Source organism: Chiloscyllium punctatum, chromosome 50 (genome assembly GCF_047496795.1).
Source record: "Chiloscyllium punctatum isolate Juve2018m chromosome 50, sChiPun1.3, whole genome shotgun sequence".
NCBI lineage: Eukaryota > Metazoa > Chordata > Chondrichthyes > Orectolobiformes > Hemiscylliidae > Chiloscyllium > Chiloscyllium punctatum.
Window position 1 is genome coordinate 42,460,777 of NC_092788.1, and position 288,358 is coordinate 42,749,134.

Sequence of the window (288,358 nt, forward strand, 5' to 3'; positions counted from 1 at the left end):
CCTCTCTCTCCCTGCAACCTCTCTCTCTCCCTCCCCTCACTGGCCCTCCCATCTCTCTCCGTCCCCCTCACTCTCCTTCCCCTCTCTTGCCCTCCCCTCCCTCTCACTCTCCCTCCCCTCTCAATCTCCCTCCCCTCTTACTCTCCCTCCCCCTCCACCCACCCAGCCTCCACTCTCTCTCCCACCCGCTCTCTCCCACGCTCTCTCCCCTCTTCTCTCTACCCCCTCCCCCTCTCACCTGTCTCACGCCCTCCACTCCCCCTCCTCTCTCTCCTCCCTCCTCTCTCTTCCTTCCTCTCTGACCCTCCTCTCTCCCCTCCTCTCTTTCCTCCTCTCTCCCCCTCCTCTCTCCCCTACTCTTTCTCCTCATTGCTCTCCTTCTCTATCTCTCCCTTATCCTCTCTCCCCTCCTCTCTCTTCGCACCTCTCTCTTCCCTCCTCTCGCCTCCTCTCTCTCCCACTCTCTCTCTCTCTTGCTCTCTCTCTCTCACTCTCTCTCCCCTCTCTCTCTGCACTCTCTCCCCTCTCTCTCCTTCCCCTCTTTCTCTCCCCGAACTTTCTCTCCCCCCACTCTCTCTCTCTGCCCACTCTCTGTGCCTCATCTCTCTGTCCTCTCCCTACCGTCCCCCCGTCCCCCTCTGTCCCCCACTCTCTGCATCCCCCATTCTCTGTCCCCCTCTCTCTGACCCCTTCTCTCTTCCCCACTCTGTACCCCTCTCTCTGCCCCCGACTCTCTGTCCCCCTCTATCTCCCCCACTCTCTGTGCCCCTGCTCTGTAGACCTCTCTCTGTCCCCCCCTCTCGCTCTGTCCCCCTCTCGCTCTGTCCCCCTCTCGCTCTGTCCCCCTCTCTCTGTCCCCCTCTCTCTGTCCCCCTCTCTCTGTCCCCCTCTCTCTGTCCCCCTCTCTCTGTCCCCCTCTCTCTGTGCCCCTCTCTCTCCCACCCGCCTCACTATCCCCCCTCTTTGTCCTCCTCTCTCTCTGTTCCCCTCTCTCTCAGTCCGGCTCTCTCTGTTCCCCCTATCTCTGTCGCCCTCTCTCTCCCACCGCCTCTCTCAGACCCCCTCTCCCTCCCACCACATCTCTCTCTGTCCCCCTCTCTCTGTCTCCCCCTCTCTCTGTCCACCCTGTCTCTGTCCCACCTCTCTCTGTCCACTCTCTCTGTCCCCCTCTCTCTGTCCCCTCCACCTCTACCCCGCACTCTGCCCCCCTCTCAGTCGCCCTCTCTCTGCACCGTCTCTCTCTGCCCCCAGTCTGACCCCCCTCTCTCTCTCTGTCCCTCACTCTCTCCATCTCCCTACTCTTTGTCCCCCACTCTCTGTCCCCCTCTCTCTGACCCCCTCTATCTCCCCCACTCTCTGTGCCCCTCTCTCTATCGCCCTCTCTCTGCCCCCTCCCCTTCCACCCGCCTCTCTCTCTCCCCCCTTTCTCTCTCCCCCCTCTGTGTCCCCCCTCTGTCCCCCCCTCTGTCCCCCCTCTCTGCCCCCTCAATCTCCCCCTCCCTCTAACCCCCTCTACCTCCCCCTCTTTTTGTCCTCCTCTATCTTCCCCACTCTCAGTACCCCCCTCTCTCTACCCCTCCCTCTGATCCCCTCTACCTCGCCCTCTTTTTGTCCCCCTCTATCTCCCCCACTCTCAGTACCCCACTATCTGTCCCCCTCCCTCTGACCATCTCTACCTCCCCCTCTTTTTCCCCCTCTTTTTGTCCCCCTCTATCTCCCCGACTCTCAGTACCCCCCTCTCTGTCCCACTCTCTGTCCCCCTCTCCGTGCCCCCCTCTCTGTGCCCCCCTCTCTGTGCCCCCCTCTCCGTGCACCCCTCTCCGTGCACCCCTCTCCGTGCCCCCCTCTCTGTCCCCCTCTCTCTGTCCCCCTCTCTCTCTGTCCCCCTCTCTCTTCCACCCGCCTCGCTATCCCCCCTCTTTGTCCCCCCCCACCCCGTCCCCCTCTCTCTCAGTTCGGCTCTCTCATACCCCTTCTCTCACCCACCGCAACTCTCTCTGTCCCCCTCTCTCTGTCCCCCTCTCTCTGTCCCCCCTCTCTCTGTCCACCCTCTCTCTGTCTCCTCTCTCTGTCCCCCTCTCTCTGTCCCTCTCTCTCTGTCCCCCCTCTCCCTGTCCCCCCTGTCTCTGTCCCCCCTCTCTGTCCTCCTCTCTCTGTCCCCTCTTTCTCTCCCCTGCTCTCTGCGCCCCTCTCTTTCGCCCTCTCTCTGCTCCGTCTCTCCCTGTCCCCCTCTCTGACCCCCTCTCTCTCTCTCTCTCTCTCTGTCCCACACTCTCTCCATCTCCCCACTGTCTGTCTCCCCCTCTCTCTGACCCCATCTATCTCCCCCACTCTCGGTGCCTCTCTCTGTCGCCCTCTCTCTGCCCCTCTCTCCCTTCTACCTGCCTCTCTCTGTTCTCCTCTCTCTCTGTCCTCCTCTCTCTCTGTCCTCCTCTCTCTCTGACCTCCTCTCTCTGTCCTTCTCTCTCTGTCCACATCTCGCTCTGTCCCTCTCTCTCTCTGTTCCCCTCTCTCTCTGTCCCCACCTCTCTCCGTCCCCCCAACTCTCCGTCCCCCCCACTCTCTGTCCCCCTCTCTCTGTCGCCCTCTCTCTGCCCCCATCTCTCTGATTCCCTCTCTCTCCCCCACTCTGTACTCCTCTCTCTGTCCCTCACTCTCTGTCCCCTCTTTTTGTCCCCCTCTATATCTCCGTCTCTCTGTCCCCCTCTCTGACCCTCTCTTTCTGCCCCCTCACTCTGTCCCCTTCTGTCTGCCCCATCTCTCTCTGCCCCTCTCTCTCTGTCCCCCTCTCTTTCTGCCCCCTTTTCTCTCTGTCCCCCTCTCTCTGTTGCCCTCTCTCTGCCCCTCTCTCTCTGTCCCCCACTCTCTCTGTCACCGTCTCTCTGTCGCCATTTCTCTGCCCCCCCTCTCACAGTCCCCCTCTGTCTCTGACTCCTTCTCTCGTAGTCCCCCTCTATATCACCCTCCCTCTGTCCCCCTCTCTCTGACCCCCTCTATCTCCCCCACTCTCTGTGGCACTCTCTCTGTCGCCCTCTCTCTGTCCCCCCTCTCTCTGTCACCCCCTCTCTGCCCCTCTCTCTACCCCCATGCCCCCCCACTCTCAGTCTCCCCAACTCTCTGTCCACCCCATCTCTCTGTCCCCTCTATCTCCCCGACTCTCTGTGCCCCTCTCTCTGTCCCCCTCCCTTTGACCATCTCTGTCTTCCCCTCTCTCTGTCCCCGCCTCGCTCTCAGTCCGGCTCTCTCTCTGCCCCCTCTCTCTGTCCCCCTCTCTCTGTCCCGCGCTCTCTCTGCCCCCTCTCTCTGTCCCCCTCTCTCTGAACCCCCCTCTCTCTGTCCCCCTCTCTCTGTCGCCCTCTCTCTCTTTCCCTCTATCTCTCCCCCGCTCTCTGCCCCCTCTCTCTGCTCCGTCTCTCTCTGCCCCTCTCTCTTTGACACCCTCTCTCTGTCCCCCACTCTCTCCATCCCCCCACTCTCTGTCCCCCTCTCTCTGACCCCCTCTCTCTCCCACTCTTTACCCCTCTCTCTGTCCCCTCTCTCTGTCCCCCACTCTCTGTCCCCCACTCTCTGTCCCCCTCTCTGTCACCCTCTCTCTGTCCCCCTCTATGTCCTCCTCTCTCTGAGCCCCGCTATCTCCCCCACACACTGTGCTCCTCTCTCTGTCCCCCCTCTCTGCCCCCTCTCCCTTCCACCCGCCTCTCTCTCTGTACCCCCCTCTATGACCGCCTCTCTCTCTGTCCCCCTCTCTCTCTGTCCCCCTCTCTTTCTGCCCCCTTTTCTCTCTGTCCCTCTCTCTCTGTCGCCCTCTCTCTGCCCCACTCTCTCTGTCCCCCACTCTCTTTTCACTCTCTCTCTGCCCCCTCTCTCTCTGCCCCCCTCACTCTGTCTCCCTCTGTCTGCCCCATCTCTCTTTTCCCCTCTATCTCTGCCCCGCTCTCTCTCTGTTCCCCCCCTCTCTTTCCCCCCCTCTGTCCCACCCCCTCTCTGTCCCCCCTCACTGTCCCCCCTCTCTCCGGCCCCCCCTCTCTCTGACCCCCTCTATCTCCCCCTCTCTCTTTTTCCCCTCTCTCTCTGCCCCCCTCTCTCTGTCCCCTCTTTCTCTGTCCCCCACTATCTCCCCCACTCTCTGTGCCCCTCTCTCTGTACCCCTCTCTCTGACCCCCTCTACCTCCCGCACTCTCTGTGCCCCTCCCTCTGTCCCCTCTCTCTGACCCCCTCTATCTCCCCCTCTCTCTGTCCCCCTCTCTCTGAACCCCTCTACCTCCCCCTCTTTCTGTCCCCCTCTCTCTGTTCCCCCTCTCTCTCTGTCGCCCTCTCTGTGTCGCCCTCTCTCTGTCCCCCTCTCTTTTCCCCCTCTCTCTCTGTCCCCCTCTCTCTCTATCCCCCTCACTCTGTCCCTTACTCTCTGTCCCCCTCTCTTTGTCCCCCTCTCTCTGACCACCTCTACCTCCCCCACTCTCTGTCCTCTCACTCTGTCCCCCCCCGTCCCTGTGCCATCTCTCTCTGTCCCCCTCTCTCTGACCCCCTCTCTCTCTGACCTCCCGCTCTCTCTGACCCTCTCCCTCTGTCCGTCTCCCTCTGTCCCCCCCCCTCTGTCCCCTCTCTCTGCCCCGCTCTCTCTCCCACCCGCCTCCCTCTCTCCCCCTCTCTCTCCCCCACTCTCTGACCCCCTCTCTCTCTGACCTCCCGCTCTCTCTCTGACCCCCTCCCTCTGTCCGTCTCCCTCTGTCCCCCCTCCCTCTGTCCCCCCTCTCTCTGTCCCCCCTCTCTCTGGTCCCCCTCTCTCTCTGTACCCCTCTCTCTGTACGCCTCTCACTCTGTCCCCCTCTCTCTCTGACCCCCTCTTTCCCACCCGCTTCTCTCTCACCCCCGCTCTCTGCCCCCCTCTGTCCCCTCTCTCTGCCCCGCTCTCTCCCACCCGCCTCCCTCTCTCCCCCTCTCTCTCCCCCACTCTCTGTCCCCCTCTCTGTCACCCTCTCTCTGACCCCCACAGTCTGACCCACTCTTTCACCCCCCTCTCTCCCACCCATCTCCCTCTATCCCCCCTCTTTGACCCCCTCTCTCTCTGTCCCCGCTCTCTCTGTCCCGCGCTCTCTCCCACCCGCCTCTCTCTGATGCCCTCTCTCTGTCCCCCGCTCTCTGACCCCTCTCTCTGTCCCCCCCTCTCTCTGTCCCACACTCCCTGTCCCCTCTCTCTGCCCCCCTCTCTCTGACCCCTCTCTATGTCGCCCTCTCTCCGCCCCCTCTCTGTCACTGTCTCTCTGCCCCCCCGTCCCCCCTCTCTGTGTCCCTCCTCTCTCTGTCCCCCTCTCTCTCCCCCATCTCTGTCATCGTCTTTCTGTCCCCCCCTCCCTCTCTCCACTCCCTCTCTCCCCCCTTTCTCTGTCCCCCCTCTCTCTCTCTGTCCCTCCCTCTAGCTGTTCCCCCTCTCTCTGTCCCCCCTCTCTATCCCGCCTCTATCTGTCCATCCTCTTTGTCCCAACCCTCTCTGAACCCCCTCCTCCTCTCACTGTCCTCCTCTCTTTCTGTTCCCCTGTCTCTGAACCCCTGTACCTCCCCCACTTTCTGTCCCCCCACTCTCTGTCCCCCCCTCTCTCTGTCCCCCCCTCTCTCTGTCGCCCTTTATCTGACCCCCTCTCTCTCTGTCCCTCTCTCTGTCCTCTCTCTCTGTCTCCCACACTCTGTCTCTGACCCCCTCTCTCTGTCCCTCTCTGCCCCCTCTCACTGTTCCCTTCTCTCTGTCCCCCTGTCTCTGTCCCCCTCTCTCTCTGTCCTCCCCACTCTGTCCCCCATTTCTCTGTCCCCCATTTCTCTTTTCCCTCTCTCTCTGTCCCCCCTCTCTGTCCCCCTCTCTCTCTGTCCCCCCTCTCTCTCTGTCCCCCTCTCTCTGACCCACTCTCTCTGTCGCCCTCTCTCTGTCCCGCTCTCCCTCCCACCCACCTCTCTCTGACCCCCTCTCTCTATCCCCCTCTCTCTGAACGCATCTATCTCACCCACTCTCTGTCCCCCCCTCTCTCCCACCCATCTCCCTCTATCCCCCCTCTTTGTCCCCCTCTCTCTCTGTCCCCCTTCCCTCTTTACCCCCGCTCTCTGTCCCCCTCTCTGTCGCCCTCTATCTTCCCCCCTCTCTGTCCCCCTCTCTCTCTGTCCCTCTCTCTCTGACCCACTCTCTCTGTCGCCCTCTATCTGTCCCCCTCTCTCTGTCCCGTTCTCCCACCCACCCACCTCTCTCTGATCCCCTCTCTCTCCCACCCGCCTCTCTCTCTGTCCCATGCCCTCTGACCCCCTCTCTCTGTCCCACTCTCTCTCTGTCCACATTCTCTCTGTCCCCCTCTCTCTGTCCCCCTCTCTCTGTCCCCTTCTATCTGACCCACTCTCTCTGTCACCCTCTCTATGACCCCCTCTCTCTACCACCCGCCTCTCTCTCTCCCCGGTCTCTGACCCCCTGTCTGTCGCCCTCTCTCTGTCCCCCTCTCTCTCCCACCTCCATCTATCCCCCCCTTGTTCTCCTCTCTCTGTTCCCCTCCCTCTCTGTCCACTCTCTCTCCCACCCGCCTCTCTCTGACCCCCTCTCTCACCCCCACTCTATACCCCTCTCTCTGTCCTCCAGTCTCTGTCCCCCACACTCTGTCCCCCTTTCTGTCCTCCTCTCTCTGTCGCCCTCTATCTCCCCCTCTCTCTGACCCCCTCTACCTCCGACTTTTTCTGTTCCCCTCTCTTTATCCCCCTCTCTCTATCCCCCTCTCTCTGTCGCCCCTCTCTCTGTCGCCCCTCTCTCTGTCCCCCACTCTCTGTCCCCTTCTCTCTCCCACCTGTCTCCCTCTATCCCCCCTCTTTGTCCCCCTCTCTCTCTGTTCCCCTCTTGCTCTGTCCCACGCACTCTCCCACCCGCCTCTCTCTGACTCCCTCTCTCTCCCACCAGACTCTTTCTCTGTCCCCTCTCTCTGTCCCCCTCCCGCTCTCTATCCCGCGCTCTCTCCCACCCGCCTCTCTCTGACCCACTCATTCTGTCCCCCTCTCTCTCTGCCCCCTCACTCTGTCCCCCTCTCTCTGACCCCCTCTCTCTGTCCCCCTCTATCTCGCCCTCTCTCTGTCCCCTCTCTCTGTCCCCTATCTCCGCCCCCCTCTCTGCCCCTCTCTCTCTCTGTCCCCCCTCTCTGTCCCCCCCTCTCTGTCCCCCACCACCCTCTGACCCACTCTCTCACCCCCACTCTGTACCCCTCTCTCTGTCCCCCACCCTCTGGCCCCAATCTCTGTACCCCCTCTCTGTCCCCCTCTATCTCCCCCTCTCTCTGGCCCCCTCTACCTCCCCCTCTGACACTGCCTCTCTCTGACCCCTCTCTCTCTGTCGCCCTTTCTCTGTCGCCCTCTCTGTGCCCCCTCTATCTTTATCCCCTCTCTCTCTGTCCCCCTCTATCTGACCCACTCTCTCCGTTGCCTTCTCTCTGTCGCCCTCTCTCTGTCCCCCTCTCTATGACTCCCTCTCAACCACCCACCTCCCTCTATCCCCCCTCTCTGTCCCCCCTCTCTCTCTCCCCCTCTCTCTCTGTCCCGCTCTCCCTCCCACCAGCCTCTCTCTGACTCCTCCGCCTCACACTCACCTCTCTCTCTACCCTCCTCTCCCTGTCTCCTCTCTCTGACTCCTCTCTCTGTCTCCTCTCTCTATCCCCCTCTCTCTGTCCCCCCCTCTCTCTGTCCCCCCCTCTCTCTGTCCCCCCTCTCTCTGTCCCCCTCTCTCTCTGTCCCCCTCTCTCTCTGTCCCCCTCTCTCTCTGTCCCCCCTCTCTCTCTGTCGCCCCTCTCTCTCTGTCCCCCCGTCTCTGTCCCCATCTCTCTGTCCCCCATCTCTCTGTCCCCCGTCCCTCTGTCCCCCTCTCTCTGACCCCCTCTCTCTCTGTCTCCCCCCTCTCTCTCTGTCGCCCCTCTCTCTCTGTCCCCCCGTCTCTGTCCCCATCTCTCTGTCCCCCATCTCTCTGTCCCCCGTCCCTCTATCCCCCCTCTCTGTCCCCCCTCTCTCTCTCCCCCTCTCTCTCTGTCCCGCTCTCCCTCCCCCTCCCCCACCCCGCCTCTCTCTCTGACTCCTCCGCCTCACACTCACCTCTCTCTCTACCCTCCTCTCCCTGTCTCCTCTCTCTGTCTCCTCTCTCTGTCTCCTCTCTCTATCCCCCTCTCTCTGTCCCCCTCTCTCTGTCCCCCTCTCTCTGTCCCACTCTCTCTGTCCCCCCCCTCTCTCTGTCCCCCTCTCTCTGTCCCCCGTCTCTCTGTCCCCCTCTCTCTTTCGCCCTCTCTCTGTTGGCCCTCTCTCTGTCCCACTCACTCAGACCCCCTCTGTCTGGCCCACTCTCTGACCCCTCTCTCTCCCACCCGTCTCCCTCTATCCCCCCCTCTTTGTCCCCCTCTCTCTCTGTCCCCCTCTCTCTCCACCCGTCTCCCTCTATCCCCCCTCTTTGTCCCCCTCTCTCTCTGTCCCCCTCTCTCTCTGACGCCATCTCCCTGTCCCCTCAATCCCCCCGTCTCTCTGTTCCCCTCTCTCTGTTCCCCTCTCTCTGTCCCCCTCTCTCTCTGTCCCCCCTCTCTCTGTCCCCCCTCTCTCTGTCCCCCTCTCTCTGTCCCCCTCTCTCTGTCCCCCTCTCTCTCTCCCCCTCTCTCTCTCCCCCTCTCTCTCTCCCCCTCTCTCTGTCCCCCTCTCTCTCTGTCCCTCTCTCTCTGTCCCCGTCTCTCTGTCCCCTCCTCTCTGTCCCCCCTCTCTCTCTGTCCCCCTCTCTCTGTCCCCCTCTCTCTGTCCCCGTCTCTCTGTCCCCCTCAATCCCCCCGTCTCTCTGTCCCCCTCTCTCTGTCCCCCCTCAGTCTTCCCCGCTCTCTGTCCCCCCTCTCTTCGCCCTCTCTCTGCCCCCTCCTCTCTGCCCCACCCTCTCTGTCCCCTCTATCTCTGTGACCCACTCTCTCCTTCCCCCCACTCTCTGACCCCCTCTCTCACCCCCATTCTGTAACCATCTCTCTGTACCACTCTCTCTGTCCCCCTCTCTCTTTCCCCCTCTCTCTGTGCCTTCTCTCTCTGTCCCCCTCTCTCTGTCCCCCTCTATCTCTGTCACCCTCTCTCTGTCCCTCTCTCTCTGTCCACCTCTCTCTGTCCCGCTCTCTCTGACCCCCTCTCTCTGCTCCTCTCTCTCTCTCACCCGCCTCCCTCTATCACCCCTCTTTGTCCCCCACTCTCTCTCCCCCTCTATCACTGTCCTGCACTCCCTCCCACCCGCCTCTCTCTGACCCCCTCTCTCTCGCACACGCCTCTCTCTCTGTCCCCCTCTCTCTGTCCCCCCCCCTCTGTCCCGCGCTCTATCCCACCCGCCTCTCTCTGTCCCCCTCTCTCTGTCCCCCTCTCTCTGTCCCCCTCTCTCTGTCGCCCTCCCTCTGCACCCTCTCTCTGACCCCCTCTCTCTGACCCCCTCAGTCTGACCCACTCTCTGTCCCCCACCCGCCTCTCTCTGTCCCCCTCTCTCTGTCCCCTCTCCCTGTCCCCCTCTCCCTGTCCCCCTCTCCCTGTCCCCCTCTCCCTGTCCCCCTCTCCCTGTCCCCCTCTCTCTGCACCCTCTCTCTGACCCCCTCTCTCTGACCCCCTCTGTCTGACCCTCTCTCTGTCCCCTCTCTCTGTCCCCCTCTCTCTGTCCTTCTCTCTCTGTCGCCCTCCCTCTGCCCCCTCTCTCTGTCCCCCTCTCTCTCTGTCCCCCTCCCTCTATCCCCCCTGTCTGTCCCCCTCTCTCTCTGTCCCCTCTCTCTCTGTCCCCCTCTCTCTCTGTCCCCCTCTCTCTCTGTCCCCCTCTCTCTCTGTCCCCCCTCACTCTGTCCCCCTCTCTCTCTCTGTCTCCCTCTCTCTCTGTCACCTCACTCTCTGTCCCCAACTCTCTCCATCCCCCCAATCTCTGATCCCCTCTCTCACCTCCACTTTATACCCCTCACTCTGTCCCCCCTCTCTCTCTCTGTCCCCCTCTCTCTCTGTCACCTCTCTCTCTGTCCCCAACACTCTCCATCCCCGCAATCTCTGACCCCCTCTCTCACCTCCACTTTATACCCCTCACTCTGTCCCCCCTCTGTCCTCCTCTCTCTGACCCCCTCAACCTCCGACATTTTCTGTCCCCCTCTCGCTCTGTCCCCCTCGCTCTGTCCCCCTCTCTCTGTCCCCCCTCCCTCTCTCTGTCCCGCGCTCTCTCCCACCCGCCTCTCTCTGTCCCCCTCTCTCTGTCCCCCACTCTCTCCATCCCGCCACTGTCTGAACTCCTCTCTCACCCCCACTCTGTCCCCCACTCTCTGTCCTCCACTCTCTGTCCCCCACTCTCTGCCCCCTCTCTCTGTCCCCCTCTCTCTGTCCCCCCCTCTCTCTGTCCCCCGTCTCTCTGTCCCCCCCTCTCTCTCTCTGTCCCCCTCTATCTCGCCCTCTCTCTGTCCCCCTGTCTCTGCCTCCCTCCCTCTGCCCCCTCTCTCTATCCCCCCACTCTTTGTCCCCCCACTCTTTGTCCCCCCTCTCTCTGTCCCCCCTCTCTCTGTCCCCCTCTCTCTCTGTTCTCCCTCTCTCTCTGTTCCCTCTCTCTCTGTCCCCCACTCTCTCCATCCCCCCACTCTCTGACCTCCTCTCTCACCCCCACTCTGTACCCCTCTCTCTGTCCCCCACTCTCTGCCCCCCCTCTCTGTCCCCCACTCTATCACCCCTCTCTCTCACCCCCTCTACCTGCGAATTTTTCTGTACCCCTCTCTGTGATCCCCTCTACCTCCCCCTCTCTCTGTCCCCCCTCTCTGTCACCCTGTCTCTGTCCCCTCTCTCTCTCTATTCTCCTCTCACTCTCTATCACCCCTCTCTCTCACCCCCTCTACCTGCGAATTTTTCTGTACCCCTCTCTGTGATCCCCTCTACCTCCCCCTCTCTCTGTCCCCCCTCTCTCTGTCACCCTGTCTCTGTCCCCCCTCTCTCTCTCTATTCCCCTCTCACTCTCTGTCGCCCTCTCTCTATCCCCCCACTCTCTGTCCCCCCTCTCTCTGTCCCCCCTCTCTCTGTCCCCTTCTCTCTCTTTCCCCCTCTCTCTCTGTTCCCTCTCTCTCTGTCCCCTCACTCTCTCCAACTCTCTCTACCCCTCTCTCTCTCTGTCCCCCGTATCTCCCCACTCCCTGTCCCACTCTCTCTGTTGCCCTCTCTCTGACCCGCTCTCTCTGTCCCCCTCTCCCTACCCCCTCTCTCTCTGTCCCCTCCTCTATGCCCCCTCTCTCTCTGCCCCCCTCTCTCTGTCCCCCTCTCTCTCTGTCCCTCTCTCACTGTCCCCCTCTCTCTCGCCACCTCTATCTCCCCCATTCTCTGCCCTCCTCTCTCTGTCCCCCCTCTGTCCTGCCTCTATCTATCCACCCTCTCTGCCCCCTCTCTCTGACACCCCTTCCTCTCTCTGTCCTCCTCTCTCTATCACCCCTCTCTCTCTCCCCCACTCTCTGTCCCCCTCTCTCTGCCCCCTTTCCCTGTCCCCTCTCTCTCTCTCCCCCTCTCTTTATCCCCCTCTCTCTGTCCCCCCTCTCTCTCTGTCACCCCCTTTCTATGTCTCCCCCCTCTCTCTGCCCCCCCTCTGTCCTCCCACTCTCTGTCGCCCTCTCTCTGCCCCCCTTTCTCTGTGCCCCTTTCTCTGTGCCCCTCTCTCTGTCCCCCTCTCTCTGTCCCCCCTCTCTATGTCCCTCCCTCTCTTTCCCCCCTCTCTCTGTCCCCCCTCTCTCTGTCCCCCCACTCTCTGTCCCCCTCTATCCCCCCTCTCTCTGACCCCCTCTACCTCCGCCTTTTCTGTCCCCCTCTCTCTGACCCCCTCTATCTCCCCTTCTCTCTGTCCCCCTCTCTCTGTCCCCCTCTCTCTGTCCCCCTCTCTCTGTCCCCCCTCTCTCTGTCCCCCCTCTCTCTGTCCCCCACTCTCTCTGTCCCCCCCTCTCTCTGTCCCCCCCTCTCTCTGTCCCCCTCTCTCTCTCTGACCCCCTCACTCTGTCCCACTCTCTCTGCCCCGATCTCTCTCTGCCTATGTCTCTCTGTCCCCCTCTATCTCCCCCCACTCTCTGTGCCCCTCTCTCTGTGCCCATCTCTCTGACACCCTCTACCTCCCACTTTTTCTGTCCCCATCTCTGACCCCCTCTATCTCCCCCATTCCCTGTGCCACTCTCTCTCTTCCCCCTCTCTCACCCCCTCTACTTCCCCCTCTCTCTATCCCCCCTCTCTCTGTCCCCCCTCTCTCTGTCCCCCCTCTCTCTGTCCCCCTCTCTCTCTGTCCCCCTCTCTCTCTTCCCCCTCTCTCTATGTCCCCCCCACTCTGTCCCCCCTCTCTCTGTCCCCCCTCTCTCTGTCCCCCCCTCTCTGTCCCCCCTCTCTCTGTCCCCCTCTCTCTGTCCCCCCTCTCTCTGTCCCCCTCTCTCTCTGTCCACCTCTCTCTCTTCCCCCTCTCTCTCTGTCCCCCCCTCTCTGTCCCCCCTCTCTCTGTCCCCCCCTCTCTGTCCCCCTCTCTCTCTGTCCCCACTCTCTCTGTCCCCCTCTCTCTGTCCCCCTCTCTCTCTGTCCCCCCTCTCTCTGTCCCCCTCTCTCTCTGTCCCCCTCTCTCTCTGTCCCCCTCTCTCTCTGTCCCCCTCTCTCTCTGTCCCCCCTCTCTCTGTCCCCCTCTCTCTCGGTCCCCCCTCTCTCTGTCCCCCTCTCTCTCTGTCCCCCTCTCTCTCTGTCCCCCTCTCTCTCTGTCCCCCTCTCACTCTGTCCCCCTCTCTCTGTCCCCCCTCTCTCTGTCCCCCTCTCTCTCTGTCCCCCCTCTCTCTGTCCCCCTCTCTCTGTGTCCCCCTCTCTCTCTCTGTCCCCCCTCTCTCTCTGTCCCCCCTCTCTGTCCCCCTCTCTCTCTGTCCCCCTCTCTCTCTGTCCCCCTCTCTCTCTGTCTCCCCCTCTCTCTGTCTCCCCCTCTCTCTGTCCCCCCTCTCTCTGTCCCCCTCTCTCTCTGTCCCCCCTCTATCTGTCCCCCTCTCTCTCTGTCCCCCCTCTCTCTGTCCCCCCTCTCTCTGTCCCCCTCTCTCTCTGTCCCCCCTCTCTCTGTCCCCCTCTCTCTATGTTCCCCTCTCTCTGTCCCCTTCTCTCTGTCCCCCCTCTCTCTCTGTTCCCCTCTCTCTGTCCCCCCCTCCCTCTGTTCCCCTCTCTCTCTGCCCCCCTCTCTCTCTGTCCCCCCTCTCTCTGTCCCCCTCTCTCTCTGTCCCCCTCTCTGTCTGTCCCCCCTCTCTCTGTCCCCCCTCTCTCTATCCCCCCTCTCCCTGTCCCCCCTCTCTCTCTGTTCCCCTCTCTCTGTCCCCCCTCTCTCTGTCCCCCCTCTCTCTGTCCCCCCCTCTCTCTGTCCCCTCTCTCTGTGCCCCTCTCTCTGTCCCCCTTCTCTCTGTCCACCCCTCTCTCTGTCCACCCCTCTCTCTGTCCCCCCTCTCTCTCTGTCCCCCCTCTCTCTGTCCCCCCTCTCTCTGTCCCCCCACTCTCTCTGTTCCCCTCTCTCTGTCCCCCCTCTCTCTGTCCCCCCTCTCTCTCTGTTCCCCTCTCTCTGTCCCCCCTCTCTCTGTCCCCCCTCTCTCTGTTCCCCCCCTCTCTCTGTCCCCCCTCTCTCTCTGTCCCCCCCTCTCTGTCCCCCCGCTCTCTGTCCCCCCTCTCTCTTTCCCCCCTCTCTGTCCCCCCTCTCTCTGTCCCACTCTCTCTCTGTCCCCCTCTCTCTCTTCCCCCAATCTCTCTGTCCCCCCTCTCTATGTCCCTCTCTCTCTGTCCAACTCTCTCTCTGTCCCCCTCTCTCTGTCCCTCTCTCTCTGTCCCCCCTCTCTCTGTCCCCCTCTCTCTCTGTCCCCCTCTCTCTGTCCCCCTCTCTCTGTCCCCCTCTCTATCTGTCCCCCTCTCTCTGTCCCCCTCTCTCTGTCCCCCCTCTCTCTCTGTCCCCCCTCTCTCTCTGTCCCCCTCTCTCTCTGTCCCCCCACTCTCTGTCCCGCCCTCTCTCTCTGTCCCCCTCTCTCTCTGTCCCTCTCTCTCTGTCCCCCTCTCTCTCTGTCCCTCTCTCTCTGTCCCCCTCTCTCTCTGTCCCCCCTCTCTCTGTCCCCCCCCTCTCTCTGTCCCCCCTCTCTCTGTCCCCCCTCTCTCTCTGTCCCCCTCTCTCTGTCCCCCTCTCTATCTGTCTCCCTCTCTCTGTCCACCTCTCTTTGTCCCCCTCTCTCTCTGTCCCCCTCTCTCTGTCCCCCTCTCTCTCTGTCCCCTCTCTCTCTGTCCCCTCTCTCTCTGTCCCCTCTCTCTCTATCCCCTCTATCTCTGTCCCCCTCTCTCTCTCTCCCCCTCTCTCTGTCCCCCTCTCTCTCTGTCCCCCCCTCTCTCTGTCCCCCTCTCTCTCTGTCCCCCCTCTCTCTCTGTCCCCCTCTCTCTCTGTCCCCCCCTCTCTCTGTCCCCCTCTCTCTCTGTCCCCCTCTCTCTCTGTCCCCCCTCTCTCTCTGTCCCCCCCTCTCTCTCTCTCCCCCTCTCTCTGTCCCCCTCTCTCTCTGTCCCCCCTCTCTCTCTGTCCCCCCTCTCTCTCTGTCCCCGCTCTCTCTCTGTCCCCCTCTCTCTTTCCCCCTCTCTCTCTGTCCCCCTCTCTCTCTGTCCCCCTCTCTCTCTGTCCCCCCCTCTCTCTGTTGCCCCTCTCTCTGTCCCTTCTCTCTCTGTCCCCCTCTCTCTGTCCCCCTCTCTCTGTCCCCCTCTCTCTGTCCCCCCTCTCTCTGTCCCCCCTCTCTCTGTCCCGCTCTCTCTGTCCCCCTCTCTCTGTCACCCTCTCTCTCTGTCCCCCCCTCTCTCTGTCCCCCCCCCTCTCTCCCCCCTCTCTCTGTCCCCACTCTCTCTGTCCCCCTCTCTCTCTGTCCCCCTCTCTCTCTGTCCCCCTCTCTCTCTGTCCCCCCTCTGTCTGTCCTCCTCTCTCTGTCCCCTCCTCTCTCTGTCCCCCTCTCTCTCTGTCCCCCTCTCTCTCTGTCCCCCCTCTGTCTGTCCTCCTCTCTCTGTCCCCCTCTCTCTCTGTCCCCCTCTCTCTCTGTCCCCCCCTCTCTCTGTCCCCCCTCTCTCTCTGTCCCCCCTCTCTCTGTCCCCCCTCTCTCTCTGTCCCCCCTCTGTCTGTCCTCCTCTCTCTGTCCCCCTCTCTCTCTGTCACCCCTCTCTCTCTGTCCCCCCTCTCTCTGTTCCACTCTCTCTGTCCCCCCTCTGTCTGTCCTCCTCTCTCTGTCCCCCTCTCTCTCTGTCCCCCTCTCTCTCTGTTCCCCCTCTCTCTCTGTCCCCCCTCTCTCTCTGTCCCCCTCTCTCTCTGTCCCCCTCTCTCTCTGTCCCCCTCTCTCTCTGTCCCCCTCTCTCTGTCCCCCTCTCTCTCTGTCCCCCCTCTGTCTGTCCTCCTCTCTCTGTCCCCCTCTCTCTCTGTCCCCCTCTCTCTCTGTCCCCCCTCTCTCTCTGTCCCCCCTCTGTCTGTCCTCCTCTCTCTGTCCCCCTCTCTCTCTGTCACCCCTCTCTCTCTGTCCCCCCTCTCTCTGTCCCTCTCTCTCTGTCCCCCCTCTGTCTGTCCTCCTCTCTCTGTCCCCCTCTCTCTCTGTCCCCCTCTCTCTGTCCCCCCCCTCTCTCTGTCCCCCTCTCTCTCTGTCCCCCTCTCTCTCTGTCCCCCTCTCTCTGTCCCCCCTCTGTCTGTCCTCCTCTCTCTGTCCCCCTCTCTCTCTGTCCCACTCTCTCTGTCCCCCTCTCTCTCTGTCCCCCTCTCTCTCTGTCCCCCTCTCTCTGTCCCCCTCTCTCTCTGTCCCCCTCTCTCTCTGTCCCCCTCTCTCTCTGTCCCCCTCTCTCTCTGTCCCCCCTCTCTCTCTGTCCCCCCTCTCTCTCTGTCCCCCTCTCTCTCTGTCCCCCTCTCTCTCTGTCCCCCCTCTCTCTCTGTTCCCCTCTCTCTCTCCCCCCCCTCTCTGTCCCCCTCTCTGTACCCCCCTCTCTGTCCCCCCTCTCTCTGCCCCCCTCTCTCTGTCCCCCTCTCTCTGCCCACCCTCTCTCTCTGTCCCCCCTCTCTCTCTGCCCCCCCCTCTCTGTCCCCCCTCTCTCTGTCCCCCTCTCTCTCTGTCCCCCTCTCTCTGTCCCCCTCTCTCTCTGTCCCCCTCTCTCTCTGTCCCCCTCTCTCTCTGTCCCCCCTCTCTCTGTCCCCCCTCTCTCTGTCCCCCTCTCTCTGTCCCCCTCTCTCTCTGTCCCCCTCTCTCTCTGTTCCCCTCTCTCTCTGTCCCCCTCTGTCTGTCCTCCTCTCTCTGCCCCTCTCTCTCTGCTCCCCTCCCTCCCACCTGCCTCTCTCTTTCTCCCTCTCTCTGTCCCCTCTCCCTCTCTCTGTCCCCCCCTCTCTCTGTCCCCCCTCTCTCTGTCCCCCCTCTCTCTGTCCCCCCTCTCTCTGTCCCCCTCTCTCTCTGTCCCCCCTCTCTCTGTCCCCCTCTCTCTGTCCCCCTCTCTCCCTGTCCCCCTCTCTCTCTGTCCCCCTCTCTCTCTGTCCCCCTCTCTCTGTCCCCCTCTCTCTCTGTCCCCCTCTCTCTCTGTCCCCCTCTCTCTCTGTCCCCCTCTCTCTCTGTCCCCCTCTCTCTCTGTCCCCCTCTCTCTCTGTCCCCCCTCTCTCTCTGTCCCCCCTCTCTCTCTGTCCCCCTCTCTCTCTGTCCCCCTCTCTCTCTGTCCCCCTCTCTCTCTGTCCCCCTCTCTCTCTGTTCCCCTCTCTCTCTCCCCCCCCTCTGTCTGTCCTCCTCTCTCTGCCCCTCTCTCTCTGCTCCCCTCCCTCCCACCTGCCTCTCTCTTTCTCCCTCTCTCTGTCCCCCCCTCTCTCTGTCCCCCCTCTCTCTGTCCCCCCTCTCTCTGTCCCCCCTCTCCCTGTCCCCCCTCTCTCTGTCCCCCTCTCTCTCTGTCCCCCCTCTCTCTGTCCCCCTCTCTCTGTCCCCCTCTCTCTCTGTCCCCCTCTCTCTCTGTCCCCCTCTCTCTCTGTCCCCCTCTCTCTCTGTCCCCCTCTCTCTCTGTCCCCCCTCTCTCTCTGTCCCCCCTCTCTCTCTGTCCCCCTCTCTCTCTGTCCCCCTCTCTCTCTGTCCCCCTCTCTCTCTGTCCCCCTCTCTCTCTGTCCCCCTCTCTCTCTGTTCCCTTCTCTCTGTTCCCCTCTCTCTGTCCCCCTCTCTCTCTGCCCCCCCTCTCTCTCTGCCCCCCCTCTCTCTCTGCCCCCCCTCTCTCTGTCCCCCTCTCTCTCTGTCCCCCTCTCTCTCTGTCCCCCTCTCTCTCTGTCCCCCTCTCTCTCTGTCCCCCCTCTGTCTGTCCTCCTCTCTCTGCCCCTCTCTCTCTGCTCCCCTCCCTCCCACCTGCCTCTCTCTTTCTCCCTCTCTCTGTCCCCCTCTCTCTGTCCCCCCTCTGTCTGTCCTCCTCTCTCTGCCCCTCTCTCTCTGCTCCCCTCCCTCCCACCTGCCTCTCTCTTTCTCCCTCTCTCTGTCCCTCTCTCTCTGTCCCCCTCTCTCTCTGTCCCCCTCTCTCTCTGTCCCCCTCTCTCTGTCCCCCCTCTGTCTGTCCTCCTCTCTCTGCCCCTCTCTCTCTGCTCCCCTCCCTCCCACCTGCCTCTCTCTTTCTCCCTCTCTCTGTCCCTCTCTCTCTGTCCCCCTCTCTCTCTGTCCCCCTCTCTCTGTCCCCCCTCTGTCTGTCCTCCTCTCTCTGCCCCTCTCTCTCTGCTCCCCTCCCTCCCACCTGCCTCTCTCTTTCTCCCTCTCTCTGTTCCCCCCCCCCTCTCTGTCCCCCTCTCTCTCTGCCCCCCCCTCTCTGTCCCCCCTCTCTCTGTCCCCCTCTCTCTGTCCCCCTCTCTCTCTGTCCCCCTCTCTCTCTGTCCCCCTCTCTCTCTGTCCCCCTCTCTCTCTGCCCCCCTTTCTCTCTGTCCCCTCTCTCTCTGCCCTCCTCTCTCTGTCCCCCCTCTCTGTCCCGCCTCTATATGTCCCCTCTCTCTCTGTCCCCCTCTCTCTGACCCCCTCCATCTCCCCCACACGCTGTCCCCTCTCTCTGTCTGCCTCTCTCCTCACCCCCTCTCTCTGCCTTCCTCTCTCTGTCTCCCTCTCTCTGTCACCCTCTCTCCGCCCCTTCTCTGTCCCCCCTCCCTCTGTCCCCCTCTCTCTCCCCCCCCCTCTCTCCCCCTCTCTATCTCCCCCTCTCTCTCTCCCCCTCTCTCTGACCCCCCTTTCTCTGTCCCTCTAACTCTGTCGCCCTCTCTGTACGCCCTCTCTGTCACCGTCTCTCTGTCCCCCCTCCCTCTGTCCCCCTCTCTCTCTTTCCCCCTCTCTCTCTGTCACGCTCTCTCTGTCCTCCTCTCTCTGTCCCCCTGTCTCTGATCCCCCTCTCTCTGTCCCCCTCTCTTTCCCACCCGCCTCTCTCTGTTCCCCGCTCTCTGTCCCCCTCTGTCTGTCTCCATCTGTCTGTCCCCCTCTCTCTCCCACCTGCCTCTCTCACCCCCGCTCTCTGCCCCCCTCTGTCTGTCGCCCTCTCTCTGCCCCCCCCATCTCCCATCCGCTTCCCTCTATCCCCCTCTTTGGCCCCCTCTCTCTCTGCCCCCCTCTCTCTGTCCCACGCTCTCTCCCACCAGCCTCTCTCTGACCCCTCTCTCTCTCCCACCTGCCTCTCTCTCTGTCCCCCTCTTTCTGTCCCCCTCTCTCTCTGCCCCCTCACTCTCTCCCCCCTCTCTCTCTCCCCCCTCTCTGCCCCCCCTCTGTCGCCCTCACTTTCTGTCCTCCTCTCTCTCTGTCCCCCACTCTCTCTGTTCCCCACTCTCTCTGTCCCCTACTATCTCCATCCCCCCTCTCTCTCTGAACCCCTCTGCCACCCCACTCTGTACCCCTCTCTCTCCCCCACTCTCTGACCCCCTCTCTCACCCCACTCTGTACCCCTCTCTTCCTGTCCCCCACTCACTGACCCCCGCTACCTGCCCCTCTTTCTGTCCCCCTCTCCCTCACACCCGCCTCTCTCTTTCTCCCTCTCTCTGTTCCTCCATCTCTCTGCCCCCTCTCTCTGCCCCCCTCTCTCTCTGCTCCCCTCTTTCTGTCCCCTTCTCTCTCTGACCCCCTTTCTCTCTGACCCCCTCTCTCTGTCCCCCTCTCTCTGTCCCCCTCTCTCTCTGTACCCCTCTCTCTCTGTCCCCCTCTCTCTCTGTCCCCCCTCTGTCTGTCCTCCTCTCTCTGCCCCTCTATCTCTGCTCCCCTCCCTCCCACCTGCCTCTCTCTTTCTCCCTCTCTCTGTCCCTCTCTCTCTGTCCCCCTCTCTCTCTGTCCCCCTCTCTCTGTCCCCCCTCTGTCTGTCCTCCTCTCTCTGCCCCTCTCTCTCTGCTCCCCTCCCTCCCACCTGCCTCTCTCTTTCTCCCTCTCTCTGTCCCTCTCTCTCTGTCCCCCTCTCTCTCTGTCCCCCTCTCTCTGTCCCCCCTCTGTCTGTCCTCCTCTCTCTGCCCCTCTCTCTCTGCTCCCCTCCCTCCCACCTGCCTCTCTCTTTCTCCCTCTCTCTGTCCCCCTCTCTCTGTCCCCCTCTCTCTGTCCCCCTCTCTCTGTCCCCCTCTCTCTGTCCCCCCTCTCTCTGTCCCCCCTCTCTCTGTCCCCCTCTCTCTGTTCCCCTCTCTCTCTGTCCCCCCTCTGTCTGTCCTCCTCTCTCTGCCCCTCTCTCTCTGCTCCCCTCCCTCCCACCTGCCTCTCTCTTTCTCCCTCTCTCTGTTCCCCCCCCCTCTCTGTCCCCCCTCTCTCTCTGCCCCCCCCTCTCTGTCCCCCCCTCTCTCTGTCCCCCTCTCTCTGTCCCCCTCTCTCTCTGTCCCCCTCTCTCTCTGCCCCCCTTTCTCTCTGTCCCCTCTCTCTCTGCCCTCCTCTCTCTGTCCCCCCTCTCTGTCCCGCCTCTATATGTCCCCTCTCTCTCTGTCCCCCCTCTCTCTGACCCCCTCCATCTCCCCCGCACGCTGTCCCCTCTCTCTGTCTGCCTCTCTCCTCACCCCCTATCTCTGCCTTCCTCTCTCTGTCTCCCTCTCTCTGTCACCCTCTCTCCGCCCCTTCTCTGTCCCCCCTCCCTCTGTCCCCCTCTCTCTCCCCCCCCTCTCTCCCCCTCTCTCTCTCCCCCTCTCTCTCTCCCCCTCTCTCTGACCCCCCTTTCTCTGTCCCTCTAACTCTGTCGCCCTCTCTGTACGCCCTCTCTGTCACCGTCTCTCTGTCCCCCCTCCCTCTGTCCCCCTCTCTCTCTTTCCCCCTCTCTCTCTGTCACGCTCTCTCTGTCCTCCTCTCTCTGTCCCCCTGTCTCTGATCCCCCTCTCTCTGTCCCCCTCTCTTTCCCACCCGCCTCTCTCTGTTCCCCGCTCTCTGTCCCCCCTCTGTCTGTCTCCATCTGTCTGTCCCCCTCTCTCACCCCCGCTCTCTGCCCCCCTCTGTCTGTCGCCCTCTCTCTGCCCCCCCCATCTCCCATCCGCTTCCCTCTATCCCCCCTCTTTGGCCCCCTCTCTCTCTGCCCCCCTCTCTCTGTCCCACGCTCTCTCCCACCAGCCTCTCTCTGACCCCTCTCTCTCTCCCACCTGCCTCTCTCTCTGTCCCCCTCTTTCTGTCCCCCCTCTCTCTCTGCCCCCTCACTCTCTCCCCCTCTCTCTCTCCCCCCTCTCTGCCCCCCCTCTGTCGCCCTCACTTTCTGTCCTCCTCTCTCTCTGTCCCCCACTCTCTCTGTTCCCCACTCTCTCTGTCCCCTACTATCTCCATCCCCCTCTCTCTCTGAACCCCTCTGCCACCCCACTCTGTACCCCTCTCTCTCCCCCACTCTCTGACCCCCTCTCTCACCCCACTCTGTACCCCTCTCTTCCTGTCCCCCCACTCACTGACCCCCGCTACCTGCCCCTCTTTCTGTCCCCCTCTCCCTCACACCCGCCTCTCTCTTTCTCCCTCTCTCTGTTCCTCCATCTCTCTGCCCCCTCTCTCTGCCCCCCTCTCTCTCTGCTCCCCTCTTTCTGTCCCCTTCTCTCTCTGACCCCCTTTCTCTCTGACCCCCTCTATCTGTCCCACTCTCTCTGTTCCCTCTCTCTCTGTCCCCTCTCTGTCCCCTTCTATCTCCCCCACTCTCTGTGCCCCTGTCTCTTTCACCTCTCCCTGTCCCCCCCTCCCTCCCAACCGCCTCTATCTTTACCCCTCTCTCTGTTCCCCTCTCTCTCTGCCCCCTCTCTGTCCTCCTCTTTCTCTGACCCCCTCACTCTGTCCCACTCTCTCTGCCCCCTTCTCTCTCTGCCCCACTCTCTCTGTCCCCTCTCTCTCTGTCCCCCTCTATCTCCCCCACTCTCTGTGCCCGTCTTTCTGTCCCCACTCTCTGACACCCTCTATTTCCCCCACTCTCTGTCCCCCTCTCTCTGCCCCCCTCTGTCTGCCCCATCTCTCTGCCCCACTCTGTCTCTGCCCCCCCTCTCTCTGCCCCCTTCTCTCTCTGTCCCCCCTCTCTCTGTCATCTCTCTTGTCGCCATCTCTCTGCCCTCCTCTCTCTGCCTCCTTCTCTCTCTATCCCCCTTCTCTCTCTCTCCACCCCTTCTCTCTGTCCCCCCTCTCTCTGACAACCCCTCTCTCTGTCCCCTATTGTCTGCCCCCTCTCTCTGCTCCACTCTCTCTCTGACCCTCTCTCTCAGTTCCCGTCTCTCTGTCTCCCTCTCTCTCGCCCCCCTCTCTCTCTGCCCCCTCTCTCTCTGCCCCCCCTCTCTCTCTGTCGCCTCTCTCTCTGTCCCCTGTCTCTGTGTTCCCCTCTCTCTGTCCCCCCCTCTCTCTGTCCCCCCTCTCTCTGTCCCCTCTCTCTGTCCCCTGTCTCTGTGTTCCCCTCTCTCTGTCCCCCTCTCTCTCTGTCCCCCCTCTCTCTCTGTCCCCCCTCTCTCTGTCCACCCTCTCTGTCACTGTCCCTCCCCTCTGTCGCCTTCTCTCTGACCCCTCTCTCTGTCCCCTCTCTCTCTGTCCTGCCATCTCTCTGTCCACTTCTCTCTCTCTCCTTCCCTCTCTGTCCCCCCTCTCTGTCCCCCCGTCTCTCTGCCTCCCCCTCTCTGTCCCCCTCTCTCTCTGTCTCCCCCTCTCTCTGTTTCTCTCTCTCTCTGCCCCCCCTCTCTCTCTGTCCCCGTCTCTCTGTCTCCCGCCTCTCTTTGTCCCCCCGTCCCTCTCTCTCTCTGTCCCCTTTCTCTCTCTGTCCCTCTCTCTCACTGTCCCCCCCGTCGCCTTCTCTCTGACCCCACTCTCTCTGTCCCCTCTCTCTCTGTCCACTTCTCTCTCTGTCCCCCTCTCTCTGTCCCCCCCTCTCTGTCCCCCCTCTCTGTACCCCGCTCTCTTTCCCCCTCTCTCTGCCCCCTCTCTCTGCCCCTCTCTCTCTCTGTCCCCCCACTCCCTCTGTTCCTCTCTCTCTGCCCCCCTCTCTCTGCTCCACACTCTCTCTGCCCCTCTCTCTCTGTCCCCCTCTCTCTGACACCCTCTCTCTCTGTCCTCCCGTCCCCCTCTCTCTCTGTCTCCCTCTCTCTCTGTCTCCCTCTCTCTCTGTCCCCCCCCTCTCTCTGGCCCCTCTCTCTGCCCCCCTCTCTCTCTGTTCACCTCTCTCTCTGTCTCCCTCTCTCTCTCTGTCCCCCCCTCTCTCTCTGTCCCCCTCTCTCTCTGCCCCCTCTTTTTCTCTCGCTCTCTCTGCCCCGTCTCTCTCTCTGCCCCCTCTCTCTCTGCCCTAATCTCTCTCTGTCCCCCCACTCCCCTCTGTCCCCCTCTCTCTCTGTCCCCCCGTCCCCCTCTCTCTCTGTCCCCCTCTCTCTCTGTCCTCCCTCTTTCTGTCCCCCGCCTCTCTCTGTCCCCCCCGTCCCCCTCTCTCTCTGCCCCCTCTATCTGTCCCCCTCTCTCTCTATCCTTCCCTCTCTCTGTCGCCCCCTCTCTCTGACCCCCCTCTATGTGTCCCTCTCTCTCTCTGTCCCCCCATTCTCTGTCCCCCCCTCTCTCCTTTCCCCCTCTCTCTGTCTCCCCCTCTCTCTGTCCCCCTCTCTCTGTCTCCCCACTCTCTGCCCCCTCTCTCTGTTCCCCCTCTCTCTGCCCCCCGCTGTCTGTGTTCCCCTCTCTCTGTGTTCCCCTCTCTCTCTATCTCCCTCTCTCTATCTCCCTCTCTCTCTCCCCCCTCTCTCTCGCGCTCTCTCTGCCCCCCTTGCTCTCTGACCCCCTCTCTCCCTGCCCCCCACTCTCTCTGCCACCCCCTCTCTCTGCCCCCCTCTCTCTCTGCCCCCTCTCTCTCTGTCCGCCTCTCTCTGTCCCCTTCTCTCTCTGTCCCTCTCTCTCTGCCCCCTCTCTCTCTGTCCGCCTCTCTCTGTCCCCTTCTCTCTCTGTCCCTCTCTCTCTGCCCCCCCTCTCTCTCTGTCCCCCCTCTCTCTCTGTCCCCCTCTCTCTCTGTCCCTCTCTCTCTGCCCCCTCTCTCTCTGCCCCCCCTCTCTCTCTGTCCCTCTCTCTCTCTGTCCCCCCTCTCTCTCTGTCCCCCTCTTCTCTCTGCCCCCCCTCTCTCTCTGGCCCCTCTCTCTCTGTCCCCCTCTCTCTCTGTCCCCTCTCTCTGTCCCCTTCTCTCTCTCTCTCTCTCTGCCCCCCTCTCTCTCTGCCCCCCTCTCTCTCTCCCCCCCTCTCTCTGTCCCCCTCTCTGTCCCCTCTCTCTGTTCCCTTCTCTCTCTCTCTCTCTCTCTGCCCCCCTCTCTCTCCCCCCCTCTCTCTGCCACCTCTCTTTCTGTCCCCCTCTCTCTCTGTCCCCCTCTCTCTGTCCCCCCTCTCTCTGTCCCCATCTCTCTCTGTCCCCTCTCTCTCTGTTCCCCTCTCTCTCTGTCCCCCTCTCTCTCTGTCCCCCTCTCTCTGTCCCCCCTCTCTCTGTCCCCATCTCTCTCTGTCCCCTCTCTCTCTGTTCCCCTCTCTCTCTGTCTCCCTCTCTCTCTGTACCTTCTCTCTCTGCCCCCTCTCTCTCGCTCTCTCTCTGTCCCCCTCTCTCTCTGCCCCCCCTCTCTGCCCCCCTCTCTCTCTGCCCCCTCTCTCTCTGCCCCCCTCTCTCTCTGTCCCCCACTCTCTCTGTTCCCCTCTCTTTCTGTTCCCCTCTCCCTTTGTCTCCCTCTCTCTCTGTCTCCCTCTCTCTGTGTGTCTCTCTCTCTCTGTCCCCCACATTGTCTGTCACCCTCTCTCTCCCCCCCCTCTCTCTCTGCCTCCCTCTCTCTCTCGCCTTCTCTCTGCCCCCCCGCCCCCTCTCTCTCTGCTCCCCTCTCTCTCTGCCCGCGCTCTCTCTGCCCCATCTCTCTGTCCCCCTCTCTCTGTCCCCCTCTCTCTGTCCCCTCTCTCTGTCCCCCTCTCTCTCTGTCCCCTCTCTCTCTGTCCCCTCTCTCTGTTCCCCTCTCTCTTTGTCCCCTTCTCTCTCTGCCCCCCTCTCTCTCTGTCCCCCTCTCTCTCTGTCCCTCCTCTCTCTGTCTCCCACTCTCTCTGCCCCCTCTCTCTGCCCCCTCTCTCTCTGCCCCCCCTCTCTCTCTGTCCCCTCTCTCTGTCCCCTTCTCTCTCTCTCTCTCTGCCCCCCTCTCTCTCTGTCCCCTCTCTCTGTCCCCTTCTCTCTCTCTCTCTCTGCCCCCTCTCTCTCTGCCCCCCTCTCTCTCTGTCCACTCTCTCTCTGTCCCCCTCTCTCTGTCCCCCTCTCTCTCTGTTCCCCTCTCTCTCTGTCCCCTTCTCTCTCTGCCCCCCTCTCTCTCTGTGCCCCTCTCTCTGCCCCCTCTCTCTCTGCCCCCCCTCTCTCTGCCCCCTCTCTCTGTCCCCCTCTCTCTGTCCCCTCTCTCTGTCCCCTTCTCTCTCTGTCCCCCTCTCTCTCTGTCCCCCTCTCTCTGTCCTCTCTCTCTGTCCCCCTCTCTCTCTGCCCCCCATCTCTCTGCCCCCTCTCTCTGTCCCCCTCTCTCTGTCCTCTCTCTCTGTCCCCTTCTCTCTCTGTCCCCTTCTCTCTCTGTCCCCCCTCTCTCTCTGTCCCCCTCTCTGTCCCCCTCTCTCTCTGTGCCCTCTCTCTCTGTTCCACTCTCTCTCTGCCCCCCTCTCTCTCTGTCTCCCTCTCTCTCTGTCCCCTTCTCTCTCTGTCCCCCTCTCTCTCTGTCCCCCTCTCTGTCCCCCACTCTCTCTGTTCCCCTCTCTCTCTGCCCCCCTCTCTCTCTGTCTCCCTCTCTCTCTGCCCCCCTCTCTCTCTGTCTCCCTCTCTCTCTGTCACCCTCTCTCTCTGCCCCCCCTCTCTCTGACCCCTCTCTCATTATGTCCTCCCCTATTTCTCTCTCTCTCCCTCCCTCCCTCACCTTATTTCTCCCTTCCCTCTCTCTCTGTCTTTCCCTGCTCCTTCGCTCTCTCTCCATCTTCTCTCACTCTCGATCTCCCTATCTTGGTCTCTCTTTTCCCACCACCCTCCGTTTCTCTCTAACTGAATCTCTCTCCCTTCTGTCCCGCCCTTATTCTCTCTCTCTGACACACTCTGTCTCCCTGGTCCTTCCCTCTCCCTCTGACCCAGAGACTGCAGGTTGGTGGTGAGTCTGCTTGTGGGGGTTGGGGGGGTGGGGGGGCTTGTGGGTGTGAGATGATCGAGAGATGTGGGAAGTGGGAGGTGGGGAAAATGGGGTAGAGCCAGAATTGTGAGAAGGAGATAGAGACGGCAGGAGAGAGAGAGAGAGAGAGAGAGAGGGTGAGGGGGAGAGAGAGGAATGGAGGCAGGTGGATAAACTCATGTTGGGGGTGTGAGAGAGAGAGAGGGGGAGAGTGAGGCAGAAAGAATAGCGGAGGCAGGTGGAGAAACTGGGGTTGGGGGCTCTGAGAGGGGACCAGAGAGAGTGAAAGGGAGAGGTGGTGAGAAAGAGAGATTGTGCAGGAAGGGAGAGATGGAGAGAATTGAGGAGGAAAAGTGGGGGTGAGGAATTGGGGAGTCCAGGTTGGAATGGGGGGGGGCGGTTAGAGGGAGTTAAACCCAGCTCCTGAGCTCAGGGCGCGGTGCCCTCCCCTTCCCTGAGGACCAGGACTTGGGGCTGAGTCTGTCTCTCTCCAGCTCAGCTTCTCCAACACAAAGACACACAACAACATCGGTCACTCTGCTGCTCGGCACGATTTAATCAACATTGTTATTGGTTACAAATGGAAGTGATGGATACAGTCAGTGGGATGGTGCCTTTTCTCACTGGCCCCTGAGTTGTGAGAAACATTGAAATGTTTCCCTGTAACCCCCCTGGGGGATAAGGATGGACAAACCAGCGCTACCCTCAGTCTGTTACCATAGCGACAGGCGACTCCATCGCTGAAACACTGAACTGAAATGAGAAAATCCCAGATGGATTGATTAATGAGGGAATTTGATGGATGGATGGATTTGGGTGAAGGGATATTTCAGCACATTCTTCAGCTGCTGCCTGAACTTAGTCTGGGTCACGGCATAAATCGCGGTGTTTGTGCAGCAACTGAGGAGCTGCAGCATGAAGCCCAATTCCTGCACAAACTCATGGAGATACAGAGGGGTATCCACAATCCACCACATCCGGTACCATATAGAATACAGCATTAACATTGACCATAACAGGATGAAATTGGCCGAGATCACAAACAGTAAAATGATGGATTTTTTTCGGTTTCTCATTTCAGTGTCAGACTGAGCGTCCCCATTGGTGTGAGCGCGGAGTCTCCTGCGGGCTCTGCTGGTCACTAAAATGTATCTGACGGTGAGAACATTGAGCAGCAGAATCAGGAGAAATGGGACACACGGGGTTAGAATGTGGTGGAGGAACTCGATTGTGACCCAGACACTGGAGGATCGAACAGCGTCTGTTACATCACAAAACCAGGGGGTGTTCTCCAGCCAATACCGAGCCTCGAGCATAAAATACCAGGAAATGTTCTTTAAACAGCTCAGCACAGTCACTGCTCCCAGAACCACAGCCGCCGTTTTCTCACTGCAATATTTACTTTTCAGCTTCTGGCAACAAATGGCCACAAACCGATCAAAGGTGAAAGTGACGGTGAACCAGACAGAGCAGTCAGTGGCTGCATAAAGCAGGACGGCGTGGATATTACACACGGGGACGGAGGACACCAGGAAATAAAACTGTTCCCAATAAACAATGGGAATGTGTCTCAGGATCAGGTCGAGGATAATGACCAGGAGATCCGCCGCTGCCATGGCCCCCAGGTAACGTCTGACACATGGAGACAATCCACAATCTTTATAAAGCAGGACGTAGATGGTCACTACGTTAACTGTGAGGAAGGAAAACAAACCCATTATCCATCAGCCTGGAGGCAAAGGAACCCGTTTGATCGGGGACCCAGTGAGATTTTCAAATGTGTCCCTGTATTCAGGGATTTATTAAAATAATTGGAGCTGGAATAACAAATGGGAAGGTCGGAATTACTGACAAAAATGTGACATAAACCACAAGAATCCCTCCCTCCCCAAACACACAGAGACACATCCATAAGGACAGATGGTTTCTAGAACATTCCCACACACTCGATCACTCGAGAGCAGACACAGGTCACTCCTTCCCAGTTCCTAATACGGAAAGTGGGAACGTTGCTGTCCTGAAGGATTCTCTCCCAGTTTCCTGAAGACAAATGGAGTTTGGGAATTCCTGTATTTTGGTCTAAATTGTGGTCGATCCTGTGTCGTGGAGAAATGTAAACGCAGGGAAAACGTATTCACCCCTTTAACTGCCTGAGGGTCCTTCGGAACAGTGTCTCCTTCTCCCTGGAACGGGATCTCTTCCCTTGGGATCTTATCGTTTGTTCAATTCACTGATGTCTGGCCGTTCACAAACAATGTCAGGGACAGAACGTTCCGGGGAATGTCAGTTATAGAATGTCGGGGACAGAACGTTCCAGGGAATGGCAGTTATAGAATGTCAGGGACAGAACGTTCCGGGGAATGTCAGTTATAGAGTGTCGGGGACAGAACGTTCCGGGGAATGGCAGTTATAGAATGTTGGGGACAGAACGTTCCGGGGAATGTCAGTTATAGAATGTCAGGGACAGAACGTTCCGGGGAATGGCAGTTATAGAATGTTGGGGACAGAACGTTCCGGGGAATGGCAGTTATAGAATGTTGGGGACAGAACGTTCCGGGGAACGTCAGTTATAGAATGTCAGGGACAGAACGTTCCGGGGAATGTCACTTACAGAATGTTGGGGACAGAATGTTCCGGGGAATGTCAGTTATAGAATTTCGGGGACAGAACGTTCCGGGGAATGTCAGTTATAGAATGTCAGGAACAGAACGTTCCGGGGAATGTCAGTTATAGAATGTCGGGGACAGAACGTTCCGGGGAATGGCAGTTATAGAATGTCGGGGACAGAACGTTCCGGGGAATGTCAGTTATAGAATGTCAGGGGCAGAACGTTCCGGGGAATGTCAGTTATAGAATGTTGGGGACAGAACGTTCCGGGGAATGTCAGTTATAGAATGTCGGGGACAGAACGTTCCGGGGAATGTCAGTTATAGAATGTCAGGGACAGAACGTTCCGGGGAATTCCTTGACCTGTCCATGACCTCCCCCCCCTATCCACCCCACCAACATGATGTACTGAGCAAAGGCCACAGATCCATCCAGCACGGGGAGCTGCACTGACCACATCATTGCATTCTCTATAAACCGCAGATAGTCTGACCAACACAGCAGGATGTGCAATGATCGCACGGGAATTAATCTGTAAACCAGGAGCAGTTACCCCCCCAGCATGTAGGACTGTGTACCCCAACCCCAGTACATTGATCTGTAACCCAGGTGCAGTTACCCTCCCAGTCATGTAGGGCTGTGTACCCCAACCCCAGTGCATTGATCTGTAAACCAGGAGCAGTTACCCCCCCAGCATGTAGGACTGTGTACCCCAACCCCAGTACATTGATCTGTAACCCAGGTGCAGTTACCCCCCCAGCATGTCGGACTGTGTACCCCACCCCAGTACATTGATCTGTAACCCAGGAGCAGTTACCCTCCCAGTATGTAGGACTGTGTACACCACCCCAGTACATTGATCTGTAAACCAGGAGCAGTTACACTCCCAGCATGTAGAGCTCTGTACCCCATCCCACTGCATTCCTCAGTAACACTGTGTTAGATCCCTGCCCAGTGTGGGGAAACTAGCAGCCCGGGCTGGAAGTGACAGGATGTACAGCTCCCACCCATTTACAGCTCCATATCTCCATTGTTGCCCTGACAAGGGGGTGCTGTGGGTGTTAACATCACTTCCAGAGAGAGGTGGCGGGGGAATCAGTTTAAATATCATGACATGGGAGGGGTTTAGGAAATAGACAGAGAGGGGGAAACTGAGAGACAGTGTCATGGAAGGATGTGTTCCCAGGTTGCAGAATGCTGAAATGTGGACACTTTGATAGCATTCTGTAACAAGAGCCAGTCTTCCCAGGAAAGATGGGAAAAAAGGATCTTGGTGTGAGGTCAGATGAAACAACAGCTGCTGTGTGGTTTTAAAATTACGTTTATGTAATTTTAATAAGTGTCTTTTTGAAACAGTACATTACTGTAGAGTTGGAGTAGGGTAATAAGCAGTTAAGGAAAGGGGGTCTCAGAGTTGTGAATAGTTGATGTAAAATGTTCAGTTTCAGAGTTAAAAAATAAATTGATGTTTTTATTTAAACAGTGGAATTTGGGAGTCCTCTGTCACTCATATTTTAACAGTTTACAAGGCCAATTGAGCATTTCTTTATGTTTAGTTTATATTACCAGATGAGCTCAATGTTGTGTCCTACCAATTGCTGTGTGTATCTGTGTATCTGTGTGGGGCAGGTCTGGCAGTCTCTGTGGTGCTTAAAGTGATACAATGCCACCCTCTTCTGGCCTCCACACGCCACTGCACAGACATTGGCAGAGGGCGAAAACCAACAGGGATTCATTCAGAGATGGGGAGGGAGAGGGCAGCTGCTCACAGCACCATCCAAACTGATGTCTTATCCATGGACTGATCTAAATGTCCTTAAAATGTTGTAACTGTCCCTGCTTTCACCACTTCCTCTGGAAGTTCATTCCACACACAAGCCATATTTGGTCTAAAATAATTACCTCTCGTGACATTTGTGAATCATTTTTCCTCACAACTTAAAATATCCCTCAGTTTTGAATCCCCAACTCTAGGGAAAAGACATCAGCCCTCCCTTCAGCTTCTCTGTACCCCCCATTATTTTATAAACCTCTGTAAAGTTACTGCTTAATCTCATATTCTTCAGTGAAAAAAATCCCAGCCTAGCTCAATCCCTCCTTTCCCAGAAACATCTAGGTTAATCTCTTCTGAATCCTCTCCAGCTTAATAATATCAAGGTCAGTAACATCAAAGTGAATAGTCAAGGTATTTTCTTAGGGTACGGGGAGATCAAAACTAGCGGACACCAGCTTAAGGTGAGAGGGGAAACATTTAAAAGTGACCTAAGGGGCAGCTTTTTCACCCAGAGGGTGGTGTGCCTATGGAATGAGCGAGCAGGATGACCAGACTGGACACAGTATTCCAGAAGAGGTCTCACCAATAACCTGTACAACCACAACATGACGTCCCAATTCTGATACTCAAAGGTCTGATCAATGAAGACAAGTGTGTTAAACACCTTCTTAACCGTACTATCTATATGAGATTCAAATTTTAAAGAATTAAATCTGACGGCCTATGTTTCTGTTCTACAACATTGCCAAAGGCCCTGCTTTTAATTGTATAGGTCCTGCTGTTGTTTGATTTACCAAATCCAATGCCTCGCATTAATCCAAACTAAACTCCATCCGCCACCCCTCAGCCCAGTGAGTGACATTACTGTCACCTCACCCTCCCCCTTCAATTTTAAAATGCCCATCCCTCTCCAGGAGGCCTACACACTCCGGCCTTGAGTTTCACAAAGACCCTGAGCTTGGGTTGCCTTGTGTGGTTAGGGGGAGGAGGAACAGATTGCAGACACAGTCAGTGGGGAGGAGAGGCTGTACAGTAATCAGTGGCCTGGTGTCACTTCATGGTTTTAGGAAGAGGGCAGTCGCAAGTTAGAGGTGGGTAAGAGTGATCGGTGTTTTGGGACCAGAAATTAAGCTCTTCCTTCGTCTCTGGTGTTCAGTAATAAATATCTATTTGAGACCCTTCATTGGGCAGAGTGTGGCTGCAGGATTTCTTTCCTTAATATTGCAGACTTCAGATAATAGCAATTAAAGATGGTCATAGTTAATTTCGATAGCATAGCATATAGAATCAATATCCTACAGTTGAGACAAATATCTTGCATTTGTTTAATAATACAAAGTATTTTTTGTAATTCAGTAATGGCAACCTGATTATAATCATCCACACCGAACTGAAAATGGGCACTAAAATATGACCCAAAATCTGAGTATGGTAGTTGTATTGGGTAGTGTCCCTGTCTCTGAGCCAGAGCTCTGGATATGATTCCAATTCCTGAGCTTGTGTGGTAGTGTTTTGTATATTAACCACACTGAACCCCTCGGATACATTCCAGGCTTTAACTCACTCCGGGATATCGGTTATTCTGTACATAAACCACTCTGAACCCCTCAATTAGATTCCAGGATGTAACTCAGTCTGGGCTATCTGTTATTCGGTATATAAACCACTCTAACCCCCTCAATTAGATTCCAGGCTGTAACTCACTCCGGGATATCTGTTATTCTGTATATAAACCACTCTGGAACCCTCAATTAGATCCAGGCTGTAACTCACTCTGGACTATCTGTTATTCTGTATATTAACCACTCTGAATGCCTCAATTAGATCCAGACTGTAACTCACTCCAGGATATCTATTATTCTGTATATAAACCACTCTGAACCCCTCAACTAGATTCCAGGCTGTAAAGCACTCCAGGATATCTGTTAATCTGTATATAAACCACTCTGAACCTCTCAATTAGATTCCAGGCTGTAACTCACTCCGGGATATCTGTTATTCTGTATATCAACCACTCTGAACCCCGCAATTAGATTCCAGGCTGTAACTCACTCCGGGATATCTGTTATTCTGTGTATAAACCACCCTGAACCACTCAATTAGATTCCAGACTGTAACTCACACCGGGATATCTGTTATTCTGTATATAAACCACTCTGAACCCCGCAATTAGATTCCAGACTGTAACTCACACCGGGATATCTGTTATTCTGTATATAAACCACTCTGAACCCCGCAATTAGATTACAGGCTGAAACTCACTCCGGGATATCTGTTATTCTGTATATAAACCACTCTGAACACCGCAATTAGATTACAGGCTGTAACTCACTCCGGGATATCTGTTATTCTGTATATAAACCACTCTGAACCCCTCAATTAGATTCCAGGCTGTAACTCAGTCTGGGCTTTCTGGTATTTTGTATATTAACCACTCTGAACGCTTCAATTAGATTCCAGGCTGTATCCCACCCTGGGCTATCTGTTATTCTGTATATAAACCACTCTAAACCCCTCTATTAGATTCCAGGCCGTCACTCAGTCTGGGCTATGTGTTGTTCTGTATATAAACCACTCTGAAACCCTCAATTTGATTCCAGGCTGTAACTCGCTTTGGACTAACTGTTATTCTGCATATTAACCACTCTGAAGGCCTCAATTAGATCCAGACTGTAACTCACTCCAAGATATCTGTTATTCTGTATATAAAGCACTCTGAACCCCTCAATTAGATTCCAGGCTGTAACTCACTCCGGGATATCTATTATTCTGTATATAAACCACTCTGAACCCCTCAATTAGATTCCAGACTGTAACTCACTCCAGGATATCTGTTATTCTGTATATAAACCACTCTGAACCCTGCAATTAGATTACAGGCTGTAACTCATTCCGGGATATTTGTTATTCTGTGTATAAACCACCCTGAACCACTCAATTAGATTCCAGGCTGTAACCCACCCTGGGCTATCTGTTATTCTGTATATAAACCACTCTGAACCCCTCAATTAGATTCCAGGCTGTAACTCGCTCTGGACTATCTGTTATTCTGCATATTAACCACTCTGAAGGCCTCAATTAGATCCAGACTGTAACTCACTCCAGGATATCTGTTATTCTGTATATAAACCACTCTGAACCCCTCAATTAGTTTACAGGCTGTAACTCACTCCGGGATATCTGTTGTTCTATATATAAACCACTCTGAACCTCTCAATTAGATTCCAGGCTGTAAGTCACTCCAGGCTATCTGTTATTCTGTATATAAACCACTCTAAACCCCTCTATTAGATTCCAGGCCGTAACTCAGACTGGGCTATGTGTTATTCTGTATATAAACCACTCTGAACCCCTCAGTTTGATTCCAGACTGTAACTCGATCTGGATTATCTGTTATTCTGTATATTAACCTCTCTGAAGGCCTCAATTAGATCCAGACTGTAACTCATTCCAGGATATCTGTTATTCTGTATATGAACCACTCTGAACCCCTCAATTAGATTCCTGGCAGTAACTCACTCCGGGATATCTGTTATTCTGTAGACAAACCACTCTGAATCCCTCAATTAGATTCCAGGCTGTAACGCACTCTGGGATATCTGTTAATATGTATATAAACCACTCTGAATGCCTCAATTAGATTCCAGGCTGTAACTCACTCCGGGATATCTGTTATTCTGTATATAAACCACCCTGAACCCCGCAATTAGATTCCAGGCTGGAACTCGCTTTCGACTATCTGTTATTCTGTATATGAACCACTCTGAAGGCCTCAATTAGATCCAGACTGAAATTCACTCCAGGATATCTGTTATTCTGTATGTAAACCTCTCTGAACCCCTCAATTAGATTCCAGGCTGTAACTCACTCCAGGATATCTGTTATTCTGTATATAAACCACTCTGAACCCCTCAATTAGATTCCAGGCTGTAACCCACTTCGGGATATTTGTTATTCTGTGTATAAACCACCCTGGACCCCTCAATTAGATTCCAGGCTGTAACTCACTCCGGAATATCTGTTATTCTGTGTATAAACCACTCGGAACCTCTCAATTAGATTCCAGGCTGTAACTCACTCCAGGCTATCTGTTATTCTGAATATAAACCACTCTAAACCCCTCTATTAGATTCCAGGCCATAACTCAGACTGGGCTATGTGTTATTCTGTATAAAAACCACTCTGAACCCCTCAATTTGATTCCAGACGGTAACTCGATCTGGATTATCTGTTATTCTCTATATTAACCTCTCTGAAGACCTCACATAGATCCAGACTGTAACTCATTCCAGGATATCTGTTATTCTGTATATAAACCACTCTGAACCCCTCAATTAGTTTCCTGGCTGTAACTCACTCCGGGATATCTGTTATTCTGTAGACAAACCACTCTGAACCCCTCAATTAGATTCCAGGCTGTAACGCACTCCGGGATATCTGTTAATCTGTATATAAACCACTCTGAAGGCCTCAATTAGATTCCAGGCTGTAACTCACTCCGGGATATCTGTTATTCTGTATATAAACCACTCTGAACCCCGCAATTAGATTCCAGGCTGGAACTTGCTCTCGACTATCTGTTATTCTGTATATGAACCACTCTGAAGGCCTCAATTAGATCCAGACTGAAATTCACTCCAGGATATCTGTTATTCTGTATATAAACCACTCTGAACCTCTCAATTAGATTCCAGGCTGTAACTCACTCCAGGCTATCTGTTATTCTGTATGTAAACCTCTCTGAACCCCTCAATTAGATTCCAGGCTGTAACCCACTTCGGGATATTTGTTATTCTGTGTATAAACCACCCTGGACCCCTCAATTAGATTCCATTCTGTAACTCACTCCGGAATATGTGTTATTCTGTGTCTCAACCACTCGGAACCTCTCAATTAGATTCCAGGCTGTAACTCACTCCAGGGTATCTGTTATTCTGTATATAAACCACTCTAAACCCCTCTTTTAGATTCCAGGCCGTAACTCAGTCTGGGCTATGTGTTGTTCTGTATATAAACCACTCTGAACCCCTCAATTAGATTCCAGGCTGTAACTCGCTCTGGACTATCTGTTATTCTGCATATTAACCACTCTGAAGGCCTCAATTAGATCCAGACTGTAACTCACTCCAGGATATCTGTTATTCTGTATATAAACCACTCTGAACCCCTCAATTAGTTTACAGGCTGTAACTCACTCCGGGATATCTGTTGTTCTATATATAAACCACTCTGAACCTCTCAATTAGATTCCAGGCTGTAAGTCACTCCAGGCTATCTGTTATTCTGTATATAAACCACTCTAAACCCCTCTATTAGATTCCAGGCCGTAACTCAGACTGGGCTATGTGTTATTCTGTATATAAACCACTCTGAACCCCTCAGTTTGATTCCAGACTGTAACTCGATCTGGATTATCTGTTATTCTGTATATTAACCTCTCTGAAGGCCTCAATTAGATCCAGACTGTAACTCATTCCAGGATATCTGTTATTCTGTATATGAACCACTCTGAACCCCTCAATTAGATTCCTGGCAGTAACTCACTCCGGGATATCTGTTATTCTGTAGACAAACCACTCTGAATCCCTCAATTAGATTCCAGGCTGTAACGCACTCTGGGATATCTGTTAATATGTATATAAACCACTCTGAATGCCTCAATTAGATTCCAGGCTGTAACTCACTCCGGGATATCTGTTATTCTGTATATAAACCACCCTGAACCCCGCAATTAGATTCCAGGCTGTAACTCGCTCTGGACTATCTGTTATTCTGCATATTAACCACTCTGAAGGCCTCAATTAGATCCAGACTGTAACTCACTCCAGGATATCTGTTATTCTGTATATCAACCACTCTGAACCCCTCAATTAGATTCCAGGTTGTAACGCACTCCGCTTTACCTGTTATTTTGTACATAATCCACCCCGAAATCAGCAATTAGATTCCAGGCTGTAACTCTTTCTGGCCTTTCTGTTATTCTGTATAAAACCACCCCGAACCCCTCGATTAGATTCCAGTCTGTCCCTCACTCCTGGGTACCTCATATGCTGTTTGTAAACCCGAAACCCCTCAATTAGATTCCAGTCTGGAAATCACTCCTGGGGATCTGTTATTGGATCTGTGTAGTGATCCTTGTTGGATGTTAGACCGAAGACAAGATAAAGTAAATGGTCAAATGTTACTTTGGGAGCAGGAACACAGAAAGCTGCTGGTTCATTTCTGTCCTGTTACATATCTCCAAGTTTCAGATTGGACTGAATTTCTGTCACAATGGGGAAAGTCTCAAAAGCTGTTTACTGTCCTGCATGAATGCATCATCATAACATGAATTCTCTTGCAAGATAGGAAATGGAGACAGCTTCTGAAAGGTGTCTGTATCTCTGTGTGTGTGATTCTGTGTGTCTGTGATTCTGTGTGCATGTTCAATGTTTTATATATTTTCAAACTGTATTGATTTTACCAGTCTCTCTTGCTTTTCCTTATTTATAAACTCAATGTCATCATTTTGCTGATATAAAATGGTGGCTGTGGACAAATCTAAAATGTCTGCCTGACTGATTTGTGTCAGGAATACTTTCAGCAAGGGAGAGGGGGCAATGTGTCAAAAGCCATTTCCATTCATTGATGCCAGCAGAGATAGGAAATGGAGACAGCTCTTTGAAGGTGGTTAAAATGTAAATCCCAGAACCTGTTTACAGTGAATGCGGAGAGACAATGTGACATTCCAGTCAGGTCTGCCTTACTTTCCAAGCTCCTGATATATGAGAGAAACATAATATACAAAACCTGAAAGAGCTCAGCCACTGAATTGTAGATTTGGAGCGTTGGATCAGAATAATGCCTGGAGAGGCGTTATCCCAAAATGAAGGGTTTCTCAAATCCCACACTGACCTTCTGTGGGTTCAAATTGGGAACCCATTGACTAGATTCAAGGCTGTAAACCACTCCGGGCTATCTTTTTATTCTGTCCATAAACCGCACTGAACCCCTTGATTAGATTCCAGGCTGTAACTCACTCTGGACTATCTGGTATTCTGTATATAAACCACTCTGAACCCCTCAATTAGATTCCAGGCTGTAACTCACTTCCGGATATCTGTTAATCTGTATATGAACCACTCTGAACCCCTCAATTAGATTCCAGGCTGTTACTCACTCCGGGATATCTGTTATTCTGTATATAAACCACTCTGAACCCCACAATTAGATTCCAGGCTGTAACTCACTCTCGACTATCTGGTATTCTGTATATTAACCACTCTGAATGCCTCAATTCGATCCAGACTGAAATTCACTCCAGGATATCTGTTATTCTGTATATAAACCACTCTGAACCTCTCAATTAGATTCCAGGCTGTAACTCACTCCAGGCTATCTGTTATTCTGTATATAAACCACTCTGAACCCCTCAATTAGATTCCAGACTGTAACTCACTCCGGGATATCTGTTATTCTGTGTATAAACCACACGGAACCCCTCAATTAGATTCCAGGCTGCAACTCACTCCGGGCTATCTGTTATTCTGTATATAAACCACTCTGAACCCCTCAATTAGATTCCAGGCTGTAACTCGCTCTGGACTATCTGTTATTCTGTATATTAACCACTCTGAACCCCTAAATTAGATTCCAGGCTGTAACTCACTCCGGGATATCTGTTAATCTGTATATAAACCACTCTGAACCCCTCAATTAGATTCCTAGCTGTAACTCACTCCAGTGTATCTGTTATTCTGTATATAAACCACTCTAAACCCCTCTATTAGATTCCAGGCCGTAACTCAGACTGGGCTATCTGTTATTCTGTATATAAACCACTCTGAACCTCTCAATTCGATTCCAGGCTGTAACTCACTCCGGGATATCTGTTATTTAATATATAAACCACTCTGAACCCCTCAATTAGATTCCAGGCTGTAACTCACTCCGGAATATCTGTTATTCTGTATATAAACCACTCTGAACCCCTTAATTAGATTCCAGGCTGTAACTCACTCCGGGACAACTATTATTCTGTATATTAACCTCTCTGAAGGCCTCAATTTGATCCAGACTGTAACTCACTCCAGGATATCTGTTATTCTGTATATAAACCACACTGAACCCCTCAATTAGATTCCAGGCTGTCACCCACTTCGGGATATTTGTTATTCTGTATATAAACCACTCTGAACCCCTCAATTAGATTCCAGGCTGGAACTCACTCCGGGATATCTGTTAATCTGTATATAAACCACTCTGAACCCTGCAATTAGATTCCAGGCTGTAACTCGCTCTGGACTATCTGTTATTCTTTATATTAACCATTCTAAAGGCCTCAATTAGATCCAGACTGTAATTCACTCCAGGATATCTGTCATTCTGTATATAAACCACTCTCAACCTCTCAATTAGATTCCAGGCTGTAACTCACGCCGGGATATCTATTATTCAGTATATAAAAAACTCTGAACCCCTCAATTCGATTCCAGGCTGTAACTCACTCCGGGATATCTGTTATTTAATATATAAACCACTCTGAACCCCTCAATTAGATTCCAGGCTGTAACTCACTCCGGAATATCTGTTATTCTGTATATAAACCACTCTGAACCCCTTAATTAGATTCCAGGCTGTAACTCACTCCGGGACAACTATTATTCTGTATATTAACCTCTCTGAAGGCCTCAATTTGATCCAGACTGTAACTCACTCCAGGATATCTGTTATTCTGTATATAAACCACACTGAACCCCTCAATTAGATTCCAGGCTGTCACCCACTTCGGGATATTTGTTATTCTGTATATAAACCACTCTGAACCCCTCAATTAGATTCCAGGCTGGAACTCACTCCGGGATATCTGTTAATCTGTATATAAACCACTCTGAACCCTGCAATTAGATTCCAGGCTGTAACTCGCTCTGGACTATCTGTTATTCTTTATATTAACCATTCTAAAGGCCTCAATTAGATCCAGACTGTAATTCACTCCAGGATATCTGTCATTCTGTATATAAACCACTCTCAACCTCTCAATTAGATTCCAGGCTGTAACTCACGCCGGGATATCTATTATTCAGTATATAAAAAACTCTGAACCCCTCAATTAGATTCCAGACTGTAACTCACTCCAGGATATCTGTTATTCTGTATATAAACCACCCTGAACCCCTTAATTAGATTCCAGGCTGTAACTCACTCCGGGACAACTATTATTCTGTATATAAACCACTCTGAAACCCTCAATTAGATTCCAGACTGTAACTCACTCCGGGATATCTGTTATTCTGTGTATAAACCACTCGGAACCCCGCAATCACATTCCAGGCTGTAACTCACTCCGGGATATCTGTTGATCTGTATATAAACCCCTCTGAACCCCTCAATTAGATTCCAGGCAGCAACTCACTCCGGGCTATCTGTTATTCTGTATATAAAACATTCTGAACCCCTCAATTAGATTCCAGGCTGTCACCCACTTCGGGATATTTGTTATTCTGTATATAAACCACTCTGAACCCCTCAATTAGATTCCAGGCTGCAACTAACTCCGGGCTATCTGTTAATCTGTATATAAACCACTCTGAACCCCTCAATTAGATTCCAGGCCGTAACTCAGTCTGGGCGATGTGTTATTCTGTAAACAAACCACTCTGAACCCCTCAATTAGATTCCAGGCTGCAACTCGCTCTGGATTATCTGTTATTGTGTAAATTAACCTCTCTGAAGGCCTCAATTAGATCCAGACTGTAACTCACTCCAGGATATGTGTTATTATGTATATAAACCACTCTGAACCCCTCAATTAGATTCCAGGCAGTAACTCACTCCGGGATATCTGTTATTCTGTATATAAAACACTCTGAACCCCTCAATTAGATTCCAGGCTGTAACCCACTCCGGGATATCTGTTAATCTGTATATAAACCACTCTGAACCCCTCAATTCGGTTCCAGGCTGTAACTCACTCCGGGATATCTGTTATTCTGTATATAAACCACTCTGAACCCCGCAATTAGATTCCAGGCTGTAACTCACTCTCGACTATCTGTTATTCTGTATATTAACCACTCTGAAGGCCTCAATTAGATCCCGACTGAAATTCATTCCAGGATATCTGTTATTCTGTGTATAAACCACTCTGAAGGCCTCAATTAGATCCAGACTGAAATATATTCCAGGCTGTCTGTTATTCTGTATATAAACCACTCTGAACCCCTCAATTAGATTCCAGGCTGTAACCCACTTCGGGATATTTGTTATTCTGTGTATAAACCACCCTGGACCCCTCAATTAGATTCCAGGCTCTAACTCACTCCAGGATATCTGTTATTCGGTAAATACACCACCCTGAACCCCTCAATTAGATTCCAGGCTGTAACTCACTCCGGGACATCTATTATTCTGTATATAAACCACCCTGAACCCCTAAATTAGATTCCAGGCTGTAACTCACTCCGGGATATCTATTATTCTGTGTATAAACCACTCGGAACCCCACAATTACATTCCAGGCTGTAACTCACTCCGGGATATCTGTTATTCTGTGTATAAACCACTCTGAACCCCTCAATTAGATTCCAGTTTGTAACTCACGACGGGCTATCTGTTATTCTGTATATAAACCACTCTGAACCCCTCAATTAGATTCCAGGCTGGAACTCACTCCGGGCTATCTGTTATTCAATACATAAACCACTCTGAACCCCTCAATTACATTCCAGGCTGTAACTCACTGCGGGATATCTGTTAATCTGTATATAAACCACTCTGAACCCCTCAATTAGATTCCAGGCTGTAACTCACTCCGGGATATCTGTTATTCTGTATATAAACCACTCTGAACCCCGCAATTAGATTCCAGACTGTAACTCGCTCTGGACTATCTGTTATTCATTATATTATCCATTATGAAGGCCTCAATTAGATCCAGACTGTAATTCACTCCAGGATATCTGTCATTCTGTATATTAAACACTCTCAACCCCTCAATTAGATTCCAGACTGTAACTCACTCCGGGATATCTGTTATTCTGTATATTAACCACTCTGAACCCCTCTATTAGATTCCAGGCTGTAACCCACCCTGGGCTATCTGTTATTCTGTATATAAACCACTCTAAACACCTCTATTAGATTCCAGACCGTAACTCAGTCTGGGCTATGTGTTATTCTGTATATAAACCACTCTGAACCCCTCAATTAGATTCCAGGCCGTAACTCAGACTGGGCTATCTGTTATTCTGTATATATACCACTCTGAACCCCTCAATTAGATTCCAGGCTGGAACTCGATCTGGATTATCTGTTATTCTGTAAATTAACCTCTCTGAATGCCTCAATTAGATCCAGAGTGTAACTCACTCCAGGATATCTATTATTCTGTATATAAACCACTCTGAACCCCTCAATTAGATTCCAGGCAGTAACTCACTCCGGGATATCTGTTATTCTGTATATAAACCACTCTGAACCCCTCAATTAGATTCCAGGCTGTAACTCACTCCGGGATATCTGTTAATCTGTATATAAACCACTCTGAACCCCTCAATTAGATTCCAGGCTGTAACTCACTCTCGACTATCTGTTATTCTGTATATTAACCACTCTGAAGGCCTCAATTAGATCCCGACTGAAATTCATTCCAGGATATCTGTTATTCTGTATATAAACCACTCTGAAGGCCTCAATTAGATCCAGACTGAAATTCATTCCAGGCTATCTGTTATTCTGTATATAAACCACTCTGAACCCCTCAATTAGATTCCAGGCTGTAACCCACTTCGGGATATTTGTTATTCTGTGTATAAACCACCCTGGACCCCTCAATTAGATTCCAGGCTGTAACTCACTCCAGGATATCTGTTATTCGGTAAATAAACCACCCTGAACCCCTCAATTAGATTCCAGGCTGTAACTCACTCCGGGACATCTATTATTCTGTATATAAACCACCCTGAACCCCTAAATTAGATTCCAGGCTGTAACTCACTCCGGGATATCTATTATTCTGTGTATAAACCACTCGGAACCCCACAATTACATTCCAGGCTGTAACTCACTCCGGGATATCTGTTATTCTGTGTATAAACCACTCTGAACCCCTCAATTAGATTCCAGTTTGTAACTCACGACGGGCTATCTGTTATTCTGTATATAAACCACTCTGAACCCCTCAATTAGATTCCAGGCTGGAACTCACTCCGGGCTATCTGTTATTCAATACATAAACCACTCTGAACCCCTCAATTACATTCCAGGCTGTAACTCACTGCGGGATATCTGTTAATCTGTATATAAACCACTCTGAACCCCTCAATTAGATTCCAGGCTGTAACTCACTCCGGGATATCTGTTATTCTGTATATAAACCACTCTGAACCCCGCAATTAGATTCCAGACTGTAACTCGCTCTGGACTATCTGTTATTCATTATATTATCCATTATGAAGGCCTCAATTAGATCCAGACTGTAATTCACTCCAGGATATCTGTCATTCTGTATATTAAACACTCTCAACCCCTCAATTAGATTCCAGACTGTAACTCACTCCGGGATATCTGTTATTCTGTATATTAACCACTCTGAACCCCTCTATTAGATTCCAGGCTGTAACCCACCCTGGGCTATCTGTTATTCTGTATATAACCACTCTAAACACCTCTATTAGATTCCAGACCGTAACTCAGTCTGGGCTATGTGTTATTCTGTATATAAACCACTCTGAACCCCTCAATTAGATTTCAGGCCGTAACTCAGACTGGGCTATCTGTTATTCTGTATATATACCACTCTGAACCCCTCAATTAGATTCCAGGCTGGAACTCGATCTGGATTATCTGTTATTCTTTATATTAACCATTCTAAAGGCCTCAATTAGATCCAGACTGTAATTCACTCCAGGATATCTGTCATTCTGTATATAAACCACTCTCAACCTCTCAATTAGATTCCAGGCTGTAACTCACGCCGGGATATCTATTATTCAGTATATAAAAAACTCTGAACCCCTCAATTAGATTCCAGACTGTAACTCACTCCAGGATATCTGTTATTCTGTATATAAACCACCCTGAACCCCTTAATTAGATTCCAGGCTGTAACTCACTCCGGGACAACTATTATTCTGTATATAAACCACTCTGAAACCCTCAATTAGATTCCAGACTGTAACTCACTCCGGGATATCTGTTATTCTGTGTATAAACCACTCGGAACCCCGCAATCACATTCCAGGCTGTAACTCACTCCGGGATATCTGTTGATCTGTATATAAACCCCTCTGAACCCCTCAATTAGATTCCAGGCGGCAACTCACTCCGGGCTTTCTGTTATTCTGTATATAAACCACTCTGAACCCCTCAATTAGATTCCAGGCTGTCACCCACTTCGGGATATTTGTTATTCTGTATATAAACCACTCTGAACCCCTCAATTAGATTCCAGGCTGCAACTCACTCCGGGCTATCTGTTAATCTGTATATAAACCACTCTGAACCCCTCAATTAGATTCCAGGCCGTAACTCAGTCTGGGCTATGTGTTATTCTGTATATAAACCACTCTGAACCCCTCAATTAGATTCCAGGCTGCAACTCGCTCTGGGTTATCTGTTATTCTGTAAATTAACCTCTCTGAAGGCCTCAATTAGATCCAGACTGTAACTCACTCCAGGATATGTGTTATTATGTATATAAACCACTCTGAACCCCTCAATTAGATTCCAGGCAGTAACTCACTCCGGGATATCTGTTATTCTGCATATAAAACACTCTGAACCCCTCAATTAGATTCCAGGCTGTAACCCACTCCGGGATATCTGTTAATCTGTATATAAACCACTCTGAACCCCTCAATTCGGTTCCAGGCTGTAACTCACTCCGGGATATCTGTTATTCTGTATATAAACCACTCTGAACCCCGCAATTAGATTCCAGGCTGTAACTCACTCTCGACTATCTGTTATTCTGTATATTAACCACTCTGAAGGCCTCAATTAGATCCCGACTGAAATTCAAGCCAGGATATCTGTTATTCTGTATATAAACCACTCTGAAGGCCTCAATTAGATCCAGACTGAAATATATTCCAGGCTGTCTGTTATTCTGTATATAAACCACTCTGAACCCCTCAATTAGATTCCAGGCTGTAACCCACTTCGGGATATTTGTTATTCTGTGTATAAACCACCCTGGACCCCTCAATTAGATTCCAGGCTGTAACTCACTCCAGGATATCTGTTATTCGGTAAATAAACCACCCTGAACCCCTCAATTAGATTCCAGGCTGTAACTCACTCCGGACATCTATTATTCTGTATATAAACCACCCTGAACCCCTAAATTAGATTCCAGGCTGTAATTCACTCCGGGATATCTATTATTCTGTATATAAACCACTCGGAACCCCACAATTACATTCCAGGCTGTAACTCACTCCGGGATATCTGTCATTCTGTGTATAAACCACTCTGAACCCCTCAATTAGATTCCAGTTTGTAACTCACGACGGGCTATCTGTTATTCTGTATATAAACCACTCTGAACCCCTCAATTAGATTCCAGGCTGGAACTCACTCCGGGCTATCTGTTATTCAATACATAAACCACTCTGAACCCCTCAATTACATTCCAGGCTGTAACTCACTGCGGGATATCTGTTAATCTGTATATAAACCACTCTGAACCCCTCAATTAGATTCCAGGCTGAAACTCACTCCGGGATATCTGTTATTCTGTATATAAACCACTCTGAACCCCGCAATTAGATTCCAGACTGTAACTCGCTCTGGACTATCTGTTATTCATTATATTATCCATTATGAAGGCCTCAATTAGATCCAGACTGTAATTCACTCCAGGATATCTGTCATTCTGTATATTAAACACTCTCAACCCCTCAAGTAGATTCCAGACTGTAACTCATTCCGGGATATCTGTTATTCTGTATATTAACCACTCTGAACCCCTCTATTAGATTCCAGGCTGTAACCCACCCTGGGCTATCTGTTATTCTGTATATAAACCACTCTAAACACCTCTATTAGATTCCAGACCGTAACTCAGTCTGGGCTATGTGTTATTCTGTATATAAACCACTCTGAACCCCTCAATTAGATTCCAGGCCGTAACTCAGACTGGGCTATCTGTTATTCTGTATATATACCACTCTGAACCCCTCAATTAGATTCCAGGCTGGAACTCGACCTGGATTATCTGTTATTCTGTAAATTAACCTCTCTGAATGCCTCAATTAGATCCAGAGTGTAACTCACTCCAGGATATCTATTATTCTGTATATAAACCACTCTGAACCCCTCAATTAGATTCCAGGCAGTAACTCACTCCGGGATATCTGTTATTCTGTATATAAACCACTCTGAACCCCTCAATTAGATTCCAGGCTGTAACTCACTCCGGAATATCTGTTATTCTGTATATAAACCACTCTGAACCCCGCAATTAGATTCCAGGCTGTAACTCACTCTCGACTATCTGTTATTCTGTATATTAACCACTCTGAAGGCCTCAATTAGTTTCCAGGCTGTAACTCACTCTCGACTATCTGTTATTCTGTATATTAACCACTCTGAACCCCGCAATTAGATTCCAGGCTGTAACTCACTCTCGACTATCTGTTATTCTGTATATTAACCACTCTGAACCCCTCAATTAGATTCCAGGCTGTCACCCACTTCGGGATATTTGTTATTCTGTATATAAACCACTCTGAACCCCTCAATTAGATTCCAGGCTGCAACTCACTCCGGGCTATCTGTTAATCTGTATATAAACCACTCTGAACCCCTCAATTAGATTCCAGGCCGTAACTCAGTCTGGGCTATGTGTTATTCTGTATATAAACCACTCTGAACCCCTCAATTAGATTCCAGGCTGCAACTCGCTCTGGGTTATCTGTTATTCTGTAAATTAACCTCTCTGAAGGCCTCAATTAGATCCAGACTGTAACTCACTCCAGGATATGTGTTATTATGTATATAAACCACTCTGAACCCCTCAATTAGATTCCAGGCAGTAACTCACTCCGGGATATCTGTTATTCTGTATATAAAACACTCTGAACCCCTCAATTAGATTCCAGGCTGTAACCCACTCCGGGATATCTGTTAATCTGTATATAAACCACTCTGAACCCCTCAATTCGGTTCCAGGCTGTAACTCACTCCGGGATATCTGTTATTCTGTATATAAACCACTCTGAACCCCGCAATTAGATTCCAGGCTGTAACTCACTCTCGACTATCTGTTATTCTGTATATTAACCACTCTGAAGGCCTCAATTAGATCCCGACTGAAATTCATTCCAGGATATCTGTTATTCTGTATATAAACCACTCTGAAGGCCTCAATTAGATCCAGACTGAAATATATTCCAGGCTGTCTGTTATTCTGTATATAAACCACTCTGAACCCCTCAATTAGATTCCAGGCTGTAACCCACTTCGGGATATTTGTTATTCTGTGTATAAACCACCCTGGACCCCTCAATTAGATTCCAGGCTGTAACTCACTCCAGGATATCTGTTATTCGGTAAATAAACCACCCTGAACCCCTCAATTAGATTCCAGGCTGTAACTCACTCCGGGACATCTATTATTCTGTATATAAACCACCCTGAACCCCTAAATTAGATTCCAGGCTGTAACTCACTCCGGGATATCTATTATTCTGTATATAAACCACTCGGAACCCCACAATTACATTCCAGGCTGTAACTCACTCCGGGATATCTGTCATTCTGTGTATAAACCACTCTGAACCCCTCAATTAGATTCCAGTTTGTAACTCACGACGGGCTATCTGTTATTCTGTATATAAACCACTCTGAACCCCTCAATTAGATTCCAGGCTGGAACTCACTCCGGGCTATCTGTTATTCAATACATAAACCACTCTGAACCCCTCAATTACATTCCAGGCTGTAACTCACTGCGGGATATCTGTTAATCTGTATATAAACCACTCTGAACCCCTCAATTAGATTCCAGGCTGTAACTCACTCCGGGATATCTGTTATTCTGTATATAAACCACTCTGAACCCCGCAATTAGATTCCAGACTGTAACTCGCTCTGGACTATCTGTTATTCATTATATTATCCATTATGAAGGCCTCAATTAGATCCAGACTGTAATTCACTCCAGGATATCTGTCATTCTGTATATTAAACACTCTCAACCCCTCAATTAGATTCCAGACTGTAACTCACTCCGGGATATCTGTTATTCTGTATATTAACCACTCTGAACCCCTCTATTAGATTCCAGGCTGTAACCCACCCTGGGCTATCTGTTATTCTGTATATAAACCACTCTAAACACCTCTATTAGATTCCAGACCGTAACTCAGTCTGGGCTATGTGTTATTCTGTATATAAACCACTCTGAACCCCTCAATTAGATTCCAGGCCGTAACTCAGACTGGGCTATCTGTTATTCTGTATATATACCACTCTGAACCCCTCAATTAGATTCCAGGCTGGAACTCGACCTGGATTATCTGTTATTCTGTAAATTAACCTCTCTGAATGCCTCAATTAGATCCAGAGTGTAACTCACTCCAGGATATCTATTATTCTGTATATAAACCACTCTGAACCCCTCAATTAGATTCCAGGCAGTAACTCACTCCGGGATATCTGTTATTCTGTATATAAACTACTCTGAACCCCTCAATTAGATTCCAGGCTGTCACCCACTTCGGGATATTTGTTATTCTGTATATAAACCACTCTGAACCCCTCAATTAGATTCCAGGCTGGAACTCACTCTGGGCTATCTGTTATTCTATATATAAACCACTCTGAACCCCTCAATTAGATTCCAGACTGTAACTCACTCTGGACTATCTGTTAAGCTGTATATTAACCACTCTGAAGGCCTCAATTTGATCCAGGCTGTAACTCACTCCAGGATATCTGTTATTCTGTATATAAACCACTCTGAACCCCTCAATTAGATTCCAGGCAGTAACTCGCTCTGGACTATCTGTTATTCTGGATATGAACCACTCTGAACCCCTTAATTAGATTCCAGGCTGTAACTCACTCCGGGATATGTGTTAATCTGTATATAAACCACTCTGAACCCCTTAATTAGATTACAGGCTGTATCTCACTCCAGTGTATCTGTTATTCTGTATATAAACCACTCTGAACCCCTCTATTAGATTCCAGGCTGTAACTCACTCCGGGATATCTGTTATTCTGTATATAAACCACTCTGAACCCCTCAATTCGATTCGAGGCTGTAACTCGCTCTGGATTATCTGTTGTTCTCTATATTAACCTCTCTGAAGGCCTCAATTAGATCCAGACTGTAACTCACTCCAGGATATCTGTTATTCTGTATATAAACCACTCTGACCCCCTCAATTGGATTCCAGGCAGTAACTCACTCCGGGATATCTGTTATTCTGTATATAAACCACTCTGAACCCCTCAATTAGATTCCAGGCTGTAACTCACTCCGGGATATCTGTTATTCTGTGTATAAACCACTCTGAACCCCGCAATTAGATTCCAGGCTGTAACTCACTCTCGACTATCTGGTATTCTGTATATTAACCACTCTGAAGACCTCAATTAGATCCAGACTGTAACTCACTCCGGGCAATCTGTTATTCTGTATATAAACCACTCTGAACCTCTCAATTAGATTCCAGGCTGTAACTCACTCCAGGCTATCTGTTATTCTGTATATAAACCACTCTGAACCCCTCAATTAGATTCCAGGCTGTAACCCACTTCGGGATATTTGTTATTCTGTGTATAAACCACCCTGGACCCCTCAATTAGATTCAAGGCTGAACTCACTCCAGGATATCTGTTATTCTGTATATGAATCACCCTGAACCCCTCAATTAGATTCCAGGCTGTAACTCACTCCAGGCTATCTGTTATTCTGTATATAAACCACTCTAAACCCCTCTTTTAGATTCCAGGCCGTAACTCAGTCTGGGCTATGTCTTGTTCTGTATATAAACCACTCTGAACCCCTCAATTAGATTCCAAGCTCTAACTCACTCCAGGATATCTGTTATTCTGTGTATAAACCACCCTGAACCACTCAATTCGATTCCAGGCAATAACTCACCCTGGGCTATCTGTTATTCTGTATATAAACCACTTTGAACCCCTCAATTAGATTCCAGGCTGTAACTCGCTCTGGACTATCTGTTATTCTGCATATTAACCACTCTGAAGGCCTCAATTAGATCCAGACTGTAACTCACTCCAGGATATCTGTTATTCTGTATATCAACCACTCTGAACCCCTCAATTAGATTCCAGGTTGTAACGCACTCCGCTTTACCTGTTATTTTGTACATAATCCACCCCGAAATCAGCAATTAGATTCCAGGCTGTAACTCTTTCTGGCCTTTCTGTTATTCTGTATAAAACCACCCCGAACCCCTCGATTAGATTCCAGTCTGTCCCTCACTCCTGGGTACCTCATATGCTGTATGTCAACCCGAAACCCCTCAATTAGATTCCAGTCTGGAAATCACTCCTGGGGATCTGTTATTGGATCTGTGTAGTGATCCTTGTTGGATGTTAGACCGAAGACAAGATAAAGTAAATGGTCAAATGTTACTTTGGGAGCAGGAACACAGAAAGCTGCTGGTTCATTTCTGTCCTGTTACATATCTCCAAGTTTCAGATTGGACTGAATTTCTGTCACAATGGGGAAAGTCTCAAAAGCTGTTTACTGTCCTGCATGAATGCATCATCATAACATGAATTCTCTTGCAAGATAGGAAATGGAGACAGCTTCTGAAAGGTGTCTGTATCTCTGTGTGTGTGATTCTGTGTGTCTGTGATTCTGTGTGCATGTTCAATGTTTTATATATTTTCAAACTGTATTGATTTTACCAGTCTCTCTTGCTTTTCCTTATTTATAAACTCAATGTCATCATTTTGCTGATATAAAATGGTGGCTGTGGACAAATCTAAAATGTCTGCCTGACTGATTTGTGTCAGGAATACTTTCAGCAAGGGAGAGGGGGCAATGTGTCAAAAGCCATTTCCATTCATTGATGCCAGCAGAGGTAGGAAATGGAGACAGCTCTTTGAAGGTGGTTAAAATGTAAATCCCAGAACCTGTTTACAGTGAATGCGGAGAGACAATGTGACATTCCAGTCAGGTCTGCCTTACTTTCCAAGCTCCTGATATATGAGAGAGACATAATATACAAAACCTGAAAGAGCTCAGCCACTGAATTGTAGATTTGGAGCGTTGGATCAGAATAATGCCTGGAGAGGCGTTATCCCAAAGTGAAGGGTTTCTCAAATCCCACACTGACCTTCTGTGGGTTCAAATTGGGAACCCATTGACTAGATTCAAGGCTGTAAACCACTCCGGGCTATCTTTTTATTCTGTCCATAAACCGCACTGAACCCCTTGATTAGATTCCAGGCTGTAACTCACTCTGGACTATCTGGTATTCTGTATATAAACAACTCTGAACCCCTCAATTAGATTCCAGGCAGTTACTCACTGTGGGCTATCAGTTATTCTATATATTAACGATTCAGAACCCCTCAATTAGATTCCAGGCTGTAACTCACTCTGGGCTATCTGTTATTCTGTATATAAACCACTCTGAACCCCTCAATACGTTTCCAGACTGTAACTCACTCTGGGCTATCTGTTATTCTGTATATAAACGACTCTGAAACCCTCAATTATATTCCAGTCTGTAACTCACCCTGGGTTATCTGTTATTCTGTATATAAACCACTCTGAACCCCTCAATTAGATTCCAAACTGTAACTCATTCCGGGCTATTTGTTATTCTGTATATAATCCACACTGAACCCCTCAATTAGATTCCAGGCTGGATCTCACTCCGGGGAATCTGTTATTCTGTATATAAACCACACTGAACCCCTCAATTAGATTCCAGGCAGTTACACACTCTGGGCGATCTATTATTCTGTATATTAACGATTCAGAACCCCTCAATTAGATTCCAGGCTGTAACTCACCCTGGGCTATTTGTTATTCTGTATATAAACCAATCTGAAACCCTCAATTAGATTTTAGGCTGTAACTCACTCCAGGCTATCTGTTATTCTGTGTATAAACCACTCTGAAAGCCTCAATTAGTTTCCAGACTGTAACTCACTCCGGGATATCTGTAATGCTGTACATAAACCACTCTGATCCCCTCAATTAGATTCCAGTCTGTAACTCACTCCGCGCTATCTGTTATTCTGTATATAAACCACTCTTAACCCCTCAATTTGATTCCAGGCTGTAATTCACGCTGGGCTATCTGTTATTCTGGATAGAAACCAGTCTGAAGCTCTCAATTAGATTCCAGGCTGTAACTCACTCTGGGGTATCTGTTATTCTGTATATAAACCTCTCTGAACCCCTCAATACGTTTCCAGACTGTAACTCACTCTGGGCTATCTGTTATTCTGTACATAAACCACTCTGAACACCTCAATTAGATTCCAGGCTGTAACTCACTCCGGGATATCTTTTATTCTTTATATAAACCACCCTGAACCCCTCAATTAGATTCCAGGCTGTAAGTCACACTGGACTATCTGTTAATCTGCACATAAACCACTCTGAACCCCTCAATTAGATTCCTGGCTGTAAGTCACTCTGGACTATCTGTTATTCTGCGTATAAACCACTCTGAACCCCTCAATTAGATTCCAGGCTGTAAGCCACTTCAGGATATTTGTTATTCTGTATATAAACCACCCTGAACCCCTCAATAGATTCCAGACTGTAACTCACTCCGGGATATCTGTTATTGTGTATATAAACCACTCTGAACCCCTCAATTAGATTCCAGGCTGTAACTCACTCCGGGATATCTGTTATTCTGTAACATAAACCAGAGGATTTGAGCCACGGGGAGAGGCTGAATAAGCTGAGGCTGTTTTCCCTGGAGCATCAGAGGCTGAGGGGTGACTTTATCGAGGTTTATAAAATCAAGACGGGCATGGATAGGAAAAATAGACAAAGTCTTTTCCTCGCTGTAGGGGAGTCTAGAACTAGAGGGCAGAGGTTTAGTGTGAGAGGGGAAAGATAAGGAAGAGACCTAAGGGGCAACTTGTTCACTCAGAGGGTGGTCCATGAATGGAATGAACTGTCAGAGGAAGTGGTGGAGGGTAGTACAATTGCAACATTTAAAATTCAGCTCGGTGGGTATGTGAATGGGAAAGGTTTGGAGGGAGATGGGCCAAGTGCTTGAAAAAGAGACTAGAGTAGGTTAGGATATCTGGTCGGCATAGACGGGTTGGACCAAAGGGTGTGTTTCCATGCTGTACATCCCTAGGAGTGTATGACTCCGCGATTTTGTGACTCATTACATTCTGTCCATAAACCACACTGAACCCCTTGATTAGATTCCAGGCTGTAACTCACTCAGGGCTATCTGTTATTCTGTATATAAACAAGCCTGAACCCCTCAATTAGATTCCATGCCTTAACTCACTCCAGGGTATCTATTTCTGTATATAAACCACCCCGATCCCCTCGATTAAATTCCAGGCTTTAACTCAATCCGGGATATCTGTTTTTCTGTATATAAACCTCTCTGAACCCCTCAATTAGATTCCAGGCTGTAACTCACTCCGGACTATCTGTTATTCTGTATATAAACCACTCTGAACTCCTCGATTAGGTTCCAGGCATTTGCTCACTCAGGACTATCTGTTAATCTATATATAAACAAGCCTGAACCCCTCAATTCGATTCCATGCTGTAACTCACTCTGGGCTATCTGTTATTCTGTATATTAACCACCCTGAACCCATTGATTTGATTCCACTTCCTGTCATGTTAAGCTCATGTTCCCAACACAATCTAATCTTAATAATGATCAATGTATCACTGGTCCTCCAATCTGCTGGCACTACCATCATGTTAACTTACTGATGTTTACGTACATGATCAGCTGTAGCATCTGAACAATACTGCTTCAGAATTTCTCATCATTTTACACAGAAACATTCAGCTTTTTCTATTCTTACTGCAAATCACCTTCCAGAATATTCTGTTGCACCTGCCAATGTTTTCAATATAATTCACAAAACACTGACAGCAGGGTAGATGACATGATAGGATGTAGCAAACTGTTACACTCAGTACCTTCATGTTGCAATGTAATAGTATCCAGTCAGAAACATGCCCTGGGTCAGGGATAAAACCTCCCGGGGTCTGGAAGTGGGGACTGGGCAGAGAACGGGGTTTTCGTCTGTCACTGAGTTAGTTTGGAAATCTGTGCTGCACATGGACATTTCTCCACATTATATTCAGTTTCTATGTGTGGGTGTGTGTGTGTGATGGAGAGAGTTTAAACTGAGTTTAACTCTGCGTCTCTGCTTAGGGATTCCCTTTCTTTCAGATATTTGACTGCAACATCATAGAAACTGTGGGTATCTGCCTGTTTCTCTCCCATCTTTCAGAACACATAGAAACCTCCACATAAAGCAGTTGAATCCTGTCTGGCTCAGCTCATTGTTGAGTTGGTCCATGGTGGGTAATTTCTCCTCTGCTTTCTCTCCTCTCGTATCCCGTTGCTCTGTCGATAAATCGCAAAATACCCTCAATTTGAATGCAATCTGCAACTCACTCCAGGCTATCTGTTATTCTGTATATAACCCACCCTGAACACCTCGATTCGATTCCAAGCTGTAACTCACTCCAGGCTATCTGTTATTCTGAACATAACCCACCCTGAACACCTCAATTCAATTCCAAGCTGTAACTCACTCCGGGCTGCCTGTTATGGTGTCTATAAACCACCCTGAAACCCGCGATTAGATTCCAGGCTGTAACTCACACTGGGCTAACTGTTATTTTGTATATAAGGAACCTTGACCACCTCGATTCAAATCCAGGCTGTAACTCACTCCAGGCTATCTGTTATTCTGTATGGAACCCACCCTGAACACATCGATTCGATTACAAGCTGTAACTTACTCCAGGCTATCTGTTATTCTATATATAAACTACTCTGAACCCCGTGATTAGATTCCAGGCTGTAACTCACCCTGGGCTATCTGTTATTCTGTATATAAATCACCCTGAACCCCGCGATTCGATTCCAGGCTGTAACTCACTCCGAGCCATCTGTTATTCTGAATATAAACCACCCTGAACCCCTCGATTAGATTCCAGGCTATATCTCATTCCGTGGCATCTGTTATTCTGTATATAAATCACTGTGAACTCCTCAATTAGGTTCAAGGCATTAGCTCACTCAGGGCTATCTGTTATTCTGTATATAAACAAGCCTGAACGCCTCAATTAGTTTCCGTGCCTTAACTCACTCCAGGCTATCTGTTTTCTGTGTATAAACCACCCCAAACCCCTCGATTACATTCCAGGCTTTAACTGACTCCGGGATATCTGTTATTCTGTAACATAAACCAGTCTGAACCCCTTGATTAGATTCCAGGCTGTAACTCACTCCGGGCTATCTGTTCTTCTGTATATAAACCACTCTGAGACCTCAATTAGATTTCAGGCTGTAACTCACTCTGGGCTATCTGTTATTCTGTATAAGAACCACCCTGAACTCCTCAATTAGATTCCAGGCTGTATCTGACTCTGGAATATCTGTTATTCAGTATATAGACCACACTGAACCGCTCAATTTGATTCCAGGCTGTAACTCACTCCGGGATATCTGTTATTCAGTATATAGACCACTCTGAACCTCTCAATTAGATTCCAGGCTGTAACTCACTCCGGGATATCTGTTATTCTGTGTATAAACCACTCTGAACCCCTCAATTAGATTCCAGGCTGTAACTCACTCCGGGATATCTGTTACTCTGTGTATAAACCACCCTGAACCCCTCAATTAGATTCCAGGCTGGAACTCACTCCGGGATATCTGTTAATCTGTATATAAACCACTCTGAACCCCTCAATTAGATTCCAGGCTGTAACTCACTCCGGGATATCTGTTATTCTGTGTATAAACCACCCTGAACCCCTCAATTAGATTCCAGGCTGTAACGCACCCTGGGCTTTCTGGTATTTTGTATATTAACCACTCTGGACCCCTCAATTAGATTCGAGGCTGTAACCCACCCTGGGCTATCTGTTATTCTGTGTATAAACCACCCTGAACCACTCAATTAGATTCCACGCGGTAACCCACCCTGGGCTATCTGTTATGCTGTATATAAACCACTCGAAACCCCTCTATTAGATTCCAGGCCGTAACTCAGTCTGGGCTATGTGTTGTTCTGTATATAAACCACTCTGAACCCCTCAATTAGATTCCAGGCTGTAACTCGCTCTGGACTATCTGTTATTCTGCATATTAACCACTCTGAAGGCCTCAATTAGATCCAGACTGTAACTCACTCCAGGATATCTGTTATTCTGTATATAAACCACTCTGAACCCCTCAATTAGATTCCAGGCTGTAACTCACTCCGGGCTATCTGTTATTCTGTATATAAACCACTCTGAAGGCCTCAATTAGATCCAGACTGTAACTCACTCCAGGATATCTGTTATTCCGTATATAAACCACTCTGAAACCCTCAATTAGATTCCAGGCTGTAACTCGCTCCGGGCTATCTGTTATTCTGTATATAAACCACTCTGAAGGCCTCAATTAGATCCAGACTGTAATTCACACCAGGATATCTGTTATTTTGTATATAAACCACTCTGAAACTCTGAATTAGATTCCAGGCTGTAACTCACTCCAGGCTATCTGTTATTCTGTATATAAACCACTCTAAAACCCTCTATTAGATTCCAGGCCGTAACTCAGTCTGGGTATGTGTTAGTCTGTATATAAACCACTCTGAACCCCTCAATTAGATTCCAGGCTGTAACTCGGTCTGGATTATCTGTTATTTTGTATAGAAACCACTCTGAACCCCTCAATTAGATTCCAAGCTGTAACTCACTCCAGGATATCTGTTATTCTGTGTATAAACCACCCTGAACCACTCAATTCGATTCCAGGCAATAACTCACCCTGGGCTATCTGTTATTCTGTATATAAACCACTCTAAACCCCTATTAGATTCCAGGCCGTGACTCAGTCTGGGCTATGTGTTGTTCTGTATATAAACCACTCTGAACCCCTCAATTAGATTCCAGGCTGTAACTCGCTCTGGACTATCTGTTATTTTGCATATTGACCACTCTGAAGGCCTCAATTAGATTCCAGGCTGTAACCCACCCTTGGCTATCTGTTATTCTGTATATAAACCACTCTGAACTCCTCTATTAGATTCCAGGCCGTAACTCAGTCTGGGCTATGTGTTGTTCTGTATATAAACCACTCTGAACCCCTCAATTAGATTCCAGGCCGTAACTCAGTCTGGGCTATGTGTTATGCTGTATATAAAACACTCTGAACCCCTCAATTAGATTCCAGGCTGCAACTCGCTCTGGATTATCTGTTATTCTGTAAATTAACCTCTCTGAAGGCCTCAATTAGATCCAGACTGTAACTCACTCCAGGATATCTGTTATTCTGTATATAAACCACTCTGAACCCCTCAATTAGATTCCAGGCAGTAACTCACTCCGGGATATCTGTTATTCTGTATATAAAACACTCTGAACCCCTCAATTAGATTCCAGGCTGTAACCCACTCCGGGATATCTGTTAATCTGTATATAAACCACTCTGAACCCCTCAATTAGATTCCAGGCAGTAACTCACTCCGGGATATCTGTTATTCTGTATATAAAACACTCTGAACCCCTCAATTAGATTCCAGGCTGTAACCCACTCCAGGATATCTGTTAATCTGTATATAAACCACACTGAACCCCGCAATTATATTCCAGGCTGTAACTCACTCTCGACTATCTGTTATTCTGTATATTAACCACTCTGAAGGCCTAAATTCGATCCCGACTGAAATTCATTCCAGGATATCTGTTATTCTGTATATAAACCACTCTGAAGGCCTCAATTAGATCCAGACTGAAATTCATTCCAGGCTATCTGTTATTCTGTATATAAACCACTCTGAACCTCTCAATTAGATTCCAGGCTGTAACTCACTCCAGGCTATCTGTTATTCTGTATATAAACCACTCTGAACCCCTCAATTAGATTCCAGGCTGTAACCCACTTCGGGATATTTGTTATTCTGTGTATAAACCACCCTGGACCCCTCAATTAGATTCCAGGCTGTAACTCACTCCAGGATATCTGTTATTCGGTATATAAACCACCCTGAACCCCTCAATTAGATTCCAGGCAGTAACTCACTCCGGGATATCTGTTAATCTGTATATGAACCACTCTGAACCCCTCAATTAGATTCCAGGCTGTAACTCACTCCGGGATATCTTTTATTCTGTATATAAACCACCCTGAACCCCTCAATTAGATTCCAGGCAGTAACTCACTCCGGGATATCTGTTAATCTGTATATGAACCACTCTGAACCCCTCAATTAGATTCCAGGCTGTTACTCACTCCGGGATATCTGTTATTCTGTATATAAACCACTCTGAACCCCACAATTAGATTCCAGGCTGTAACTCACACCGGGACAACTATTATTCTGTATAAAAACCTCTCTGAACCCCTAAATTAGATTCCAGACTGTCACTCACTCCGGGATATCTATTATTCTGTGTATAAACCACTCGGAATCCCACAATTACATTTCAGGCTGTAACTCACTCCGGGATATCTGTTATTCTGTGTATAAACCACTCTGAACCCCTCAATTAGATTGCAGTCTGTAACTCACGACGGGCTATCTGTTATTCTGTATATAAACCACTCTGAACCCCTCAATTAGATTCCAGGCTGGAACTCACTCCGGGCTATCTGTTATTCTATACATAAACCACTCTGAACCCCTCAATTACATTCCAGGCTGTAACTCACTGCGGGATATCTGTTAATCTATATATAAACCACTCTGAACCCCTCAATTAGATTCCAGGCTGTAACTCACTCCGGGATATCTGTTATTCTGTATATAAACCACTCTGAACCCCGCAATTAGATTCCAGACTGTAACTCGCTCTGGACTATTTGTTATTCTTTATATTATACATTCTGAAGGCCTCAATTAGATCCAGACTGTAATTCACTCCAGGATATCTGTCATTCTGTATATTAAAAACTCTCAACCCCTCAATTAGATTCCAGACTGTAACTCACTCCGGGATATCTGTTATTCTGTATATTAACCACTCTGAACCCCTCTATTAGATTCCAGGCTGTAACCCACCCTGGGCTATCTGTTATTCTGTATATAAACCACTCTAAACACCTCTATTAGATTCCAGGCCATAACTCAGTCTGGGCTATGTGTTATTCTGTATATAAACCACTCTGAACCCCTCAATTAGATTCCAGGCCGTAACTCAGACTGGGCTATCTGTTATTCTGTATATAAACCACTCTGAACCCCTCAATTAGATTCCAGGCTGGAACTCGCTCTGGATTATATGTTATTCTGTAAATTAACCTCTCTGAATGCCTCAATTAGATCCAGACTGTAACTCACTCCAGGATATCTGTTATTCTGTATATAAACCACTCTGAACCCCTCAATTAGATTCCAGGCAGTAACTCACTCCGGGATATCTGTTATTCCGTATATAAACCACTCTGAACCCCTCAATTAGATTCCAGGCTGTAACTCACTCCGGGATATCTGTTAATCTGTATATAAACCACTCTGAACCCCTCAATTAGATTCCAGGCTGTTACTCACTCCGGGATATCTGTTATTCTGTATATAAACCACTCTGAACCCCACAATTAGATTCCAGGCTGTAACTCACTCTCGACTATCTGGTATTCTGTATATTAACCACTCTGAATGCCTCAATTCGATCCAGACTGAAATTCACTCCAGGATATCTGTTATTCTGTATATAAACCACTCTGAACCTCTCAATTAGATTCCAGGCTGTAACTCACTCCAGGCTATCTGTTATTCTGTATATAAACCACTCTGAACCCCTCAATTAGATTCCAGGCTGTAACCCACTTCGGGATATTTGTTATTCTGTGTATAAACCACCCTGGACCCCTCAATTAGATTCCAGGCTGTAACTCACTCCAGGATATCTGTTGTTCTGTATATAAACCACCCTGAACCCCTTAATTAGATTCCAGGCTGTAACTCACTCCGGGACAACTATTATTCTGTATATAAACCACTCTGAACCCCTCAATTAGATTCCAGACTGTAACTCACTCCGGGATATCTGTTATTCTGTGTATAAACCACTCGGAACTCCTCAATTAGATTCCAGGCTGCAACTCACTCCGGGCTATCTGTTATTCTGTATATAAACCACTCTGAACCCCTCAATTACATTCCAGGCTGTAATTCACTGCGGGATATCTGTTAATCTGTATATAAACCACTCTGAACCCCTCAATTAGATTCCAGGCTGTAACTCACTCCGGGAAATCTGTTATTCTGTATATAAACCACTCTGAACCCCTCAATTAGATTCCAGTCTGTAACTCACGACGGGCTATCTGTTATTCTGTACATAAACCACTCTGAACACCTCAATTAGATTCCAGGCTGTAACTCACTCTGGACTATCTGTTAATCTGCACATAAACCACTCTGAACCCCTCAATTAGATTCCAGGCTGTAAGTCACTCTGGACTATCTGTTATTCTGCGTATAAACCACTCTGAACCCCTCAATTAGATTCCAGGCTGTAAGCCACTTCAGGATATTTGTTATTCTGTATATAAACCACCCTGAACCCCTCAATAGATTCCAGACTGTAACTCACTCCGGGATATCTGTTATTGTGTATATAAACCACTCTGAACCCCTCAATTAGATTCCAGGCTGTAACTCACTCCGGGATATCTGTTATTCTGTCACATAAACCAGAGGATTTGAGCCACGGGGAGAGGCTGAATAAGCTGAGGCTGTTTTCCCTGGAGCATCAGAGGCTGAGGGGTGACTTTATCGAGGTTTATAAAATCAAGACGGGCATGGATAGGAAAAATAGACAAAGTCTTTTCCTCGCTGTAGGGGAGTCTAGAACTAGAGGGCAGAGGTTTAGTGTGAGAGGGGAAAGATAAGGAAGAGACCTAAGGGGCAACTTGTTCACTCAGAGGGTGGTCCATGAATGGAATGAACTGTCAGAGGAAGTGGTGGAGGGTAGTACAATTGCAACATTTAAAATTCAGCTCGGTGGGTATGTGAATGGGAAAGGTTTGGAGGGAGATGGGCCAAGTGCTTGAAAAAGAGACTAGAGTAGGTTAGGATATCTGGTCGGCATAGACGGGTTGGACCAAAGGGTGTGTTTCCATGCTGTACATCCCTAGGAGTGTATGACTCCGCGATTTTGTGACTCATTACATTCTGTCCATAAACCACACTGAACCCCTTGATTAGATTCCAGGCTGTAACTCACTCAGGGCTATCTGTTATTCTGTATATAAACAAGCCTGAACCCCTCAATTAGATTCCATGCCTTAACTCACTCCAGGGTATCTATTTCTGTATATAAACCACCCCGATCCCCTCGATTAAATTCCAGGCTTTAACTCAATCCGGGATATCTGTTTTTCTGTATATAAACCTCTCTGAACCCCTCAATTAGATTCCAGGCTGTAACTCACTCCGGACTATCTGTTATTCTGTATATAAACCACTCTGAACTCCTCGATTAGGTTCCAGGCATTTGCTCACTCAGGACTATCTGTTAATCTATATATAAACAAGCCTGAACCCCTCAATTCGATTCCATGCTGTAACTCACTCTGGGCTATCTGTTATTCTGTATATTAACCACCCTGAACCCATTGATTTGATTCCACTTCCTGTCATGTTAAGCTCATGTTCCCAACACAATCTAATCTTAATAATGATCAATGTATCACTGGTCCTCCAATCTGCTGGCACTACCATCATGTTAACTTACTGATGTTTACGTACATGATCAGCTGTAGCATCTGAACAATACTGCTTCAGAATTTCTCATCATTTTACACAGAAACATTCAGCTTTTTCTATTCTTACTGCAAATCACCTTCCAGAATATTCTGTTGCACCTGCCAATGTTTTCAATATAATTCACAAAACACTGACAGCAGGGTAGATGACATGATAGGATGTAGCAAACTGTTACACTCAGTACCTTCATGTTGCAATGTAATAGTATCCAGTCAGAAACATGCCCTGGGTCAGGGATAAAACCTCCCGGGGTCTGGAAGTGGGGACTGGGCAGAGAACGGGGTTTTCGTCTGTCACTGAGTTAGTTTGGAAATCTGTGCTGCACATGGACATTTCTCCACATTATATTCAGTTTCTATGTGTGGGTGTGTGTGTGTGATGGAGAGAGTTTAAACTGAGTTTAACTCTGCGTCTCTGCTTAGGGATTCCCTGCCTTTCAGATATTTGACTGCAACATCATAGAAACTGTGGGTATCTGCCTGTTTCTCTCCCATCTTTCAGAACACATAGAAACCTCCACATAAAGCAGTTGAATCCTGTCTGGCTCAGCTCATTGTTGAGTTGGTCCATGGTGGGTAATTTCTCCTCTGCTTTCTCTCCTCTCGTATCCCGTTGCTCTGTCGATAAATCGCAAAATACCCTCAATTTGAATGCAATCTGCAACTCACTCCAGGCTATCTGTTATTCTGTATATAACCCACCCTGAACACCTCGATTCGATTCCAAGCTGTAACTCACTCCAGGCTATCTGTTATTCTGAACATAACCCACCCTGAACACCTCAATTCAATTCCAAGCTGTAACTCACTCCGGGCTGCCTGTTATGGTGTCTATAAACCACCCTGAACCCCGCGATTAGATTCCAGGCTGTAACTCACACTGGGCTAACTGTTATTTTGTATATAAGGAACCTTGAACACCTCGATTCAAATCCAGGCTGTAACTCACTCCAGGCTATCTGTTATTCTGTATGGAACCCACCCTGAACACATCGATTCGATTACAAGCTGTAACTTACTCCAGGCTATCTGTTATTCTATATATAAACTACTCTGAACCCCGTGATTAGATTCCAGGCTGTAACTCACCCTGGGCTATCTGTTATTCTGTATATAAATCACCCTGAACCCCGCGATTCGATTCCAGGCTGTAACTCACTCCGAGCCATCTGTTATTCTGAATATAAACCACCCTGAACCCCTCGATTAGATTCCAGGCTATATCTCATTCCGTGGCATCTGTTATTCTGTATATAAATCACTGTGAACTCCTCAATTAGGTTCAAGGCATTAGCTCACTCAGGGCTATCTGTTATTCTGTATATAAACAAGCCTGAACCCCTCAATTAGTTTCCGTGCCTTAACTCACTCCAGGCTATCTGTTTTCTGTGTATAAACCACCCCAAACCCCTCGATTACATTCCAGGCTTTAACTGACTCCGGGATATCTGTTATTCTGTAACATAAACCAGCCTGAACCCCTTGATTAGATTCCAGGCTGTAACTCACTCCGGGCTATCTGTTCTTCTGTATATAAACCACTCTGAGACCTCAATTAGATTTCAGGCTGTAACTCACTCTGGGCTATCTGTTATTCTGTATAAGAACCACCCTGAACTCCTCAATTAGATTCCAGGCTGTATCTCACTCTGGAATATCTGTTATTCAGTATATAGACCACACTGAACCGCTCAATTTGATTCCAGGCTGTAACTCACTCCGGGATATCTGTTATTCAGTATATAGACCACTCTGAACCGCTCAATTAGATTCCAGGCTGTAACTCACTCCGGGATATCTGTTATTCTGTGTATAAACCACTCTGAACCCCTCAATTAGATTCCAGGCTGTAACTCACTCCGGGATATCTGTTACTCTGTGTATAAACCACCCTGAACCCCTCAATTAGATTCCAGGCTGTAACTCACTCCGGGATATCTGTTATTCTGTGTATAAACCACCCTGAACCCCTCAATTAGATTCCAGGCTGTAACGCACCCTGGGATATCTGTTATTCTGTGTATAAACCACCCTGAACCCCTCAATTAGATTCCAGGCTGTAACGCACCCTGGGCTTTCTGGTATTTTGTATATTAACCACTCTGAACCCCTCAATTAGATTCCAGGCTGTAACCCACCCTGGGCTATCTGTTATTCTGTGTATAAACCACCCTGAACCACTCAATTAGATTCCAGGCGGTAACCCACCCTGGGCTATCTGTTATGCTGTATATAAACCACTCGAAACCCCTCTATTAGATTCCAGGCCGTAACTCAGTCTGGGCTATGTGTTGATCTGTATATAAACCACTCTGAACCCCTCAATTAGATTCCAGGCTGTAACTCGCTCTGGACTATCTGTTATTCTGCATATTAACCACTCTGAAGGCCTCAATTAGATCCAGACTGTAACTCACTCCAGGATATCTGTTATTCTGTATATAAACCACTCTGAACCCCTCAATTAGATTCCAGGCTGTAACTCACTCCGGGCTATCTGTTATTCTGTATATAAACCACTCTGAAGGCCTCAATTAGATCCAGACTGTAACTCACTCCAGGATATCTGTTATTCCGTATATAAACCACTCTGAAACCCTCAATTAGATTCCAGGCTGTAACTCGCTCCGGGCTATCTGTTATTCTGTATATAAACCACTCTGAAGGCCTCAATTAGATCCAGACTGTAATTCACACCAGGATATCTGTTATTTTGTATATAAACCACTCTGAAACTCTGAATTAGATTCCAGGCTGTAACTCACTCCAGGCTATCTGTTATTCTGTATATAAACCACTCTAAAACCCTCTATTAGATTCCAGGCCGTAACTCAGTCTGGGTATGTGTTAGTCTGTATATAAACCACTCTGAACCCCTCAATTAGATTCCAGGCTGTAACTCGGTCTGGATTATCTGTTATTTTGTATAGAAACCACTCTGAACCCCTCAATTAGATTCCAAGCTGTAACTCACTCCAGGATATCTGTTATTCTGTGTATAAACCACCCTGAACCACTCAATTCGATTCCAGGCAATAACTCACACTGGGCTATCTGTTATTCTGTATATAAACCACTCTAAACCCCTATTAGATTCCAGGCCGTGACTCAGTCTGGGCTATGTGTTGTTCTGTATATAAACCACTCTGAACCCCTCAATTAGATTCCAGGCTGTAACTCGCTCTGGACTATCTGTTATTTTGCATATTGACCACTCTGAAGGCCTCAATTAGATCCAGACTGTCACTCACACCAGGATATCTGTTATTCTGTATATAAACCACTCTGAACCCCTCAATTTGATCCAGGCTGTAACTCATTCCGGGCTATCTGTCATTCTGTATATAAACCACTCTCAACCTCTCAATTAGATTCCAGGCTGTAACTCACTCCGGGATATCTATTATTCAGTATATAAAAAACTCTGAACCCCTCAATTAGATTCCAGACTGTAACTCACTCCGGGATATCTGTTATTCTGTATATAAACCACTCTGAATCCCGCAATTAGATTACAGGCTGTAACTCACTGCGGGATATCTGTTATTCTGTGTATAAACCACCCTGAACCACTCAATTAGATTCCAGGCTGTAACTCAGTCTGGGCTTTCTGGTATTTTGTATATTAACCACTCTGAACCCCTCAAGTAGATTCCAGGCCGTAACTCAGTCTGGGCTATGTGTTGTTCTGTATATAAACCACTTTGAACCCCTCAATTAGATTCCAGGCCGTAACTCAGTCTGGGCTATGTGTTATGCTGTATATAAAACACTCTGAACCCCTCAATTAGATTCCAGGCTGCAACTCGCTCTGGATTATCTGTTATTCTGTAAATGAACCTCTCTGAAGGCCTCAATTAGATCCAGACTGTAACTCACTCCAGGATATCTGTTATTCTGTATATAAACCACTCTGAACCCCTCAATTAGATTCCAGGCAGTAACTCAATCCGGGATATCTGTTATTCTGTATATAAAACACTCTGAACCCCTCAATTAGATTCCAGGCTGTAACCCACTCCGGGATATCTGTTAATCTGTATATAAACCACTCTGAACCCCTCAATTAGATTCCAGGCAGTAACTCACTCCGGGATATCTGTTATTCTGTATATAAAACACTCTGAACCCCTCAATTAGATTCCAGGCTGTAACCCACTCCAGGATATCTGTTAATCTGTATATAAACCACTCTGAACCCCGCAATTATATTCCAGGCTGTAACTCACTCTCGACTATCTGTTATTCTGTATATTAACCACTCTGAAGGCCTAAATTCGATCCCGACTGAAATTCATTCCAGGCTATCTGTTATTCTGTATATAAACCACTCTGAAGGCCTCAATTAGATCCAGACTGAAATTCATTCCAGGCTATCTGTTATTCTGTATATAAACCACTCTGAACCTCTCAATTAGATTCCAGGCTGTAACTCACTCCAGGCTATCTGTTATTCTGTATATAAACCACTCTGAACCCCTCAATTAGATTCCAGGCTGTAACCCACTTCGGGATATTTGTTATTCTGTGTATAAACCACCCTGGACCCCTCAATTAGATTCCAGGCTGTAACTCACTCCAGGATATCTGTTATTCGGTATATAAACCACCCTGAACCCCTCAATTAGATTCCAGGCAGTAACTCACTCCGGGACATCTATTATTCTGTATAAAAACCTCTCTGAACCCCTAAATTAGATTCCAGACTGTCACTCACTCCGGGATATCTATTATTCTGTGTATAAACCACTCGGAACCCCACAATTACATTTCAGGCTGTAACTCACTCCGGGATATCTGTTATTCTGTGTATAAACCACTCTGAACCCCTCAATTAGAATCCAGTCTGTAACTCACGACGGGCTATCTGTTATTCTGTATATAAACCACTCTGAACCCCTCAATTAGATTCCAGGCTGGAACTCACTCCGGGCTATCTGTTATTCTATACATAAACCACTCTGAACCCCTCAATTACATTCCAGGCTGTAACTCACTGCGGGATATCTGTTAATCTGTATATAAACCACTCTGAACCCCTCAATTAGATTCCAGGCTGTAACTCACTCCGGGATATCTGTTATTCTGTATATAAACCACTCTGAACCCCGCAATTAGATTCCAGACTGTAACTCGCTCTGGACTATCTGTTATTCTTTATATTATCCATTCTGAAGGCCTCAATTAGATCCAGACTGTAATTCACTCCAGGATATCTGTCATTCTGTATATTAAACACTCTCAACCCCTCAATTAGATTCCAGACTGTAACTCACTCCGGGATATCTGTTATTCTGTATATTAACCACTCTGAACCCCTCTATTAGATTCCAGGCTGTAACCCACCCTGGGCTATCTGTTATTCTGTATATAAACCACTCTAAACACCTCTATTAGATTCCAGGCCATAACTCAGTCTGGGCTATGTGTTATTCTGTATATAAACCACTCTGAACCCCTCAATTAGATTCCAGGCCGTAACTCAGACTGGGCTATCTGTTATTCTGTATATAAACCACTCTGAACCCCTCAATTAGATTCCAGGCTGGAACTCGCTCTGGATTATCTATTATTCTGTAAATTAACCTCTCTGAATGCCTCAATTAGATCCAGACTGTAACTCACTCCAGGATATCTGTTATTCTGTATATAAACCACTCTGAACCCCTCAATTAGATTCCAGGCAGTAACTCACTCCGGGATATCTGTTATTCCGTATATAAACCACTCTGAACCCCTCAATTAGATTCCAGGCTGTAACTCACTCCGGGATATCTGTTAATCTGTATATAAACCACTCTGAACCCCTCAATTAGATTCCAGGCTGTTACTCACTCCGGGATATCTGTTATTCTGTATATAAACCACTCTGAACCCCACAATTAGATTCCAGGCTGTAACTCACTCTCGACTATCTGGTATTCTGTATATTAACCACTCTGAATGCCTCAATTCGATCCAGACTGAAATTCACTCCAGGATATCTGTTATTCTGTATATAAACCACTCTGAACCTCTCAATTAGATTCCAGGCTGTAACTCACTCCAGGCTATCTGTTATTCTGTATATAAACCACTCTGAACCCCTCAATTAGATTCCAGGCTGTAACCCACTTCGGGATATTTGTTATTCTGTGTATAAACCACCCTGGACCCCTCAATTAGATTCCAGGCTGTAACTCACTCCAGGATATCTGTTGTTCTGTATATAAACCACCCTGAACCCCTTAATTAGATTCCAGGCTGTAACTCACTCCGGGACAACTATTATTCTGTATATAAACCACTCTGAACCCCTCAATTACATTCCAGGCTGTAACTCACTGCGGGATATCTGTTAATCTGTATATAAACCACTCTGAACCCCTCAATTAGATTCCAGGCTGTAACTCACTCCGGGATATCTGTTATTCTGTATATAAACCACTCTGAACCCCTCAATTAGATTCCAGTCTGTAACTCACGACGGGCTATCTGTTATTCTGTACATAAACCACTCTGAACACCTCAATTAGATTCCAGGCTGTAACTCACTCCGGGATATCTGTTATTCTTTATATAAACCACCCTGAACCCCTCAATTAGATTCCAGGCTGTAAGTCACTCTGGACTATCTGTTAATCTGCACATAAACCACTCTGAACCCCTCAATTAGATTCCAGGCTGTAAGTCACTCTGGACTATCTGTTATTCTGCGTATAAACCACTCTGAACCCCTCAATTAGATTCCAGGCTGTAAGCCACTTCAGGATATTTGTTATTCTGTATATAAACCACCCTGAACCCCTCAATAGATTCCAGACTGTAACTCACTCCGGGATATCTGTTATTGTGTATATAAACCACTCTGAACCCCTCAATTAGATTCCAGGCTGTAACTCACTCCGGGATATCTGTTATTCTGTCACATAAACCAGAGGATTTGAGCCACGGGGAGAGGCTGAATAAGCTGAGGCTGTTTTCCCTGGAGCATCAGAGGCTGAGGGGTGACTTTATCGAGGTTTATAAAATCAAGACGGGCATGGATAGGAAAAATAGACAAAGTCTTTTCCTCGCTGTAGGGGAGTCTAGAACTAGAGGGCAGAGGTTTAGTGTGAGAGGGGAAAGATAAGGAAGAGACCTAAGGGGCAACTTGTTCACTCAGAGGGTGGTCCATGAATGGAATGAACTGTCAGAGGAAGTGGTGGAGGGTAGTACAATTGCAACATTTAAAATTCAGCTCGGTGGGTATGTGAATGGGAAAGGTTTGGAGGGAGATGGGCCAAGTGCTTGAAAAAGAGACTAGAGTAGGTTAGGATATCTGGTCGGCATAGACGGGTTGGACCAAAGGGTGTGTTTCCATGCTGTACATCCCTAGGAGTGTATGACTCCGCGATTTTGTGACTCATTACATTCTGTCCATAAACCACACTGAACCCCTTGATTAGATTCCAGGCTGTAACTCACTCAGGGCTATCTGTTATTCTGTATATAAACAAGCCTGAACCCCTCAATTAGATTCCATGCCTTAACTCACTCCAGGGTATCTATTTCTGTATATAAACCACCCCGATCCCCTCGATTAAATTCCAGGCTTTAACTCAATCCGGGATATCTGTTTTTCTGTATATAAACCTCTCTGAACCCCTCAATTAGATTCCAGGCTGTAACTCACTCCGGACTATCTGTTATTCTGTATATAAACCACTCTGAACTCCTCGATTAGGTTCCAGGCATTTGCTCACTCAGGACTATCTGTTAATCTATATATAAACAAGCCTGAACCCCTCAATTCGATTCCATGCTGTAACTCACTCTGGGCTATCTGTTATTCTGTATATTAACCACCCTGAACCCATTGATTTGATTCCACTTCCTGTCATGTTAAGCTCATGTTCCCAACACAATCTAATCTTAATAATGATCAATGTATCACTGGTCCTCCAATCTGCTGGCACTACCATCATGTTAACTTACTGATGTTTACGTACATGATCAGCTGTAGCATCTGAACAATACTGCTTCAGAATTTCTCATCATTTTACACAGAAACATTCAGCTTTTTCTATTCTTACTGCAAATCACCTTCCAGAATATTCTGTTGCACCTGCCAATGTTTTCAATATAATTCACAAAACACTGACAGCAGGGTAGATGACATGATAGGATGTAGCAAACTGTTACACTCAGCACCTTCATGTTGCAATGTAATAGTATCCAGTCAGAAACATGCCCTGGGTCAGGGATAAAACCTCCCGGGGTCTGGAAGTGGGGACTGGGCAGAGAACGGGGTTTTCGTCTGTCACCGAGTTAGTTTGGAAATCTGTGCTGCACATGGACATTTCTCCACATTATATTCAGTTTCTATGTGTGGGTGTGTGTGTGTGATGGAGAGAGTTTAAACTGAGTTTAACTCTGCGTCTCTGCTTAGGGATTCCCTTTCTTTCAGATATTTGACTGCAACATCATAGAAACTGTGGGTATCTGCCTGTTTCTCTCCCATCTTTCAGAACACATGGAAACCTCCACATAAAGCAGTTGAATCCTGTCTGGCTCAGCTCATTGTTGAGTTGGTCCATGGTGGGTAATTTCTCCTCTGCTTTCTCTCCTCTCGTATCCCGTTGCTCTGTCGATAAATCGCAAAATACCCTCAATTTGAATGCAATCTGCAACTCACTCCAGGCTATCTGTTATTCTGTATATAACCCACCCTGAACACCTCGATTCGATTCCAAGCTGTAACTCACTCCAGGCTATCTGTTATTCTGAACATAACCCACCCTGAACACCTCAATTCAATTCCAAGCTGTAACTCACTCCGGGCTGCCTGTTATGGTGTCTATAAACCACCCTGAACCCCGCGATTAGATTCCAGGCTGTAACTCACACTGGGCTAACTGTTATTTTGTATATAAGGAACCTTGAACACCTCGATTCAAATCCAGGCTGTAACTCACTCCAGGCTATCTGTTATTCTGTATGGAACCCACCCTGAACACATCGATTCGATTACAAGCTGTAACTTACTCCAGGCTATCTGTTATTCTGTATATAAACTACTCTGAACCCCGTGATTAGATTCCAGGCTGTAACTCACCCTGGGCTATCTGTTATTCTGTATATAAATCACCCTGAACCCCGCGATTCGATTCCAGGCTGTAACTCACTCCGAGCCATCTGTTATTCTGAATATAAACCACCCTGAACCCCTCGATTAGATTCCAGGCTATATCTCATTCCGTGGCATCTGTTATTCTGTATATAAATCACTGTGAACTCCTCAATTAGGTTCAAGGCATTAGCTCACTCAGGGCTATCTGTTATTCTGTATATAAACAAGCCTGAACCCCTCAATTAGTTTCCGTGCCTTAACTCACTCCAGGCTATCTGTTTTCAGTGTATAAACCACCCCAAACCCCTCGATTACATTCCAGGCTTTAACTGACTCCGGGATATCTGTTATTCTGTAACATAAACCAGCCTGAACCCCTTGATTAGATTCCAGGCTGTAACTCACTCCGGGCTATCTGTTCTTCTGTATATAAACCACTCTGAGACCTCAATTAGATTTCAGGCTGTAACTCACTCTGGGCTATCTGTTATTCTGTATAAGAACCACCCTGAACTCCTCAATTAGATTCCAGGCTGTATCTCACTCTGGAATATCTGTTATTCAGTATATAGACCACACTGAACCGCTCAATTTGATTCCAGGCTGTAACTCACTCCGGGATATCTGTTATTCAGTATATAGACCACTCTGAACCGCTCAATTAGATTCCAGGCTGTAACTCACTCCGGGATATCTGTTATTCTGTGTATAAACCACTCTGAACCCCTCAATTAGATTCCAGGCTGTAACTCACTCCGGGATATCTGTTACTCTGTGTATAAACCACCCTGAACCCCTCAATTAGATTCCAGGCTGTAACTCACTCCGGGATATCTGTTATTCTGTGTATAAACCACCCTGAACCCCTCAATTAGATTCCAGGCTGTAACTCACTCCGGGATATCTGTTATTCTGTGTATAAACCACCCTGAACCCCTCAATTAGATTCCAGGCTGTAACGCACCCTTGGCTTTCTGGTATTTTGTATATTAACCACTCTGAACCCCTCAATTAGATTCCAGGCTGTAACCCACCCTGGGCTATCTGTTATTCCGTGTATAAACCACCCTGAACCACTCAATTAGATTCCAGGCGGTAACCCACCCTGGGCTATCTGTTATGCTGTATATAAACCACTCGAAACCCCTCTATTAGATTCCAGGCCGTAACTCAGTCTGGGCTATGTGTTGTTCTGTATATAAACCACTCTGAACCCCTCAATTAGATTCCAGGCTGTAACTCGCTCTGGACTATCTGTTATTCTGCATATTAACCACTCTGAAGGCCTCAATTAGATCCAGACTGTAACTCACTCCAGGATATCTGTTATTCTGTATATAAACCACTCTGAACCCCTCAATTAGATTCCAGGCTGTAACTCACTCCGGGCTATCTGTTATTCTGTATATAAACCACTCTGAAGGCCTCAATTAGATCCAGACTGTAACTCACTCCAGGATATCTGTTATTCCGTATATAAACCACTCTGAAACCCTCAATTAGATTCCAGGCTGTAACTCGCTCCGGGCTATCTGTTATTCTGTATATAAACCACTCTGAAGGCCTCAATTAGATCCAGAGTGTAATTCACACCAGGATATCTGTTATTTTGTATATAAACCACTCTGAAACTCTGAATTAGATTCCAGGCTGTAACTCACTCCAGGCTATCTGTTATTCTGTATATAAACCACTCTAAAACCCTCTATTAGATTCCAGGCCGTAACTCAGTCTGGGTATGTGTTAGTCTGTATATAAACCACTCTGAACCCCTCAATTAGATTCCAGGCTGTAACTCGGTCTGGATTATCTGTTATTTTGTATAGAAACCACTCTGAACCCCTCAATTAGATTCCAGGCTGTAACTCGCTCTGGACTATCTGTTATTTTGCATATTGACCACTCTGAAGGCCTCAATTAGATCCAGACTGTCACTCACACCAGGATATCTGTTATTCTGTATATAAACCACTCTGAACCCCTCAATTTGATCCAGGCTGTAACTCATTCCGGGCTATCTGTCATTCTGTATATAAACCACTCTCAACCTCTCAATTAGATTCCAGGCTGTAACTCACTCCGGGATATCTATTATTCAGTATATAAAAAACTCTGAACCCCTCAATTAGATTCCAGACTGTAACTCACTCCGGGATATCTGTTATTCTGTATATAAACCACTCTGAATCCCGCAATTAGATTACAGGCTGTAACTCACTGCGGGATATCTGTTATTCTGTGTATAAACCACCCAGAAGCACTCAATTAGATTCCAGGCTGTAACTCAGTTTGGGCTTTCTGGTATTTTGTATATTAACCACTCTGAACCCCTCAAGTAGATTCCAGGCCGTAACTCAGTCTGGGCTATGTGTTGTTCTGTATATAAACCACTTAGAAACCCCTCAATTAGATTCCAGGCCGTAACTCAGTCTGGGCTATGTGTTATGCTGTATATAAAACACTCTGAACCCCTCAATTAGATTCCAGGCTGCAACTCGCTCTGGATTATCTGTTATTCTGTAAATTAACCTCTCTGAAGGCCTCAATTAGATCCAGACTGTAACTCACTCCAGGATATCTGTTATTCTGTATATAAACCACTCTGAACCCCTCAATTAGATTCCAGGCAGTAACTCACTCCGGGATATCTGTTATTCTGTATATAAAACACTCTGAACCCCTCAATTAGATTCCAGGCTGTAACCCACTCCGGGATATCTGTTAATCTGTATATAAACCACTCTGAACCCCTCAATTAGATTCCAGGCAGTAACTCACTCCTGGATATCTGTTATTCTGTATATAAAACACTCTGAACCCCTCAATTAGATTCCAGGCTGTAACCCACTCCAGGATATCTGTTAATCTGTATATAAACCACTCTGAACCCCGCAATTATATTCCACGCTGTAACTCACTCTCGACTATCTGTTATTCTGTATATTAACCACTCTGAAGGCCTAAATTCGATCCCGACTGAAATTCATTCCAGGATATCTGTTATTCTGTATATAAACCACTCTGAAGGCCTCAGTTAGATCCAGACTGAAATTCATTCCAGGCTATCTGTTATTCTGTATATAAACCACTCTGAACCTCTCAATTAGATTCCAGGCTGTAACTCACTCCAGGCTATCTGTTATTCTGTATATAAACCACTCTGAACCCCTCAATTAGATTCCAGGCTGTAACCCACTTCGGGATATTTGTTATTCTGTGTATAAACCACCCTGGACCCCTCAATTAGATTCCAGGCTGTAACTCACTCCAGGATATCTGTTATTCGGTATATAAACCACCCTGAACCCCTCAATTAGATTCCAGGCAGTAACTCACTCCGGGACATCTATTATTCTGTATAAAAACCTCTCTGAACCCCTAAATTAGATTCCAGACTGTCACTCACTCCGGGATATCTATTATTCTGTGTATAAACCACTCGGAACCCCACAATTACATTTCAGGCTGTAACTCACTCCGGGATATCTGTTATTCTGTGTATAAACCACTCTGAACCCCTCAATTAGATTCCAGTCTGTAACTCACGACGGGCTATCTGTTATTCTGTATATAAACTACTCTGAACCCCTCAATTAGATTCCAGGCTGGAACTCACTCCGGGCTATCTGTTATTCTATACATAAACCATTCTGAACCCCTCAATTACATTCCAGGCTGTAACTCACTGCGGGATATCTGTTAATCTGTATATAAACCACTCTGAACCCCTCAATTAGATTCCAGGCTGTAACTCACTCCGGGATATCTGTTATTCTGTATATAAACCACTCTGAACCCCGCAATTAGATTCCAGACTGTAACTCGCTCTGGACTATCTGTTATTCTTTATATTATCCATTCTGAAGGCCTCAATTAGATCCAGACTGTAATTCACTACAGGATATCTGTCATTCTGTATATTAAACACTCTCAACCCCTCAATTAGATTCCAGACTGTAACTCACTCCGGGATATCTGTTATTCTGTATATTAACCACTCTGAACCCCTCTATTAGATTCCAGGCTGTAACCCACCCTGGGCTATCTGTTATTCTGTATATAAACCACTCTAAACACCTCTATTAGATTCCAGGCCATAACTCAGTCTGGGCTATGTGTTATTCTGTATATAAACCACTCTGAACCCCTCAATTAGATTCCAGGCCGTAACTCAGACTGGGCTATCTGTTATTCTGTATATAAACCACTCTGAACCCCTCAATTAGATTCCAGGCTGGAACTCGCTCTGGATTATCTGTTATTCTGTAAATTAACCTCTCTGAATGCCTCAATTAGATCCAGACTGTAACTCACTCCAGGATATCTGTTATTCTGTATATAAACCACTCTGAACCCCTCAATTAGATTCCAGGCAGTAACTCACTCCGGGATATCTTTTATTCCGTATATAAACCACACTGAACCCCTCAATTAGATTCCAGGCTGTAACTCACTCCGGGATATCTGTTAATCTGTATATAAACCACTCTGAACCCCTCAATTAGATTCCAGGCTGTTACTCACTCCGGGATATCTGTTATTCTGTATATAAACCACTCTGAACCCCACAATTAGATTCCAGGCTGTAACTCACTCTCGACTATCTGGTATTCTGTATATTAACCACTCTGAATGCCTCAATTCGATCCAGACTGAAATTCACTCCAGGATATCTGTTATTCTGTATATAAACCACTCTGAACCTCTCAATTAGATTCCAGGCTGTAACTCACTCCAGGCTATCTGTTATTCTGTATATCAACCACTCTGAACCCCTCAATTAGATTCCAGGCTGTAACCCACTTCGGGATATTTGTTATTCTGTGTATAAACCACCCTGGACCCCTCAATTAGATTCCAGGCTGTAACTCACTCCAGGATATCTGTTGTTCTGTATATAAACCACCCTGAACCCCTTAATTAGATTCCAGGCTGTAACTCACTCCGGGACAACTATTATTCTGTATATAAACCACTCTGAACCCCTCAATTAGATTCCAGACTGTAACTCACTCCGGGATATCTGTTATTCTGTATATAAACCACTCGGAACCCCTCAATTAGATTCCAGGCTGCAACTCACTCCGGGCTATCTGTTATTCTGTATATAAACCACTCTGAACCCCTCAATTAGATTCCAGGCTGTAACTCGCTCTGGACTATCTGTTATTCTGTATATTAACCACTCTGAACCCCTAAATTAGATTCCAGGCTGTAACTCACTCCGGGATATCTGTTAATCTGTATATAAACCACTCTGAACCCCTCAATTAGATTCCTGGCTGTAACTCACTCCAGTGTATCTGTTATTCTGTATATAAACCACTCTAAACCCCTCTATTAGATTCCAGGCCGTAACTCAGACTGGGCTATCTGTTATTCTGTATATAAACCACTCTGAACCCCTCAATTCGATTCCAGGCTGTAACTCACTCCGGGATATCTGTTATTTAATATATAAATCACTCTGAACCCCTCAATTAGATTCCAGGCTGTAACTCACTCCGGAATATCTGTTATTCTGTATATAAACCACTCTGAACCCCTTAATTAGATTCCAGGCTGTAACTCACACGGGGACAACTATTATTCTGTATATTAACCTCTCTGAAGGCCTCAATTTGATCCAGACTGTAACTCACTCCAGGATATCTGTTATTCTGTATATAAACCACTCTGAACCCCTCAATTAGATTCCAGGCTGTCACCCACTTCGGGATATTTGTTATTCTGTATATAAACCACTCTGAACCCCTCAATTAGATTCCAGGCTGGGACTCACTCCGGGATATCTGTTAATCTGTATATAAACCACTCTGAACCCTGCAATTAGATTCCAAGCTGTAACTCGCTCTGGACTATCTGTTATTCTTTATATTAACCATTCTGAAGGCCTCAATTAGATCCAGACTGTAATTCACTCCAGGATATCTGTCATTCTGTATATAAACCACTCTCAACCTCTCAATTAGATTCCAGGCTGTAACTCACGCCGGGATATCTATTATTCAGTATATAAAAAACTCTGAACCCCTCAATTAGATTCCAGACTGTAACTCACTCCAGGATATCTGTTATTCTGTATATAAACCACCCTGAACCCCTTAATTAGATTCCAGGCTGTAACTCACACCGGGACAACTATTATTCTGTATATAAACCACTCTGAAACCCTCAATTAGATTCCAGACTGTAACTCACTCCGGGATATCTGTTATTCTGTGTATAAACCACTCGGAACCCCGCAATCACATTCCAGGCTGTAACTCACTCCGGGATATCTGTTGATCTGTATATAAACCACTCTGAACCCCTCAATTAGATTCCAGGCGGCAACTCACTCCGGGCTATCTGTTATTCTGTATATAAACCACTCTGAACCCCTCAATTAGATTCCAGGCTGTCACCCACTTCGGGATATTTGTTATTCTGTATATAAACCACTCTGAACCCCTCAATTAGATTCCAGGCCGTAACTCAGTCTGGGCTACGTGTTATTCTGTATATAAACCACTCTGAACCCCTCAATTAGATTCCAGGCTGCAACTCGCTCTGGATTATCTGTTATTCTGTAAATTAACCTCTCTGAAGGCCTCAATTAGATCCAGACTGTAACTCACTCCAGGATATCTGTTATTCTGTATATAAACCACTCTGAACCCCTCAATTAGATTCCAGGCAGTAACTCACTCCGGGATATCTGGTATTCTGTATATAAAACACTCTGAACCCCTCAATTAGATTCCAGGCTGTAACCCACTCCGGGATATCTGTTAATCTGTATATAAACCACTCTGAACCCCTCAATTCGGTTCCAGGCTGTAACTCACTCCGGGATATCTGTTATTCTGTATATAAACCACTCTGAACCCCGCAATTAGATTCCAGGCTGTAACTCACTCTCGACTATCTGTTATTCTGTATATTAACCACTCTGAAGGCCTCAATTAGATCCCGACTGAAATTCATTCCAGGATATCTGTTATTCTGTATATAAACCACTCTGAAGGCCTCAATTAGATTCCAATCTGTAACTCACTCCAGGCTATCTGTTATTCTGTATATAAACTACTCTGAACCCCTCAATTAGATTCCAGGCTGTAACCCACTTCGGGATATTTGTTATTCTGTGTATAAATCACCCTGGACCCCTCAATTAGATTCCAGGCTGTAACTCACTCCAGGATATCTGTTATTCGGTAAATAAACCACCCTGAACCCCTCAATTAGATTCCAGGCTGTAACTCACTCCGGGACATCTATTATTCTGTATATAAACCTCTCTGAACCCCTAAATTAGATTCCAGACTGTAACTCACTCCGGGATATCTATTATTCTGTGTATAAACCACTCGGAACCCCACAGTTACATTCCAGGCTGTAACTCACTCCGGGATATCTGTTATTCTGTGTATAAACCACTCTGAACCCCTCAATTAGATTCCAGTTTGTAACTCACGACGGGCTATCTGTTATTCTGTATATAAACAACTCTGAACCCCTCAATTAGATTCCAGGCTGGAACTCACTCCGGGCTATCTGTTATTCAATACATAAACCACTCTGAACCCCTCAATTACATTCCAGGCTGTAACTCACTGCGGGATATCTGTTACTCTGTATATAAACCACTCTGAACCCCTCAATTAGATTCCAGGCTGTAACTCACTCCGGAATATCTGTTATTCTGTATATAAACCACTCTGGACCCCGCAATTAGATTCCAGACTGTAACTCGCTCTGGACTATCTGTTATTCATTATATTATCCATTATGAAGGCCTCAATTAGATCCAGATTGTAATTCACTCCAGGATATCTGTCATTCTGTATATTAAACACTCTGAACCCCTCAATTAGATTCCAGACTGTAACTCACTCCGGGATATCTGTTATTCTGTATATTAACCACTCTGAACCCCTCTATTATATTCCAGGCTGTAACCCACCCTGGGCTATCTGTTATTCTGTATATAAACCACTCTAAACACCTCTATTAGATTCCAGACCGTAACTCAGTCTGGGCTATGTGTTATTCTGTATATAAACCACTCTGAACCCCTCAATTAGATTCCAGGCCGTAACTCAGACTGGGCTATCTGTTATTCTGTATATATACCACTCTGAACCCCTCAATTAGATTCCAGGCTGGAACTCGATCTGGATTATCTGTTATTCTGTAAATTAACCTCTCTGAATGCCTCAATTAGATCCAGAGTGTAACTCACTCCAGGATATCTATTATTCTGTATATAAACCACTCTGAACCCCTCAATTAGATTCCAGGCAGTAACTCACTCCGGGATATCTGTTATTCTGTATATAAACCACTCTGAACCCCTCAATTAGATTCCAGGCTGTAACTCACTCCGGGATATCTGTTAATCTGTATATGAACCACTCTGAACCCCTCAATTAGATTCCAGGCTGTTACTCACTCCGGGATATCTGTTAATCTGTATATAAACCACTCTGAACCCCTCAATTAGATTCCTGGCTGTAACTCACTCCAGTGTATCTGTTATTCTGTATATAAACCACTCTAAACCCCTCTATTAGATTCCAGGCCGTAACTCACTCTGGAATATCTGTTATTCTGTATATTAACCACTCTGAATGCCTCAATTTGATCCAGGCTGTAACTCACTCCAGGATATCTGTTATTCTGTATATAAACCACTCTGAACCTCTCAATTAGATTCCAGGCTGTAACTCATTCCGGGATATCTGTTATTCTGTATATAAACCACTCTGAACCCCTCAATTAGATTCCAGGCTGTAACCCACTTCGGGATATTTGTTATTCTGTGTATAAACCACCCTGCACCCCTCAATTAGATTCCAGGCTGTAACTCACTCCAGGATATCTGTTGTTCTGTATATAAACCACCCTGAACCCCTTAATTAGATTCCAGGCTGTAACTCACTCCGGGACAACTATTATTCTGTATATAAACCACTCTGAACCCCTCAATTAGATTCCAGACTGTAACTCACTCCGGGATATCTGTTATTCTGTGTATAAACCACTCGGAACCCCTCAATTAGATTCCAGGCTGCAACTCACTCCGGGCTATCTGTTATTCTGTATATAAACCATTCTGAACCCCTCAATTAGATTCCAGGCTGTAACTCGCTCTGGACTATCTGTTATTCTGTATATTAACCACTCTGAACCCCTAAATTAGATTCCAGGCTGTAACTCACTCCGGGATATCTGTTAATCTGTATATAAACCACTCTGAACCCCTCAATTAGATTCCTGGCTGTAACTCACTCCAGTGTATCTGTTATTCTGTATATAAACCACTCGGAACCCCTCAATTAGATTCCAGGCTGCAACTCACTCCGGGCTATCTGTTATTCTGTATATAAACCACTCTGAACCCCTCAATTAGATTCCAGGCTGTAACTCGCTCTGGACTATCTGTTATTCTGTATATTAACCACTCTGAACCCCTAAATTAGATTCCAGGCTGTAACTCACTCCGGGATATCTGTTAATCTGTATATAAACCACTCTGAACCCCTCAATTAGATTCCTGGCTGTAACTCACTCCAGGATATCTGTTGTTCTGTATATAAACCACCCTGAACCCCTTAATTAGATTCCAGGCTGTAACTCACTCCGGGACAACTATTATTCTGTATATAAACCACTCTGAACCCCTCAATTAGATTCCAGACTGTAACTCACTCCGGGATATCCGTTATTCTGTGTATAAACCACTCGGAACCCCTCAATTAGATTCCAGGCTGCAACTCACTCCGGGCTATCTGTTATTCTGTATATAAACCACTCTGAACCCCTCAATTAGATTCCAGGCTGTAACTCGCTCTGGACTATCTGTTATTCTGTATATTAACCACTCTGAACCCCTAAATTAGATTCCAGGCTGTAACTCACTCCGGGATATCTGTTAATCTGTATATAAACCACTCTGAACCCCTCAATTAGATTCCTGGCTGTAACTCACTCCAGTGTATCTGTTATTCTGTATATAAACCACTCTAAACCCCTCTATTAGATTCCAGGCCGTAACTCACTCTGGAATATCTGTTATTCTGTATATTAACCACTCTGAATGCCTCAATTTGATCCAGGCTGTAACTCACTCCAGGATATCTGTTATTCTGTATATAAACCACTCTGAACCTCTCAATTAGATTCCAGGCTGTAACTCATTCCGGGATATCTGTTATTCTGTATATAAACCACTCTGAACCCCTCAATTAGATTCCAGGCTGTAACCCACTTCGGGATATTTGTTATTCTGTGTATAAACCACCCTGCACCCCTCAATTAGATTCCAGGCTGTAACTCACTCCAGGATATCTGTTGTTCTGTATATAAACCACCCTGAACCCCTTAATTAGATTCCAGGCTGTAACTCACTCCGGGACAACTATTATTCTGTATATAAACCACTCTGAACCCCTCAATTAGATTCCAGACTGTAACTCACTCCGGGATATCTGTTATTCTGTGTATAAACCACTCGGAACCCCTCAATTAGATTCCAGGCTGCAACTCACTCCGGGCTATCTGTTATTCTGTATATAAACCATTCTGAACCCCTCAATTAGATTCCAGGCTGTAACTCGCTCTGGACTATCTGTTATTCTGTATATTAACCACTCTGAACCCCTAAATTAGATTCCAGGCTGTAACTCACTCCGGGATATCTGTTAATCTGTATATAAACCACTCTGAACCCCTCAATTAGATTCCTGGCTGTAACTCACTCCAGTGTATCTGTTATTCTGTATATAAACCACTCTAAACCCCTCTATTAGATTCCAGGCCGTAACTCAGACTGGGCTATCTGTTATTCTGTATATAAACCACTCTGAACCCCTCAATTCGATTCCAGGCTGTAACTCACTCCGGGATATCTGTTATTTAATATATAAATCACTCTGAACCCCTCAATTAGATTCCAGGCTGTAACTCACTCCGGAATATCTGTTATTCTGTATATAAACCACTCTGAACCCCTTAATTAGATTCCAGGCTGTAACTCACACCGGGACAACTATTATTCTGTATATTAACCTCTCTGAAGGCCTCAATTTGATCCAGACTGTAACTCACTCCAGGATATCTGTTATTCTGTATATAAACCACTCTGAACCCCTCAATTAGATTCCAGGCTGTCACCCACTTCGGGATATTTGTTATTCTGTATATAAACCACTCTGAACCCCTCAATTAGATTCCAGGCTGGAACTCACTCCGGGATATCTGTTAATCTGTATATAAACCACTCTGAACCCTGCAATTAGATTCCAAGCTGTAACTCGCTCTGGACTATCTGTTATTCTTTATATTAACCATTCTGAAGGCCTCAATTAGATCCAGACTGTAATTCACTCCAGGATATCTGTCATTCTGTATATAAACCACTCTCAACCTCTCAATTAGATTCCAGGCTGTAACTCACGCCGGGATATCTATTATTCAGTATATAAAAAACTCTGAACCCCTCAATTAGATTCCAGACTGTAACTCACTCCAGGATATCTGTTATTCTGTATATAAACCACCCTGAACCCCTTAATTAGATTCCAGGCTGTAACTCACACCGGGACAACTATTATTCTGTATATAAACCACTCTGAAACCCTCAATTAGATTCCAGACTGTAACTCACTCCGGGATATCTGTTATTCTGTGTATAAACCACTCGGAACCCCGCAATCACATTCCAGGCTGTAACTCACTCCGGGATATCTGTTGATCTGTATATAAACCACTCTGAACCCCTCAATTAGATTCCAGGCGGCAACTCACTCCGGGCTATCTGTTATTCTGTATATAAACCACTCTGAACCCCTCAATTAGATTCCAGGCTGTCACCCACTTCGGGATATTTGTTATTCTGTATATAAACCACTCTGAGCCCCTCAATTAGATTCCAGGCCGTAACTCAGTCTGGGCTACGTGTTATTCTGTATATAAACCACTCTGAACCCCTCAATTAGATTCCAGGCTGCAACTCGCTCTGGATTATCTGTTATTCTGTAAATTAACCTCTCTGAAGGCCTCAATTAGATCCAGACTGTAACTCACTCCAGGATATCTGTTATTCTGTATATAAACCACTCTGAACCCCTCAATTAGATTCCAGGCAGTAACTCACTCCGGGATATCTGGTATTCTGTATATAAAACACTCTGAACCCCTCAATTAGATTCCAGGCTGTAACCCACTCCGGGATATCTGTTAATCTGTATATAAACCACTCTGAACCCCTCAATTCGGTTCCAGGCTGTAACTCACTCCGGGATATCTGTTATTCTGTATATAAACCACTCTGAACCCCGCAATTAGATTCCAGGCTGTAACTCACTCTCGACTATCTGTTATTCAGTATATTAACCACTCTGAAGGCCTCAATTAGATCCCGACTGAAATTCATTCCAGGATATCTGTTATTCTGTATATAAACCACTCTGAAGGCCTCAATTAGATCCAGACTGAAATTCATTCCAGGCTATCTGTTATTCTGTATATAAACTACTCTGAACCCCTCAATTAGATTCCAGGCTGTAACCCACTTCGGGATATTTGTTATTCTGTGTATAAATCACCCTGGACCCCTCAATTAGATTCCAGGCTGTAACTCGCTCTGGACTATCTGTTATTCTGCATATTAACCACTCTGAAGGCCTCAATTAGATCCAGACTGTAACTCACTCCGGGACATCTATTATTCTGTATATAAACCTCTCTGAACCCCTAAATTAGATTCCAGACTGTAACTCACTCCGGGATATCTATTATTCTGTGTATAAACCACTCGGAACCCCACAATTACATTCCAGGCTGTAACTCACTCCGGGATATCTGTTATTCTGCGTATAAACCACTCTGAACCCCTCAATTAGATTCCAGTTTGTAACTCACGACGGGCTATCTGTTATTCTGTATATAAACCACTCTGAACCCCTCAATTAGATTCCAGGCTGGAACTCACTCCGGGCTATCTGTTATTCAATACATAAACCACTCTGAACCCCTCAATTACATTCCATGCTGTAACTCACTGCGGGATATCTGTTAATCTGTATATAAACCACTCTGAACCCCTCAATTAGATTCCAGGCTGTAACTCACTCCGGGATATCTGTTATTCTGTATATAAACCACTCTGGACCCCGCAATTAGATTCCAGACTGTAACTCGCTCTGGACTATCTGTTATTCATTATATTATCCATTATGAAGGCCTCAATTAGATCCAGACTGTAATTCACTCCAGGATATCTGTCATTCTGTATATTAAACACTCTGAACCCCTCAATTAGATTCCAGACTGTAACTCACTCCGGGATATCTGTTATTCTGTATATTAACCACTCTGAACCCCTCTATTAGATTCCAGGCTGTAACCCACCCTGGGCTATCTGTTATTCTGTATATATACCACTCTAAACACCTCTATTAGATTCCAGACCGTAACTCAGTCTGGGCTATGTGTTATTCTGTATATAAACCACTCTGAACCCCTCAATTAGATTCCAGGCCGTAACTCAGACTGGGCTATCTGTTATTCTGTATATATACCACTCTGAACCCCTCAATTAGATTCCAGGCTGGAACTCGATCTGGATTATCTGTTATACTGTAAATTAACCTCTCTGAATGCCTCAATTAGATCCAGAGTGTAACTCACTCCAGGATATCTATTATTCTGTATATAAACCACTCTGAACCCCTCAATTAGATTCCAGGCAGTAACTCACTCCGGGATATCTGTTATTCTGTATATAAACCACTCTGAACCCCTCAATTAGATTCCAGGCTGTAACTCACTCCGGGATATCTGTTAATCTGTATATGAACCACTCTGAACCCCTCAATTAGATTCCAGGCTGTTACTCACTCCGGGATATCTGTTATTCTGTATATAAACCACTCTGAACCCCACAATTAGATTCCAGGCTGTAACTCACTCTCGACTATCTGGTATTATGTATATTAACCACTCTGAATGCCTCAATTCGATCCAGACTGAAATTCACTCCAGGATATCTGTTATTCTGTATATAAACCACTCTGAACCTCTCAATTAGATTACAGGCTGTAACTCACTCCAGGCTATCTGTTATTCTGTATATAAACCACTCTGAACCCCTCAATTAGATTCCAGGCTGTAACCCACTTCGGGATATTTGTTATTCTGTGTATAAACCACCCTGGACCCCTCAATTAGATTCCAGGCTGTAACTCACTCCAGGATATCTGTTGTTCTGTATATAAACCACCCTGAACCCCTTAATTAGATTCCAGGCTGTAACTCACTCCGGGACAACTATTATTCTGTATATAAACCACTCTGAACCCCTCAATTAGATTCCAGACTGTAACTCACTCCGGGATATCTGTTATTCTGTGTATAAACCACTCGGAACCCCTCAATTAGATTCCAGGCTGCAACTCACTCCGGGCTATCTGTTATTCTGTATATAAACCACTCTGAACCCCTCAATTAGATTCCAGGCTGTAACTCGCTCTGGACTATCTGTTATTCTGTATATTAACCACTCTGAACCCCTAAATTAGATTCCAGGCTGTAACTCACTCCGGGATATCTGTTAATCTGTATATAAACCACTCCGAACCCCTCAATTAGATTCCTGGCTGTAACTCACTCCAGTGTATCTGTTATTCTGTATATAAACCACTCTAAACCCCTCTATTAGATTCCAGGCCGTAACTCACTCTGGAATATCTGTTATTCTGTATATTAACCACTCTGAATGCCTCAATTTGATCCAGGCTGTAACTCACTCCAGGATATCTGTTATTCTGTATATAAACCACTCTGAACCCCTCAATTAGATTCCAGGCTGTAACTCATTCCGGGATATCTGTTATTCTGTATATAAACCACTCTCAACCCCTCAATTAGATCCAGAGTGTAACTCACTCCAGGATATCTGTTATTCTGTATATAAACCACCCTGGACCCCTCAATTAGATTCCAGGCTGTAACTCACTCCGGGATATCTGTTATTCTGTATATAAACCACTCTGAACCCCTGAATTAGATCCAGGCTCTAATTCACTCCGGGATATCTGTTAATCTGTATATAAACCACTCTGAACCCCTCAATTAGATTCCAGGCTTTATCTCACTCCGGGCTATCTGTTATTCTGTATATAAACCACTCTGAACCCCTCAATTAGATTCCAGGCTGTAACTCGCTCTTGGACTATCTGTTAGTCTGTATATTAACCACGCTGAACCCCTCAATTAGATCCAGACTGTAACTCACTCCAGGATATCTGTTATTCTGTATATAAACCACTCTGAACCCCTCAATTAGATTCCAGAGTGTAACTCACTCCAGGATATCTGTTATTCTGTATATAAGCCACTCTGAACCCCTCAATTAGATTCCAGGCTGTAACTCGCTCTGGACTGTCTGTTCGTCTGTATTTTAACCACTCTGAACCCCTCAATTATATACCAGACTGAAATTCAATCCAGGATATCTGTTTTTCTGTATATAAACCACTCTGAACCCCTCAATTAGATTCCAGACTTTAACTCACTCCAGGATATCTGTTATTCTGTATATAAACCAATCTGAACCCCTCAATTAGATTCCAGAGTGTAATTCACTCCAGGATATCTGTCATTCTGTATATTAAACACTCTGAACCCCTCAATTAGATTCCAGACTGTAACTCACTCCGGGATATCTGTTATTCTGTATATTAACCACTCTGAACCCCTCTATTAGATTCCAGGCTGTAACCCACCCTGGGCTATCTGTTATTCTGTATATAAACCACTCTAAACACCTCTATTAGATTCCAGACCGTAACTCAGTCTGGGCTATGTGTTATTCTGTATATAAACCACTCTGAACCCCTCAATTAGATTCCAGGCCGTAACTCAGACTGGGCTATCTGTTATTCTGTATATATACCACTCTGAACCCCTCAATTAGATTCCAGGCTGGAACTCGATCTGGATTATCTGTTAATCTGTAAATTAACCTCTCTGAATGCCTCAATTAGATCCAGAGTGTAACTCACTCCAGGATATCTATTATTCTGTATATAAACCACTCTGAACCCCTCAATTAGATTCCAGGCAGTAACTCACTCCGGGATATCTGTTATTCTGTATATAAACCACTCTGAACCCCTCAATTAGATTCCAGGCTGTAACTCACTCCGGGATATCTGTTAATCTGTATATGAACCACTCTGAACCCCTCAATTAGATTCCAGGCTGTTACTCACTCCGGGATATCTGTTATTCTGTATATAAACCACTCTGAACCCCACAATTAGATTCCAGGCTGTAACTCACTCTCGACTATCTGGTATTCTGTATATTAACCACTCTGAATGCCTCAATTCGATCCAGACTGAAATTCACTCCAGGATATCTGTTATTCTGTATATAAACCACTCTGAACCTCTCAATTAGATTCCAGGTTGTAACTCACTCCAGGCTATCTGTTATTCTGTATATAAACCACTCTGAACCCCTCAATTAGATTACAGGCTGTAACCCACTTCGGGATATTTGTTATTCTGTGTATAAACCACCCTGGACCCCTCAATTAGATTCCAGGCTGTAACTCACTCCAGGATATCTGTTGTTCTGTATATAAACCACCCTGAACCCCTTAATTAGATTCCAGGCTGTAACTCACTCCGGGACAACTATTATTCTGTATATAAACCACTCTGAACCCCTCAATTAGAATCCAGACTGTAACTCACTCCGGGATATCTGTTATTCTGTGTATAAACCACTCGGAACCCCTCAATTAGATTCCAGGCTGCAACTCACTCCGGGCTATCTGTTATTCTGTATATAAACCACTCTGAACCCCTCAATTAGATTCCAGGCTGTAACTCGCTCTGGACTATCTGTTATTCTGTATATTAACCACTCTGAACCCCTAAATTAGATTCCAGGCTGTAACTCACTCCGGGATATCTGTTAATCTGTATATAAACCACTCTGAACCCCTCAATTAGATTCCTGGCTGTAACTCACTCCAGTGTATCTGTTATTCTGTATATAAACCACTCTAAACCCCTCTATTAGATTCCAGGCCGGAACTCACTCTGGAATATCTGTTATTCTGTATATTAACCACTCTGAATGCCTCAATTTGATCCAGGCTGTAACTCACTCCAGGATATCTGTTATTCTGTATATAAACCACTCTGAACCTCTCAATTAGATTCCAGGCTGTAACTCATTCCGGGATATCTGTTATTCTGTATATAAACCACTCTGAACCCCTCAATTAGATTCCAGGCTGTAACCCACTTCGGGATATTTGTTATTCTGTGTATAAACCACCCTGCACCCCTCAATTAGATTCCAGGCTGTAACTCACTCCAGGATATCTGTTGTTCTGTATATAAACCACCCTGAACCCCTTAATTAGATTCCAAGCTGTAACTCACTCCGGGACAACTATTATTCTGTATATAAACCACTCTGAACCCCTCAATTAGATTCCAGACTGTAACTCACTCCGGGATATCTGTTATTCTGTGTATAAACCACTCGGAACCCCTCAATTAGATTCCAGGCTGCAACTCACTCCGGGCTATCTGTTATTCTGTATATAAACCACTCTGAACCCCTCAATTAGATTCCAGGCTGTAACTCGCTCTGGACTATCTGTTATTCTGTATATTAACCACTCTGAACCCCTAAATTAGATTCCAGGCTGTAACTCACTCCGGGATATCTGTTAATCTGTATATAAACCACTCTGAACCCCTCAATTAGATTCCTGGCTGTAACTCACTCCAGTGTATCTGTTATTCTGTATATAAACCACTCTAAACCCCTCTATTAGATTCCAGGCCGTAACTCAGACTGGGCTATCTGTTATTCTGTATATAAACCACTCTGAACCCCTCAATTCGATTCCAGGCTGTAACTCACTCCGGGATATCTGTTATTTAATACATAAATCACTCTGAACCCCTCAATTAGATTCCAGGCTGTAACTCACTCCGGAATATCTGTTATTCTGTATATAAACCACTCTGAACCCCTTAATTAGATTCCAGGCTGTAACTCACACCGGGACAACTATTATTCTGTATATTAACCTCTCTGAAGGCCTCAATTTGATCCAGACTGTAACTCACTCCAGGATATCTGTTATTCTGTATATAAACCACTCTGAACCCCTCAATTAGATTCCAGGCTGTCACCCACTTCGGGATATTTGTTATTCTGTATATAAACCACTCTGAACCCCTCAATTAGATTCCAGGCTGGAACTCACTCCGGGATATCTGTTAATCTGTATATAAACCACTCTGAACCCTGCAATTAGATTCCAAGCTGTAACTCGCTCTGGACTATCTGTTATTCTTTATATTAACCATTCTGAAGGCCTCAATTAGATCCAGACTGTAATTCACTCCAGGATATCTGTCATTCTGTATATAAACCACTCTCAACCTCTCAATTAGATTCCAGGCTGTAACTCACGCCGGGATATCTATTATTCAGTATATAAAAAACTCTGAACCCCTCAATTAGATTCCAGACTGTAACTCACTCCAGGATATCGGTTATTCTGTATATAAACCACCCTGAACCCCTTAATTAGATTCCAGGCTGTAACTCACACTGGGACAACTATTATTCTGTATATAAACCACTCTGAAACCCTCAATTAGATTCCAGACTGTAACTCACTCCGGGATATCTGTTATTCTGTGTATAAACCACTCGGAACCCCGCAATCACATTCCAGGCTGTAACTCACTCCGGGATATCTGTTGATCTGTATATAAACCACTCTGAACCCCTCAATTAGATTCCAGGCGGCAACTCACTCCGGGCTATCTGTTATTCTGTATATAAACCACTCTGAACCCCTCAATTAGATTCCAGGCTGTCACCCACTTCGGGATATTTGTTATTCTGTATATAAACCACTCTGAGCCCCTCAATTAGATTCCAGGCCGTAACTCAGTCTGGGCTACGTGTTATTCTGTATATAAACCACTCTGAACCCCTCAATTAGATTCCAGGCTGCAACTCGCTCTGAAATATCTGTTATTCTGTAAATTAACCTCTCTGAAGGCCTCAATTAGATCCAGACTGTAACTCACTCCAGGATATCTGTTATTCTGTATATAAACCACTCTGAACCCCTCAATTAGATTCCAGGCAGTAACTCACTCCGGGATATCTGGTATTCTGTATATAAAACACTCTGAACCCCTCAATTAGATTCCAGGCTGTAACCCACTCCGGGATATCTGTTAATCTGTATATAAACCACTCTGAACCCCTCAATTCGGTTCCAGGCTGTAACTCACTCCGGGATATCTGTTATTCTGTATATAAACCACTCTGAACCCCGCAATTAGATTCCAGGCTGTAACTCACTCTCGACTATCTGTTATTCAGTATATTAACCACTCTGAAGGCCTCAATTAGATCCCGACTGAAATTCATTCCAGGATATCTGTTATTCTGTATATAAACCACTCTGAAGGCCTCAATTAGATCCAGACTGAAATTCATTCCAGGCTATCTGTTAATCTGTATATAAACTACTCTGAACCCCTCAATTAGATTCCAGGCTGTAACCCACTTCGGGATATTTGTTATTCTGTGTATAAATCACCCTGGACCCCTCAATTAGATTCCAGGCTGTAACTCACTCCAGGATATCTGTTATTCGGTAAATAAACCACCCTGAACCCCTCAATTAGATTCCAGGCTGTAACTCACTCCGGGACATCTATTATTCTGTATATAAACCTCTCTGAACCCCTAAATTAGATTCCAGACTGTAACTCACTCCGGGATATCTATTATTCTGTGTATAAACCACTCGGAACCCCACAATTACATTCCAGGCTGTAACTCACTCCGGGATATCTGTTATTCTGTGTATAAACCACTCTGAACCCCTCAATTACATTCCAGGCTGTAACTCACTGCAAGATATCTGTTAATCTGTATATAAACCACTCTGAACCCCTCAATTAGATTCCAGGCTGTAACTCACTCCGGGATATCTGTTATTCTGTATATAAACCACTCTGGACCCCGCAATTAGATTCCAGACTGTAACTCGCTCTGGACTATCTGTTATTCATTATATTATCCATTATGAAGGCCTCAATTAGATCCAGACTGTAATTCACTCCAGGATATCTGTCATTCTGTATATTAAACACTCTGAACCCCTCAATTAGATTCCAGACTGTAACTCACTCCGGGATATCTGTTATTCTGTATATTAACCACTCTGAACCCCTCTATTAGATTCCAGGCTGTAACCCACCCTGGGCTATCTGTTATTCTGTATATAAACCACTCTAAACACCTCTATTAGATTCCAGACCGTAACTCAGTCTGGGCTATGTGTTATTCTGTATATAAACCACTCTGAACCCCTCAATTAGATTCCAGGCCGTAACTCAGACTGGGCTATCTGTTATTCTGTATATATACCACTCTGAACCCCTCAATTAGATTCCAGGCTGGAACTCGATCTGGATTATCTGTTATTCTGTAAATTAACCTCTCTGAATGCCTCAATTAGATCCAGAGTGTAACTCACTCCAGGATATCTATTATTCTGTATATAAACCACTCTGAACCCCTCAATTAGATTCCAGGCAGTAGCTCACTCCGGGATATCAGTTATTCTGTATATAAACCACTCTGAACCCCTCAATTAGATTCCAGGCTGTAACTCACTCCGGGATATCTGTTAATCTGTATATGAACCACTCTGAACCCCTCAATTAGATTCCAGGCTGTTACTCACTCCGGGATATCTGTTATTCTGTATATAAACCACTCTGAAGGCCTCAATTAGATTCCAGGCTGTAACTCACTCTCGACTATCTGGTATTCTGTATATTAACCACTCTGAATGCCTCAATTCGATCCAGACTGAAATTCACTCCAGGATATCTGTTATTCTGTATATAAACCACTCTGAACCTCTCAATTAGATTCCAGGCTGTAACTCACTCCAGGCTATCTGTTATTCTGTATATAAACCACTCTGAACCCCTCAATTAGATTCCAGGCTGTAACCCACTTCGGGATATTTGTTATTCTGTGTATAAACCACCCTGGACCCCTCAATTAGATTCCAGGCTGTAAATCACTCCAGGATATCTGTTGTTCTGTATATAAACCACCCTGAACCCCTTAATTAGATTCCAGGCTGTAACTCACTCCGGGACAACTATTATTCTGTATATAAACCACTCTGAACCCCTCAATTAGATTCCAGACTGTAACTCACTCCGGGATATCTGTTATTCTGTGTATAAACCACTCGGAACCCCTCAATTAGATTCCAGGCTGCAACTCACTCCGGGCTATCTGTTATTCTGTATATAAACCACTCTGAACCCCTCAATTAGATTCCAGGTTGTAACTCGCTCTGGACTATCTGTTATTCTGTATATTTACCACTCTGAACCCCTAAATTAGATTCCAGGCTGTAACTCACTCCGGGATATCTGTTAATCTGTATATAAACCACTCTGAACCCCTCAATTAGATTCCTGGCTGTAACTCACTCCAGTGTATCTGTTATTCTGTATATAAACCACTCTAAACCCCTCTATTAGATTCCAGGCTGTAACTCATTCCGGGATATCTGTTATTCTGTATATAAACCACTCTCAACCCCTCAATTAGATCCAGAGTGTAACTCACTCCAGGATATCTGTTATTCTGTATATAAACCACCCTGGACCCCTCAATTAGATTCCAGGCTGTAACTCACTCCGGGATATCTGTTATTCTGTATATAAACCACTCTGAACCCCTGAATTAGATCCAGGCTGTAATTCACTCCGGGATATCTGTTAATCTGTATATAAACCACTCTGAACCCCTCAATTAGATTCCAGGCTTTATCTCACTCCGGGCTATCTGTTATTCTGTATATAAACCACTCTGAACCCCTCAATTAGATTCCAGGCTGTAACTCGCTCTTGGACTATCTGTTAGTCTGTATATTAACCACGCTGAACCCCTCAATTAGATCCAGACTGTAACTCACTCCAGGATATCTGTTATTCTGTATATAAACCACTCTGAACCCCTCAATTAGATTCCAGAGTGTAACTCACTCCAGGATATCTGTTATTCTGTATATAAGCCACTCTGAACCCCTCAATTAGATTCCAGGCTGTAACTCGCTCTGGACTGTCTGTTCGTCTGTATTTTAACCACTCTGAACCCCTCAATTATATTCCAGACTGAAATTCAATCCAGGATATCTGTTTTTCTGTATATAAACCACTCTGAACCCCTCAATTAGATTCCAGACTTTAACTCACTCCAGGATATCTGTTATTCTGTATATAAACCATTCTGAACCCCTCAATTAGATTCCAGAGTGTAATTCACTCCAGGATATCTGTCATTCTGTATATTAAACACTCTGAACCCCTCAATTAGATTCCAGACTGTAACTCACTCCGGGATATCTGTTATTCTGTATATTAACCACTCTGAACCCCTCTATTAGATTCCAGGCTGTAACCCACCCTGGGCTATCTGTTATTCTGTATATAAACCACTCTAAACACCTCTATTAGATTCCAGACCGTAACTCAGTCTGGGCTATGTGTTATTCTGTATATAAACCACACTGAACCCCTCAATTAGATTCCAGGCCTTAACTCAGACTGGGCTATCTGTTATTCTGTATATATACCACTCTGAACCCCTCAATTAGATTCCAGGCTGGAACTCGATCTGGATTATCTGTTATTCTGTAAATTAACCTCTCTGAATGCCTCAATTAGATCCAGAGTGTAACTCACTCCAGGATATCTATTATTCTGTATATAAACCACTCTGAACCCCTCAATTAGATTCCAGGCAGTAACTCACTCCAGGATATCTGTTATTCTGTATATAAACCACTCTGAACCCCTCAATTAGATTCCAGGCTGTAACTCACTCCGGGATATCTGTTAATCTGTATATGAACCACTCTGAACCCCTCAATTAGATTCCAGGCTGTTACTCACTCCGGGATATCTGTTATTCTGTATATAAACCACTCTGAACCCCACAATTAGATTCCAGGCTGTAACTCACTCTCGACTATCTGGTATTCTGTATATTAACCACTCTGAATGCCTCAATTCGATCCAGACTGAAATTCACTCCAGGATATCTGTTATTCTGTATATAAACCACTCTGAACCTCTCAATTAGATTCCAGGCTGTAACTCACTCCAGGCTATCTGTTATTCTGTATATAAACCACTCTGAACCCCTCAATTAGATTCCAGGCTGTAACCCACTTCGGGATATTTGTTATTCTGTGTATAAACCACCCTGGACCCCTCAATTAGATTCCAGGCTGTAACTCACTCCAGGATATCTGTTGTTCTGTATATAAACCACCCTGAACCCCTTAATTAGATTCCAGGCTGTAACTCACTCCGGGACAACTATTATTCTGTATATAAACCACTCTGAACCCCTCAATTAGATTCCAGACTGTAACTCACTCCGGGATATCTGTTATTCTGTGTATAAACCACTCGGAACCCCTCAATTAGATTCCAGGCTGCAACTCACTCCGGGCTATCTGTTATTCTGTATATAAACCACTCTGAACCCCTCAATTAGATTCCAGGCTGTAACTCGCTCTGGACTATCTGTTATTCTGTATATTAACTACTCTGAACCCCTAAATTAGATTCCAGGCTGTAACTCACTCCGGGATATCTGTTAATCTGTATATAAACCACTCTGAACCCCTCAATTAGATTCCTGGCTGTAACTCACTCCAGTGTATCTGTTATTCTGTATATAAACCACTCTAAACCCCTCTATTAGATTCCAGGCCGTAACTCACTCTGGAATATCTGTTATTCTGTATATTAACCACTCTGAATGCCTCAATTTGATCCAGGCTGTAACTCACTCCAGGATATCTGTTATTCTGTATATAAACCACTCTGAACCCCTCAATTAGATTCCAGGCTGTAACTCATTCCGGGATATCTGTTATTCTGTATATAAACCACTCTCAACCCCTCAATTAGATCCAGAGTGTAACTCACTCCAGGATATCTGTTATTCTGTATATAAACCACTCTGAACCCCTCAATTAGATTCCAGGTGTAACTCACTCCGGGATATCTATTATTCTGTATATAAACCACTCTGAACCCCTGAATTAGATCCAGGCTGTAATTCACTCCGGGATATCTGTTAATCTGTATATAAACCACTCTGAACCCCTCAATTAGATTCCAGGCTTTATCTCACTCCGGGCTATCTGTTATTCTGTATATAAACCACTCTGAACCCCTCAATTAGATTCCAGGCTGTAACTCGCTCTTGGACTATCTGTTAGTCTGTATATTAACCACGCTGAACCCCTCAATTAGATCCAGACTGTAACTCACTCCAGGATATCTGTTATTCTGTATATAAACCACTCTGAACCCCTCAATTAGATTCCAGAGTGTAACTCACTCCAGGATATCTGTTATTCTGTATATAAGCCACTCTGAACCCCTCAATTAGATTCCAGGCTGTAACTCGCTCTGGACTGTCTGTTCGTCTGTATTTTAACCACTCTGAACCCCTCAATTATATTCCAGACTGAAATTCAATCCAGGATATCTGTTTTTCTGTATATAAACCACTCTGAACCCCTCAATTAGATTCCAGACTTTAACTCACTCCAGGATATCTGTTATTCTGTATATAAACCATTCTGAACCCCTCAATTAGATTCCAGAGTGTAATTCACTCCAGGATATCTGTCATTCTGTATATTAAACACTCTGAACCCCTCAATTAGATTCCAGACTGTAACTCACTCCGGGATATCTGTTATTCTGTATATTAACCACTCTGAACCCCTCTATTAGATTCCAGGCTGTAACCCACCCTGGGCTATCTGTTATTCTGTATATAAACCACTCTAAACACCTCTATTAGATTCCAGACCGTAATTCAGTCTGGGCTATGTGTTATTCTGTATATAAACCACTCTGAACCCCTCAATTAGATTCCAGGCCGTAACTCAGACTGGGCTATCTGTTATTCTGTATATATACCACTCTGAACCCCTCAATTAGATTCCAGGCTGGAACTCGATCTGGATTATCTGTTAATCTGTAAATTAACCTCTCTGAATGCCTCAATTAGATCCAGAGTGTAACTCACTCCAGGATATCTATTATTCTGTATATAAACCACTCTGAACCCCTCAATTAGATTCCAGGCAGTAACTCACTCCGGGATATCTGTTATTCTGTATATAAACCACTCTGAACCCCTCAATTAGATTCCAGGCTGTAACTCACTCCGGGATATCTGTGAATCTGTATATGAACCACTCTGAAGGCCTCAATTAGATTCCAGGCTGTAACTCACTCTCGACTATCTGGTATTCTGTATATTAACCACTCTGAATGCCTCAATTCGATCCAGACTGAAATTCACTCCAGGATATCTGTTATTCTGTATATAAACCACTCTGAACCTCTCAATTAGATTCCAGGCTGTAACTCACTCCAGGCTATCTGTTATTCTGTATATAAACCACTCTGAACCCCTCAATTAGATTCCAGGCTGTAACCCACTTCGGGATATTTGTTATTCTGTGTATAAACCACCCTGGACCCCTCAATTAGATTCCAGGCTGTAAATCACTCCAGGATATCTGTTGTTCTGTATATAAACCACCCTGAACCCCTTAATTAGATTCCAGGCTGTAACTCACTCCGGGACAACTATTATTCTGTATATAAACCACTCTGAACCCCTCAATTAGATTCCAGACTGTAACTCACTCCGGGATATCTGTTATTCTGTGTATAAACCACTCGGAACCCCTCAATTAGATTCCAGGCTGCAACTCACTCCGGGCTATCTGTTATTCTGTATATAAACCACTCTGAACCCCTCAATTAGATTCCAGGTTGTAACTCGCTCTGGACTATCTGTTATTCTGTATATTTACCACTCTGAACCCCTAAATTAGATTCCAGGCTGTAACTCACTCCGGGATATCTGTTAATCTGTATATAAACCACTCTGAACCCCTCAATTAGATTCCTGGCTGTAACTCACTCCAGTGTATCTGTTATTCTGTATATAAACCACTCTAAACCCCTCTATTAGATTCCAGGCTGTAACTCATTCCGGGATATCTGTTATTCTGTATATAAACCACTCTCAACCCCTCAATTAGATCCAGAGTGTAACTCACTCCAGGATATCTGTTATTCTGTATATAAACCACCCTGGACCCCTCAATTAGATTCCAGGCTGTAACTCACTCCGGGATATCTGTTATTCTGTATATAAACCACTCTGAACCCCTGAATTAGATCCAGGCTGTAATTCACTCCGGGATATCTGTTAATCTGTATATAAACCACTCTGAACCCCTCAATTAGATTCCAGGCTTTATCTCACTCCGGGCTATCTGTTATTCTGTATATAAACCACTCTGAACCCCTCAATTAGATTCCAGGCTGTAACTCGCTCTTGGACTATCTGTTAGTCTGTATATTAACCACGCTGAACCCCTCAATTAGATCCAGACTGTAACTCACTCCAGGATATCTGTTATTCTGTATATAAACCACTCTGAACCCCTCAATTAGATTCCAGAGTGTAACTCACTCCAGGATATCTGTTATTCTGTATATAAGCCACTCTGAACCCCTCAATTAGATTCCAGGCTGTAACTCGCTCTGGACTGTCTGTTCGTCTGTATTTTAACCACTCTGAACCCCTCAATTATATTCCAGACTGAAATTCAATCCAGGATATCTGTTTTTCTGTATATAAACCACTCTGAACCCCTCAATTAGATTCCAGACTTTAACTCACTCCAGGATATCTGTTATTCTGTATATAAACCATTCTGAACCCCTCAATTAGATTCCAGAGTGTAATTCACTCCAGGATATCTGTCATTCTGTATATTAAACACTCTGAACCCCTCAATTAGATTCCAGACTGTAACTCACTCCGGGATATCTGTTATTCTGTATATTAACCACTCTGAACCCCTCTATTAGATTCCAGGCTGTAACCCACCCTGGGCTATCTGTTATTCTGTATATAAACCACTCTAAACACCTCTATTAGATTCCAGACCGTAACTCAGTCTGGGCTATGTGTTATTCTGTATATAAACCACACTGAACCCCTCAATTAGATTCCAGGCCTTAACTCAGACTGGGCTATCTGTTATTCTGTATATATACCACTCTGAACCCCTCAATTAGATTCCAGGCTGGAACTCGATCTGGATTATCTGTTATTCTGTAAATTAACCTCTCTGAATGCCTCAATTAGATCCAGAGTGTAACTCACTCCAGGATATCTATTATTCTGTATATAAACCACTCTGAACCCCTCAATTAGATTCCAGGCAGTAACTCACTCCAGGATATCTGTTATTCTGTATATAAACCACTCTGAACCCCTCAATTAGATTCCAGGCTGTAACTCACTCCGGGATATCTGTTAATCTGTATATGAACCACTCTGAACCCCTCAATTAGATTCCAGGCTGTTACTCACTCCGGGATATCTGTTATTCTGTATATAAACCACTCTGAACCCCACAATTAGATTCCAGGCTGTAACTCACTCTCGACTATCTGGTATTCTGTATATTAACCACTCTGAATGCCTCAATTCGATCCAGACTGAAATTCACTCCAGGATATCTGTTATTCTGTATATAAACCACTCTGAACCTCTCAATTAGATTCCAGGCTGTAACTCACTCCAGGCTATCTGTTATTCTGTATATAAACCACTCTGAACCCCTCAATTAGATTCCAGGCTGTAACCCACTTCGGGATATTTGTTATTCTGTGTATAAACCACCCTGGACCCCTCAATTAGATTCCAGGCTGTAACTCACTCCAGGATATCTGTTGTTCTGTATATAAACCACCCTGAACCCCTTAATTAGATTCCAGGCTGTAACTCACTCCGGGACAACTATTATTCTGTATATAAACCACTCTGAACCCCTCAATTAGATTCCAGACTGTAACTCACTCCGGGATATCTGTTATTCTGTGTATAAACCACTCGGAACCCCTCAATTAGATTCCAGGCTGCAACTCACTCCGGGCTATCTGTTATTCTGTATATAAACCACTCTGAACCCCTCAATTAGATTCCAGGCTGTAACTCGCTCTGGACTATCTGTTATTCTGTATATTAACTACTCTGAACCCCTAAATTAGATTCCAGGCTGTAACTCACTCCGGGATATCTGTTAATCTGTATATAAACCACTCTGAACCCCTCAATTAGATTCCTGGCTGTAACTCACTCCAGTGTATCTGTTATTCTGTATATAAACCACTCTAAACCCCTCTATTAGATTCCAGGCCGTAACTCACTCTGGAATATCTGTTATTCTGTATATTAACCACTCTGAATGCCTCAATTTGATCCAGGCTGTAACTCACTCCAGGATATCTGTTATTCTGTATATAAACCACTCTGAACCCCTCAATTAGATTCCAGGCTGTAACTCATTCCGGGATATCTGTTATTCTGTATATAAACCACTCTCAACCCCTCAATTAGATCCAGAGTGTAACTCACTCCAGGATATCTGTTATTCTGTATATAAACCACTCTGAACCCCTCAATTAGATTCCAGGTGTAACTCACTCCGGGATATCTATTATTCTGTATATAAACCACTCTGAACCCCTGAATTAGATCCAGGCTGTAATTCACTCCGGGATATCTGTTAATCTGTATATAAACCACTCTGAACCCCTCAATTAGATTCCAGGCTTTATCTCACTCCGGGCTATCTGTTATTCTGTATATAAACCACTCTGAACCCCTCAATTAGATTCCAGGCTGTAACTCGCTCTTGGACTATCTGTTAGTCTGTATATTAACCACGCTGAACCCCTCAATTAGATCCAGACTGTAACTCACTCCAGGATATCTGTTATTCTGTATATAAACCACTCTGAACCCCTCAATTAGATTCCAGAGTGTAACTCACTCCAGGATATCTGTTATTCTGTATATAAGCCACTCTGAACCCCTCAATTAGATTCCAGGCTGTAACTCGCTCTGGACTGTCTGTTCGTCTGTATTTTAACCACTCTGAACCCCTCAATTATATTCCAGACTGAAATTCAATCCAGGATATCTGTTTTTCTGTATATAAACCACTCTGAACCCCTCAATTAGATTCCAGACTTTAACTCACTCCAGGATATCTGTTATTCTGTATATAAACCATTCTGAACCCCTCAATTAGATTCCAGAGTGTAATTCACTCCAGGATATCTGTCATTCTGTATATTAAACACTCTGAACCCCTCAATTAGATTCCAGACTGTAACTCACTCCGGGATATCTGTTATTCTGTATATTAACCACTCTGAACCCCTCTATTAGATTCCAGGCTGTAACCCACCCTGGGCTATCTGTTATTCTGTATATAAACCACTCTAAACACCTCTATTAGATTCCAGACCGTAATTCAGTCTGGGCTATGTGTTATTCTGTATATAAACCACTCTGAACCCCTCAATTAGATTCCAGGCCGTAACTCAGACTGGGCTATCTGTTATTCTGTATATATACCACTCTGAACCCCTCAATTAGATTCCAGGCTGGAACTCGATCTGGATTATCTGTTAATCTGTAAATTAACCTCTCTGAATGCCTCAATTAGATCCAGAGTGTAACTCACTCCAGGATATCTATTATTCTGTATATAAACCACTCTGAACCCCTCAATTAGATTCCAGGCAGTAACTCACTCCGGGATATCTGTTATTCTGTATATAAACCACTCTGAACCCCTCAATTAGATTCCAGGCTGTAACTCACTCCGGGATATCTGTGAATCTGTATATGAACCACTCTGAAGGCCTCAATTAGATTCCAGGCTGTAACTCACTCTCGACTATCTGGTATTCTGTATATTAACCACTCTGAATGCCTCAATTCGATCCAGACTGAAATTCACTCCAGGATATCTGTTATTCTGTATATAAACCACTCTGAACCTCTCAATTAGATTCCAGGCTGTAACTCACTCCAGGCTATCTGTTATTCTGTATATAAACCACTCTGAACCCCTCAATTAGATTCCAGGCTGTAACCCACTTCGGGATATTTGTTATTCTGTGTATAAACCACCCTGGACCCCTCAATTAGATTCCAGGCTGTAAATCACTCCAGGATATCTGTTGTTCTGTATATAAACCACCCTGAACCCCTTAATTAGATTCCAGGCTGTAACTCACTCCGGGACAACTATTATTCTGTATATAAACCACTCTGAACCCCTCAATTAGATTCCAGACTGTAACTCACTCCGGGATATCTGTTATTCTGTGTATAAACCACTCGGAACCCCTCAATTAGATTCCAGGCTGCAACTCACTCCGGGCTATCTGTTATTCTGTATATAAACCACTCTGAACCCCTCAATTAGATTCCAGGTTGTAACTCGCTCTGGACTATCTGTTATTCTGTATATTTACCACTCTGAACCCCTAAATTAGATTCCAGGCTGTAACTCACTCCGGGATATCTGTTAATCTGTATATAAACCACTCTGAACCCCTCAATTAGATTCCTGGCTGTAACTCACTCCAGTGTATCTGTTATTCTGTATATAAACCACTCTAAACCCCTCTATTAGATTCCAGGCTGTAACTCATTCCGGGATATCTGTTATTCTGTATATAAACCACTCTCAACCCCTCAATTAGATCCAGAGTGTAACTCACTCCAGGATATCTGTTATTCTGTATATAAACCACCCTGGACCCCTCAATTAGATTCCAGGCTGTAACTCACTCCGGGATATCTGTTATTCTGTATATAAACCACTCTGAACCCCTGAATTAGATCCAGGCTGTAATTCACTCCGGGATATCTGTTAATCTGTATATAAACCACTCTGAACCCCTCAATTAGATTCCAGGCTTTATCTCACTCCGGGCTATCTGTTATTCTGTATATAAACCACTCTGAACCCCTCAATTAGATTCCAGGCTGTAACTCGCTCTTGGACTATCTGTTAGTCTGTATATTAACCACGCTGAACCCCTCAATTAGATCCAGACTGTAACTCACTCCAGGATATCTGTTATTCTGTATATAAACCACTCTGAACCCCTCAATTAGATTCCAGAGTGTAACTCACTCCAGGATATCTGTTATTCTGTATATAAGCCACTCTGAACCCCTCAATTAGATTCCAGGCTGTAACTCGCTCTGGACTGTCTGTTCGTCTGTATTTTAACCACTCTGAACCCCTCAATTATATTCCAGACTGAAATTCAATCCAGGATATCTGTTTTTCTGTATATAAACCACTCTGAACCCCTCAATTAGATTCCAGACTTTAACTCACTCCAGGATATCTGTTATTCTGTATATAAACCATTCTGAACCCCTCAATTAGATTCCAGAGTGTAATTCACTCCAGGATATCTGTCATTCTGTATATTAAACACTCTGAACCCCTCAATTAGATTCCAGACTGTAACTCACTCCGGGATATCTGTTATTCTGTATATTAACCACTCTGAACCCCTCTATTAGATTCCAGGCTGTAACCCACCCTGGGCTATCTGTTATTCTGTATATAAACCACTCTAAACACCTCTATTAGATTCCAGACCGTAACTCAGTCTGGGCTATGTGTTATTCTGTATATAAACCACACTGAACCCCTCAATTAGATTCCAGGCCTTAACTCAGACTGGGCTATCTGTTATTCTGTATATATACCACTCTGAACCCCTCAATTAGATTCCAGGCTGGAACTCGATCTGGATTATCTGTTATTCTGTAAATTAACCTCTCTGAATGCCTCAATTAGATCCAGAGTGTAACTCACTCCAGGATATCTATTATTCTGTATATAAACCACTCTGAACCCCTCAATTAGATTCCAGGCAGTAACTCACTCCAGGATATCTGTTATTCTGTATATAAACCACTCTGAACCCCTCAATTAGATTCCAGGCTGTAACTCACTCCGGGATATCTGTTAATCTGTATATGAACCACTCTGAACCCCTCAATTAGATTCCAGGCTGTTACTCACTCCGGGATATCTGTTATTCTGTATATAAACCACTCTGAACCCCACAATTAGATTCCAGGCTGTAACTCACTCTCGACTATCTGGTATTCTGTATATTAACCACTCTGAATGCCTCAATTCGATCCAGACTGAAATTCACTCCAGGATATCTGTTATTCTGTATATAAACCACTCTGAACCTCTCAATTAGATTCCAGGCTGTAACTCACTCCAGGCTATCTGTTATTCTGTATATAAACCACTCTGAACCCCTCAATTAGATTCCAGGCTGTAACCCACTTCGGGATATTTGTTATTCTGTGTATAAACCACCCTGGACCCCTCAATTAGATTCCAGGCTGTAACTCACTCCAGGATATCTGTTGTTCTGTATATAAACCACCCTGAACCCCTTAATTAGATTCCAGGCTGTAACTCACTCCGGGACAACTATTATTCTGTATATAAACCACTCTGAACCCCTCAATTAGATTCCAGACTGTAACTCACTCCGGGATATCTGTTATTCTGTGTATAAACCACTCGGAACCCCTCAATTAGATTCCAGGCTGCAACTCACTCCGGGCTATCTGTTATTCTGTATATAAACCACTCTGAACCCCTCAATTAGATTCCAGGCTGTAACTCGCTCTGGACTATCTGTTATTCTGTATATTAACTACTCTGAACCCCTAAATTAGATTCCAGGCTGTAACTCACTCCGGGATATCTGTTAATCTGTATATAAACCACTCTGAACCCCTCAATTAGATTCCTGGCTGTAACTCACTCCAGTGTATCTGTTATTCTGTATATAAACCACTCTAAACCCCTCTATTAGATTCCAGGCCGTAACTCACTCTGGAATATCTGTTATTCTGTATATTAACCACTCTGAATGCCTCAATTTGATCCAGGCTGTAACTCACTCCAGGATATCTGTTATTCTGTATATAAACCACTCTGAACCCCTCAATTAGATTCCAGGCTGTAACTCATTCCGGGATATCTGTTATTCTGTATATAAACCACTCTCAACCCCTCAATTAGATCCAGAGTGTAACTCACTCCAGGATATCTGTTATTCTGTATATAAACCACTCTGAACCCCTCAATTAGATTCCAGGTGTAACTCACTCCGGGATATCTATTATTCTGTATATAAACCACTCTGAACCCCTGAATTAGATCCAGGCTGTAATTCACTCCGGGATATCTGTTAATCTGTATATAAACCACTCTGAACCCCTCAATTAGATTCCAGGCTTTATCTCACTCCGGGCTATCTGTTATTCTGTATATAAACCACTCTGAACCCCTCAATTAGATTCCAGGCTGTAACTCGCTCTTGGACTATCTGTTAGTCTGTATATTAACCACGCTGAACCCCTCAATTAGATCCAGACTGTAACTCACTCCAGGATATCTGTTATTCTGTATATAAACCACTCTGAACCCCTCAATTAGATTCCAGAGTGTAACTCACTCCAGGATATCTGTTATTCTGTATATAAGCCACTCTGAACCCCTCAATTAGATTCCAGGCTGTAACTCGCTCTGGACTGTCTGTTCGTCTGTATTTTAACCACTCTGAACCCCTCAATTATATTCCAGACTGAAATTCAATCCAGGATATCTGTTTTTCTGTATATAAACCACTCTGAACCCCTCAATTAGATTCCAGACTTTAACTCACTCCAGGATATCTGTTATTCTGTATATAAACCATTCTGAACCCCTCAATTAGATTCCAGAGTGTAATTCACTCCAGGATATCTGTCATTCTGTATATTAAACACTCTGAACCCCTCAATTAGATTCCAGACTGTAACTCACTCCGGGATATCTGTTATTCTGTATATTAACCACTCTGAACCCCTCTATTAGATTCCAGGCTGTAACCCACCCTGGGCTATCTGTTATTCTGTATATAAACCACTCTAAACACCTCTATTAGATTCCAGACCGTAATTCAGTCTGGGCTATGTGTTATTCTGTATATAAACCACTCTGAACCCCTCAATTAGATTCCAGGCCGTAACTCAGACTGGGCTATCTGTTATTCTGTATATATACCACTCTGAACCCCTCAATTAGATTCCAGGCTGGAACTCGATCTGGATTATCTGTTAATCTGTAAATTAACCTCTCTGAATGCCTCAATTAGATCCAGAGTGTAACTCACTCCAGGATATCTATTATTCTGTATATAAACCACTCTGAACCCCTCAATTAGATTCCAGGCAGTAACTCACTCCGGGATATCTGTTATTCTGTATATAAACCACTCTGAACCCCTCAATTAGATTCCAGGCTGTAACTCACTCCGGGATATCTGTGAATCTGTATATGAACCACTCTGAACCCCTCAATTAGATTCCAGGCTGTTACTCTCTCCGGGATATCTGTTATTCTGTATATAAACCACTCTGAACCCCACAATTAGATTCCAGGCAGTAACTCACTCCGGGATATCTGGTATTCTGTATATAAAACACTCTGAACCCCTCAATTAGATTCCAGGCTGTAACCCACTCCGGGATATCTGTTAATCTGTATATAAACCACTCTGAACACCTCAATTCGGTTCCAGGCTGTAACTCACTCCGGGATATCTGTTATTCTGTATATAAACCACTCTGAACCCCGCAATTAGATTCCAGGCTGTAACTCACTCTCGACTATCTGTTATTCAGTATATTAACCACTCTGAAGGCCTCAATTAGATCCCGACTGAAATTCATTCCAGGATATCTGTTATTCTGTATATAAACCACTCTGAAGGCCTCAATTAGATCCAGACTGAAATTCATTCCAGGCTATCTGTTATTCTGTATATAAACTACTCTGAACCCCTCAATTAGATTGCAGGCTGTAACCCACTTCGGGATATTTGTTATTCTGTGTATAAATCACCCTGGACCCCTCAATTAGATTCCAGGCTGTAACTCACTCCAGGATATCTGTTATTCGGTAAATAAACCACCCTGAACCCCTCAATTAGATTCCAGGCTGTAACTCACTCCGGGACATCTATTATTCTGTATATAAACCTCTCTGAACCCCTAAATTAGATTCCAGACTGTAACTCACTCCGGGATATCTATTATTCTGTGTATAAACCACTCGGAACCCCACAATTACATTCCAGGCTGTAACTCACTCCGGGATATCTGTTATTCTGTGTATAAACCACTCTGAACCCCTCAATTACATTCCAGGCTGCAACTCACTGCGGGATATCTGTTAATCTGTATATAAACCACTCTGAACCCCTCAATTAGATTCCAGGCTGTAACTCACTCCGGGATATCTGTTATTCTGTATATAAACCACTCTGGACCCCGCAATTAGATTCCAGACTGTAACTCGCTCTGGACTATCTGTTATTCATTATATTAACCATTATGAAGGCCTCAATTAGATCCAGACTGTAATTCACTCCAGGATATCTGTCATTCTGTATATTAAACACTCTGAACCCCTCAATTAGATTCCAGACTGTAACTCACTCCGGGATATCTGTTATTCTGTATATTAACCACTCTGAACCCCTCTATTAGATTCCAGGCTGTAACCCACCCTGGGCTATCTGTTATTCTGTATATAAACCACTCTAAACACCTCTATTAGATTCCAGACCGTAACTCAGTCTGGGCTATGTGTTATTCTGTATATAAACCACTCTGAACCCCTCAATTAGATTCCAGGCCGTAACTCAGACTGGGCTATCTGTTATTCTGTATATATACCACTCTGAACCCCTCAATTAGATTCCAGGCTGGAACTCGATCTGGATTATCTGTTATTCTGTAAATTAACCTCTCTGAATGCCTCAATTAGATCCAGAGTGTAACTCACTCCAGGATATCTATTATTCTGTATATAAACCACTCTGAACCCCTCAATTAGATTCCAGGCAGTAACTCACTCCGGGATATCAGTTATTCTGTATATAAACCACTCTGAACCCCTCAATTAGATTCCAGGCTGTAACTCACTCCGGGATATCTGTTAATCTGTATATGAACCACTCTGAACCCCTCAATTAGATTCCAGGCTGTTACTCACTCCGGGATATCTGTTATTCTGTATATAAACCACTCTGAAGGCCTCAATTAGATTCCAGGCAGTAACTCACTCTCGACTATCTGGTATTCTGTATATTAACCACTCTGAATGCCTCAATTCGATCCAGACTGAAATTCACTCCAGGATATCTGTTATTCTGTATATAAACCACTCTGAACCTCTCAATTAGATTCCAGGCTGTAACTCACTCCAGGCTATCTGTTATTCTGTATATAAACCACTCTGAACCCCTCAATTAGATTCCAGGCTGTAACCCACTTCGGGATATTTGTTATTCTGTGTATAAACCACCCTGGACCCCTCAATTAGATTCCAGGCTGTAACTCACTCCAGGATATCTGTTGTTCTGTATATAAACCACCCTGAACCCCTTAATTAGATTCCAGGCTGTAACTCACTCCGGGACAACTATTATTCTGTATATAAACCACTCTGAACCCCTCAATTAGATTCCAGACTGTAACTCACTCCGGGATATCTGTTATTCTGTGTATAAACCACTCGGAACCCCTCAATTAGATTCCAGGCTGCAACTCACTCCGGGCTATCTGTTATTCTGTATATAAACCACTCTGAACCCCTCAATTAGATTCCAGGCTGTAACTCGCTCTGGACTATCTGTTATTCTGTATATTAACCACTCTAAACCCCTCTATTAGATTCCAGGCTGTAACTCATTCCGGGATATCTGTTATTCTGTATATAAACCACTCTCAACCCCTCAATTAGATCCAGAGTGTAACTCACTCCAGGATATCTGTTATTCTGTATATAAACCACCCTGGACCCCTCAATTAGATTCCAGGCTGTAACTCACTCCGGGATATCTGTTATTCTGTATATAAACCACTCTGAACCCCTCAATTAGATCCAGGCTGTAATTCACTCCGGGATATCTGTTAATCTGTATATAAACCACTCTGAACCCCTCAATTAGATTCCAGGCTTTATCTCACTCCGGGCTATCTGTTATTCTGTATATAAACCACTCTGAACCCCTCAATTAGATTCCAGGCTGTAACTCGCTCATGGACTATCTGTTAGTCTGTATATTAACCACGCTGAACCCCTCAATTAGATCCAGACTGTAACTCACTCCAGGATATCTGTTATTCTGTATATAAACCACTCTGAACCCCTCAATTAGATTCCAGAGTGTAACTCACTCCAGGATATCTGTTATTCTGTATATAAGCCACTCTGAACCCCTCAATTAGATTCCAGGCTGTAACTCGCTCTGGACTGTCTGTTCGTCTGTATTTTAACCACTCTGAACCCCTCAATTATATTCCAGACTGAAATTCAATCCAGGATATCTGTTTTTCTGTATATAAACCACTCTGAACCCCTCAATTAGATTCCAGACTTTAACTCACTCCAGGATATCTGTTATTCTGTATATAAACCATTCTGAACCCCTCAATTAGATTCCAGAGTGTAATTCACTCCAGGATATCTGTCATTCTGTATATTAAACACTCTGAACCCCTCAATTAGATTCCAGACTGTAACTCACTCCGGGATATCTGTTATTCTGTATATTAACCACTCTGAACACCTCTATTAGATTCCAGGCTGTAACCCACCCTGGGCTATCTGTTATTCTGTATATAAACCACTCTAAACACCTCTATTAGATTCCAGACCGTAACTCAGTCTGGGCTATGTGTTATTCTGTATATAAACCACTCTGAACCCCTCAATTAGATTCCAGGCCGTTACTCAGACTGGGCTATCTGTTATTCTGTATATATACCACTCTGAACCCCTCAATTAGATTCCAGGCTGGAACTCGATCTGGATTATCTGTTATTCTGTAAATTAACCTCTCTGAATGCCTCAATTAGATCCAGAGTGTAACTCACTCCAGGATATCTATTATTCTGTATATAAACCACTCTGAACCCCTCAATTAGATTCCAGGCAGTAACTCACTCCGGGATATCTGTTATTCTGTATATAAACCACTCTGAACCCCTCAATTAGATTCCAGGCTGTAACTCACTCCGGGATATCTGTTAATCTGTATATGAACCACTCTGAACCCCTCAATTAGATTCCAGGCTGTTACTCACTCCGGGATATCTGTTATTCTGTATATAAACCACTCTGAACCCCACAATTAGATTCCAGGCTGTAACTCACTCTCGACTATCTGGTATTCTGTATATTAACCACTCTGAATGCCTCAATTCGATCCAGACTGAAATTCACTCCAGGATATCTGTTATTCTGTATATAAACCACTCTGAAGGCCTCAATTAGATCCAGACTGAAATTCATTCCAGGCTATCTGTTATTCTGTATATAAACTACTCTGAACCCCTCAATTAGATTGCAGGCTGTAACCCACTTCGGGATATTTGTTATTCTGTGTATAAATCACCCTGGACCCCTCAATTAGATTCCAGGCTGTAACTCACTCCAGGATATCTGTTATTCGGTAAATAAACCACCCTGAACCCCTCAATTAGATTCCAGGCTGTAACTCACTCCGGGACATCTATTATTCTGTATATAAACCTCTCTGAACCCCTAAATTAGATTCCAGACTGTAACTCACTCCGGGATATCTATTATTCTGTGTATAAACCACTCGGAACCCCACAATTACATTCCAGGCTGTAACTCACTCCGGGATATCTGTTATTCTGTGTATAAACCACTCTGAACCCCTCAATTACATTCCAGGCTGCAACTCACTGCGGGATATCTGTTAATCTGTATATAAACCACTCTGAACCCCTCAATTAGATTCCAGGCTGTAACTCACTCCGGGATATCTGTTATTCTGTATATAAACCACTCTGGACCCCGCAATTAGATTCCAGACTGTAACTCGCTCTGGACTATCTGTTATTCATTATATTAACCATTATGAAGGCCTCAATTAGATCCAGACTGTAATTCACTCCAGGATATCTGTCATTCTGTATATTAAACACTCTGAACCCCTCAATTAGATTCCAGACTGTAACTCACTCCGGGATATCTGTTATTCTGTATATTAACCACTCTGAACCCCTCTATTAGATTCCAGGCTGTAACCCACCCTGGGCTATCTGTTATTCTGTATATAAACCACTCTAAACACCTCTATTAGATTCCAGACCGTAACTCAGTCTGGGCTATGTGTTATTCTGTATATAAACCACTCTGAACCCCTCAATTAGATTCCAGGCCGTAACTCAGACTGGGCTATCTGTTATTCTGTATATATACCACTCTGAACCCCTCAATTAGATTCCAGGCTGGAACTCGATCTGGATTATCTGTTATTCTGTAAATTAACCTCTCTGAATGCCTCAATTAGATCCAGAGTGTAACTCACTCCAGGATATCTATTATTCTGTATATAAACCACTCTGAACCCCTCAATTAGATTCCAGGCAGTAACTCACTCCGGGATATCAGTTATTCTGTATATAAACCACTCTGAACCCCTCAATTAGATTCCAGGCTGTAACTCACTCCGGGATATCTGTTAATCTGTATATGAACCACTCTGAACCCCTCAATTAGATTCCAGGCTGTTACTCACTCCGGGATATCTGTTATTCTGTATATAAACCACTCTGAAGGCCTCAATTAGATTCCAGGCAGTAACTCACTCTCGACTATCTGGTATTCTGTATATTAACCACTCTGAATGCCTCAATTCGATCCAGACTGAAATTCACTCCAGGATATCTGTTATTCTGTATATAAACCACTCTGAACCTCTCAATTAGATTCCAGGCTGTAACTCACTCCAGGCTATCTGTTATTCTGTATATAAACCACTCTGAACCCCTCAATTAGATTCCAGGCTGTAACCCACTTCGGGATATTTGTTATTCTGTGTATAAACCACCCTGGACCCCTCAATTAGATTCCAGGCTGTAACTCACTCCAGGATATCTGTTGTTCTGTATATAAACCACCCTGAACGCCTTAATTAGATTCCAGGCTGTAACTCACTCCGGGACAACTATTATTCTGTATATAAACCACTCTGAACCCCTCAATTAGATTCCAGACTGTAACTCACTCCGGGATATCTGTTATTCTGTGTATAAACCACTCGGAACCCCTCAATTAGATTCCAGGCTGCAACTCACTCCGGGCTATCTGTTATTCTGTATATAAACCACTCTGAACCCCTCAATTAGATTCCAGGCTGTAACTCGCTCTGGACTATCTGTTATTCTGTATATTAACCACTCTAAACCCCTCTATTAGATTCCAGGCTGTAACTCATTCCGGGATATCTGTTATTCTGTATATAAACCACTCTCAACCCCTCAATTAGATCCAGAGTGTAACTCACTCCAGGATATCTGTTATTCTGTATATAAACCACCCTGGACCCCTCAATTAGATTCCAGGCTGTAACTCACTCCGGGATATCTGTTATTCTGTATATAAACCACTCTGAACCCCTCAATTAGATCCAGGCTGTAATTCACTCCGGGATATCTGTTAATCTGTATATAAACCACTCTGAACCCCTCAATTAGATTCCAGGCTTTATCTCACTCCGGGCTATCTGTTATTCTGTATATAAACCACTCTGAACCCCTCAATTAGATTCCAGGCTGTAACTCGCTCATGGACTATCTGTTAGTCTGTATATTAACCACGCTGAACCCCTCAATTAGATCCAGACTGTAACTCACTCCAGGATATCTGTTATTCTGTATATAAACCACTCTGAACCCCTCAATTAGATTCCAGAGTGTAACTCACTCCAGGATATCTGTTATTCTGTATATAAGCCACTCTGAACCCCTCAATTAGATTCCAGGCTGTAACTCGCTCTGGACTGTCTGTTCGTCTGTATTTTAACCACTCTGAACCCCTCAATTATATTCCAGACTGAAATTCAATCCAGGATATCTGTTTTTCTGTATATAAACCACTCTGAACCCCTCAATTAGATTCCAGACTTTAACTCACTCCAGGATATCTGTTATTCTGTATATAAACCATTCTGAACCCCTCAATTAGATTCCAGAGTGTAATTCACTCCAGGATATCTGTCATTCTGTATATTAAACACTCTGAACCCCTCAATTAGATTCCAGACTGTAACTCACTCCGGGATATCTGTTATTCTGTATATTAACCACTCTGAACACCTCTATTAGATTCCAGGCTGTAACCCACCCTGGGCTATCTGTTATTCTGTATATAAACCACTCTAAACACCTCTATTAGATTCCAGACCGTAACTCAGTCTGGGCTATGTGTTATTCTGTATATAAACCACTCTGAACCCCTCAATTAGATTCCAGGCCGTTACTCAGACTGGGCTATCTGTTATTCTGTATATATACCACTCTGAACCCCTCAATTAGATTCCAGGCTGGAACTCGATCTGGATTATCTGTTATTCTGTAAATTAACCTCTCTGAATGCCTCAATTAGATCCAGAGTGTAACTCACTCCAGGATATCTATTATTCTGTATATAAACCACTCTGAACCCCTCAATTAGATTCCAGGCAGTAACTCACTCCGGGATATCTGTTATTCTGTATATAAACCACTCTGAACCCCTCAATTAGATTCCAGGCTGTAACTCACTCCGGGATATCTGTTAATCTGTATATGAACCACTCTGAACCCCTCAATTAGATTCCAGGCTGTTACTCACTCCGGGATATCTGTTATTCTGTATATAAACCACTCTGAACCCCACAATTAGATTCCAGGCTGTAACTCACTCTCGACTATCTGGTATTCTGTATATTAACCACTCTGAATGCCTCAATTCGATCCAGACTGAAATTCACTCCAGGATATCTGTTATTCTGTATATAAACCACTCTGAACCTCTCAATTAGATTCCAGGCTGTAACTCACTCCAGGCTATCTGTTATTCTGTATATAAACCACTCTGAACCCCTCAATTAGATTCCAGGCTGTAACCCACTTCGGGATATTTGTTATTCTGTGTATAAACCACCCTGGACCCCTCAATTAGATTCCAGGCTGTAACTCACTCCAGGATATCTGTTGTTCTGTATATAAACCACCCTGAACCCCTTAATTAGATTCCAGGCTGTAACTCACTCCGGGACAACTATTATTCTGTATATAAACCAGTCTGAACCCCTCAATTAGATTCCAGACTGTAACTCACTCCGGGATATCTGTTATTCTGTGTATAAACCACTCGGAACCCCTCAATTAGATTCCAGGCTGCAACTCACTCCGGGCTATCTGTTATTCTGTATATAAACCACTCTGAACCCCTCAATTAGATTCCAGGCTGTAACTCGCTCTGGACTATCTGTTATTCTGTATATTAACCACTCTAAACCCCTCTATTAGATTCCAGGCTGTAACTCATTCCGGGATATCTGTTATTCTGTATATAAACCACTCTCAACCCCTCAATTAGATCCAGAGTGTAACTCACTCCAGGATATCTGTTATTCTGTATATAAACCACCCTGGACCCCTCAATTAGATTCCAGGCTGTAACTCACTCCGGGATATCTGTTATTCTGTATATAAACCACTCTGAACCCCTCAATTAGATCCAGGCTGTAATTCACTCCGGGATATCTGTTAATCTGTATATAAACCACTCTGAACCCCTCAATTAGATTCCAGGCTGCAACTCACTCCGGGCTATCTGTTATTCTGTATATAAACCACTCTGAACCCCTCAATTAGATTCCAGGCTGTAACTCGCTCTGGACTATCTGTTATTCTGTATATTAACCACTCTAAACCCCTCTATTAGATTCCAGGCTGTAACTCATTCCGGGATATCTGTTATTCTGTATATAAACCACTCTCAACCCCTCAATTAGATCCAGAGTGTAACTCACTCCAGGATATCTGTTATTCTGTATATAAACCACCCTGTACCCCTCAATTAGATTCCAGGCTGTAACTCACTCCGGGATATCTGTTATTCTGTATATAAACCACTCTGAACCCCTCAATTAGATCCAGGCTGTAATTCACTCCGGGATATCTGTTAATCTGTATATAAACCACTCTGAACCCCTCAATTAGATTCCAGGCTTTATCTCACTCCGGGCTATCTGTTATTCTGTATATAAACCACTCTGAACCCCTCAATTAGATTCCAGGCTGTAACTCGCTCATGGACTATCTGTTAGTCTGTATATTAACCACGCTGAACCCCTCAATTAGATCCAGACTGTAACTCACTCCAGGATATCTGTTATTCTGTATATAAACCACTCTGAACCCCTCAATTAGATTCCAGAGTGTAACTCACTCCAGGATATCTGTTATTCTGTATATAAGCCACTCTGAACCCCTCAATTAGATTCCAGGCTGTAACTCGCTCTGGACTGTCTGTTCGTCTGTATTTTAACCACTCTGAACCCCTCAATTATATTCCAGACTGAAATTCAATCCAGGATATCTGTTTTTCTGTATATAAACCACTCTGAACCCCTCAATTAGATTCCAGACTTTAACTCACTCCAGGATATCTGTTATTCTGTATATAAACCATTCTGAACCCCTCAATTAGATTCCAGAGTGTAATTCACTCCAGGATATCTGTCATTCTGTATATTAAACACTCTGAACCCCTCAATTAGATTCCAGACTGTAACTCACTCCGGGATATCTGTTATTCTGTATATTAACCACTCTGAACACCTCTATTAGATTCCAGGCTGTAACCCACCCTGGGCTATCTGTTATTCTGTATATAAACCACTCTAAACACCTCTATTAGATTCCAGACCGTAACTCAGTCTGGGCTATGTGTTATTCTGTATATAAACCACTCTGAACCCCTCAATTAGATTCCAGGCCGTAACTCAGACTGGGCTATCTGTTATTCTGTATATATACCACTCTGAACCCCTCAATTAGATTCCAGGCTGGAACTCGATCTGGATTATCTGTTATTCTGTAAATTAACCTCTCTGAATGCCTCAATTAGATCCAGAGTGTAACTCACTCCAGGATATCTATTATTCTGTATATAAACCACTCTGAACCCCTCAATTAGATTCCAGGCAGTAACTCACTCCGGGATATCTGTTATTCTGTATATAAACCACTCTGAACCCCTCAATTAGATTCCAGGCTGTAACTCACTCCGGGATATCTGTTAATCTGTATATGAACCACTCTGAACCCCTCAATTAGATTCCAGGCTGTTACTCACTCCGGGATATCTGTTATTCTGTATATAAACCACTCTGAACCCCACAATTAGATTCCAGGCTGTAACTCACTCTCGACTATCTGGTATTCTGTATATTAACCACTCTGAATGCCTCAATTCGATCCAGACTGAAATTCACTCCAGGATATCTGTTATTCTGTATATAAACCACTCTGAACCTCTCAATTAGATTCCAGGCTGTAACTCACTCCAGGCTATCTGTTATTCTGTATATAAACCACTCTGAACCCCTCAATTAGATTCCAGGCTGTAACCCACTTCGGGATATTTGTTATTCTGTGTATAAACCACCCTGGACCCCTCAATTAGATTCCAGGCTGTAACTCACTCCAGGATATCTGTTGTTCTGTATATAAACCACCCTGAACCCCTTAATTAGATTCCAGGCTGTAACTCACTCCGGGACAACTATTATTCTGTATATAAACCAGTCTGAACCCCTCAATTAGATTCCAGACTGTAACTCACTCCGGGATATCTGTTATTCTGTGTATAAACCACTCGGAACCCCTCAATTAGATTCCAGGCTGCAACTCACTCCGGGCTATCTGTTATTCTGTATATAAACCACTCTGAACCCCTCAATTAGATTCCAGGCTGTAACTCGCTCTGGACTATCTGTTATTCTGTATATTAACCACTCTGAACCCCTAAATTAGATTCCAGGCTGTAACTCACTCCGGGATATCTGTTAATCTGTATATAAACCACTCTGAACCCCTCAATTAGATTCCTGGCTGTAACTCACTCCAGTGTATCTGTTATTCTGTATATAAACCACTCTAAACCCCTCTATTAGATTCCAGGCCGTAACTCACTCTGGAATATCTGTTATTCTGTATATTAACCACTCAGAATGCCTCAATTTGATCCAGGCTGTAACTCACTCCAGGATATCTGTTATTCTGTATATAAACCACTCTGAACCCCTCAATTAGATTCCAGGCTGTAACTCATTCCGGGATATCTGTTATTCTGTATATAAACCACTCTCAACCCCTCAATTAGATCCAGAGTGTAACTCACTCCAGGATATCTGTTATTCTGTATATAAGCCACTCTGAACCCCTCAATTAGATTCCAGGCTGTAACTCGCTCTGGACTGTCTGTTCGTCTGTATTTTAACCACTCTGAACCCCTCAATTATATTCCAGACTGAAATTCAATCCAGGATATCTGTTTTTCTGTATATAAACCACTCTGAACCCCTCAATTAGATTCCAGACTTTAACTCACTCCAGGATATCTGTTATTCTGTATGTAAACCATTCTGAACCCCTCAATTAGATTCCAGAGTGTAATTCACTCCAGGATATCTGTCATTCTGTATATTAAACACTCTGAACCCCTCAATTAGATTCCAGACTGTAACTCACTCCGGGATATCTGTTATTCTGTATATTAACCACTCTGAACACCTCTATTAGATTCCAGGCTGTAACCCACCCTGGGCTATCTGTTATTCTGTATATAAACCACTCTAAACACCTCTATTAGATTCCAGACCGTAACTCAGTCTGGGCTATGTGTTATTCTGTATATAAACCACTCTGAATCCCTCAATTAGATTCCAGGCCGTAACTCAGACTGGGCTATCTGTTAGTCTGTATATATACCACTCTGAACCCCTCAATTAGATTCCAGGCTGGAACTCGATCTGGATTATCTGTTATTCTGTAAATTAACCTCTCTGAATGCCTCAATTAGATCCAGAGTGTAACTCACTCCAGGATATCTATTATTCTGTATATAAACCACTCTGAACCCCTCAATTAGATTCCAGGCAGTAACTCACTCCGGGATATCTGTTATTCTGTATATAAACCACTCTGAACCCCTCAATTAGATTCCAGGCTGTAACTCACTCCGGGATATCTGTTAATCTGTATATGAACCACTCTGAACCCCTCAATTAGATTCCAGGCTGTTACTCACTCCGGGATATCTGTTATTCTGTATATAAACCACTCTGAACCCCACAATTAGATTCCAGGCTGTAACTCACTCTCGACTATCTGGTATTCTGTATATTAACCACTCTGAATGCCTCAATTCGATCCAGACTGAAATTCACTCCAGGATATCTGTTATTCTGTATATAAACCACTCTGAACCTCTCAATTAGATTCCAGGCTGTAACTCACTCCAGGCTATCTGTTATTCTGTATATAAACCACTCTGAACCCCTCAATTAGATTCCAGGCTGTAACCCACTTCGGGATATTTGTTATTCTGTGTATAAACCACCCTGGACCCCTCAATTAGATTCCAGGCTGTAACTCACTCCAGGATATCTGTTGTTCTGTATATAAACCACCCTGAACCCCTTAATTAGATTCCAGGCTGTAACTCACTCCGGGACAACTATTATTCTGTATATAAACCAGTCTGAACCCCTCAATTAGATTCCAGACTGTAACTCACTCCGGGATATCTGTTATTCTGTGTATAAACCACTCGGAACCCCTCAATTAGATTCCAGGCTGCAACTCACTCCGGGCTATCTGTTATTCTGTATATAAACCACTCTGAACCCCTCAATTAGATTCCAGGCTGTAACTCGCTCTGGACTATCTGTTATTCTGTATATTAACCACTCTGAACCCCTAAATTAGATTCCAGGCTGTAACTCACTCCGGGATATCTGTTAATCTGTATATAAACCACTCTGAACCCCTCAATTAGATTCCTGGCTGTAACTCACTCCAGTGTATCTGTTATTCTGTATATAAACCACTCTAAACCCCTCTATTAGATTCCAGGCCGTAACTCACTCTGGAATATCTGTTATTCTGTATATTAACCACTCAGAATGCCTCAATTTGATCCAGGCTGTAACTCACTCCAGGATATCTGTTATTCTGTATATAAACCACTCTGAACCCCTCAATTAGATTCCAGGCTGTAACTCATTCCGGGATATCTGTTATTCTGTATATAAACCACTCTCAACCCCTCAATTAGATCCAGAGTGTAACTCACTCCAGGATATCTGTTATTCTGTATATAAGCCACTCTGAACCCCTCAATTAGATTCCAGGTGTAACTCACTCCGGGATATCTATTATTCTGTATATAAACCACTCTGAACCCCTGAATTAGATCCAGGCTGTAATTCACTCCGGGATATCTGTTAATCTGTATATAATCCACTCTGAACCCCTCAATTAGATTCCAGGCTTTATCTCACTCCGGGCTATCTGTTATTCTGTATATAAACCACTCTGACCCCCTCAATTAGATTCCAGGCTGTAACTCGCTCTTGGACTATCTGTTAGTCTGTATATTAACCACGCTGAACCCCTCAATTAGATCCAGACTGTAACTCACTCCAGGATATCTGTTATTCTGTATATAAACCACTCTGAACCCCTCAATTAGATTCCAGAGTGTAACTCACTCCAGGATATCTGTTATTCTGTATATAAGCCACTCTGAACCCCTCAATTAGATTCCAGGCTGTAACTCGCTCTGGACTGTCTGTTCATCTGTATTTTAACCACTCTGAACCCCTCAATTATATTCCAGACTGAAATTCAATCCAGGATATCTGTTTTTCTGTATATAAACCACTCTGAACCCCTCAATTAGATTCCAGACTTTAACTCACTCCAGGATATCTGTTATTCTGTATATAAACCATTCTGAACCCCTCAATTAGATTCCAGAGTGTAATTCACTCCAGGATATCTGTCATTCTGTATATTAAACACTCTGAACCCCTCAATTAGATTCCAGACTGTAACTCACTCCGGGATATCTGTTATTCTGTATATTAACCACTCTGAACACCTCTATTAGATTCCAGGCTGTAACCCACCCTGGGCTATCTGTTATTCTGTATATAAACCACTCTAAACACCTCTATTAGATTCCAGACCGTAACTCAGTCTGGGCTATGTGTTATTCTGTATATAAACCACTCTGAACCCCTCAATTAGATTCCAGGCCGTAACTCAGACTGGGCTATCTGTTATTCTGTATATATACCACTCTGAACCCCTCAATTAGATTCCAGGCTGGAACTCGATCTGGATTATCTGTTATTCTGTAAATTAACCTCTCTGAATGCCTCAATTAGATCCAGAGTGTAACTCACTCCAGGATATCTATTATTCTGTATATAAACCACTCTGAACCCCTCAATTAGATTCCAGGCAGTAACTCACTCCGGGATATCTGTTATTCTGTATATAAACCACTCTGAACCCCTCAATTAGATTCCAGGCTGTAACTCACTCCGGGATATCTGTTAATCTGTATATGAACCACTCTGAACCCCTCAATTAGATTCCAGGCTGTTACTCACTCCGGGATATCTGTTATTCTGTATATAAACCACTCTGAACCCCACAATTAGATTCCAGGCTGTAACTCACTCTCGACTATCTGGTATTCTGTATATTAACCACTCTGAATGCCTCAATTCGATCCAGACTGAAATTCACTCCAGGATATCTGTTATTCTGTATATAAACCACTCTGAACCTCTCAATTAGATTCCAGGCTGTAACTCACTCCAGGCTATCTGTTATTCTGTATATAAACCACTCTGAACCCCTCAATTAGATTCCAGGCTGTAACCCACTTCGGGATATTTGTTATTCTGTGTATAAACCACCCTGGACCCCTCAATTAGATTCCAGGCTGTAACTCACTCCAGGATATCTGTTGTTCTGTATATAAACCACCCTGAACCCCTTAATTAGATTCCAGGCTGTAACTCACTCCGGGACAACTATTATTCTGTATATAAACCACTCTGAACCCCTCAATTAGATTCCAGACTGTAACTCACTCCGGGCTATCTGTTATTCTGTATATAAACCACTCGGAACCCCTCAATTAGATTCCAGGAGTAACTCACTCCGGGATATCTGTTATTCTGTATATAAACCACTCTGAACCCCTGAATTAGATCCAGGCTGTAATTCACTCCGGGATATCTGTTAATCTGTATATAAACCACTCTGAACCCCTCAATTAGATTCCAGGCTTTATCTCACTCCGGGCTATCTGTTATTCTGTATATTAACCACTCTGAACCCCTAAATTAGATTCCAGGCTGTAACTCACTCCGGGATATCTGTTAATCTGTATATAAACAACTCTGAACCCCTCAATTAGATTCCTGGCTGTAACTCACTCCAGTGTATCTGTTATTCTGTATATAAACCACTCTAAACCCCTCTATTAGATTCCAGGCCGTAACTCACTCTGGAATATCTGTTATTCTGTATGTTAACCACTCTGAATGCCTCAATTTGATCCAGGCTGTAACTCACTCCAGGATATCTGTTATTCTGTGTATAAACCACTCTGAACCCCTCAATTAGATTCCAGGCTGTAACTCATTCCGGGATATCTGTTATTCTGTATATAAACCACTCTCAACCCCTCAATTAGATCCAGAGTGTAACTCACTCCAGGATATCTGTTATTCTGTATATAAACCACTCGGAACCCCTCAATTAGATTCCAGGAGTAACTCACTCCGGGATATCTGTTATTCTGTATATAAACCACTCTGAACCCCTGAATTAGATCCAGGCTGTAATTCACTCCGGGATATCTGTTAATCTGTATATAAACCACTCTGAACCCCTCAATTAGATTCCAGGCTTTATCTCACTCCGGGCTATCTGTTATTCTGTATATAAACCACTCTGAACCCCTCAATTAGATTCCAGGCTGTAACTCGCTCTTGGACTATCTGTTAGTCTGTATATTAACCACGCTGAACCCCTCAATTAGATCCAGACTGTAACTCACTCCAGGATATCTGTTATTCTGTATATAAACCACTCTGAACCCCTCAATTAGATTCCAGAGTGTAACTCACTCCAGGATATCTGTTATTCTGTATATAAGCCACTCTGAACCCCTCAATTAGATTCCAGGCTGTAACTCGCTCTGGACTGTCTGTTCGTCTGTATTTTAACCACTCTGAACCCCTCAATTATATTCCAGACTGGAATTCAATCCAGGATATCTGTTTTTCTGTATATAAACCACTCTGAACCCCTCAATTAGATTCCAGACTTTAACTCACTCCAGGATATCTGTTATTCTGTATATAAACCATTCTGAACCCCTCAATTAGATTCCAGAGTGTAACTCACTCCAGGATATCTGTTATTCTGTATATAAACCACTCTGAACCCCTCAATTAGATTCCAGACTTTAACTCACTCCAGGATATCTGTTATTCTGTATATAAACCATTCTGAACCCCTCAATTAGATTCCAGAGTGTAACTCATTCCGGGATATCTGTTATTCTGTATATAAACCACTCTGAACCTCCAGGGAATGTCTGTTATAGAATGTTGAGGATAGAACGTTCCGAGGAACTCCTTGACCTGTTCCCCCGACCCACCCCACTAACATGATGTTACGTGCCTGGGCACACTGTAACATTCATGGTGTGAGAGACGGAGAGTCCAATCACAGGAATGGGAACTAAAGGCATTGCCAGATCAGCTGAAATGGTTCGATTTACCACATTCTCAATCCACCTCACAGACCAGCCTAGACACCATAAACCCAGTGGAGATATCTGTTCACCGTTGAACACGCTGTAGACCAGGCCAGTGTACTGCTCAGTACAACCCAGCAATCTGTCCAGATTCATCCATTGTACTGGTCAATACAATCCAGCGATCTGTCCAGAGTGGAGCACTGTGCAGACCACAGCAGTGCATTGATCTATAAACCCAGACTAGATATCTGTCCAGAACGGGGAGCTGCACAGACCACATCATTGTATTATCTATAAACCTCAACTAGATAGTCTGACCAGCTCAGCGACCTGTGCATTGATCACCCGTGAATTAATTTGCAAACGAGGCGCAGTTACCCTCCCAGCATGTAGGACTGTGTACACCACCCCAGTGCATTGATCTGTAACCCTGGAGCAGTTACCCTCTCAGCATGTAGGACTGTGTACCCCACCCCAATTGCATTGATCTGTAAACCAGGAGCAGTTACCCTCCCAGCATGTAGGACTGTGTACACCACACCAGTGTATTGATCTGTAACCCAGGAGCAGATACCCTCCCAGCATGTAGGACTGTGTACCCCACCCCAATTGCATTGATCTGTAAACCAGGAGCAGTTACCCTCCCAGCATGTAGGACTGTGTACACCACCCCAGTACATTGATCTGTAAACCAGGAGCAGTTACCCTCCCAGCATGTAGGACTGTGTACCCCACCCCAGTGCATTGATCTGTAACGCAGGAGCAGTTACCCTCCCAGCATGTAGGACTGTGTACACCACCCCAGTACATTGATCTGTAACCCAGGAGCAGTTACCCTCCCAGCATGTAGGACTGTGTACCCCACCCGAGTACATTGCTCAGTAACACTGTGTGAGATCCCTGCCCAGTTTGGGGAAACTTGCAGCCTGTTCTGGAACTGACAGGATGTACAGCTCCCACCCATTTACAGCTCCATATCTCCATTGTTGCCATGACAAGGGGGTGCTGTGCGTATGAACCTCACTGCCAGAGAGAGATAGTGGGGGAATCAGTTTAATATCATCACATGGGAGGGGTTTGGGGTATAGACAGAGAGGGGGAGACTGAGAGACAGTGTCATGGAAGGATGTGTTCCCAGGTTTCAGAATGCTGAAATATAGACACTTCAATAGCATCCTGTAACAAGAGCCTGTCTTCCCAGGAAAGATGGGAAAGTGGGATATTGGTGTGAGATCAGATGATGGAGAGTTTTGTATGAGCATTTGTTCTACAGCTTTGTAAATGGAGTCGTTCATGGCTGGAGGTACACACCATCACCCAGATACCCCTGGATATTCTGTGATCCCTGACACTGATGTCATTTTTAAAAGCATAATGGTCACACGATTGAGCTTTCTCAGCTTGGAGGGGCCCTGCACAGTTTACCCCGAGCATGGCAGATAAGGGACAATTACACCACGGTTTGTCAACAGGGGCACGGAGGTCCTGTTGGATGGGCTAGTACAGAGGGGGACCATTCTCTTCCCAGAGGGGGTGACACCACCAGACCCACCGAGCATGGTCTGAGCTCCCCACCCAGCTCAGTGCAGTATCTGCGGTCTGAAGAAATACCCAGCAATACAGGGCAAGCATCAATAACCTTCCCCACTCTGTCAGGATAAGGGTCACTGTATTCTCTCTGCTCCCTCACACTCACTGTATATCTGTTATAGCACCGACCCCCGAACAAGGCTCATGGTCCACCACTCTCACTGTCGTATGCTGCACCTTCTCTCTCTGTCTCAGTCTCTCTGTCTCTCTCTCCCCTCCTCCCTCCACTTCACCCCCACACTAATAACACTGCATGGATACAACACTGTGGACTGACTCCCTCCGGACACCTCACCATTATACCATTATCCCCACCGATACCAGCACTAACAGCAGGGCCACCCACTCCCACCCTCCCTCTCTCCCTCCCTTTCTCCCATTCCAGGAGAAACAGCCTGAAAGAGGACAGAAAGTGCCAAGCCGGGTGGTGGAGTGCCCGATATCCGTTCCCTCACCCCCTCCCCCCCCCCCCCCCCCCCCCCCCCCGCCATGTGGGGAGGACCCTGGTAGAAGCCGGAGACGACAGGGACGCCTCATGTGGAGATTCTGAAACATCCACGTCCCACTGACCGAGTAAGGAGCAATGTTCAGTGAAGGGCAATTCTCACTTTAAACCCACTGGCAGCTCCGTTTCCCCCCGGCACAACTTAGAAGCCGTGGCCCTGATGCCATCTCCCTTTTGTGTCGAGCTGGTACAAATGGAATCCCCACGGTCTCGGTGGGCAGGAGGGTGGGCTCACATCACATCGTCACCACCACCTCCCAGGAAGGGAGCACGGAGACTGCCTCCTACACCTCCCCCAATAAACAGCTCAGATACTGAAACTAATCTGTGATAGTTACTGCTCTCCCCACCTGCCCTGATATCTTCAACAATCTGTGCTCATATACACCCAGCGCTCTCTGCTCCTGCACCCCCTTTATAATGGCACAGCCTGTTTTAAACTGTCTTTCATTGTCTTTCCTACCAAAGTGTCTCACCTCAAACTGCTCTGCACTGATCCCCATCTGCCCGAAAACTACTCCAACGTATCACTGTCCTGTCAGAGTTCCACACTGTCCTCCATAGACTTCAGAGTTCTTCCAGGTTCGGTGCCACCTACAAACATTGAGATTGTTATAGCGTCACAGTCCCCATGAAACAACTGAAATCCTGCCCCACATACACGAGTGTGAGCAAGTGAAATACTGATATATTCCTATGGACAAAGTCGAATAATGACATGCTGTCACTGAAGCAACAAAAGTCCTGACACACACCAGACGGAGCGAATGAAATATTGACAAACCACAGAGCAAGAGAAATCCGGTTAGGTCCCACTTATCGATATTCATCAGGGTACAGTGTGATGGAGTTGAAAGCGTGTACTATACCTTTAAGAGAGAGGGAATGCTGTTCTGAACTGAGAGCTTACAAACTCCTGTGATACGAGAGGGTGGCAGACCCTGAAACAGTATATTGCTGTAGAGCTGGAGTCGGGTAATAAGCAGTTAAGAGAAAGAGGGTCCCAGAGTTGTGAATAGTTCATGTAAAATGTTCACTTTCAGAGTGAAAAAACGAAATTGGTCGTTTTATTTAAACAGTGGAATTTGGCAGATCTGTCCCTCATATTTTAACAGTTTACGAGGCGAATTGAGCATTTCTTTTTGTTTCATTTAAATTACCAGATGAGCTTCACGCTGTGCCCTCACCATCCCCGTGTGTGTATCTGTGTGTCTCTGTGTGGGGCAGGTCTGGCAGTCTCGGTGGTGCTTAAAGTGCTGCAATGCCACCCTCTGCTGGCCTCCACACGCCACTGCACAGGCATTGGCGGAGGGTGAAAACCAACAGGGATTCATTCAGAGAGGGGGAGGGAGAGGGCAGCTGCTCGCAGCACCATCCAAACTGATGTCTTATCCATGTACTGATCTAAATGTCCTTTAAATGTTGTAACTGTCCCTGTTTTCACCACTTCCTCTGGAAGTTCATTCCACACACAAGCCAGCTTCTGTCTAAAATAATTACCTCTCATGACTTTCGTAAATCTTTTTTCCTCGCACCTTGAAAATCCCTCAATTTTGAATCCTCAACTCTAGAGAAAAGACATCAGTCCTTCAGCTTCTCTGTACCCCACATTAATTTATAAACCTCTGTAAAGTTACTGCTTAATCTCATATTCTTCAGTGAAAAAAGTCCCAGCCGATCCAGCCTCTCCTTGCAGCTCACTCCCTCCTTTCCCAGCAACATCCAGGTTAATCTCTTCTCAATCCTCTCCAGCTTAATGATATCAAGGTCAATAATATCAAAGTGAATATTCAAGGTATTTTCTAAGGGTACGGGGAGTCCAAAACTAGAGGACATGGGGTTAAGGTGAGAGGGGAAACATTTAAAAGTGACCTAAGGGGCAAATTTTTCACCCAGAGGGTGGTGTGCCTATGGAATGAGCGGGCAGGGTGACCAGACTAGACACAATATTCTAGAAGAGGTCTCACCAATAACCTGTACAACCACAACATGACATCCCCATTCCGATACTCAAAGGGTCTGACCAATGAAGACATGTGTGTTAAACACCTTCTTAACCACACTATCTATATGAGATGCAAATTTTAAAGAATTAAATCTGACGGCCTAGGTCTCTGTTCTACAGCACTGCCAAAGGCTCTTCTTTTAATTGTATAGGTCCTGCTGTTGTTTGATTTACCAAATCCAATACCTCGCATTAATCCAAACTAAACTCCATCCGCCACCCCTCAGCCCAGTGAGTGACATTACTGTCACCTCAACCTCTCCCTTCAATTTTAAAATGCCCATCCCTTTCCAGGAGGCCTACACACTCCGGCCTTGAGTTTCACAAAGACCCTGAGCTTGGGTTGCCTTGTGTGGTTAGGGGGAGGAGGGACAGTTTGCAGACACAGTCAGTGGGGAGGAGAGGCTGGACAGTAATCAGTGGCCTGGTATCATTTAATGGTTTTAGGAAAAGGGGAGTCGCACGTGAGAGTTGGGTAAGAGTGATCGGTGTTTTGGGGCCAGAAATTAAGCTCTTCCTTCGTCTCTGGTGTTCAGTAATACATATCTATTTGAGACCCTTCATTGGGCAGAGTGTGTTTGCAGGATTTCTTTCCTTAATATTGTAGACTATAGATAATAGCGATTAAAGATTTTTATAGTTAATTTTGATGGCACAGCACGTACCCTCAATATCCTACAGTTGAGAACAACTATCTTGCGTTTGCTTAACAATACAAAGTGTTTTGTGCAGTTCAGTAATGGGAACCTGATTATAATAAATCCACACTGAGCTGAAAGTGGGCAATAAAATATGACCCAACATCTTGGTATGGTAGTGTAGTGTGTAGTGTCCCTGTGTATGAGCCAGAGCTCTGGATTTGATTCCAATTCCTGTACTAGTGTTCCTAGCTCTGGACTAGAAGGCCTGGATTCAAGTCCTGCCTGTTGCAGAGGTATGTCCCAGCATGTCAGAACAGTCTGATGAACAAACACACAGGAGAATAATGTTACAGCTTTATGGCTATTGTTGAGTGATGCTAGTGTCCCTGCCTCCGGGCACAAAGGTCCAGGCGTAAAGCCCACAGAAGTGTCTCAGGATACATCTGAACAAACTGATTAAAATGGATTTAAAATTGTGACTTGATGGAGAAGGAAGAGGTGTCAATATTGCATTTCAGAATGTAGCCCAGAATGAGTGAAAGTACATCCATTCGTGTTGATTGGAGTCACATTTCACACCAGTGAAGGGTTTATAAAGTCAAAATTGCCATGGATAGGGTGAGTTGTCAGGGGTTTTTCCCCAGGTTAGGGTCGTCCAAAAATAGAGGGCATTGCTGGAAAGTGAGAGGGGAAAGGTTTTGAGGAGGCCTAAAGGGCAACATTTCACACAGAGGGTGGTGTGCGTATGGAATGAGCTGCCAGACAAAGTGGTGGTGGCTGGTACAACTACAGCATCTAGGTACTGAGAGACCTGGTGAGCTTCTCCAGCAATTCCTGTATTTCTTTTAAAAATGCATTCAGTTTAACACAGGTATTCTGAATAAATTAAACATTTTTATTTTTTAATGACGCAGGGACATATAAATATATCTTCAAATTGACCGAGACCATTTTCTGTGAAGGGTATGGCTCTGTGTATGACAGCAGCAATGATGCACCGACATGCAACAGGGAATGTGATGGAGACATAGTTTGGACAATGTACAAGGAGACCTCACATGGTCCAGTTTGGGAGAGGATGACATTACTGTGTGATTCAACTCAGAGAGTGAGAAAATGTAATCTGCCTGAGAAGGAATGGCCTATTGCACTCTCTCTCCTTCATTGTTCCTCATCACAGCAATGTGTGCGAGCTAAAAAAAAACCTCGACAGTCATCGTTACCATTCTTATTTTTATGGAATCCCTGCAGTGTGGAAACATGCCCTTCGACCCAACAAGTCCATAACAACCTTCCCAAACCATTCCCCTATACTTACCCCTGACTAATTCACATAACCAAGATTTCCATGAACATTACAGACAATTTAGCATGACCAACCCACCGAACCTACACAGTTTGTGGTCGGAAACTAGATCACCCATTAGAAGTTCACACAGGTAACGGGAGAATGTGCAAACTCCACACAGACAGTCACCCAAGGCTGGAATCGACCCCAGGTCCCTGGTGATGTGAGGCAGCAGTGCTCACCACCGTGCTCCCCTTTGGATGATCCCGAACCAGAATTCACTGGAATCTATTCATTGCCTAAAGCAAAGGGAATTCAGCCCAATCCAAACTCTCCCAGGATGAAATCACATTGCTAGCAGCTTGTGTGAGTAGCAGAATAACGTTTTGGACAATCTCACAATTTTTCAATTGTCATGAGTTCCAATAATACTTTGGACCAAGTTCTTTCAAGTTAAAATTGTGTGTGTGTTTGTGTGTGTTTGTGTGTGTGTGTGTGTGTGTGTGTGTGTGTGTGTGTGTGTGTGTGTGTGTGTGTCTCAGTGTTTTTAGAATGGGAAATATTGATTATATAATTACAATACCCAAACAGTTTGCCATTCAGCTTTCCACCATAGTTTGAGTAACATTGCTCTGGATCATAAACGTGTTGCTTTAGCAGATTAAAGAAACGAGCCTGATTTGTTCCTAAAACTGACCCTGACCCAGTCTGAGACCGATATCATCGGCCATATCACTGACCTGGTCACATTTAACATTTGTTGTGAGCAGTGGAGGAGTAGGACTAGAAAAGGAAACAGGGACCCCAAAAAGCCGGGGAACTATAAACCGGTGAGCCTGATGTCAGTGGTGGGTAAGTTGTTGGAGGGGTTTCAAAGGGATAGCATTTACATACATTTGGGAAGGCAAGGGCTGATCGGGGTAGACAACGTTTCTTTCTGTATGAGAAATCATGTCTCATTAATTTGGCTGAGTTTTTTGAAGAGATGACAAAGAAGATTGATGAAGGCAGTTTGGTAGACATTGTCTATATGGACTTCAGCAAGGTGTTCATTTAAAGAACAAAGAACAAAGAAAATTTACAGTCCAGGAACAGTCCCTTCGCCCTCCAAGCCTGAGCCGATCCAAATGTACTGTCTAAATCTGTCAGTCAATTCCTAACCATCTGTATCCCTCTGCTCCCCACCTACTCATGCATCTGTCCAGACGCATCTTAAATGAATCTACCGTGCCTGCCTCGACCACCTCTGCTAGCAACGCATTCCAAATGTCCACCACCCTCTGTGTGAAGTACTTACCGCGTGTATCCCCCTTAAATATTCCACCTCTCACTTTGAAAGCACGACCTCTCATTACTGAATCCTTCAACCTGGGAAAAAGTTGATCTCTATCCACCCTGGCTAGATTTTGCAAACGTTAATCAGGTCCCCCCTCAATCTCCTTTTATCTAGTGAAAATAAACCTAACCTACTCAGCCTTCCTTCACAGCTAGTATTTCATTCTGATTGGAAGACAGATTAGTAAGTTTCAGTCACATAAGATACAGAGGAAGCCAGTCACAAATGGCGTGAAGGAAGAGGGATATTTTTTAGCCTGGAAGCTTGTGAGCAGCAGTGTGCTGCAAGAATCAGTACTGAGTTCACTGCATTTCATCATTTATGTAAAGGATTTAGATGTGAATATAGGGGCCATAGTTAGTAAGTTTACAGATGACATCAGAAAGGTGGTGTGGTAGATTATCTCAGAGTACAACTAGACCACAATTAGATGGGACAAAGGGGCAAGGAGTGACAGATGAAGTCTAATTTAGATAAATATGAAGCTTTGCATTTTGGGAAGGCAAATCAGGGCAGTTATTATATACTTCATGGTCAGGTCCTGGGGCATGTTGTGAATCAAAGGGACATAGGGCTGCAGGTGCATTGTTCCTTGAACGTGGAGTCGCAGGTAGACAGTGTGGTACAGAACACATTTGGCACATTTGCCTTAATCAGTCAGAGCATTGAGTATAGGAGTTGTGGTGGTATGTTGTATCTGTACAGGATGGTGGTGAGGCCACTTTAAGAATACTGCATACAATTCGGTTTTCTGCAGAAATGACTTACACGGATGTTCCAGGACTGGAGGTTTAAGCTTTAGGGAGAGGCTGATTAGGTTGAGGTGTTTCCCCCTGGAGTGTCAGAGGCTGAAGGGTGACATTGTGGACGTTTATATAATCATCAGAGGCATGGATATTCTGAACAGCCACGTTCTGCTCTCCAGGATTGGGGAGTCCAGAACAAGAGGGCATAGGCTGAAGGTGAGGGGGATTGATTTAGAAGGGACCTGAAGATAAATGATTCACACAGAGAGTAGCGTATGTACAGAAAGTGCTGTCAGAGGAAGTGCTGAAGGCGGTTACAACCGCACATTTAAAAAGTATCTGAAAGAAGAGGGATATTGGCCAAATGCTGACAAATGGGACGAGATCGGATTTGATATCTGATCGGAGTGAACAGATTGGACTAATGGGTCTGTTTCCATTCTGCATGACTCTCTGATTCTATAAGAGGGATGATGAAAAAATCTGTAAGGTCCTTTCAAGTCGGACTTCTCTTCTCTGGAAGTTTATCGTGCCTCTATGTTCACATTGATTGAAAGCTGCATTAGTTAAATATTTGACAAAGTTGTGAGTCACGGATAATGGGATGGAGACAGGAAAGTGGGGCTGAGACCACAACCTGATCAGCCACAATCTTAGTGCCTGTTGGAGAAGGCTCAAAGTATCTAATGACCCACTCCTGCTCCTCAGTCCCATGTTCCTGTGTTCCATTCAGCCCCTCAAACCTGCTAGACAGGAGCAGTTGGAGGCCACTTGCTCCTATAACCTGGTGCACAGAAACAGAGGAGACCATTCAGTCCCTCAAGACTGTCACACCCACTTTGAGGTGATTTGGGAAATGTAATTGGAAAATCCAGGCTGGGTATGAAAGAGGCCCCTCATCTCTCTTCACACAGCTTCCCCTATCTGCAGCTTGTGCTCCATTTGTTGGTCATGTTGTAGACCCAGATTCAGTGTGAATACAGCCCACATACCTCACCCAGAGATGGCTCACAAAATCATCTAGTCTCCCTGACTGCAATATGCAATACCAGAATCATTCATAAAAATAACACCCACTAACTTTCCAATAACAGAAGGGGAGAACATCAGAAACAGGGGCATGTCGTTCACTCCCCAGACCTGCCTTGCCCTTCACTAAGATCATGGCTGATCTGCTCCTGGCCTCAAATCCTCTTTCATACCCAATTCTTCATAGCCCTCACCTCTCTGACAGGTCAATATCCATCTACCTCCTCTTCAAATACTTTCAGTCATCTAGCTCCCCGAACACTCTTGAGATGAGAAATCCTGACATTCAATCCCACCTGTTTGAAGAAAACACGTGCTGCTCCTATATCATGGACTATTGATATGAAAAAAAGAGGTTCCCGGTAAAAATGAATGGCCCTGATATCAAGACAATGGTTGACTTCTGTTGACATCAAGGAGCTGAACTTAATGGGAATCAGAGTAAACTCTCCAGTGTTTGGAGTCAAACATGGCACAAAGGAAGATGTTCATCATCTCAGTCCTGGGCCAGCTCTGTGGGAGATCCTCAGGGTAGCTTCCTCTTCACAAACATCTTTAGCTGCTTCATCAATGTCTCCCCACCCTCACCCGCCCCACCATAAGATCAGAAGTGGGGATGGTCACTGAAGATTCAACAATGTTCAGAACGTTTTGTCCCCCGTCAGCTCCTGAATTGGTCTGTGTCTGTGTGCAGCAAGACCCAGACTCCATTGAGGCTTGTGCTGCTGAAGTATCAGTAACATTCATATACCAGCACTGCCTGACACTGCACATTGCCACAATAAAACAAGAGTTCATTCAGCACCTCACTCTGGTTTCACAGGAATATGAGGAAGTCGTTCAGCCCATTGACGTTACTGGAGATGAACTGGGATAGCCTATTCAGTGCCTCCAGCCTATTACTCAGGAGGAGAAGAAGTCTAGTATGATGGACCACAACAGAGCACCTCGAAAATATTTGATGGCAATAGCCTAGATTTTTATGTTTTCTTATTTCAAAGGAAATGTAAAGTGTCTGTTCCAGATGCAATGTGACTGGTCAAACTACTCGGTGTGAAGCAAAACACCATCTATTTCAACATGAAAGAAGAAATAACACCACAGAAAGAGGAATTTAGAATAACGTAATTCTATTGGACAGCTTAACAGAAGAATAGATCTAGGAACTATTACTAATGAACTGTTCCAATATAGGGAAATCCCATAAACACAGCCCTTGGCAAAAAGAAATATTCAGACACAGAATGTCACAAATATTTCTCCAATCCAGGAATTAAAAACAGCATCAAGAGAAAATTCAGAGAGAGTAGCAGCCAGGAAACATGCCCTGAAGCTTCCAACTCTGTGGAGACCCCAATAGTTTCTGATGTTACTGAGAAACCAAAACCCAGAGATCCTTATCTGTGAGAGCTGGCCACACCCATTCAGGCTGCATTAAAATAAACACAAGGCTTCCCTAGCTGTTACTCAAGTGGTCTTAACTAGCCAGCTTGGTAACAATCGTTCAATCTCTCTCATAAAAGAAACCAGGATAAAAATAACCTCTTTAAGCTGCAGCATTGTCACACTTGTCAGCACATCTAGCTGTTAAACAGGAACCAGGGGTAACCAGCCAGTCCCTTGGCCCTATCCAATTGGACGAGGAAGAAGCCAGTCAGTCCCTTGAGTCACTTATACAGGAACAGTAGGAGGCCATTCCCACCTCAATGCACTTACACGGGGGCAGAATGAGGTAATTGATGCTGATTCCTGATGAATGTCTTATGCCCAATACGTCGATTCTCCTGCTTCTCGGATGCTGCCTGACTTGCTGTGCTTTTCCAGCAATGACTCTCTACTCTGATCTCCAGCATTGGCAGTCATAGGTGTCTACTAAATGATGCTCTAACATGATGAACAAGTGGGGCAGAGGCTGCACAGACAGACTGTTCCACGTTGTTCCAGGTGGCTCCGTTGCTCATGATAAACATGTGGGACTTTAACATGGCTTTCTAGTGGTAAGCAGGGAAGCCATATGTCTTGTGTGAAGTCTCAAGAAGGCACCTTACATCTCTGAGAAGACAGTCTGGTGTTCCCGATGTAGGGCGGAAGCTGGTGGGAATTGGTACCTGCTTCAGACGGAAGGTATTGTGGCTGCTGTTGGGGATTGTGAGCAACCTGACGTTCAGTACAGGGTTCACGCACCGACTGCACAATAACATGGGGAGAGTTATTTTAGGCATATAAACTATTAGGATAGTCACGTTAGACTGATAAATGGACTCTCTAAGTTCAAATAATCGTGATCTTGTTCATGTTGATCTTGTCCAGTGCACGTCCTGTGCAGTGTAACCTGTGTGCCTTACTCTGTCCAAGTCTATTTCCACCCTATGATCTGTCTGGCCATGCTCACTATGATCTTCCTCCACTGCTCATAAACAAAGTGTTTCCCTGGACTGAGATACACATGGCAATAAATCAAACCAATCAATCCTGGGTAAAGTATGGAATTTCTCACCCTATCAATGTCTCTTTTGGAAATAAGAGTTCGCTGTCACTCCTCGTGATTCAGCATCACCATTTCTTCATCTCTCACAGCTCTCCAGATTAAACACTCACCTTATTCACTCTATCCCCATGTTACCATCACCGGTGTCTGTCGTAAGGAGATCATTCCTTACAAAGGAGATCAAATCTGCACAGAGTGCCCCTAATGCTCTCTCAGGAAGGCTCTACAACAGCAGGAAGATGGCTTTACTTATGTACTTGAATCATCTTACAATAAAGGACAGCATACCATTGACTGCATCCATTACTTACACAGGGTTTGATTCAGACCGGTCAGCATAGACTTGTGAGTGGGAGATCATGCTTGCCAAATTTCTTAGAGTCCTTTGGTGAAGTGACCAAGAATGTTGATGAGGGCAGAGCGGTTAACGTAGTTTCTATGGATTTCAGTAAGGCCTTTGATAAGTTTCCACATGGCAGGCTGCTCTGGAAGGTTCCATCACGTAGAATACTGGGGGAAATTGGCCAATTGGATACACAGTTGGCTTGTTGATAGGAAGCAGAGGGTTTACTGGAAGGATGCTTGTCAGACTAGAGGTTGGGTCCATAGCTGTTTGTTATCTATGATTTGGTTGAGAATGTACAAGGCATGATTAGTAAGTTTGCAGATGACACTAAAGTAAGTGGCAGCATGATCAGTGAGGAAGTTTATAAGAAATTGCAGCAGGACATTAATCAGGTGGGGAAGTGGGCTGAGAAATGTCAAATGGAATTTCATATAGATGTGTGAGGTCTTGCAGTTTGGAATCTCAAATCAAGGTGGGAGTTTCACGGTGAATGGGCGGGCCTTAAGGGGTGTAATGGGCAGAGAGACCTTGTAATTCATGTGCACAGTTCCCTGACAGTGGAATCACAGGTAGGCATTGAGTATAGAAGTTGGGAATTTATGTTGCAGTTACACAGGGCATTGGTAAGGCCGCACTTGGAGTATTCTGTTCAGTTTTGTCGACTTGTTATAGGGAGGATATCATGAAATTAGAAAGATTGCAGAAGACATTTACAAGGACATTGCCAGAACCCAATGGTCTGAGTTATAGGGAAAGGTTGGACAAGTTAGGACCTTTTCTTTAGAGTGTAGGAAACTGAGGGGGACCTTATAGAGCTGTATAAGATCATGAGGGATATGGATAGGGTGAATGATCTCAGTCTATTCCAAAGTTTAGAGAATCAAAGACGAGAGGGGACCAGTTTAAGGTTAAAGGGGAAGGAATAAAAGGGAACCTGAGGGACCACTTATTTACATAAATGGCTGGTACGTGGATGAGCTGCCAGAAGATGTGGCTGAGGGGGGTGTATTAACAACATTTCAAAAGCATTTGGATAAATATGTGGATAGGAAAGGACTAGAATGATATGGGCCAACTGCAGGGAAATGGGGTTAGTGTGGATGGACATTTGCAAGCTGGAGTCAAACCCCTTTGTTAATTAAAACCAAACACCCAGGAAAGCTCGCCTCACATCGTAATCTGTTAACATATGAGTGACACAGATCTCCTACATTCCACTATTTAAACAAAAATTAACAAGTTAGTTTCTTAACTTTTATAGTGAACACTAAACAAAAACTATTCGCAAATACAAGCCCCTCTTTTCTTAGCTACTTACTATCTGACTCCAACTCTGTAAAATATATGCTGTTCCAACAACCCACATATTAAACGTTACAATCTCAAGACCGCACAGTCTCTATCTTCCCCGCTGTGTTCACTCTTTCAGCTGCTGATCTCCCTGGGTCATTTTTTTTAATGCAAGTACGTTTTACATGAACATGTGTCTTTGATAGAGAGTGTTTGAGATGGTCAGTTAGCACTCCTGCTCTACAGCATTTAATCTGCTGTTGGATGGCAGCGGCTCTCCCTCTATTTTCAAAATGCTGGATTTATTTACTTTCCATGATACAATAATGATCATATTTTGATTGATTTCCAGGTGTACGAATAATAATATTCAAATTCCATTGGCTTCGGATATTCTGAGCATTATTTAAAGTCTAAAATTGCATTTGAATTGCTGTCAAAACAGCAACAAAAACTCATGCTTCCATTTCCCAGCTAATTGTTACATTTGGAACAGTCTGACCTTTATCTGGCATCTGTGGATGTACTTTCAATTCAGCAAAACCCGTCCTATCTTAAAGTGAACAGACATTGATTACATTCCAGGCAGTAACACATCCCGGGCTATCTGTTATTCTGTATACTAACCTCCTTGAACCCCTCGATTAGATTCCAGGCTGTAACTCAATCCGAGATATCCGTTAATCTGTATATAAACAACCCTGAACCCCTCAATTACATTCCAGGCTGTAATTGAGTCCGGGGTATCTGTTAATCTGCATATAAACCACCCTGAACCCCTCAATTAGATTCCAGTCTGTAACACACCCCAGAATATCTGTTATTATGGATATAAACCACGCTGAACACGTCGATTCGATTCCAGGCTGTAACTTCCTGTCAGGGTTGAAAGGGAAGGCTGGTAGTTATAGGGAATGCTGGCTGACTAATGAAATTGAGGGTTTCGTTCAGAAAAAGAAGGAAGCATATGTCAGGTATAGATCGAGTGAATCCTTAGAAGAGTAGAAAGGAAGTAGGAGTATACTTAAGAGGGAAATCAGGAGGGCAAAACGCAGACATGAGATAGCTTTGGAAAATAGAATTAAGGAGATTCCAAAGTGTTTTTACAAATATATTAAGGCCAAAGGGTAACTAGGGAGAGAATAGGGCCCCTCTATGATCAGTAAGGCGTCCTTTGTGTGGAGCCACAGAAAATGGGGGAGATAGTAAATGAATATTTTGCATCAGTATTTACTGTGGAAAAGGATATGGAAGATATAGGCTGCAGGGAAATCGATGTTGACATCTTGCAAAATGTTGCAGATATACAGAGGAGGAAGTGCCGGAGGTCTTGAAATGGTAAAAGGTGGATAAATCCCCAGGTCCTGATGAGGTGTACCTGAGAACTCTGTGGGAAGCTAGAGAAGTGATTGCTGGGCCTCTTGCTGAGATATTTGTATCATCAATAGTCACAGGTGAGATGCTGGAAGACTAGAGGTTGGCAAACATGGTGCCAATATTTAAGAAGGGCGGTAAAGACAAGTCAGGGAACTGTAGACCAGTGAGCCTGACCTCGGCCGTGGGAAAGTTGTTGGAGGGAATCCTGAGGGACAGGATGTACATGTATTTGGAAAGGCAAGGACTGATGCGGGATAGTTAACATGGCTTTGTGCGTGGGAAATCATGTCTCACAAACTTGATTGAGTTTTTTGAAGAAGTAAAAAAGAAGATTGATAAGGGCAAAGCAGGAGCAGTAGATGTGATCCATATGAACTTCAGTAAGGCATTCGACAAGGTTCCCCATGGCAGACTGATTGGCAAGGTTAGATGTCATGGAATACAGGGCGAAGTCGCCATTTACATACAGAACTGGCTCAAAGGTAGAAGACAGAGGGTGGTGGTGGAGGGTTGTTTTTCAGACTGGAGGCCTGTGACCAGTGAAATGCCACAAGGATCAGTGTTGGGCCCTCTACGTTTTGTCATTTATATAAATGATTTGGATGCGAGCATAAGAGGTACAGTTCGTAAGTTTGCAGATGACACCAAAATTGCAGGTGTAGTGGACATCGAAGAGGGTTTCCTCAGATTATAACAGGATCTGGACCAGATGGGCCAATGGGCTGAGAAGTGACAGATGGAGTTTAATTCAGATAAATGCGAGGTGCTGCATTTTGGGAAAGCAAATCTTTGCAGGACTTCGACATTTAATGGTGAGGTCCTCGGGTGTGTTGCTGAACAAAGAGACCTTGGAGTGCAGGGTCATGGCTCCTTGAAAGTGGAGTCGCAGGTAGATAGGATAGTGAAGAAGGCGTTTTGTATGATTTCCTTTATTGGTCAGAGTACCGATTACAGGAGTTAGGAGGACATGTTGCGGCTATACAGGACATTGGTTCGGTCACTCTTGGAGTATTGCGTGCAATTCTGTTCTCCTTCCTGTCGGAAAGATGTTGTGAAACTTGAAAGCATTCAGAAAAGATTTACAAGGATGTTGCCAGGGTTGAAGGATTGGAGCTACAGGGACAGGCTGAACAGTCTGGGGCTGTTTTCTCTGGAGAGTCGGAGGCTGAGGGGTGAACTTATCGAGGTTTACGCTGGGGTAAGGGAGTCCAGAACCACAGTGAATAGGTTTGGTTTGACAGGGGAAAGATATGAAAGAGAACTAAGGGACAACTTTTTCACGCAGAAGGTGGTACGTGTATGGAGTGAGCTGCTAGAGGAAGTGGTGGAGGCTGGTACAATTGCAACATTTAAGACGAATTTGGATGAGTATATGAATAAGAAGGGTTTGGAGGGACATTGGCCAGGTGCTGCCAGGTGGAACTAGATTGGGTTGGGATATCTGGTCGGCATTGACAGGTTGGACCTAAGGGTTTGTTTCCATGCTGTACATCTCGATGATTCTATGACTCTATAACTCACTCCGGGCGACCTGTTATTCAGCATATAAACCACCCTGAAACCCTCGATTAGATTCCAGTTTGTAAGTCACTCTGGAGTATCTGTTATTGTACATATAATCGTCCCGAATCCCCTTGATAAAATTCCAATCTGTAACTGACTTCCAATTTTAAGGGACTCTGTACATTAGCCACTTCAATCGTTAGATCAGATTCCCATCTGTATCACACTCCTGGGTATCTGTTATTCTGTATTTTAACCATCCAATCCAAACCCTGTTGAAATTGTCCACAGTGTTCAAGGATATGTACGTGAGGTGCATTAGTCAGGGGCAAATGTGGGGAAATGGATCTGGATGGGTTATTCTTCTGTGGGTCAGTGTGGTCTTGTTGGGTTGAAGGGCTTGTTTCGCCACTGTCGGGATTATATGAATCACCTGGAACCCTCTCGATTAGATTCCAACGTGTAACTCACTTCCATGTATGTGTGACTGGCATGTTTCAAAAACACCCCAAAACCTTCAATTCTATTCCACTTCGATAAACACGAGGCGCTGCATTTTGTGAAAGCAAATTTGAGCAGGACTTATATCTTAATGGTCAAGTGCGAGGGAGAGTTGCTGAACAAAGAGACTTTGAAGTGCAGGTTCGTAGCTCCGTGAGAGTAGAGTGGCAGGCGGATAAGATAATGAAGGCAGCGTTTGGTTTGCTTTCCTTTATTGGTCAGTGTTTTGAGTATAGGCATTGAGAGGTCATGTTGTGTCTGGACTGGACATGGTTTAGGCCACTGTTGGAATATGGCATTCAATTCAGGTCTCCTTCCTATCGGAAGGATGTTGTGAAACTTGGAAGAGTTCATAAAAGATTTACAAGCAGGATGCCAGGGTTAGAGGATTTGAGCCACAGGGAGAGGCTGAATAGGCTGGGGCTGTTGTCCCTGGAGTGTCAGAGGCTGAGGGGTGACCTTATCAAGGTTTATAAAATCATGACGGGCATGGATAGGAGAAATAGACAAAGTCTTTTCCTTGGGGTGCGGAGTAAAGAACTAAAGGGCATAGGTTTAGTGTGAGAGGTAATATGAAAGAGACCTAAGGGGCAACTTGTTCACTCAGAGGGTGGTACATGAATGGAATGAACTGTCAGAGGGAGTGGTGGGGCTGGTATAATTGCAACATTTAAAATGCAGTTCGATGGGTATATGAATGGGAAGGTTTGGAGGGAGATGGGCCAAGTGCTTGGAAAAGAGACTAGAGTAGGTTAGGATATCTGGTCGGCATGGTCGGGTTGGACCAAAGGGTCTGTTTCCATGCTGTACATCTCTATGACTGTATGACTCCGTGATTTTGTGACTCATTCCTTGTTATCCGTTGTTCTGTATGTAAACCACCTTGAACCCATCGATTAGATCCCGGTCTGTAACTCACTCCTGGGTATCTCTTCTGCTGTGTGTAAACCCTAAACCCCTCAATTAGATTCCAGTCTGGAACTCACTCCTGAGGATCTGTTATTGGATCTGTGAAGTGATCCTTGTTGGATGTTAGGCCGAAGACAAGATAAACTAAATGGTCAAATGTTACATTGAGAGCAAGAACACAGAAAGCTGCTGGTTCATTTCGGTCCTGTTACATATCTCCAAGTTTCAGATTGAGACTGAATTTCTGTCACAATGGGGAAAGTCTCAAAAGCTGTTTACTGTCCTGCATGAATGCATCATCATAACATGAATTCTCTTGCAAGATAGGAAATGGAGAAAGCTCCTGAAAGGTGTCTGTATGTCTGTGTGTGTGATTCTGTGTGCGTGTTCAATGTTTTATATATTTTCAAACTGCATTGATGTTGCCAGTCTAATTTATACACACTCAATAGACAATAGACAAAGACAATAGGTGCAGGAGTAGGCCATTCAGCCTTTAGAGTCTGCACCGCTATTCAATATGATCATGGCTGATCATTCCTAATCAGTATCCTGTTCCTACCTTATCTCCATAACACTTGATTCCACTATCTTCGAGAGCTCTATCCAACTCTTTCTTAAATGAATCCAAAGACTGGGCTTCCACTGCCCTCTGGGGCAGAGCATTCCGCACAGCCACCACTCTCTGGGTGAAGAAGTTTCTCCTCATCTCTGTCCTAAATGGTCTACCCCGTATTTTTAAGCTGTGTCCTCTGGTTCGGCACTCACCCATCAGCGGAAACATGTTTCCTGCTGCAAGAGTGTCCAATCCTTTCATAATCTTATACGTCTCAATCCGATCCCCTCTCAGTCTTCTAAACTCAAGGGTATACAAGCCCAGTCGCTGCAGTCTTTCAGTATAAGGTAATCCCACCATCCCAGGAATTCACCTCGTGAACCTACGCTGCACTCCCTCAATAGCCAGAATGTCTTTCCTCAAATTTGGAGATCAGAACTGCACACAGTAGTCGTGCAGTTTTACTGATATAAAATGGTGGCTGTGGACAAATCTAAAATGTTTGCCTGACCGATTTGTGTCAGGAATACTTTCAGCAAGGGAGAAGGGGCAATGTGTCAAAAGTCATTTCCATTCATTGATGCCAGCAGAGATAGGAAATGGAGACAGCTCTTTGAAGGTGATTAAAATGCAAATACCAGAACCTGTTTACGGTGAATGCGGAGAGACAATGTGACATTCCAGTAAGGTCTGCCTTACTTTCCAAGCTCCTAATATATGAGAGAGACATACTATACAAAACCTGATAGAGCTCAGCCACTGAATTGTAGATTTGCAGCGTTGGATCAGAATCCTGCCTGGCTAGGCCTCATCCCAAATTGAAGGGTTTCTCAAATTCCACACTGAACTTCTGTGGGTTCAAATTTGTGTTATCTACAAATAAAAGAAAATAATGCACCTTCAATTGAACAAAGCGTTTCTGGAACTTTGTGTCTCTGTTGGTTTAAGTATCTTTCAACAGGATTGAATATCAATGAGACAGTGAGAGATAGGTAGCACTGTAACCAGAATGTCAGTGCAGTATAAAAGGTATATTAATACTTTCAGTGAAAGGGGAAAACAGAGGAGGATTGTCCTCAAACAAGGAAAATTGGGAGTCAGTAAAGTTGTGTAGTTTGTGACTGCATTATGTTTATTTGAGTCAAGATTTGAAACCACTTGGCCAATAGTACACTTTGTGACTCACTCCCAGTTACAAGTTATTTCACATAAAAAGGTTAACATATCCCTCGATTAGATTCCAGGCTGTAACTCACTCCGGGCTATCTGTTATTCTGTATCTAAAACTCCCTGAACCCCTCGATTAGATTCCAGGCTGTAACTAAATCCAGGGTATCTGTTATTCTGTACATAAACCATCCTAAATCCCTCGATTAGTTTCCAATCTGGAACACACTCCAGGCTATCTGTTATTCCGTATATAAACCACCCTGAACTCCTCGATTAGATTCCAGACTGTAACTGACTCCATGGCATCTGTTATTCTGTACATAAACCATCCTAAACCACTCGATTAGGTTCCAACCTGTAACACATTCCAGGCTACCTGTTATTCCGTTTATAAACAACCCTGAACCCCTCAATGGTATTCCAGGCTGTAACTCACTCTGGGCTATCTGTTATTCTGTATATAAACCACCCTGAACCCTGCAATTAGATTCCAGGCTGTAACTCACTGCGGGCTACCTGTTATTCTCTATATAAACCACCCTGAATCCCTCGATTAGATTCCAGATTGTAACTCAATCCGGGGTATCTGTTATTCGTATATAAACCACCCTGAACCCCTTGATTAGATTCCAGATTGTAACTCAATTCGGTGTATCTGTTATTCGTATATAAACCACCCTGAACCCCTTGATTAGATTCCAGATTGTAACTCACTCCGGGGTATCTGGTTTTCTGTATATTAACCACCCGAACCCCTCGATTCGATTCCAGTCTGTAACTCACTCCGGGCTGTTATTTTGTATATTAATCACCCTGAACCCATTGATTTGATTTCACTTCCTGACATGTTAAGCTCATGTTTCCAACACAATTTAATCTCAATAATGATTAATGTATCACTGGTCCTCCTATCTGCTGGCACTACCATCATGTTAACTTTCTGATGTTAACATACATGATTACATGTAGCAGTGAGTCGCAGGTAGACAGAGTGGTGCTGAACACATTTGGCACATTTGCCTTAATCAGTCAGAGCATTGAGTACAGGATGTTGGTGAGGCCGCTTTAAGAATACTGCGTACAACTCGGATTTCTGCAGAAATGACTTACCCGTATGTTCCAGGACTGGAGGTTTGAGCGATTGGGAGAGGCTGATTACGTTGAGGTGCTTCCCCGTGGAGTGTCAGAGATTGAGAGGCAACATGATAGAGGTTTATAAAATCATCAGGGGCATGGATATTCTGAACAGCCATGTTCTACTCCCAAGGATAGGGGAGTCCAGAACAAGACAGCATAGGTTGAAGGGAAGAGGGCGAATGATTTAGAAGGGACGTGAAGGTAAATATTTCACACAGAGAGTGGTGTGTGGACAGAAAGTGCAGTCAGAGGAAGTGGTCAAGGCGGGTACAATCACAGGAGGAATATTGGCCAAATGCTGGCAAATGGGACTAAATCAGATTTGATATCTGATCGGAGAGAACAGATTGGACTAATGGGTCTGTTTCCATTCTGCATGACTCTCTGATTCTATAAGAGGGATGACGAATAATTCTGAAAGGACCTTTCAAGTCGGAATTCTCTTCAGTGGAAGGTTATCGTGTCTCTATGTTCACATTGATTGAAAGCTGCGTTAGTTAAATATTTGACAAAGAAGTGAGTCATGCACAATGGGACACAGACAGGAAAGTGGGGCTGAGACCACAACCTGATCAGCTACAATTTTAGTGCCTGGTGGAGAAGGTTCAAAGTATCTAATGACCCACTACTGCTCCTCAGTCCCATGTTCCTGTGTTCCATTCAGCCCCTCAAACCTGCTAGACAGGAGCAGTTGGAGGCTACTTGCTCCTATAACCTGTTGCACAGAAACAGAGGAGACCATTTAGCCCCTCAGTACTGTCCCACACGGTTTGAAGTGAATTGGGAAATGTAATTGGAAAACCCAGGCTGGGTATGAAAGAGGCCCCTCATCTCTCTTCACACAGCTTCCCCTCTCTGCAGCTTGTGCTCCATTTTGTGGTCATGTTGTACACCCAGATTCAGTGTGAATACAGCCCCCATACGTCACTCAGGGATGGCTCACAAAATCCTCTGGTCTCCCTTTCTGCAACATTCAATAAGAGAACATTCATGAAAATAACACCCACTAACTTTCCAATAACAGAATGGGAGAACATCAGAAACGGGCATGTTGTTCACTCCACAAGCCTGCCTTGCCCTTCACTAAGATCTGCTCTTCGTCTCAAATCCTCTTTCATATCCAATTCTTCATAGCCCTCAACTCTCTGACAGGTCAATTTCCATCTACCTCCTCTTCAAATACGTTCAGTCATCTAGCTCCTCGAACACTCTTGAGAAGAGAAATCCTGACATTCAATCCCACCTGTTCAAAGAAAACACTTGCTGCTCCTATAACATGGCCTATTGATGTGAACAAAAGAGGTTGAGACAAGGGTTCAGGTAAAAATGACTGGCCCCGATATCAAGGTAGTGGTTAACTTCTGTTGACATAAAGGAGCTTAACAAAACTGGACTTAGTGGGAATCAGAGTAACCTCTCCAGTGTTTGGGGTCAAACATGCCACAAAGGAAGATGGTCATCATCTCAGTCCTGGGTCACCTCTGTACGAGACCCTCAGGGTAGCTTCCCCTTCACAAACATCTTCAGCTGCTTCATCAATGTCTCCCCGCCCCCACACTCCACACCATAAATCAGAAGTGGGGATGGTCGCTGAAGATTCTACAATGTACATTTTGTCCCCCGTCAGCTCCTGAACTGGTCTTTGTCCATGTGTAGCAGGATCCATACTCCATTGAGCCTTGTGCTGTTAAAGTGTCCATAACATTCATGTGACAGCACTTCCTGACACTGCATATTGCCACAGTAAAATAAGAATTCATTCAGCACCTCGCGCTGGATTCACAGGAATATGAGGAAGCCATTCAGCCCATTGACACTATTGAAGAAGAACAGGGACAGCCCATTCAGTGCCTCCAGCCTATTACTCAGGAAGGGAAGGAGTCTCGTGTGATGGACCACACCAGAGCCCCTCAAAAATATTTGAAGGCCGTAGCGTAGATTCCAATGTTTTCGTATTTTAAAGGAAATGTAAAGTGTCTGTTCCAGATGCAATGTGACTGGTCAAACTACTCGGTGTGAAGAAAAACACTATCTCCTTAAACACGAAAGAGAAAATGAAACCAAAGAAAGAGGAATTTAGAATAACGCAATTCTATTGGACAAGTTAACAGAACAATAGATCTAGGAACTATTACTAATGAACTGTTCCAATATAGGAAACTCCCATAAACACAGCCCTTGGCAAAAACAAATATTCAGACACAGATTGTCACAAACATTTCTCCAATCCAGGAATTAAAAACAGCACCAAGAGAAATTTCAGAGAGGGTTGCAACCAGGAAAAATTGACTGAATCTTCCAACTCTGTGGAGACCCCAATAATTTCTGATGTCATTGAGAAACCAAAACCCAGTGATCCTAATCTGTGAGAACTGGTCACACCCATTCAGGCTGCATTAAAATAAACACAAGGCCTCCTAGCTGTTTACTCAAGTGGTCTTAACTAGCCAGCTTGGTAACAATCGTTCAATCTCTCTTAAAATATTCCAGGACAAATTAACCTCTTAAAGCTGCAACATTGTCACACTAGTCAGTACAATGAGCTGTCAAACAGGAACCCGGGTTAACTAGTCAGGCCCTTGGCCCTTTCCAATCGGACGAGGTTGAAGCCAATCACTCCCTTGAGTCACTTACACAGGAACAGCAGGAGGCCATTCCCACCTCAATGCACTTATACGGGGCCAGAATGAGGTAATTTTTGCTGATTCCTGATGTATGTCCTATGTCCAAAACGTCGATTCTCCTGGTCCTCGGATGCTGCCTGACCCACTGCGCTTTTCCAGCAATTGATGCTCTCCTCTGATCTCCAGCATCGGCAGTCCTCACTGTCTCCTAATTGATGCTCCAACATGATAAACAAGTGGAGCAGAGGCTGCACAGACAGATTGCTCCACGTTGTTCCTCTTGGCTCTGTTGTATATGATACACATGTGGGACTTTAACGTGGTTTTCTAGTGGTGAGCAGGGAAGTGATATGTCTTGTGTGAAGTCTCAAGAAGACATCTTCCACCTCCAAGAAGACAACCTGGTGTTCTCTATGTAGGGTGGAAGCTGGTGAGAATTGGTACCTGCTTCAGACGGAATGTATTGTGGCTGCTGTTGGGGATTGTGAGCAACCTGACGTTCAGTACAGGGTTCACACGCCAACTGCACAATAACGTGGGGAGCGTTAATTTAGGCATATAAACTATTAGGATAGTCACGTTAGACTGATAAATGGACTCTCTAAGTTCAAATAATGCTGGTCTTGTTCATGTTGACCTTGTCTAGTGCACGTCCTGTTCAGTGTAACCTGTATGTCTTACTCAGTCCAAGTCTATTTCCACCCTATGATCTGTCTGGCCATGCTTACTTTGATCTGTCTCCACTGCTCATAAACAAAGTGTTTCCCTGTACTGAGATACAAGTGACAATAAATCAAACCAATCAATCCTGGGTAAAGTATGGAATTTCTCTCCCTGTCACTGTGTGTTTTGGAAATAAGAGTTCGCTGTCACTCCTCGTGTTTCAGCATCACCATTTCTTCATCTCTCACAGCTCTACAGATTAAACACTCAGCTTATTCACTCTATCCTCATGTTACCATCACCAGTGTCTGTGGTAAGGAGATCATTCCTTACAAAGGACATCAAACCTGTACAGAGTGCACCAAATGCTCTCTCAGCAAGACTCTACAACAGCCGGAAGATGGCTTTACTTATGTACTCGAATCATCTTACAATGAAGGACAGCATACTATTGTCTGCACCCATTACTTTCACCGGGTTTGATTTGGAGCAGTCAGCATAGACTTGTGAGTGGGAGATCATGCTTCCCAAATTTCTTAGAGTCCTTTGATGAAGTTACCAGGACGTTTGATGAGGGCAGAGTGATAGACGTAGTCTCTATGGAGTTCAGCAAGGCCTTTGATAAGGTTCCACATGGCAGGCTGCTCAGGAAGGTTACATCTCGTAGAATGCGGGGGGACCTGGCCAATTGGATACACAGTTGGCTTGAAGGTAGGAAGCAGAGGGTTGTGTGGAAGGATGTTTGTCAGACTGGAGACTGGGTCCTTTGCTGTCTGTTATCTATGATTTGGTTGAGAATGTAAAAGGTATGATTAGTAAGTTTGCAGATGACACTAAAGTAATTGGGAGCATGATCAGTGAGGAAGTCCATCAGAAATTGCAGCAGGACCTTAATCAGGTGGGAGATGGGCCGAGAAATGGTAAATGGAATTTAATATAGAAGCGTGAGGTCTTGCATTTTGGAAACTCATATCAATGTAGGAGTTTCATGGTGAATGGGAGTGTCCTGAGGGGTGCAGTGGGCAGATGGACCTTGGTGTTCAGATGCACAGTTCTCTGAGAGTGGAGTCACCGGAATACAGGGAAGTGAAGAAGGCTTTTGGCACATTGGCCTTCATCAGGCAGGATATTGAGTATAGAAGTTGGGACCTTATGTTGCAGTTACACAGGAGTTTGGGAAGGCTGCACTTGGAGTATTGTGTTCCGTTTTGTCACCTTGTCATGGGGAGGATGTTATTAAATTAGAAAGGGTGCCGAAGAAATTTGCAAAGACGTTGCCAGGACCCAATGGTTTGAGTTACAGGGAGAGATTGGACAAGCTAGGACCTTTTCTTTAGCGTGTAAGTGACTGAGGGAGTCCTTATAGAGCTGTATAAAATCACGAGGGGTATGGATAGGGTTAATGCTCTCAGTCTTTTTCCAAGGTGTAGAGAATCGAGGATTTGAGGGGATCAGTTTAAGGTTAAAGGGGAAGGAATAAAAGGGAACCTGAGGGGCCACTTCTTTACACAGAGGGCTGGTACGTGGATGAGTTGCCAGCAGATGTGGTTGAAGGGGGTACATTAACAACATTTCAAAAACATTTGGATAAATATGTGGATAGGAAAGGACTGGAAGCATATGACCCAACTGCAGGGAAATGGGGTGAGCGTGGATGGACATTTACAAGGTGGACTCGAACCCCTCTGTTAATTAAACTCAAACACCCAGAAAAGCTCGTCTCACCTTGTAATCTGTTAAAATATGAGCGATACAGATCTCCTACATTCCACTATTTAAACAAAAATTATCAAGTTAGTTTCTTAACTTTTATAGTGAACACTAAACAACAACTATTCACAAATACAAGCCCCTCTATTCTTAGCTACTTACTATCTGACTCCAACTCTGTAAAAATATGCTGTTCCAATAACCCACATATGAAACATTAAAATCTCAAGACCATACAGTCTCTATCTTCCCCACTGTGTTCACTCTTTCAGCTGCTGATCTCCCTGGGTCATTTTTTTTTAAATTGCAAGTAGGTTTACATGAACATATGTCTTTGATAGAGAGTGTTTGAGATGGCCAGTTAGCACTCCTGCTCTACAGCAGTTACTCTGCTGTTGGATGGCAGTGGCTCTCCCTCTATTTTCAAAATGCTGGTTTTATATATTCCCCATGATATAATAATTCACATAATCTGATTGCTGTCCAGGTGTCCAAACAATAATATTCAAATTCTGTTGGTTTTGGTATCCTGAGCGTTATTTAAACTCTTTGGTTGGATTTGAATGGCTGTCAAAACAACAACCAAAACTCAGGTATCCATTTCTCAGCTAATGATGACATGTGGAACAGTGTGACCCTTTGCTGGCATCTGTGGCTTTAATTTCTATTCAACAAAACCCGATGTGTCTTAAAGTGCCCATACATGTTTTTGGCTTCATAAAATCTTCCCACTTCAGAAAATAAAATGAACCAGCAGAATGAAAAGATGGCATCATTTCTTTTCCTCTAATTCTTAATCCCAACTATATGAAATACAAACGTATTAATCTCAGTTATATCATTCATATTAATTCTGCACACCAATACAACACTGGAATAAGTCAAATCTTATCTCCACTGCTTTCCTTTAAATCCGCGAAAACCCATCTGCTATCACATTGTAGGAGCCGCAGCATGTACATTTTGTGAGTTTAAAGTCGGTAAGGTAAGACTCCAATTAAATAGTCTCATATTCTGGTCTTTAAATATTCCAAAAAATGCGAGAGATTTGTCGTTGTCCACAACCATCTCCGACAATTTTTTTGTCATATACACATTAAAATATTGTCAGGCCAGTGTGAAACTTAATCATTCTTGTTCAATAATGGAGATTTTGTATTTTTTTTCTGGTGGATATTGAGTTTTTCAACAAGTAGCCAATTAGCCATTCAATTCCATCATCCGAATTCTGTATCAAAACATCTCTGACCCCTATATCCCAAGCATCAAAAACAATTTTCAAAGGGTTTCAGAATATTTGGTGTATCTAAAACTGGTGTGGTGATTAATCCTGCTTTAAAATTCTCAAATGCCTCTGGCATTGTTCTGTCCAACCACAACTCTGTTTTCCTATTTAATAAATCCATCAGTGGTGCCCATACGCTGCTGACATTTGGAACAAACTTCCGATAGAATCCACTCAGTTCCAAAAATCGAAGCACCTCTTTCTTCGAGGATGGTCGTGGAAATTCCTCAAATCCCTTCGTCTTTGTGTTCCATGGGGTCAACCTTCCATGTCCAATGTAATGTCCCAAGAACATCCATCTCTGCTTTCGTGAATTCTGTTTTCTTTAAGTTTATTACCAAGTTTGCTTCTTGTAATCGTTCAACATGCTCTGTCAACTGTAAAATGTGAGCTTTCAATCACTTGGTAAAGATCACTACATCATACAGATAAGCTGCACAATTTGTTCATCTGGCCACAACTCTGTTTCTGGGTCTTAAATGTGGCTGGTGCATTATTCATCCATATGAAATACTCGATAAAGGTTTTTGTCATCTCAGTATCTTTACTAGATAGTTTAACTGACTCCACGTTTTATAAAATTTGAAACGGGCCACTAAACCTGGATTTAAAGAGATTTCTTACCATTGGTGGCAATACTAATACGTCATCCCCACGGGAAATCTTCAATTTTTCAGTGTTTTTATCTGCCACCTGCCACCTATTCTGTGCTCTTCATATACTGTTTAGCAAACTCACCGACTCCATCTACTCTCTCCTTTACCTCGTACACATAACCCAGGTGTGAGATTTCCGACTTCGGTCCTGTCAATTTATATTTAATTAATTTCAAAGGACCTCTCACTTCATGTACGAATATTATCTCAAAGGAAGTAAAGTGAGTAGATTTATTTGGGGCATCGCTAATGGCAAGCAATTTAATGGGGCACCTTTATCCCAATCGTTTGGCCAACCATGACAGTACGCTGTTAATATGGTCTTCAGCGTCTGATGCTAACTTTCCAAGGCTCCCTGGGATTCAGGATGGGACGCCCTTGATTTGAAGTACTGTATGCCTAAGCCATCCATGACTTCCTGAAACAGCTGAATGGTAAAATGAGACCCTTGGTCTGACTGAATCTCTGTGGGCAGTCCACAGCGAGTAAAGAAAGCTACCAACTCCTCCACCTCCCTTTTTGCCTTGATACTCCAATCATTGAATTGCCTCTGGAAATCTGGTAGACACATCCATTATGGTCAGCAAATATTGGTTTCCACTTTTACTTTAGAAAGGGGAGCGACACAATTAATCATAACCCACGTGCAAGGTTCTTCAAATGCAGGAATTGGCAAGAAAGGTGCTGGTTTTATTATTGCCTGTTACTTACCTACCATTTGGGAAGTATGTCACGCACAACAAAAATTAACAACGTCCTCGTGCATTCCAGGCCAGTGGAAATGCTTCTGTACCTTACCTTGAGTCTTCTGTACACCTAAGTGACCGCCTGCAGTTAGTTTGTGAGCTACCCGTAACACTGTACGTTACTGCTAACACAATCTGGTGCACTTCGGACCAGTTCCTTTCTGCAGTAACCTATCGGGGTCTCCATTTTAATTTTATGATTCTTTCTTTAAGTTAATAACGTTCAACAATATATTCTGATTCCTTTTCTGTGTGTGTGCATGTGTATGTGTGTGTGAATGCGTGTGTATATATCTGCTGTAAGTCCATGAGCCTTTCAGGACTAAACCCCTCTGCCTGACCCTCTGCCTGTTTAGGTTTATCCTGCACCGTTACATCAAACAGGGGGTCAGTTCACTGAGCATCACCCCATTTGTCTTTTTCGTTCGTTTTTCCTTCCTGCTGTAACTTATGACAGTGGGATCTTGTTACTACACAGTCTGGAAAATTTTCTTTTAACTCACCAATTCCCTCGTCTTCCTTTGGCTTCTCCACCACAAGGGGTGCCTCTCCCACCTCAACTCCTGCTAAATCGTTCCCAAGAACAAACTATATTCCTGGATCTGACACTCTGTTACTCACTGTCACTGTTACTTCCCTAATCTTGTTTGGCATTCCATCCCGATGTTACACAAGGGAATGCTTAATTTCTGTTCTCATTCCACATGTTAACACGGTCTTGATTAACACGCCAGAAAGAGTGAAAAAGACTTTCATCTGTTACTATTAGAGGGTGAAAGAAAGTGAGGGCTGCAGATGCTGGAGATGAGAGTTGTAAAGTGTGGGGCTGGAAAAGCACAGCACGTCGGCAGCATCCGAGGGGCAGGACGTTGACGTTTCAGGCATAAATGCTTCATCAGGAAAGTGGGAGGTAAGGGAGGGGGAAGGAGGTTGAAAAATAAATGGGAGGGTGGGGGTGGAGCTTGTAAGGCGATAGGTAGATGCAAGTGGGGTGTGATGGTGATAGGTCGGACAGGAGGGTGATAGGACTCCTATCGGTGGTAGGACAGCTGGAACCCTCAAACCGTATAGCATCAACGCTGACTTCACCAAATTCCAAATCTCCCCTCCACCAACCTCTCCCAGATCCATACGTTCAATCTAGCATTGCCCTCTTGGACTGCCCTAACTAGCCATCTTCCTTTCCACCTATCGACTCCACCCTACCCTCCGACATATCACTATCAATCCCACCTATATCTTCTTATTGCCTTCCCAGTGACCCTTCCACCAGCTCAGCTACTACCCTCGTATTTATCTTTCAGCCCCCTTGTCCCCCCGCCATGTTCCTGATGTTGGGTTTCTGCCTGATATTCGACTGTCCTGCTGTCTGGATGCTGCCTGATCTGTTGTTCTTTTCCGGTGTCTCACTTCTCAACTATTAGAGACTGAGCAGATCCCGTATCTCACAAAATTATAACTTCTTGTTCTTCTCCCCCTGTTCTTTCTGAGTAAACTTTATCCACAGAGGTGAATTCTTTAGAGAGATCAGGCACTGCCTCCATACCCAGCCCTTGCCTCGGCTGTGCAATTTCCTGCAGCTCCTCGGCTCCACTTGGGGTCTCCTTTACCAGTTTCACTAATGCCACTGGGCTTAGCCTCTTCTACAACATCTTTCCCCAAAGTGTCTTCCTTTAACGCCCAGCACGGTGTGTCCCAGCTTACTGCAGTGAAAACAACTTTTTCCCTGTGCCCTTCTTAAACCACCAGCATTGTAATTTTATGTTTTCCACTCCCTTATCGTGAGAGCACCTGAGGCCTTTCAACACCTTTCAACCCCCTTGGGCTTCTTTCTTCACCTGTGGTAAACTATTGTGAGCTACTGTTCCCTTTGTAATGTGTGATCGTCCCTTCTCCCAATTTCTATCCCTCACAGGATGAAATTCCTGCCAGAAGCTAAATTTCATCACATGCCCCAGTGCATATTTACCTGCCATTTCTGCCGCACTTCTCACTTCTTGAACTTTTGATTCATTCACATGAATTCTTACTATCTCTGGAAGTGAGTCTTTTAACTTCTCCAGCAGATTAATCTACCTTCAAGCCTCACAGGTCTTATCCATTTTTAAGGTCAGCACCCACCTGTCAAAATGACTGTGGTTAATTCTTTCAAACTCAATATAAGTCTGACCTTGTTCCGTCTCTATTTTTCTGAACTTCTGTCTATATACTTCTAGTACCAATTCATAACCAATCAAAATAGCCAATTTGATATCTTGATAATCTCTTGATCCCTCATCTGACAGCGCTGCACATACCTCACCAGCTGTGCCCACCAGCTTAGTCTGAACTAGCATTATCCACAAGTTCACTGGATACTGCATCTGCCTAGCCATTTTTCAAATGAAATAAAAAAGGTTTTGACATTTTTCTCACCGAAATATGGCAAGTTACTAACCTAGTTGTATACATCCCTACGTTCTCCCTTCATCTCTATCCTGTTAATTTAACTTTCTTGTCTAATTCCTAACTTCTGAATTTCAAATCCCCTCTCTCTTTCTTTTTCCTCTCTTTCTCTTTCGTCTCTCTCTGTTTCCGTTCCTTTATTTATCTTCTATCTCCAGTTGCCACATTTGCAATTTAAGTTTTTATAACTCTTCTGCAATTACCTATTTCTCTGATGCATTAAAGTGCTTAACTAACTCCATTACAATTTCAGCTTCCCTTTTCTCCCTGGTTAAACCCAATTCCAACCTATTTGCTAATTCTAAAAAAATGTCCTCCTTCTGTCTTTCTAAACTTCCTTGGAAAATTTGGGAACCTCGTTCGTAATGGTAAAAGCTATTTCCCTCACATTTCATTTTACCAACCACAAGAAACAAAATTAAATGAATTTTCCCACTGGTTTTATTTGAAGATCAAAGACACTAATTCCAATGAGTTGGAATTTACTGGGACCTGTTGTATCTCAAATCTGTTCAAGTCGGTCCAAGTGCCACACGGCAAGGCCCCAAACTGTTATGACATCAATGTCGAACCCCTTTGTTAATTAAAATCACACACCTAGAAAAGCTCACCTCACATCATAATCTGTTAAAACGTGAGCGACAGAGAACTCCTAAATTCCACTAATAAACAACAAATAACAATTTATATCTCTGCAAGTTAGCTCACTGAGCTTGAAGGCATGTTTTCAGAAGTTTCGTCACCATGACTAGGTGACATCATCAGTGAGAGTATCTGCTGAAGTGCTGGTGGGATGTCCCGCCTCTCTATTTATAGGTCTTGGTTTCTTAAAGTGGGTGATGTCATTTCCGGATATTTTAACAAGACAATGTAGACAGGATGTAAATTAATGTGTTTATTGATGGGCTTCTGGTTAGAATACCATTCCTCTGAGAAGGTCCTTGCGTGTCTTAATATGTGTGTGTGCTTTGTACCAGTCAAAGTGGTGCCCTTCTTTGTCTGTATGTATGGAACATAGTGATAGTGCGTCATGTCTTTTGGTGGTTAGCTGGTGTTCATGTATCCTCGTAACACAACAACAGGACAGTTTCAATGGTGGAAAAATGATTTTATTCACACTGTTTAATCAATGTGTGTGTGCAGATAAGTCGCATTTTTCATATGTGCACAACACATTGTAAATGAACAACAGAGACACAGTTAACGAAAAATGATGAATATGACGTATAAAATTGATAAAAAAATTAACTTGATTTGATCCTCTCAACGTTCCCTCCTTTTCTGGAATTCCCAACTCTAATCTCTCATTCTTACCAGGATGTGTGCTCCAAATTCTTGATTCTGGTGTCCCAACTTATTTCAGTTAACCCCCTTTCTACCGGGACTTCAATATGTTGGCCTGCTGGTATCTTTCCAAAGCTAGGGTCTGTCATATTATTGGAGATAAATATTCTGGCATCAGTTCAGCATTTAAACATATTACTCTGTTGTGCATGCACTGTACCAAGGACCACAGCACAGAGGCATTGCTAAAACATTGGGGGATGTTCATCTACTTCTTTCGATAATGTAGTTTTCTCATTTTCCACATCTACATATCTATATCCTGTCTCTCGTTCTCCCTTTGTATCTAGTTGAGAAATCCACCAATTATTCTTCGTGTCCCATCTCCCAAAACTCCTTTTTTTCAGTTTATATCTAATGCTCTCTTCAAGATGTAATGTGGTTATAATTAAGCAATGTAACTACCGAGACATGCAGGAGGAGCTGGCCAGAGTTAATTGGAAGGGGAGCTGAACAGGGAAGACCATGGAGCAGCAATGGAAGGAGGTTCTGGGGATAATTTGGAAGATAATACCAGAAATGCAACCCCAAGAGCTTGAAACATACTCATGGGAGAACATGGCAGCCATAGGTGATAATGCATCAAACCAAAAGAGAAAATATACAATGTGGTGAAGATGATTGGGAATCCAGAGAATTCATTGGCTTTGCAATTACATAACGCTGGCATCACTGACACTACAGAGCTCTTAATCATAGTCAGGGAAAGAAACAGAGGAAAAAACATTCACTTTAAAAACAGAAGATGCTATTTCTCAAGGAAAAAGATTCAGGTGAATTAAACATTTGCATTAAGATCAGTTAAATTCTTTTGCGGAATGTGTCAGATTGGAAGCAAGACCCAGGGAGAGACCCTCAGCAGAAAGAGATTATGAAAATGGAAGTATTTCCACATCAGAAACCAGGTTAGGTCACTGAGTGCAGGGATGATGGGTGAATGGGTCTCAGTGAGAATTGGGGAACAGACAGCAGAATTGCATTGCAGATATTGCAGCTCGAAACTGCATATTCATGTAGTGCTGTAGACCACAGCAGCAGGAGAAGCAGAACAGCATTAAACCACAACCTGTAACTTTTTGCCAGGATAACACCTCAGTCTGTCATCACCATCAACACCACCTATGGCTCAGTGACGAGTGTGGATGAAGATATCAGAGTCAGAATCACATGAACTTTAACCTGATGCTAACTCATTTAAGCTACCAGACTTGACCAACAGATCGGATCGAAGCCCTGCAGTCCTGTCACATTCAGTCATAAATGATGATGGACGATTAAACAAATGACTGAAGGAGAGGGATCAACAAACATTCCCATCCTAAATAATGGAACAGACCTCCGCATTAGTGTAAAAGATGTTTTATCTGCACCATCTTCTGCCAGAAGTATTGAGTCAATGATACACATCACCCTCATCATGATGCCCACAAAATCACTGATGTCAGTCTTCAACCAATTCGATTCGCTGCACGTGACAGGAAGAAACAGGTGGACACAGTGGAAAGGACACAGACAATGGGTCCTGACTCCATTCCTGCAATAGGACTGACGACTTGTGCTGCACAACAAGCCGTGTCCCTGGGGAAGCTGTTTCATTCAGGCTCCAACTCTGGCATCTCCCTGGCAATGTGGAAAATTACTCAGCTATTTCCAGTCCCCTAAAACGGGAAAAATTACAATCTGAACAATTACCACCTCCTCAGTCCCATCACGACAGTCAAATTGGTGGGAGTTCTTTTTGACAGAGCTGTCCAGCAGTACAGAAATAACCTGCTCAGTGTGGTTTTTGACAGGTGAAGATGATGTGAAGGTGGTGCTGTTGTGGAAATGTTACTGGATTACTAATCCAGACCAGGCTAATGATCTGGCAGCGGGTGGAAGTTAAAGACAATTAATAAAATATCGAGATCTAAAATCTGGGGTCAGTAACAGTGACCTTGAAGCCAATATCGATTGCAAACAGAATTTCCTTCTCCAATGTAGTTTTAGGAAGTGAATCTCCCATGATTTCCTGTGCTGGCCTAAAACTGACTCCAAAGACGCTGACATGTGATAAACATTTCAATGGTCTCTGAAATTGCCAAGCAAGGGCACTCATTTGTATCAAACTACTCCAAGGTCTGAAAGGATGAAACCGGACAGAACACCCGGCCTCAGCATCAATGGGAACACAGTCCTGTCAACCCTGCAGAGACCTCCTTCCGAACATCTGAGAGCTTGTGATAGCGTTTACAGAGCTTTCCCAAGGACTGCACAGAAACATCGGGAATGGAAAACACATTTAGCCTCCCCATTCTAATTCATGGAAAAAAATCTCCTAAATGCACTTACCCCACACGATATACATATCTGTTCATGTGAGTAACCTTGGGAAGCTATAAAAATAGGTGGTGCAGTAGTACGTTTGGTCCTTCGAGTATGCTAACCAATTCAATATAATGATGGTTGTCCCTTCATTTCCATACCGTACTCCTGCTCTCCCACCATCCCTTTACTGTCTCTAAATCCTTATTTATAATCAGTGTCTCGGTTTCCAGGTGCGAGCGAATTCCCCAGGTTCCCCAGTCAGTGAGAGCAGACATTTATTATCATCTAAATGCAGAAAGACTGCCTGTACCTAATATTGTGGCCCCGTGTTTTAGAAGTGCCAGCCAGGGGAATTATCATCCCTGCTTCCAATCTGTCTCACCCTATCAGAGTTTTATATATCTCACTGAGATCTCCACTCATTTTCCTAAATCACATGAAATACTGGCCCAGTCACCCCAAACTCTGCTCCCACAACAGGCCTGTCATCCCAGACATCAGTCTGGTCATCCTTCGCTGCTCTCCCTCAATGTCAGGTTTGTCCTTTATTAGGTAAAGAGACCAAAACTGCACACAATACTGCACAAGGTTCAAGATGATATCTCACCAAGGCCCTGTACAGCTGCAGTAAGACACCTTTTCTCCTGGACTCACATTCCCCTGAAATGAAGGTCAACACTCCATTTATCTTCCTCACTGCTTTCTGTTTCTGCAATATTACTTTCAGCGACTGGTGTACAAGGAGATGCAGATCCTTTTCAATGTTACAGCTCCCCACTTGGTGGATCTGTGTACACTGGGCAGCGTGCCAATGCCATGCCCAGTATTGACTTCTGGTTGCAGAACTCACTGCACTGCATGGGCCTCAGAGGTTTATGCAGAAGGAAACAACAAAAAGGAGCATACGTCCCTTTGTAGATCAACATGTTTCAACCAATCCCTTTCAACTGGTAGGCTGCCAATTTATCGTTTCCACCAAAAGGCACACTGTCTCCTCTATCCACATTGTTCTCCATCTGTCACGTATTTACCCATTCACTCCACGTGTCTTACTCTTCTCGGTGCTTTTTTATAACCACCTCACCCACTCATAATTCCACATCCGTTAGTGCTGTCAGCAGGCTGGGATATATTGTATCTGATTCCAGCAACCAAATGTTTAAAGGGCATTGTGAACAGCTGGGCCCAAGAACCGATCCCTGCGACACCTCAGCAACCGTCCTCTGTTAATTTCTATTTATTTATTTTGTGAATCTCGGAGTCACTGGCTGGGCCAGCATTTATTGCCCGTCCCTAGTTGCCCTTGAGAAGGTGGTGGTGAGCTGCCTTGTTGAACGCTACAGTCTCCCTGCTGTGATTGACCTCCAATGCCATTAGGGAGGGAATCCCAGGATTGTGACCCAATGACTGTGAAGGAGCGGTGGTATATTTCCAAGTCAGGATGCTGAATGGCTTGGAGGGAACCTGAAGACAATGGTATTCCCATACATCTGTAGTCTTTGTCCTTCTAGATGGACATGGTCGTGAGTTGGGAAGATGGTCTCTGAGGATCTTTGGTGAATCATTTCATTGCAGCATGTAGATAGTAAAACACTGCTGCTGCTGCTGACCGTTGATTGTGGAGCATTGTTGATGAAGGGACAGTCAAACTGGCTGCTTTGTCCTGGATGGTATAAAGCTTCTTGAATGTTGTTGGGGTTGCACTCATCCAGGCAAATTGGGAGTCTCCTATTACACTTCTGACTTATGTGTTGTAGGTGGACAGACTTTTGGAGGTCAGGATGCGATTTACTTGCCGCAGTATTCCTAGCTTTGGACCTGCTCTTATAGTTACTGTGTTCATGTGGCGAGACCAGTGTGTATCTGAGCAATGATTACCTACCAGTTATCTAATACTGGGGGAATTCAGTGATAGTAGCACCATTGAATGCCAAGGGGCAGGTTAGCTTGTATTTTAGTGGTGATGGTCATGGTCTGGCTTTCCTGTGGGCTGAATATTACTTGCCACTTGTCAGCCTGGATACTGTCCAGATCTTGTTACGTTTGAATATGGACTGCTTCAGTATCTGAGGAGCCACAAATGTTGCAGAACATTGTACAATCATTGGCGAACATCCCCACTTCTGACCTTGAAATGGAAGGAAGGTCATTGATGAAGCAGCCCTGAAGAAGTTTTCGGTCAATGCTCGAGGGACTCCTACAGACTTGGAGCTGAGTTGACTGACCTTCATCAACCGTGACCATGGCCTTCGTGTCAGGTATGATCCTAACCAGCAGGGAGTTTGCCCCTGATACCCATTGATTCCAGTGTTGCTAAAGCCCCTTGATACCACACTTGGTCAAAGACAGCCTTGACTTAAAGGGCTGTTACTCTCACCCTACCTCTGGAATTCATCTCTTTTTTCCATGTTTGAACCACGGTTATGAAGTCAGGAGCTGAGTGGCCCTGGTGGAGCCCAAACCGGGCGCCATTGACCAGGGTATTGCTGAGCAGGTGCTGATTAAAAACACTGAGATCTTCCACCACTTTACTGATGATTGAGAGTAGATTGATGGGGTGGTATTTGGCCGAATTGGATTTGTTCTGCTTTTTATATACTGGAGATACTTGGGGTATTTTTCCACATAATGAGGAAAAGCCATTGTTGTAACTGTATTGAAATAGTTTGGCGAGGGATGTGGCAAGTTATGGAGCATAAGTTTTCAGTACTATTGCCAGAATGTTGTCAGAGTATGGACTCTTTGGAGAGTATCCAGTATCTCCAATCGTTTCTGGATATCGCGTGGACGGAACCAAATTGGTTGATGACTGGTAACTGAATTGCTGAGGACCACTGGAGGAGGCTGAAATGGATCACCCACTCAGCAATTCTGACTGAAGATTGTTGCGAATGAATCAGCCTTATCTTATACACTGAAGTGCTGGGCTCTTCCATCATGGAGGAAGGGGTCATTTGTGGAATCTCTTCCTCCAGTGAATTGTTTAATTGTCCATAACTATTCTCGACTAGAAGTAGATAGACTGCAGAGCTGAGATCTGAACCGTTGCTTGTGGGATAACTGAGCTCTGTCTATCACTTACTGCTTATGCTGTTTGGCACGCGCGTTGTCCTATTTGGTGGTTTCACCAGGCTGACACCACATTATCAGGTATGCCTGATGCTGCTCCTGCCATCCTGAACACTCCACTGAAACAATGTTGATCCTCTGGATTGATGGCAATTTTTGCGAGGGGGATATGCCAGGCCATGAGGTTGTGCAGGAGTATAATTCCACTGCTACTGATGACCCACAACACCTTATGGACATCCAGATTTGAGCTGCTAGATCTGTTCGAATTCTGCCCTATTCAGCACTGTGATAGTACCACCCAAAATGGTGGATGTTATTCTCAATGTGCAGGTGTGACTTTGTCTCCACAATGACTATGCGGTGGTCACTCTTACCGATACTGTCATGGACAGATACTCCTGCAACTGGCAGATTAGTAAGGCTGTGGTCAAGTATGTATTTTCCTCTTGTTGGTTCCTTCACCAACTGCTGCAGAACCAGTCTAGCAGTTATATCCTTTGGGATCTGGCAAGCTCGATCAGAAATGCTGTAGCTGAGATACTGTTGGTGGTGAACATTTAATTCCCCCACCCAGAGTACATCTTGCGTCCGTGCTAACCTCAGTAGTTCCTCCAAGTGTTGGTCAGCATGGAGGAGTACTGATTCATCAGTTGCGAGAGGCTGGTACATGGTAATCAGAAGGAGGTTTCCTTTCCCATGTGCAAACTAATGCCATGAGACTTCATGGGATACGGAGTTACCGTTGAGCACTCTAAGAACAACTCCATTCCAACTGTATCCCACTGTGTCGCCACTACTGCTGTGACCATCCTGCTGATGAGACAGGAGACACACGGTGAAGGTAATGGGGAGTCTGGGACATAGTCATACTCATAGAATCATACATTACAGACAATGTCAGGCTATTACTTGATGAGTCTGTTTATTTCTACTCACTGTTTCCTGCCAGCTGTCCCATTCTAGAAACATGTCCATAGATTAGCCCCAATCCACTCAGATTTGATTTTGCAAATTGGGCTTGGAGCTTTAACAACAATTTTCTAAAAATCAAAATGTTTTACATCCATTGCTTCTCTTTCATTTGTCTCCCAGTTTGTTTCTCAAACATAATTCCCATTTCATAAATCTATGTTAGTGTTGTCGATGGCCATTCATTTCAGCCACAATAATTTCTGCTAAAACATTTACTTACTATGTTCTATGTTCCATGTACTCTATCATTTTCCTCCACCAGACTTGGTTTTCCTTGTATTGTTAGAAAGTTTTGTGAAGACAGAACTGAAGTAGTGGCTTCATAGTTCTGCCATTTCCCTGTTTCCCATTCTCTATTCTCTGGTTTCAAACTGTAAGGAAACTGCACTTGTTTTCTCATATTTCTCACATTGACACAATTTAACAAGTTATTACAGTTCACTCTTATAACCCTTATGAATATAACTCTTCAGAAACCCATCCATTCCTGCCTTAAACTGCTCAATAATTGACCTTCCACACCATACACTCACAGGAGCATGGACTCTGTGCCAACAGAAATACAGCACGATCTATACTAGTCCCACTTTCCTACACCAGGCCCATAGCCTGGAATGTTATGACACTTCCAATTACTCGTCCATGTGCTTTTTAACGATTGTGAGGTGATCATTCCCCTCTCAGGAAGTAATCCCACAACCCCACACTCCGAGGTGAAAAAATATTTAAATCCTCTCTGAACCTCAAACTCTTCACTTTAAAAGTGTGCTCCTTTGTTCTTGACCCTCTCACTAAAAGGAATAGCTGCTGTCAATCCACCCTGTCCATGTCCCTTATAATCTTAACCTTCTGAATCACTGACTCCTCAGCTTTCTCTGCTCCAAAGTAAACAACCCGAGCTTATCCAGCCTCTCTCCATAACTGATATGCTCCATTCCAGGGAACATCCTGGTGAATCACCTCTGCACATTCTCCAGTACAATCACATCCTTCCTGGAATGTGGCTCCCAGAACGACATACAATACTTCATTTTGGCCGAACCAAAGCCCTGTATTGCTCTTATAATCTACACCCTGGTTAGGAAACGCTACAACCAAGGTCCAATTCTTAACTAGTCCATTAACCTGTCCAGGAGAAAGTGAACACTGCACTTGGTGGAAATCAGAGCTTAAAAAAATGCGTTGCTGGAAAAGTGCAGCAGGTCAGGCAGCATCCAAGGAGCAGGAGAATCAACGTTTCGGGCATAAGCCCTTCTTCAGGAATTTGCCCGAAATGTCGATTCTCCTGCTCCTCTGAGGCTGCCTGACCTGCTGCACTTTTCCAGCAACAAAATTTTAAGCATTATCCTGTCCAGTCACATTCAGGGATGTGTGGAGAAGCACAATCTGAGCTTCCTAGTGTGCTGCCATTCATTCAGTCCTCCCCTGCCTGGTTCCATCTCCCAAAGTGCATAACCTCATATTTATCAGGGTTACATTCCATCTGCCATTGATTTGCCCATCTGACCATTCCATCTGCATCTTCCTGTAACTTAAGGCCTTCCTCCTCACTGCTAACCACCCAGCCAATCTTTATGTCAAACATACACTTACTTATCACACCTCCCCCACTCTCCACCGAACCCACTCCACATTCACATAGTTTTTTTAATGAAAAACACAAACAATAAGGGACACAACACTGATCCCTGTGGTACACCAGGGGACGCTGGTCTCCAGTCACACAAACAGCCTTCTCCCACCACCCTCTGCCTCCTGACGCTAAGACAATTTTCCTTGTAACTTGTCAAGTTATCCTTCATATTGTGAGATTTTACTTTATTTTTTAGTTTCCCAGCTGGAAATTTGTCAAATTCCTTCCCACAAAACTAAACAATCGACATCCTTAAACTAATTCAGTCAAACCCATTGGATGTGACTTCCTTCTGATAAAGTCAAGATGATTATCCCTGATCAAACCTTGTGACTCTGATTGGAGTTCAATTTTCTCCTTCTCTATTTTCTCCAGTAGTTTCCTTAACAGTGATCTAATACTCGTTCATCTATAGTTCCCTGGTCTATCTCTTCCACCCTTACTGTGAAGTGGAATCGTATTAGCAGTTCTCCAGTTCTCTGGCACCTCCCCTATGGTCAGATTCTAATTAAAATATTCAGTCATGGTCTTTCCTCCCTTGACCCCAACAGCCGCCTGTGATACAACTCATTCAGACAGGGAGATTGGTCCAAATTTGTACAGAACAAAGTCTCAAAATCCTGTTCGTATGTTACATCAATCTGTTCAAGAGTTGTCCAGCCCATCTTTTTGAATTCTGTACCTGCATCCTTCTTCTCCCAAGTAAAATAAATGTGAAGGTCTCATGTAACAATCCATCAATGTTCTCCAATTTGACAAACAGATTGCCCGTTTGGTTTCGACCAGACACTAACTGTTTGCTGATTATTCTGTTTGACTTGTCCGTGTAGAATATCATGGGATTCTCCCAGATCTCGCCTACTTGTACTTCTTCATGTCCCTCTGTTCTTTAGTCCTTTCGATGTTTCTAAGATTCACTACAATCACCTCTCATGTTTCGAAAGTCGAGATTACAGGCTGAGTTACCCCGTGAGACAACCTTGCCAACTTAGGGGTTAATTTGGAGAATACCTTTTGCAGTTCCTCTGTAGTCATTATATTCTTTCTTAGATTGGGACTCCGAACGATACACAATATTCTATGTTTAGTCTCACCAACACTCGATGCAACTGGTGCACGACATCCTCTATTCTCCAATTACATTCACATGACTTTTTACTTCCCCATTTGCATATGTTCTTCCCAATACCTCTCGCTTTAAATCGCTTTAACTTTTCTTCTGAGCTCAGTGTGTGAGTTCTTTTAAAAAAGCTCATGAATATCCAACTATACGTTATCCATTGGTTCTTCATTGCCTTTGTCCACAAGAATCATCTTCAAACCATTCCAAAAAATGTGTGCCACTTCTGGTTTTCCTTTCATCGGTACACTCTCACAATCCACAGTTATGTTGTTACCTTCTAAATATCTAGTAGCATGTTCTTTGTAATCGAGTCCACCAGACATCCGACTGCGGATGACAAGATAACTGGTCTGTAGTTCACCATTCCCAAATCCATCCTTTCTTAAACTGTTGGATAATATTTATAACCTTTGCCTTATCCAGTTTGGCTGAATGCCTTTCGGGAATGTGTCGGAAAATAAAGTGAAAATCCGCGATGCAGTCAACATGTCTATTGCTGCTTCCTCTGAAATTTTTGAATGAAGTACATCTAGTCTGTCAGATTTATAAATACTCAATCCAGCTTTCTTTTCAAAGATGACCTCAACATTGATAAGAATGATCTTAGACTTTATTTACACAAGTCCCATGGTCACTTGGTATTTCTGGGAGAATTTCTGGACATTCTTCCATGAAGATAGACACAAAGAAACTGTTTCTTTCCCCTGCGATTTCTCTGTTCTAAGCAATAAATTATCCTGAACGCACACCAACTGTTCCACATTTGACCTTGTTTTTATTTTTTTCATACATTGATCAACGCTTTTTAGCAGTCTTTGTGTTTTTCTTTCATTTGCACGCTTTTTCTCTTTCTGATTTTCTTCTCAGTTTCTTGGTCATCCTTTGCTGGGTCCTACATCTCTCTGAATCCACTGGCTTACTGCAACACTTGGCATTTTTCTAAGCTGCCTCCTTTCATCTGATAGGTAGATGAAGGTGGGGTTGAAAGTGATAGTCGGAGAGAAGGGTGGACCAGATTGATAGGAAGGAAGGTGGACACATAGGAACATTCAAAAGGGCGGTGCTGACTTGGAAGGTTGGAGTGGGATAAGGTGGGATTAGGGGAAATGGGGAAATGGGGAAATCCACTATGATCCCCTTTGGTTGGAGGATCCCAAATCAGAAGAGGAGGCTTTCTTCCTCCAGGCTTCTGGTGGCTCAGGTTTGGCAATAGAGCAGGCCCAGGACCCTTATGTCCTTGGTAGAGTGGGAATGGGAGTTAAAGTGCTCAGCCACAAGGCAATGGAGTTGTTCAATGTGGCTGTCCCAGAGATGTTCTCTGAAATAATCCACAAGTTGACCTTCTGCCTCGCCAATGTAGAGAAGACCACATCGGGTTTAATGGATGCAGTAGATGAGGCGTTCTGTCTCCCTTCGTCACCTATCATCTTCATCTATCTATCGTAATCCCAGCTACCTCCCCCTGGCGCACCCCCTTCTCATTTATTTCCCAGCCCCCTTGGCCAATATGCTTAATTCCTGATGAAGGGCTTATGCCCGAAACATCGATTTATCTGCACTTAGTATGCTGTCTGACTGTGCTTTTCCAGCACCACACTCTTCGACTCTGATCTCCGGCATCTGTAGTCCCCACTTTCTCCTCACACCCTCATGGCTTGCATCACTCAGATTTATAACAGTTACTTCAAATAAAACAAAAACTGTTGTGTACTCAAACATCACAAAAGAAAACCAATACATTATGGTCCCTGTTCCCAAAAGGTCCTTTCCAGCAAAAATTTCAATTAGCTCTTCTGATCATTCAACACCAATTCCTAAATAATCTGATCTTGAGTTCAGTGCTCGACATACTGTTTATGTAAAACATCTCACACGTGGTCACGAAATCCATTTTTCCCAGCAATGGTATTCAATTGGGTTAACACAGTTTAGATATAATTTAAACAGTACATTATTACTGCAGTACCCACAAATGTGAATATCTCATTTCCTGTTTTATAACATGCCCAACATTTGTATTGCAGGTTTCAATTTGACATATAACTCCCATCAATGTTTGTTCCTCCTTGCTGTTTTTGTGCTCCACCTTACTAGATTCTGTGGAATCTGACCGACGTGGGCTGTGGGGAGATTAATGGTAGAGATCATCTCGCCACATCATTTATAATGTTCTCAAACTTTAATTTCTCCAGATCTCCCGTGATGCTGTGGAATGGAGAAGGATAATGATCTTCCAACAATGCTTTGTATTCCCCCAGAGAGCTGAGACAGCTCTAACCTGGGAGGGAACCTTACAGCAGGCTGGTAAAGTGTTGCTGCTGCTGTGCAGGGTCTTAGTGAGTTCACATCTGGAGAAGTGTGTACAGATTTAATCTCTTCAATGAAGAAATTATGTGGTATATTGGAAACAGCTCAGAGATGATTCCTGCATGAAGGTGCTAGCTTATAACGAAAGGATGGTCAGGTTGACCCAGTAGCCATTGGAGTTTACAAAAATTAAGGATGATCTTATTTCAACATAGATGATAGAAGGAGTCAACAAGTGAAGTGAATTACGCAGATAGTGGAGGAATCCATTCCGTTCTCCAGCCTGTTACACAGGAACAACAGAAGGATATTCCGGCCTTTGAGCCTGTTACACTAAAACAGGACGAGGCTATTCAGCCCCTGGTGCCTGATGTACATTTACAGAAGGATGTCAATCAGCCACTGGAGCCTATAACACTCGACCCAGAGTAGGCCATGCTACACCAGTATCATGTAACAGAGCAACAGGATCGGTCCATTCAGCCTCCTCAAGTCCGTAACATAGGAACTGGAAGAGGTCACACAGTGACTGGAGATTGTTACACTGGGATATCAGGAGGCCATTCAGACCCACCGAGCCGATATCAAGGGAATTGGACAAGGAATAAAAACTATCTGACACTTCTTTCATGATAAAGGAAGAGGTCATTCAGACACGTCTGTAGTTTGGGAACAAGAGAAGACCAATCACTCCCTCGGTCCCATCTCCAGGATACATGCGGACACCGTTCACTATCTCCACCTGTTATGGAGAAGTATGACAAGACCCATCAGCCCCTCAATATATTACACTGCAACGGGAAGATTCCATAATAACCCACCCCTCTAACGCATCAACGGGAGGAGGTCATTCTGGCCTTGGAGATGACAACATGTGAACACCAGAAAGACGTCACCCCATCGATTTTGTACACCAGCAGAATGCTGAGTCCAGTCAGCCACACATGCCTCAAGCAGCAATTGGAGCAGATCTCTTAAAACCTTTTGCCGATTAAACAGGATTCAAAGAAAACGTAAACGTTTTTGAAAGGGAAGAAATCATAACTGTATACATTTGGGAGGAAAACGTAACGATAAACTATTGTAATTTAAGACAATTACTAGAATCCATTGTTGAGGACATTTGCAAAGTTAAACCACAATCTTTCGGAGTCAACGTGGTTTTACAAAGGACAAATCAAGTTTGAAGTGTTTGCTTGAGTTACTTAAAGATGTGACAAGCAAGGTGGATAGTAGGATTCCTGGAGATGGAATGTATCTGGTCTTCCTGAAGGCTTTGGATATATTGCTTCTCCAAAGAGTAAGTGGTAAGATCAGACAACATGGGTTTAGGAGTAATTTATTGGCTTGGATGGAGGATTGGTTATCCAACAAAATGGAGTCAGATGGAATAAATGTGTCATTTTCTTTTGGCAAATGCAATTTGTGGGGTGCTATTGATTTCAGTACTCTTTTGAGATCGATAGTATTACTGTACTCAGTTGACGGGATAGAAAATACGATACCACATTTTCAGATGACACTAACATCGGTGGGAAATTACATCGGAGTGATAATGCAAGAGATTTTAAAACATATGGATAGGTTGGGTGAATGGGCCAACATTTGGCAATGAAAGTTAAAGTGAATAAATATGTGGCTATTCAAGTTGGCCCGTATAATAGAAAGACAAATGATTATCTAAATGGAGGGAAAGTTCAAAGTGCTTAGGTGCAGAGGGATCTGGGTGTCTGCTTGTGTATCACAGAAAACCTGCCTGTGGGTACTGCAAGTTATGAGAAATGCAAGCATAATTTCAGTGTTTATTTATAAAAGGATAGAGTAGAAAGGTAGGGAGTGTTGGTGTAGCTACGCAAGGCGTTAGTGAGGCTACAACTGGAGTACGGTTTGGGTGTCCTGCAGAATGAGGTATTTCCATTGGAGGCAATTCAGAAGAGCTTCATTAGATTGATTCCATATTTGAAGTGTTTGTCTTATGAAAAGAAAATGAGCAAGTCAGGCCTATACTCTCGAATTTATAAGAATAAAAGGAGATCTCATTGAGGGATGTAAAATGCTAAAAGTAATTGAAAGTGTAGATGTGGAGTGGATCTTTTTCAGGTGGCGCAATCTACAACAAGAGACTAGAGTTTTAGGGTGGAGAGATGGCAGAAGAGTGGAACAGAGGCCGCGATGACATCAGCCATGATTATATTCAATGGCGGAGCAGGTTCGAGGGGTTGGATTCCTACAGAAGCTCCTTGTTCTTATTCAACCCTTCGACTGTGTTGCACAGGAATGGGGGAGGCCTGGGTATCATACCGGAAGCAGGCACTCAAGATACATCAGTCTCAATCAGTTAGAGAGAATGTAACCAGTAGGGTCACACAGTGACCAGTGCTGGGTCCTCAACTATTTACAATCTTTACTAATGATCAGGAGGATGGAACAGATACACAGATGCTGAGTTTGGTGATGTCGCTGGTGATAAGCAAGAGATTAAGTTATCAAGCGAGGGCGGAGGGTCTACAGATAGATTCAGAGTGGTAAAGGCAATAGATAATAGTTTGGCAGGTGGAATATAACATGATATAACCTGCCATTTCATTTACAGTAATAATGAAAGGCAATATGTGACTGCAATGGAGAGGGATTACAGGGATTAATGATACTGTGTACTGGGGGGTTCATTCAGACCCGTTCAGACATGGGAGGTTTTGCTCCATCCCTGATCGTCTGCTCCCTGACAGTCCAAGTGACCCCATTGCTCTCCGTACACATGGACTACTTTGATGTGGTTGATTGGTTGTGGGGCTGATGTTTTGAAACGTGCATCAAGGGGACAGCCTTTATCCAAGATATATTCAGTTCTTTCCAAGTGGAGACCCAATGACGGTGGGAATTTCTGACTGCTTCTGAATGAAGAGGCCGTGACTGCTGCCAGGACAGTGGGTATTCACCAACATGATGTACTGTGCATGGACACACTGCAACATTAATAGAGAGAGAACTCCTTCAGTTCCTCTACCTCTCCCCATTGACATGGCTACTCCGCAGATGCCATGCACACCATCGGGAATCTCATTATACTGGATACACTAAGCTGCTCCCTGCTGTCTGAGAAACAATGTAATACCTCATCCACCATATATATCCTCCATCACCGAATGGTGACACCGTTGTGGAGATACTGGGAAATGAAGGATATGTTACCCACTCCTGCCTGGAAAGTTCTGGATCATAGAAGCTGAATGAAACAGTGAACCTAACAGCCACTGGCAGCACCATCCTCCCCCTGGTGTGAGGCTGCAGGTCGTGTTGAAGGAGGTGACACCGCTCTGTGACCAGCTCCTTGTTCAGTCAGGGTCCCCTCACACTCTGCTCCTGGGTTAAGTGGAGCTTGGGAAGCTGGTCACGGAATACTTGGGGTGGATACAGCAGATCCCTTTCCCCACACACACTCACTGCGTGGTTTCAGAGCTCCCCCTCTCTGCAGCCTCTGCTCCATTTGTTGTTCATGTTACAGACCCAGATGCTGTAACTACAGTCCCCAGGCTCCATCCAAAGTTGGGTCACCAAATCCTCTGGTCTCCCTGAATGTCTGAGGCAGCTCACAGCACAACCTCCAGCAAACCATCTCCAGCCCCTCCACTAACTTTTCAATTACAGGAGCAGTCAGAAACCCCTCGGCTCCAAGTGTTGTGGACCAGACCAGATCCCCGCAAAATGTTTTAAGAAGGCCGCTTAGACCCAAACCTTTCCTTATTTTAAACATAGATGTGAAGTGTGCGTTCCAGATATGTTGTGACTGGCCAAACCTCTCGACATTTAGCAAAACATAATCTATTCAAATGTTTTATTTAAAATCCAAACGAAGAAAATAATATTTTGGGATAGCTTATATATTGGAACACTTACACATACAATAGATACCGTACCTTCTTGGTATACACCGCTTGGCACAAAGATATATTCAAATACAGATCCTTGCATGCAGTTTTCTGATCCTGGAGAAATCAACATCAACAGAGATCTCAGAGAGAAAAGCAGCTGGGGATCATGTATTGGAACTTCCAACCCTTCGAGGATCCCCAACAGCTTCTGAATGCTGCAGATAAAAACAAAACGAGAAAACCTGGTCTGGGAGAGCTGGCCACTGCCCTTCGATTGTTACCACCATTTAATGAAACCTAAAGGCCTCCTCAGTTATTTCCTTAAACTGTGTTCAGACAGCAGTTCGGCACCTCTGCCTTTATAACCTCCCTTCAAAAACAACCTGAGAGAACATAACCTCTTTACAGTGATAGTAAACTCACAACTCACCTTTAATAAAATGATACATCAATATGCAAAGATGGATTAATTTTAGACCTCCTAATCGTCCTCTATTAGCAGACTGAAATGTATATATACTACATTGACTCTGAGAATACAAATGTTCACAACTAGCTTCGATTTCAGTCATTTTACTCCTGCCACAGAATGCCTTTGTCTTTCTTCATCCAAGTCTCTGCAACGTGTCAAATCTTTGGTTTCTCGAATATCAACGGTATAATTTCAAATTGAATGGCAGCAATAATAAGCTCAATCGAAACAGACTGGTATTCTTCTCCCTAAACTTCTTCAAAAACTTTAAGGGGTCACGATCAGTGATAAAGATTTGTCTCGGGTATGTTATTGGCAATTTAAATGCTGAAATGTTGTAATGCCAACACCAAGCTCAAAGCCTCCTTCTCCATTGTGGAATAAATCTGTTGATGTTTCCACTGGACGCTCCAACCACACATTACGTAATGGAGTACTTCTCATCTCTCCAATAGTCCCTCTGAATGGCATAGCTCCTCATGTCTCAGCATAAAAGAATTACATGCCTCTGTGCCTCTTAATGCTGTAACCCCTTTACCTGCTACTCCTGGCCTATGCCAATAAACCTTACTCTCACAGGGATATGTTTTAAGAAGATCTCACACATTCTTCTCAATCCCTCACAGAAACCAGACTTTGATTTCTGAACCAAATCATTCTCATCAGCCATTTCAGCTTCTAATCTTGCCGTTTTAACTCTCTGCTCTTCCACACGAGTTCTCACGACTGCAGGAAGTGAATTGTTGTACTTCTCCAAAATAAGAATCTCTCTAAGAGTGCCATTGGTTTGCTCTGTTTTTAATACCCTTCCCACTTTTCAAAATTACTTTATTCGATTCTTTCAAACTCAATGTGCGTTTAACCAGGGACACTATTTTAGATTCCTGAAACAATGTCTGTCGGCTTCTGGCACAAGCTCATATGCACTTCCGATGGCCTTCTTCACCTCCTCCTACTCCCCAGACACCGCCTCCGATAGGGATGCAAATATCTATCAGCTTTGTTTGAATCAACTAAATCCACATGGTCACTGGGCACTGCATTTGTTTAGCCACTTTCTCAAATGGAATTAAAAAGGCTCCCCCATTCTTCTCATCAAATTTAGATAATGCCTGGGTTTATTTAAACAGATCTCCATCAGGCCTTTGGCTACTATAGCGTTGCTCATCCTCACTATCTTTCTTATCCAGCCTACCGTCTACCTTCATCTCAACTTTCCTCTATAATTACTACTTTTGAAGTTGAAGCTCTCTGCTTTTTTCTCTCTTTTTCTTTCTTTCTTCTTCATTTCCTTTTCTTTTATTTCTACTTTTCATCATAATTCAAACTGTTTCAATTCCTTTTCATGTTCAAGGTGCCTCATTTGAAATTGAATTCTAGCCATTTCCAAAGAGTCTGATGGCGGTTCCACCAAATGTAATTGCCGAGCTCTAGCTGTAATTATCTCTCATTTTCTCACAGACAAACACAGCCCCAACTCCAGCTTGTCTGTCAATTCCTACAGCTTTGCCTTCATTACCTTTTGTAAAACCCCCAACTTCACTTCTTCCACACCCAGAGAACTCTTAATGACTGAAATAATCTTTATACACAAAACACTGTTTAAATCAGCCGAATTCAACATCCGGAACCAAAGACACTAACAACTTCCATACGTAACTTTTGAACCCAATACTCTCTCGGTGCATACTCTCCAGTGTCTGCATGAGCTTATTCTGGATGCTCTGGTTTCCTCGAAAACCCAAAGTTGTGCATGTCAGGTGTATTGGTCGTGGTTAGTTGTTCATAGTTTTCAGGGATGTGTGGGTTATGTGCCTTAGTCGGTGTAAATGTGTAATAATAGGGTAGAGGAATGGGTCTGGGTAGGTTACTCCTCGGAGGGTCGGTGGTGACTTGTTGGGTCGAATGCCCTGTTTGCGGACTGTAGGGATTGGAATTCTAAACCCAATTTGGTATTATCGATATAGAACCAGACAAGAGTCCAGAGTTTGTTATAGACCAACCAGACTGACTCAAACTAGTTTAAGGAGGTAGTTTGGATGCAAACCTTTTCTTATTTTGTAGGTAGATGAGAGTTGGGTGTTCCAGATGTGATGGTACTCGTCAAACCACTCACCATTAAGCAAAACACAACATACTTAAAGACTCTAATGAAAATCCATACAAAATGAAGAGGAATTTAGAATAATTTTACTATTGGAAACCATAACCGAATAATGGATACAGTACCTTCTACAAATGAACTATTCCAATATACCAACATCCCATAAACACATCTCTTGGAAAAATGGAACATTCAGACATACATTCTTGCATACAGTTCTCCAATTCAGGAAGAAACAGCATCAAGTCAGGTTTCAGAGAGTAGCAGCTGGGGATAAGTTACTAGGCCGTTGTTACTGCTATTTATTATAAACCATAAAAGTGTCGTAAGTTATTTACTTGAGCCATTTTCAGTAGGCAGTTTGGCCTTTAAGAGCTCTTATTTAAAGAAAGGAGAAGATAATCTTTTTTTAAAAGTGACAGCATTGTCACACACTTTAGATCCCTGGCCTTTTATTTGAGGGGCTTCCTCGATCAGAAGGTCACCTGAGAGGGACAAATACAGGTACAGACCAAGTTACAAGGATGTGCCTCATAACTTCTGAAACATCCCTGTCCATGGACCATCACATGGGACATACCGGGAAGTGAAAAACAGCCTGACACACACCATTTCCCTGTATCTGAGCTTCACAATGCCAGCACTCGATACACTAGAGATCCATAAACAAAGGCCAGGGAAAGAAACTGAGGGACAGAAAGATTCACATTAAAGACAGAAAGAGACAGTTAATTAACTGAAAAGATGTTGTGGAAATATGGGGAAAAAGACAGGGCAGTGGGACTAACTGGAGAAGTGAGAATCTTCGAGAGTAAACTTAAAAGAATGAGAACATTGAATAAAGGCATTGTCAGATCAGCTGGAATGGTTTGTTACATCAAATTCTGAATCTGCTTCACAGAACACCACAAACAACATAAACTGGGAAAAGATGACAGCCCAGCACGGAGAGCTGTGCAGACGATGCTAGTGTGTTGCTCAGTAAACTGCACTATCTGCCCAGCATAGAGAGTATTGCAAACTTTACTGTCATATGGTAACTATACTCGCATCAAATTACTGCAATGTCGACAATGAGAAGGTTTGCTGTGTGTGTGTTCATCAGAGACTGAGAGAGAGTGTGTGTGCGGGATTGGCGTGGTTGAATGCGAAACTCATTGTTTGAGAAGGAACGCACAGGAAACTATTTTAAATAAGAACAACTGGCAGGCTTTTTGTTAATCAACAGAGAGAGAACGAGAGAAGTTTCATGGACAGATACGGTAAAGTGTTTGAGAATGTCAAAATAAAGGTATTACCAGAAAAAAACAGCAATATACATCAGCGTGCACATGAATGACAGATGGATGGGAGTTTGGTGTGAGTTCGAATCAGATTTGCTTCGGCAGGTTTGAAGCCGGGAGCGTCAGCAGCAGATTATTGGCTTTGTTAAGACTTTATTTCATAGCTCAAGGTTCAAACAGCAGCTGGACTAAACCAGTGAGATATATTCTGGAGTGGTGAGTATTTCAAGTTAGAAATGGTCAGGATATGGTGTCATGAATCAGCTCATAGTCAAAGGGATCTCCTACAGTTGTGACTTGTCTGCTTCAGTCGCAGATATTGGCCAGGGATGGGATGGAAACAGTGGCAGGAAGTGGAGTTTGTAACCAGAGCAGTAGAGAGTGACCTCCCTGCTCTTAATATTTAAATAACAAAGGCAATGATACAGTAAATTGTAGTTCTCTGCTGGAACTGAGTAGGTCAACATAGAGAGTAACACTGCCAGCTCAGAGAGGGAGACAGTCATTGAACACATGCATTGATGTAGTTAGTAGTGGTCTGTAGAGTAAATATCTGGAATGAGAGTTTCAACAGTAAAATAATAGTGGCAAGGAGTGTAGACGATATAAAAGAACAGTAATACAGTCATAATCGGTTTTTAGATCAAAAACATCTGGACGTTGACACTGACCAGGAACACCAACGATAACCAGGAAAGTATAATAAAAATATTGAATAATGAGAAGAGCATAATAGATCCGCCATGATAATGACGACCAATAACATTCAGAAAGATACCAAACATAAATGTATAAACTCCTATCTATTGTTGGAACTTGCCAGTCTAATGTTTCCAGATTCTGATACATTTTTGGAACATTCCAGTCTCATGTTCTCAGATACTGATCTCTCCTCCCCCTCTCTCTGGGTATGCTGTTCCCTGTCAGTGCTGTCGGTGATGCTCCCGCTCATGTTATGGGATAACACATTGAACGGCGCCCATTTATCATTAAAAGATGGAAACCCTCCACTGAGATAATTAGAATCCATGGAGATTGGCATTAAGCACAGTCACTGAACTAACACTGGGAAAATTAGCAAAGGCTACGAAAACGGATGAATGGGCACTGCAAAACAATCAACAGACAGGAGGGTTCGCTCCCAGTTGGGGAACACTTCAGTGGTCCAGGATATTCAACCTCGGACTTTCTGGTGACCATCCTTCAAGGCGGACTTCAGGACTGACAGCAGCGAAAAGTGGCCGAGCAGAAGCTGATTACAAATTTCGGTTCCCATAGGGAGGGCCTCAACTGGGTCCTTGGGTTCATGTCACATTGCAGGTTACCACCATTGTACTATACACACACACACAGGCACTCCTATACACACACATACGTACGGACACATAAGTACACAGACACGCACACAGACACACACACCCTTACAGACACACACACTCTCACAGGCATCCGCTCAGAGACTTAGACCACGCTACACTCATGCATACACATATATACTCTCTCTCACTGATACTCAAGTCCCGCACCCCAGACACACACACACTCCCACACTCACACATGCAACCCCTCACAGACTTAAGACACTCTACATCACTACACACACATATATACTCCCTCTCACACTCACAACCCCCAACTAAGAGAAACACACACATACAAACCGACAAAGACCTACAGACACACATATATCTTATGTGGTGAATTTGTACTTGCAGAGTTACATTGTACTTTGCTCAAAAACTGCATGCATTCATGTAGAACTCTGTTATCTCACTTTTCAGATTAGAATCAATCCAAACATTATGGTATAGACAGAGAACAAAGGGGCAAACACCTTCAAAATATTGTCTAACTAATACTCGTTGTTACTGCTAACCTGAGAATGCAACTTTAAAAGAAAAAGGCTTTATAATTTACACATGAAAGAAATGAAGCTATCATGATCTTCGAACAGATGAAAGACTCAACAAACAATCAAGGTATTTTTCAATGGATAATTTCAGTTACATCACACTGAAAATTTTTGCGATAAATCCTGTGCCTTAGAAGTGTGTCCTCCACTATCACCTGATGAAGGAGCAACGCTCTGAAAGCTAGTGTGCTGCCAATTAAACCTGTTAGATGAAAACCTGGTGTTGTGTGATTTTTAACTTTGTACACCCCAGGCCAACACCGGCATCTCCAAATCATGACTAAACAAACAGGCTCAGTTAACCAGTTCCACACCTCATTTTTCATATCACTATAAAAGGGAACATTTACTGGGTTTGGATGGAATGGATGAGGGTTGCTGAGGGATGGACCAAAAATCTTTAAATCTTTCGAATCTTTTTTAAAAACTTGTATATGAGAGTATTAAAAGGCACTGCAGTGGTCTATATGTGTTCCACTCTGTTTATGAAAAGAGGCAGGTATAAAATAACAGATCAGTTGCATAAAAACAAGTCAGGTGGGCAGGTTTCTGGATACCTTAACCCAAAGTATAATACTTATTGACCAGTATGAGGCTACTCCTGGTTTTAAGTGCCCTGTTATCGAATCCTTTCATAACCTTGAGACAGAGCATTGAGATTGCTGCTCAGCAAAATGCCGAAGCAATTCTGTCCCTATGGGCCTCTTACAAAGGGATACGAGAAGGCCATTCAGCCCATATTAGCCTGTTGCTACTTGAAAAGGTGGAAATCTAGAATATTGTCACATTTTGCCAACAGAATCATTCAAAACGAAGAGATAAGTCACTGCAGCTGTATGAGGTGTTACTGAGACGGCACCTGGAGTACATTGTGTTGTTTGTGTTTCTGTAACTGAGAAAGGATGGACCTCCATCAGATACAGTTTACCGGCTGCTCGTAATCCACGGGTTGCTGTGGCATTTAATGTCTCGGGTCTGTTACACAGGGACAGGAGGAGGCCATTCAGCCTTTCCAGTCTTTAAGAGAGGGCGTCGAGGAGCCCATTCAGCCTCTTGAGCCTGTTACAGAGAGGCAGGAAGTGTTTATTTAACTTCCAAGTCTGTTATGCCTAAATATTAGTTTTAAATTAGTTGTGGAATAGGAAAGACCTGATGTAAACATTAAAGTTCTAACTTTGAACAAGGCCAATTTTGAAAGTATTAGGTGAGCCCTCTGAAAGGCTGATTGGAATACCCTATTCACAGGTAAAGTGATGGTTGTAAAATACAAGGCCAACAAAACTTGGTTTCAGAGAGTCCAGAGCCAACGTCTTCCTATTAGTGAGAGGGGCAAGGCTGGTGCGTGTAGCAAGTGCTGGATGGCTCGAGATATTGATGGTCTGGTCAAGGTAAGGAAGTAGGCATATGTCAGGTAAACAGAGCTGAGATCAAGTGGATCCCGAGAGGTGTGCAAGGGCAGCAAGTGTACAGTCAATGGGGAAATCGGGCCAGAAAAATGTGGACAAGGGCTGGCTTTAGAAATACGGTTAACGAAGCATTGAAGAAATTATACAAATTCTTTAATGTCAAAAGATTAACGAGGGAGAGGATAGGGCCCCTTAAAGATCAGTAAGGCTACCTGTGCATGGAACCACACGAGATTGGAGGGATACGAAACATGTATTTCTTCTCAGTATTTAATGTGGAGGAGGTTACAAGAGCGAGAGAATGAAGAAATATATAGTGATACCTTGAAAGTGTCTATATTACAAGGAGGTGCTGGATATTTTAAAACACATAAAGGTGAACAAATCCCTGGGACCTGAGCAGTTGTGTCCCAAATATTTGTGGGAAACTAGAAAAGAAATTGCTCAGCCTTTTGCTGATGTATTTGCAACATTGATTTCCACAGGTGAGGTGTCAAAAGACTGGAGGGCTGCTAACATTGTGTCATTATTTAAGAAAGTAAGGGGAAAAAAAAGGTAACTATAGATCGGTGAGCATGACGTCAATGGTGACTAAATTGTTGGAGGGGATTTTGAGGAAAAAGATCAATATGCATTTTGAAAAGACAAGAACTGAAGAGGGGCTTTGTACATTGGAGATCACGTCTCACTGACTCAGTGGAATTTTTTGAGGAAGTGATGAAGATGATTGATGAAGACAGGTCAGTGGATGTTGTCTTTATGGAATTCAGTAAGATTACCAAAATGTTCTTCATGGTAGACTGGTTAATAAGGTTAGACTGCCTGGGATCCAGGGAGAGTTCGCCATTTAGATCCAAATTTTTCTTAAATATTGGAGACAGGGCGTGACAGTGACATTTGTTCATTAAACTTGGAGACCTGTGACTAGTGACGTGCCGCAAAGATCAATAGTGGGTCCACTGCCTTTTGTCACTGATACAAATCATTTACATTTGAGTATATGAAGTATGCTCAGTAAGTTTGTAGACAACAACAAATTTGTTGGTGTAGTCGACAGTGAAGAATGATCTCTCAGACTATAATGGGACTTTGCTTAGGTGAACCGAGGAGTGGCAGATGGAGTTTATTTTAGATAAATGTGAACTATTGCATTTTGGCAAGACAAATTAAGGCAAGACACACAGGTAGGGTTCTGTCGAAAGCTGCCAATCAAGGAGAATCCATCGAAATTATCGAATTCCTACAGTTAGGAAACAGGCTTTTCGGCCCATCGAGGCCACACCGAACCTCTGAACAGTATCCTACTGGACAAACCCCTACCCTATCCCCCAACTCTGCATTTCCCATGGCTAATCCACCTCGCCTATACATCCTTGGGTACTTTACGCAATTGAGCATGGCCAATCTACCCATATCTGTATATCTTTATACTGTCGGAGGAAAACATAACATCCGGAGGAAACTCATACAGACACGGGGAGAATGTGCAAACTCCACACAGGCAGTGATTCAAGGAAGGAGTTAAACCCAGATCGCTGCGCTCTGAAGCAGCAATGCTTGTCACTGAGCTACTGTGTCACCTTGTGGGGCAGGTTCTCCGTTCCTTGAAAGTGCTGTCACAGGTAAACAGTGTAGTGAAGACGGCACTTGGTGATCTCCCCTTTATTGGTGCGTGCTTTGTGTCTAAACATTTTCATGACATGATGCATCTGTCCAGGACATTGGTTTGGCCACTTTTGTAATATTGCCTTTAATTCTGTTCTCCCTGCTGTCGGAAAGACATTGTCAAACTTGAAAGGGTGCAGAAGAGACTTAAAATAATGTTGCAGATGTTGGATGGTTAGAGCCACAGGGAGAGTTTGAACAGGCTGGGACTATTTTCAAGTGTTGAGGCTGAGGGGTGACCTTAAAGGGGTTTATAAAATCATGAGGGGCATAGATAACGTAAACAGTCAACGTCTTTTACCCAGGATAGGCGAGTCCAAAATTAGAAGACAAAGGTTTCAGGTGAGAGGAGAAAGATTTAAAAAGGAACATGAGGGACAACATTTTCACACAGAGACCGCTGTGTGTATGGATTGAACAGCCAAAAGAGGCGGTGGAGGCGGGTAGAGTTACACCATTTAAAAGGCATTTGGATGGATACATGCATGGGAAGTGTTTAGAGGGAGATGGGCCAAGTGATGGAAAGGGGGACGAGATTTATTTAGGATGTTTGGTCAGTATGGACGATCAGACCGAAAGGTATTTTTCCATGCTGTACATCTCTGAAACTCTATTCCCTCTTGAGTGTATGACACAGGAACAGGAAGAGGCAATTCAGCTTCTGAATTCTGTCAGTCAGTTTGTTTGTTCAATTACTGAGAGTAAAATACAAAAATACATCATTCATATTTTGATGGTGTTTTACAGAAACGGGGAAAGGCTTTTAGTCAAGAGAAGCTGTAAGGAATGTGAAGACGATATTCAGGCCCTCGACTCCATTCCACAGGAGCAGCAGGTGAGCACAGAGATATTGGAACCTGTCAGTCAGTAGCAGGAGGAGGACATCTACTATCGCAAACCTTGGATCAGGAGGCAGTCACTCAGCTGCTCAAGATTGGGACACAAGAACAGGACGCAGTCATCCAACTGCTTGAGATTGGGGCACAGGGACAGGAGGGAGTCACTCAGAGCTCGAAACTGGGGCACAGGGAAATCTGGAGGTTGTGAGGCCCCAGCATCATGTTATGCAGGAACAGGAGGAGGTGACTCACTCCCAACCAATATGGGACACTGGGAGAGAAGGGGAGTTTGCTTGGAACAAACAGAAATATATGAATAGGTTGCATTAGTGGTCCATTCAATCCTGCCCCACCATTCACTGTGACCACTGTGATCTGATGGTGATTCCTTCATTCCATTTTACGGAGACTCCCCTCTCTGCAGCCTCTGCTCCGTTTCTTGGTCATGTTGTAGACTCAGATGCTGCAGGAACACTCACCATGACTCATCAAGATGGATGGGTCTAACAGGATAAGTCAGAATTTGAGGGGTCCAATGACAAGAATGAAAACTCAAAATAAAGGTATTGTCAGATGTTTCATTCTCTTACATTCACAATCCAACACACATAACCAGCCCATCCATTACATATTCAGGATGGAGCACTGTGTAGATCCGGCTAGTGTACAGCTGTATGCAACCCAGCAATGTCCAGAGTGAAACTCTATGCAGCCCACACCAATGCTTGATCTATAATCCTGGACTAAATGTTCAGTGTGGGGAGCTGTGCAGTCCGCACTGGGTCATTCATATATAAACCCAGGCTGTTTCATTGTTCGGTAACACTGTATTAGATCACTGCCCAGTGTGGTGAAAAATGTAACCAATGGTGGAAGTGACAGAATGTGCAGTTCCCATCCATTTACAGCTCCATATCTGTACTGTACCTTGACAAGGGGTGCTACGAATATGAAAATCAATGTGAGGATGAGATATAAAGGGAAACAATTTAAATACCAATAGTTCTGATTAAGGCGCATATCACTCTCGTATTTAAAGTTGAAATAACTGAGATAATATCCAATGAGGTTTTGTAAACGGTACAAAGAATTAAGAGGGGGATGGTGATGGTTGCACTATAAGCCTCCAAATAATCAATGGGAATTATAGGAACAAAATTTCAGGGACACTGGCGAGACTTGCAGGAGTAATAGGGTTGTCATAATAGGTGATTTTAATTTTCCTAACATATACTGGGACTTCCAGATGGGTTAAGAACTTCGATGGAATGTAATTTGTTAAGTGTGTTCAGGAAAGCTTCCACAAGCAATATAGAGAGGTTCCTATTGGGGAAGGGACAAACTCGACCTACTGTTGGGAAATAAGTTCGGATAGGTGACGGAGGTAAAGTCGGGGATCATTTTGGGAATAGTGACTAGAGCTGTATTAGTATTAAAATAGTTATGGTAGGGACAAAATTGGTCCACAGATTCAAGTTATAAATTGGGGTAAGGCGTATTTTGTTGGAATTAGACAGGGGATTGCAGGGGATGATTGGAGTAGTTTGTTTCCAGGTAAAATGATCCCGGGCAGGTAGGAGGGCTACAAAAGTGAGATAGCTCGAGTTCAAGGTCTATATGTCCCTGTGAGGATGAAGGGAAAGTGAGGCTGGAAGAGAGAACCCTGGATAACTAGAATAATTGAGGCTCTGACCAGAAAAAAAATGAGGCGTGGCTCAGGTACAGGCAGTTCGTATCAAGGGAATCCCTGGAGGTACTCAGGGGATAGAGGAGTTTACTGAAGAAGGAAATCAGCAAGGCGAAAAGGGGGTATGAGATAGCCATGGCTGAGCTGATTAGTGCGAATCCAAATTCAGCATAGAAAAGAAAAAGAACAACCAGAGAGAGAATAGGACGCCTTAAAATCCAAAATGGGCATGCATGCGTAAAACCTCAAGAAATGGGTGAGGTCCTCAATTTCCCCTCTGTGTTTATCATGAAGAAAATCATAAAGACCTGTGACCTTTGGGAGGTTAGTTGTGATATCTTGGTACAGTCCATATCACAGTAGAGGTGCTGATGGATATATTAGAATTCATAAAGTCAGATAAATCTCTTGGTCCTGACCAGATATATGCAAGAGCACTGCAGGTGGTGAGAGAAGACAGTTCAGGGGCCAAGGACCCGGAAGACTGGGCGGTAACAAATGGAGTGCCCTTCTTCAAGGGGGGTTGCAAAGAAAAACCTGAGAAATATAGACCAGTAAGCTTCACATCTGTTTTCGGTAAACCACTTGAGAAGGTTCTGAGATATAAGATATGCATGCATTTGGAAAAACAGAGTTTGACTTGGAGCAGTCAGCATAGCTTTGTGCGTGGCAGATCATGCCTTAGAATTTTTGTTAGAGTTTTTGAGGAAGTGACCATAAAGGTTGACATGGGCAGAGTGGTGGACATAGTCTATATGGATTTCAGTAAGGCCTTTGACAAGGTTCCACATAGTAGGCCGCTCTGGAAGGTTGGATTACATGAACTCCAATGTAAACTGGCAAATTGGTGACACAATTGTCTTGACGTTATGAAGCAAATGGCTATGGTGGAGGTATGCTTGTCGGACTGGAGGCCTGCGACTAGTGGAGTGCCTCAGTGTTCGGTCCTGGGTCCATTGCTGTTCGTTGTCTTATATCAATGATTTGGACCAGAGTGCACAACACAAGGTTAGTAAGTTTGCACATGACTCGAAATTAGGAGGCATCATTTACAATGAGAACCATTATCAGAAATTGCAGCAGTACCTTGGTCAGCTGAGGAAGTGGGCTCAGAAATAGCAATTTGAAATAAGTGTGAAGTCTTACATTTTGGAAAGTCAAATCCAGGTAGAAGTTTAATGATGAATGAGAGGGCCTTAAGGAGTGAAGTGGAACAAAAGGACGTTGGAGATCAGGTGCACGGTTGGCTGAAATTTGAGTCACAGATACACAGGACAGTGAAGAAGGCTGTTGGCATACTGGCCTTCATCAGGGCATTAGGTATAGACGTTGGGACGTTATATTACAGTTGTACAGGATGTTGGTAAGGCTGCAGTTGGAGTGTTGTGTTCCGTTTTGTTCACCTTGCTCTGGAAAGGATATTATTGAACGATAAAGAGCGTAGAACAAATTTCCAAAGATGTTTCCTGGGCTAAAGGCTCTCAGTTACATGCAGAGGTTGGACAGGTTCGAACTTATTTCTTTTCCGCGTAGGATACTGAGGGGGTTCTTATTGAAGTGTAACTCTTATAAAATTATGAGAGGCGTGCATGGGGTGAATACTTCAATTATTTTCCCAAGGTTGGGGAATCGACGACTAGAGGACATCCATTAATGTTTGGAAAGGAAAAAAAAAAGTATATAAAAAGGAACCTGAGGGGTAACGTTTTTACATAGAGTGTGGTATGAATACAGACTGAGCTGCCAGTGGAAGTGATTGAGGTGGGCACAATAACAACATTGAAAAGGCATTTGGACAAATACACAGATAGGAAAGGATTAGAGGGATACAGAACAAGGGCAGGGGAATGGGGTGAGTCTGGATGGACATTCTGGTTGCCATGGTCCAGTCATACTGGGAGTCTCGTGCAATATGACTGTAAATGAGTGTGTTTTGGAGTGAAAACAGAGTGGGGGAGACTGAGAAAAAATGTAATTGAAGGATATGTTCACAGGTTTCAGAATGCTGAAATGAAGACATTTCGATAGTATCATGCAACACGGCTCAGTACTTTGAAGAATGATGAGTGAAAGGGATATTGCTGTGAGTTCAGGCAATGGAGACTTTTGGATGAGCATTTGTTCTGCAGCTTTGTAACTAGGAGTGAGGACAGCAGAGTCTTCGCCTCACTGGGCTGAATCTAACAAAAAACTATCTCAGTGCCATTTTCATTAAGTGTGACAGGGATTGTCTGCACGAGGCTGAACTACTTTCCTGGTGCTATCTTACCAAACTCATCTCATTAACTACCCACCCCACTCCATTGTGTCGCTCTCATACAATGCCAGCTCGATTCTCCCACCCATCATGACTGGAGGTACTCAAAATCGCTCGGATGCTCCTGGATATTCCATGACACTGGGCCATCTTTAAAAGGCCAAGGGGCACACGGTTGAGCTTTCTCAGTTTGCAGCTGTCCGGCACAGTTTACTCTGAGCATGGCAGATAAGGGGAAATTACATCACGGTTTTCGACAGGGTCACAGAGGTCCTGGTGGATGAGCGAGTACAAAAGGGGACCATTCTCTTCCCAGAGGGATCGCTCCACCAGACACACCGAGCCTGGTCTGAGCTCACCACCCAGCTCAGTGCAGTATCTGTGGTCTGAGTAAATGTCCAGCAAAACAGGACAAGCTTCAATAACCTTCCCCACTCTGTTAGGATAAGGGTCACCATATTCTCTCTGCTCCCTCACACTCACTGTATATCTGTTATAGCACCGGTTCCCGAACAAAGCTCATGCTCTCCCACTCTCACTACTGCATACAGCACCATCCCTCTCTTTCTCTCTGCATCTCTAATGCCCCCCACAGAGTTACAGAATATTCTGGCGAATGCCAATTATGGAATTTTCCAGATCATGTTCCAACTTATTCCCAGTTTCAGTAAAGCGGCTGTGCCCCAGTGTGTGACATGTAAGAGGATGGAGTAGAGATGTACGTTTTTCAAATCACACACAATTGAAATCCATCATGAGGCCATTCAGTACTGCAAACATGCTCCAACATTCAATACGTTTGGAGGTGAAATGATAGTTTTCTCAGCTCCACGTTACAGGAACTTTCAGTCATTCAACTCCCAGCTTCCTGTTACCGAGCAGACGATTCTCAGAAACTTTTTACCCAGTGTTTCTTCTTGCATGTGTCCGATGGCATTTCCCATGGGGACAGACTCCTCGAACAATATATTTCATCTGCTTTCGAAATTCATACAATAGTCAGCATGCTTTCCACAGACCAATCAAAAACATGCACTTAATTTACGGTTATCGATATCCAATCACAATTAGACATTCTGGTTATTTCACTTGTCTCACCTTATTGTATTCAGTAAAAGAAAGCTTCCAAAAACTTGTCTCAATGTAAAATACAATTTCAAGAAGAGAACGTTTTTATCCTCAGCCCTTATCATGACGATTATCCCAAATACACCTTTTTTGTGTCATGAATGTTTCTTTTGCCCTTTGTCTGTGACTGATTCTGTGTGTAACAGTTACACAGTCTCCCACTCAGTTGGCTGGATGGTTGGTTTGTGATGCAGAGGGAGGGCACCAGCGAAGGTTCAATTCCCCAAACTGACTGAGGTTACCATGAAGAGGATGCTCTCTCAACCTCACCCTGTCACCCAAGGTGTGGTGACATTCAGTGTAAACCACCATGAGTGATCTATCTAATGAGAGCTCTTTGGGACTCTATTCTATCAATGTTAGCATTTTAATTTTTTAAAAAAAAATTTGACTGAAAAATTGATTTTTATTATTATGTTAAAACAAAGCAAAACAACTCAAATAACTGAACAATATTTCACCCATGTGCATGTACATACAAAATAAGTTAAAGTCTATAAACGGACAGAAGAAAAACAAAAATAAACAATAAATAATAAATAAATAATACAGCTCAGAATAAGAAAGCGATAGCTCTTGTTCTTCGAGAGCATTAACTGATATACATTCATATGTTCACAATTCTTCATATTAATTTCATTAGACAATATCGTCATTGCTATATAAAAGCCATTTTTAGACTGGCAGTTAAGCCTAATCGTGATAATCCAAAAAAGATTGCTATATCTTATATAAGTCTCTGCTTTCTGGCGCACCATACAGGTCAAAACGTCCAAAGGGATATTCTCCATGATGAGCTTACCACGAGCCAGCAGACCCGGGTGGTGGAGGGGGGAGGCGGGGGTGTTTCAGACATCAGACACAACACAATACTTTTCCTAGTAAAGGAAGTGTGGGGGAGGTACTAAACGAGTATTTTGCATCAGTATTTACTGTCGAAAAGGATACGGAAGATATCACATGTAGGGAAATAGATGGTGACACCTTCCAAAATGTCCATATTACGGAGGAGGAAGTGCTGGGTGTCTTCAAACGTTTAAAGGTGGATAAATCCCCAGGACCTGATTAGGTGTACCCTAGAACTCTGTGGGAAGCTAGAGAAGTGTTTGCTGGGCCTCTTGCTGAGATTGTTGTAATATGGATAGTCACTGGTGAGGTGCCAGAAGACTGGAATTGGCAAACGTGGCACCACTGTTTAAGAAGGGTGGTAAGGACAAGCCAGGGAACTCTCGACCAATGAGCCTGACGTTGGTGGTGGTCAAGGTGTTGGAGGGAATCCTGAGGGACAGGATGTGCATGTTTTTGGAAAGGCAAGGACTGATTAGGGATAGTCAACATGGCTTTGTGCATGGGGAATCATGTCTCACAAACTTGATTGAGTTTTTTGAGGAAGTATCAAAGAGGATTGATGAGGGCAGAGGGATAGATGTGATCCATATGGACTTCAGTAAGGGTTTCGACAAGGTTCCCCTCGGGAGACTGATTTGCAAGGTTAGATCTCATGGAATACAGGGAGAACTAGCCATTTGGATACAGAACTGGCTCAAAGGTAGAAGACAGAGTGTGGTGGTGGAGGGTTGTTTTTTAGACTGGAGGCCTCTGACCAGTGGAGTGCCACAAGGATCGGTGCTGGATTCACTACTTTTTGTCATTGACATAAATGACTTGGATGCGAGCATATGAGATACAGTTAGTAAGTTTGCAGATGACAACAAAATTGGAGGTACAGTGAACAGCGAAGAGGTCACCTCCGATTACAACAGGATCTTGACAAGATGGGCCAATGGGCTGAGAAGTGGCAGATGGAGTTTAATTCAGATAAATGCAAGGTGCTGTATTTTGGGAAAGCAAATCATAGCAGGACTTATACACTTAATTGTAAGGTCCCAGGGAGTTTTGCTGAACAAAGAGACCTTGGAGTGCAGGTTCATAGCTCCTTGAAAGTGGAGTCGCAAGTAGATACGATAGTGAAGAAGGCGTTTGGTATGCTTTCCTTTATTGGTCAGAGTATTGAGTACAGGAGTTGAGAAGTCATGTTGCAGCTGTACAGGATATTGGTTAGGCCAGTGTTGGAATATTGCGTGCAATTCTGCTCTCCTTCCTATCGGAAAAAGTTGAGAAACTTGAAAGGGTTCAGAAAAGATTTATAAGGATTGGAGGATTTGACCTATAGAGAGAGGCTGAATAGGCTGAGGCTGTTTTCGCTGCAGCTTCGGATGCTGAGGGATGACATTATAGAGGCTTTCAAAAATATAAGGGGCATGGATAGGTTATATAGGGAAAGTCTTTTCCCTGGGGTCAGGGAGTCCAGAAGTGGAGGGCATAATTTTAAGGTGAGAGTAGTAAGATGTAAAAGAGACCTACAGGGTAACTATTTCACACGGAGGGTGGTACGTGTATGTAATGAACTGCCAGGTGAAGTGGGGGAGGCTAGCACAAGTGCAACATTTAAGTGGCATTTGGATGAGTATATTGAATAGGAAGGGCTTGGAGGGTTATGGGCCGGGTGCTGGCAGGTGGGACTAGATTGTATTCGGATATGTGGTTGGCATGGACGGGTTGGACCGAAGGGTCTGTTTCCATGCTGTCCATCTCTATGACTCTATGACTTATATTAATCTGTTTTTTGGTGCACCATACTGGTGAGAAAGTCCAAAGGGATATTCTCTATGATGAGCTTACAAAGACCCAACACATCCTGGGAGTTTCAGACATCCAACACAACAGAATATTATTTCCTAGCACAGAAAGTGAGGATATATTTTTTCCCATGTGCATCTGCGTAAGATACTCTGCGCAGGTGCAGGGAAAGAGAAACCGTGTCCATCTCCAATTCGGTCCCCCAAGACCCACTCTACTGCACCGAACACAGTGATCCGATATATACGAAACCTGCAGCAGGACCACATACAATGAGTAAGAATGCCTGTAGTCATTCTGCATTTAGGACATGCTGAAGATAATCCCACATTGAATTTTGAGAGAAAATGTGGTGTTAGATAGGCCCTATGAAGAATTTGCAACTGCATGGAATTGGTCCTTTTACAGATCAAAATCCTTCGAGCATTTTCACAAATATTCTCCCATGTCTCCAAAGAGATCTAAACCCCCTAACTCTCCCGCACAGACATCACGAAGCTGCACAGTCTTGTCTGAGGGGACACTCTCCAACAAATGATAAAGGGTACTGACAGAGAGTGTATTCTTAGCAGTAAGCACCCGCTTCTCTGTATCGGATCTATAAGAGTCTGTTAAAAGTGTGTGTTTTTAAAATCAAATCTCTAATCTGGAAAAAAACAGAAGAAATCTCTACTAGGTAGTTCATACTTACGAGTTATTTGATCAAATGATATCATTGTTTCTCCCTCAAGTAACACGTGGTGGCTCAGTGGTTTGCACGGCTGATTCACCGCACCAGGGTCACGGGTTTGGTTCCAGCCTTGGGTGACTGGCTGTGTGGAGTTAGTATGTTCTCAACTGTGACTGCGTAGGTTTCCTCCCACAGTCACAAAGATGTGCAGGTTAGATGAATTGGCCAATGCTAAATCACTCAAAGTGTTCAAGGATCTGTAAGTTCAGACATTAGTCAGGGTAGGTATAGAATGGTAGGGGAATGGGTCTGGGTGGGTTACTCTTCAGTGGTTCGAAGTTGACTTGCTGGGCCCAAGGGCTTGTATCCACACTTTAGGGATTCTACTAATTCTAAATCACTCAAGCAAGGTACTCCCCTGGCTGCCCACAGTTTACACCTGGAATCCATTATCCCCGGTTGACAACCCTGGTATAGCAATTAAAGCGGTAAGAAACATGGTTTTGGCTGTATTGCTCTCGATCTGACGCATTGTTCTTCAAGTTTTAACAGTATTGATAATCATTAGTTTTTGACAATACTCCATAAATCCAAGGCACGAACATCGGATGATTAAAAAAGCTTACTTGATTGCTTTTAATCTGGGAGATCTACCCCCCGCAATCTGTGGGGCAGTTGCAATTTTGTTAGCTTGATAAGGAATCGCTTATGGTGGCAAATAAAAGAGCTAAACCAGCCATTCTATTTCCGAAATATCTGTCTGGGAAACATCAAAGAAAACATTCACACGGCGTCTCGGAAATGAGGAAGGACAGTCATTTTAATAACAGCTATCCGATCTAGCCAGGATATTTGAATTGCCTCCCATCTTTGAAGGTCTTGTTTAATTTTGTCAAACAAATGGACACCGTTCACATTAAATAAATGATCAAAGCCAGATGTAATGACTATACTGAAATAGGGAAACCACCCCCGTGACCATTTAAAAGGAAACCAGGATTTGCCCTTAGTATCAGGTATTTCCCTAAGATCTCCCATAGGCATGGCCTCCAACTTTGTAAAATTAATTTATTGCCCGGAAAGGCAACAAGCGAATTCATGCATTGCATCATATGACCTACCGAAATTACGGGATTTGACAAGAAACATAAGACCCTCATCTGCATACAATGTAATCTTTCGTGACTTCTATCCCACTTCTGGGTCAGATGTGTTGACATCCCTACGGATGGACTCCTCCAGTGGCTCAATCCCCTACGTAAACAACAATGGTGAAAGGTGTCAACCTTGTCGGCTGCCTGGAGAAATATTAATATTACTGGTTGGCCACACTATTAGTGAGAACCGCAGCCAGAGGATCACGGTAAAGGATCCTCACCCACTTGATAAAATCTTTGCGTAGACCAACCCGTTCTAATGTACAGAAGAGATCCGGCCACTCAACCCAATCAAATGCTTTCCCTCATCAAAAGAGATCAATAATCCCTGGACAGATTGTTGTTGACACTCTTGGATCATGTTGAGTAAACTCTTCACATTGTAGGAAGATCTGCGGCCCTTTATAAAGCCTGTTTGGTCCTCTTTGGTAACGGAAGGCAGCAAAGTTTCCAGCCTTAATGCACGGGTCTCAGAATGGATTTTGAAACCAACATTTAAATTTGAGATTGGCGTGTAAGAAGCACAATCCTCCAGGGTCTTCCTTTCTTCATCATCATAGAGATATGAGCCTCTCTTAAGGATAGAGGGATGGGTTCGTGACTGTATGAGTGACAGAACATGTTAAACATCAGCCCTGACAATAGGTTTATAAATTATCTATAAAATTCACGAGGAAATCTGTCAGGAATGTGCACCTTTGCATTCTGAAGCTGCTTCACACCCTCCTGCGCAGACAATGGTGCATTAAGGCACACCACTTATTCAGGGTTACTCCTGAAAAATGAAAAGTGACTCCATTTTAATCCATCTGTCCTCATAATGCTCAGTCTGAAATAATTCGGAGAAAAATCTTGGACAGGAGACACCAAACTTTTTGGAATTGAAGGTAAGGATCCCAATACCTTCCCTAATTGAGGTAATGGCTTAGAGGGGCGCTCGTTTTCCTGGCAAGATAGAATAAATACCTGCCTGACTTATCACCATGCTCAAACAGCCTTTGTTTAGCAAAAGTAAGTTCCTTCTTGGTTGTCTGTGTGAGCGTGGAATTCACTGTAGACCGAAGTGTTGTAATCCTCTGCAGCTTAGCCCCTGAGGGTCTATCACAGTATGTCCTCTCGGCTGCCCTCAGCTGTGCCTCAAACCAGCGTTCCTGCTCCCCCTTCTGCTACATCATAAGGAATAATTATTCCCTTGGCATAAGCCTGAACAATTTCCCATAGAATGGATGGCTTACTGGTTGAATCTGAATTAATGGCTAAGAAAGATCTGAATTCATTACAGAAATACTCAATGAACTAACTAGTCTAAACAATAAAGGGATACATTCGCCAGTGTCTCGAATCTATTATATTTCCCTAAATCTTTATCAATAAGTATGGTCAGAAATGGTAATATTCCCAATTGTACAGGATGCCACCGAATCTAAGATTGTTTCAGGGATGGGGAAGAAATCAAACCTGGTGTGGCATTTCTGCGGGTTAAAGAAGATATTAAAAGCCCTCCTTGTGAGGTAGATGTGCCTCCAGACATCCACCAGCTCTAGATCTGCACACAAATCCACCAATACCTTACATTATAACGGGGGGATTGAGGGACCTTCGGACATTCTGTCCATCGTGGGGTCCATAAGACAGTTGAAATCTCCTTCTACGATAATGTGCCATGATGCAAGAAAATGTATCTACCAGGATTTTAAGAGGGTCGCGGGGTGGGGGTGGGGGTCGCAATTACTGTTCAAAATATTGGATTATTTACCATAGTTCAAGGATTGGGAGATTGTGATCCTTCCGTGAGTATCCAATACAATCTAGTAATTTAAATGGAAGATTCTTCTTATTCAGTATGGCCTCTCCCCTACTCCTAGTATTAAAAGACGAAAATAAAAACCCGTTCAAACCCGCCCTGCTGTAACTTCAATTATTCCTTGTGATCGAGGTGCATCTGCTGCAATAGGACAAGATCAACCCTCTCTTTGTTAAGACTAGAAAGTACCTTTTTCCTCTTAACTGCCTCCCCTTAATGCTCCAGATATACCATTGAAGCATGACATTAGCCATAACACACTGGAACAACATTAGAACTCCGGAGAGGAAGAACTTGAATGACAAATCGCTGAGCATCCACGAAAAAAGACTCATCGAGCCTAAAAAAAAATACTAACTAAAACTACAACAACTAACACGCTTTCAAAATGTTCTACAACTAAATACATATAAAAACAAACAAAAAACAGGCCAAAAAATGCCAATGACACTCAGGAGGGGCATTTACCCCTCCTCCCCCCACTGGGGGCAGTTGCACGTCACAAATCTTTATCTTCTACCCCATTATCAATACTGCATTCCGGGCAATTAATCACAAACATCGGGATTGAACTGCCCTAACGTAGGCATTCAGTCTTCATGATCAGCTTCATAACTCCCTCCAGCTTGAGCCGAACCCGACACACAAACTCAGCACGAGAAAAACGAATAGTAATAGTAATCAAGTTAAAATTGTGTACTCTACCCATCCCTAACTGTAATTTAACATTACTTAATACCAAGAAAGATTCAACAAACGTTCTTTAAAACGAGAGAAGAATGATTATCGATATCTATAAAACAACCAGCCTGCTGTATAGTGTCCACAAAGTTTTCGCGTCCTCTGGAGCGTCAATGGATCTATTGAAAGATCCACCAGTGCGTAGAACTATTGAAAGCATACGGAGCACCGCTGCGTTCATGAAGGAATACTGAATCTCAAGTTCCCTTAATCTTCTCTTGATATCATCAAAAGATTTTCTTTTCTGAATCACTGCCGCTGAAAAGAGGTGGAAGAACATAATCTTGGAGCCCTCGTCGGATCTTTTCCCTGTGTTCTGCAAGCTTCCATAAGTCTTTGATTGTCTCTGCAACTACGTAATCGCACAAGAACAGGGTGAGGGCGTTGGTCTGAGTCTGACCTACGCACCATAACCCGATGAACTGTCTCACTCTTCACCCATCCCTCTTCAGCTTCGAAGTGAAGGAACACAGCAGCCAGTTCTCGAAAAAAAACTTACTGGCTGAACATCTTATGTCTCCAGCAGACCGATGATATGAACATTCTTCATTCTGCCCCTGTTTCCTAGTCGTCAAATTGTTCAGTTAAGGTACGGACCTGTTTTCCAAGGGCGAGGACCCGCTCCTTCGAGGAATCGATTACAGACTCTGTCCCTGCAGCTTGACGCGCGACCTCATCCGTTCTGTTTCCAAGGCTTTCAATTTGCTGCTCATATTTTTTGGAGCATGGCTGAGAGTGGTTCTAGCCTCCTGCTGAACGTTTCTTCAATCATGCCTTCAATCATTTCATGTAACTTGGTGAACTCGGTGACCAAGGCCTGGTGACTAACTGGGTCGATCGAACGAGCAGAGGGGGTTGCAGGTGCGGCCACAGGCATGCAGACAGCTTCGGACGGGTGCCCTGCGTGTTGGGACTTAATCGATCCTTTCCCATGTTTTGTCATTTCCACTTGACAAATTGGCATTATTCAGTATTCTGTAGCTCTTTTAGTGTTGACCTTTAAGTAAATGACTGTGGTGGGGTGGGATAGAGCATTACTGTGATGCAGAGATCAGCAAAGCAGACCTTTCAGATCGCTGCCATCTTGTTTCCCCTTTAAAACTTTATCGATCTTATCCATTTCGTTTAATTCTTGAATTTTCTAGAGCCGTGTCATTCGGAACCACTGTCTACAGTTTCCCCAACACTGCACATTGCTACTCGATAATCCTTGACTCCTTTGTGATTCCTGAACATTGCCTCAAAAGTATTCAATATCTCTGCCTTCCATGTTCTGCGGGGAAGAGTGTCATTTGACTCACTGCACTCTGAGAAAACAAAAATAAACCGACACATCGGGGTGTGAGATTAGCATTATTTTTGCATTCTTCTCTGAGCAAGGATATAGTAACACTGGAAGCAGTTCATAGAAGTTTCACTTCATTTATTCCATGCATGAAGGGCTGATATTATGGCGACTTTAACAGGCTACCCTTGGAATGAGAGCTGATCTTATTGAAATATACAAAGCCTTGAGGCGAGTGCATAGGGTATATACTGACTGGGAGTTTGTATAGCCCAATTTTGATGCCGTTGTCATTGAACCCCTACAGTGTGGCAGCAGGACATTCGACCCATCGATTCCACACCAACCCACCGGACATTATCCTATCCAGACCTGTCCCCTTACCCTCTGCATGTAACCCTGCATTTCCCATGACTAACCCACTTAACCTACACATTCCTGGTCACTCTGGGTAATTTAGCATGGCCAATCAAACTAAGCTGTATATCTTTGAACTGTGGGAGGAAACTGGAGAACTGGGAAGAAACCCACACAGACACGGGAAGAATGTTCAAATTCCACACAGAGTGTCGAACGAGGTTGGAATTAAATTCAGCTCCTTGCTGATATGAGGCAGCAGTACTGACCACAAATCTAACATGCTGCTCCGTTAGCCCTATTAGTTAGCTGCGGCTGATGAAAGAAATCTGCCTGACTTGTTCCTATCACTAAACCTGACCCAGTCTGAGACCTTTATCATCGGTCATATCACCAACCTGGTTGCATTTAAATTTGTTGTGAGCAGTGGAGGAGCGGTACTAGAAAAGGAAACAGTGACACCCTCCATCCTCAGTCAGAGCCGGAGTGAGGAAAAAAATCACAAAGTCGGATTTCACTCAAGTGGGAATTCCCTTCGCCAGAAGTTTGGGATGGCTGAATTTTGATGTTAATATTACATAATATTATATTATCTTTTTATGGCTTTGTCTGATTTTCCATAGACAAGTGAATCAGGGATAATGGTGCATGGAGAGAAAAGTGCAGCTGGGACAACAATGAGAGGAGCCATGACCTTATTTACTAGTGGAGTAATGTCGAAGGGCCGATTGGCCCACTCATGTCCCTCAGCCCTTTGTTCTGATGTTCGATTCAGCCCTCCGGACCTGCTACACACAGGCAGATCGAGGCCACGTGGTTAAGTGTAGTTTCTGAAATGCAGTTGGAAATTCCAGACTTGGTCAGGAAGTGACCCCCAGCCGCAATCCCTTTTTCCAGGATTCCCCACTCTGTAACTTCTGCTCTGGAATTGCTCTGAATAAAGCCCCCATATCCCATCCAGGGTTAACTCAGGCAAATTATCTCCTTTCACGAATGCAACATTGTACAACACGACTTTCCAAAATCATGATATAAAAACATAAGAAGTAGGAACATGAGTCAGCTATTCGGCCCCTCAAGCCTGAACTCTCATTCAATAAGAACATGGCTGATGTACTTCCGGGCTCAACTCCACTTTCCTATCCAATTCCCTGTATCCCTCCACAACTCCCTGTGTTAGGAAATTCCAGACATTCACTACCTTCTGAGAGAGTTCATCATTTTTCACCTCAGATTGAAATCGATGTTCCTTATTCAGTATCTACCACCTCGAGTTCGAGACTCAGGGGAAACACCTTCTCAGCATTTACCTTGACCACCCCTCTCTGTATCTTGAACATTTCAGTAATTTCACCCTCATTCGTTTCAACCGAAATGAATAATCTCCTCACCATTTTAGATGTATTCAATAATTCAACTCTTCCATCCCAGGAGCTGTGTCATGAACCAACCTAGTTACTTGCTGCATCAGCATGCTGACGTTATGATTCAAACACAGAAACACTCCAATCCCTTTGTACTGATCATTTTTTGACAGTCCTCTTCATTAAATAACAGCCTGCATTTTGGTTCTCAGTGTCATCCACAAACTCGGATGTAAATTGCAGTCAGCTCCCGCCGTCAGGCTATCAGTATAGATTGAAAATATCTGATGTCATCGGCCTGATATTTGTGATAATCCAGTAGATACGTTTTTATCATAAAGATCCATTAATCCTGAATCTCCGATTTCTATGTGTTAAGCAACTGTCATCCCATGCTAATATATTATTCATCATACTACGAGCCTCTGGCTTGTGACAGAACGTTTATTTTGTAATACCTTGTGAAAAATCTCTGGAAAGCCTCATGTTGACCAGTTCCCTTTATCAAATCTGCCTGTCACATTCTCAGGGGTTCCTGATGAAGTGCTCCTGCCTGAAACATTTATTTTCCTGCTGCTTGGATGCTGCCTGACATGCTATGCTTTTCCAGCATGACTCTAATCTTGACATTCTCAGGGATCTCTAAAGTATAATTTGCATGATTTTACAGGGCGAAAATAGTTACCCCGTCATAGAACGATGCCAACTCTGCATTACGCTTTTCTAAGTGCCCTGAAATTCCTTCATTAATAACAGGCTCGAGCATATTACCAGCAATAATGCTTAGGCTAAATTGTTCCTGCTTTCTGTCTCATTCCTTTCTTAAAGACCGGTGCCACATTGGAGGTTCTCCAGTTTCACTGGAGCACTCCTGTAATCCAGAGAGATATGGAATATTTCACACAGTGCCACTAGTCACTCTGTGACCACTTCTTTTAAAATTAACTATGAATTATTGCTGACCTGCCTCCCCTTATTCTTATCTGTTAGACAAAAACCTTGTTCCTTTTGTTAGAGACAGTTCAAGAACTTCCCTCATATCACCATTTTGTTTATACCATTGACATGCTTACAGTACTTTCCCCATGAGGAGTGATTTAAATGACTAGTGTACATTATCTGCCTGTTCCCTGTGGCAAGTTCTCCAGTCACACCCTCCTCATGGCCTCAATTTACTTTCCTCACTTCACTTCTGCTTCAGCTCACACACAAATCTTCAAGCTGTTTTTTATGTAGATGCGAAAGCTCATGATGCATGTTTTTTTATTTCTTTCCAATTTATTACATCACATCTTTTCGTACATTTTCCTCACTTTCTAGATTCATACAGTCATATCGTGCACAAACAGACCTTTTGGACCAATTTGTCCATGCTGACCAGGTTTTCTTAACTAAACTAATCCCATCTATTTGCACTTGGCCCATATGCCTTAAAACGTTTCCCATTCATATGTTGGTCCAAATGTCTTTGAAATATTCCAGCTGTACAAGCATCTACCACTGTTTCTCTGGCAGCTCATTCCATGCATACATCGACCTCTGTGTAAAAAATGTTGTCACTTTGTCCCTTTCAAGTTTCACCCTTCCACCTTAAAGCTATGCATTTGTGTTTGAACTCCCCGAACCTGCAGAAAAGACCTTCGCTTTTTGTCTATCCCTGCCTCCCATGATATTATAAACTTCTAGAATGCCACCCCTCAAACTCGTACACTCCATCTGATACTAACTTCAAGATCAAAGATAAGCACTGCAAATTGGAAAGAATATTAAAAATGACAGGTAAAGAAAACAACCTAAATGTCAGACTGTTAGTTCTGCTCTATGTTACAAAACTCAGGCAGCATGAAACTCTGACTCGTGCTAATAAGAGGTCAAGCACCTGAATTCCATTGTATGAAGGCAGTGATGATGCATACTATCAAAACGTATAGATCTAGATCTATTTAATGCAACATGGTCAACATTCACCCTCCTGTTCTCCCTATGACCTTGTGTGGTTGTGTCTTCTTTATCTTACACTCAGTTAGAGAGAACCCCTTTCCCCCATTCACACCTTAATTTCAACCCATTTTGCATTATCTTCTCGTTCACCACTGCTAATAGCTCGTTTATCCTTTGCCATGCCCTCTTTTCCAAGTCACCCATCCCCCATCTCCGGCAAGGGATTACAAAGCCCAGTTTCGAACCTTTTTCAGTTCTGAAAAAGTCACACTGGGCTTGTAACGCCATCTCTGTTTCGCTGTCTCTGCAGATTCTGCCAGACCTGCTGAGTTTCTCCAAAAACGAATAGGCACAGCAAAAATTTTCAATTAAACAAATAACTATGGATACTGGAAATAAAACCAAATTTGCTGGAGAAACTGCGAGCTTTGTAGAGGGTCACTGGACCCGAAAGATTAAATTTGCGTTCACTACACAAGATGCCGCCAGACCTGCTTGGTTTCTTCAGCAATTTCTGTTTTTGAACAAGTTCCAATGACGTGTGTGAAAGCTGCTCAAACGCCGTGTCCAACACGGAGCGCCCTACACTGGGTACTGAACAATAACGCAAAGTTCACACATTCATTCGCTCAGAAACTGCATTAGGCTGGCATCGCTGACACCAGAGAGCTCTTAATCATGATCAGGGAGAAAACCAGAGGGAAATACATTCAATTCAAATGCAGAAGATGGCATTACGAGAAAGGAAAAGATTCAGATGAATATGTTAAAGGATTTGAGTAATGTAACAAATTGGAAGCATGGCACCAAGGAGAACCATAAGCAGATTGAGAATATTAAAATGGAAGTATCACCGCATCAGACACCAGGTGAGGTCACTGAGTACTCGGCTGATCGGTGACTGGGTCGCGATGTGAACTGGGGGACAGTCAGTAGAATTGAATTGCAGATATTGCAGCTCAAACTGGGCTATCACGTGATGCTGTAGACGACAGCAGTAACACAAGCAGGATTGTACTCTAACATAATCTGTAACATTTTCCCCAGGATATTCTATCAGTCTACCATTACCATCAAACCGAGTGATGGTTCAGTGACGAGTGTGGGTGAACATGCCAAGGTCAGAACCATGTGTACCTAAAGCTGATGGCAAACCATTACAGCTACGGCGCTTGAGTGCTTTCATTCCAAACAGCAGAACTAACATCTGATAGAGAGGACGAAATGATCCCAAGGCCAACAGATCAGATCTAAGCTCTGCAGTCCTGCCACATCCAGGCATAAATGTCAGTGTACTATTAAACAACTTACTGGAGGAGAGGACTCCAAAATACCCCCATCCTAAATAATGGAACAGCCCTGCACATCAGTGAAAATGACAAGGATGTAGTATCTGCACCATTCTCAGCCAGAGGTGTTGAAAGGATGATCCACCTCATCCTCGCCATGATGCCCACAGAATCACAGATGGCAGTGTTCAACCAATTGATTTGCTGCATGTGACACGAAGAAACCGCTGAACACAGTAGATACGACAAAGACAATGGGCCCTGACCCCATTCCTGCAATGGGACTGAAGACTTGTGCTGCACAACAAGCCGTGTCCCTGGGGAAGCTGTTTCATTCCAGCTCCAACTCTGACATCTGCCTGGCAGTGTGGAAAATTACTCACCTATGTCTAGTCCCCAAATAGGTGAATAATTATATTCTGACCATTTAACACCCCCTCAGTCCCTTCACGATAATCAAATTTGTGGGAGTTCTTTTTGACAAAGCTGTCAAACAGTCCAGAAATAACCGGCTCAGTGTGGTTTCCGATAGGTTCGTATGCGGAGATGGTGCTGTTGTGGAAATGTCACTGGATTACTAATCCAATACAGGATAATACTCTGGCAGCTGGTGGAAGTTAAAAACAATTAATACAATATCAAGATCTGTAATCTGGTCATGGTAACAGTGACCTTGCATCCAATGTTGATTGTAAACTTCGATCTCCTTTCCCAATGTACTTTCAGGAAGTGCATTTCCCGTGTTTTCCTGGTCTGGCCTAAAGGTGACTCCAGACACACAGACATGTGATAAACTCTTCAATGGTCCCTGAAACGGCCAAGCAAGACACTTAATTTTATCACACTGCTCCGAGGTCTTAAAGGAAAAAAACAGACAGAATACTCGGCACCAGCCTTGATATCAGAAAAGAGAATGGGAATCACAGTCCTGTTGATCCTGAGAGACCTCCTTCCTAACATCTGAGAGCTTGTTACAACACTTACAGTGCTTCCCACAGACTGCACAGAAACATCGGGAAAGGTCACACAACACATTGAGCCTTCCCCATTCTAGTTTATGGAGAAAATCTCCTCAATGCAGTATTCTCGACACAGTGTTCATATCTATTAATAGGTTTAAACATTGTGAAATATCAAATAAGAACTGTTGTCGTCCCTTCAGTCCATCACTCTTGCTCCTCGATTCAATATACAGGCAGTTCTCTGATAACGCGGGCTTATTAAAAGTGATTTGACTGCAGTGCGATTCGCGAATTGCGCACCTCTTTTCTATAAAGTGAACTCCCGCTCACTGCGACGCGATTCCTTGCCAGGCACCAGCTGAACAACAAAACCCAGCTTCAGGATCCTCTGTCTGCCAAATGCATCCTGTGAGTGTTCAGCTAAAACAGGAATGCAATCCGCTCTGCAAGCTTTGAACGTGAACTTGAAACGGGGAGTTGCTCTCTCCAATTAGAAGGAGCTTTATTTCAAACCACGGTGGAATCTTCAGGAGAACTGGAATTCCATGTTGGCATCACGTGGTGAAGAGTTTCTGGTGAAGAGTTTTGTGAAAGGATACAGGGATATAGCCAGTGACTGCATTGTCATTATTAGCACTATTTCATTACAATATATGATTTAAAGGTTTAATTAGACTGTGCTAGTGTGTGTTAGACAAACTTTAATTTTTGTTTTTTACTGATATTTTGCAGTTCGCCCATTATCCTCTTTTCCCCATAGACCACATCATTAATATTGCATGATTTCCTGCAACACAGCGAAGCACAGGAACACAGCTACCACGTTATTGGAGAACAACCTGTAATGGTATCTGATCCTCTATCTTCATACCATACCCTGCTCTCTCCCTATCCCTTTAGTTTCCAAAAATCCATATTTATATTCAGTGCCTTGGTTTCCACAGCCTGATCTGGGAGATAGTACCCCAGGTTTGCCAGTCTTTGAGTGCAGACATTTATTCTCATCTCAATGCAGAGTGGCCTATATGTACATAATACTGTGGCCCCTTGTTTTGATGTCCCAGTCAGGGGAATTGTCACCCCTGTTTCCAATCTGTCTCGCCCTAACAGAGTTTTATATATTTCACTGAGATCTCCACTCATTTTTCTAAAACCCATGGAATACAAGCATAGCCTCCGCAAACACTGCTCCAACAACAAGCCTGTCATCCCAGAGATCAGTCTGGTCATCCTTTACTGCTCTCCCTCAATGTCAGGTTTGTCCTTTATTAGGTAAGGAGACCAAAACTGCACACAATACTGCACAATGTTCCAGATGAGGTCTCACCAAGGCCCTGCTCAGCTGCAGTAAAACTCCCTTACTCCTGAATTCAAATCCCCCTGAAATGAAGGTGAATACACGATTTATCTGCCTATCTGTTTTCTGCTCCTGCAAAATTGCCTTCAGTGACTGGTGCACAGGGAGATCCAGATCCTTTTCAATGTTACAGCTCTCCACTTGTTGGGTCTGTGTACACTGATCAGCGTGCCAATGCCATTCCCAGTATTTACTTCTGGATTCAGATCTCACTGCCCTACACTGACCTCGGAGGGTTGCACAGATGGAAACAAAAATGCAGCTTAAGTTCCTTTACAGATCAACATTTTTCAAACAATCCCTTTTCAAATGATAGGCTCCCGTTCTGTTTTTACCATCAAAGGTCACAATGTTGTTGGTCACGTATCCTCCATAGACCATATCCCCCCCCCCCCCCATTGCTCTCCATCTGCCATGTATTTACCCAGACACTCCACTTGTTGCAATCACCTTGCAGTTTTTTTGACATTCTGCTCACCCACTCACAATCCGATATTGTTTAGTGCCATCAGTAAACTTGGAAATATTGAATTTGATCCACTCAACAAAATATATGTTGTGTATTGGGAATAGCTGGAGCTCAAACCCCGATCCTTGCTATATCCTCCAAGCCTTCCTTTCAAATAAACCCATTGTTTTATTCCTACTCACTGCTTCCTGCCCGCTCTCCCATTCTAAAACCATATTAGTCCCAGTCCCAGAGGATTTGATGTTGCATAATAGGCTTGGGGCTTTATCAAATATCTTTCTGAAAATGCAATCATATTTCATTGATTCCTTTTCCATAATTATGCTAAACGTCACTTTCTCAAATATAATTCCCATTTGATCAATCTCGGTTGACTTTATCTGTGCTCATTAATTTCAGTTCCTATACTTCCTCTAAGACTGTTTGGTTGCTAATTTCATTCTATTCCTTTTTTCTCAACAGACTAATTTTCACTAGGATTGTTGGGAAGTTTTCTTTTTTGTTTTGTTTACTTCTGTGAAGACATAACTAAAGTATTTGCTCCATAGTTCTGCCTTTTCCAGGTCCTCAATTCTCTGGTATCAGACTGTAAGAAAGCTGCACATTTTTCCACTTAATTTTGCCATTGTCATATTTTCAGAAGATATTACAAGTTCAATCTTAAAACCCTTGTTAATATACTCTTCAGAGACCCATCAATTCCTATCTTAAATTACTCAATGATTGATCTTCCACAGCCATACAAACACAGAAGCACACACTTTGTACCATCAACAATACAGCACGGTCTACATTCGTCCCATTTTCTGACACAAGTCCCGTAGCCGTGAATCTTATTGCATTTCAAGTGCACAGCCGTGTATTTTCTAATGGTTGTGAAGTTACCATGACAACTTCTCTCTCAGGAAGGGCATTCCTGACCCCAACACCCTCTGGATGAAAAACAAACCTCAATTCCCTCCAAATCTCAAACCCTTCACTTGAAACTGTGTTGCATTGTTCTTGGCCCTTTGACTAAAAGGAACAGCTGCTGTCTATCCACCCTGTCCATGTCCCTCGGAATCATATCCTTCTGAATCACGGCCCCCTCAGCCTTCTCTGCTCCAAACTAAACGACCTGAGTTTATTCAGCCTCTCTCCATAGCTGATATGCTCCATCACAGGGAACATCCTGGTGAATCTCATCTGAGCCCCCTGCACTACAATCACATCCTTCCCGTAATGTGGTTCCCAGAACTACACACAGTACTCCATTTTGGCCAAACCAAAGTTCCGCATAGCTCTTATAATCTATGCCTTGATGAATAAAGATTATGTTTACGGTCCCTTATACTTTCTCAAAATTGTTCATTAACGTATTTCGTCACATTCAGGGAAGTGTGGAGAAACACCTTCTGAGCTTCCTCATCTGCTGCCATTCATTGAGTACCCCTGTCCAGTTTCTTCATCCAAAGTGTGTCACATCATATTTATCAGGGTTACATTACATCTGCCATTGTTCTGCCCATGTGACCATTCCATCTCTATCTTCCTGTACCATAAGATCTTCCTCTGCACTGCCAACCACCCGGCCAATCTTTGTATCAAACACAAACTTAGTTGTCACACTCCCTGCACCCCCTGCCTATATTCACAGCTGCATCATTTATGAATACCCCAAATAATAAGGATAACGATCACACAACGCCAGGTTACAGTCCAACCGGTTTATTCGGAGGCACTAACATCGAAGCGCTGCTTCTTCATTAGGTGGTTGTGTGCTTTGAAAGCTCGTGCCTCTGAATAAACCTGCTGGACTATAATTTGGTGTTATGTGATTTTTAGGTTTGTTCACCTCAGTCCAACACCAGCATCTCCAAATCACAGCACTGATCCCTGTGATACACCATTGGACATCGGTCTCGAGTCACACAAACAGCCTTCAACCACTACCCTCTGTCTCCTAACACTAAGATGATTTGGATGCAACTTGGCAAGTCATTAATGACTCGTACCTGTTCCCTTGTTATACATTTCCGCTTGACACACTTGCAGAATATCTGGAGATTTTCCTTAATCTTACCCTGCCAGCAGGTTTCTATGACCCTGTTTTAGGCAGTTCTCACCGAGTGATGAATTTCCTCAAAATTATGGTCTTAAGTGGCCAATCCCTTATCTTGCCATTATTTGCCTTGAATTTGGATTGGGCAGCCAGGGAAGTGTCCTGTTAATTTCCAATTTATCATATGTTTTGTGAATTTTGTAAACTTCACTGTGATCCACCACTCATTCTTTGAAAGACTAGAGAACATAGGCCGAGTTTCCTCATCAGACAATCTCGCCATCTGTGAGATTAATCTGGAGAACGTCCATTGCAGTTTTATTGTGGTCAGTATATTCTTTCTCAGATTGGGTCACCAACCCTGTACACAATGGGTGCAGGTTTGCTCGCTGAGCTGGCAGGTTCATTTCCCGACGTTTCCTTACCTTACTAGGTAACATCTTCAGTGGACCTCTGGCGAAGCGATGCTACACATTCCTGCTTTCTTTTTAAGGGTTTCTTTGGGTTGTTGATGTCATTTCCTGTGGCGAAGTCACTTTCTGTTCCTTTTCTCAGGGGGTGGTAGATGGGGTCTAACAACTAATGGCACATCGAGTTAGACATCTGCCAGAAATACATGTGGATTCTCTCCATTGATCCTATTAATTTCTAAATATCCAATATCACATGCTGCATAATAGATTCCAACAGTTTCCCTGCATATGTCAATTTAATTGGTCGGCAGTTCTCCAAACTATGCCTTCTTCCCTTTATAGGTGTTTGGATCCCTTCCATTAACCTATAGCGCTTGGACCACGTTTAATAACTTCCATTTATCCGGAATGGCTTGCGGCCTCTGCAGAATGCACAGGAAAATAATACAGTCATCGACAGTGCAATTAATACTTCTGTTGCTGATTTATGTCTGCCATTTTAACATGAAGTACGTCAGGTTTGTCAGGCTGAGCAATGCTCTATCCAGTTACAATTTCAAATACTACCTTATTACTGATATAAATTGACTTTTTGTCTTCAGTTGCACAAGCGGTTCATGATCACTTGGTATTACTGGCTGATTTTATGGATCTTCCTCCTTGAAGACAGATACAAAGCAATTGATTATTTTCTTGACCATTTCCCTGTTCTTCACAATAAACTCTCCTCTCCCAATTACCAATTTCCATATTTGACCTTGCTTTTACTTTGTTTCCTTTGAAATACACATTGTAGATTTATGCAGTGTTTTTGTTCCTGTTTGTTAGCATTCATGTTCTATTTTTGATTTCCTTATGAGTTTCATGGCCCTTGTTTCTGGATCGTGAATTTCTGAGAATTCTCAGGTTTCAACAATGACTGAAATTCTTCTGAAGGCATTTCCTATGATTATGACATTTTCGAATTTGTTATGTTAAACATCGTTGTGTCACTTTCACTTTCTTTGATGCTTGTACCTGAAATAAAAAGACTTTGCAATATTTCTATAAATTTCCTGGTCTTGATCAGATATATTCAGGAACACTGCAGGAGGACATAGAAGGAATTTCTGGAGCCCTGGCTGATATTTTTGCATCATCGCTGGCCAACGAGCGAAGTCACGAAGGACTGGAGGACAGCGAATGCTGTGTCCTTACTCAAGAAGGGCTACAAAGAAAAACGTGGGAACTACAGACCAGTAAACGTAAAATCTGTTGCAGGTAATTTACTTGAACAGGTTCTGAGCGATAAGATATACATGCATTTGGAAAGACAGGGTGTGATTAGGAGCAAGATTAGAGTGCTGCTAGAAAAGCACAGCAGTTCAAGCAGCATCCGAGGAACAGGAAAATCAATGTTTCAGGCAAAAGCCCATCATCAAACTCAGCACGGCTTTGTGCATGGGAGATCATGGCTCACAAATTTTTTTCGAATTCTTTGATTAAGTGACTAGCAACGTTGAGGAGAGCAGGATGGTATATGTAGTCTTTATGGATTCCAGTAAAGCCTTCAATAAGGTTCCACATGGTACGCTGCTCTGGTTAGATCGCATGAAATTGAGGAGGAGCTGCCAAATTAGATACAAAATTGTCTTGTTGGTGGGAAGCAGAGGGTAATAGTGGAAGGATGCTTGTCAGCCTGGAAGCCTGTGATTAATGGAAAGCCTCACGGGTTAGTGCTGGGTCCACTACATATTACATATATCGATGGTTTAGATGAGAATGAACAGGCATGATTTGTAAGTTTGAAGACAACACTAAAATAGGCAGCATCATGGAGAGTGAGGAAGGTTATCAGAAATTTCAGAAATTACAGCAGTGCCTTGATCAGCTGGAGAAGTGGCTGAGAAATGGCAAATGGATTTTAATGTAGATCAGTGTAAGTTCTTCCATTTTAGAAACTCAATTCAAGGTTGGAGTTTCCTGGTGAATGGTTGGGTCCTAAGGAGTGTAGTGGAACAGAGGGACCTTGGAATTCAGGTGCATGGTTCTCTGAAATTTGATTCAGAGGTAGACAGGGCAGTGAGGAAAGCTTTTGGCACACTGGCTTTCATCAGTGTATATCACTGAGTATGTAAATTAGGGAGTTATGTTGCAATTATACAGAATGCTGGTTAGGCCATACTGGGAGTGTTATGTTCAGCTGTGTTCACTTTGCTATGGGACGGATCGTATTAAACTCGAATGAGTACAGAAGAAATCACAAGAATGTTGCAAAGGATTCAATAGTCTGAGTTGTTGGGAGAGGTTGGACAAGTTAGGACTTTTTACTTTAGATGCTTGAGGCTGAGGGGGAATCTGAGAGAAGTCTATAAGATCATGGGAAGGACGGACAGAGTGAATGCACTCAGTTTTTTTTCCATGGTTAGGCAATCACGGCCAAGAGGGCATCAGTTTAAGGTCAGAGGGGAAACAATCAAAGGGAACCTGAGGACCAACTGCTTTTCACACAGGGGTGTTACGCATATGGAATGATGTGCCAGTGGAAGAGGTTGAGGTGGGAATATTCGCAACATTTAAAAGGCATTTGTCCAAATACATGGACAGGAAAGGATTAGAAAGATACAGGACAACAGCAGGGAAATGTGGTTAGCGTGGATGGACATTTTGGTGGGAATGGACGTGTTTGGGCCGAAGGGCCTGTCTCCGTGTTGTCTGACTGTATGACTCCAACAAACATTGCTTGCCTCCCACTGTATGTTATATTGTACTTTCCCAATTCACTGGAGCGAACTTGACCCTCTCGCCTCCAGGCGACCATGATGTTTAACCAGAAGGTTCAGGCATTCTATATTCATGGAGACCCCGTGTAAAATGTACCTTATTAACGTCTCTATTCCTTCAAAGCTGATTCAGAGCAAGGTTATTAATTCTTCCTTCTGATCACACAACACCAAACCCAAAATAAACTGGTCTATAGTTTGCTTCACAACATACTCTTCAACCCACCTCACATACACGTACAGATTTTATTTTGCACAGCATAAGCAGTCACTTAGTTAATACAGTTTAGATGGAACTTGAGAATATCCAACAAAACTGCAGTATCCATGATACTTGCATATCTGATTTCCAGAGCAGATGATGCTCAGATTTTCTGCAACCGATATATAACACACCAATATTTGCTGCGCCTTGCTATTTGTAAGTTCTACATAAACTGATTCTGTGGAATCTGAGGGACAGGTCTGTGTCATTATTAGTCATAGACTTGGACAGGACATTCGGTGAGGCTCACCTCGACCCTGAGATGGACTGAAGATATCTCCATCAATACAGGGCAAGCATCAATATCCTCCCTGCTCTGTCAGGATAATGGTCACCGAATTCTCTCTGCTCTGTCTGTATATCTGTTATAGCACCTACCCCTAGAAAATCCTCATGCTCTATCTCCGAATAAGGCTCAGGCACTACCTCACTCACTATTGAATTCAGCAACTTCCTTCCCACACTTTCTCTATCACCTACGCAATACCCCCCACATTAATCATACTATATGGATTCAAAACTGTCGACTGCCTCATTCCGGACACCTCACAATTCCTCCCAGATACACCTCCACCAGCACTAACTGCAAGGCCATCCACTCCTGCCCTCACTCCTTTCATCCCTTTCTCCTATTCCAAGAGAAACAGCCTGGAGTAGGACAGAAATGGTCAAGCCGGGTGGTGGAGTGCCCAATATGCATTCCATCACCCCACCCACCCCCCCCCCCCCCACACCCGCCATGTGGGGAGGAACCTAATACAAGATGAAGCGGACTGGGATGCCTCGCGTGAAATTTCTGAAACATCCATGTCCCACTCATCGATTAAGGAGCAATGCTCAGTGAAAGACAATTCTCACTGTAAATACACTGGCATTTCGAAAGACGGTCCTTTAACTCCCACCCCCACCCCGTAAATACAGTTACCTGACTGCACAGCGATGCAGACACAGAAATACACAGAATTATTGGTATCACCCCAATATACGAACAAACATAATACATACAAGGGAATAGGCATACACACACGTGGAAACACACGCAGACATATAGAGTCACACACAAATATGCACAAACATTGATAGAGACACACAGGCTGATGCACAGAAAGACAAACGTAGATGCACAAATACACAGATGACAAGCAGATGGACAAACATACGCACACGAAGACACAGGTACAAATTGATAAGTTTTTTTTAGTTTATAACGGGTCAAGGATTCTTGGGGGAAAGCAGGAGAATGAGGTTGAGGAACATATAAGAAATTATTGAGTGGCATATCAGTCTCGATGGGCCGAATGGTCTCATTCTGCACCTTTTTTCATGTGGTGTTATGCTAACAAGTATTGTCTTCCTGAGACAGCATCAGAGGCTGGGTTTGATACATTTTCGATTGGAAATATTCAGTGGGAATGTGGGACAGGTTTGGAGTCCGGAATGGTTTATGTTTATTTCTAATTTTCCTGTCCTTATATCTGCAAAGAGGTGGTGATTTGATGTTCACTTAACAAAGTTTGAAAATAACAGGTCCCTCAGAGAAATAAGGACGTACCTTTCACTTTAGTGTGTGCTACCTGTGGTGTCCTCATCCTCAAGGACCAGTGAAGACTCGTTGATAGAGTCATAGAGATGTACAGCATGGAAATAGACCTTTCAATCGAACCCGTCCATGCCGACCAGATATCTCAACCTAATCTAGTTCCCCTGCCGGCAACTGGCCCATATAGCTCCAAACCCATCCAATTCGTATACCCATTCCAAATGCCTCTCAAATGTTGCAATTGTACCAGCCTCCATCACTTCCTCTGGCAGCTCATTCCATACAAGTACACCCTCTGGGTGAAAAACGTTGTCCCCTAGGTCTCTTTTGTATCTTTCTCCTCTCATCCTCAAACTATGCACTCTCGTTCTAGACTCCCAGACATCAGGGAAAAGACTTTGCATACTTACACTATCCATGCCCCTCATAATTTTGTTAACCTCTATAAAGTCACCCCTCAGCCTCCGATGCTCCAGTTAAAACAGCCCCAGCCTGTTCAGCCTCTTCCTGTAGCTCAAATCCTCTAACCCTGGTAAAATCTTTGTAAATCTTTTCTGAACTCGTTCAAGCTTCACAACATCTTTTCGATAGGAGCGGGACCAGAATTGCACGCAATATTCCAACAATGGCCTCAACAATGTCCTGTACAGCAGCAACATGACCTTCCAACTCCTGTACTCAATACTCTGACCAATAAAGGAAAGCATACCTAACGCCTTCTTCACTATCCTATCTACCTGCGACTCCACTTTCAAAGAGCTATGAACCTACACTCCAAGATTTCTTTGTTCAGCTACACGCCCAAGGACCTTGCTATTAAGTGTATAAGTCTTCGCTTGACTGATCTTTGTTGGACAGGAGAGTCAATGTTTATTGGGAACAGACAGGAGACGGATGGTCAAATGCAATCGGATCAGCCATGAGCATTCTGAATGCTGCAGCCAAATGACTAACTGTTGCCCCTACCCCGTGTGTTGTTCCCTCAATCCACCCCCGAGGTTATTACATGGTAGGGGACCACCCTATTCAATCAGACAGGATCGATACAATGAGACAGGAGGAGACCATTCTGTCACTCTAAGGAATTGCACAGCAATATAGAATGAAGTCATTCAGCTCGTTGAGTACATTACACAGCCCAGCAGGAGGCTATTCAACACGCCTGAACGGCTACCCAGGAGCAGGAAACATTGACTCTCCTGTCCAGCAAAGATCAGTCGCTAACAGGAAAACGAGAGTAGAGACAAATGTTTATTTTCAGGCTGCAAAGCTGTAACTGATGGAGTGCCTCAGAGATCACTGTGGGGTCATCAATGATCAACAATTTGTATCAAAGATCTGAAGGAAGGGGAGGGCATTGCTTGGAGCTCAATTAGCTCGTACACCAAGATGGTTATTTAATGTGTCATCAAATGAAGCTAGTGAGTCTGCAATGTGAAACAGACAGGGAAGGTTAGTGAGCAAACCTTCAGCAGAAATAACATAAGGTAGGTTGTGTATTTTGGCATGAAGAATAAAACAATGGTAAACAATGTAAATGCAGAATTCTGTGATTCAGGCGGTTTCCGTGTTCCTGGGACATGAATCATATGAATTCAGTCTGCAGATGCAGCAAGTGATTTGGAAAATAAGTGGAATGATGCTGTTTTTGGCAAAAGGTATCAGATTTAATCGCAGGAATGTTTAACTGCATCTGTACAGGGCATTGCTGAGACCACATTTGATGCACTGTGTGCTGTTTTGATCCCCGAAACTAAAATGAAAGGATTTAATTCTTTTCGAAGATTTTCAAAGAGGTTTCCCTTTACTCATTCCTGGAATGCTGGCCTTTTATTATGGGGGATTATCAGTTTCTATCTTAGCTGAGAAATAGTATTGAACCATCCATGACTTTCTGAAGAGTGCATCAACTGGATGCATATTATCTCTTGTCAGGGAGACTAAAGCTAGAGAATAAATTTTAAGAAAAAGATGCATTTATATTAACACACATACTATGAAGACACCTACCAATATTTACAACTTACACAGACACATGTAAGCATGTCATCAAATTATAAAGTGGGGACTTTTTTTGCGATTGAAATGAATGCACTTGCATATAATCTATAATCGGGTTTTCCACAGAATGTTCCAGAAGAGCACACATGGTCCAGTTTGGTGTTCAGTTGACATTATCGTATGTTTCAACACAGAGAGGGAGAAGAATGTCCCCTGCCTGAGAAGCAGCAGCCTATTGATCTCTCTCTCTTACGTTGTTCCACCTGATAGCAAAGTGTGAGACCATAAAATCCCTGTGTTATCTTCACCACTTGTGAAGGATTTCTGGTGAGAATTAACTGGAATCTCTACACTGCCTGAAACAAAAGGAATTCAGCCAAATTCAACTGTTCCAGAGTGAAACCCCACTACCAGTAGTTTGTGTAAGCAGAATAACTTCCAAGACAGAATAACGTTTGGGGCACTCTATCATTTTACCATTTGCTATGAGGTCAACTTTCTGTGTCTCACACTTTTCTAGAAAATGACCTAAACTGAGACCTACATCATTGGTCACATCACAAAAATGGTTCCATTTAAGATTGGTGTAACCAGTGGAGGAGTGGGACAGGAAAAGGACGGAGTGACTTTCCAACATTGGTTGAAACACAAATGAAAAATTTTCAAAGGGCTGTACAAGTGGAAATTCCCTTCCCCAGAAGTTTGTGGTGCCTGGATGCTTGCATTTATTCAAAATTATATTTGGTGACATTTGACAGACAAGTGAATTTAGGAAAATGGTATACAGACAGAAAAATGCTTCTGAGACCACAATCACATTACCCATGGAATTTGTGAGTGGTGGAGCGGTGACAAAGTGTCTAATAGCCCACTCCTGCTGCTCAGCCCTATTTCCCTATGTTCTATTCAGCTCCTCACAGCTCCTGATATTAGCAGACGGAGTCCGCCTGCTCCAAATACCTGGTCCACCGTAACACACGATATCATTCAATCCCTCAAGACTGTCACACACGGTTTGGTGTGGGTTGGAAAATGTTATTTGGAAAAGCAGGCTGGTTTCGAAAGACAGCTCTGGTCTCTTGACAGAGTATCTCCTCTCTGCAACTTGTGCTTCATTTGTTGGTCATGTTGGAGACCCAGATTCACTGTGAATACAGTCCCCATATCTCACCCTGAGATTACGCACAAAATATTTTACTCTCTGTGACTGCAACATTCAATAACAGAACGTTCAGGAAAATTACAATTATTAACTTTATAATTACAGAAATTGAGAACATAAGAAATTGAGAACATAAGAAGCAAGAGTAGGTGACTCGGACGATCAAGACATTGTATCCCATCATGGCTGACATCCTGTTATCAATAACTGGTCTTTAATGTCCAATTCTTCACACCCTTTAACTCTCTGACAGGCCGGAAATTCATGTACCACCTCTTTGAATACTTTCAGTGTTGTAACTCCCCTCACTATCTAGCCCAGATACTTCCTGGCATTGATTACCCTCTATGAGAGGAAAACACTCCCGACACATACACCATAATCTATTGATATGAACAAGAGGTGAACACAGGGGCTCAGAAAATAGTGAATGGCCTTGATGACAAGGTAGCATTTTACTGTGGATGGCATCAGGACCACCTACTTATTTGAGCTTAATGGGAATCAGATGTACCCTCCCCACTGGTTGGGGTCTTTCAGAGCACAAAGGAAGATGTTTGTGTTCGGTGACCAACAATCCTTTCAGTCCTGGGACATCTCTGCAGGAGATCCTCAGGGTAGCTGCCTCAAAACAAACACCTTCAGCTGCTTCATCACTGTCTTACCTTATCATAAGATCAGAAATGGGGATGGTCACTGAAGACCACCCAATGTTCAGAACAATGTGTCACACCTCAGCTCCTGAAACAGTCTGTGTCCATGTGCAGTAAGACCTGACAGCATTCAGGTTTGTGCTGTTAAAGTGTCGGTAACATTCATGTAACAGCAAGGCCAGACACTCTACATTTCTACAGTTAAATAAAGAGCTCATTCAGCATCCCAGGCACATTAGAAACGGATATGTGGAAACCATTCAGCCCATTGAAACTACTGAACAAAGAGAGGAATAGCCGATTCAATCCTCCTGCCTGTTCCACAGGAAGAGAAGAGGTCTGATTACTACATCAAGCTGTTAAACAGGAGCAGGCAGGGCCAAGTCAGACCCATGAACCTGTTCAATGGGACCTGGAGGAGGCCATTCAGCACCTCAAGACACTTAAACAGGAACAGGAGGGTGTCATTGATGCTCCAACCTGACAAATCAATGGAGCATAGAACACATTCAGAGACGGATCCACGATGTTCTTCATGGCTTCATTACCTGTGGGACACTTGACACATTGACGTGGTTTGCTGGCAGTGAGGAAGGTAGCCAGATGCTTTGTCTGAAGTCTCAGAGAGGCATCTTCCGCCTCTGAGAAGACAGACCCATGTCCTCCATGGACGTCAGAAACTGGTGGGAATAGTTAACTGTTTTAGAATGAAGGTATTGTGGCTGTTGTCGGGATTGTGGATAACATGACGTTTAATGCATGATCACACACTAAATGCACTGTATTAATGTGGGGAGAGTTTATTCAATGACTGACCCTCTGTCTCTCTCAAACAACATATGGAGTGGGGGTGGGATGAGGGGAACGTCCTCGGAGGCTCTTAACCTATTGAGAATCATTTAACCTGAGTTAATAAAAGCCATGGAATTTATCATCGTAGCAGTGCCTGTTTAGAACATCATGAGTGACTGTCCACCCCCTTAAGGTTCAACACAATCATCTCTTATTCTCTCACAGAGCTTCACTCTCTGCTCATGGTGCCATCATCCCAGGGATTAGTCTGGTGAAACTTGAGAGAAAGTCTATCCACAGTACCCCAAATACTGCCTCAACAACACTCTCAGGGATGATCGCAATAATCCTTTTCTCTCACATAAACATCGCCGTTTCTTCCCTGTGCCACAAGAAGCCATTGCACTATGCACTATGCACTCTATGCACTATGACTCACACGGAATGTATACGTTCCTTACATCTGTACGTCAGCATCAATAAAGCCAACACCAGAGATGCGTAGGAGATGTGCATCACTCTTGGGGAGAATTTCAAAGAGATTGAATACACCTAAAATAGGGGATGATCACCTACCTGAATAGAAATGAGCTATAGGAATACGGGAAACAGGCAGAGGAAGGGAGTTATCTTTACTTCTGATCTTCTCTCACAGGATGTATGCAGCCCTGGTCACGGCAGCATGTTATGCCGATCTTGAAGTGAGTGTTTGGTTCAGCTGTTCCACAGGACAGTAGAGAGAAAAGCACAATCCTGTGGGATTGTAGTGTTACAACACAGGATACATTCTCCTGCTTAATGTAAAACCAACAACAGGGAAAAGATTTATCCACTGCAGTAATCCATGATAATTCTAGAGTCCAAAACTATTTGAAGTAAAAATTAACAACTTTATTTCTTAAAGTATAGCAGAGAATAATAGACGAACGAATATTTACAGCTTCTTCCTCTAAGCTATATTTTATTTTCCCCCCCCCTCCATTTTACTAGTCCGATTAGACTCCTAATTAAGATTTACAAAACAAGACTTCTTATCTCAAAATCGAGAAGCTTTCGGTTCTTCTCCATGTTCCTGTCTTCTTTTCTTCTTTGAGATTCTGCTTTTACCAGTTACTCATCAATAAAGGTACCGAGAGGAGAGCTATTTTTCAGGCAGTCTTTGCAGTAACTTGGCAGTTCTCCTCTCAACTGTCAATTTCCCGCGATCTTGTACCCCCAAACCATTGGATTGTGTCATTGGCTTTTAAGTTTATCAATATACTAAATTCAAACTTGATTGGAGGTGGGCACTTTGGGTTATAACTTAAACTATTTGGCTGAATTTGTTTTTGTCTTGACAAAATAAGCTAATCGAGACTTTCAACCAAATGTTACATTAAATCTATTTTTCAGAAGACTTGGTTCTGTCAGGTAGTTATTGCTGGCTTTTAATTCTGTTAAAGGTGCAGAACACCCACATGTTCATCACAGAAGTCACACTGAAACCTGACTAGGGAAGAATGACACATTGACTTCGCTTGAGGACTTGGGGCAAGCAGATGGGATTTTATAGCAAATGAAAATAGTTGCTTTTAATTTCCCTCATGAGCTATCAACAGACTATTATTCTGTGGCTCTAGGTTATGAGTCTTGAACACCATAAACTGTCGTCCCGTTTATTCAGAGAACAAGTTAAACATCCTCAAGAGCAATTTTTTAGTGACGGACATATAGTTAGAAGGAACTTGAAACTGTTGCATCTGGATTAAACAAAGGCATAAATTATGGTTTATTCAGAAGTTGCAATGAGACTGAGACGAGACTGGGATATCATGACGGTGGTATTGGACAGGATTGGTGAGTGGGGACAAGATGGAGATGTAAATCTGAGAAGGACAAAATGGATTATGGAGTCTGAGAACATTGTGGTTCCTTCTCGCATATCAGTGAGTAATTTAGAAATATTAATTTGATACTGATTAATATAAGGAAAGGAGGTTCCGTTTGTAACTGAAGACATTGTCTTGCACTTTCCAAATTTTATATATCATGAGCAGAAATTCAGTTCAATCCAGTTTATTAGACAAATATAATGACTTACCAGGTACACCAACTATAGCGAGGATGGGATAGTAACCACCTTGAATAATCCAAAGGATATCCTGGATCCGTGATGCTAATGTTATCCAAGGCCGATAAAGATAATAAAGACCCGAGGATAAACTCCTGTCTGTTATTGTAATATTCCAGTCTAATATTCTCAGATTCTGATAGATTGTTGAATCATTCCAGTCTAATGTTCTCAGATTCTGATCCATTGTTGTACCATTCCAGTTTACTGATCTTAGATTCTGATCCACTATTAGAACATTCCAATCCAAGGTCCTCACATTCTGAACCATTATTGTAACGTTCCAGTCTAATGTTCTCAGATTCTGATCTCTACTCCCCCTCTCTCTCGAGCTGATGATCCCTGTTAGTGCCGTCAGTGATGCTCCTACTCATACTATGGGATAACACACTGTAAAGAGCCAATTTATCATTCAATGATGGTAACGCTCCACTGGGATAATTAGGATCCACGGAGATTGACATTAATCACAGTCACTGAACAAATAGCTCCAGTTAACCCCTTCCAATTTAACATTGATTTTATTAAAATTCAAAAGAAATTTTAAAATTTATACATTTGGCATGGGATATGTGGGAGTGACTGTGGGACGGAATATTGGAGATGGTAGATTGAATGCGTGCAATCATTCAATCTGCCTTGGATATGGGAGTAATGACAAAGGATTGTCTGAACATAAACAAGTTTCGACGTTTATAAATGGAAACATACAATCTGCAACTACTGATCAGTGATCATAATGTCAGTAAAATATGGAGAGAACTTTTCTAGTCCAGAATCTGACAGGAAAATGTGCCTACGATATAACATGAGTGATAACGGACAACTGACATGGATATGTTAACAGAGAATATGACATGACACACAATTCAGATGGTTATTCGAGAATCAGAGAGGGCAGGTGAGGGTCATGCTGTTAATGTTATCTATGTCAATCAACTGTGATTAAGTACCAATGGATTTCAATTGCAGTGTCATTATGATATTGGGGTCATGGCTGCTGAGACTGGAGTGAGGGAACATGATATTTCCCACTCATCAGTAGTGAAACGTTACTCTTTGTAAATCATTTGAAGATCAAATTCCAGGATACAACTCCAATGAGGAACGAGGAGAGCCAATATTAACCATACAACCAGAAGACATTGGAGCAGAAATTTGGCCATTCGGCCCATTGAGCCTGCTCCGCCATTCAATGATAGCTGTTAAGCTTCTCAACCCCATTATCCCGCTTTCTACCAGTAACCCTTGATCCCCTTTAAAGTTAAGAACCTATCTGTCTCACTCTTAAAAGTACTCAATGATCTGGACTCGGCAGCCCTCTGTGGCCTCTGTGGCAGTTAATTCCATAGATTCACCGCTCTCTGGCTGGAGATGTTTCTCTTTATCTCTTTTTGAAAAGATCTTCTCTTTACTTTGTGCCTTCGGGTAGTAGTCTCTCCTACCATTGGATATATCTTCCCAAAATCCACTCTATCCCACGAAATGTAGTATTCTGTAAGTTTCAATTAGACCTCCAAACATCTTTCTGAATTCTATCAAATACAGACCCAGAGCCTTCAAATATTCTTCATATGTTAAGCTTTTCATTCCTGGCACCATTCTTGTGAATCTCGTCTGAAAACGCTCCAAGACCAGTACATCCTTCCTGAGATATGGGACCCAAAGCTGCGCACAATAATCCAAATGTAGCCTGACCAAAGTCTTGTAGAGCCTTAGAAGTACATCCCTGGTTTTATATTGAAGCCTTCTTGAAACAAATGCCATCATTGTATTTGCCTTCCTAACTACTGACAACCTGCAACTTTACCTTTCAAGACTCCTGGACTAGAACGCCCTAGTCTTTTTGCACTTCAGATTTCTGAATTTGCTTGCTATTTATAAAATAGTCTATGCCTCTATTCATCCTGGTAAAATGCTTTTCCACACTTTTCCGCATTGTACTCCATCTACCACTTCTTTGCTCACTCTCCAAACCTGTGAAAATCCTTCAGCAGGTGAAAGTGAGGACCGCAGATGCTGGAGATCAGAGTCAAAAAGTGTGGTCATAGAAAAGTACAGCCTGTCAGGCAGCATCCGAGGAGCAGGACATTCGACGTTTCAGGCATAAAGCCTTCATCAGGAATGTGGGGTGGGCGGAAGGGGCCAGACAGATAAATGAGAGGGGCTCGTGCTGGGAGGAAGGTAGCTTGGATGGCGACAGCTCGATGAAGGTGGGTGGTGATAGTGATAGGTCAGTGATAGTGATAGTGATAGGTCAGAGTGGAAGGTGGAGTGGATAAATGGGAAGGAAGATGGACAGGTAGGACAGTTCAAGAGGGCAGTGCTGAGTTGGAGAGTTTGATCTAGGATAAGATGGAGGGAGGGGAGATGAGGAAACTGGTAAGATTGTCCTTGATACCGTGTGTTTGAAGGGTCCCAAGGCAGAAGATGATGCTTTCTTCCTTCAGACATCAGGTGGCTAGAATTTGGCAGTGGATAAGGCCACAAACCTGCAAAGCCTTGGCAGAGTCGGTGGGGGAGTTGAAGTATTCAGCCACAGGGCAGTGGGGTTGTTGGGTGTGTGTGTCCGAGAGTGTTCCCTGAACCGTTCTGCAAGTTGACGTCTTGTGTCGCCAATGTAGTGGAGACCAGGAGCAATGGACAGACTAGAAGAGGTATTTGGATGCACAGGATGTTATCTGACTGATGTGGAAGGATCCTTTGGGGCCTTGGGTGGAGGTGAGGAGGGAGGTGTTGGCACAGGTTTCATACCTGTTGTAGTGGCAAGGGAAAGTGCCGGGAGTGGAAAGTGGGTTGTTGGGGTTGCATAGACATGATGAGGGAGCTCTGAGGGAATGGTCTCAGCAGTCTGATGATAGGGGTAGGGAGGGAAGTATATCTCTGGTGGTGGGGTCTGACTGTTGGTGGCAGAAATGGCGGAGGATGATGCGTTGTATCCTGAGGTTGGTGGGATGGAAGGCATGCACCAGAGAGGTTCTAACTTGTTGTAGTTGGAAGGGTGAAGTTCAAGGCCGGAGTTTTGGGCAGTTGAGGAGATGCGCCAGAGCACCCTCTTGCAGCCAAACCACCTCTTCAATGCTACCTGTCCCTCTATCGATCTTTGCACAGTTTGAAAGTTTGGCCAGAATGCCCTCAGTTCCTTCATATCGATATGAATGCACAAAGTGAAAAGTTGTGGTCCCAAAACTCAGTCTTGTGGAACACCACTTGTCACTGGCTGCCATCCTGAGAAGGACACTTTAATCCACACTCTCTGCTTTCTGTCAGAGAGCCAAACTTCAACTTCCACCTTGCCTCTAACACCGTGGACCCATATCTTTCTCAATATCCTCATGCATGACACCTTGTCAAAGGATTCTTGAGGTGCAGATGGATACCATCTATTGGTTCTCCTTGATCAAATCTGCACATTACTCCCTCAATGTATTCGAGCAGGTTTGTCAGGCATGACCTCCCCTTGATGAAACCATGCTGACTCTGTCCTATTTTACCAAAGACCTCCAAGAATTCAGAAATCCCATTCTTCAAGATGAATTCCATGATGTTACCCACAACCAAGTCTGCTAATCAGTCTGCAGTTTTCCATCTTCCGCCTAACTCCCTTATTAAATCGGGTGTCATATTTGCAATTATACAGCCACTTGGCCCTTTCCTGATTTTAGTCATTCCTGAAAGATTACCACTAACTCTTCAGCGATGTCCCTTACAAGGCTGGGGTGTAGTCCATCTGTTCCAGGTGAGTTATCCACATTCAGGCCATTCCGTTTTCTAACATGTTCTTCTTGGTGATGGCCACTGTATTTAGGACTGCCCTCTCACTCTCTTCAATTCTTGGGAAATTACTTATGTATGCCACCGTGAAGACTGATGCAAAATTCCTCAGCCATTTCTTTGCTTCCCACTACTGTCTTTCCAGCATCATTTCCCAGTGGTCCATATTCACATTTACCTCTCTTTTGCATTTTATATATCTAAAGAATCTCTTACAGTTTCCTTTATATTACTGGTTAGCTTACCCCCATACTTAATGTTCTCCCTCCTTATTTATTTTTTCTTGCCTTCTGTTGGCCTCAATTCTCCAGTTCCCCACTGCCCTTCACTCAGCTTGCTCTTTTGCTTATATGCAATCCCTGACTTCCCTTGTCAGCCGAGGTTGCCTCATCCTCCCTGTACCATACCTCTATTACTTAGCACGCATCTCTTCAGTGTCTTTTAAATTATCATGGAATCTCCAGCCATTGCTGTTACCCTGTCTTTCCGGCTAGACACCTGTCCCGGTCAATTCTACCCAGCTTCTCCCTTATGCCTCTCCAGTTGCCTTTATTCAGCTGAAATACTGTTAACTCTGATTCTATCTTCTCTCTCAAATTTCAGAATAAATTCAACCATGTTCTGACCACTGCTTCTGAAGTTTTCCGTCACCTTAAGCTCCCTTGTCTAGCCTGCGTCATTAAATCCAGTGTCATCTGTTCCCGAGTGGGTTCCACCACATGATGCTCCAAAAAGCCATCCCGTAGATATTCCTCATATTCCTTTTCTTGCGATTCACTACCAAACTGGTTTCCCATTTCACTTGCATATTGAAATCCCCCATGATCACTGTAACGTTGCCTTTCCGACAGATCTTTTCCATCTCCTGGTGTATCTTGTGCCCCAGCTCCTGACGACTCTTTGGAGGCCTGTGCAAGTCTCCAACTGTGGTTGTCTTAGCTTTGTGCTTCCTCAATTCTACCATGCAGATTCTACACCATCTGACCTTACTTCCTTTCTTATTGTTGATTAAATTTCATTTCTTATTAATAATGTAAATGCACTCTCTCTATCTTTTCGATACGATATATGTCCTTGAATATCCTGATCCACTTGCAGCCACTTCTCTGTGATGCCCATTACGTCATACCTACCAATTTCAATCTATGCCACAAGCTCATTTACTCTATTCGTTATACTGCTCGCATTCAGATATAACCCTTCAATCTTGTGTTAACGATCCCACTTCTATTGCCATTTGTTTGTCCAGTGTGATTGAAGTTTGATTGCTTACACTTTCCATACACTCTGTTGTATTTGCGTCTCTGCTGAAGATTTTAATAACCTCTCTTGAGCTCTGTGCTCTTACCTCCACTTTTCTCATTAAACCCTATAATGGAATCCCTATCCCGCGCGCACACACACACACACTCCTAATCAGTTTAAAGCTCTGTCTACATCCTTGGTTAGGATTCACTTTGACTCTGGTCCCAGCACGTTTCAGACGAAGACTGAACAGGTTATTTCTTCCTCAGTAATAAAATGTGTTTAAAGTTTGTGAGAAGATTTGTAGCTTGGGTGCTCGTTGTTGTGTTTCTGTTTGCCGAGCTGGGAATTTGTGTTGCAGACATTTCGTCGCCTGTCCAGGTGACATCCTCAGTGCTTGGGAGCCTCCTGTGAAGCGCTTCTGTGATGTTTCCTCCAGCATTTATAGTGGTTTGAATCTGTCGCTTCCGGTTGTCAGTTCCAGCTGTCCATTGCAGTGGTCGGTATATTGGGTCCAGGTCGATGTGCTTATTGATTGAATCTGTGGATGAGTGCCATGCCTCTTGGAATCCTCTGGCTGTTCTCTGTTTGGTTTGTCCTACAATAGTAGTGTTGTCCCAGTCGAATTCATGTTGCTTGTCATCTGCGTGTGTGGCTACTCAGGATAGCTGGTCGTGTCGTTCCGTGGCTAGTTGGTGTTCATGGATGCGGATCGTTAGCTGTCTTCCTCTTTGTCCTATGTAGTGTTTTGTGCAGTCCTTGCATAGGGTTTTGGACACTACATCGGTTTTGCTCATGCTGGGTATCGGGTCCTTCGTTCTGGTGAGTTGTTGTCTGAGAGTGGCTGTTGGTTTGTGTGCTGTTATGAGTCCTAGTGTTCGCAGTAGTCTGGCTGTCAGTTCAGAAATGCTCTTGATCTATGGTAGTGTGGCTAGTCCTTTGGGTCGTGGCATGTCCTCGTTCCATTGTCTTTCCCTTAGACATCTGTTGATGAAATTGCGGGGGCATCCGTTTTTGGCGAATACATTGTATAGGTGTCCTTCTTCCTATTTTTGCATTTCTGGTGTACTGCAGTGTGTTCTGGCCCTTTTGAATAGTGTCCTGATGCAACTTCGTTTGTGTGTGTTGGGGTGGTTGCTTTCGTAGTTCAGGATTTGGTCTGTGTGTGTGGCTTTCCTGTAAACCTGTGTGGTGAATTCTCCGTTGGGTGTTCTCTGTCCCATCACGTCTCGGAATGGGAGTTGGTTGTCCTTTTCTTCCGCTCTAGTGAATCGGATTCCTGTGAGTGTGGCGTTGATGATCCGGTGCAATTTCAACAACAGATGCCTAAGGGAAAGACAACGGAACGAGGACATTCCGCAACCCAAAGGACTAGCCACACTACCATACATAAAAAACATTTCTGAACTGACAGCCAGACTACTGCGAACACTAGGACTCATAACAGCACACAAACCAACAGCCACTCTCAGACAACTCACCAGGACGAAGGAACAATACCCAGCATGAGCAAAACCAATGTAGTGTACAAAACCCCATGCAAGGACTGTACAAAACACTACATAGGACAAACAGGAATACAGCTAACGATCCGCATCCATGAACACCAACTAGCCACGAAACGACACGACCAGCTATCCTTAGTCGCCACACACGCAGATGACAAGCAACATGTGTTCGACTGGGAGAACACTACTATTATTGGACAAGCCAAACAGAGAACAGCCAGGGAATTCCAAGAGGCATGGCACTCATCCACAGATTCAAACAATAAGCATATCGACCTGGACCCAATATACCGACCACTGCAATGGACAGCCGGAACTGACAACCGGAAGCGGCAGATTCAAACCACTATAAATGCCAGTGGAAACATCGCAGAAGCGCTTCACAGGAGACTCCCAAGCACTGAGGATATCACCTAGACAGGGGACGAAATGTCTGCAACATAAATTCCCAGCTCGGCGAACAGAACCACAACAATAAAATGTGTTTATTCAACACAAAATACTGGGACAAAAAACAAGCGTTTCAGCACATACCAAAACATGAAAAATACAAAGAGACAAGTCTGTTAAAATTAACTTACGATGTGGAGCTGTATGAATGGAAATGTGAATTACAAAACCACGGACGAGGTATTCAAGCTTTATTGGTCATTATTTGACCCACAGCTGAAGCACTGATTTCCTCCCAGTCAGTGATCCCCCTCACTGAGACTCTCTCGCCCTGTCTCTCACACATTGTCTAGAGTGACTACAAGTTCCTGTTGGCCCAGAACATTTAAATTAATTCACCTTCTCCCTGGAACCAATCTATTGCTATTTTGGACCTTGTTCAGCAGTCAGCAACCCGGCTCTGTGAAATTATTGGCGATAAATGATCTGGGATGACAGCACAGTGCTCACAGGGTACGGCACCAGACAAAGGGCTTGCAGTCTGTGGGAGTTTCTAAATAAAATTTCTGTATGTTTGTCCTCATGCTGTCTTCTGATCTGACTTCACACTCGTCTGACACCCCTTGATCTCACTCACTCTGTCTCTCCATTTTCCCTCCATTCCTTTTATCTCTCAGCACTTCCTTTTTCTCTGTTAATTTTTCTCTCTCTCACGCACACACACACACAGTTCTCTCTGTTTTCAAATTGTGATGTTGGAGAGTTCATCGTTGTACAATTGGCTAAACGGCTTCGTTCAGTGCTCTATTAATTCTGAAGCTCTCTGAACCACTATGAAGACTTCAGCACAGTAAAGACATCAGGTGCCTGAAGAGACAAGCTGGTCCTGCGAAGGACACAGTGCAGAATCATCCTTTATCTCTTCCTGTTGCCTGTTATGCAGTGGCCTTGAAATATCTGTTCAAACAAAATAGATTGAAATTCGTGCAGGCGAGAGGACGTTCACCAGACGTTCACCAGCTGTCAGGATTTAACAAGCAGTTCCCTCTTACAAAATGTGGATTTCCCTGACATCATCTCCTCCCAATTGACATGTCCTAGCTCTGCCTGATGCTCACGTAATTTGCCTTCCGCCAATTCAGTAGATTCCCACAAGGTCCTGACATATCCGTGTTCATAGCTATCTTAAATTTGAAGGAGCTGTGACCACCGTTTCGAAAATTATGTCCCACTGAAAGGTCAGTTCACCTGTCCAGGCTCATTAGCCAATACGAGATCCAGTATGGCTCTTCCTCTCGTTGGACTATCCACATACTGTTGCAGTTAATAAATTCTGCCCCATCGAAGCCTCTTGCTCCAAGGGACTCCCAGTCATTACTGGAGATATTAAAGTCACTCACTATGACCTCTCTGTTTTTTTTAATACACCTTTCCTTAATCGACATACATTTCTGTTCCTCAATCCCTCCGTGGTTGTTGGAGGGCTTATAATAACGCAGTGCTTGCAGCCATCTTACGTTTGAGCTTTACCCATATTGCTGCAGTGGATGACCCCTCCTGTATGTCCTCTTCAAGTACAGATGTACTCCCTGATTAGTAAAACTCCTCGTCCACCTCTTTTACCCTCCTCTCCATCTCACATAAAACAATGAAACCCTGGAATGTTGAATGGCCAATCCTTTCCCTCTCTCAACCAAGTCTCTGTAAAGCTGCAACATTATAGTCCCATGCACGGATTCAGGCTGTCAGTTCATCGGTGTTAACCATAATAATTCTTCGATTGAAATAAATACACTTCAGCCCAACTCCATCAGATCCTGACCTGATATTTGGTTTGAGTTTCCCTGATGTAAATTCTCCTCGTCTATTCTCTGGTAATAGGAGATTAGAAAAGACTGTCAGTAAAGCAGAAAATATTGCAAACAGACAATTTCTGTTTCCTCCCATGTCCCTTCTATCTGTACATTTCATCACACACTGTCCAATTCCAATAAACTGCTGGATTATTATTATGCTTCAAACAACAGTCTCCAGCCTCTCACTGTACATTCTTCAACTCTCTCTTGACTCATTTGATTGACTGTTTTCTGATCCCTCTCTCAACCAAATCTCTGTAATATTTATATCATAGTTACATATACTCCTTCAAACTCCAAGCTCCAAGCCGATCTGGCTTGCCTGTCACACTGCTCACATTAAAATCAGCACACTTCAGACTGCCAGTCCCATTGTGTTCACTCCACACTGCCAGTTTGTTGTTGGTCTTTGCTGTACTGGGATTAGTCTCCAACTGCTCTTCAGTCACTGTGCTTGTGGATGTACTGCTCTGGCTCCACCCTCCCTCCCCCACCACCATACTAGTTTAAAACCTCCTGAGTGACAATAACAAACCTGCCTGCCAGGAGATTGCTGCCGGTTCACGTCCATCCCGTCCTTCTTGTGTATTTCATACTGACCCAGGATTCCCAATTACCCACATATCGGAGATTGCTGTCAGTTCCGATGCATCCCGTCCATCTTGTGTATATCCTACCGACCCGGGAATCCCAATGATCCACATATTACAAGTGCTGCCTATCCTACCAGCTCTTTGGCCATGTTTTTAACTGCACTGCCTTCCTATTCCTAACCTCACTGGCACGTGGCATAACCTAGTCTCTCCAACATTCAAAAATCCTTTCTGCACAACTCCGGCAAGAACCTTTACTTTAAAATGGATGGATTTGACAATAAAAACTTAGTGTGATCTCATTAACCAGGAAAGTGGAGCCCAATGAATCAGTCGCAATGACCACAGGATCTGATATCTATCACCTTCACCAAACCTGTGTGACAAGGTATACATATGGAGCATCTATTTGTAGATGGACGAGGATAAACAGAATTAGTCCAAAAGACCAGAAAATGTCATAACAGATGGCTGCCATTCAGCCTGTTTACTCTGCTTTGCTGTGCAATTGGGTTTTAGCTATTCTGTTCCTTTTAATGGCAGAGTCTTTGCCCCGCATCCCTGGTGGGTCAGAAAGTGACCAGTGACATTGTGCGCTCACTGCGTAGGGAGCATCCACTGCCAGGCGATGGAGTGTGGGAAATCCCGGGGTGGCTCGATGAAAGGTTGCATGCAGTGACGGATGGACTCTCGGATTGAGAGAGACAGAGTAGGTAATCAGAGACATGCACTCACATAAGTAGCTGGGCAAGATTCCCATGTATTCGAGGAGCCAGAGCACCAGTGCTTTTTTACAACAAACCCGTCATATTTGCAGCAATTCTCCATCAAACACAAGTAAATATACTGCAGATGGCAGAAACCTGAAACAAACAGAAACATACTGTGGAGAGAGAAAAGAGTTAATTCTCCCAAGTCAGACACGGGGAGATTGTAAAAAACTCCACAAAGACAGGGTCCAGAGATTGGAATTATTCTTATTTGAATGAAAATAGTCTTATCAGTGATAGGCAACATGGTTTTGTGCAGAGAAGGTCATATCTTACCAAATGAATGGAAGTCTTTGAGGAAGTGACAAAGCTGATTGATGAGGGAGGGTCTGTAGATGTCATGTACGTGGACTTCAGGAAGGCGTTTGGTATGTTTCCCCATGGTCGGGGTATGTCGAAAGTGAAGTCACATGGTGCGCGAGCTGGTGGATAATGAACTAGCTGGGCAACAGGAGGCAGAGAATAGTAAGGGGAGGGAGTTTCTCAAAATGGAGAACTGTGACCAGTGGTTTATTTTAAGATGTTTCTGGAAACATACATAAATGGGCAGGTAACAAAGAGATAAAGAGTCTTAGAAAATTGGCGACAGGCTTAGATAGAGGATTTGGATCGGCACAGGCTTGTCCCAACGAATGGCCTGTCTCTGTGCTGGAATGTTCTTTGTTATAACATTTTCAATGATCCATCAGACCCCAGTAATATTCTCCGATAACCTCTTCCATCAGGCTAAAAGGTACAGAAGCTTGAAAACACTGAGCAGCTGGTTCAGGAACAGCTTCTTCCTGACTGTTACTAGACTGTTGAGTGTAGTCTCTAATCTCAGATAATGCTGATCTTGTTCCTGTTGATCTCGCCTCGCACACGCCCTGTGCAGCATAACCTGCATGGCTCTAAAACATATTTTATAGCCATTGTTCTGTACATCATTTTTTACTATGCTTTGCCTGTATATCTTGGTACAGGTCAAAGTAAATCCTCACCTCCCTTCCCCCAGTTCCTCCAGTGCTCACTCCCAGCTGTCTATGATCCTCACCCCCAGCTCACTGTGACCCCATCCCCAGTTCCCTGTGTGCTTTATATCACACTGTCTGTTTCCGTGTTTTCCTTCTCTCTGTCTTCTGCTTCTTTCCCAGAACTTACTATCTCCCATTCTTCCTGTTCTTGTGACTGTTTGTTTCTTGTTTTGTTTCCTTTCTCTGTTTTCCTGACTGTCCTTCTGTTTCCCTCACTGTGTTTTCTCTCTCTCCTTATATGCGTCCGTCTCTTTCTCCCTCATTGTCATGGTGATGGCTTCTCTATTCTTTTGAAGCATGTGATGGCTCTTTGGTTGAATGTTGGCAATAAAATAAACTCCATTTGGTAACTTAGACATAATTTAAATTTATTGGTTAAATTTCAATTGTTGTCAACACAGCAAACAGAATGTAGATATCCATTTAACGGTCAATTGTTACATCTAAACATTTTGGAACTGCCTTCTCCCAGTGCTCTGCATACTGACAACTGAAAGCATTCTATTCATGTGCATAATAGTGTGACGATAACTGCTCTTCCCAGAACCATAATAAACTACAGACGGTTTTGTGCACAGCCCAGACTATCATGGAGGACAACCTTCCATCCATTTATGCTTCTCATTGTCAGTGAAAGACTGGCAACATCAAATATCTCTCCCAAAATGGTAATGATCTCCAACAACCTTTTCCAAAAGGGAGGAGATACAGAGACTTGAAAACATGGACCAGCATGCTCAGGAACACCTTCTTCCCTTTCGTAATTAGACTGACGAATTGACATCACTAATTTTTCAAATAATGTTAATCTTGCTAAAGTCGATCTTGACTTCCACTGCTCCTGTGCAGCTGTCACCTTGAGTGCCCCACTCTGTGTAAGTGCCCTGTGAGGCTCAAGGTCTTCTCAAGGGCAATCAGCAAAGTGAACTAATGCTGCCCAACCAGCGATTCCTACATCCCATTGATAAATATAAGAAGATGACGACACTCAGGGAACACAGACAGGTCGGATCAAATCGCTTTAAACATGATCTTAGATAGGTCGGGATTTCCCTCGGTATCTGAAAGTAGAGTGTTCCTACAAAGCCTTTCATAAGCTGAAAAGGCATAAAGTGAAGTAGCATTAATTTATGTGTGAAAAATTTACTTTTCTTGTTAAAAGTGAAAATCCTCTTCGGATTTCTTTTGGTTAGTGAAAACAGGACGTAATGGAGTTTTTACGGAAAGGGAAGTGGCAAAAAGCGAAGTTTTGAAAAGCGGGGTATACATGTACCGGCATGGGCATGGTATTCAGGAAGATGGGAAAAGTTAAAAATAAATGAGGAGGATCTCACATTTTATTTCCATCCCAGCTGATCATCGTTCCCTTTGTTTGCTCTTTGTCTTCTATCTCTCTCTTTCTCTATCGATTCAACTCACTCCTCCTGCCCTTCACAGCAGACTTCCCTGTCACCAGCATTGTTCACATTATTTTCCAGCTGCTTTCTGTTCAGAAAAGCTTCCCAGCACGTTCCGATCTTTTCTTTGCGTTATTCATGCAATTTCAGATATCCAGGATCTATCTTTATTTGGTTTAACCTTCAAATTTGTTATTCCATGGGAAGTTGGCATCTCTGCCAAGGGCAGCATTTGTTACTCATCACTAATTACCCTGACTCTGACGCCATTCCTCAAGCCAATATGAAGTCAAGCACATTGATATGGGTCTGAAGTCACACATAACCCAGACTGGGTAGTAACATTAGATTTCTTTACCGACGGTCGTCAGTGAAACAGGAAAACTTTCAGACAAAATGTAGGTTTTATAGTTGTTTTTCGTGAAATTCACTTTTATTCCAATTCTTATCATTTTTATTTAAATTCTGCCATCAGCTGTGGTAAGACTTGAAACAAATCGCTTGAAGCAAAGTCTTTCGTTTAATAAGCTTTGCTCCTGAATTATATCCCAGCGACATTCCTACTCTGATACATTGTCCTAATCATAAAGTAAAGTCCGAGACAAGAACAATTTTGTGATTGAAATACTTATAGCTGGAAATGTGGCCAGAAGAGAACTTGAAACATAAAGTCTGAATTTTACCAACGTGCAGACAATGGTTTTTGCAGACACAGCACTGACGCAGAGATGGAGACGGGGGATATTGTGAGCTGGTAGTGGACAGGGTTTGTGACAGAGAGATCACGAGACATAAATCAGTTCAGGGCAAAAAGGGATCTCGAGGTTGTGCACAGTTTTGTTCTCAGATGTTTGTGAGGGAGTCGTCTGCAATTCAGATGAATGGAAACTGCAATTGAAATTGAAGATAAAAGTTTCTTACATGGGCAAATACAGATAACAGAAATTGCAATGAAGTTCAAAATTGTTTATGGGATTAATGAATGTACAGAAGTAAAGAACTCCAATAGCGAGAATAGGTTATGATTTGGAGATGCCGGTGTTGGACAGGGGTGTACAAAGTTAAAAATCACACAACGCCAGGTTATAGTCCAACAGGTTTAATTGGAAGCACACTAGATTTTCGGAGCATCGCTCCTCCACCATAAGTTAGTAACACACTCTCCACCCCGCCCAAATTAATAATCAGCACCACTAATATCCGATAGGGTAGAAACTTCCAACAGAGGAAAATGTTGAAAAGACCCAAGGAAAGCCTCCTCTCCATTGGTGTAATTATCCAGTCCATTATTCGCAGATTCAGACCTGTCCTCTCCACGTCTGTACAGCTGCTGATCCCTGTTACTGTTGGAGCTGATGCATCGGCTCCGAGGCTGGGACAGTGCACTGAGTGAAGCTCCTCACCAATAAGACACAGTTACAATGCATGGAGACTGACATCAATCGCAGTCACTGAGCAAACAGCTCTAGCTTTCAATTCTCATTCAGTTCACAATATAACTGGACTGGACTGGATGCTGACATTGCTGGCTATTGGTCACATCTCCCATCACTAATTCCTCTAGTGAAGTCAGTTGTGAGGGAGAATGTTGGACGTTTTCTTCTCGCAGGCGAGATGACTCTGCCCTGTTGTACGCTTGCAATGCTATGAACATCGTAACCCGAATTTCTGCCCCTCCACAAAAAAAAAACAATCAGGATGTTGTTACTGTGCTGATCTTTCCTTCACGGGAACAAACCCCAGCCAACAGACTGTCGCTGGGCACAATTGCCCTGAACATAGACAGGAAGTTTGGACTTCTCTGAATGGTCCTCTCACTGCTCTAATAAAGAAACGTTGGACTTTCCATATAGAATATGTTTCAGTAATTAATTTATACAAATAGATAAACATCTTAATGCAGTTTTATTTGCTGTAAAGCAATAATTTTTCACCGTTTTCCCCCTCAGTCCAAAACCAAAAGTGAACTTATTCATTAAGACTTATGAATTAATGAGTCAGGTTTAGCTAGTAGATAGGGCGGAATGGGGATAGTGGCTGTGGAGACTGCATGGGGAGTACATGATATTCCCCAGTCATCATCACTCTTAACGTCAGATAGAATTAAATATAGTTCACAACAAGGAACGAGCCAACGTTTGGGATATGTAATGCTCAATGACAATGTGAACTGAACCGGAAAATTTTAAATGTGATAAAGTGAACTATATTTTATGTACACACCATTTAATCCTTGGGAATACAGATTGAGTAGTGTCACCGCATCTGAAGCATTAACTTTGATGTCTCTTCACAGATACAGCCAGACCTGCTGAGCTTTCCCTCCAACGTCTGTTTTTGTTTGAGATTGATCATGTTGTTCATATCTGGCAGGATGCTTACAATTAAAACCAGATGCTAATAACAAAATGTACCACGCTACAGGGACAATACAGGAGAATGATAGTAGAAACATCGCTCACTCCAAACTGGAAGAGACAATGGGCTAAGTTTTCACCACCTTTGCTGTTATAATTCGATGTTATGCATAAAAGCTTTTGGAGATTGGGGAGACAAGCTAGTTCAATGAAGGACACAAGTGTTCAAAATCTATCCCTATTATTTCATGAAGTTTAGCTGCCTCTAAAATCTATTTTCAAACAAAATAGATTTCCTGAGATTTACAAGGTGTTCAGATTTTCTTTTTACTTTCTATCTTAAAGAAGAAATAGATTTCGGCTGTAATTCAGGTGTCACAGACACACCAACTGTAATAGAAAGATGAAAGGACCACATTGTCCAAATATTACCAAGGTCAACGTGGAGACCTGTCAAGAAACATGAAATATGGAGATAATGGAAACATCAAATGCAAACAGAAAATGCTGGAGAAACGGAAAAGGTGGGCAAGTGTCCGCAGAGAGCAACAGAATTAACATATGTCATATGATGTGACACTGTTCTGAAAAGTCCTATTAGAATCAAAGGTTAATTTTTTGCATCTCTGCTCAGATGTCGCCAGATCGACTGAGTTTCGCTCCAGCTCTTTTGATTTCTTTCTTCTTTCTGAACTGTGACAAAGTGTCTGATCTGAATGATAGCAGCAAAGTTGTTATCTCAGTTGAATCTTGAGTAACTTGTTATGGACATTAAATGAGAAATTACAAAGTTCCTATGTTTGACAGGGCTCAAAATATCGATGACGTATTGCATTGTGAGAACTTGCGATGAAAATGTTGAAACAAAACAGAAGTTGCTGTAATCGCTCAGCAGGTCTGGCAGCATCTGTGCAAAGAAATCAGAGTTAACGTTTCAGGTCCAGTGCCCCTTCCTCAGAACTGATAGTAACACGGAATATGTTGGTTTATATGCAGAAGAGACTGGATAGCTCTTAATGGAGACTGTTAATAGCTAACAATAGGGTGTGAGGAATTGAAGGCTATGTGACAACTCGGCCTGGTGTATGGATAGGGGGCTAGGACTTTGGGGAGTTCAGGCCCGAAAACTATTGAACTTTATATTGAATCTAAAGGGCTGCAAAGTCCGCACATGGAAAATGAGGTCTCGTTCTGTCAGCTTGCGCTGAATTTGCCTGGAATACTGCAGCAAGCCTGACACAGAGATATTGGCCAGGGAATAGGATGGGCTGTTAAACTGGCAGGCAACTGAAAGCTCAGTGTCATTTGCAGCGTCCAACTTGGATGTTCTGTGAAGCGGTCACCCAGTCTACCCTTCATTTCCCCAATGTAGAGGAGACCACATTGTGAGCAGCGCATGTAGTAGACCGCATTATGGGAATTGTTGGTAAGGTGCTGCTTCACCTGGAAGGTATAGTTGGGCCCTTTGATACTGATGAGGAGGGAGGTAAATGGGAATGTGTCACATCTCCGGCAGGGGAAAGTGAAGTGGACCTGTGGTGGGAGTGAATAAAGAGTAGACCAGTGTGTCCTGGAGGGAATGATCCCTCTAGAAGGTGGACAGGGGAGGAGAGGTGAATATGTACAGGTGGGGCATCTCGCTGGAGGTGAGGGAAATGTGGGCTGATGATCCTCTGCATGTGAATGCGGCTGGGATAGTAGGTAAGGGCAAGGTAAACTCCGTTGCTAGAGGGAAGGGGAGGGGTAGGCTAGAAGTGCAGGACATGGGTCAGACTCGGTTGCGGACCCTGTTGACAACAGTGATGGGGAATCCCTTGATTGAGGAACAAGGTGGACATGTGAAAGGCTTCCTTATTGAATTTAGTATCGTCAGAAGCAATGCGGTGGAGACGGAGGAACTGGGGGAATGGAATTGACTCTATGCAGGAAACCAGGTGTGAGGATGTATACTCCAGGAATCTGTGGGAGTCAGTGGGATTTTACTGGATATCAGTGGCTTGTGTATCCCCAGAAATGGAAGCAGAAATGTTGAGGAAAGGAAGTAAGGAGCCAGAGATCGACCAGATGAAAGTGATGGAGAGTTTCAAATTCCAAGTTAAATCGGTGAACTTTTCCAATTCCGGACGAGAGAGATGCATCTGCAATGATATCATCTATGTATGGGACAAAGATTTGTGGATGGGTGCTGGAGTAGAACTGGAACAGGGAATGGTCGACATCCCCCAAGAAGAAACAGGCATAACTGGGGCTCAGGTGTGTGTCCATGAACTTCGTCTGTGTGACAGGAGCAGGCTAAAGCAATGTGTCTGCCCGGGCAGTTCTGTTTGTGAAGTTTTGAGAGGAGATAGAAGCGAGCTCTGCTATCAGAGGACGATCAGCTCGGAGGCAGTTAGGGGCGTGGGGCGAGCGGGGAAGAAATCTCCACATGAAATGTGGTCAGTTATCGTAGTTGATACAATTGCCTGATGTGCCATAGTAGGGTCATGGTCCAGGGGGAGATTAGAGGAGGTACCTGAGAGTGGGCGTTCAACCTCTGCAATGTCGAGGTCAGTCCACCAGACTACAGCAGCACCACCCTTGTCGGCACAGGCTGAATAACACAGTCAGGGTTGGATCTAAGCACATGGAGTGTAGGCTGTTCGGACAGTGATAGTATGGATTTGGGGAGGCAAGTGCAGAGAAATTAAGGCAACCAATGTCATGTTGAGATTTCTCAATGAACCGATTTAGTTCAGGTAAAGGCCAGTGGGAGGGGTCCAGGTGGAGGGAGAGTGTTGGAGTTGGGTAACGGCTTATATGGGACAGGGAGAGGAATATTGCCGAAAGAAATGGGCACTGAGGTGAAGGCAGCAGAAGAGCTCAACTAAATGTCATGCGTAAAATTCATTAAAGTGGGGGCACAGAGAGGTAACGTTCAGTTATTTGCTGAGTACAGAACATTCAGCATCAGAGAGTGGAAGTTAAGGAGGGATGGTGAATAAACGAAAGGAGGTGGAGTTGGGGGAGGGCATGGAGTCAGTGGGCAGGTATGGGAGGGGAGGAAGGTTCCAGAGGGTCAAGGGCATCTCTACCTTGTTGCAAATTGTGTGCCCAGTACATCTATTTAGCACGAATGAGCCGGTGAATAAATTAGAATTGTAGAGTGGTGCAACCTTGAGACAATATAATGCGATTCTGCTGGACAGAGAAAACGTTGATCTCAGTGGTACTGATATCGCACGATCAGACCTCAGAAAGTAAATGATTGAATATAATTGGGAAGGTATACTTATTGTAACATCCTGATTTCAATGGAGTGACACTCAAGCAGCAAGGTCTTATTTTTTTCGGAGACTTTAGACCAAACTTTAAAATATAATATGTCTTGATGTTATTAACAAGAAAAAATTATCCATGGTTTTGGAAGGCACTAGCAAGGGCAGAGTTTATTTGGCATTCCCAATAGCTCTGGGGAAGGTGTTATTGTTCAGTGAGGAAATTACCAGCGCAAAATTTCCTGCGATTCCCAGTGACCACAGTTTACTCAGGATCTCTGATGTCACATGAGTCAAATAGTACTTTAATGCAATGCAAGTTACTCTGATCTCACCTCAACTGACATTGGAAGATCAGTTAAATGAATAAAGAATAAAAGGCCAGTACACAGCCTGTTAGAACAATGTGCTCACTCTACTCACAATGTTTAAGGTAAAACCGATGCATGGATTTCTGACTGTGAGGAGAGGTTTGTCCTATTTGTGATGAGGCTCTTTGGTTAAGCACTGTGACAGAGAGACAGAAAGACTCTCCACTCTACCATGGGGAACAAAACCATCCTGTTCACGGTGCATCAGACAGTGACAGAAACAACTATTGTCAGTTCCTATTGGACATTGATCATCCCAATCTCAACATTCACTGATGATCAATAGCAGCCCAGAAGCCAGCGGCTCCCATCATCCCAGTTGAAAAGCAAAATGGGGAAGAAACGGCCAGAGAAAGTGGGAGTAACTGGGGAATTGGTGTAACTTACAGGGGAGTGGCAGAAGAAGAGTGTGAAGGGAGATCATCAGTGGAAGAGTATGTAGCAGCAGGAGGGATAGTGCAAGGGAAGTAGGAGTGTAAGAAAAGAGTAGGACGGAGGAGGAAGAAAGGCAGATGAAGTTTTAGTGACAGGGAAAAGCTTGCTTTTGAGGAAGTGAGATTGGATGAGAAAACATCACTGTACAAGAAAATCGGGATCTGGATTCCATTCAAAATTAAGAAAGGATTTCTTGTACTTTCTCTTCTATCACTTGATTCTTGTTCGGGTTGTACATGTACTATATATTTCTATATCTCCATCAAGTACAGACGACATGTTTCTTTCTCCCCTACGGTGGTGTCTCAATATTTTTGATTTTTTTACAGTATATATTTCCTTCCAGTTCAAGGTTGATATGAGAATATGATTTGATCTTCTACAGTTTGCCCATAATATAGAATTTATTTGAATATTTATCCTCATCACACTCGTTGATTAAAACAAACAAAGAATTAGTGCATGTCCATCCTGCAGATGAAAAATTTCTTCAGCTCTGGCTATTGCAGGGAATGTTACAAAGAACAGTGCCACGCAAAATGCTAATGTTCTACCGCAAAATACCAAATCCTAGTTTATCCTAAATTATTTACAATATTTATAAACAAAACATGCAGAGGGGTGGAGTGTAAAAGGTGAATTCAACTCTGTCGAAAATGTTAATTGTGGATCCCTCATAAAATGTGTTAACTACATCACTCATAAATTCACCAAAATAGGAAAATCAAGAGACTGTAATTGTCCAATCATCATCTAAATAACGTCTGGCGACAGGAAGGAAATCACTGGTTGTTTGTGATATTCAGAAATGACGATTGTGTGAATGTGGAGGTGGCGAGCAGTAAAATGATGATCAATGTTGTGGATGACTCAAAGATGGGCTGGGTGGATCACAGTCAGGAGGAAAGTGTTAGGCTACAGAAGGATAGAAACAGATTATTCAGATAGCCAGATCAATGGCCTGATGAAATTTAACACCGATAATTTGGGAAAATGCAAGTCAGAAGTAACAAGACAAGTGAGTACTCAAAAGTGAGTATGAACGAGGAGGGCTAAATTTGCTCTTTTTTTCTTTGCAGCAGGGAAAGTTGAGGAGGGAATATGGTACAGGTGCACAAGATCAAATGGGGTATGGAGGGGATTAACAGACAGCAGCTGTTTTCCTTTGTCAAAGGATCAAAAACAAAGAGACACACTTTTAAAGTGAATGTCAGGGGATTGAGAGAGGATTTGTGGAATGTGTTTAGAACTGAGTGGGTGGTATGAATCTGGAATGCGTTGTCTAGGAAGGTGGTTGAGGCAGGTAACCTCACAAACGTTTAAAAAGCCTTTGGACATACACTTGCTGGCACAGGCGTGATGAGCATGTTTTTCATTGCATGATTCTTTGCAATGGCAGCCATGAACACTCTGGTATATTTTGAAACAATTAACAATGGCAGTTGCTGCTTTGTTCCTTTGACTGTACTCAGTAAGTGGCTATATTGCAAACCAGCATCATCTCATGCAACTTCAGCACTCACTCAACCAAAGGCAGCCCAGCCATCTCTGGGAACATCCAGTGTAATTCATATGCTCAGTGGATGCTGTCCAACAACACCACTGACACTATTCTAGCTGTATGCAACCATTATTAAAGCTACAGCCATAATATGAAGACAGCTTTTCCTCCATTATAATACAGACCTCTAGCAATAAGGGTGTTATTCATCTGAAGCACAATAAATTCTTTCCCAGGTATTCACTTTTACAAGCAGCAAGTTTTCCTGTGTTTTGCTGCCAGTTGTTTATCATGGAATTTCCCAGCCCAACCTCTTTCCCATTTAACATTTTCTTGTGCACTGTCTCCCTGATCCCACACACCTCACTCCCTCACATCCCCCACATTCTCCATCCTTACTTTTTAATCTCTGAAAAACCTGCGCCTCCTCTCTATAATTTATTCCAACTCCCAACTCACTGTTTTGATTCCTTCTCTCGGCATGGTCATTAGACTGGCCGTGCCTGATGTCTTATTCACCTAACCTTCTGCTCAGTTCCTGATCTTCTGCTTTGGTTCTCACTCTCCTGGTTTATTCAAATCCATCTGACTTGTACTAGAAAACATCCCCACAAGGATGATGGTGCTTGTAAAGTTAAGATACAATCTGTCATTTTTGTACAGGTCCCCACCTGTCCTGGAAGAGATCCCAATGATACAACAGTCTGGAACTTGATTTTTAACAACATGCTAAGCTTTAGTGTCTTCCTCATCCTTCTCTCTTTTCCACATGGCACGGGGAGTAATCCAGTGATTACAGAGGGTTATTCTTTCTCTTTCTCGCTCGCTGTCTCTCTCTCTCTCACACATACACACACATTCAAACACACACAGAAAGACAATGTATTACTTTGCAGAAGAATGCAAATAACCTTAAAATAATGGGAATGATAACTGGAATGAAGGATTTAGTTAAATGGAGGATGAGAGAAATTGTGCTTCTTCTGGATGTCAGTTTGCTCGCTGAGCTGGAGAGTTCATTTTCAGATGGTTCATCACTGTACTAGGGAACATTATCAGTGAGCCTCTGGTGAAGTGCTAGTGTTATGTCCCACTTGCTATTTATGTGTTTAGGTTTCCTTGAGTCAGTGATATAATTTCCAATATTGGTGATTTTATGTACGGTTCTTTTTGGCAGAGAGTGTTCGATGGAATCAAAATCGATGTGTTTGTTGATAGAGTTCAGGTTGGAATGCTATTTTTCTCGGAATTCTCGTGCGTATCTCTGTTTGGCTTGTCCTAGATGGATCTGCAGACCCAGTCTAAATCGTGTACTTGCTCATCTATAAGTAAGGATACTAGTGATAGTGGGTCATGTCTTTTTTTTTTCTGGCCAGTTGTTGTTCATGTATCCAGGTGGCTAGTTTTCTGACTGTTTTTCCGATGTCGTGCTTGTAACAGTTCTTGCAAGGCTTATTCTTGATTGAGCAGAACAGAAAAATATGTGAACTAGTTGCGGTGATCAAACGTATGAAAAAAAGTTGTAGAGTAAAACCGGAATACTCTGTTTCTGTTAGTTGGCATCACAGCATCAAGGAGTTCTAATTTCAAGCTTGTCAGCAAACGAGCCAGGAATGAGATGAGGAAAAACTTCTTTATTGAGAGAGTTGTTAGGATTTTGAATGGAAATGCCTGGGAGAGTTGTGCATGAAACATTAAAAAATAGAACTGGATATGAATTTGGAAATATGAATTTAACAGGCTGCCGATATAGGGCTGGCAAATGGGAGGGACTTTGGAGACATTCCTGGAGCCGATGCACACACAGTGGCCAATGGCCTCCTCCTGTATTTTAAGGTTTTGCACTCTATCATGTGTCTGATGCGAATAAAATTCAGTATACGATTATTTCCCATTGTAAATACTCACGAATATCTGATTATTTAGTGCAGCATAAGCATTTAAAATGCAACTACTGCAAGGTCAGCTTCATTAAATAATCCAGTTATTACTCAGAATATGAATATTTGAAATGTTGAATTCCAATTACGAAAACAAATCTGTCATTGCTTTGGCACAAATCTCTTCGAAATGGTTTGACTTTTCACTTACACGATAATATGCTCATCGTTTTTGTTCACTGTCTGCATTTCAAATTAAACAACATTCTTTCTAAAAGTTAAACGTTTTCAAATTATTGTTCACTAAAATTTGATAACACAAATCATTTAGTTAGTTTAATATTCACAGAGCATGTTGAACTATAGCCATTTCTAATTCGCTGACAAATAGCTGAAGCTTGTACATTTCACTGAGAAATTGAACTGATTGATTATATATAAATATATAAGAATGCTAATTCTATTTGATTATTCAATCGTTTGCTCACCCTGAACATGTAATCATTCAGAAGCCAACCACTTTCAAAATGTTGGAGTGACAATGCATTGTTTTGAATTCTGACATCGTGTGTGTAATTCTGTTCGCCAAAAGAGTTACATCCATGTTGTTTGTTTGATACAAAATAAAATGTACATTCTTTATTTCTGTGTTAGAAAATCTTGACAGGAGTTTATATTTTTGTTCCATAAATATAGAATCAGCCGAATTCTTTTCAGAGATTATAGTTCAGTCGAATAATCATAGTTGACGTCTTATTTTTGCGCAATTCATGAAACATAGCAAACATCTGATTAATACATCAATCACCCAACAGATTGTACCTGAAGAAAACAGCAGCAAATGAAAAGTCAAGAATTACGTTAATAACTGAACTTGGCGGAGCCTGTCTGGTGTAGGACACGTCACATATTGCACTGGCATTCAGGTGAATGGAACAATGAACAACATAACTGGAAGTTTTGGGCTAACGCCCCTCCCCAGCTTCCTAATCTCACATACATCACTCCCTCACACATCCAACAATTGATAAGCATCCACGGGCTGGGTGAAACATAAAACACAGGACAGTACAACTTAGTGCAAACCCTTCAAGCCTTGACGTCCTGCCGAACTTTTATCCTACTCGAAGTTCAGACTAACTGACATACCCTTCATTGTACTATCATTCATGTGTCTCTCCAATAGTCACTTAAATATCCGTAATGCAGCTGACTCTACTAACGCTGCTGGCAGTGCATTCCAAGCACCCACCACTCTCTGTTTAAAGAACCTACCTCTGACATCTCCTCAAACCTTTTTCTAATCGTACTAAACTTATGCCCGCTCGAGATAGCCATTTCCACCCTGCGAAAAAGTCTCTGGCTACGAACTCTGCCTATATCTCTCATCATCTTATACACGTCTATGAAGTCAACTCCCTTTCTTTATTGCTCCAAGGAGAAAAGCCCTAGCTCCCTCAACGCTTCTTTGTAAGACATGCCATCCAGTTTCGGAAGCATCCTGGTAAATCTCCCCGGCACCCTCTCCGAAGTCTCAACATCTTTGCAGTAATGAGGCGACTAGAACTGAACACAATATTCTAAGTGTAGTCCCACCAGAGATTTTTGGCGCTGCAGCATAACCTTGCGGCTCTTAAACTCAATCCCTGGCTAATGAAAACACCATACATCTTAACAACCTTATCAGCTTGGGTGACAACATTGAGCGTCCTATGATATGGACCGCACGATCCCTATGGTCCTCCAATCTGCCAATAATCCTGCTTTTAAACCTGTATGCTGCATTCGAATTCGACCTTAAAAAATGAATCGCTTTACACTTATCCAAGTTGAACTCCATTTTCCATTTACCAGCCAATCCTGTCAATGTCCAATTACAACCTAAGACAGCCCTTCACACTATCCATAAACCTAACATCTTTATTACATTGTAAAACTTACTAAAGCACCCTTTCACTTTATCATCCAAGTCATTTGTAAAATTCACAAAGAACAGCAGTCCCAGAACCGATTCCTGAAGAACGCTACTGGTCACCAACCTCCAGGATGAATCCTTTCCATGTTCTACCACCATCAGTCTTCTACAGGTCAGACAATTTGTATCCACACACACAGATTTCCCTGTTTCCTTGTACCCCATGCCTCCTTACTTTCTGAATGAGCCAATCTTATGATAACTTTATCAACCACCTTGCTAAAATCCATGTATATCGCATCCACTGCTCTACCTTCATCAACGTGTTTGATCCCATCCTGAAAGAATTCAATAAGTTCTGTGTGGCATAATTGTCCCTCAAAACGCCATGCTGACTATCTCTAATCAAACTATCACTTTCCAAGTAATCATAAATTCTGTTTCTCAGAATCCTCTCCAATACTTTTCCCAATACAGAAGTAAGACTGACTGGCCAGTATTTCGCAGGATTATCCCTATTGCCTTTCCTGAACAAGGGAATAACTTTTGCCACCCTCCAATCATCAGGCAATACTTCAGTGGATAGTGGGGATGCAAGGATCATCTACAAAGGTGCAGCAATCTCTTCCCTCACTTCCTCTGGTAACCTCGGGTGCTTCCTGTCTGGTCCAAGGGACTTATCTATCCTTATGTTTGTACTTCAATCAGTCTGTACTCACCTTACTTTGTCTACCCCCTGTCCAAACAACTGATTGACTGGTTTCCATTTCAGGGCTATATACAGTGCTGCCCTCCTGAGCAGGTACCGTTCCAAATTTCCCATGGAATGGAAAAAATGTGAACGCACCAATGTCTTTCTGATGAAGGGACTGTGCTCAAAGTTTTCACTGTCCTGCTCCTCGGATGCTGCCTGACTCGCTGCGCTTTACCAGCACCGTACTCTGATCTCCAGCATCTGCAGTCCTCACTTTTTCCATTACTGAGGGCTGACCCCTCTGCACACTAAGCAAAGTAAGGTATTTGGAGCTGACTGTTCAGTTCTGGAACGTTGCATTTGATTAACACATTAATTAAAAAAGAAACTACAATTCAACAATTATTCATTCAGTCCCAGAGTTACAGTTTTAGTTCATGGAAAGGCAGTTTGATAACAAATAGTAAATGACTGAAGAACTGCGAGGTACAGAGTATTCCATGTGCTATATTCCAGGCTGGATGTCCTTTACCTTAATGTTGGGAATATTATCAGACCGACAGGTGTGATAAGGGAATGAAATAACATTTTTGCCATCACAGAGATGTGTTTGAGGGTGGTCAGGGCTGACAACTCAATGTTCTGTGGTACAAGAACTATGGGCAGCACAGGAGAAGGGCAAAAGAGAAGGTGGCGTTGCCTTATTAGTTATGGAGTCAATGACGACAGTTAGCTAGCATCATATCTTGGAAGGGTATTCAAATGACGCTTTGTGGGTTGAGGTTAGGATTAAAACGATGACAGATGCACTGCTGGGGATATATTATCGACTCTCAGATAAATGAAAATGCAGCAGCAGATATATAACCAATTCACTGAGGTGTGTAAAAACAATAATAGGATTATTATATTTAGACATTTCAATTCCAAATATTCATTAGGACAGTGATTTTTTTTAAAGAGGGGAAGATGACTTGACATTTATTCCAGAGAGACTCTTATATCAACATGGAGCAGATACAACGATGGGCGGGGCAGTGCATAGGCGTCACTGTGCGGAGTGAAGCCAGTCAGGTGCCAGGCAGGTTTGGGAGAGCATTGCAGGACCAGTGACCGTGACGCAAACATTTTTAGCTTGTTAAGGAAAAGACCAAAAGAAAAAGGTTTGAAAATTAAAAGTAATTTGGATGATGGAGGCAGATCTTACCAAGAGAAAGACAGGATCTGGCCACAGTACAGTTGCTTTTGGGTGAAACTGTAACAGAACAGCGTATAGGTGGGGGCGGGGGGGGGGGATCACATGCTCACAATGGAATTGATGAGAGTGTCACCACAACATGTTACACTAAAAGATAAAATGTAGAAAAACCAGCCCAGAGAGTCTGGGATATCTACACATATTCAGAATGGAATTAACAATGAAAGAGAAGCTTAAAACAGGCATAAAGGGAACAGTTCAATGGAGGTCCCAGAAGAGGAGAGAACGTGAAGGTCTAAACTCAAGAAAGTAAGTAAAAGCAAAAAGAGGGTGGGGGTGCAGCGGTGATAAAAATATTAGTGGGCAGTATTTTCAAGAATCCAAAGACATTTTATCAGTTTATTAAGGGTAAGAGGGTAACAACAGAAAGAATAGAGAGTATTAGGATCCGAGGAGGCAGCATGTGCACAGAGCCAGAGAATATGTCAAAGACGTACTACATATTGGTCTTCACTTTGGAGGAGCAGTTACTGTATTCAATGTCTGTTCCTGACAGTGTGACCTTGAGCAAATTGACACAGAAGCTGAGGAAGAATTGGAAGTTGGTGTATGATAAAATGTGGCCAAATCCCTTGATCCGGATGAACTGTATCTTAGACTGATGTGGAAGATGAGGGAGGAGTTTACATGTTCTTAAACTTTGTGTTGCTTTTTTTTTGTTTTGCCTCTGGCCACAAAGTTGGTATGATCGAACATGATAACATCTAATGTAGGTTCAACTTCCACACAGAAAGCTAGAAAAAAAGCCATTGGATTAAAGACCACCAAGTCTCACCTCACTGGGAGGGAAACAATTGTAGAAAATTGAGATAGCTGTTGAGGAATGATCACTAAATATGTTCAAGGCTGCGATGGACAGAGTTTTAAACAAGGGTTACAGGGAAAATGCTGGAAAATGGAATTGAAGGTTATCAGAATAAATGTACCCTAATTGAAAGGAAAAACAGAGTCAGCGAGCGGATGGGCATTATATCACTCATATGTCTAATGGTAAACCTTTTCAAATAGCCTGTATTCACTGGAACGCCAGCATCTATCCCTCCAGAATGAGACACAGTTTGGAAAGCAATCAATAGATTCAAGGAATTCACAAATGCAGTATTAATAGACAGAAAAGATCAGAGGACTGCGACAACGTGGATTGGCTGTCAGGGTGAATATTTGCATCAGCGCAGTCACCACGACGAGAAGGAAAACCTCAGCAAGACACTCTCCAAGTCCAAGTATGGGTCTGGTGTCAAGGGGTGCTTAAGTCCCAAAGAATGCATCACTGCAGTGTTTTCCTCCTGCCCTAACCAAAACTCAATATGGAGTGGTCTATTGACGTGCCGTTAGTGGCAGAATAGGTAGTAATGCTTTGGTTCCAGAGGCTTTGGTGAGCAGAGGCTCAGCAAAAGGTACAGGTAAGCTCACGTAATGTCTTTTTAATGCCAGTTTGAAAACAGTTGAGATGGCAGTTAGGGCAGTTGCACGTTCCACCTGCGGGATGTGGGAGCTCAGGGAGATTTCCACTGTCCCTGATGACTACACGTGTGGGCAGTACAACCAGCTGCAGTTCCTGGGAGACAGTGTTCAGGATCTGGAGTTGGCTGTTCTCCGGATCATCCAGATACAGAGCACTTCAGAGGTAAGAGCTTTAGTGAGGTGGTCACACACAAGTCCCTCCCTTAGCCGTGTTTCTTTAAAGACTGTCATATCCCAGTCCCATGTAAAGATCTAATTCATGAGTTCGTCATCGTTACCTGTCAGCCGTGTTGCGTTTAAATAAACGCAATTTAATCCAACAGGCGTTCCTTGCTTCCTGTCGTGTTCCAGGCAGAGAGTAGCTGGACGACAACCAGGAATGGGGAAGGGAGTAGTCAGAGAGTGCAGGAATCCCCTGTGGCCATTCCTCTCGAAAACAAGTAAACCATTTTTGATACTGTCTTTGTGGTGTTGGGAAATGGGTGTCAGGAAATGACCGTTTAGGGGAAAGCAGCAGTAGCCAGCTTAGTTGCATTACGACTGGGTCTGGGGAGCAATGGGAAAGGATAAAGGTAAACAGGGTCTTCGATATAAGAGATTCTGTGGCCTCAAACGGCAAACCAAGATGGTGTGTTGCCTCTCAGTTGTCAGTGTCCAGGATGTCTCTGAGTGTCTGCTGGAGTTGGGGGGCGTGGGGGGAGGTGTGAACTGTTAGACGTCATTGTGCACGTTGGCACAAATGACACAGGTAGACATAGGAATGTGGTCCTTCAGAGTGATTACTGAGAGCTCGAAGAAAAGTTAAAAAACAGGACCTTGACAGTCACCTGATGACTTCCATTGTCATGAGCTAGTGTAGGTAAGAAAAGAAAGATATGGCGGATAAGTATGTGACTAAAGAATTGGTGCAGGGGGTGGGATTCATATTTTTTGATCATTGGGAGCTTTTCTGTGACAGAGTTGACCTGTTCAAGAGGGACTGGTGGCACATGCACTGGACGGGGGACCAATTTATTCGCAGCCAGTTTTGATCGTTTAACAAGGGAGTGTTTAAACGAGATTGGCAGGAGGTGGTACCCTCAAGAGCAGGGAGGCAAGTGTGAGGCTGGAAGGAATTACAGTATTCAGAAATAGTACGTTGAAGAGACAGACCAGGCTGGAACATGATAGGGAGCATGGAATTTCCTGTTGATTAAATTGCATTTATTTCGATGTGAAAGGGCTGACAGGTAAGGCCAATGAATTCAGGGTGTGGATAGATAATCGGCGCTGGATAGTCTAGCTATTACTGAAACATGGCTGAGGGATGGGTAGGACTGACCTTGAATGTAAAAGGAAAAATGCATTAGGAGGGACAGAGATGGTGGAAAGAGGGAGGGGAGTAGCATTTCTAATCAAGGGGAGTATCACAGCAGTGATCAGAGATAAAATAACTGATGAATCATCCAGTGAGGCTTTGTGGGAGAAGTTAAGAAATAAGAAGGGGATGGTTACATTATTGGGGAGGTACTATAGACCCCCTAACAGTCAACAGGAATTACAGGAACAAAAATATCTAGAGAGTTTGGGGAGACTTGCAGGAACATTCGGGTTTCATAATAGGGGTTTTAATTTTTATAACACAGACTGGAACTGCCAGAGAATTCAGGGATTTGATGGGATGGAATCAATTAAGTGCGTCAGGAAAGTTTCCTCAAGCAGTATATAGAGGGTCCTAATCGGGAAGGGGCAATATTTGACCTACTCTTACGAAATATATCAGGATAGGTGAGTGAGGTGACAGTAGATGTGCACTTTGGGACCAGTGACCATAGTTCTGTTAATTTGAAAATAGTTATGGAGAGGGAAGAAATTGGTCCACAGATTCAAGTTCTAAATTGGGGCAAGGTTAATTTTGATAGACACAGACAGGCGTTTGCAGGGGTTGATCGAAGTAGTCTGTTTGCAAGCAAAGGGACCTCCAGCAAGTGGGAGCTTAAGATCTATATGTTCCTGTGAGGATGAAAGGAACGTTGACAGGAATGAGGAACACTGGATAACAAGAAATGTTTAGGCTTTGACCAAACAAATTGTGGATGCGTGGCTCAGGTAGAGGCAGCTTGGATCACGGAAATCCTGGAGGTGTACAGGGGATATCGGAGTTTACTGAAGAAGGAAATTAGGAGGGCGAAAAGGGGGTATGAGATAACCTTGACTGAGAAAATCAGGGTGAATCCGAAGAGGCACTTTAAGTAGATTAAAGGAAAATCATTAACTAAAGAGAGAATAAGACCCCTCAAAGACCAAAGTGGACATGCATGTGTAGTACCATAAGAGATAGGCAATGTCCTCAACAAATATTTCTCCTCTATATTTACAGTGGAGAAAGATATGAATATATGGGAATTTGGGGAAATTATTGGTGATATCTTAGGGACAGTCTGTATCACAGTAGAGGAGGTAATTGATGTACTAGAATCTTTGAAGTTGGAGAAATCTCATGGTCCTTACCAAATATATCCAAGAACACTGAAAGGGGCTAGAGAAGAATTTGCGGGGGCCGTGGCTGATAATTTTGATCATCAGTTACCACAGGTGAGATCCCAGAAGACTGAAGGATAGCAAATGTGCACTTAATCAAGAAGGACTGAAAAAATAAAGCCTGGGAAATACAGACCAGTTAGCTTAACATCTGTGGTAAGTAAATTACTTGAGAAGGTTCTGAAGCATAAGTTTTACATGCATTCGGAAAACAGGGTTTGATTAGGAATAGCAAGCATGGCTTTTTGAGTGGAAGTTCATGCCTGAAGAATTTGTTAAATTTCTTTGATGATGTGACCAAGAAGGTTGACTAGGGCGGGCCAGTAGACGTCCAAATGTGTGGTGCTGGACAAGAACAGCGGATCAGGCAGCATTGGAGGGGAAGGAAAATCGACGTTTTGGGCATATGCCTATCATCAGGAATGTCCAAGGGTTCGATACTCTTGCTTCTTGAATGCTGCCTGACCAGCTAGGCATTTCCAGTGCCACACTTTGCAACTCTGATCTCCAGCATCTGCAGTGCTCACTTTCTCCAAGGGTGGTAGATCTCGTCTATATGGATTTCAGTTACACCAGAACAGGATAAGGCTTTTCAGCCCCTGGAGTATGATATACAGTTACAGGAGGAGGCCAATCAGCCCTCAAGGCAATAGAACTAGACCCATTCTAGATCATGCAGCAACATGATCAGGCTATTCAGCTACTTGAAGTCAATAACACAGGAAATGGAAGAGGCAACAAAATGACTGGCCTATGGGGTACACTGGAATAACACCAGACTATATAGCCTGTAAAGCCTGCCCTTCCCTTCAGTAAGGTCAGGGCTGATCTCTTCCGGCATTAATTTCTCTTCCCTGCCCAATTCTTTGTAGCCCTCAACTCCCTGATGTGTCAAGATCCATTAACACCATTCTGCTCCCCCAAACAGTTTAGAGATGTAGCTGTCTGGGATAGAGAGGCCAGAATACTCACTACCCTCCGAGAAATAAACAGTCCCCACGGATTTACCTTGACCTTTGACATGAACAAAATATATAAGCATAGTATCAGAGTGACTGACTCTGACATCACTGCAGGGCGTGACTGAGGAATGTGTCAAGGAAACTGAATAACATTGAACCTAATGGGAATCAGTTGTAAACTCCCAGGTGTTTGGGCCATTCAGGACACCATGTGGCTGGTGCAGATCAATCCTCTCAGTCCCTAGATATCTATGTTGGCGATCTTTAGGGTAGCTTCCTCGGCACAAACATCTTCAGCTGGTTCATCAACGTCTTACGCTCCGTCATTAGATCAGAAGTGAGGATGCTCAGAAAATATCGCATAAAGCATCAAAACCTGGTCAACATTCAAGCTCATGCTGTTAACATCTAGGTAACATTTATGTAACAGTACTACTGGACCCTGAACATTTCCAAAGAACTAAAAAAGAGCAACTCATTCTGTATCCCAAGCTGGTGTCACAGAAATGTGAGAACGCCATTCAACCCATTGAAGCTATTGGATAAGAAGAGGCACAGCCCATTTACTATCTCTTACCTATTGCACAAGAAGAGTTTTTTAAAAAAACTACAAATGTTGGAATGCAGTAGACTGGAAAAACAAAACAGGCCAGGCAGCATCAGGAGAAGAAGTCCACTCCTTGGGCATAAGCTTTCTTCGTGACTGGGGGTGGGGTAACGGTGTGTACAGATAAAGAGTCGAGGTGCAAGAGTAGGAGGAGGGGATGTGGTGAGGTGGGGAACACAGGTAGAGGCTAACACCGGGTTGGTCAATGGGAGGAATGAATCCAGTTGACAGCTGGAAGATGTGTTGATCAGAGGAAAGGAAGGAGGAGAGGCTGGGAAGGGAGTCGGGGTATTAGAAGGGAGGTTACGAGAAATTGGAAAACTCAATGTTGAGTCTCCCGGGCTGTAGGCTGCACCGGTGGAATATGAAGTGTTGTTCCTCCAGTTTGTGCTTTGGTTCGATGTGGCAATGGAGGAGGTCAAGGATGACCATGTCGGAAATGGAGTGGGACGGGGAATTGAAATCGGAGGTGATTGGGAGGTCAAATCAGCCCTTACAGGCCCAGCTGAGATGCTCAGCAAAGCATTCCATTTAGTTTACATTTGGTCTCCCTGATATAGAAAAGACCACATAAAGTGCACCAGATACAGTTAACGAGGTTGGATCCCATCACCTGACACATCTTCCACTAGGACCAATCCCTTCGCTAATTTTGTTTTGTGCCACACTCCCGACCAAACCCGCCAAGCCCCACTGGCAACTGACCCTGCAGATGAAAAAAATGCATCACCTGCTGGCACACCACCGCCCTCATCTCATCCAAGGCCCCAAACAGTCCTTCCACGTGAAACAGAGGTCACATGCCTCTCCTTCAACGTAGTTTACTGCATCAGGTGCACCTGATGTGGTCTTCTCTACATCGGGGAGAGCAACGGAAACAAAGGGCTCATTTCGCTGAGCATCACGACAGGGCCCACAGCGGCCGACCTGAACTCCCAGGCACCACCCATTTCAATTCCCCTTCCCAATTCCTTTCCAACATGACCTCCTTGGCCTCCTCTGTTGCCACAGTGAGTCAGACCGCAAATTGGACGAACAACATCTTACCTTCTGCTTGGTTAGCCTAGAACCTGGAGGACTCAACATTGGGTTCTCCAATTTGGAATAACCTTCCCAGCCATGGACCTACCCCCTTTCCAGCCCCGCCCCCTCTCTTCCATTCCACCAAATGACCCCACCGTCTCGCTCCCAACCGGATTCATCCCTCCCATCGACCAACCGGGTTGCACCCACAAATTGTGTCCACCTATCTGCTACCTCACCATCCTGCTGCTCTCCCCACCCCAACCACTCCTTTCCCTCTTTATCTGCAGTTCCCCCTACCCCCACTCGCAGTCCTGAAGAACGGGTATACTTGAAATGTTGACTTCTCCACCTCCTGATTCTGCCTGACTTGCTGTTTCTTCCAGCCTCCTGTTTGTCTAATGTTACACAGGAAGATAAGGAATCTAGTCAGCACAACACGCAGGTAAGCAGCTACCACCGGTCACCCAATAATGAACCTCTTCCCTGGAACGAGGAAGAGGACATTCAGCCACCCGAGACATTGACAAATGAACAGAAGAGGCCATTCAGCCCGTCCAAACAGTTACACTGAAATAGGAGGATGTAATTGATGCTGCAACACTACAAACTAATGAAGCAGAGGCTGCATAGACAGATTGCTCCATGTTGTGCCTCCTGGCTCCTTTGCTTATGTTTCACACGTGTTACATTAACATGGTTTGCTGATGGTAAGGAGGCACACCGGATGGTTTGTGGCACATCTCAAGGAGGCATCTTCCATCTCCGAGAAGACAGGGCTAGTCTTCTGTATGGATGTCAGAAGCTTTTGAGAGTGACCAACCCTGTCAGAATGTGGCTGCTGACAAGTTTGTGAACAACATGATGCTCAGTGCAGGGTCTCACTCCAACCGTGCATTGAGACGGAGGGAGTTTGGTCAGAGCCTGGAGCTGTCTCTCAACCAACATGGGGGCTCCACAGGGACATGTAAACTATCACAGAGTCATAGAGTTCAACAGGCCCTTTAGCCCAAACTGGTCCATTCAGACTAAAATGTCCATCCATGCTAACTCCATTTTCCTGCACTTGGCCCACGTACTTCTTAACATTCCCTATCATATATTTGTCCAAATGAGAAAACATAAATTGCGGGAAACACGTAATATTTAATGGTATCAATGCTTAGTTTTGAAAATAATGAATATTGCTCCATAACGCTCAAGTTTTATTGCAATCTCTTTTTATTCTTTTTTCGCATTACAGATTAAGCACTCATTTCCTTCACACTCTCCTCGTGGTACATTCAACGCAGGGATTGCTCTGGCGCATTGCCTGTATTCTGTCTCATTGTGGCAAGGAGATCATTCCTCATAAAGGAGAGAAAATCTGTTCACAGCGTCCCAAGTACTGTTTCAATATCACTTTACAAATTCAGTCAGGAGTCTTCACACTTATACTTCCATCATTTTACAATGAAGGACACTATACATTACTGTGCTGATTACCTACTGCTCCGTATGAATTCTATCAGTGGCTATGGCTCATGACGAAGGACACCCACCTCCTTTTCACCAAGAACACTTCCCATCATCTCACCTTCGCATAAATACAAACTGAGAAGGATGGTATGTTTTGCCAAATCATTTTGTTGCCTTGAAAAACGCCATGCTTTAAGCACAGCCACGCCAACAACAACACCACTATTGCCATTGGAGATGGTTGCAGATGCTACAGAGGTGATGGCCTAGCTGTATTTTCTCTGGAATAATAACCCAGAGACCCAGGTGATAACCGAGACCCCGGTTTCGAATCCCACCACGGCAAATGTTGGAATTTGCATTCAATAAAATATCAGAATGGAGAATCTAATGAAACCATTGTGTTTGTCCTACCTGGAACACTAATGCACTTCAGAGAAGGAAATGTACTGTCTTCACCCGGTCGGACTTACATACAACTCCAGACCACAGCACTGTGGTTAACACACAGCTGTAGTTTGAAATGGCCAAGCCAGCCGCTCCGTTATATCACTCACTAAAATTTTCAAAGAAATGAAACCGGGCGGACCTCAACACTGACTACTTACAGCCCACAGGCTGCAGTGGGTCAGGGAGGCGGCTCACCAACACCTTCTCAAGGACAATCAGGAAAGGAATTAATTACTGGCCCAACATCCCATGACTGAATAAAGGAAGATGATGACACTCAAGGAAGAGAGACAAAGGGACATAGCTCACTTCAAACTGGGACTTTGATGTACACCTCACATGGGCATGCATTTCAGTAATATGGGAACATGAGAAAAATAAATAAGATTAGTCTGGACGATTATTTCGACTCCAGCTAATCATCAACAGTCCCTCTGTTTGTTTCTTTCTCTCTACCTCTCTCTTTCTCTATCTATTCAACTCACTCCTTCTCCCTTTCACAACAGCCATCCCTGTCATCAACATCAAACACACTATTTCCCAGCTGCATTCAGTTCTGATGTATGGTGATTGGACGCAAAACTTCACTTCTATTTTTCTCTCGACATGAGGCTACCAAATCTGTTCAGTTTCTCTGGCATTTACTCGTTCCTTTTGTTTCTGATCTCTAGAGGCATTTTTTTCCTCTACCTTTCATGGGATGTCTGCATCATTGACAGGGCAGCATTTGTGGACCTAACTAAATGCCTTTTACTGTGAGGCCATTCCTTAAGGTATTGGGTCTGACGTCAGTCTTAATTCAGATCAGGCAATAATGTGAGATTTAATCACCAAAGGACAACAGTGAAATAGATAAACTTATTGACAAAGTGCTGGTGGGATTATACTAGTAAAATTCACTTTTATTTCCAGTTCCTGTCATTTGCATTTAAGTTCTGTCATCATCTGTGATAGGATTTGAAACAGTGTCCACAGTGTAGTTACCTGGGCCACTGAATTACGTGGCCAGCGACATTACTACTCTGACACCGTGTCTCTGTCATGAATTTACTTTACAGACAAGAACAAGATTTTGATGGAAACATTTGTAACGGAAAGAGTGATTAGAAGAGAACAGGAACCATAAAGTCTGACTTTTACCAAGGTATAGATAATGGTTTATTTAGCACTCGCACTGACGTCAAGATGGGGTCTGGCGATACCATGGAGCTGGGAGTGGGTAGCTTTGGTGATGGAGAGAATACCAAGACATAAATCAATTCGGGGAAAATAGGTACTTTGTGATTGTGAACAGTCTTGTTTTCAGATGTTTGCGTGTGCGGGGGTGTGGGCGGTTCTGAAATTTGTGGGTAATGAATGCATTTGCATTTAAAACTGAAGACAATAGTTTCGGTATTTACTAAATATAGATAACAGAAATAGCACTGAAGTTCAGCATGGGATTAATAAATCGATAGTGATGGGGAGACTTACCAGGAACACCAACAATAGCGAGCATTGGATAGTAACCAGCCTGAATAATCAGCAGTACACCGTATATCCGATTTGGTAATTTGTGCCAATACCAGGAAAGATACAAAAGACCCCAAGATAAACTCCTGTCCATTGTTGCAGCATTCCAGTCTATTTTTCTTAGATTCTGAACCATTGATGCGTCATTCCAGTCGACTGTTCTCAGATTCTGATCCATTGTTGGCATATTCCAGTCTAATGCTCTCAGATTCTGATCCACTGTTGAAACATTCCATCTACTGTTCTCAGATTATGGCCCATTGTTGGAACTTTCCAGTCTATGGTTCTCAGATTCTGATCTCTCCTTTCCCTGTCGCTGCAACTGCTGATCCTTGTCAGTGTTGCTGGTGATACATCTGCATCAATAATGGCATAAAGCATTGGAGGAAGCCCCGTACAAATAGAAGAGGAAAACCATCCAGTGACATAATTAGGATCCATGGAGAGTGACATCAATCACAGTCATTGAACAAACAGACCCAGATTACTCCTTTTGGAATACGACCTTCAGTTCAAAATAACAACTGGATTGAATTGAATGTTGACATCGCTGGCTAATGGTCAAATCTCCCATTTCCATTTGCTCTCGTGAAGTTAATTGTGAGGGAGAATTATTGACGTTTTCTTATCGCGGGTTAGATGATTCTGCTGTGTTATTCATTTGCAATACTGTAACCACCTGAACGCTCCACCATGACCATCCACAAAAAAATCACAATCTAGACTTGGTTTCCATGCTGGTCTCTCCTTGACTAGAACAGGCGCCAAGCAACAGATTCTCAGTGGATATATTTGCCCTGACCATACACAGGAAGTGTGGATCTGTCTGGACATTCCACTCGTGACAATGCTGAATCTTCAACACACAACATGATTGAGCACTGTTTTATGTAAACTAACAAACACCTTAATACATTATATTGGCTTCAAAGCGGTAAGACTTACATTTTTGGAATTCAGTCCAAAGCCAAATGTGGCATGTTCTCAGAAAGCCAGTCCTTTTACAGGGTTATGTTGTCCTTGGTTTTTTTGAAAGAGGGTCTAAAGGACCCAAGATTCCAATATGTCAGAATTTTGAAAGGTTCTTTGGGGTCCTTTTGTTTATACCTAACAGATAATGCCTCATACAGAAGCCTTTCAAGTCTCTAAAAAGTAGCCTGTATAATCAAGAGGACATGTCCAACTCCCAAAACTGGACAGGTTACATCAGTTCGGGTGTTAGTTGAGTCAGGACGCTCTCTGCCTCCTTCTGCCCTTCCGACATTATAACCTGTAAACAGTTGTGTCAGTTTTATTCTTGGTGCTAAGGGGTTTTGTTTGTTGGGATTGTTGCAAGTATATTGGAACATTATCATTAAATCGGGATAGCCTGTCAGGTTCGGATACGATACGTTATTCTGGTATTCTATTTTCGGTTCCTTATGCTTAATTTGGTAATTTGGCAAATAAATGTCATTTGTTTAAAACTCGGCAGTCTGACCAGCTAATTCACTCTGGGAATATCAGCTGTCCACTAACCTTCAACAAGTAGCAAATTTATCGTCCGGCTACCTGCTTAAAATGTTTTGAGGGTTCGGGTCTGGTCCATAACAGATTAGAGGCCTTCGGGGAATTTAGACAGCGAGTGGCAGGTGATATTGTCTCTTACTTCGTGTGTTGATTAGGTGAGTAAACAGACCTTCAGATAGCAATGGTTCCTGCAGGAACAAAGCTTGTTTTGGAGGTGGAGAAAGTGACCTTGGGGGTTTTACAAAATGCACATAAGTCCAAGCCGTGGGAATTAGTAGACAAAGGGAGTTAAAGCTACCGTCTGATGTGAGGAAAGATGAGATGAATGCTCAGCATTCCAATTTGCTGGAAACTCCATCAGGATCTGTGGAGATGACTAAACTTCAATGGCAAAAGAGGCAGCTTGAGTTGGAAGCAGAGGTGAAGCAGTTTGAGCTCCTACTAAAATCAGAAGAGGAAGAAAGATAACGAATAGGTTTAACAGAGGAAAGAGAAAAAATTAAATTGCTTCAGCAGGAGAGAAAGAAAAAGAGGGAGCATTTGAGCTTCAGAGGTGGACACTTAGAATGGGAAGTCAGCTGAAAAGGATGAGGATGAAGGCTGAAGGTCAGCTTAGTGAGGTACAGAGAGAAGATGGGTAAACCCATGGTCGTCCAAAACCTGGTGAGAAATGTGTTTCAGTATATTCACAGCTTGCCTAAATTAATGAGTAGGAAAGTGGCTAAAGAATTTCAGTGGCCGTGACCATGTAGGTTTTGTTGACCCAAACAAAACTTGTAGGTAGAGCTAGTGAGGTATGCGCAACACTATTATAGGAGGGATCTAGGGAGTATGAGGAGGGGAAAATGTACATATGAGCATGTGCCAAAAGCCTACAGACAACATGAGGAATTTAAGGAAGGATCCTGGTCGAACTCATATTGAGTTTGAAAGAATCAAACAAAGTAATTTTGATAGATGGATAAGAGCTTTAAAAAGAGAGCAAACCTACAATGATCTGAGAGAGACAATTACTTGGAGGAGTTTAAGCATTCACATAGTGCAAACTCATTTGGAAGATACTAGAGTAATAAAGGCAAAGCTGGCAGCTGAAGAGGCTGATGATTATGACTGGTGATTATTGTTATAAAACTTGTTTTGGCTTCCAGAGTCAATTTCAGTCCATGATGGATAAAAATTGGGGCAAAGAGAAATCCCCACGTAGAAAGGGAGACGTCGATCTCGGTGAAGGCAATACTTGAAGGAGGCAGAGAAGATTTTTAAAAAGCCTCCGGTGTTTTCATTGCAACAAATTAGGTCACATGAAATCACTGTTTTGGTGGATTCAGAAAAAAACACAGACGTAGGAAAAAGGAATAAATCTGGGAGTTTTGATGGAGCAGTAACAGAATGCACAGTGGAAACTAGAAAGCTGCATCAGAGTGTATAATCTGATTGGAGGTTTGTTACGGAGGGAGTACCAGATCTGCTTATAATATATACCTGCAAAGGGAAAGTTTATTCACATAGGGCAGTTAAAGAGGATGAAATATTAAGAGACACAGGATCCTCTGTGAATAGGTAAGGAGATATATACTCCTGAAGGAATATTTTCAGACAAGGTGCAGCGAAAGGCAATTCACCATGAGTTAAAAGGAGCAAAATCATGTAAAGTGAGCATAGCGTGTCCAGAAAAGTGTGGGGAAATTGCGGTAGAGGTATTGGACAAACTCTCAGCTCCAGGAATACAACTTGTCCTTGCGGAAAATATAGCTGATTCATTGGTAGGATTACTGGTAGTCTGGTTGGAAAGCCAGTGGATATGCAGTCAACTGAATCAATGTAGGAGTCTTATCCTTGAAATTTTCCTGATTGTGGGTAACAAAGTCCCAATGTCACGCGTCGAAACAGAAAATACCAAAAATATAAAGATAAGGAAGCTTAAGTGGCATGAACAGATACTTTGTTCCATCAGAAAGTTGAGACAAAACAGGAACAAATAGGTGATCATGTAAATATTTTTTGCTCAGCTAAACTAATTGAGTCACAGCAGAAAGATAAAAGTTTAAAGCAGTTGTATCAAAAAGCACATATGTTAGGAATTTTGAATGTATCCCTGAGCTTTATTACCTTAAAAATGATGTCCAAATGAGGAAATGGAGACTATCATATATTCAAGGAGATGAGAAATGAGAAGAGATTCATCAAATCATATTGCCAATGGGGTACAGAAAGGAGGTGATGCGAATGGTGCATGAGTTACCACCGAGAAGTCAGTTCGGAGTGAGGCAAAAAAACAGACTGAATACAGAGACATTTTACTGGCCTGGACTGCAACAGGATGTAGTTGAATTATGCCAGACGCATCATACATGTCAGGTAATTGGAAAAACACAAGCGATAATAAAACCTGCACCTTTCTTAACTATTCCGGCAGTTGAGGAACCTTTTACAGGAATCTTAATTGATTGGCTAGGTCCCAGACCACAATCAAAAGATTGGGCATCAGTATTTTTTTAACAATAATGGATGCATCGACGAGATTTCCAGAGGCCATCCCAAGGTGCAGTATCACAGCTAAAAGAATTGCAAAGGAATTAGTCTTTTTTAAAAAATAGATACGGACTAGCAATGAAGATGCAGTGAGATCAAGGTTCAAAGTTCACATCTAATTAATCACTATAATGTCTTCGGAATGAAGCAATTCAAATCTACTGCAAACCTTCCACAATTGCAGGGAGCGCTCGAAAGGTGACATTAAACATTAAAGACCATGTTGAGGGCTTATAATCAGGATTATCCAGATGATTAGGGTCGGGGAATTCCATTTGCACTTTTTGTGATCAGGGATGCCCCCAAATTAACAGAGCAAATTCGTTCCATTGGAATTATTTGTGGAGCATTAAGTGAGAGGACCATTAAAATTGATTAAGGAGAAAATAGTAAATTAGAGTTCAAAGGACTAGGTCTCAAAATTTAAGGAACGATTTATAGCACTGGGGAGTTGGCTAGACAGCATTTAAAAGTGTTGCAGCATGCAATAAAACAGGAAGCAGAAAGGAAATTTAAAAATATGCAATTTTGTTATCGGGGATAAGATATTATTGTTACTTCCAGTTATAGGTGAACCTTGAAAAGCAAGGTTTTAATAGACCTTATCAAATACAACGGATATTGAGTGAGAGTAACTACTTGATAGGGACTCCAGAAAGAAAGAAATCTCACAGCGTATGTCAAGTGAATATACTCAAAATGTACTTTGACAGGTAAGGAAAGCCCGAGAACAAGGTGTTAATGATTACAGCACAGAAGGAAAAAACAACCTTAGAGGATTCTGAATCGGACATTCCTCAAATTATTTGGACAATGAGGTAGTTGTTTAAAAATGTGTTGCTGGAAAAGCGCAGCAGGTCAGGCAGCATCAAAGGAGAAGAAGAATCAACGTTCCGGGCATAAGCCCTTGTTCAGGAATGAGGAGGGTGTGCCAAGCAGGCTAAGATAAACGGTAGGGAGGAGGGACTTGGGAGAGGGGCATTGGGAATGCGATAGGTGGAAGGAGGTTAAGGTGAGGGTGATAGGCCGGAGAGGGCGTGGGGGCGGTGAGGTCGAGAAGAAGATTGCAAGTCAAGAAAGCGGTGCTGAGTCTGAGGGTTTGGACTGAGAAAATGTTGGTGGAGGGGAAATGAGGAGGCTGGAGAAATCCTCATTCATCCCTTGTGGTTGGAGGGTTCCTAGGCAGAAGGTGAGTCGCTCTTCCTCCAGGCGTCGTGTTGCCATGGTCTGGTGATGGAAGAGTCGAAGGACCTGCATGTCCTTGGCGGAGTGGGAGGGGGAGTTAAAGTGTTCAGCCACGGGGCCGTTGGGTTGGTTGGTGCTGATGTCCCAGAGGTGTTGTCCGAAACATTCTGCAAGTAGGCGGTCTGTCTCCCCAGTGTATATGAGGCCACATCGGGTGCAGTGGATGCACTAAATGATGTTTGTGTGGAGGTGCAGGTGAATTTCTGATGGATATGGAAGGATCCCTTGGGGCCTTGGAGGGAAGTAAGGGGGGAGGTGTGGGCGTAAGTTTTTCATTTTTTGCAGTTGCAGGGGAAGGTGCCGGGAGTGGCGGTTGCGTTGGTGGAGTGTGTGGATCTGACAAGGGAGTCACGGAGGGAGTGGTCTTTCAGGAACGCTGATAGGGGTGGGGAAGGAAATATAGCCTTGGTAGTGGGGTCTGTTGGAGGTGGCGTAAATGACGAAGGATGACCGATGTTACTGGAGGTTGGTGGGGTGGTAGTTGAGGACTAGTGGGGTTCTGTCTTGGTGGCGATTGGAGGGGCGGGGTTCAAGGGCGGAGGAGCGGGAAGTGGAGGAGATGCGGTGGAGAGCATCGTCAATCACATCTGAGGGGAAATTGCGGTGTTTGAAGAAGGAGGCCAGTGGATTGTTCGGTATTGAAATTGGTCCTCCTGGGAGTAGATGCGGTGAAGGCGAAGGAATTGGGAATATAGTCCCACATTTTCCTCGACTACATTGATGACTATATCGGCACTACCTCGTGCTCCCACGAGGAGATTGAACAGTTCATCCACTTTACGAACACCTTCCACCCAGACCTCAAATTTACCTGGAGAGTCTCAGACTCCTCCCTCCCCTTCCTCGACCTCTCCATCTCTATCTCGGACGACCGACTCAACACGGACGTATACTATAAACCGACTGACTCCCACAGCTACCTGGATTACATCTCTTCCCACCCTGCCCTCTGTAAAAACGCCATCCTACGTTTCATTCCAGCTCCAACTCTGACATGTCCCTGGCGATGAGGAAAATTACTCAACTATATCCAGTTCCTGCATAGGAGAATAATTACAATCTGACCAATTACCACACCCTCAGTCCCATCTCGACAGTCAAATTGGTGGGAATACTTTTCGATAAAGCTATCAAGTAGCACCGAAATAATCAGGTCAGTGTGGTTTCTGATAGGTCCCCATGTGGAGATGGTGCTGCAGTGGACATATCATTGGATTACGAATCCAGTCCAGGCCAATGATCTGGCAGCTGTTGGAAGTTAAAAATAATTAATAAAATCTCGATATCTAAAATCTGGTGTCAGTAATAGTGTCCAATGTTGATTGTAAACATCGATCTCCTTCCCCAAGTGATCTCCCGTGGTTTCCTGGCCTAAAAGTGACTCCAGATACACAAACATGGTCTCTGAATCGCCAAGTGAGACACTCAATAGTATCAAACTACTCTGAGGTCTTAAAGGATAAAACCTGACAGAACATCTAGCATCAACCTCGTTATCAGAAAAGGGAGTGAGAAACACAGTCCTGTCGACCCTGCATAGACATCCTTCCTAACATCTGAGAGATTATGACAACATTTACAGAGCTTTCCCACAGACTGAACAGAAACATCGGGAGAGGGGGAGGTCATGCAGCACATTGAGCTTTCCCCATGCTATTTCATGGCCGAACATCTCCTCAATGCAGTTTTCCCCACACAATGTTCATATCCCAAAATATGTTTAAACATTATGAAATATAGTGCCTTCGGCCCATCAATATATAGGGAGTTCTCTGATAACACGTGTTTATTAAGTATGATTTGACTGCAATGCAATTCGTGAACCATTTTCTAGAAAGCGAACGAACATCCCTGCTTCCAATCTGTCTCACCCTGTCAGAGTTTTATATATCTCTCTGAGATCTCCACTCATTTTCCTAAAGCCCATAGAATACAGGCCCAGTCGCCCCAAACTCTGCTTCCACAACTAACTGTCATCCCAGATATCAGTCTGTCATCCTTCACTGCACTCCCTCAATGTCAGGTTTGTCCTTTATTAGGTAAGGACACTAAAACTGCACACAATACGGCACAATGTTCGAGATGGGGTCCCACCAAGGCCCTGTACAGTTGCAGTAAATGACCCTTACTCCTGTATTTTACAACACCCTGAAATGAAGTTAAATAAACCATTTATCTTCCTACCTGCTTTCTGCTCCTGCAAGATTGCTTTCAGTGACTAGTGTACAGGGAGATCCAGATACTTTTCAATGTTACAGCTCCCTACTTGTTGGGTCTGTGTACACTGTATACAGCTTGCCAATGCCATTCCCAGTATTGACTTCCGTGTTCAGAACTCACTGCCCTACATGGACTTGGAAGGCTGCGCAGAAATAACCAAAAATGAAGTTTAAGTTCATTTATAGATCAACAATTTTCAACCAATCCCTTTTCAAATGATAGGCTGCCATTCAATTGATCCCATCAATGTACAGAACCTCTCATCTCTGCCATTGTTCTCCATCTGCCAGGTATTTGCCCAGTCACTCCACTTGTCTCAATCAACTTGGAGCATTTTTTACATCCTCCTCATCCACTCACAAGCTGACATCGTTTAGAGCTGTCAGCAGTATTGGGAATATTGCAATTGAGCCCCTCAACCAAAGATATGATGTGTATTGGGAATAGTTGGATGCCAAATCTCGATCCTTGTTATATCCTCCAAGCCTTCCATTCAAAAAACATGGTTTTGTTCCTACTCACTGTTTCCTGCCAACTCTCCCATTCTAAAACCATGACCATATATTAGCCCCAGTCCCAAAGGATTCGAATTTGCACAATAGGCTTGGGGCTTTATCAAAAATCTTTCTGATAATCCAATCGTATTGCATTGATACCTTCTCCATAATTTTGCAAAAAGCCATTTTCTCAAACCTGATTCCTATTTCATAAACCTCTGTTGACTTTGCCTATGCCCATTAATTTCAGTCCAATATTTTCTCTAAAACGTTTTAGTTACTAATTTCATTCTATTCCCTTTTTCTCACCAGACTAAAGTTCCCTAGTATTGCGAGGAAATTTTATTTTTGCTTTTTTTTTCTTCTTCTGTGAAGACATAACCAAAGTATTTGCTCCGTTGATCTGCTATTTCCCTGTCCTCAATTCTCTGGTATCAGACTGTAAGAAAGCTGCACCTTTTTCTCTTAATTTTGCCATTGGCGTATTTTCAGAAGACATTACAAGTTCACTCATATACACTGTGATAAGATATTCTTCAGAAACCCATCAATTCCTATCTTGAGCTACTGAATGATTGACCTTCCACAGCTATACAATCACAGAAGCAAAGACTCTGTACTATCAGAAATACAGCACGGTCTACAGTAACCCCACTTTCCAACACAAAACCTGTCGCTGTGAATCTTATGGCATTTCAAGTGCACAACCATGTCTTTTCTAATGGTTTTGAGGTTACCATGACAATTCCCCTCTCACGAAGTGCATCCCAGTCCCAAACACACTTTGCTTGAAAAACAGTCCTCAAATCCTCACGAAGCCTCAAACCCTTCACTTTAAAAGTGTGTTCCATTGATTAAAAGGACCAGCTGCTGTCTATCCACCCCGTCCATATCCCTCGTAATCTTATCCTCCTGATTCACGTCCCCCCTTAGCCTTCTCTGCTCCGAAGTAAACAATCCGAGCTTATCCAGGCTCTCTCCATAGCTGAGATGCTCTATTCCAGGGAACATCCTGGTGAATCTCCTCTGCAACCCCTCCAGTATAATCACATCTTTCCTGTAATGTAGCTCTCAGAATTACACACAATATTCCATCTTGGCTAATGAAAGTTCCGTATAGCTCTTATAATCTATGCTTCGATATGTGAAGGCTATGTTTACGCTCCTGTACGCTTTCTCAAATTGTGTGTTACCCTGTCCAGCCACATTGAGGGATGTGTGGAGAAGCACCCTCTCAGATTCCTAGTGTGCTGCCATTCATTGAGTCCTTGCCTGCCTGGTTCCTTCTTCCAAAGTGCATCACCTCATATTTATCAGGGTTACATTCCATCTGCCATTGATCTACCCATCTGACCATTTTCCCTGTACTGATGTGACCATCTGACCATTCCATCTGTATCTTCCTGTAACACAAGGCCTCCTCTTCACTGACATCTACCCGGCCAATCATTGTATCAATAACAAACTTACTTAAGACACTCCCCACCCCTCGTCCATATTCACAGCTGCATCCTTTATGATAAGGTTTAAAATCACAAAACATCAGCTTGTCGTCCAACAGGTTTATTCGGAGGCACGAGCTTTCGAAACGCTGCTTCTTCATCAGGTGGTTGTGCGCTTTGATGAAGCACTTCGAAAGCTGGTGCCACCGAATAAACCTTTTGGACGGTAACCTGGTTTTATGCAAAGTTTAGCTTTGTCCATCCCAGTCCAACACCAACACCTCCGAATCCCAAATATGAGAGACACAGCTCTGATCCCCGTGGTACACCATTGGACACTATCCTCCAATCGCACAAACCGCCTTCTACCACCAACCTCTGACTCCTACCACTAAAGTTGATTTGGTTGCAACTTCGCAAGTCACTAATGAGATCTACCTGTTCCCTGGTTATTCTGTTCCGCTGGAGACACTTGTAGAATATCTGGAGATTCTCCCGAATCATGCCTACCAGTCGGTTTCTATGCCCCTGTATTAGTAAGTCCCCTCCAAGTGATGAATTTCCTCGTTATTGCAGTCTTAACTGGCCTGTCCCAGATCCTGACATTATTTGCCTTGAATGTGGAATAGAAAGCGAGGGAAGCGTTCTGTTCATTTCCAACTTGTCAGATGTTTTGTGAATTATATAAATTTCACTGTGACCCAACTCTCATTCTTTGAAACTCTCGAGAACACAGGCCGAGTTTTCTCATCAGGCAATCTCACCATCTGAGGGATTAATCTCGATAATTTCCACTGCACTTCCTCTCAGGTCAGTATATTCTTTCTGAGATTCGGTCACCAAAACTGGACACAAAACTTTATGTACAGTCCCACCAACACGCTGTGGAACTGCTTCAACATGTCTCTACATCAATGTTCTGACTCCTTTAAATGAAGGTGAACCAAACTTTAACTTTCCACTTACATATATTCTTCCAAATACCCTTCACATTCATTGCATTTACGAACTCACTGAAATCTTATAGAAACCCTTCCGAAAATCCAATATATGCCACTTCTACTGTTTCCCCATTATCTATGCCGTAAGAAACAACTTCAAATAATTGCAAAGTTTATCAAGTATGATGTCTCTTTCAGAAATGCATGCTGATTCTCTTCATTGTTGCTGTTAATTTCTAAATAGCAAAAATGACACCCTGTGTAATAGATTCCAACAGTTTCCCTACAAATGTCAAGTTAACTGGTCTACAGTTCTCCACAATATGTCTTTTTCTCTTTGTAGCTGTTTGGATCCCTTCCATTCATCTATAGTTTATCCACAAAAGTTTCCAGTCTCTGCAGAATGTCCAGGAAAATAAAACACAGTCATCGACAGTGCAATTAATACTACTATTGGTGGTTAATTTACGACATTTTGATATGAATTACATCTGTTTCAGCAGACTTAGCAATGCTCAATACAGTACATGTTCACGTAATACCTTGTTACTGATATGAATTGACTTTATCTTTAGCTCCAGGAGTCCAATATGATCACTTGGTATTACTGGGGGATTTTCTGAATCTTCCTCCATGAAGACAGATGCGATGTAACTGGTTATTTCTCGGCCATTTCCCTGTTCTCCACAAGGACCTCTCCTCTCCTGATTACAAATTTCCACATTTGACCTTGCTTTTATTTTGTTTCCTTTGAAATGTAGATCGCAGATTGATGTAGTCTTTGTGTTCCTGTTTGTTAGCATGTATGTTCGCTTTTTGATTTCAATTTCGGTTTCATGACCTTCCTTTTTTGGTTCGTTAATTTCTGAGAAGTCTCAGCTTTCCACAATAGCTGGAATTCTTCTGAAGTCACTTCCTACGATTAACATATTTTCTAATTTGTTATGTTAACCATCACTGAGTCACTTTCTCACTCTTTGGTGTTTGCACCTGAAATAAAGAGACGTATGTTTCAGATTTTGCAGTATTTCTAAAAACTCCTGGTCCTGACCAATTATATTCAGGAACACCACAGGAGGATTGGAGGATAGAGAAGAAATTGCGGCAGCACTGCTTGGCTCTTTTCTATCATCATTGGCCAACGAGTGAGGTCCTGGACAACTGGAATGTAGCGAATGCTGAGCCCATATTCAAGAAATGCTACAAAATAAACCTGTGAATTAAAGACCAGTAATCCTAAAATTTAGTGGATAGGTTACTGTAGAAGATTTGGAGAGATTGGATATGCATGCATTTGGAAAGACAGGGTGTGGTTCGGAATAAGATTAGAATGGTGCTGGAAAAGCAGAGCAGGTCAGGCAACATCCGAGGAGCAGAAAAAAATCGATGTTTCTGGCAAAAGCCCTTCATTAAATTCAGCACAGGAGTTTGTGTAAGGAAGAGCATGACTCACAATTTTGTTGGAGTTCTTTGATAAAGTGACCAGCAACGTTGATGAGGTCTGGGTGGTATATGCAGTATAGGTTGATTCCAGTAAGGCCTTCAGTAAGTTTCCACATGGTACGTTGCTCTGCAAGGTGAGATCGCATGGAATTGAGGGGGAGCTGGCAAATTAGGTACAAAATTGCCTTGATGGTAGGAAGGAGAGATTAATACTGGAAATATGCTGGTCAGACTGGAGGCCTGTGAATAGTGGAATGCCTCAGGGGTTGATGCTGACACCACGACATATTAAATATATTACATGAAAATGTACAGGCATGATTTGTAAGTTTGAAGACGGCATTAAAACAAGCTGCATCACGGAGAGTGAGGAAGGTTATCAGAAATTTCAGAAACTACAGCAGAACCTCGATCACCTGGAGAAATGGCTGAGAAATGGCAAATGGATGTTAATATAGATCAATGTAAGTTCTTGCATTTTAGAAAGTCAAATCAAGGTTGGAGTTTCATGGTGAATGGTTGGGTCCTAAGGAGTGTAGTGGTACAGAGGGACCTTGGAATTCAGGTGCATGGTTCTCTGGAAGTTGATTCAGATGTAGACAGTGAAGAAAGCTTTTGACACACTGGCCTTAATCAGTTTATATCACTGAGTATCGAAATTAGAAAGTTATGATGCAGTTATACAGGATGCTAGTGAGGCCATATTGGTAGCGTTATGTTTAGTTTTGTTCACTTTGCTATAGGAAGATATTATTAAACTGTAAAGAGTGCAGAAAACATTTACAAGGATATTGCCAAGGTCTCAATGGTCTGAGTTACAGAAAAAGGTTGGACAAGCTAGGACTTTTTACTTGTGTATGCATGAGGCTGAGGGAGGATCATATTGCAGTTTATAAGATCATGACAGGCATGGATAGGATGAATGCACCCAGTCTTTTTTCCCAGGGTTGGGCAATCACAGATTAAGAGGGCATCAGTTTAAGGTCAGAGGGGACAGAACTAAAGGGAACTTGAGGAATAACTTTTTAACACCGGGGCTGTTACGCATATGGAATGAGAAGTGGTTGAGGCGGATTCATTAACAATATTTAAAAAGCATTTGAACAAATACATGGATAGTAAAGGACTAGAAAGATATGGGACAATGGCAGGGAAATTGTGTTAGCGTGAATGGGCATTTTGGTTGCAATGGATCAGTTTGGGCTGAAGGGCCTGTCTCCGTGCTGTCTGCGTCTATGACTCTAACAACCATTGCTTGTCTCCCAATGAATGTAATATTGTACTTTCCCAATTTACTGAAGATATCATGACACTCTAGCCTCCAGTCTTCCATGATGTTTGACTGGAATATTCAAACATTCTAAACTGTATGCAGACACCTTGTAAACTGCATCTTATAAATGGCATTAATCTTTAAAAGCTGCTTCAGACCAAGGTTAATAATTCGTCCTTCTGACCACACAACATCAAATCCGAAATTACCAGCTCTGTAGTTTGCTTCACAATATACTCTTCAACCCACCTCATACACACTTACGGAACTTATTTTTCACATCTTCAGGAGTCACTTAGTTGACGCTGTTAACCATTCAATAATATTGCAGTATCCACAATACTTGTCTATCTAATTTCCAGAGCATGTGATGCTCCGATTTTCTGCTACCGTTTTGGTTTCGATATATAACACACCAATATTTGCTTTTCCTTGCTATCTGTAAACTCTACATAAACTGATTCTGTGGAATCTGAGGGACAGGTATGTGTCCTTATTAGTGATAAACCTGGACAAGACATTCAGGGAGGCTCACCTCGACGCTGAGATGATCTGGAGAAATGTCCCACAATACTGGACAAGCAACAATATCCTCCTCTCTCTGTTAGGATAAGACTTACCATATACTCTCTGCTCCCTCACACTCACTGTATATCTGTTATAGCACCTAACGCCGAACAAGGTTCATGCTCTGTCTCCAAATAAGGCTCAGGCACTACCACTCTCACTATTGAATTCAGCAACTAATCATGCTATATGGATTCAAAACTGTCGACTGACTCATTCCAGATACCTCACAACTCCCTCCACCTACACCAGCACAAACAGCAGGGTCACCCATTCACACTCTCCCTCCATCCCTTTCTCCCATTCCAGGAGAAACTGCCTGGAATAGGATAGAAAGGTCGAAGCCGGGTAGTGAAGTGCCCGATATCCATTCCCTCACTCCCCTCACCCCGCCATGTGGGGAGGACTCTTAAAGAGCTGGAGAGGATCAGGAAGCCTCGTGTGGAGAACCTGAAAAATCCACGTCCTACTGACCAGTTAAGGAGCAATGTTCAGTGAAGGGCAATTCTCAGTTTAAACCCACTGGCAGCTCCCACAACAGTCACAACAGTCCTTTCACTTCCAAAAAAACCCAGATACCTCATTGCATAGAGATGCAGACACAGAAATACACAGACGAACACACACAATACTTACAAGGAGAGAGGCATACACACACGTATAAACACAGATAGACATATAAAGTCACATACAAATCGACATAAATACAGAGAGCAACACAGGCTGAAACACAGACAGACAGACGGAGACACGGAAACACATAGATAACAAGCACATGCACACACACACGCAGGCACACACCCCCCCACACACACATACAGACACACACAAACAGAGGCACAGACACACACACACAGACAGACACACGCACAAACACTTGCTCACATACAGACACACAGAGGCACAGACAATAGTGTCATTAAGACACAAATCGATATGTTTTTGATTTGTAAGTGGATCAAGGATTCCAGGGAGAAGGCAGAAGAATGAGGTCGAGGTACTAATAAGAAATTATTGAACGGAATTTCAGACTCGATAGGCTGAATGGCCTCAATATGCTCATTTCCTGAATGCTCCTGCGGTATTATGCTATCAGGCATTCTGTTCCTGAGACAGCAACAGAGGCTGGGTGTGATAGATATTTGATTGGAAAGGGTCAGTGGGAATGTGCGATAGGTTTGGAGTCTGGAATGGTTTGTCTTTATTCCTAATTATTCTTACCTTATGTCTGAAAAGAGGTGGAGACTTGATGTTCAGTTAACACAGTTTTAAAATAACAGTTGTCCCACAATGAAATAAGGAAGTCCCATTCACTTTAGTCTTGTGCTACATGTAGTGCCCTCATCCTCAGGGAGCAGTGAAGACTCGGTTATAGAAGATATTCCAGGCTGAGATCTTTACTGGACAGAAGGCTCAGTGTTTATTGGGAACAGACAGGAAATGGATGGTCAGGCACACTAGAATCAGCCATGAGCATTCTGAATGGTGCAGCCGAATGGGCAACTTCTGCCCCTACCCAATGTGTTCCCTCAATCCACCCCTCGATGCTGTTACAGGGTTGGGGACCACTCCATTAAGTCAGTCAAGATCGTTACAATGACACAGGAGGAGACCATTCTGCCCCTCTCAGGAATTACACAGGAATATAGAATGAAGCAATTCAGCTCTTTCAGTACACTACACAGTCTAGGAGGAGGCCATTCAACCCGTCTGAGCCGCGACACAGGAACAGGGAAGCTGTCGACAACAGGAAATAGAGAGTAGAGACAAATGTGTATTTTCAGGCTGCAAAGCTGTAACTGATGGAGTGCCTCAGACATCACTGTGGGGTCATCAATGATCAATAATCTTTATCGAAGATCTGGAGGAAGGGGAGGGAATAGCTTGGAGCTCAATTAGTTCATACACCAAGATGGCCATTCAATGTGTCGTCAAATGGAGGTAGTGAGTCTGCAAAATGATGCAGGCAGGGACGGTTAGTGAGCAAACCTTCAGCAGAAATAACATAAGGTAAGTTGTCTATTTTGGCATGAAAGATGAAACAATGGTAAACAATTTAAATGGAGAGAGATTGCCGGACTCTGTGATAAAGGAGGTTTCCATGTTCTTGCAACATGAATCATATGAAGTCAGATGCAGCAAGTGATTTGGAAGGTAAGTGGAATAATGCTGTTTTTTGGCAAAAAAAAAGCATCGGGTTTAATTGCAGGAATGTTTTACTGCATCTGTACCGTGTATTTCTGAGACCACACCTAATGCACTGTGTGCAGGTTTGATCCCCTAAACTAAAATAAAAAGATATAATTCTTTTCGAAGAATTACTCATTCCTGGAAAGCAGGTCTTTTGTTATGGGGGATTATCAGTTTTGATCTTAGCTGAGAAATAGTATTGAACCATCCATGACTTTATGAAAAGTGTATCAGCTGGATGCATATTATCTCCTGTCAGGGAGACTAAAGCTAGAGAATAAATTTTAAGGAAAAGATACATTGATATTAACACACATACTATGAAGACACCTACCAATATTTACAAATTACACAGACACATATAAGCATGTCATCAAATTATAAAGTGGGAAATTTTTGGGACTGGAAGGAATTGTGCACAACAAGAGCAATGACGCACTTGCATATAATCCATAATCAGGTTTTACAGAGAATGTTCCAGGAGATCGCACATGGTCCAGTTTGGCGGTCAGTTGACATAATTGTTTGTTCCAACAGAGAAAGGGAGAAAAATGTTCCCTGCCTGAGAAGCAGCAGGCGATTGATCCCTCTCTCTTACTTTGTTCCGCCCGATAGCAAAGTGTGAGACCAGCCAATCCCTGAGTTATCTGTACCACTTGTGAATGATTCCTGGTGAGGATTCATTGGAATCTCTTCGCTGCCTGAAACGAAGGGAATTCAGCCAAATCCAACTGTTCCAGAAAGAAATCTCACTAGCAGTAGCTTGTGTGAGCAGAGTAACTTCAAAGGCAGAATAACATTTGGGGCACTCTGTCATTTTACCATTTGTTATGAGTTCAACTTCCTGTGTCTCACATTTTTTCTCGAAAATGATCTACTCTGAGATCTATATCATTGGCCACATCACTAAACTGGTTGCACTTAAGATTGGTGTAACCAGTGGAGGAGTGGGACTGGAAAAGGACATAGTGACATTCCAACATTTGTTGGAACACAAATGAGAAATTCTCAAAGAGCTGTTCAAGTGGAAATTCCCTTCCCCAGAGGATTGTGGTTTCTGGATGTTTGCATTTATTCAAAGTTGTTTTTGGTATGCAGAAAAGTGGCATACTGACAGAAACGTGCTGCTGAGACCAAAAGCACATGGAGCGGTGATAAAGTATCTAATGGACCACTCCTGCTGCTCAGTCCTATGTTGCTATGTTGTATTCAACCCCCCCCCCCCCCCCACCCCCCCACAGCTCCTGAAAGGAGCAGATGGAGGCCACTTGTCCCAGATACCTGGTCAACAGTAACGCAGGATCTCATCCAGTCCCTCAAGACTGTCACACATGGTTTGGTGTAGGTTGGAAAATGTTATTTGGTTGAAAAGACGCCTCTGGTCTCATTACAGAGTGTTTCCTCTCTGCAACTTGTGATTCATTTGTTGGTCATATTATAGACCCAGATTCAATGTGAATACAGTCCCCATACCTCAACTAGAGATGACTCACAAAATACTTCACTCTGTCTGATTGCAAAGTTCATTAAAAGAACATTCAGGAAAATTACAAACATTAACTTTGCAATTACTGAATAGGAGGACAAAAGGAATAGGATCAGGTAATTCGGATGATCAAGCCATTGTATACCATCATGGCTGATCTACTGTTGACATTAACTCCTCTTTAATGCCCAATTCTTCACCCCTTAGCTCTCTGACAGGTCAAAAATCCATCTACCTCCTACTTAAATGCTTTCAGTAATGTTGCTCCCTAGCTCTCTAGCCCAGATAATTTCTAACAGTGATTACCTTCTGTGAGAGGAAAACACTCCCTACACATACATTGTTACCTATTGATATGAACAAGAGGCGAACACAGGGTCTCAGGAAAGAGTGAATGGCTATGATACCAATGCAGTATTTGACTGAGGATGCCATTGAGACCACCTATGTATTTGAGCTGAATGGGAATCAGGTGCAACTTTCCCACTGGACGGGGTCTTTCAGAACACAATAAGGTTTGGGGTCAGTCGCCAACAATCCTCTCAGTCCCGGGATATCTCTGCAGGAGATCCTCACGTTAGCATCCTCAGCACAAACATCTTCAGTTTCTCCATCAATGTATTTTCCCATCATAAGATCGGAAGTGGGACTGAAGATCACACAATGTTCAGAACATTTTGTCCCCCATCAGCTCCTGAACCATTCTGTGCAGCAAGATCCGGTTTGTGCTGTTAAAGTGTCGGTAACATTTATGTACGGCCAGACACTGCCCATTTCGGCAGTTAAAAGAGGAGCTCATTCAGCATTTCAAGGTAGTTGCACACGGGTATGAGCTAGCATTCAGGAACAGGAAAAGTGACAGCACATGCAATACTGCTGCCTGTTACACAGGAAGAAGACTGGTCTGTTCAGTGCATCGAGCTGTTAGACAGGAGCAGGTAGAGCCCAATCAGACCCTTAAATCTGTTCCATGAGACCAGGAGGAGGCTATTCATCCCCACGACACAGTTATACAGGAACAAGAGGGGGTCATTGATATTCCAACATGACAAACCAAAGAAACCGGGACTGCACTGATAGAGGACTCCATGATGTTAATCATGGTTCCATTGTTCGTAGAACGTGTGCTGTTTAACAAAGTTTGCTGGCAATGCGGAGGTAAGCCCAATGATTTGTGACAAGTCTCAAGGAGGTATTTTCCATCGCCGAGAAGACACACCCATGTACTCCGTGGGGGTCAGAATCTGGTGGAGTAGTTAACAGTTTTAGCATGAACGTATTGTGGCTGCTGTAGGGATTGCGGATAACGAGACTTTCAATGTAGGACCAAACACCGAATGCACTGTCTTGATGTGGGGAGGGTTTATTCAAAGACTGGTCCTCTGTCTCTCTCATACAAAATGGGGATTGGGTGTGGCGTGAGGGGAATATTCTCAGATGCTCTTAAACTATTGACAGTCATGTAACCCGAGTAAAAAAGAAGCCATGGAATTTTCACCGTATCAGTGTCTATTTAGAACATCGTGAGTGACTGTCCCTTCCCCCAAGGTTCAATGCAATCGCGTCTCATTCTCTCACAACGCTGGAGATTAATTATCATTCTCTCCTCATGCCACCACCATCCCAGGGATTAATCTGGTGAAACCCAATTGCACTCTCTCTGTGGCAAGGCGATCATTCCATATAAAGGAGAGAAAGTCTGTCCACAATATCCCAAATTCTGCCTCAACAACACTCTCAGCAATGATCACAATAACTCTTTTTCATCTTAGACATCTCTGTTTCTTTCCTGTAGCGTAAAAAGACTTTCCTTCTCTCGACACTGCTGGAAAGAGTTAACTCTTTTATAATGACGGTATTGTTGTTGCAGTCGGGATTATGGATAACATGACGTTCATTGCAGGATCACGCATCAATTGAACTGTATTAATGTTGGGAGAGTTTATTCAAAAGCCTGAACCCCTCTCTCTCCCTCTCTCTCTCTCCTCTCTTTCTCCTCTCTTTCTTAGTCGAAATAGGGAGTGGGAGTGGTTATGTGGAAAGTTCTCAGAGGCTCTTAAACTATCGAGAATCATGTAATCTGAGTGAAAAAAAGCCATGGAACTTATCACCGTATCAGTGTCTGTTTCTAACATCATGAGTGATTGTCCATCCCCCTTAAGGTTCAATGCAATCACCTCTTATTCTCTCACTGAGCTTCACTCACTGGTCATGGTGCCATCATCCCAGGGATTAGTCTGGTGAAACTTGGGAGAAAGTCTATCCACAGTCCCACAAATACTGCCTCAACAACCCTCTCCTGGATGATCACAAAGCACCTTTTCTCTCACTTAGACATTGCCATTTCTTTCCTGTGCCACAAAAAGCCATTCCTTCTCTATGAACTACGACTGACATGGAATTTATAAGTCCCTTACATCTGTACGTCAGCATCAATAAAGCGAGCACCAGAGATCCCTATGGAGCTCTGCATCACCCTCACGGAGAAAGTCACTGAGATTGAACCTAAAATGGGGGATGGTCACGGACCTGAATGGAAATGAGATGGAGCAATACAGAGAACAGGCAGAGAAAGGGAGCGACCTTTCCTTCTGTTCTTCTCTCACAGGATGGATGAAGCTCTGGTCAGGGCAGCATGTTATGCTGATCTTGAACTGAGTTCAGCTGTTCCACAGGACAGTAAAGAGTAAATCGCATAGCTGTGGGTTTGTAGTGTTACAACACAGGATAAATCTTCCTGCTTAATTTAAACCAGCAACAGAGAAAAGATTTATCCCATGCAGTATTTTGATATAATTCGCGAGGCCAAATCTATTTAAAGTTAAAATTAATAACTTTATTTCTTAAAGTATAACAGAGAATAATAAACGAATGACTATTTATAACTTCTTCCTCTAACCTGTCTTTTACCTTCCCCCTCCACAATACTAGTCCGATAAGACTCCTAATTAAGATTTACAAAACAAACCTTCTTATCTCAAAATCAGGAAGCTTTCGGTTCTTCTCCATATTCCTGTGTTCTTTTCTTCTTGGGTATTCTGCTTCACCAGTTACTAATCAATAAAGGTACCTATAGGAAAGCTATTTTTCAGGCAGTCTTTGAACGCTGGTAGCTTGGCAGTTCTCCTCTCAACTGTTCAATTTTCCCATGGTCTTTTCCCTCTAAATTATTGGAGATTGTATTATTGGCTTTTAAGATTGTCAATATAATAAATTCATACTTGTTTGGAGGTGGGTATTTTGGGGTATAATTTAAAATGTTTTGCTGAATTTGTTTTTGTTTTGGGACAATGAGCTAATCGGGTTGTTTGACCAAATGTTACATTATGTCTATTTTTCAGAACACTTGGTGCTGTCAGATAGTTATTGCTGGCTTTTAATTCTCTCAATGGTACAGTACACCCATGTGTTCATCACAGAAGTCAGACCGAAACCTGACAAAGTAAGCATGACACATTGACTTCCCTAAAGGTCTTGAGGCAAGCATATTGGTTTTTATAACAAATGATAATGGTTGCTTTTAAACACCCCAATTTCCTTCATGAGATACCAACAGACATTATTCTGTGGCTCTAAATTATCAGTCAATCGCTTGACCACCATAAGCTGTCCTCCCGTATGTGCAGAGAACAAGTTAAACATCTTCAAGAGCAATTATTTAGTGATGGACATGTGGTTAGAAGGAACGTGAAACTATTGCATTCGGATTGAACAAAGGCACAAATGTTTTATTCAGAAGTTGCACTGAGACTGAGGACGAGACTGGGATATCATCATGGTGGTATTGGACAGGATTGGTGAGTAGGGAGGACATGGAGATATAAATCTGTGAAGGACAAAATGGATTATGGAGTTTGAGAACAGTCTGGTTCCTTCTCGCATATCAGTGAGTAATTTATAAATAGTAGTTTGTAGTAGTTTGATAGTTATAATATATAAGGAAAGGAATGTTTGTTTGGAACTGAAGGCATTGACTAGCACTTGCCAAAATTCATATACAATGAGCAGAAATTCAGGTCAACCCGGTTTAGTCGACAATATAATGACTTGAAAGCTGAAAAATGTGTTGCTGGAGAAGCGCAGCAGGTCAGGCAGCATCCAAGGACCAGGAGAATCGACTTTTCGGGCTGAAGACCTTCTTCAGGAACTTATGCCCGAAACGTCGATTGTCCTGCTCCTTGGATGGTGCCTGACCTGCTGCGCTTTTCCAGCAACACATTTTTCAGCTCTGATCTCCAGCAACTGTAGTCCTCACTTTCTCCTATTAAATATAATGACTTACTAGGAGCACCAACTATAGCGAGGATGGGATAGTAACCACCCTGAATAATCCAAAGGATATCCTGGAATCGCCATGCTAATTATATCCAAGGCCGAGAAAGCCAGTAAAGACCCGAGGATAAACTCCTGTCCATTGATGGAACATTCCAGTCTAATGTTCTCAGATTCTGATCTCTCCTCCCCGTCTCTCTCTCTCTTTCGATCTGCTGATCCCTGTTAGTGCTGTCAGTGATGCTCCTCCTCATACTATGGGATAACACATTGAACAGAGCCCATTTATCTTTCAACAATGAAAACTCTCCATTGTGATAATTAAGATCCATGGAGATTGACATTAATCACAGTCACTGAACAAATAGCTTCAGTTAACCCCTTTGAATTCAATATTGATTTTATTAAAATTCAAAAAAACGTTGAAAGCTACACATTTGGCATGGGATATGTGTGTGTGTGGGGGGGGAGGGGTGCACAGAGGGAAGAAATATTTGAGATGGTAGATTGATTGTATGTAATCATTCAATCTGCCTTAGATATGCGAGTATGTCAAAGGATTGTCAGAACTTTAAAAAAAGTTTCTCCTTTGATAAATCGAAACATATAGTCTGTAACTACTGATCAGTGATTATAATGTCAGTAAAATATGGAGAGAAATTTTCTAGTCCAGACTCTGACAGGAAAATGTGCTTACAACAACATGAGGATAACAGACAAATGGCATGGATATGTTAACAGAGAATATGATGTGACACACAATTCAGATCGTTATTCGAGGATCAGAGAAGGCAGGTGAGGGTCATACTGTTCATGTTATCGATGTCAATCAACTATGATGAAGTAAATTTTACTGGATTTCTATTGCAGTGTGATTATGATATTGGGGACATGGCTGCTGAGACTGGAGGGACGGAATATGATATTTCCGAACTATCAGTATTGGAATTTGATTCTTCTTAAAACATATGAAGATCAAATTCCGGGATACAACTCCAATGAGGAATGAGGAGAGCCAATATTAACCATACAAATAGAAGACATTGGAGCAGAAATTTGGCCATTAGGACATTTGAGCCTGCTCCGCCATTCCATGATGGCTGTTAAGCTTCTCAACTGCATTCTCCCGCTTTCTACCTGTAACCCTTGATCCCCCTTACAATCAAGAACCTATTTGTCTCACTCTTAAATATACTCAGTGACCTGGCTTCGACATCCTTCTGTGGCGGTAAATTCCATAATTCACCACTCTATGGCTGAAGAGGTTCGTCCGTATCTCTGTTCTGAATGGTCTTCTCTTTACTCTTTCCCATCGGGGCCTAGTCTCTCCTACCATTGGAAATATCGTCCGAAAATCCACTCTGTCCAGGCCATTCAATATCCTGTAAGTTTCGAGTCGACCTCCTAACATGTTCTGAACTCTATCATAGATAGAACCAGAGCCCTCAGATGTTCTTCATATGTTAAGCTTTTCATTCCTGGGACCATTCTCGTGAATCTCCTTGGAAAACGCTCCGGGGCCAGTGCATCCTTCCTGAGATATGGGACACAAAAGTGTGCACAATAGTCCAAATGTCGCCTGACCAAAGCCTTATACAGCCTCAGAAGTTCATCCCTGCTTTTATATTCAAGCCCTCTTGAAATAAATGCCATCATTGTATTTGCCTTCCTAACTTTTGACAACCTGCAAGATTACCCTTCGAGACTCCTGGACTGGAACTCCCTCAGCTTTTTGCACTTTTGACTTCTGAACCTGCTTGCTATTTAGGAAATAGTCCATGCCAGTATTCTTCCTGGCAAAGTGCATGATGTCACACTTGCCCACATTATACTCCATCTGCCACATCTTTTCTCACTCCCCTAACCTGTAGGAGAAAGTAAAGACAGAAGATGCTGAAGATCAGAGTCAAAAAGTGTGATGATAGAAAAACACAGCGAGTCAGGCGGCATCCGAGGAGCCGGAGATTCGGTGTTTCAGGCGTAAAGTCTTCATCAGGAACAAAGGGGTTGGGCGGAAGGGGGCTGAGAGATAAATGGGAGGGGCTGGGGCTGGGAGGAAGCGAGATGAAGGTGAGTGGTGATAGTGAAAAGTCAGAGTGGAAGGTGGAGTGGATAAATGGGAAGGGAGATGGACAGGTTGGACAGTTCAAGAGGGCGGTACTGAACTAGAGGGTTGGATCTGGGATAAGGTGGTGGGAGGGGAGATAAGGAAATTGGTGAAATTGCCTTTGATATCGTGTGATTGGAGGGTCTCTCGGTGGAAGATGATGCATTCTTTCTCCAGACGACTGGTGGCTAGAAATTGGCCATGGAGGAGGCCAAAAACTTGCATGTCCTTGTTGTAGTGGAAGGGAGAGTTGAAGTATTCAAGGATAGGGAAGTGGGTTGTTGGGTGTGTGTGTCCGAGTGTGTTACCTGAACCGTTCTGCAAATTGATGCCCTGTCTCCCCAATGGGGAGGAGATCCGTTGCAATGGACAGAGTAGATGTGGTGTTTGGATGCACAGGATGTTCTTTGCCTGATGTGGAAGGATCCTTTGAAGCCTTGGATGGATGTGAGGAGAGAATGTTGACATAGGTTTCATACCTCTTGCAGTGGCAAAGAAAGTGTCAGGAGTGGAAGGTGGCTGGGTGGGGTTGGGGGGCGCGTGAACCTCACGAGGGAGTTGTGAAGGATATGGGTGGAGATATGGTCTCTGCTGATATGGGTGGGGAAGGAATTATACCTCTGGTGGTGGGGTCTGACTGTTGGTGGCGGAAATGGCGGAAGATGATGCGTTGTATCCTGTTGTTGGGGGGATGGAAGGCGAACACTAGAGGGGTTCTCTCCTTGTTGTATTTGGAATGGTGGAGATCAAGTGCGGAGGTGCGGGAAGTTGAGGAGATTCGCTAGAGCACCCTTCTGCAGCCGAACCACCTCTTCAATGTCCCTCTATCTATCTTTACATTTTTTGAAAATTTAGCCAGAATACCCTCAGTTCCTTCATGCAAATCATTAATGCATAAAGGGAAAAGTTGTGGTCCCAACATTGAGTCTTATGGAACACCACTGGTCCCTGGCTGCCATTCTGAGAAGGACACTGTAATCCCAACTCCCTGCTTTCTGTCAGACAGTCATGCTACTATCCATGTTCGTACATGGCTTCTAACACCATGGGCCCTTATCTTTCTCAATAGCCTCCTGTGGGGCACCTTGTCAAAAGATTCTTGCTGAGCAAGCGGATAACATCTATAGTTTTTCTTGGTCTAATCTGCTCGTTACTGCCTCAGTGAATTCTAACAGGTTTGTCAAGCCTGACCTCCTCTTGATGAAACCATGTTGACTCTGTTCTATTTTACCAAAGACCTCCAAGTATTCAGAAATCCCATCCTTCACGATGGATTCCAGGTTGTTACCCATTACTAAGGTAAGGCTAATCCGTCTGTAATTTTCCATTTTCTATTTAACTCCCTTATTAAACGGGGTGTGACATGAGCAATTTCCAGCTTCTTGGTCCTTTCCTGATTTTAGTCATTCCTGAAAGATTACTACTTATACTTGCACTACCTCCTCAGCTATCTCCCTTCCAAGACTGGGGGTGTAGTCCATCTGGTCCAGGTGATTTCTCCACATTCAGGCCATTCAGTTTTGTAACATGTTATTCTTGATGATGGCCACCATACTCAGCTCTGCCCTCTCACTCTCTTCAGCTTTTGTGAAATCATTCTTGTCTTCCACCGTGAAGACTGACGCCAAGTTCCTCGTTCATTTATTTGTTTCCCACTACTGTCTCTCCAGCAGCATTTTCCAGTGTCCAATATGACTTTTACCTCTCTTTTGCACTTTATATATCTAAAGAACCTCTTACAGTCTCCTCTATATTGCTGGTTCGGTTACCCCTATATTTAATCTTCTCCCTCCTTATTGTTTTGCCCTCTGTTGGTCTTTATAAGTTTTCCAATTCTCTCATTTCCCACTGCACTTCACCACATTGTATGCTTGCCCTTTTGCTTGTATGCAATCCCTGACTTCCCTCGTCAGCCCTGGTTGCCTTATCCTCCCTGTATCATGCCTCTATTCCTCAGCATGGATCTCTGCAGTGTCTCCTGAATTAATCTTGGAATCACCTGCCATTGCTGTTCCACTGTCTTTCCTGCTATACACCTCTCCACATATCAGAGATTTCTGCCAGTTCAGGTCCATCCTGTCCTTCTTGTTTAGGTCCTACCGACTCGGGAATCCCAATGATCCACATATCAGAAGTGCTGCCTGCCCTGCCAGCTGTTTGGCCATGTATCTATCTTTGCTACCTTCCTAGTCCTAACCTCACTCACACGTGACATATTCTAGTGTCTACAAATTCAAATATCCTTTCAACAGAACTCTCGCAATGCCTTTTCTTTAAAGTGGATAAACTTGATAATAAAAACTTAAGTGTGACCTCAGGAAAGTGGAGTCCACTGAATTAGTCCAATGCCCAGAGGATCTGATATCTATCCCCGACACTAAACCTATTTGACAAGGTATACATATGGATTAGTGCTGCTGGAAGAGCACCACTGAACGGCTGTACTCTTCCAGCAACACTAATCCAGAATCTGGTTTCCAGCATCTGCAGTCATTGTTTTTACCAAGGTATACAAATGAACCATATATTTGCAGATGGACGAGGATAAACAGAACACTAGAAAATGTCAGAGCAGATGGATGTCATGCAGCTTGTTTACTCTGCTTTGCTATTCAATTGGACTTTAGTTATTCTGTTCCTTTCAATGGCAGGATCTTTACCCAGCATCGCCAATGGGTCACAAAGTGCCCAGTGTCGTTGTGTGCACAGTCCTGCGAAGGGAGTGTCCAGTGCCAGGCAATGGGGTGTGGGGAGTCCCAGGGGTGGCACAAGAAAAGGCTGCATGTAGTGACGATGGACTGAGGGAATTAAAGGGATGGAATGGGTATCCAGGGACACTGCACACACGGAAGGGGCCGGGCAAGATTCCTAAACAACCAGGGAACTCGCGATGCACGGCTGCTTTTACGAAAACCTGTCACATTTGCTAGATTTCTCTGTCGAACCAAAGCAAAAATACTGTAGATGGTAGAAATCCGAAGCAAACACAGAGACATACTGTGGAGAGACGAAAGAGTTAATGTTCCCAATGCAGACACGGGAAGAATTTACAAAGTCCACACACACAGGGTCCAGAGATTGGAATTGAACCCGAGTCCCTCGCACTTTGAAGCAGCAGTGTTGTGTCACCGTGCCGCCCAATGATGGATAATCAGAGTTAGAGACATAGCTACTGTTCTCTGTGATTGGGATTGAGAGTCCAGAATGATGAGTTGCCTACTTGGTACTTGAGTTTGGGATATATCATCTGGGCTACAGAAGAACTTGGATTGGGCGGGGAATGATCCAGTGGACAGGGTCTGTGTAGGTACCAACGGCTGGACAAATAAATGACAGTGAAAAGAGCGACTGATAATACAGGACTAAACTATCATATCGAAATGCTTGCAGCATAAGGAATAAGTTAAACACGCTTGTGAATCATTCACAAATTGGCAGGTACGACATGGTCATTACAGGATCAGGATTAGGAGCTGAATACTCAAGGATATTCATCCTGTCGAAAAGATAGGCAGGTGGGCAGAGAGATAGAGTTGTTTCATTATTAAGAATAGAATTGAATCAATAATCAATAATAAGAAATCAAGTAAGGTCAGATCGTGTAGAATCTGTGTCGGTAGAATTGAGGAATCAAAAAGGTGAAAAAATGCACTTAGAGTTATGTACAGGGAGCTGGGGTGCAAGATACACCAGGAGCTAGAAAGTTCTGTAGGAAAGTCAAAGTTACAATGATCATGTGGGATTTCATTTATGCAGGTGGACTGGGAATTCAGGTTGGTCATGGTTTGCAAGGAAAGGAATTTGTGGAAAGTGTATGAGATGGCTTTTTGGAGCAGCTTGTACAGGCGAAATAGATGAAGGAGCTTAAGGTGAAGGAATTCTTAGCAGGCAGTGATCATAATATGATGTAACTTACTCTGCAGTTTCAGATGGAGAAGGTAGAATCAGTAGTAACGGTATTACAGCTGAATAAAGGCAATTACAGGGACATGAGGGAGGAGTAGTTGGAATTGACTGGGAGACGGGCCCAGCAGGAAAGACAGTGCAACAGCAATGGCAGGAGATTTTTGGAGTAATTCAGGTTACAACAGAGATTTATCCTGAGGAAAAAGAGGCTTGTATAGGGAGGATGAGGCAACCATAGCTGACTAGGGAAGTCAGGTATAGCAGAAAAGCAAAAGAGAAAGGATATAATGTGGCAAAGTGCGGAGGGAAATCTGAGGATTGGGAAGCTTACCAAGATAAAACTGAGGGCAAACAAACTAAAATAAGGAGGGAGATGATTAAGTCTGGGGTAATGTTAAGGAAGACTGTAACAGTTTCTGTCGATATATAAAGTACAAATGAGCGGCAAAAGTGAACATTGGATTGCTGGAAAATGATACTGGAGAGATAGTAGTGGGGACCGAGAAAATAGCCAAGGACATGAAGAATTACTTCGTATCAGCTTTAGCGATGGAAGACACGAGTAATACATTAAACATTCAAGCGATTGAGAGGCCAGAGCTGAATATGTTGGCCACCACCATGGAGAACATGCTAGAAAAAAATTGAAGGTAGTTAAATAACCTTGACCAGATGGACTACATCCCAGCGTTATAAGGGAGATAGCGGAACAGAGAAGGAAGGCGATCGTGGTGATCTTTCAGGAATCACTCGAGTAATGAATAATCTCAGATCACTGGAAACCCACTAACGTGACACCCCTCTTTAACGAGGGAGTAAGGAAAAAGACAAAAGATCCACAATGAATAGCTTAAACTCGGTCGTGGGTAAGATCCTGGAATCCATTGTGAATGATGAGTTTTCTGAATACTTGGAAGTGTTTGTTAAAATAGGGCAAAATCACTACGGTTTCATCAAGGGAAGGTCATGCTTGATAAATCTGTTGGAATCCTTTGAAGACGAAATGAGCAGGCTCGACCAAACACAGTTATCCACCTTGTCTTCAAGAAGGTCTTGGACAATGATTCACACAAGAGATGACTGAGTACGATAAGGGTCCATGGTGTTAGAGGCAACGTAGTGGCATTGGTAGAAGCTTGGCTGTCTGGTAGAAAGCAGAGTGTGGGGATGAAATGGTCCTTACCAGGAAGGCAGACAGTGACAAGTGGTGTTCCATAAGGCTCAGAATTGGAATCATAATTTTTAATCGTAACGTTAACAGTCTAGACTTGGGAATTGAGGGCACTCTGGCTAAGTTTGCAGATGATACAAAGATAGGCAAATGGACAGGTCATATTGAGGAGGTGGAGAGGCTGAAGAAGGAGTTGGACAGGTAAAGAGATCGGCAGCTGCAATCCAACATCGCAAAGTGTGAGGTCATGCATTTTGGCCCGAAGAATAGAGACATGGTCTATTTTTTAAATCGGGAGAAAATTCAGAAATCTGAAGTGCAAAGGGAATTGGGAGTTCTAGTGCAGGGTTCTCTCAAGGTAAGATTGCAGGTTGAGGCAATTGTTAGGAGTACAATTGCATTTATTATTGATAGCATTTTTATGAGAGGAAATGAATACGGTTGTATTCGGCTCAATATAGACCATATTTTGAGTATTGTGCGTAATTTTGAGACACATATCTCAGGAAGGATGTACTGGCCCTGGGGTATGTTCACAAGATCTTCACAAGAATGGTCGTAGGAATGAAAAGCTTATCGTATGAGGCATGTTGGAGGATTCTGGGTCTATACATGATAAAGTTTAGAAGGATTAGAGGGATTGTAATGGAAGCATGCGGAATACTGAATGACCTGGACGGAGTGGATGTTGGTAAGATGTTTCCATTAGACTAGAAACAGAGAGCACAGCCTTAGATGAAAGGGAGCACCTTTTAGAACAGTGATAAGGAGAAATGTCTTTAACCAGAGAATGGTGAACCTTTTAAATTTGTTGCCACAGAAGGCTGTGGGGGCCAGGTCATTGAGTATATTTGTGACGGAGACAGATAAGCTTTTGATTATCCAGAGAATCAAGGGTTACAAGGAGAAGGTCGGAGAATGAGATTGAGAAACCCATCAGCGATGATTGAATGGTGGTGCAGACTCAATGGGCTAAATGGCCTAATTTCTGCTCCTATGTCTTATCGTCTTATGGTTTAAACCTCAAGGAGGCAGCTTGCATCTCCGAGAAGATGGATTCATGTTCTTCATGAAGGTCAGAAGGTGGAGGGAATAGTTAACTGTTTTAGAATGAAGGCATTGTGGCTGCTGTCAGGGTGGTGGATAATATGACATTCAGTGCAGGATCGCACACCAATTGCACTGATTTAATGTGGGGAGAGTTTATTCAAAACCTGGACCTCTCCTTCTCTGTCAATTACAGTGGGGAGTGCGAGTTGGGGTGGGGGAGGGCGTAACGTCCTCAGAGGCACTTAAACTATCCAGAATTATGCATCCTGAGTGAAACAACAGTCATGGGATCTATCAACTTCCCGTTGTTTGTTTAGAATATAATGAGTGATTGCCCACCCCCCCAGGGTTCAATGCAATCACCTCGAATTCTCTCACAGCGCTACAGATCAACCCTCACTCACTCCTCGGGGTGCCATTATCCCAGAGATTAATCTGGTGGAACTCCTTTTCACATTCTCTCTGGTAAGATCACTTCTTATAAAGGAGAGAAAATCTGTCCATAATGCTCCAAATACGGCCTCAACTACACTCTCAGGTTTGATCGCAAACATTCCTTTCCCTCACTTAGCTGACTCCGTTCCTTTTGTGTGAAATAGGAAACTATTCATTTACGATGCACTGTCACTGAGTTGCAATTTAAAACATCCTTACATCTGTAGGTCAGCATCAATAAAGCAAGCACCGTAGGTGCCTATTCAGATGGACATCACTCTAGGGGAGAGACTCAATCACAAAGAATCCATCTAAAACAGTGAATGGCCACCTACCTGAATGGAAATGAACTGCTGGAATATGGGATACAGGCAGAGGGAGGGAGCTCTCTTTCCTTTTGATCTACCCTTGCAGGATCTGTGCAGACCTGGTCAGACCAGCATCTTATGGCGACCTTGAACTGAGTGGCTAGTGCAGCTTTACCACAGGACATAAAAGAGTAAAACACAGTACTGTGGGTTTGCAGTCACACAGAAACCTGACGAGGAAAGGATGACCCACTGCTTTCTGTAATGGGCATGAGGCAAGCCGATAACAACAAATTATAATTCTGTGGCTCTGGATTATGAACCAATGATGTGACCACCATACACTGTCATCCCATTTTTCAGATTCTGTGCAGAGAACAAGTTAAACATCTCAAGTGCAATTGTTTTGCAATGGACACGTGGTAGAAGGGACGTGAAACAGCTGTATCCGGAATTAACAAAGGCACAAACAAAGGTTTATTCAGGAATTGCATGAGGCTGAGGAGGACACTGGATGTCTCAACGGTGGTACTGGAAAGGATTGGTGAGAGGGGAAGATATGGAGATGTAAACTGGGGAGGGGAAAATGAATCAAGGAGGTGGAGAACAGTCGGTTTCATCCTCGCATATTGGTGAGCAACTGGTATTGAGTACTTTGTTCGTTATAATTTCTAAGGAATGGAATCTTTGATTGAAAATGGAAACGTTGATTTGCACCTTTCCAAAATTTACATATAATGAGCATAAATTCAGTTCAGACTGTTCCACTAGACAGCTCGAGAGACTTACTAGGAGTACCAACTATAGCAAGGATAGGATAGTAACCAGATTGAATAACCATCAGTATATCTTCAATCCACGATACTAATGATATCCAAGGCTGGGAAAGCCAGGAAAGACCATAGGATAAACTCCCGTCCATTGTTGGAATATTCCAGTCCACTGCTATCAGTTTCTGATCTCTCCTCACCCTCTCTTTGAAGCTGCAGATCCCTGTTACTGGTGTGGGTGATGCCCCTGATCATACGATGGGATAAAACACTGAAAACATTCCCTTCTTCATAGAAGAGGGAATTTCTCTCGGATTGCATAGGATCCATGGAGACTGACATAATCACAATCGCTGAATACACAGCTCAGTTAATCCCTTTCAATTCAATACTGTTTCATTAAAATTCAAAATAACTTTGCACATTCCTGCATTCTGGGTGTGATATGTGAGTGTGACTGAAGGAAGGAATGTTGAAGATGGAAGATTGATTGTGTGTAATCATTCAGTCTGCCTTGGATATGGAAATAATGCCAGAGGTTTAACAGACCATAAACATGCTTCTCTGCTCATACATGGAGAAACAAATCCTGTAACTACAGATCAGTCATTGCAATATCAGTAAAACATTGAAAGAACATCTTTCATCCATGATCTGATGGCCAAATGTGCCTGAGAAAATGTGGTTTTATAACAAACAAACGGCATGGATATGTTAATGCAGAATTGTACATGACAAACACAATTGAGATTGTTATTCCAGAATCAGAGAGGGCAGCTGTGGGTCATGTTGTTGATGTTATCGATGCAAAGGAACTGTGATGAAGTATCATTTACTGGACTTCATTTACATTGTGATTATGACATTGGGGAAAAGAGAGAAGATGGCGAGGACTCGGGGACATGACTGTTCAGTCTGGGTGGAGGGACAGTGATGTTCCCCAATCACTAGCATTGGAACGTTACTCTTTATAACTCATATGAAGAAGAGATTCAAGGGTATATCTGCAATGAGGAGTAAGCAGAGACAATATTAATGAAATGCATTTATGCAATACAAAATACAGGGAAAAGTGATTTTCTGTACAGACGGAAACATGCAAACTACAAAGAGATAAGGTTGTTAAAATGTACTCCTGATATGGAGCTAAATAAATTGAAAAGTGGATTACAGACTATGGAAGTGGTGTGTGATATTTATCAATCATTATTTGATCCACAGCTGAGATCCTGATTTCCCCTCTGTCAGTGTAATGGAAAATTAACAAACTTAACATTTTCTGTGAAACCTGAAAGAGAATGCTATGCTAATTCTAAAACTTTTCTGAACATTGCAAACACTTTGCTGAATTCTGCAGTCGAAGAGACAGCTTGTCTTTACTGAACTTTGTATACATTCAACCTGGCCTGGCGAGCAGGCGAATTCAGCAGAAAAGCAAAGAAAAATATAAAGACAGTTATGTCCACGGCAAGGGGATGAGAAAATAAGAACTCGAATGTTTCCCAACTCTTGTCATTGAGCGTGTGATAAGAAGGACATAAAAGGAATATGTTAATAATGTTCAGGGCCCTTACACAAGGTGTGTTTGCCAAGTGTATTGGCTCCCTGCAGTGGTTAAAAATAAAGCTTTTCCTTTGCTCTTGCTCACATCTGAGTCCAGTCAGATTAATTTCCACGACAGTCAGCGATCCACCTGATTGAGATTCTCTGGACCAGTCTCTCACACAGTGGGTTTTTTTTATCATTCCCTGCTGTTCCTCGCATAGTCTATTTTTTTTTAAAACCCACCTTCTCCATGGTACTGATCTATTGGCCGAATGGATATTGTTCGCTGTCAGTAACCTAGCTCTGTAACATTATTGGGAATAAGTGATCTGGGATGACAGCCAGTATCAACACACTTCTCACAGTGTATGATACCCAGACAAAGGGTTTGCAGTCCAGGGGAATTTCTAAATAAAACTTCTTACTTCTGTTTGTCCATATCTATCCATCTCATTACAGCCTTGGTTCAAACATAGAAAAAGGAGCTGAATTCCAGCCCTTACCATCAAGCTACATTCTTTGAAATGTGGCATCATGGAACCCGATCAAAAAGGGTATTGCGGGCAAATACTCCATTACTGGTGTCATACCTGACAGATAGGAAGATGGTCATTGTTGTTGGAGGTCAGTCATCTCTGCTCCAGAACATTTCTGCAGCAGTCTCTCAGGATAATGTGAATGTAGGTTTGCTCGCTGAGCTGGAAGGTTCATTATCAGACGTTTCATCACCATACTAGGTAATATCTTCAGTGACATTTCAGATAAAGCCTCAATCCAAGCATCTTCAGCTGCTTCATCAATGCCCTTCCCTCCATCATAAGGTCAGACGTGGGGATATTTGTCAATGACTGCACAATGTTCATCACCATTCGCAAATGCTCAGATATGGAAGTAGTCCATGCCCAAATGCAACAAGATCTGGACCCTCACCAGGTTTGGGCTGATAAGTGGCAAGTAACATTCAAACCACACAGATGCCAGACAATGACCATCACCATAAGAAACAATGTAACAACTTGGTATTCAGCAGCATTACCATTACTAAATTCCCCACTATCAATATCCTGGGAGTTATCATTGACCAGAAACTCAACTGGACTCGCCACATAAATATAAGAGCAGATCAGAGTCTAGGAATACTGTGCGAGTAACTCACCTCCTGACTAACCAAAGCCTGTCGATCATCTACTTGGCACAAGTCAGGAATGAGATGGAATTCTCTCACTTGCCTGAATGAGTGCAGACCCAACAACACCAAGAAGTTTGACACCATCCTGGACAAAACAGTCCATTTGATTGGCATCACATCCACAAGCATTCACAAACTCCACCACCGTTTCTCAGTAGTTGAAGTGTGTACTATCTACTAGACACAATGCAGAAATTCCCCAAAGATCCTCAGACAGCATCTTCCAATCCCACGAACACTTTCGTTTAGAATGACAAGGGCTGCAGGCTTATGGGAATACTGCCACTTACAAATTCCCTTCCAAACCAGTCAACATCCTGATGTGGAAATATATCGCCGTTCCTTCACTGTTGCTGTGTAAAAACGCTGGAATTCCCTCATTAACAGCATTGCGGGTCAACACACAGCAGGTGGACTGCAGCGGTTCACGAAGGCAGCTCAACGCCACTTTCTCAAGGGGGCAATGAGGGACGGACAAGAAATCGTGGGCCCATCCAGCAATGCCTGCATCCAAAAAAAAGATTTTTAAAAAATAGCTCCAAGTTGAGCATCTTAATGGGATAGGTTATCTGATGTGAACATGAACAGGAAAGCAGTGTTTCTTATACAGAACATTGTAGACTTTTTGTTATTAGAAGGGTGTTCAGTGTTCGATGACTTATTGTTGCTGTGTGCTGTGATAAATTGCATCTGTTTTGTTTAATTCATCAATACTGGCGTAACAGGATCAATCCTTCGAAAATACCAAACTGAAAATGACAATCATCGGAGAGACAATGAACTCCCGCCAGATGAGACTCACAGATCACTTTATATTCAACGTTTAATGGACTACTGGCTGACACTGAATACTCCAACCATCCATATCATAGGGGTTACCATTGAACAGAACGTGAAGTAAAATCACCATACAAATACAAGTTTTACAAAAGCAGGTCAGAGACTTACAATTCTGCACTGAATAATAGACCCTACTACCGAAAGAGCATGAGATATAGTAATAGTTTTAGGCCATTCAGCCCATTCCTTCACTCTGAAACTGCCATTTTGTCATTGTCTGTATGACTAGTGGAACTATCTTCTACACACTGACTGTGTCAATCTTTGCAGTGATCAATCAGTTTCTATCGGATATATCACCTCCCATTCTTCTAAATTCCATCGAGTACACACAATGCCGTGTCTATGACAAATAACCTTCCCCAGGATGGATCTCCTCCAACAGCAGCAGATCTTCCCGCAGAGATAGTGCCCAAAACAACTTCCAAATGCCGTCTGAACATAGCCCATTACATTCTCGGCAGTATGTCTCCTCTCTTGTATTCTAGATCCCTTGAAATGAATGCTAACATTACATTTGGTTTCCTACCTGTCAACTGAACCTGCACATTAACCAAAAAGAGAGGATGAGTGCTTCAAAATCCTTTTGTGCTTCAGATTCAATGGATCCTATTAGAACATAGTGTCTGCCTCTATTCCGCCTATCAAAGTGCATAATCTCACACGATTCCATATTGTGTTCAATCTGCCACGTGTTTGCCCACAGTCCAAAACTGTCCAAGCTTTAATGCAGCTTCCCCACTTCATGAATATCGCCTGCCGATCCAATGATCGCTGTATCATCTCCAAACTGAGCAAAACTGCCCTCAGGTCCTTTGTTCAGGTGGTTCATGTAAATGGCACTTCCTGACTCCCTAAGGACTGTCCACCATTGAAAACACAGGACTCAAGGTGGTTGACTACATTCAGGTTAAATCAGTGGCTTGACTGGAACTATACCTGTAACATCTTCACTCCCTGCACCACTGACGCCCATTAGGAGCACACCCTGCCCCCGAATTGTTATGAATTTACCCCGTTATGGTGACACAGGACTTGATGGTGCACAATCCCAATCTAATGATGTCACTCTGTCTCAACACTAACTGTGTGTTGCTCACAACAACCAATGTAACTGATGTGTTGATGATGATAGAGAGAGCTGGGGGAGGGAATGTTTATGATGAATGACTGTGTGACTGTCAGTGTGAAACCTGCCCTGACAGCATCGGATGTACCTGTGCCTGCTATCACCACGGCAGACATGATCAGTCTTCCTGCAGGTCAAATCAAGGAAACTGGCAGGCCTGCAGAGTATTCCTGGGTGAGCACTCAGATCCTGTGAGGACCAACTGGCAGAGGTATTTAAAAACAACTTCAACTTCTCCCTCCCGAAGCCGAAATCCCAACCCACTTCAAGAAGACCACCATCATCCTTGTAAGTGAGAAATCACATGCAACGTTCCTTAATGACTACCACCCAGTAGCTCTTAATTCAATAAACATAAAGTGCTTTGAGACGCTGGTTATGGCCCACACCATCTTCAGTCTCCCAGCCTGACCTGCTGTCCTATAATGTGCTGACTGATGTAACGGGTCCACAACGGATGCATTTACCTGCCCTGCCCTCATCCATGGAACATTTGGACAACATGGATGCCTATACCAGACTCCTGGTCATTGCAGTGTGTGTGTGCATTATCCCGGCCTCGCCGTTTGTGCAGGATGCTCCCTTGCTGTGTGTATGTGTATGTGGTATGTGTGTCTGTGTCTGTGTCTATACGCTTGAGCATGTCACTCTCTCAATGTGTGTGTGGGTCCCTATTGCTGTGTATGTGTGTGTCCCACCCTCACTCTGTGTGTGTGTGTGTGTGTGTGTGTGTGTGTGTGTGTGTGTGTGTGTGTGTGTGTACGTGTCGCTCCCTTGCGTTGTGTGTATGCGTGTGTCTCTCTCTCACTGTGTGTATATGTGTCTCTTTCTTGCTGTGTGTGTCTCTCCCTCGCTTTTTTTGCACTCCCATGGCTGTGTCCTCATCTCCATACCCGATTCCCTCTACTCCCAAGGTTGAGTCCTCAGCCCCATACCCTACTTCCTCTACTCCCATATCTCTGTCTTCCACCCCGACTGTACGCCCTGAACACATGCGGCTCTGTTGTCAAATTCCAAACAACGCCAGCTACAAGTTCGCTGATAAAATCACCAAATCAGGAGGGATATCAAACAACGATGAGTCAGAATACAGAAAGGAGATTAGATTAGATTATTTTACAGAGTGGAAACAGGCCCTTCGGCCCAACAAGTCCACACCGACCCGTTGAAGCACAACCCACCCATACCCCTACATTTACCCCATACCTAACACTACGGGCAATTTAGCATGGCCAATTCACCTGACCTGCACATCTTGGATTGTGGGAGGAAACCGGAGCACCCGGAGGAAACCCACGCAGACACGGGGAGAATGTGCAAACTCCACACAGTCAGTCACCTGAGGCGGGAATTGAACCCGGGTCCCTGGCGCTGTGAGGCAGCAGCGCTAACTACTGTGCCACCGTGCCGCCCCTTGCCTATGCTGCTGCATCGCTGTGGAATGGAAAATTCTGTTGACTCAGGATCTCAGACCATCATGCAGAGTGGCACAGAGTCCAGAAGAGATCTCGAAAATCCCAGTCTCCATCCCTTGCTTAGTGGCATGGTGTAATGATAATAACCTCTCTCTCAAATTCAGCAATTGTAAGGAACTGATCATTGAGTTCATAAAGAAAGGAGAAGAACACACTATCATCTACATCTGTGGTTGAGGAAGTGCAGAGCATCAACTCCCTCAGAGTGACGATAACTGACAACCTACCCTGGTCTTCTTGCATATGTGTGACAGTCAAGAAGGTTCAATAACGCCTCTTCTTCCTCAGGAGACTCAGGAAATTCAGCATGTACTACTTCGACAGATACACCATTGAGAGCATACTGTTTGGGTGTGTCATGGCTTCATAAAGCAACGCTCTGCCCAGGACCGCAAGAAACTACAGAGGTTTGGGTGCACAGCCAATCTCCTTGACTCTATTTACATGGCTCGTTGCTATAGAAAGGCTGCCAACATCTACAACAAAGAACATAGAGCATAGAACAGTACAGCACAGAACAGGCCCTTCAGCCCACGATGTTGTGCCGACCACTGATCCTCATGTATGGACCCTCAAATTTCTTTGACCATATCCATGTCGAGGAGTCTCTTAAATGTCCCCAATGACTTGCTTCCACAACTGCTGCTGGCAACGCATTCCATGCTCTCCCAACTCTCTGTGTAAAGAACCCACCTCAGACATCCCCTCTATAATTTCCTCTAACCAGCTTAAAACTATGACCACTCGTGTTAGCCATCTCCGCCCTTAGAAATAGTCTCTGGCTTTCGACTCTATCTATGCCTCTCATTATCTTGAAAAACTCAGTCAGATCCCCTCTCCTCCTCCTTTTCTCCAATGAAAAAAGTCCGAACTCAGTCAACCTCTCTTCATAAGATAAGCCCTCCAGTCCAGGCAACATCCTGGTAAACCTCCTCTGAACACTCTCCAAAGCATCAACATCTTTCGTATGATAGGGCAACCAGAACTGGACGCTGTATTCAAAGTGTGGTCTAACCAAAGTTTTATAGAGCTGCAACAAGATCTCACGACTCTTAAACTCAATCCCCCTGTTAATGAAAGCAAAAACACCATATGCTTTCTCAATAAACCTGTCCACTTCGGTGGCCACTTTAAGGGATCTATGTACCTGCACCCCAAGATCCCTCTGTTCCTCCACACTGCCAAGACTCCTATCCTTAATCCTGTACTCAGTTTTCAAATTCGACCTTCCAAAATGCATCACCTCGCATTTATCCAGGTTGAACTCCATCTGCCACCTCTCAGCCCATCTCTGCATCCTGTCAATGTCCCGCTGCAGCCTAGAACAGACCTCTATACTGTCAACGACACCTCCAACCTTTGTGTCGTCTGCAAACTTGCCGACCCATCCTTCAATCCCCTCATCCAAGTCATTAATAAAAATTACAAACAGTAGAGGCCCAAGGCGAAAGCCCTGTGGAACACCAACCACCACTGACTTCCAGGCAGAATATTTTCCTTCTACTACCACTCGCTGTCTTCTGTTTGCTAGCTAATTCTGTATCCAGACAGCTAAGTTTCCCTGTATCCCAATCCTCCGGACCTTCTGAATGAGCCAACCATGGAGGACCTTATCAAATGCCTTGCTGAAGTCGATATATACCACATCCACAGCTCGACCCTCATCAATGTTTCTAGTCACATCCTCAAAGAATTCGATAAGGTTTGTGAGGCATGACCTGCCCCTCACAAAGCCATGTTGACTGCATTTAATCAAGCCATGCTCTTCCAGATGGTCATAAATCTTATCCCTCAGAATCCTTTCTAACACCTTGCAGACGACCGACGTGAGACTTACTGGTCCATAATTGCCGGGGATTTCCCTATTTCCTTTCTTCTTTCCTCTGTCAGCATTTCCCCCTCTTACAGATGGTCTGAGATCCTGAGTCAACAGAATTTTTCATTCCACAGCGATGCAGCAGCATAGGCAAGGGATGGAGACTGGGATTTTCGAGATCTCTTCTGAACTCTGTGCCACTCTGCATGAATTATCCTCATTGCATCAGTCTAATTTCCCATTCTGTCTATTTCAGTCGCATGCAGGTCATCAGGATGTTCCTAA